Source organism: Rhineura floridana, chromosome 4 (assembly GCF_030035675.1).
Source record: "Rhineura floridana isolate rRhiFlo1 chromosome 4, rRhiFlo1.hap2, whole genome shotgun sequence".
Lineage (NCBI taxonomy): Eukaryota > Metazoa > Chordata > Lepidosauria > Squamata > Rhineuridae > Rhineura > Rhineura floridana.
In genome coordinates, this window is record NC_084483.1 from 208,047,558 (window position 1) to 208,293,637 (window position 246,080).

The 246,080-nt window shown below is 46.4% G+C and overlaps 4 protein-coding genes across 12 annotated transcripts; 3 read left to right on the forward strand and 1 right to left on the reverse strand.

The window, feature by feature from the left end:
- Window positions 1–6,752: 6,752 nt before the first annotated feature.
- On the forward strand, window positions 6,753–30,196 carry LOC133384570 (uncharacterized). Its single transcript, XM_061626509.1, has 3 exons — window positions 6,753–7,001; window positions 26,710–27,206; window positions 29,937–30,196. The coding sequence occupies exons 1-3, from the start codon at window positions 6,999–7,001 to the stop codon at window positions 30,094–30,096; spliced, it is 660 nt and encodes a 219-aa protein (XP_061482493.1). The 5' UTR covers window positions 6,753–6,998; the 3' UTR covers window positions 30,097–30,196.
- Window positions 30,197–66,336: 36,140 nt separating this feature from the next.
- CHRNA2 (cholinergic receptor nicotinic alpha 2 subunit) lies at window positions 66,337–84,125 on the forward strand. Its single transcript, XM_061626140.1, has 6 exons — window positions 66,337–66,394; window positions 69,326–69,477; window positions 70,857–70,901; window positions 71,805–71,914; window positions 82,564–83,641; window positions 84,000–84,125. The coding sequence occupies exons 1-6, from the start codon at window positions 66,337–66,339 to the stop codon at window positions 84,123–84,125; spliced, it is 1,569 nt and encodes a 522-aa protein (XP_061482124.1).
- Window positions 84,126–88,328: 4,203 nt separating this feature from the next.
- PTK2B (protein tyrosine kinase 2 beta) lies at window positions 88,329–201,888 on the reverse strand. Of its 7 annotated transcripts, none has more exons than XM_061625864.1 (31): window positions 201,858–201,888; window positions 137,374–137,635; window positions 134,923–135,101; window positions 134,519–134,606; window positions 131,776–131,855; window positions 131,181–131,243; window positions 130,348–130,402; window positions 128,169–128,309; window positions 125,117–125,191; window positions 123,619–123,720; window positions 122,823–122,940; window positions 120,179–120,218; window positions 119,498–119,544; window positions 117,664–117,717; window positions 115,266–115,360; window positions 114,110–114,194; window positions 113,062–113,162; window positions 112,794–112,909; window positions 110,868–110,968; window positions 109,332–109,421; window positions 108,178–108,382; window positions 105,959–106,067; window positions 103,942–104,007; window positions 102,038–102,163; window positions 98,616–98,762; window positions 97,247–97,285; window positions 96,138–96,162; window positions 95,652–95,707; window positions 94,590–94,736; window positions 91,761–91,841; window positions 88,329–90,624 (listed from the first exon to the last, which is right to left on the reverse strand). In XM_061625864.1, the coding sequence occupies exons 2-31, from the start codon at window positions 137,590–137,592 to the stop codon at window positions 90,409–90,411; spliced, it is 3,066 nt and encodes a 1,021-aa protein (XP_061481848.1). In that variant the 5' UTR covers window positions 137,593–137,635; window positions 201,858–201,888; the 3' UTR covers window positions 88,329–90,408. The 7 variants fall into 7 exon arrangements, with proteins under 7 accessions (XP_061481848.1, XP_061481849.1, XP_061481850.1 ...); XM_061625865.1 differs by lacking the exon at window positions 201,858–201,888 and adding an exon at window positions 197,328–197,539 and having other exon boundaries at window positions 137,374–137,631; XM_061625866.1 differs by lacking the exon at window positions 201,858–201,888 and adding an exon at window positions 197,328–197,539 and having other exon boundaries at window positions 95,652–95,698.
- A 7,131-nt stretch (window positions 201,889–209,019) lies between these two features.
- TRIM35 (tripartite motif containing 35) lies at window positions 209,020–234,845 on the forward strand. Of its 3 annotated transcripts, none has more exons than XM_061625872.1 (7): window positions 209,020–209,161; window positions 210,974–211,421; window positions 218,519–218,614; window positions 221,581–221,811; window positions 222,191–222,213; window positions 224,355–224,476; window positions 232,586–234,845. In XM_061625872.1, the coding sequence occupies exons 2-7, from the start codon at window positions 210,978–210,980 to the stop codon at window positions 233,155–233,157; spliced, it is 1,488 nt and encodes a 495-aa protein (XP_061481856.1). In that variant the 5' UTR covers window positions 209,020–209,161; window positions 210,974–210,977; the 3' UTR covers window positions 233,158–234,845. The 3 variants fall into 3 exon arrangements, with proteins under 3 accessions (XP_061481856.1, XP_061481854.1, XP_061481855.1); XM_061625870.1 differs by lacking the exon at window positions 209,020–209,161 and adding an exon at window positions 209,178–209,464; XM_061625871.1 differs by lacking the exon at window positions 209,020–209,161 and adding an exon at window positions 210,805–210,862.
- The last annotated feature ends 11,235 nt before the right edge of the window (window positions 234,846–246,080 follow it).

A 246,080-nucleotide genomic window follows, 5' to 3' on the forward strand; every position in this document is an offset into this window, starting at 1 on the left:
AGGTGGCTGTCCAGCTGCCTGTTGAAGGCCTCCAGTGTTGAAGAGCCCACTGCCTCCCAAGGTCATTAGTGTCAGTCTCTGCTGGCCTAGCGAAATAGTTTATGGCTGCTGTAACGTAATTAGCAAATAACGGCCAGCAGCCAGGGCATAAATCTGTCAGACTTGAGTTGAGATAAAGAGGCACACAACTACAGTAAGGGTAAATACCCGGTGGGAAGAGCCGAGAGAGTGTAGAACATACAAGTCCTGGGGTGTCAAGGTACTGGAGATCCGATTAGGCAGGGCAGGGTCAAAGACATGGGATCACAAGCCAGGCTGGCTACAAGGAGTCACAAAAGGTCAATGTTGTTTACAGCAAGAGCCCCAAGCCACTCTTAAGCTCAGAGTCTGAGGCCAGGTGTTTGCAATCTTTCAAGAGCTTGTGGTTCTTAAACGGGCCGACTGCCTCCATCGTTCTAATAACCATTAATGTCTTGTCTCTGCTGCGGTCGGAGTAGCTTCCTAGTCGCTCTCTGAATCTGACACGATGGCTCCAGCAGGGTACTCGTCTGAGGGCAAAGGGTCTTGAGCTGCCTCTCAACTCGTCCCTTCTCCTGTGTCTGAAGTCTCCCATTCCCCTTCATCTGTTGAGTCCTCCAAGGGAGGCATGACAGTTGGGTTCCATTGTCATACCATTTGTTGGGTTTTTCCTGATGTCCAGGTGAAATCTGGCTTCCTGTAATTTGAGCCCATTATTCCATGTCCTGCACTCTGGGACGATCGAGAAGAGATGCTGGCCCTCCTCTGTGTGGCAACCTTTCAAGTACTTGAACAGTGCTATCCTATCTCCCCTCATTCTTCTGTTCTCCAGGCTAAACATGCCCAGTTCTTTCAGTCTCTCCTCATAGGGCTTTGTTTCCAGTCCCCTGATCATCCTCATTGCCCTCCTCTGAACCTGTTCCAGTTTGTCTGCATCCTTCTTAGAGTGCGGTGTCCAAAACCGGATCCAGTACTCAAGATGAGGCCTAACCAGTGCTGCACAGAGGGGAACCCATATTTCACATGATTGAAGGCTATATTTCCATGGCCGGATGCTAATGTCTGATGATGGACCTAGCAGAAGCCAGTGGAGTTTGTGTTCAGAAGCCAGCAGATGTTGCAAGGCTGAAGCAGGCAGATGCTTGTGGGCTGAAGCCGGCTGACGTTCACTTTCAGAAGCTGACTGATGGAAGCTCGGTGGATATTTGTGGACTGGAGCTGAGCCCATATGTGTATGAGTGCAGACTGGCCACTGAGTGGATGTGGCCAATGACGTTCTTCATGGATGTTGGCTGGTGTATGTTGTGTGCATTGAATGGGAGGCTTGAAATGGGGCCAAGGCGAATGTTGTGTACACGTGCATTCAGAGGCTGGCAAAAGTTCATCGTAGGATGCAGAATGAATGTGACATGTGAACGGGAAAAAATGGGGACTGCCTTCATAAGTCAATTCCAACTTATGGCAACTCTATGAACAGAGTTTTTATCGTAAGCGGTATTCAGAGGTGGTTTACCATTGCCTTCCTCTGATGCAGTGACTGGCCCAAGGTCACCCAGTGAGCTTCATGGCTGTGTGGGGATTCACACCCTGGTCTCCCAGGTCTTAGTCCTAGGATAGGTAAAACTGATCAAGGGGGAGGGTGGAGGGGAGGGGAAGGAGGAGGAGGGGGGAAGGAGGAGGAGGGGGGAAGGAGGGGATTGGAAGGGGATGGGGAGGGGAAGGGAGGGGAGGGGGGAAGAAAGGGAGAGGGAAGGGGCAAGAGGGATAGGAGGGAGGAGGAGGGGAGCACAGGTTTGATCATGCTTATTGAGTTCAGTGGGATTTACTCCCATGCAATCATGCTTGACAATGAAATGGAGTACCTTCAAGTCGATCCCAACTTATGGCGACCCTATGAATAGGGTTTTCATGGTAAGCGGTATTCAGAGGTGATTTCATCATTGCCTTCCTCTGAGGCTAAGAGGCAGTGACTGGCCCAAGGTCACCCAGTGAGCTTCATAGCTGTTTGGGGATTCGAACCATGGTCTCCCAGGTCATAGTCCAACACTCTAACCAGTATGCCACACTGGCTGGAAAGCGGTGGTTATTCATGGAGGAAGGCAGTGGAAGTTGCTAGTGGAGATGCCTCGTGATGCTGTCGGATGGCGGCCATCCCACACATTGCCCCTGTGTTTGCCTTCCAGGGATGTCTGAAGCTGGTGAAGTTTTCTTGAGACCACCCCTGAAAACAGTGAAGAGGCCCACAGGTGAGGCCCATTCCCTCCCTCTCTCCTTTTTGCTCTTGCTCAGCACACACAGCAGCCAGCAGCCATGACATTCAGCACGGCAAGAACTTGTAAGCCACGGGAACCTCTTCTCTTTGAGCAGGGCCAGACTGAAACTCGTTGTGGCCCTAAGCTATGACATGAGTGAGGCCCTTCCCTCTTCAAGAAATAATAAAAATCTAAAATGCAAAATACTGGCTGTACAATTAAAGGGAACTTGATAGTCATGTAATACAGGTATTCAAAATGCAAGTTATTTATTTATTTATTTATTGAATTTCTATACCACCGCATAGCCGAAGCTCTTTGGGCGGTTCACAATAGAATAAAACAACCAATATACAATTTAAAACCACATATAAAATTAAAAACAATAAAAAAACACTAAGCACATTCCTTATTTAGGAGTTTGTCAAACATATAACACAACTAAACAATATAAGGTTATAATATATAAATTACATATAATTTATATATACACGCGGGCTGTTTTCTGCAAGAATCCAAAAGGCTGCATGTGTACGATGTTCTATAGAATTGTTTACTATTGTTGGCAAACGAGCCGCAACTATTATATTCAATGCCTACCAAAAATTATCTTCATTTTGTATGATGTTTATGGTTTCCTGGTGGCAATGTTGTAAATGCTTTCTTTCTTTCTTTCTTTCTTTCTTTCTTTCTTTCTTTCTTTCTTTCTTTCTTTCTTTCTTTCTTTCTTTCTAAGGCGAGGCCCCTCATAATGTGAGGCCCTAAGCTGTAGCTTGGTTAGCTTGTACGTAAATCTGGCCCTGTCTTTGAGGGTCGCCCGCCATCCGGTGAGTTCTTTGATGAGCCCCTCTTGAGCCACCCTGAAATAACTGTTCCAGTTTTCTTTCCTCCCTGGCAGACTACAGGGATGCCACCATGTGGAGGTGGCAGATTGAAGCAAGGAAACATCTACTGGAAACAGGATGCCACCGGATGTTGCAAGGTTGAAGCTGGCTGATGTTTGCACACTTTTTCCACCTCCCAAACATAAACACAAACCCACCCTGCAAGCATCTGCTGCCTTCCGCTAGGTCCATCGCGTGACATCAGCCAGCTTAAGATGTATATATATCTTTATTGTTACGGTCGGTGACCAGCATAAGGCAAAAGGGAAGGAAAACGTATAAAATATAAAACTAGCGGAGGGGGGGAAATTATCCCAATATACACAAAGGTAGAATACGATAAAACAGGATAGAATAAAATCAAATGAGGTTGTTAAAAACATAAACATTGTAGAATAAAATTATGTTATATTAAAACATGATATATTAAAATAGAGTTGTCAAAGACATAATTATGAGATCCCCGCAAAGGACAGGAGTTACAAGATGGCTAGAGTCAGTTCATGGCAAATTTTAATCGCTGCAGTGAGTAGTGTCAATATTTTGATCAGAGAGGAGTAGAAGGATGTATTCCATGCCTGTCCCTGGGATCAGTACACATGAAAGGTGGGGTTTTAAATAAAATGCAGTGGCAGCTGATGGCTTCATGTCAGTGCAGCGGTGGAATCTGCTCTGGGTTTTAATATGAACTTTCAAGGCATTGTCCATGGTGCTGACAGCTCTTTGAAAGTTTAGACTAAAACCCGGAGCAGATTCCACTGGCCTACTAACATGGCGCCACCAGGCCATGAATGAATGAATGCTGAGATGCATCCACAATTGTGAGGAGGAGGTTGTGCTAGTGCCTCTCCAGCTGTTGCCTATGGACTGTGGACTGCTTGTGATGTTGCAAAAGGACCACACGACTTGAGAGACCTTCCTTACTAACTTGAGAGATGCCTCATATACCCAGTTTGTTGTTGCTGTTATGTGCCTTCAAGTCGATTACAACTAATCGTAACCCTATGAATCAGCGACCACCAATAGCATCTGTTATGAACCACCTGTTCAGATCTTGTAAGTTCAGGTCTGTGGCTTCCTTTATGGAATCAATCCATCTCTTGTTTGGCCTTCTCACATTCCATGTTCCTATTGTGTGCATTGTACAACTCCGGACTCTTCTTTCGCATCAGTGCACATCGGCCTCTGGGCTTCCTTTTGGCTTTGACCCGACTGCATCATTAGTCACAGCGCTACTCGTACTTGTCCTTTGTTCTTCCCCAGTAGCTCGGTGAGTGCCTTCTGACCTGGGGGTCTCATCTTCCAGCACTATCTCGTGTTGCATTTTGGCTACTCTGTTCATAGGGTTTTCGTGGTAAGAGGTATTCAGAGGTGGTTTACCATTGCCTTCCTCTGAGTTTGGATGCATCTTAGTCTGGTGTCTCAGCTTTGACCATTCTGCCTTGGGTGCCCCTGCTAGGAGTCTAGCCTCTTGGTCTAGACTTCTGACGGCGTTACTCTCAGCTTCTTCAACACTCTCAAACCCCTCACTACTTTAAGGTGTGCATCCTAAAGGGTGCATATACCCACTAAGTCACTGTATTCTGCAGGAAAAGTTCTCCTTCAAGTCCTTAAAACAGATGTGGAGAACCCTTGACCTCCCCCAGATATTGCTGAACTACAACTCCCATCCTCCTTGGCCATACTTGCTGGCACTGATGGGATGTATAGTTCAGCAACATCTGGAGGACCAAAGTTTCCCCACGCCTGCCCTAAACTATCAGAAGCAGGGCTTTCCTCGGGGCTGCTCCTGTTCTGTGGAACACTATGACTGCTGAGATAGGACAGGCGCCTGCTGACTGCACTTTCCAGAAACAATTGAAGACATTTGCGTTTCAACAAGTTCTTCCAGCTGAATTGAAAGGTCTCTGCCTTTGGTGTTCATTCTGGTCCCAGGCTATGGTCTGAAGGTACATAAGGCCAGCTCCCTAAGCAGGGTCAGGTCTGGTCAGTGCCTGGATGGGAGACCGCCTGGGAACCACATGTAAGCTGCCTTGGGTTTCAATCATGAAAAAAGAAAGGCAGGGTAGAAATGTAATAAATAAATAAATTCTGTATTGCTTCTAACCCTATCTTCCATGGTTTTTGTATAGTTCTTAAAACTGTTTTTATGGTATATTTGTAAATCTCCTTGAGACACGTGTAAAAGGTGATACACAAAAGTTAGTAGTGGTAATGTTGTTACTGCTGTCATCATCATTATCACATGGGGGCTTAGGGGATGAGGCACATTAGTGGGAGGGCAGGGGGAACAGCTCCTGGAGGCACAGAAGGGAAATCAAGGTTGACCCTCTGTTGGCTCACTGTTGCCAGCTTTTTGCTCTCTTGGGGCTCCTGTGCCTGTCTCATCCACATAGCTGCCAGAAAAAGTCACAACTGATGTTGTCACTGAGAATGGGACAGAAAGGGAGAGGGCCTTCTCAGTGGTGGCCCCCAAATTATGGAATGATCTCTTTGACGAGGTGTGCCTGGCGCCAACACTGTTAACTTTTCGGCACCAGGTCAAGACTTTCCTCTTCTCCCAGGCATTTTAGCATGTGTTTTTAAATTGCTTTTTTTTAAAATGTGTTTTTAAATTTGTATATTTGTTTTTAATGTTTTTAAGTGGTGTAAACCGCCCAGAGAGCTTCGGCTATGGGGCGGTATACAAATGCAATAAATAAACAAATAAACAAACAAATAAATAAATCCCTCCTCCCACCCCCAATAAAACATCTGAGGATCCTCAGCTTTCACAGGTAGAAGAGTTTCTGCTCTCCCATTCCGCTACTCTAACGGGTCCTTTACACCCCTTACGTCTTTCCTATGAAACAGCTCAGTAGGCGGAGTGCCTGCTTTGGATGCACAAGGTCCCGGGTGTGATCCCTGCCATCTCCAGCTAAAAAGATCAGGGTGCAAGTGTTGGGAAAGAGTTGTCTCTTTGCCTGGTGAGTCACGGCCAGTAAGCACAGCAGATGTCATGGGGGTCCCTTCTCATCGCTCCTTCCTTCTCCAGATTCTCTGTACTTGGGGACCATTTCGTGAGCAGCAGTGGTGGCTGGCGGCTCCATGTCAGTGGGGCAGCGGAGTCCACTCCGGACAGCTGTTCCTCCAGTAATGCCACCTGCTCAGTTGCAGGTAATCAGAACAAGCTGACTTACACTGAGTCAGATCACGGGTCCATCTAGTTCAGCACTGTTTACACTGAACAGGCGTCATCCGCAATGTGGCTCTCCAGGGTTTTTAGACGGGGTCTCTGCCAGCCACACCTGTAGGTGCCGGAGATTGAGCCTGGGGCCTTCTGCATGCAAGACAGGTGCTCTACCCCTGAGCCATGGCCCTTCCACAGCAAGATCACAGCTCGCTGGCTTGCAAAGCCTAAATCCGGCCCTGTTGGTAATGATGACAAGGACAGCGTGTTCCCTCTCCACTTCCTCTGCTTTGGGCCTCCCAAACCAAATCTCTCTCTTGGTCAGTCATTAGCATTCCATGGAAGTTAAGTAAATTGAAAACACACACCACTGCCACCCACTCGCTGCAAAGGAAGGAAAGAGTCTTTGCAACCCTTTGTGCTGACACGGAGGGCTAGACATCTGCCCGTCCCACCGTACGTGTAGATGGTCCTAAAAGATTAACTTGGATTGATTCAGTAACTGGCCCTGTGGGAATTCCAGAGAGTCTGTAGGAGGAGGTTTTAGTCACAAACACTTCCAGAGTTGCCTTGAAACTGCCCGTTACACCACAGCTGACGTTGGAGAGTGGCTGTCTCTCTCTCTCTCCTACCTCACGGCTGAAGTCTGCATTGAACGTTGGGGAGATCTTTGCTATGGTAAGTTGGAGGCTTTTTGTTTCATACTGTTGGTGTGCCAAGGATATTTGTGAACGCTTAAGCAAAAGTTAAACAGTAGGTGCTTTGCATGCAGGGAGCGGACGGAGATGCTCTGCTGTCTGACTTGGAACGGCGTCTAGATCAGCAGTTTCCCACGCGGCGTTCTGGGAAACCTTGAGGTTCCCAACTGCCTAGAACAGGGGTGGCGAACCCTTTTCAGTCAGACTCTTACCAGCGGCCACGCGTGCACGCACACCCACGCACACCCCTTTCTATTCTCCATCAAAGCAAGCCAGGAGCATTCTCACCCTTCAAGGGCACATTCCAGCATAGGAAAGCACTCAAGGAGGGCACAGAGTGTGGCCTGGGAAGAGGGTGTGGCCAGGTAGAGAACCAAGGGCCAGATAGAAAGCCCCGGAGGGCTGCATTTGGCCCCCAGATCTGAGGTTCCACACCCCCGGCCTAGATCATTCCCCAGGAACCTTTGCAATATGTAGGGAATATGTAGCTCCAGGACTGGGAAACCTTCTCAGCCTGAGGGCCACATTCCCTTCTGGGAAACCCTTTGAGGGCCAAATGCCAGTCAGAGCCAAAAGTAGCTGGGGCTACAAAGGCGAATGCTGCTTTTGTCCAGTAGGCGAGACACCCCTCTCTGCCCTCGATCCAGAGTTCGAGGACACGTCTCAGCCAGGCAGAGACACTGAAGGGGGTGCAGAACAGGGCCAGAGAGGGCTGGGGGCCGGGGAGAGTGCTTGTGGATGTTCTGAGGGCCAGAGAGGGGCCTGGGGGCCAAGGTGCTCTGGGATTTTGTAGCAGGCAGTTTACGGTATCTCTGTTATCTTTTCGGCGCCTTTTGAAGACTTTCCTCTTCCAACAAGCCTTTTGAGACCTATCCCAGTCTGCGTCTGTGTTGGAATTGCTTTTAATATGTTTTTTTAATAATGTTTTTAACCCTTGTTTAAAATATATTTTTAAAGCTTTTCTTTTAACGTTGTTTTATTTTAATGTATATTAAGGTCTGTTTTTATGATGCGTTAAAGTGTTTTTAGCGCTTCTGTTTGCCGCCCTGGGCTCCTGCTGGGAGGAAGGGCGGGATATAAATCAAATAATAAATAAATAAATAAATAAATAAATAAATAAATAAATAAATAAATAAATAAAAGGTAAGCAGGAGCCCCTGACAGCAGAAGAGTTTCAAAGAACTAGGGCAATTTTTGTAAAAAAAATCAACACAAACTCATTTACTTATTTAGGATTAATTAATCCAGACTTCCTATCACATGTTGGCTGCAACAACGACTCAAGGCACTTGGCTGTCCCGAACAGTCAGGGACTTTTTATTCTGAGATTTATTCAGGGTGCAGCAGGATTCAAGCCTTTCCAAAGCACTCTTATGGCCATTCTGAAAGAGACCTATAAAGATTAACAAAAAAAAATCAGAGGTTTGCAGGTCAGAGTGCAGGATCCATCTCCAGCCCAATGCATTCCATCAGAACAGGCCATATTCTTGTGGATGGTTCCTAAAATCCATACTGTAAGCCAACCTCACCACACTGTATTTTCCTGTGAACATTTAGAAGGAATCTCTCTATCTCGGTATATCCATCTCATTTTAGCATATCCTTGCACCATGCAGTCCTACTCAGGAGGTGCATGCCTAAATTGCTTGCAATGTCAGAAAGGGCACTGGTGCACATCTCCCAGACCTTGGTGCCCTGCCTGCCTCTTTGATGGTGATCATGCGCCTTCCTGGGGCACACATTGCCTTGGATCATGCAGACTCAGCTTAGAGGGGTACAGGTCAGGCTGCATAGCACATGTACAGCTCTGTTCTCCAACACCTCCCCAATGCTTCCCCCTCCCCACAACAACTGCCACTGGAGGCCCAATGGTAGGGCTGGTCTTGCGGGTTGGCCCTCTGGGTGTTTCCATACTGATGCTATTATGGGGCAGGATTCAATCACATGCTAGCAAATTCAGGATGAACAATTAAAGCGGATTTGGCACTCTTGTACAACCTGTTCCCTGCCCCCACCCCCAAAATCAGACTTTTTACAGTGAGAAAATTGGTGAGAAAATGCACTGGGAAGTATAAGATAAAATTTGCTTGATGTGGCATTGTCTAACCTCCTTGCAAACAAATCAGGACGAATGTTCAATAAACAGGTCATCTGGAAGCAACCTCACAGCACTAATGCTAGTTGAGGTTGTTATTTTACATTTTCATTAAAAGCAGGGTTAATTTGTTTATTTTATTTATTTATTTATTACTTTTGTATACTGCCCCATAGCTGAAGCTCTCTGGGCGGTTAATGTCATCCAGCTAAAAAAACCCCTACTTGATTGATCATATGGGGTGTCAATTAATATATCAGGTCCCAATGGTTTTAAAGGGGGAGGAGGTGAAGATAGGTCCTGAAAAGACCGGGGCCACAGGCCCATAGGACATGAAACTGCGTACTTCATTTGCATATGCAAATATAAATTTAGGGGAACTTTTAGGGGAAATGGCATGGAGAAAAGGGCAACCCTGCTCTCCCCCACTGTCACGGACCTGATCAGATTCAACTGCTTTCACTCAGCTAGTGGTAATTTAAAAAAAACAAAAACCTGCAGATGATCCTAATCATCATGCATCTCCAAAGTTACATTTAATTTAGCCACAAAATGTACATGTTCATGTGTGTGTGTACATGCAAAACTACAGATATCCACACTGTCTGTAGACGATGAAAGAGAAAAGAGAATTCCAAAAGCAAAGGGGGAGTCCATGGAAACACAATATGGTGTGGGTAATTAGTGACTTGGTTATGCTAAAATAAATAGTCTGTGGGCCAGGCATTTGGTGCCCATTTCAGCTAAAAAATGTCCCATTTTGGAGCCAAGACTGAACACATGATGCTTTTTCCTTTTATCGTTGCCTGCAGTGTGGTCATGTCTTTCTGAAACATTCCCAATCTTGTTCTGAAAGGACTTATTGTCTGGTGGATACTGAACACTTAAAGCATGAAACAGAACACAGACATGCCAAAATAATAATAATATTACCCGCCCTTCACCCAAAGTCCCGGGACAGGTTACAACAACTTTAAAACACATAATTAAAAAGTTAAAAGCAACCTAAGCAACATCACAGAAAACAGGGTGGGTCCTAAACATCTGCATCTCAGGTGTCGAAGTCTAGGGTAAAGAGGTACGGTCTTCAGCATTCGCCGAAAGTTGTACAGTGAAGTTGCCAGACGCACCTTGGTGGGGAGGGATTTCCACAGCTTAGGGGCCACCACAGAGAATGCCCTCTCCCGGGCCACCCTCCTAAACTTCCAAGGGTGGTGCAACTACCAAAAGGGCCCCCTCTGCCGATCTCAACACCCGAGAGGGTCTGTAGAGAAGGAGGCGGACTTTCAGATATTTGGGACCGAAGTCGTTTAGGGCTCTAAACATTAACAGTGAACACCTTGAACTGAGCCCGGACATGAACTGGCAACCAATGCAGCTGTTTTAAAACGGGGGTTATATGAGTTCTAAAGGGAAACCCAGCCAGTTATCTGGCTGCTGCATTTTGAACCATTTGAAGTTTCCGAGTCATCTTCAAGGGCAGCCCCACATACAGCTCGTTGCTATAATCCAGTCTAGAAGCTACCAGAGCATGGAGCGCTGTGGCCAAGCGTTCTCTGACCAAAATGGACCAAAACTGGCAAATCAGCCTGAGTTATAAAAAGGCTCTCCTAGCCATTGAGGCCGCCTGAACCTCCAGTGACGGTGTTGGATCAAGGAGTACCCTCAGACTGTGGACCTACAACTTCAAGGAAAGAGCAACTCCATCCAGAACATGCCATCTTCCCACCTCCAGGACATGAGTACATGAGAAATAATGGAATATTTAGGTGTGGAGTGTGCAGTACACAACCAAAAGATGTAGTAATGGTGGCTATTAGCTTAAATAGTTTTAAAAGTGCATTGGAAGAATTCATGGAGGATCTTTTCAGTAGCTGCTAGTCACAATGACTATATGCTGCTTCCACAATTAGCAGCATCACCATGCTCCTGAGGTCGCTTCGAGGTGACCAAATTATTGAGCATTCAGTCTGATTTGTTTACGCAAAGTTTGCTTGGAGATTAGATGATACTGGCTATTTACTGAACAGCGGTGCTGAGATTATAGCAGAAGGCATCCTCAGCTCGTGAGTTTTATCATCTGTTGAAACAAAAAATTATCTCTACAGGACTAAGCTCAAGAAAACCTTGTGCTGCAAGTTGGCAGTGGAAGCCAGCTGGGCACAGCATTGATTGACTGGTGGCTGTGCCGTCATGAATTATTTACATTCCCCCACCCCCGCATGACAAAGTAGGCATGCAACATAAATCAATAGTGCTTTTAAAACAAGAGAGATAAATAAAAAGAAAAAGGCAGACATCCTTGCTGAAGCACAGGAGGCGATGAGGAGGATTTATTAATGCTAACTGATCTCTGTTAAGTGTGCTAGTCAGTTGCAAAAGTGAGGGAGGCTGGACTCAGCTTGGAGTAAAATCTGCTGCAACCACCAACCAGTAGTTGAATTAGAGGGGGCAGAGGGGTTCTGCACCCTTCCTTTCGTGTGTGTATGTGTGTGTCTACCATTGATAGCCTTTGTTGTTGTTGTTATGTGCCTTCAAGTCCATTACGGCATTTGGTGACCCTATGAATCAGCGACTGCCAACAGCATCTGTCGTGAACCGCCCTGTTCAGATCTTGTAAGTTCAGCTCTGTGGCTTCCCTTATGGAATCAGTCCATCTCTTGTTTGGCCTTCCTCTTTTTCTACTCCCTTCTGTTTTTCCCAGCATTATTATCTTTTCTAATGAATCATGTCTTCTCATGATGCGTCCAAAGTATGATAACCTCAGTTTCACCATTTTAGCTTCTAGTGATAGTTCTGGTTTAATTTGTTCTAACACCCAATTGTTTGTCTTTTTCGCAGTCCATGGTATCCGCAAAGCTCTCCTCCAACACCACATTTCCTCCAATAGCATGTTATGAACCACCCTGTTCAGATCTTGTAAGTTCAGATCTGTGGCTTCCCTTATGGAATCAGTCCATCTCTTGTTTGGCCTTCCTCTTTTTCTACTTCCTTCTGTTTTTCCCAGCATTATTGTCTTTTCTAGTTATCCTCCGTGAATTTGTCTAATGCTCTTTTGAAGCCATCCAAGCTGGCAGCCATCATTGCTTCTTTTTTTTTTTTTTTTCAATAATTTTTATTCAAATTTTCATAAAACATACAAGACGAAATCATAAAACATTCAAAGACAAAAAACAAAATCAAAAATAGTTAAACAAAAAAAAAAAATAAAAAAAATAAAAATAAAAATAAAAAATAAAGAGTAAAATATTGACTTCCCATTTGTCAAAGATCAGATCAGTTATAAGTCTATAATATATAACAATCCTGTCTCTTAAGTCATATTATAAAATCACTTTCCTCCAATAGTTATCTTACTTAATCATCAAATCTCATAAACATTACTTTATTCTTTCCACAAAAAGTCAAAGAGAGGTTTCAATTCTTTAAGAAATATATCTATCAATTTTTTTTTTCCAGATAAGCATATCAATTAATCCATCTCATTACTAATTATGATAATCTTATTGTCATAACCATTGTCAAAATAAACATTTCAATTAATCCATCACATCAGAATCTGTTAGGTTCAGTAATTTCAGTAGCCATTGTTCTATTATCCCTATTAGTTCCATTTTCCATCTTCCATCTTCAGTAGTCTTGTTAAGTCCAGTAATTTCAGTATCCAATCTTCCATTATCAGTATTCCATAATAATCTTGCTGTCAAAGCCATAGTCATATAGTAAGAGTCTGATGGGAATTACCTCTATCCCAAATATTTTCTTGCCATCCATTCTGAATAGGTTGCTGAAATACTGCTGTAAAATCATATCTCTGTTCTTTTTTTCAAAATACACTGGATCATCTCTTGAAAGTTTTTCCATTGTTACATGGCTGCAGTTAATTCCATAGATTTTCTCTATATTGGGCTCCATCACATCATTCCAGTCCAGAAGATTATCCATGCCATTGATAACTTTATCTCTAGAATCTTCATTAATTTCTTCAGAGATAACATTGAGTTCCAAACAATAGATTTTATTTCTAAAGTCCATAGACTCCAAATCTTTTTCCTGTTCCACGTTTGTTCCAATCTCCGGGGTCTCCTCTCTCACAGGGACCCCTGTACCAGTCTCCAGGGTCTCCTCTCTCACAGGGACCCCTGTTCCAGTCTCCAGGGTCTCCTCTCTCACAAGGACCCCTATGTCTTTAATCTCCTGTGTCTCCAAACAATAGATTTTATTTCTAAAGTCCATAGACTCCAAATCTTTTCCCTGTTCCACGTTTGTTCCAATCTCCGGGGTCTCCTCTCTCACAGGGACCCCTTCCAGGGTCACCTCTCTCACAGGGACCCCTATATCTTTAATCTCCTGCGTCATTTTACTCAATTCAATTTTCAGCTCCTTACAACCCTGTCGCAGGTTTTGTTTCGTTATCTCAATCTCATCCATTATTTTCTGAAACATAGTTATTTCCAGATTCTCAGCCACTTTCTTAATTGCCATTTTAAAAGAAAAATATAGGAAAACCACTTCTTATTTCAGCAACAATTGGGTTAATACTCCAAACTTGGTGACATCACAGTATAAACAGAGCAGACAGCCTTATCTCTCCATAGTTAAGTAAACAAAATGCAGTTCCCAGGATCGAAACAATTAATGGCAGTCGTCAAGAAACAGATTCGTCAAAATAAAATAGACCAAAAAGAGAGTAGTCTCAGACAGTATAATATTCTTCAAAATAAAAATCTGGAATAGAAATCCCTCTTCTGTGTATATCTTTAGAATGCAAATCCAGGACAGCTTTTTGCAACAAAAACAGAGATAAGCTATTAATTAGTGCGTAGCAGAGAGAAGTTATGGCTCCCCAGTGAGATGTCAAAAACCGATCAATCTGGCAAATCTCTTTTAAACAGCAACAATTTAAGTCAAGTAAAAGAAAAATATAGAAAGAAGGGTGCTTGCCTGTTAGTGCGTTCTCTCTTAGAAGATAAGATGAACGTTCGCTTTAACAGATAGAGCTTGCTGTTGAAAATCCGTCCCACCTTCGTCGGCTAGACCTCGTCCCATAAATTAATGAGATCTGGTCGTCCCAACAAAAATAGGCTTTGAGGTTAATCTCTTCGTTTCTCCCTACCCGGGAGAAGTTTAATCAGTCAAAAAAAAAAGAAAAAACTGACTGATATATCTGAATAAGCTTCTTTTGAGGCAGGAGCCCGTCTCAAAAGCAGGCACAGGCTAAGTCACCCTTCCCGGAAGTCCTAGCCATCATTGCTTCTTAACAATGCGTCGTGTGAAGAAGTACTTTTCTTTTGTCTGACCTGAATCTTCCATCATTCAGCTTAATTGGATGACCCGGAGTTCCAGTTGGGAGAGGGGAAAAATGTCTCCCTATCCACTTTCCTCTTAGGGGAGCGCTTCTAACCCCTTGATCATTTTACTTAGGATTTGGGTGCAAATGTGCTGAACCAGAGATGTGGAATCAATAACCCTTTAGAACAGGGACTCTAGGTGTGTGGTCCATGGACCGCACCTCCCATCAGACCCAGTCAGCATGGCCAGTGCTCAGGGATTATGGGAGATGCAGTCCCAGCAACAACTGTAGATGTTTCCCACTCCTGTGCTAAACTATTGTTGTGAGTTTGGGGGTTGGAATGGATGATCCCTGTGAGTCCCCTTCCAGCCTCTGATTTGCAATCCTGTGCCTTGGGACTGGCTCTGCTGGCCAGATGAATTTCTTTTGCTAAGCTAATAGCATGTTCAGGTTGCTAATGGGTCCCAGGCTATGGTTGCCTTGGGTTTCTATCATGGAAAGAAAGGCGGGGTATAAATGTAATAAATAAATAAATAAATAAATAAATAATGGGTCTTTCAGGTGCCCAACAACTGATGAATGAGCCAGGAAGATCCTTTTGTCATTTAAACTCTGCAGGAGAGCCTTCCCTCCCCCTCCTGGTGGCTAGCGGTTTGTGCTTTGAGTGTTTTGAGAGTGTGTCTAGAGAAAGGCTGGGAACTGGAGGCAGGCAGAGAGGCTATCCCTCTGCACCATGGCTTTGAGGTGCCTCCTGTAACCCGGATGGAAAAGCTGGATATTGGACTGCTGACGCCTTGAACCCCTCCATCCTAAGCTCAGGTTGGAATGTGTGTAAATAAATAAACTATATTTCATGAAGACACTGCAGTCTCCGCTGACCTTCTTCTTCCCAAAGGAAACCAAACCCTGGATGAGCGCAGGGACCCCAGAAATCTCACCGCTCAGAGATTGGGGAGGCACGCAACACTATGTTTGGAACATTCCCATCCCATGGTAAGAAAAATGACCAGAGCAGAACCTGGACTCCTGATTTCCCCTCCTGAGAGCTGGGACAGCAATGAATCAAGGTCCAGTTGACTGCAATTCAAATGAATTGTCTAGAATAAGAAGTCCACTTTGGATGTCATCTAAAAGCAAAAGCGAGTTCTCAGAATGTGGCTTGGAACGGGGGCGTCTGCCTTTGTAGCATGCACTTAACATGCACCTGGTTTGGATTATTCGAGGGAGGGAATCAGACACAAAGTGGGTGAACACCGCAGTCAGTGGGCTTTGCACAGCTAAGAGCTCTGAGACATTGAAAGCATTGCAAAGAAAATTAGGCACATTGAATCCATCTGGGAGGCAAAGCACACCATCCTCTGCCAGAGGCAAAGGAATTTTCTCCAGGAGCAGCTAGTGTCAGCCGTAAATGATCAGGTAGGAAGTGTCAGATACTACTGACCCCTTGTGCAAGGCACTGGGGAGGTGCTGATAAAATGCACAGCCAGGACAAGACAGAGTTCTTGCTAATGAAGCAATGATTAATCTCATAATTGTGAGCCGCACCCTAGATTATATGAAAGCCTCTTTTGGCCACTTGGGGCATTTGGGGGGGGGGGGGGCATCAAGATTGATTTTTTTCCAGGCTTCACTTTTAGACATTAGAAGAACATCTGTGTTTGTTTGAAAAATGGAAATGGACTGCCTTCAAGTCAATCCCGACTTATGGAGACCTTATGAACAGAGTGTTCATGGTAAGCGGCATTCAGAGGAGGTTTTCCATTGCCCCCTTCTGAGGCTGGTCCTCCCCAGCTGGCTAGGGCCTGCTCAGCTTGCCACAGCTGCACAAGCCAGCCCCTTCCTCGTCCGCAACTGCCAGCTGGGGGGAACTGGGCTCTTTGGGACTCTGCAGCTTGCCCACGGCTGCACAGGTGGCAGGGCCTGTAACCCCTGAGCCAATCCCTGTGGGGTGATCTTTGGCTGGCCCTTGACACCCAGGAGACACGAGCAGGGATTGGAACGCACAGACTCTGGACTCCCAGCCAGGCTCTCCTCCCCCTGTTGTTTAGTTATTTATAAAATTATTTATATGGCATCTTTTGAAGCATAGCATAAGGAAAGGAGGCTTACATCTCATAGAAACACAGTTAACGTTCAAAAGCTAAGTGTTTAAAAAGCAGCAGTAAAACACAGGCCAATTAAAACAGCAAAACAGATGTGGTCACATCCACACCATACATTTAAAGCACATGGCTTCCCCCAAAGGATTCTGGGAACAGTAATTTGTTAAGGGTGCTGGGAATTGTAGCTCCATGAGGGGTAAACTACCGTTTCCAGGATTGTGTGGGGGAAGCCATGTGCTTTAAATGTATGGTGCGGATAAAAAAAATATGGCCAGAAATAAATGGGGTTTTTAAAACTCTGCTTACAATCTTCCAGAGTTGGGCCTGCCCCGGCATAGAGTTCTGCAATCGGGGGGCCACAATGGAAAAAGCCCTGCGTCTCATACCCACAAAATGGAAACAAACTGTGGTAAGCTCAGCTGTACCCCTGTAATGTCTCACCACTTAGAGATATGCAGCCTGCATATAAAAGAAAATTTATCATCTATGCAGTTAGCAAGATGGAAGCATAAGAAATTCCTGCACAGATGTAATTCTAACTGTAACTGCATTTTCATGTAAAGTTGTTATTGTTGCTTTTTAATAATGTTATTACCTTGTTATTTAATTTTTGTAAATTGTACTGTTTTTGTTGATATGTATTTCTATATTTATGTTTATTTTTTGTAAGCCTTCTTGAGGGCCTTTTGGCCAAAAGGCGGGACAGAAATAAACCATAATGATATTAATAATAACAACAATAATAATACGGAGTGCGCAGTCGGCCATATCACGTGATGAGAGGCTCAGAACTTCTGTACCTAAGACAAGTCAGTCCTAGATGCTGACTTTTTCAAGGACTGGCATGCCTTTAACCTTTGAGTGCAGGACAGGCTGTTGTTGCGGAATAGGTGAAGGGAGAACACAACAGATGTTAAAGAGCAGGAATGGGGGACCTGTGAGCTGCTATTATAACTCCCATCATTTCTGACTGTTGGCCGTGGTGCCGCCTGCTGGGCCGATGGGAATTGGACTCCAGCACCACTGAAGGGCCACAGCTTGCCTGCCCTGGATGTAGAGCCTATTGCTGTGACCCTGTGCAGTAATCCTCAATATGGCAACAGGGGCATTATAAGCATGCCTGTGAGATTTTGTAGGGTCTGGTGCTGGAGGAAAAATGGGGAGCAGGGAGGCAGCATCAAAGATAAGGAGGTAAGAGAGAGAGAAAAATCTCAAAATAGAATTGGAAAATAAGTATTTATAAATTGATAAGATGTCCTTTTAAACTAGTAGGATGCCCAACACGCTTCAGTAGCGGCCTTCCTGAAAAGCACTTACCGAGAGTACAGGGCTGCTCTTAAGGCAACATCTAGCCAGGATGGCTATGCTCTGCCTCCATAGGTGGAGGCAGCATGCTTCTAAATACCAGTTGCTGGAAACTGCAGGAGGGGAGAGTGTTCTAGTGCTCAGGTCTTGTGCAGGCATCCTGTAATGGGCATCTGGTTGGCCCCTGTGAGAAGAGATGGGCCACTGGTCTGATCCAGCAGGGCTCTTCTTACATTCCTATCCCTCAATGTGCATAGGATGCACATGCATGTAAAGGTGTGCACATGGACACACAAAAGGCCACTGCTCCCTTTCCCATCTCTTGCCATCGTAAGTCTCCCTCCTGGTATTAAGTGCTGCTGCTGCAACTGCATTGCAGCCATTGGGCAGTACTTTATCCTTTGTGGCATTAAGCCAGGGATGCAGAATATCTGTGGCCCTCCTGATGCAATTCCCATCAGCCCCCAGCCAGAGTGACCAAATATCAGTGACCTGTGGGCACTGGAGTCTAACAGCTTTCAGAGGGCCACAGGTTCCCTATCCTTGTATTAAGCATTCTTTTTTATTTATTTTTTACAAAAAGACCAACATACCTATAAATCACCACTATTAAGGGTGACTTATAAACACACCCTGCGTCATAAGCCAACGCAGGACAAGTTATTACAAGGAAAGTGACACAAGGAGGAGAAAAGCCTTCAGCTCTGCATCATGATGATGGGTGTGGGGGGCTCAGGCGGCAATTATGCTTGTCAGATTACAGGCATCCGTTTCTGTTTTCAATTTGCTGAATGCTGGAGGGTGCACAACATGTTTCCACTGAAGAAGACAGACACGGGAACATGGGAAACTGCTTCATACTGTGTCAGGTCGTTGATCCATCTAGCCCAGTGACTGGGTGTGAGGGACGGACAGATGTATCAATTTTGATTCTCTCTGATTCTCATTTTTCCAAACTGAAATTCAGTTCTCCACATTTCTGCAGCAATCCCTGTTTTGCCAGAGGCAAGAAAGGGATTGATTTCAGAAACAATTATCAGATTGGGGCGGCGGGGGGGGAAGAAAATGTACAATGCTTTCATTGAGAGCAGTTGGTGTTTTCACAGCAGACAAACCAATAAACAGATAAAAGCAGCTCTTGAGCACAGTTATCTTACAGTCTCCTTTCTGTTGTCGGAAGCCCTGGGTAACAACAGTGGAGAGATCCCAGCTGGCCAATACATACACAGCACCTTGCCAGACTCTGTCTGTGTTGAGGCTTCTTGAGCAGGAGTTAGGGAGCCTTGTTTATACCCAAAAGAGCCCCTGGACCTGGGTGCAAGTTTACACCTGTGACTTTAACTAGCTATATCTGTGGGGATGTTTTTTTTAATTTGGGTCTCACGCTTCTGCCTTTGTTTATCAATTCTGTTTGTCAGCGTCCTTGAGCTTTGTAGCAGCATGATTCGCTGCCCCTGCCTTAAAGGCCAGGTTCCCAGGTTTTAGCAGTGAGAGAAAGCATCTTCACTAACGAGCAATTGGTATCCACTGTGCTCAAGTCCTGCTTGCAGGGCTTCTGGTTTATTTATGTATGTAGTATTTCTTTCATTCCCTTTATGAATCACTTCCTATAACATATCTCAAAGCAATGTAAGAATAAAAACATCAAATAAAAAGCAATTAAGACAATTTCATAATAAAACCAATTTCAAATCCAAGCCTGGTATTATTATGTTACATTATGGTCTATTTTTATGCCACCTTTTGGCCAAAAAGGCCACCAAGGTGGCTCACACAAAATATAAAATACTAGTCAGAAATGAATAATACAATTTACAAAAATTTAAGACAACAAAATCTTAACATTTTAAAAAAGCAACAACAGCAGCAAATAAAAGCCAAATACATTCCTCTTCCTGGGAAAGGCCGGTCCTCAGAAAGATGTCGAGCTACGATAAAAAACCTCTCCATTTTAAAAGGCTTTCTGACAAAGGAAGACTTTCAATAGGCTCCTACAAGACAATAAAGACTGTACTTGTCTGATATGTAACACAGGACGGGGGGGAGGGGACCTTTTCTGCCTGGTGGTCCAGATGGTTATCTCCCCACCCCTGCTAAAGTAGGTGGAGCCATCTACTTGTCAATCACCTGATGTCAAAAAAGATGTCAAAAGATGTCAAAAGAACACAAACTCTGGCAAAAGAAATGCAAGAAGACAATAAGGAATGCTAAAAAAGAATTTGAGGAGCACATTGCTAAGAACATAAAAACCAACAACAAAAAATTCTATAAATACATTCAAAGCAGGAGACCATCTAGGGAGACAATTGGACCCTTGGATGATAAGGGAGTCAAAGGTGTACTAAAGAACGATAAGGAGATTGCAGAGAAGCTAAATGAATTCTTTGCATCTGTCTTCACAGTGGAAGATATAGGGCAGATCCCTGAACCTGAACTAACATTTGCAGGAAGGGATTCTGAGGAACTGAGACAAATAGTGGTAACGAGAGAGGAAGTTCTAATCTTAATGGACAATATAAAAACTGACAAATCACCGGGCCCGGATGGCATCCACCCGAGAGTTCTCAAAGAACTCAAAGGTGAAATTGCTGATCTGCTAACTAAAATATGTAACTTGTCCCTCAGGTCCTCCTCCGTGCCTGAGGACTGGAAAGTGGCAAATGTAACGCCAATCTTCCATAAGGGACGCAGAGGGGATCCCGGAAATTACAGGCCAGTTAGCTTAACTTCTGTCCCTGGAAAACTGGTAGAAAGTATTATTAAAGCTAGATTAACTAAGCACATAGAAGAACAAGCCTTGCTGAAGCAGAGCCAGCATGGCTTCTGCAAGGGAAAGTCCTGTCTCAGTAACCTATTAGAATTCTTTGAGAGTGTCAACAAGCATATAGATAGAGGTGATCCAGTGGACATAGTGTACTTAGACTTTCAAAAAGCGTTTGACAAGGTACCTCACCAAAGGCTTCTGAGGAAGCTTAGCAGTCATGGAATAAGAGGAGAGGTCCTCTTGTGGATAAGAAATTGGTTAAGAAGCAGAAAGCAGAGAGTAGGAATAAACGGACAGTTCTCCCAATGGAGGGCTGTAGAAAGTGGAGTCCCTCAAGGATCGGTATTGGGACCTGTACTTTTCAACTTGTTCATTAATGACCTAGAATTAGGAGTGAGCAGTGAAGTGGCCAAGTTTGCTGATGACACTAAATTGTTCAGGTTTGTTAAAACAAAAAGGGATTGCGAAGAGCTCCAAAAAGACCTCTCCAAACTGAGTGAATGGGCAGAAAAATGGCAAATGCAATTCAATATAAACAAGTGTAAAATTATGCATATTGGAGCAAAAAATCTTAATTTCACATATACGCTCATGGGGTCTGAACTGGCGGTGACCGACCAGGAGAGAGACCTCGGGGTTGTAGTGGACAGCATGATGAAAATGTCGACCCAGTGTGCGGCAGCTGTGAAAAAAGCAAATTCCATGCTAGGGATAATTAGGAAAGGTATTGAAAATAAAACAGCCGATATCACAATGCCGTTGTATAAATCTATGGTGCGGCTGCATTTGGAATACTGTGTACAGTTCTGGTCGCCTCATCTCAAAAAGGATATCATAGAGTTGGAAAAGGTTCAGAAGAGGGCAACCAGAATGATCAAGGGGATGGAGCGACTCCCTTACGAGGAAAGGTTGCAGCATTTGGGGCTTTTTAGTTTAGAGAAAAGGCGGGTCAGAGGAGACATGATAGAAGTGTATAAAATTATGCATGGCATTGAGAAAGTGGATAGAGAAAAGTTCTTCTCCCTCTCTCATAATACTAGAACTCATGGACATTCAAAGAAGCTGAATGTTGGAAGATTCAGGACAGACAAAAGGAAGTACTTCTTTACTCAGCGCATAGGTAAACTATGGAATTTGCTCCCACAAGATGCAGTAATGGCCACCAGCTTGGACGGCTTTAAAAGAAGATTAGACAAATTCATGGAGGACAGGGCTATCAATGGCTACTAGCCATGATGGCTGTGCTCTGCCACCCTAGTCAGAGGCAGCATGCTTCTGAAAAGCAGTTGCCGGAAGCCTCAGGAGGGGAGAGTGTTCTTGCACTCGGGTCCTGCTTGCGGGCTTCCTCCAGGCACCTGGTTGGCCACTGTGAGAACAGGATGCTGGACTAGATGGGCCACTGGCCTGATCCAGCAGGCTCTTCTTATGTTCTTATGTTCTTATGTCACTATGATGTCAGGCGATGCTGTGCTTTGAAGCCCTGATCACCGGACTTCAAAGCACAGCAAGGGCTGTTTTGCAAACAAGGTCAAGGCCAAGGTCACCCAGTGAACTTCATCATTGATCAACACAGATGTGAAGCCAGATCTCCTCAGCTAAAGTCCAGCTTGCTTGTCATCAGTGGCAGCTGATGGCTCCATGTCAGTGGGATGGTGGAATCCTCTCCAGGTTTTAGTTCAGACTAAATATTTCCTGCCTGAAACCTAGGAGAGCTTCTGCCAGTCAGTGTAGACAACACTAAGCTGGATGGACAAAGGTTCTGACTCGGTAAGGCAACTTCCAATGCAACATTTATCATTACACCACTGAGTTTAATTCATTTTAGGGAGCGGAGCTGGATTTTGAGATAGAAACTAACAATGGCATTTTACTTGACCGAGGTTGTGCCAAAATCCCACCCTGTTTGGGTTTGCTACACATTCTCCATTAATCTGCTTATTCTCTATTTTTGCAGATCGGATTTTTATGCAGTGATTCAGTGGCTATTTTTGAAAATGGATTTTTAAAAAAAAAATACTGATATTAAGCATAATAATTTTATCAATATTTCCTTTCATTTGTGGATACTTCCTTTCAGAATATCAACAGTTCCTTTAAAAATTATCCATGCTTCCTTTAAAAATATCAATAATAATAATAATAAATAATAAATTTAATTTATGTGTCGCCTATCTGGCCAGTGGCCACTCTAGGCGACGTACATACAATAAATATGGCAGAATACAATATAAAAATACAGTGAAATATATAAATTATAAGAGCAAACAATACATAATAGGAGGCATTTAAAACAGAAGAATATTAAGCCTCCCCAGAAGTCCCGAAAGCCTGCTGAAAAAGCCAGGTCTTTAAGGCCTTGCGGAACATATTCAGGGAAGAGATGTGCCGAAGATCTTGTGGGAAGGAGTTCCAGAGGGTGGGGGCCGCCACTGAAAAGGCCTTCTCTCTAGTGCCCGCCAATCTAGCTGCTTTGGTTGGCGGGACTGAGAGAAGGCCTTGTGTGGCCGATCTTGTCAGGCGGCATGATTGGTGGCGTTGTAGGCGCTCCTTTAGATAAACTGGGCCGAGACCGTGTAGGGATTTAAAGGTTAAAACCAACACCTTGAATTGGGCCCGGAAAACAACTGGAAGCCAGTGTAGATCGAACAACACTGGCGTGATGTGGTCCCAGCGACGACTGTTTGTGAGTAATCGAGCCGCCGCATTTTGTATAAGTTGTAGTTTCCGGACCGTTTTCAAGGGTAACCCCACGTAGAGCGCATTACAGTAATCTAATCGAGAGGTGACCAGGGCATGCACTACCAGTGGGAGCTGGTGAACAGGAAGGTAGGGTTGCAGCCTACGTACAAGGTGTAGTTGGTACCAAGCTGCCCGGCTCACAACCAAAATCTGAGCCTCCATGGACAGCTTGGAATCAAGTACAACCCCAAGGCTGTGGACCTGGTCCTTTAGGGGTAAACTCACCCCATTGAACTTCAGGTCAATGGTTCCCAACCTTCTCTTGTCCCCCACGAGCAGTACCTCGGTCTTGTCGGGGTTCAGTTTCAGCCTATTCCTTCCCATCCATCCACTCACGGACTCCAGGCACTTGGACAAGGTTTCCACAGCCAACTCTGGTGAAGATTTAAACGAGAGATAGAGCTGAGTGTCATCCGCATATTGATGACACTGCAGCCCAAATCTCCTGATGATGGCCCCCAGCGGCTTCATATAGATGTTAAATAGCATGGGAGAGAGGATAGAACCCTGTGGCACACCACAATTGAGAGGTCAAGGGTCTGAAACCTCCTCCCCCAATGCCACCTGTTGGTACCTATCAGAGAGAAAGGAACGGAACCACCGTAATACGGTGCCTCCTATTCCCAATCCCTCTAGGCGATATAAAAGGATACTGTGGTCGACAGTATCAAAAGCCGCTGAGAGATCGAGGAGGACAAGGAAGGTGAATTCTCCCCTATCTAATGCCCTCCTCATATCATCTACCAGAGCGACCAAGGCTGTTTCAGTTCCGTGACCAGTCCTGAAGCCCGATTGGTATGGATCTAAGTAATCCGTTTCATCCAAGTGTGTCGACAACTGATTGTCCACCACTCGCTCAATGACCTTGCCCAAGAATGGTAAATTCGAAATTGGGCGAAAGTTATTAAAAACTTGGGGATCCAAGGAGGGCTTCTTTAAGATGGGCTTTACAATTGCCTCCTTGAGGGCTGATGGCATCGCACCCTCTTTCAAGGATGCGTTTACCACCGCCTTGATCCCCTCACCCAACTTCTCTCTGCATCTCATGATGAGCCACGATGGGCAAGGGTCAGTTAGACAGGTGGTAGGCCTTACAGTCGAGAGCACCTTGTCCACATCCTCAGAAGAGAGAGGCCGAAAATGATCCCAGCATACCGGCATGCAACCGGTCAACTCCGATTCATTCACTGTATCCACGGCGCACGGGATCGAGCTCCGTATGTGTTCGATTTTATCAGCAAAGTGCTTAGCCAAAGTGTCACAGGAGGCTTTTGACTGTTCCAAGGGTTCCTGAGCAACTGGACCGACCAGGCTTCGGACCGCTTGGAACAACCTCCTGGGACAGCACTCTGCAGACGCAATAGAGGCAGTAAAGAAAGCCTTCTTTTCTGTCCTTATTGCCACTTGGTAGGCAGTTACTGCTGCTCTAACTTGTGTCCGGACACCTTCGGAGCTGGATTTCCGCCACCGGCGTTCTAGTCGTCTCACCTCCTGTCTCAGAATACGCAGCCGTGGTGTATACCAAGGTGCTGTCTGAGTTCTGTTCAGGGGGAGAGGACGTTTCGGAGCCACCCGGTCTAATATTAATATCAAAGAGAAAAAATGGTTCAGTAAAAGCAACATCTAGTGGACAAACAATGAACTCAAATCAATACCGGCCTGTTAGGTTGATGGAATGCTTTTGAACTGGCACTGGCCAACGGATCCCATCCCTTGACACTGTTGATATTTCTTAAGGGAAGCCATCTTGGAGCGGCTTTTCTCTTGAAAGTCAACACAGAAATACTATACTGGAGATATCCAGTGTGGCGTAGGTGTTACAATGTCAGACTAGGGCATGGGCACCACAGGTTGAAATCCCCACTCAGCAGCCATGAAGCTCACTGGGTGACCTTGGGCTTGTCACAGTCTCTCAGGCTAGCCTACCTCACAGGGTTGTTGTCAGGCTAAAATGGTGAGGGGGAGGAAAGGTGGGATAGAACACCTGGTACATCTCTGTCTCCATGTCTGTCTGGCTTCATGGATTAATTTGGAGCAGAACTTAATTTGGCCACCAAAACCTGCCTTGGAGGGTATTGCTGGAGGAGGCTTCTGCACTGTGGCAAGCAACAAAGGCCCAGCAAATCCTGCAGCAAACCATGCCAAAGCAGACTTTTCCCCAAAGGCCAGACAGCCAGAGTAAGACAATGACTCCTCCATCTCCATTGCCAGATGTGTGATGCCCTTGAGAAAAGCATTTAGCACTGGGTAGTTGGTATAGCACAGTGGGGAGGAGAGCCTGGCTGGGAGTCCAGAGTCTGTGAGTTCAAATCCCCACTCGTGTCTCCTGGGTGTCAAGGGCCAGCTAAAAACCATCCCCACACGGAGTGGCTCAGGGGTTAAGTGCCCTGCCACCTGTGCAGCTGTGGGCAAGCTGCGTAGTCCCAAGGAGCCCAGTTGCCCCCCAGCTGGCAGTTGCAGACAAGGGAGGGGCTGTTTTTTTGCAGCTGTGGCAAGCTGAGCAGGCCCTAGCCAGCTGGGGAGGACTAGCCTCCAAGGGAGGCAACGGTAAGCCCCCTCTGCATACCACTTACCATGAAATCCCTATTCACAGCGTTGCCATAAGTGGGGATCAACTTGAAGGCAGTCCGTTTCCATTTTTCAAGAAGTAGCAAGTGACAAAGCAATTGTAGCTCAGTGTCTGAGCATTTTCTTTTCACGCAGAAGGTTCCAGGCTCATTCCCCAACAGCATCTCCAGGTATGGCTGGGAAAGACACGTGCCTGAAACCCTGGAGAGACACTGCCCATCAGTGTCAACGAGGCATGGGGAACCCATGGCCCCCCAGGTGTCCTTGGACTCCAGCTCCCATCAACCCCATCATCCCTGCCCACTGGCGATGTTGGCTGGGAGTTATAGTCCAGCAACGTCTGGAGGGCCACAGATTCCCCAACCCTGGTGAAGACAACACTGAGGCACATGGACTCAGTGGCAGAGCACCTTCTCCTCTTGCAGAAGAGCCCAGGTTCAGTCCCCAGCAGTGTCTCCAGGTAGGACTGGGGAAAGACTCCAGTCTGAAACTCTAGAGAGCGTCTGCCAGTCAGTGTCAGGACCAATGGTCTGACTTGGCATGCGGCAACTTCCTATGTTTTATGTTTAATCAACCGACAGGCATCTGCGAAGCAACGAAAAAGTTTGCTGAAAACTACCAAACAAAGGAACAGGGTCTCCTTCAGCTTTTTTGTCACCTTCTGTAGGACTTTGGGATAATTGGAGAGTGGGGAGAGGGTGGATTTTGCATCCTTGATCCATGCATGTGTCAAAGCAGGATGTCTGAAGGCCACTGCCTACCCATCATCATATCCCTTGATTACTCAGCCAACTGTATTGACTTACGTTTGCTTGCTTCTAGTTTGCAACAAGGCCCTTCCGTGTTTGGAGTCTTCTCCTTGGGCTGTGTGTTGTTATGCCCGTCCGTTTGGCTCAGAGCAGAGAAAAGGAGTTGGTAGAGGACGTCACTTCAGGGCTTAGGATGGAGCAAGTGAGGCATGCCCCAGATGATCCTGGAGATCAGTCCCTGAACCCAGACTACTGCGACTTCACATTTCATGTCCCTTGGTCTGGTAGTTTTTGCACACCTACGATCCAGGCATACTCCCCAGCTTCTCAGGAAGAGCTGGACCATCTCAAGACCACATTGGAGGACATTGGCGGAGCCCTCAAGACCCTTCAGGGTGCTGCAACCCTGGAGGCAGGCAACTCCACGTATCAGGACATCATTTCTGAAGCTCTTCCGGATGTACGAGAAGCCAACATGGCGTTCCATGAAACCCTTGCAAAGTTCTTGCAAGAGCTGGAGGACCACATCCAAGCAGATGATCATCCACACTTGGAGAATGAGAAAAAGAAGTAGGTGTTTCCCACAGTTAATGATGTCTGTAGAACTTTGTGATGGAGTACAGCACTAGGCACCTTGTAAATAATCTGCTATATACTGTATATTGGAAAGTTGTTTGTTCACTATGCATTTGGACACCTCTTAAAATATCGTAACCAAATGTTTGCATGATGCTTCCTGAGATCAAGAAGCAGGTCTTTGTTTACGTTTGGATATCACTGGACACCATTTTGAATCAAGATGGTGGACAGAACCTTTCAAAACTGCACTTATCTCTTGGTTTCTCAGAATTCCTGAGCAATGTGGGGTGTAAGGCTGTAGTAAGCAATACTCTCTTGGGGGTCATTCAATGAACTATTCAGCAGGTGGTGCAGGACAGACAAAAGGAAATCCTTCTTCACACAATGCATAATCAACTTACAGAATTTGCAGTTGCAAAACATGCCCATGCTTGCTGACTGAGACGGGTTTAAAGGGGGATTAGGCAAATTCTTGGAGGAGGGAGAGATCTTCTTATATTCTTATTCCTGTCCTGTTCTCTTAGTGCTGTCACTTCAGCAGGTATCAGAAGTCTCGAGGCAACCCCAAAGTTTGCAGGAGCTTTAGAAGAAGAAAAAATGTTCAGGAGTCAGCATTCCCAAACAGCTCAATGAAGAGTGAGCATGCTCAGTAGGCATGAAATGCTGACTGCTAGAAAGGAAAGGGGGGAATAGGGTGGCAGGAGATTGAATGGAGTGTTTGGAACCCTGAACAGGAGAAGTCCGTACTGCAACATTTTGTTGCAGGTCCTGGTTGTCAGTGGCTAGTAGTCATTGGCTAGTACTATATACTCCCACCAGGAACAGAGGCGTTATGGCTGTAAACACGAGTTGCTGAGAAACAAGAGCTGGAGAGGGAGGAAAGAGTATACATTTAATTAATAAACAAAATAAATATTATTGCCCTCACGCCCTGCTTGTGGGCTTTCCCAGAGGCCCGTGTTTGGCCCCTGTGGGAAATGGGATGCTGGACTAGATGGGCCTTTGGCCTGATCCAGCAGCTTTTCTTATGTGAGGAAGCTGCCTTATTGGTCCATCTAGCTCAGTGGTGTCAACACGGACTGGTAGTAGCACTCCGGGTTAGGGTTAGGGTTAGGGTTAGAAGAGGGATCTTTCCCAGCCCTACTGCCTGGCAAAGCATCGGGGGTTGAACTTGGGACCTTCTCGATGTGAGGCCAGTGCTCCAACACTGAGCTACGGCCCTTCCCCAAACAAGGGCAGAGAGAGAGTCCGGAGGAAGGCTTTAAAGGTAAGGATGGGAAGGTGGCCGCGGGTATAGAAGGGGCGAGAGGCCAGTGCAGGGACATGAGAACAGGCATCATGTGGTCTGAGCAATGGCAGAAAGCGGAGGGTCGTTTTGGCAGCCCTGGCCCCCAGCTTCCCACGGTTTTGAATATGGAGATTCCATTTAGCTTTCATGGTGAATATCCACTGTTAGATCTCTCTCTCCCTTTATTTATTTATTTCATTTGTATCCCGCCCTTCCTCCCAGCAGGAGCCCAGGGCGGCAAACAAGGCACCAAAGAACTTTAAAGCATCATAGCAACAGATCTAAAAATACATTAAAACAAAACAGCATTAAAAACATTTTTAAAACAACAACCTTACAAAAGGGTTAAAAACATTATTAAAAAAAAACATATTAAACAATTCTGACACAGATGCAGACTGACCTTAGGAATGAACCGACCTCAGGAATGGCCTGCCTTCAAGTCGGTCCTGACTTACGGTGACCCTATGAACAGAGTGTTCATGGTAAGCGGCATTCAGATGAGGTTTTCCATTGCCTCCCTCTGCGGCTAGTCCTCCCCAGCTGGCTAGGGCCTGCTCAGCTTGCCACAGCTGCACAAGCCAGCCCCTTCCTAGTCCGCAACTGCCAGCTGGGGGGCAACTGGGCTCCTTGGGACTCTGCAGCTTGCCCACGGCTACACAGGTGGCAGGGCACGTAACTCCTGAGCCACTCACTGTGGGGTGATCTTTAGCTGGCCCTTGACACCAGGAGACACGAGTGGGGATTTGTACTCCCAGACTCTGGACTCCCAGCCAGGCTCTCCTCCCCACTGTGCTATACAGGCAGCCGTGAGCTGACCTACTCCCCCTTAAAAAAACAACCCTCTAAGCCTGTGGCCCTCACCATACTTTGTGGCAGAAGATTCCATAAGCTGTGTGAAGAAGTCGCAGACACAGAGGTAGCTGCCTTCCCCTGGGTCAGACCATTGGTCCATCTCACTCAGCACTGGCAGCACTGACTGGCAGCAGCAGCGGCTCTCCAGGGTTTCAGGCAGGAGACATTCCTGGCCCTTCCCAGAGACGCTGCTGGGGATTGAACTTGAGACCTTCTGCATGCAAAGCAGGTGCTCTGCCCACTGAGCGATGGTCCTCCTGCCATCCCTTCCGTGATTCTGCTGCTTGTCTATGTAACTGCAGCATTACCAAGCCACGATGGAGTGGGACGTTTTCAAGGACATCGTGGATGTGCAAGAGAGGGGGACCAGGAATGTGAGCAGGAGGCAAAGGAGGAGCCGTTTTCCTTTCTCTTCCTCTCTCCCTTGCTGGGATGTGGCATCCATCAGAGTTTGTGGCTGAGTGAGTTGCACAGCCGCAAAATCGCCAGCCAAATTCCTGCTCGGATGTGAAAATTGAGCTTGTTTATCCTGTTTTGGTGTGGATGACTGAATATTTTCTCCCTCCTCTTCTGCTTAGGTTAACGGAACACTTGCGGATGATGGATCATATGATTCAGGTCACCGGCCACTTGGCTGAGCAGCTGGACCAAGAGTCCCAAAACCTCCTGGAGACGCTGACCAGACCTTTGGAGAAACCCCCTGCTCTGGTGTACGGAAGGGCTCTGCAGCCCTCTTAGTTGTGTGCTCTGTTAGACGGCAAAGAAAGGCATGTGTTTTAAATTTGTATATTTGTTTTTAATGTTTTTAGTTACTGTAAACCGCCCGGAGAGCTTTGGCTAGGGGGCGGTATATAAATACAATAAATAATAATAATTAAAAAGATCTCAGCATTCATTATGGACTCGACTCCAGTGATGTTTGGTGTTTCTGTGCATGCACATTTCTTGTGTCATGGGGACACTGTATGTGGGGATAATCTTTCCTGCAAAGAAGCCTCACCTCCTCTTGCAGTTCTCTGGCAGAACAATTCCACGTGGGCTATTTCTGGGCAGTGGGGCAGGCATGGAGGGGCAGGAAGATTTCAGACAATAATAGACAATATTGTCTATTAGTATTCAATGCTAGTCTTACTCGGAATAGACCCATTGACATTAATAGACATAAGAACATAAGAAGAGCCTGCTGGATCAGGCCAGTGGCCCATCTAGTCCAGCATCCTGTTCTCACAGTGGCCAACCAGGTGCCTGGGGGAAGCCCGCAAGCAGGACCCGAGTGCAAGAACACTCTCCCCTCCTGAGGCTTCCGGCAACTGGTTTTCAGAAGCATGCTGCCTCTGACTAGGGTGGCAGAGCACAGCCATCACGGCTAGTAGCCATTGATAGCCCTGTCCTCCATGAATTTGTCCAATCTTCTTTTAAAGCCATCCAAGCTGGTGGCCATTACTGCATCTTGTGGGAGCAAATTCCATAGTTTAACTATGCGCTGAGTAAAGAAGTACTTCCTTTTGTCTGTCCTGAATCTTCCAACATTCAGCTTCTTTGAATGTCCACGAGTTCTAGTATTATGAGAGAGGGAGAAGAACTTTTCTCTATCCACTTTCTCAAGGCCATGCATAATTTTATACACTTCTATCATGTCTCCTCTGACCCGCCTTTTCTCTAAACTAAAAAGCCCCAAATGCTGCAACCTTTCCTCGTAAGGGAGTCGCTCCATCCCCTTGATCATTCTGGTTGCCCTCTTCTGAACCTTTTCCAACTCTAGAATATCCTTTTTGAGATGAGGCAACCAGAACTGTACACAGTATTCCAAATGCGGCCGCACCATAGATTTATACAACGGCATGATGATATCGGCTGTTTTATTTTCAATACCTTTCCCAATGATTCCCAGCATAGAATTTGCCTTTTTCACAGCTGCTGCACACTGGGTCAACATCCTCATCGAGCTATCCACTATGACCCCGAGGTCTCTCTCCTGTTCAGTTCAGACCCCATGAGCGTATATGTGAAATTAAGAGTTTTTGCTCCAATATGCATAACTTTACACTCGTTTACATTGAATTGCATTTGCCTCCTACTGGCAGGAAGGGCAGGATATAAATCTAGGTTCTGACTAACTTAGGCTCATTAATTTCAATGGGTCTACTCTGAGTAAACTGAACACAACCCTTGGTCCCTTGTGCAGCTCCCCCAGTTGCCATCGTCTCAGAAGATTGGCCCATGCCACCTATTTATTTATTTTTATTTATTTATTATTCGCTTTATATCCCGCCCTTCCTCCCAGCAGGAGCCCAGAGCCTAGAACTGGCATTGGTTGCAGGGAGGCAGAGGCCTTTCAGCTACATAAGGCCCTTCAAACCGGCCGCGTTTGCGGCTTGAACCTGGGGCCTTTACGGGTGGAAAGATCAGTTTCTCATTTTTCCAGTCTTAAATTCAGTTCTCCACATTTCTGCAGCAATTTGCAATTTTTGGGGAAGTGTGAATGTGGTACGTCTGCCTTTAAATGCAAGCTGAATCAGACCCTGAAACCCTGGAGAGCTGCTGCCAGTCAGTGTGGAGAATAGTGAGCTGGATGGACCAACGACCTGACTCAGTCTGAGGCAGCTGCTTATGCTCCTCTTTGAAAAGGGCCGCACCTCAGTTGCAGAAGAGCCGCTTTGAAGGCAGAAGGTCCCGGGTTCGATCCGTGGCAGCTGCAGATAGGAGTCTGAAGCCCTGGAGAGCTGCTGCCAGTCACTGTAGACATTACTGGGCTAGGAACGTAGGAAGCTGCCTGCTGTAGTGTCAGGCCATTGGCCCACCTAGCTCAGTCCTGCCTACACTGACTGGCAGCGGCTTTCAGATGAGGGACATTTGCAGGTGGAGTGCATGAGTGCTTTGCCGTCTCTCCCCAGCCTCCGCTTAAGACGAGAGGCACAGGGTGCCTCCTGGAAGGGCTGGCCCTGGTATGGAGCAGCCACAAGCATTCCGGCATGAAGGCCGCCTGTAGCTGCATTGCTGCGGCTGAGCGGGGGTAGAAAAGCAAAGGCTGGCTGTCGGTATTTCAAAGCGTCGTCGTTGTAATCCTTCCCCTATCCCTTTCAAAGCGGCCTCAATCTAAGCAGAAATCTCCCTTCACACTTCTAAAAATCAATTTAGGGGTGGTTAGGTGTTGTTCCCCCTCCCGACGCCTCCCTGTAATTAATTCCCCAGGGACTCAGCAGATCATCCTTCCTTTCTGATTCAGCAGACATTCTCTCTCTCTCTGCATTCCAGCAGAATGATAAAGATGAATCAATACCTGGTATTAGTGCATAATGGAAAGTCTCTCCTCAGGGCATGGGAAGATGTTTGGTTGACTCTGGTGCCCTCTAGTGACACGTTTTGTTGCCAGTTCCTTCAAAACTTTTTTTTTTTGGTCATCCTATTTAACTGCCCCCCAGGGATCACACTCTACAACTATCATTACTTCCCTGCTTGTTTAAATCTTCTTAAACTTAGCACCATAAAGGCTAACAAAACCAAGGAAAATGCTTTCTCTAGCCGGGATCCTCTAGGCATGATCCATGGAAACGAAAGGGGCCAAAGATTTATACTTCGATCTGGAACTCAAGGGAGGGTTGTGTATGAGTGTTTGCTTCTGCCACAGACTTGCTATGCAAAGCCTCTGACAAGTCACTGTCAACCTCATTTCTCCATCTGAAAAAAAATAGGATACTAAGTGGTCCACCTTACCTGGGTGTTCTGAGAGTGGATGCAATAACACGAAGTCCCCTTTTTCCCATTAAAATGATGGTGTAGCTGATCAGTGGTAACAGCAGCGGCGTTGTGATTTGACAGTGTTGTTAAGCTGCCCTGAGTTGTGCTCTAAATAGAAGGAGTGAAATTTCTCTATAAATAAAATAAATAAAATGGGGAATCTTGAGAAGTTCCCAGTTCCTCAAGTACTGGTGTAAACAAAACTCACTGGTTCACCTTTTTCTAACCGTTATTTTCTCTCACCTTTCCCATAAAGGCTCTGACTTACCCCATCCTCCACCACCCTCAACCTCAACAAAACCTAAAAGTGCTTCCAGAAGTGGGTTTAATATTGCAAATGGCTCAACCTATATTGCAAACCACTAACTGGCAACAGGTTGGGGTTGGTCTTCATTTAACTAACTGGATTTTCCCTTGATTAAATTGGGGTGGAGGCAGTGGAGGTGGGTGGCTTCGATGTCAGCAGGGCAGTGAATCCACTCTGGCTTTAGTCTAACCTTTCAAGGAGCTGACCAAGGTGCTGGAAGTCTCCACTGGGTGGAGGTAGGGATACAGGCCAGCATTTTGATGCTTTCAACGTCCTGTGACCTCTGCAGAAATCTTGCATGCATGAACAACACCGATCCCAAAATAAGCACTTGTTTGGAAGCAACTGAAGTAGGCACACACATGCTTATTCATAACCATTCCTCATCACTCTTGCCTCTCCCACCCTCTTCGTTGTCTCTCCCTTTTGTCCAACTATAGGTTGTAAATTATTTAAGGCTCGGCTTTGTCCATCTGCCTTATCTATCTGCTGTAGTGTGGATGGTGTTGTTTAAAACATCAGCATCAGCATCAACAGCAAAATGGTGCTGCAACGATGGTGAACTTCATGAAGATGATAAAGTCTTTTGACCTCCTGAGGATCTGCTAAACCAGGTGCTCTCCAGGTGTTTTGGACTCCATTTCCCATGAGTCCTAGCCAGCATGGCCCTGCTCTCATTGGCCCCTGGCTGGTGCTCATGAGAGTTGGAGTCCAGCAACATCTTGAAGGCTGTAGGTTCCCCACCCCTGTGCCAGATGGACGGTAAAGGCAAGAGGGGGCAATTTTTTTTAGAACCAAGAGCTGCTCTGGAAGCCTTCAGTCCAAATATACCCATCTATCTCCAAGGCAGAACTCCAGCAATAAAAAAAGCAGGGCCCATTTGAAGCTGGAGTCAACTGTGCATGGCCCTGATTGGCTGGCCCTCAGACCCGCCTCCTATCCCCTGAGCAGTTTTGCACTTTTTAAAAAGTGCACTTCCTTTTTTTTTAAGGTGGCCAATAAGTTAATGAATGCACAAACTTTTGCATAGATGAAAAGCATGGGGGAAATGCCAGAATGATGGTTGAGTTAGCATTCAGTTTGCTGTTATGCCAGGCTGGCATTTCAGCAGCACCACTAGGAGGCAGCTGAGGGCTCATCCAAACAGAGTGGGATAATCCACATTTTCCATATCCGGTTCGTCATCTGACAGTCCTCACTTTGCCTGTTTGTTCATTCTTTCCCAATAAAAAACCCGCTTTTTTGCACCCACACACGCAGCGAGAGGACCCGTACTTCTTCTTGCTTTTTCCCAACTCCGCCCATAACACTCCGCCCTATCAGCCAATTGGTCCACAATAATATGACGTATGCTCCTCTCCCCCTTTGCAACAAAGCACAACAAGGCGCATGCGCTTGAACGTGCGAGCGCAAAAGTTTGAATTTCCTGATGGTTTGGTAGTAGTGGCTGTAATGGAGTTCCTTTTCACTCATCACTCTGGAGCAGCGCCGGTGGGGGTGTGTGTCTCCAGGTGCCCCTGACCATCCAGGGGGATTGTGGGCAGTGCAAGGGATCAACACTTGTAATCACTGGGCGAATCCCCCCATAACCCTTGGGCTCATTCACTGAAGGGTTCAGCCCCAGACTGTTATGCAGCTCGGCGGCAGAAATACTGCCCCTGAGGGAAGCAAGCAGCCCCCCCCACGGGTGGCCACTCTTGGCTCGGGCAGGGAATGCGGGCAAACAGCACCATGTGCTGCTGTGTCAATCTGCACTGAAGCGACCAGCACAGGCTTTGTGGTGTTCCCTCTGATAAAAGAAACATGCAAACCACTTATATGCCAATAATTCCTGTATTTTTGTTTGTATTTGCGATATTTCGCAAAACCGACTCTATGCTTTTCTACCTTTAACGTTTCTGGAGATACACGATTGCAATTCCACTTATTTCTCCAGAACAGCAAGTAACGATGTACCATGTCTAGGAAGGTAGACCACCAGTCTCTATGGTTGCGGGTGGCTGAGACGCTCTAGCAAACCACTTATATGCCAATAATTCCTGTGGGTTTTTTGCTTGTATTTGCGATATTTAATTTTAAAAATGTTTATTGTATTGGATTGTTGATTGTATTTTAGTATTATTTTGTTATTCATTGTATTTTTATGCTATTTTATGTTCACCGCCCAGAGAGCTATTGCTAGTCGGGCGGTATATAAATTTAATAAAATAAATAAATAAATAAATAAATAAAAGCCACTGTATGCTTTTCAGCTCAGCTGGGCTGCGGAGAACCTGCAGGCTGTGGTTGAAATTGACGACTCAAAGAGAGTAGCCTTGCAGGCAGGAAAGCAAAATTGACTAAGGGTGAGTGTCTGTAATCCAAGAGGAAAGCCTCTGTTTCTCTTCTCCCTCCCTCTCCCTCGACTCTGGATGCCTGGAAGCAAAGACCAATATGTTCAAGAAGGGCATTTGATGCGGGGGGTGAGGGGTGGGAGGTGGAGGTTAGGCAAAGATAAATATTTTCTCCCTTGAAAAAGTTTACAAACAACCACAATTGCAGATCTCACCCTGAGCGGCTGCCCAGTTTACAGGCTGGCTAAAAATTAACCGCTGTTGCTGCTTCTGCACAAATTCGCTTTTTTGCATCTGCGCAGTAGAAGTTGCAGGCCCGCCCCCCCCAACACCATACCATTGCTCTGATAGGTTCCTTTTTCCCGGGCTTTCCCCGGACATTTGCACACATGCACAACAGTGGAAATATGTGATTGGCTGAGAATGAGAGAACAGATATGGGGAACTGCCCAAGAACCGCCCATCAAACGCCAACAGCTGTAAAGTCTGCGGTATTGCATCCGAGCGCCTGAAGGTACAGCGGATGATTCCTGGTTTAAAAAAGCAAATCGTATGATTTGCGGTATTGCAGGAGCGAATTTAACCGTGTGAAAATGCGCAAAAGTGTGCGGCGTCATATGGACAATGGAAAAATAATGAAAACACAAAGCGATCATGTCACACATTTTACAGTCGTCTGGATATCCTCTTGTGTCTCAGAGATGTGCAGAGAACTCTCTTTTTCTATCCCGTCTGCCTTCGCTACATGCCATGTTGACTTGGAGGCTTTTTTGGATCATTTATAGTGCAATACAAAGTTATTTGCAATTATCCTCAGGACAAGCCTGTGAGGTAGGCCACTCTTGGTTATATGCCCATTTTCTAGCCTGGCAAACCGTGGATGAGAGGGAGAGACATGCTTGAGGCTATCCAGAGCTGAGTTAGGATTTAGACTCAAGCCACTCAGCAAGCCAGGCCTACATGAGCAGTAGTTCTCTTGGGTAATTAGACTCTAAAATTAATCCTTTTGCAGTGGCAATGGTGGTGACTCTTTAGACGGTAATATGTTTACACCACTGACTTCAAGATGTGATGAGCCAGCCCTGCTATGTTTGGGGACCCTCTCACTTAATGGGACCCTTGACTTTTGGCCCAAAGTCCAGTCCTAATGGCGCCACTCAGCATGAATCCCCACCCTGGATATCTTTCAGCCTCTCCCCAGACTAAAAAAAATATCATGTATTTTGTCCATCTCTCTTTCAGGTAGGCACATGGCCCTTGCGTCTGGAAAATGCTTGCAGCAAAAAAAAAAAAAGGTTTAGGAAGAACTCTAAGCAGCCCATGGAGATGGTGGTGATCTGTGTGAGCATTGCAGCAGCCTCTACCTCTGGCTGCTCTTGTGTGGTCCAGCCCCAGAACCCCCCTCCGCTCCCTCTTGTCACCTAGAGAGGGATGAGACTGCCCAGAGCCTCCCCCCTTCCCTGTCCCAGCCTCTGTCGTCACATCAAGAGTGGGAACCTTTGGCGAAGCGCGTGCTTCTCCACATGGAAAAAGAAACCTCTGCATTTGGACCACAACCACAGGAGCTTTCCTGGGACCATTTAGCTTTTAGAGCGGAGGACCGATGCTCATTTGGCAACTTGAGCAGAACTGGCAGCCAGGAACAGCAGCACAGAAAAGAGAGAGGCGGGTGTAATTCTGAGTGCACATTCCCCACCCCCCTTTTTGAGCTCATGTTGCCTCTCTCAGCTCCAGTGGACACACCAGTGTGCCGTGGTTGGGCTTAGAGAAGCAGCCGGGCAAGATCTGGCTGGCCAGGACTGAGCAGCATATCTCATCCTCGCAGGTAAGCGATTTCTGTTTTCTGATCGTTGCAGATTAGCTACAGAGCAGGGGTGGGCAGGTGGGGGGAGTGCCTGTCTGTGAGACGCTTTGTCAAACGCACATTCTCCCCTCGTCACTCTGCAACCGTTGCACATGTTTCTCCGTGCGCAAGGCGCCAAAGTGGTGCTTGGCAAAGTTGGCCCAAGTGAGAGCCAAAGAAAGCAAAGTTTTAGGCGCATAGGAAGCTGCTGTATACTGAGTCAGACCACTGGCCCATCTAGTTTAGTACTGTCAGCACAGACTGGTAGAGGCACAGGGGTCCCTCTCAGCCCCGCATAGAGATGCTGGGGGTTGAACCCGGGACCTTCTGCATGCCAAGCAAATGCCCTTACCACTGAGCCAGAGTCCATCTAAGGACGTGATCTGCTAGGAAGTGCCCCTGTGGGAGTGAGCCCCCTTGAAATGAATAGGAGCTGTGCAAGCATGTATTTTTTTTATGAAAATCTTAAGAAAAAGCAGGATTTTTAAATTTTAGACTTATTCTATTTTTATTCCTGTGCCCCAAGTAGATGGAAGGGTGGGATCCTCTGAAAATCAGTGGAATGACAAACCTTGATGACAGTTTGCTTTTCCACATCTCAGTATGCAAGACGACGTTATTCTGTTACCAGTTTTTGAGAGCCAATCTAACATAACAGCTAAATGCTGAGGTGCAAACTCACTTAGGGTGCAATCCTACTGGTATTTACGCCGGGCTGAAGGGATACAGGATGTGGCAGCTCTCCGGCTGAGCCGGCTGGGTCCAGCTCAGCCTGGTTACACTGGCATCAGTGCCTCATCCTGGCTCAGCTGGGACTCAGCCAGCTCAACCGAGACCAGTGTATTACTGGTGTAGTCCCCCAAAAGGGGCGTTCCAGGGGTGTGGCGGGGGTGGGACTAAGGGGAGATGGACTTATGCCATAGCCTACATCTGTTCAGCTTGGCAATATGACCTCCAGTCCTGGCATAAGTTAAGCCAGGAAAAAGCTTTGCCGGCTCAGCTGGTGTGCTTCCCTTGCAAGGGCTCCTGAACACAGTTAGGATCTGGCATACTTTAAGCCAGTTTAAGGTAAGACAAATAATTGGGTGTTAGAACAAAATGATGAAACTGAGGTTATCCTACTTTGGACACATCATGAGAAGACATGATTCATTAGAAAAGATAATAATGCTGGGAAAAACAGAAGGGAGTCGAAAAAGAGGAAGGCCAGACAAGAGGTGGATTGATTCCATCAAGGAAGCCACAGACCTGAACTTACAAGCTCTGAGCAGGGTGGTTCATGACAGATGCTCTTGGAGGTCACTGATTCATAGGGTCTCCGTAAGTCATAATCGACAACAACAACAACAAAGGTAAACTGTAGGATTGTGTCCATAAATTATGCCGGCTTCTTTGATATAGGATTTTTTTCCTCAGGCTGCTATCCCATAATAACCACTTACCTAGGACTAAGCCCCACTGAGCTCAGTGAGACTTACTTGTGAGTAAAACTTGCTGTAAGTGGCCTTAGCTATGACAGTGTTCTCTCATCTGCACTGTGGGGGATAATCTTTCCAGCCAACTTTACAGGGCTGTTGTACAGGGCACATGAAGCTTTGAAGAGATGAAACGTACAGCAAGCATTGTTATGATAGGGAGGATCCAGATTTCACTTCTGTTGTGCGTAAATAGCATTTCCCCAACATCAGAACTGTAATGTTTGTTTCACTGGGGAAAAAAGAGTTGTTGTTTTTTAAGCTGAGTGGCAGGGGGTGGGAAGCTGTAGGCAAGTCTGTAGAAAAACCCTCAGCAGTTCCCCAACCTTAACTGCTAGCAGGACATGTGGGGAAAGAGCAGCAGAGCCCACTGCCTCTATAAACGTATTGCTGATTTGCAAAATGTCAGAAAGGAAGACGCCATTTATGCATAATACACTGTTAAGATGTGGCACCTTGATTTATGAGGCAGGCCCATTGCAGGATGAATTCATAAAAGGCCAAATTAATGGGAGATCTGCATAAAATTAGTCAGTGAAGCTATAATGGTACTCTTGGGGGGGAGGTTGCCTGCATGTAATGTAGTTAGAGAAGAACGTATGTGTTGGTGGCGATATAGGAAGCTATCTGTTTGCTCCTCCAGCCCACCCTTGTTTACCCTGACTGCCAACGACTCTCTCCAGAGAGAGGCTGCTGAGAAATTCGATTAAGGTGAACCGACCAAATTGCCACTGTCCAAAACAATATGGGAGCCAAAGCCATCTGTCAAAATTCACACTCCTCCGAGTTTTGCAGCGCAGTTCTCTAGCCAAGGAAAGCATATACAAGGGTCAAGCGTGCATCAGATGGATATATTACTGAAGATAACATACAAAAATGCATTGCATTGGGGGAAGCTGTATTGCAAAGATGTGTATATTAGAGAAATGGGATACAAACGTGTGTTTATTAAGAGAAATTTGCTCTGAACTGCTGATGAATTTTCATTAGGATTTTAATATTTCTTGTAAAACACTTAGAGATTTTGTCACAGTCAAGCAGTATATAAATGTTGTTTAGTTAATTAATTAATTAAAACCCCGAAAATTGCTGCAGAAATGTGGAGAACTGAATTTAAGATTGGAAAAATGAGCAACTGACAGACACATCCATCCCCATCTGCTTCCTGAGTAACAGGAGATGCTGGGGATTGAACCTGGGGATTGGGACCTTCTGCATGCAAACCAAGTGCTCTGACAACTGAGTTCCTGGCCTTCCCTGCTAGTCATCCTCAGTGGTGGCAGATCACATGCAGAAGGTCCCAGGTTTAATGAAAAGGTTTTCATGCAGCAAGGCCTAAGGCGGTGCTGGAGAACTTGTGGCCCTCCAGATGTTGCCAGACTTCAACTCCTGTAAAATGTAGACACTGGCCATGCTGGCTGGGATGTTGGAGTCCCATAGCATTTGGAGGACCACAGGCTGTGGTGGCCGGTGGCTCCACATCAGTGGGGCAGTAGAGTCCACTCCGGGTTTTAGTCTGAATGTTCAATGATCTGTCCAAGGCACTGAACTGATGTGGGGGATAGGTTTCAGCACCTTGAACAGCTCCTTAAATGTTCTGACTAAAACCCAGAGCGGGTTCCATTGCCCCACTGTCATTCAGCCACCAGCCACCGCTAGCCCACAGGTTCCAAAACACTGGCCTTAGGACAAGATCTGCAACCAGTACCCTTCAGGGTCGCTGCCAGCTAGAGTTCTGAGCCTGCACCATCAACAGGGCATGGAAGATCTCTCCCCACTGCCCCCTCCTTATACCTCAATGTGATCCCTTCTAGATACTCCTGTAGGCCGTTCACTCCTATGCAGAAAAACAGAACATTGCATGTGGGGAAGAACACTGCAACAGGGTCCCAACTCCTGATTGAGATGGAGCCACCCCTGACTGACCTTGGGATGAGATGCCTGGAACCCTGCAGGGATCCTTGCTCCATGCGAGCTCCCTTATGTACACCCTGATGTGTCATCATGATGGACAGTTTCCTAGTAAACAAATAATGATCAGCTACAACAGCATCAGTGAGCCATGTGGCTCAGTGGTGGAGCATCTGCGTTGCATAAAGAAAGTCCCACGTTCAATTCCTGGCATCTCCAGGCAGACTCCCTCTTTGAAATCCTGTAGAGCTGCTGCCAGTCAGTGGAGACAGTACTGAGCTAGATGGACCACTGGTTTGACTTAGTATAAAGCAGCTTCCTGTGTCATCAGTTTTACTGCTTATCTGCTTGCTGCTGCAAATCCCTTGCGAGAGGACTCAGTGCATAAGAACATCAGAAGTGCCTGCAGGATCAGGCCAAAGGCCCATCTATTTAGCCCAGAATCCTGTTTCCAACGGCGGGGCCAATATTTGTCAGAAACCCCCAAGCAGGCCATGAAAGCAACTGTCTTCCCACCTGTGTGTTCCCTTGACATCTAGCTACTCAGAGATATACTGTTCCTGTGTGCAGAGGTTCCATTTAGTTCTCATGACTAGGGATGGGCACACCATTTCGGTTCCTCGCAGTTTGTCATTGGTCCAGTCTTAAGTTCGGTTCTCTGCATTTCCGGATCAGTTTGTGCATTTTTAAAAGAAGTCTTCATGTATGGAAATTCATCAGCATGATAGTGTGACTTTATCTTAATATATACTTTTGTATGCAGTTTTGCCTAACTTGCACATTTTTGCAAAGCAATTTCCCCTAATATTTGTGTCTGTTGTTTTCACTCATATATGCATCCCTAATATATGCAGTTTTGTACACAGTATATGGCTGAAGAACTCCTTTGCAAAATTTGGAGAAGTGCAAATTTTGAAGGACGGCTGTGTTTCAGTTCATCAATTGTTTCAGAAAGTGCAGATTATGTAGGCTCAGCTTCAAATACAAACTGAATCAATTTCCTCCCCCATTCCTCACCATGACTAACTGCCACTCATAGATCTAAAATCCATGAATGTATTTCATCCCCTGAGTTCCATCAGTTAATTGTGCATCGAGTGAAGAAAGGACTCTGTTAATCTACTGCCAACCAATTTTTATTTTAATTGGTGGGGAGGGGATTGGCTCTGTCCACTTTTGCCACACCATGCATAACTTCCAGAGCAATCCATCTCACTGGAGGCTGGCAGGAGTGAAGCCAGCAGAGGCAGAACTGGTGGAAGGGACGGCCAGATCCAAACACCTTCAGGAGCCTCTGAGAAGGCAGGAGGAATGCCTGCGCTGGCAGGGTGCAGCAGAAGGGAACAAAATGCACGTGTCCTTCTGCCACTTTTCCCAGTGTTTCAGCTGCCAGGACAGAGGGCGGGAGGAGGAAGTCCAACAGGACCAGGATGTATAGTATCCCCCTCAGCCCCTCTCCTGACACCCCCCAGAACACCCATTTTTGGGGTCTTCTGCTGGCTTTCATCGACTCCCGTTACGCCAGGCTGGGCTTCTCCGGAGGATCTGTGGCTGAGCTAGGATGAGAGATTTAGGCCAGTGTGGCCTAGCTGAGCCAGGACCCAGCTGGCTCAGCCGGAGATCTGCCATATCCAACTCTTCTCAGCCTGGTGTAAGTAACAGTTGAATCACACCCTTTATATACAGTACTTCTATCATGACACCTTTACCCCCTCAGTTGCCTTTTTCCTCAGCTGAAAAGCCCACCTTTTGCCTTTCCTCCTACAGAAGGTGCTTCAACCTCCAGGTAATTTTGCTCACCTTTGCCCCTGCCCTCACTTTCTTACACGTCATAATAGGCATGGGGGAGGAATTCAGTTCAGTGGGGCTCTTAATGAGAATCGACCAAATCTGAACTTTCCCAAGCAATATGTGAACCAAAACATCCTTTGACATTTGCACTTCTCAGATTTTGAGAAAACGAAATTGGCAGATTTCTTCCTTCATCCTTTTCCTCTTGTGGAACATTTTGCCACTGGGCCTAAACAGGAAATGTGGCAGAGTTTGGCAGGTATATAGAACTCCCTATATTCCTACCTTATGCTGAGATTTCCATCCCACAGCTGGGAGCTTCTGATTGGCTTCACAACAGAAGCTGTAGCAACATTGGGTATCCCCACACTTCCTGCACCAGTCAACTCTCTAAACAGTTTGGTGACAGCCAAGATAATTTTGGATTATTTGCATTTTGTAAATGCGTGTTCAAAATGAAAAGCAATCAAGCATCTGGGTGGGTGCGGGGAGAGTGTTCAAGCAGAGAGCAATGCATTTTTAAAGGAATCTTTTGCAAACCTCTGCTACATGTCGAGAATTGTTCAGCCTCTGTGAGGCACCCAGGTCCTGTGCTGTTCAGGATGGAACAGGGCCACTGGACTGTGATCAGCAAGAACAGGTCTCTTAAGTGCTCTGACTAGAGCAATCTTCACCAGTGTGATGTTTTGGACTACAACTCCCATCTGCCCCAGCCAGCACAGCCAAGGGACGGGATGACGGGAGTTGTGATCCAACAACAACTGAAGAGCGTCCACGTTGGTGAAGGCTGCATTAAAGAGATACTTAATGATGGCCAGAGACCATAATCTCATAGAGTCATAGAACAGTAGAGTTGGAAGGGGCCTGTAAGGTCACTGACTCCATCCTCATGCTCAGTGCAGGAATCCACCCAACAGGCGGCTGTCCAGCTGCCTCTTAACATTGCTGCCAGTGTTAGAGAGCCCACCACCTTCCTAGGCCATTGGTCCTATTGCTGTACTGCGCTGTTAGGAAGCTTTTCCTGATTTTCAGTCGAAATCTGGCTTCCTGCAACCTGAGCCCATTATTCCATGTCCTGCACTCTGGGACGATCGAGAAGAGATCCCGGCCCTCCTCTATGTGACAACCTTTCATGTACTTGAAGAGTGCTATCATAACTCCCCTCAGTCTTCTCTTCTCAAGGTTTTGTTGTTGTTATGTGTTATGTTCCAGTGGGGGATTGGGCAGGTGGGGTGTGTGATTGTTTTGCCATCTCCATGTCTGACCACTTGAACCGTGCTCAGTCCTTGCTGTGCAGTATTTTTCTTAATTTTGTTTTGTTTTGTACTTGCACTGCACTCTGGGGTTCTCCCAAGCTTGTCTGTATGCCTTCGCCCTGCATGTTATGTTATGTTAATGTTTATTTATACCCCGCCTTTCGGCCAAAAGGCCCTCAAGGCAGCTTACAGAAAAAGTAAACACAAATATAAAAATACATCAACAAGGCAATCCATCAATAAGCAATATATTGTACAAAAAATTAAATTAAATAGCAAATAACATTATATTAAGAAAAAATATCCAGGAAAGACATTCTGTCTCGCCTGAACGTACAGCTATTTCAAGGGGTGGTACACCAGTCCGAAACGGTGACGGCCTGCGGCTCAGGTCAAGAGTAGTACAGCTTAACACTAAGGGTCTCCGTCTGCATGCCCTGCCCATGACGCTGACACCGACGCCGCTGGTAGCGTGGAAACAGGGCGGTGGCAACCGGCAGGCCGACCAACTGGTCTGGCCCACTGGCCCTCCAACGATGGGGCGGTAGCTCTCAGGCCTCGTAGTCTTGCAGCTCCTCTGGGGCAGTGGGTGCCACCGCAAGTTCCTCTCAGGCTGCCCGAATGACTCCCCGGCGGCGTCTGTGGGTGGAGCAAACAGACCAGGTAGATGTAGACCCAGGTCAGACAGTTGTCATCGGCTCATTGTCGTCGTTGGGCAGCATGGGATCGAAGAAGCCACAGGCCATAGTGTGGACAATGGTGTAAATGGGGCCAAGATGGTGCGTGGGCATGCCTGCTGGGGCGGCTTGCTCTTACCGTCGCAGTTATAGTAGCACAGCGGGTGGTGGCAGAGCGGGTAGTCCGGGCAGGGCCGTTGCCCAAACCACTGGTGGTATTCCCAGCAGGGCGGAAAACGCTCCTCGCTGCTCTGCAAGTCCATGGTGACTTTCAAGGCCCCCAGTGTGTAGTGGATGCAGCAGGGCTGCGAGAAGCTGCTCTTGCGCCGGCGCCATCTATGTGGATGGCATCTCTTTGGCTACATAAATAACAGCGCTTCGAGAATTGAGTTCGCTATTAGTGTACTGTATATGATGGTGATAGTGTGCGTAGTGCTGATAATCAGAATATAATTGACATCTGTTTGTCTGGAGCTCTGTGGGACATGTCTGGGCCAATTAACGCCACAGTCCTGCATGAAGTGTGCCTGCGTAAGCCCCACTGAAATGGACAGGGGCTTGCACGAACCAACTTTGTGCTGAATCAGGCTCTTTGCCTGCAAAGAGCAACCTGATCTTTTAAATTGGATAAAGCCGGCCAAGAGGTGTTGTCCGTGCCAAGATGAAATATACTGTGCCTTCCGCTGTTCGGTGCCTGATGAGCGGCTAAGTTTCCAATTGCAAAGGATTTATAGACGGGAAAGTGGCAGAGCCTGCAAATCGTGTTTCTGCGTTTGGCCTCCTCTTCAACTATCAAATCCTGCTGCTTCAAAGAGATGCGCCTGGGAGTGTGGGAAGCCGCAACAAGAACTGCCTGCATCTCCTCGCCAGGGAGGGCTTCTGCCAGTGGAGACTGCAGGCTCCGATGTCAGTGGGGCAGTGAACCCTTGAAAGTTTGGACTAAAACCTGGAGCGGATTCCCTGTCCCACTGACATCGGAGCCTGCAGTCTCTGCTGGCTGCTGCTTTCGCCGAGTAAGCCCAGCTCTGTGTCTTCAAAACGAGAAGCCTTGGCGGGGCTCTAGCGGGTCCCACAGCCGCCCTCTAGTTTTATGTTTATTATGTTTCTATCCCGCATTTTCTCCAAGGAGCTCATGGTGGTGAGTATGGCTGTCCCCTCCCTATTTAATCCCCACCACAGCCCTGTGAGGTAGGTTAGGCTACCAGTCCTCATTTTCCTTGCCACTGCCCTAACCATTTGAAAGGCAACTGGGGGTGGGAGGAAAGCCTTGGGAGCTCTGAGTGGGTGTAGACGGGGACTGCTATGAGCGCATTAGTGCACTTGCAAGTGTGCGCAGGGAGAAGAAATCAGAAAGAGGGCTGGTCTCCCTGTGCCCTGTCCCCTCCACCACCTGCACCACTTGCAGCCATAGCTCAGTGGCGGAGCGTCTGCTCTGTGTGCAGAAGGTCACAGGTTCAGTCTCCAGGTAGGGCTGGGAGAGACTCCTGCCTGAAACCGTGGACAGCCGCTGCCAGTCAGTGTAGCCAACACTCACTCAATATCAGGCAGATTCCTATGTTCCTACTGGTAAGTGTGTGTGCAAGTCTGTGGCTGACCCTTTCACCAGGCCTGTGCATATCTGTGTGCAATGCAGTGTATTATTATTATTATTATTATTATTATTATTATTATTATTATTATTATTATATCCCGCATTTTCCAAAAACACACATGTGCTCAGAGCAGTTCACACATATCGTCTAAATGCAATAGCACAACATATAATAAAAAGTATAATCACTGCATGAAGAAAAAATATATACATCAAATCATAAATGAGCCAAAGCAAAAATATTTAAACACTAACCTCCAAGCTGATACAGAAATCTCTTCCATCCCCGAAACCCCCACAGCTCCACCCAAAGGGCCAGAAAGTCTTCTGAAAGAAGCTGCGTTTCAAGGCTCCCAGGGCGGGAGGGTGGGGCAAGGCAGTTGGAAATAGTCTCCCCTGATGGCAAACCAAGTCTCTCTCCCCTCATCAGTGTATGTGTATATATGTGCGTGTATATGCGTGGCCATGCATGTATGTATGTGCGTGCATGCCCTCATTCCTGTGCGTATTGCTCCAAGTGGGAGGCGCAAATCCAGTTCTCTCCACTACCACTAGAAATTAGCTCATCTTTTCTCTCATAACCCCAGGCTCAGGCCACTCAGTTAAAGTGCGGGTTGTTAACACCAGCCTATAACCACTTGCCCTGGGCTGCAGTATCACAGTCTTCTTCTTGCTGACTTCTCCAGGGAGCATTTTCTCGGTGCAAAATCCTTCCCTGCGGAGTAGCTCTGAGGACCCGCCTTGAGCATCGATCAAACATTCTCCTCACTTCCCATCAAATGAGCAACACAAGAGAGAGCCTGTCTGGGATGTGTTGTGGCTTGTAGTGGCCTTTTAGAAAACAAACTTCAGGACTACAGACAGCTCCTCCACAGGTGAGGCCCGCCCATCTGCTCAGGAGCGATGCTGCTTGAATGGTCAGCTCTCTTTCCCTGATGGAGATTGTTGCAAGCAACACTGACCTGCTGAAGTTCCCAGGTTGCCACTCTGCAGAGACTTTGCCGATGAAAAGGGGCACTGTACAGATTCTATCTCCTGACGAAGAATTTCAGTGGGGAAGCGAAACGGAAGATGGATCAGTTTACAAGCGGATTCCCAGTCGTTAAGATAATTCTCATCCCATGCTGTTTCCTTGTCTTCTTAGCAGGTAAGGGATAACTCTTTTTCCTGATTCTCAAATCCCTTACCTCTTTCTTTAATCAAATTTAAGTATCTGGTTGGCCACTGTGAGAACAGGATGCTGGACTAGATGGGCCACTGGCCTGATCCAGCAGGCTCTTCTTATGTTCTTATGTTTATCTGATTAATGTGAAACGTAATTAAGGTGATTCTGCAAATGAATGCATAAACAGTAGTAGATTGAAAAAGAAGCCTCAAAATATCCTTCTGAATATCAGTTAGGCAAAGAGAGGCTATTTATTTCACCTGGGGAAACCCATTTTGAAAGCAGGATATCCTTCAAAGGAAATGGGATTTACATGTGTAAGGGGTTTGTGGTCTAACTTTGACTGCTGCCAACAATTACCTATTGAGTTCCAAACACGTTATTGGTAAGAACATAAGAACATAAGAAGAGCCTGCTGGATCAGGCCAGTGGCCCATCTAGTCCAGCATCCTGTTCTCACAGTGGCCAACCAGGTGCCTGGGGGAAGCCCGCAAGCAGGACCCGAATGCAAGGACACTCTCCCCTCCTGAGGCTTCCGGCAACTGGTTTTCAGAAGCATGCTGCCTCTGACTAGGGTGGCAGAGCACAGCCATCATGGCTAGTAGCCATTGATAGCCCTGTCCTCCATGAATTTGTCTAATCTTCTTTTAAAGCCATCCAAGCTGGTGGCCATTACTGCATCTTGTGGGAGCAAATTCCATAGTTTACCTATGCGCTGAGTAAAGAAGTACTTCCTTTTGTCTGTCCTGAATCTTCCAACATTCAGCTTCTTTGAATGTCCAGGAGTTCTAGTATTATGAGAGAGGGAGAAGAACTTTTCTCTATCCACTTTCTCAAGGCCATGCATAATTTTATACACTTCTATCATGTCTCCTCTGACCCGCCTTTTCTCTAAACTAAAAAGCCCCAAATGCTGCAACCTTTCCTCGTAAGGGAGTCGCTCTATCTCCTTGATCATTCTGGTTGCCCTCTTCTGAACCTTTTCCAACTCTATAATATCCTTTTTGAGATGAGGCGACCAGAACTGTACACAGTATTCCAAATGCGGCCGCACCATAGATTTATACAATGGCATTATGATATCGGCTGTTTTATTTTCAATACCTTTCCTAATTATCGCTAGCATGGAATTTGCCTTTTTCACAGCTGCCGCACACTGGGTCGACATTTTCATCGTGCTGTCCACTACAACCCCGAGGTCTCTCTCCTGGTCGGTCACCGCCAGTTCAGACCCCATGAGCGTATATGTGAAATTAAGATGTTTTGCTCCAATATGCATAATTTTACACTTGTTTATATTGAATTGCATTTGCCATTTTTCTGCCCATTCACTCAGTTTGGAGAGGTCTTTTTGGAGCTCTTCGCAATCCCTTTTTGTTTTAACAACCCTGAACAATTTAGTGTCGTCAGCAAACTTGGCCACTTCACTGCTCACTCCTAATTCTAGGTCATTAATGAACAAGTTGAAAAGTACAGGTCCCAATACCGATCCTTGAGGGACTCCACTTTCTACAGCCCTCCATTGGGAGAACTGTTCGTTGATTCCTACTCTCTGCTTTCTGCTTCTTAACCAATTCCTTATCCACAAGAGGACCTCTCCTCTTATTCCATGACTGCTAAGCTTCCTCAGAAGCCTTTGGTGAGGTACCTTGTCAAATGCTTTTTGAAAGTCTAAGTACACTATGTCCACTGGATCACCTCTATCTATATGCTTGTTGACACTCTCAAAGAATTCTAATAGGTTACTGAGACAGGACTTTCCCTTGCAGAAGCCATGCTGGCTCTGCTTCAGCAAGGCTTGTTCTTCTATGTGCTTAGTTAATCTAGCTTTAATAATACTTTCTACCAGTTTTCCAGGGACAGAAGTTAAGCTAACTGGCCTGTAATTTCCGGGATCCCCTCTGGATCCCTTTTTGAAGATTGGCGTTACATTTGCCACTTTCCAGTCCTCAGGCACGGAGGAGGACCCGAGGGACAAGTTACATATTTTAGTTAGCAGATCAGCAATTTCACATTTGAGTTCTTTGAGAACTCTCGGGTGGATGCCATCCGGGCCCGGTGATTTGTCAGTTTTTATATTGTCCATTAAGCTTAGAACTTCCTCTCTCGTTACCACTATTTGTCTCAGTTCCTCAGAATCCCTTCCTGCAAATGTTAGTTCAGGTTCAGGAATCTGCCCTATATCTTCCACTGTGAAGACAGATGCAAAGAATTCATTTAGCTTCTCTGCAATCTCCTTATCGTTCTTTAGTACACCTTTGACTCCCTTCTCATCCAAGGGTTCAATCGTCTCCCTAGATGGTCTCCTGCTTTGAATGTATTTATAGAATTTTTTGTTGTTGGTTTTTATGTTCTTAGCAATGTGCTCCTCAAATTCTTTTTTAGCATCCCTTATTGTCTTCTTGCATTTCTTTTGCCAGAGTTTGTGTTCTTTTTTATTTTCTTCATTCGGACAAGACTTCCATTTTTTGAAGGAAGACTTTTTGCCTCTAAGAGCTTCCTTGACTTTGCTCGTTAGCCTGGGCCTTTTCTTCAGTCGCTTGCCAAGAATGGTTGTGTGAATTTACTCTTTTCTTTCTGTACTTTATGAGACCCAGTGTGGTGTAGTGGTTAGGGTGTCAGTGGTTAGGGAGTCCAGGGGTTCAGATCCCCACTCGACCATGAAGCCCATGGCTTATCAAATTTGCAGATGATACAAGATTGGGAGGGATAGCTAATACCTTGGAAGACAGAAACAAAAGTCAAAGGGATCTTGATAGGCTGGAGCACTGAGCTGAAAACAACACAATGAAATTTAGCAGGGATAAGTGTAAAGTTCTACACACAGGAAAAAGAAACCAAATGTACATTTATAAGAGGGGGGATACTTGGCTCAGCAATACTGCACGTGAGAAGGATCTTGGGCTTGTTGTTTATCACAAGCTGAATATGAGCCAACAATGTGATGTGGGTGCAGAAAAGGCAAATGCTATTTTTAGGCAGCATTAACAGACGTATAGTTTCCAAATCGCATGAAGTATTGGTTCCCCTCTGTTCGGCACTGGTTAGTCTCACCTTGAGTACTGCATCTAGTTCTGGACACAGCACTTTAAGAAGGATGCAGACTAACTGGAACAGTTTAGAGTTAGGGTGGTGGTGGGATCTCCAACACTGGAGGCCTTCAAGAGGAAGCTGGACAGCCACCTGTTGGATATGCTTTAATTTGGATCCCTGCATTAAGCAGGGGTTGGACTTGATGGCCTTATGGGCCCCTTCCAACTATACAATTCTATGATTCTATGACTCACTGGGTGACCTGGGGCCAGTCACTGCCTCTCAGCCTAACCTACCTCACAAGGTTGTTGTGAAGATAAAACGGAGGGGGAGAACCTTGTTTGTACGCTCTTTGGAAGAAAGGCAGGATATAAATGGAACAAATAAATAATAAAATGAATGTGGAATTGCAAATACAGGTCTGCCAACATAGATTTTAAAAAGTCTCTGTGTTCTGACAAACTCTGCAAGACACAAACTCATTTGTCCAAGCAAAGGAACATAAAGAGAGCCCTAAGCCAAAAGCCTGTCTAGTCCTATACTGTACTATCTAGTCTAGGCTAACTAGATGCCTCTGGAAAGCCCACAGACAAAACATGAGTGCAATAATAATCTCCTGCTGCTGTTTCTCAGCAGCTGGTATTCAGAAGCATGCGGCCATAATGTGTGTGTGTGTGTGTTATGTGCCTTCAAGTCGATTACGACTTATGGCGACCCTAGGAATCAGCGACCTCCAAGAGCATCTGTCGTGAACCACCCTGTTCAGATCTTGTAAGTTCAGGTCTGCGGCTTCCTTTATGGAATCAATCCATCTCTTGTTTGGCCTTCCTCTTTTTCTACTCCCTTCTGTTTTTCCCAGCATTATTGTCTTTGCTAGTGAATCATGTCTTCTCATGATGTGTCCAAAGTATGATAACCTCAGTTTCATCATTTTAGCTTCTAGTGACAGTTCTGGTTTAATTTGTTCTAACACCCAATTATTTGTCTTTTTTGCGGCCCATGGTATCTGCAAGGCTCTCCTCCAACACTACATTTCAAATGAGCTGATTTTTCTCTTGTCTGCTTGACTGCTGTTAAAAGCCTTGCCCTTGAACTGTTAGTCCTTGCCTTGGTTTGAGCTAGCTGCTCAGTTCTTGCAAAGCTTGTCTTAACTAATTTTCAACAACTTCTAACATTGCGCAAGAAGCTCTAGGTAGCTACAAGGCTTATTTTAAGTGCCAATAACATTGTATAAAAATGATCCGGGAAGTATTATGATTAAGATTATTATGCTTTAATGCTGAAATAAGCTTCTAAGTAGTTTACAAGCTGGTTGGCTGAATCTGTGGTGCCATTTGCACATAGAAAGGAGGATTGGTTTTTGTCCTACAATGCTCGTCACTCATTTTGTTCCTCAATTAAGAAGTACACGAGAGAGTTGAGTGTAAGTTAACTGCAACAGGACTTGAGCACCCTGTTTTGCCAACTGCCTAGCCCTGGGCAGGCACAAAGCAAATTAGTTTGAAATTTCAAAAGGCAATGAACACGCTGGTGGTGAAGGAGTTAAAGAAAGAGGCGGTAGTGAGACCACTCCTGAAGAGACCCTCCCTGGACCCGGAAAATCTTAATAACTATAGGCCGGTGGCAAATGTTCCATTCCTGGGCAAGGTCCTTGAACGAGTGCTTGCGGGCCGGCTCCAGACACTCTTGGATGAGACCGATTATCTGGATCCATTTCAGTTGGATTTCAGGCCTGGTTTTTGGCATGTAAACAGCCTTGGTCGCCCTGTATGATGACCTTTGTCAGGAGAGAGACAGGGGGAGTGTGACTCTGTTGATTCTCCTTGATCTCTCAGTGGCTTTCGATGCCATCGACCATGGTATCCTTCTGGGGAGACTGGCTGAATTGGGAGAGGGAAGGACTGCATGGCTGTGGTTCTGCTCCTACTTGGCAGGTCAACTCCCGAAGGTGGTGCTTGAGGAACATTGCTCGGCACCCTGGACTCTCCAGTATGGGGTTCCGCAGGGGTCAGTTCTGTCCCCCATGCTGTTCAACATCTACATGAAACCGTTGGGTGCGGTCATCCGGAGCGTTGGTGTGCGTTGCCATCAGTACGCTGATGGCACGCAGCTCTATTTCTCCTTTTCATCTTCTTCAGGTGAGGCTGTCAATGTGCTGAACCGGTGCCTGTTTGCGACAATGGACTGGATGAGGGCTAATAAACTGAAGCTCAACCCAGACAAGACTGAGATGCTGCTAGTGGGTGGTTCTTCTGACCAGATGGTGGATGTCCAACCTGTCCTGGATGGGGTTACACTCCCCCTGAAGGAGCAGGTTTGTAGTTTGGGGGTTCTCCTAGAACCATCTCTGTCACTTGAGGCTCAGGTAGCCTCGGTGGCATGGAGTGCCTTCTACCAACTTTGGTTGGTGGCCCAACTACGTCCCTATCTGGACAAGGACAACTTGGCTTCAGTTGTCCATACTCTGGTAACCTCCAAATTAGATTACTGCAATGCACTCTACGTGGGGCTGCCTTTGAAGACGGTTCAGAAACTGCAGCTTTTGCAAAATGCAGCGGCCAGATTGGTAACAGGGACCAGACGGTCCAAACATATAAACCAATTCTGGCCCGCTTGCATTGGCTGCCTGTATGTTTCCGAGCTCAATTCAAGGTGCTGGTTTTAACTGATAAAGCCTTACATGGCTTGGGACCACAATACCTGATGGAACGCCTCTCCCGATATGAACCCACCCGTACACTACGCTCAACATCAAAGGTCCTCCTCCGGGTGCTTAATGCAAGGGAAGCTGGGAGACTGGCAACAAGGGAGAGGGCCTTCTCAGTGGTGGCCCCCACCTTATGGATTGATCTTTATGACGAGGTGTGCCTGGTGCCAACACTGTTATCTTTTCGGCACCAGGACAAGACTTTCCTCTTCTCCTAGGCATTTTAGCATGCATTTTAAATTGTTTTAAATTGTGTTTTAAATTGTTTTTAAAAGATGTGTTTTTAAATTTGTATATTTGTTTTTAATGTTTTTAGTTATTGTAAACCGCCCAGAGAGCTTCGGCTATGGGGTGGTATATAAATACAATAAATAAATAAATAAACTGATTTATTAAGCTGTGTATATTGAGCTGTCAGTTGCCAGCAATAAAACACTTAAACGAAACTGACGGCTAATGGGTCCCTTCCTCCCCTTGCCTTTGCCCTTATCTTATGTGTGTCTCGCTGGCTGGAAGCCTCACAAACAGCCAGCAAGGATTCTTGCTGGAAACTCTGCTTGAAGCTTGGTCTTTCCTGATGTTATCTTGAGGCTCTTGTGACATCTTAAGCTGGATGTTGCTGTGAGGCTTTCGAGACCCCTGTAGGCTTAATCTCCCCAATCTTGGGGTCCTCTATTTATACCCAAAAGACCCTCTGGAGGGGGCACCTGATACCTATTAGATCATTATCTTCCCTGATTGGGAATTTTGTAGTTCATTGGACTGGGGGTCCTTGAGGGAATTGAAGACACAGGCTTGCAGCAAAAAGGTAGGCCTTTATTGGATGACAAGTGTACACTTGGTCAGTCTCCCTCTGAGTGAGTAGAGCACTGCCCCATGGTACTGCTTGCCTGGAGTTTTTATGCACTTCAGGACAAAGAAATTAGCATTAACGAATCAGGAGCTTATACTTCAGTATTACCTAGGCATTACAGTATTACATAGGCATTGCATAGGAATTGCATTAGGATTGCATTGGCATTGCATTATGTTCTAGTCAATTTGGCAAAGTTCAGAACTTCACATACCAATATATGAGCTGAGTACTCCAGCTAATGAGCTAAGCATTTTAGTTAATGCAATCCTTCCTACATTTTGGAGAGTACAGAGATGTTCAGAAATGTTCATTGTCTGTTCAGTGTTATCTTATCTTGTAGCTATCTAGCTATTCCATACAAACCAACACAGTCAGGGAAGACAGCTCCAAGAAGAAAAGGGTTCTGGCTGGCTACTAAACTTATTAAAATATTATAAACTTTTATAACTTTATAAAAAAATATTTTGCTTACTGTTTGAAAATAAAATCCCCTTTATCCCAGCACCCAAATTACTGGGTTTCTCACACAGGTAACTTTTGTTTATCTCTTAACATTCACTCCTTCCTCTTACCCATGCTTTATTTTCACTACCAAAAGTCTTTCTCTGATGCTTGTTTACACAGGCAGGGTGAGAACATTTGTAAACCAATTAAGCTCACTGTCCCTTCTGAGCTTGGGAAAGCCATAAATAAGCCCACCTGGAGAAGCAGGAGCGTGGGACAAGCTGGATTGTTTTGGTTCGTTGAACATTTCTCAAGCCCTGTTTTTGAACATAGGCAGTGTGGGAAAACTTCTTTTCTCTGCTTATCAACCATGTCAGAAAGCCTGTGCTGTGAGCTCTTCAGATTCCAGTACTATGCAATTACAGTGTGCAACGCACTAAACACCCCAATAAATCAGGGGTATGAGACATGAATTATGGGACAGGGGCCATGCACATGCCATACTATCTCCTTGGCTCTCACATCTAGATGGCTTCTGGAAATATTTGGCACTACACATCCCTAGCTCTTCCTTGTCCATGCCTCCTGCTGTGTCTGAGTTGTGACTCTAGACAGAGCCCAAGGAACACTGGAAGCATTAAACTGGGTGTTTGCTTACCCCTTTCGGTTGAATCCATCCATTTGCAACACCAGTGATGGTTTTGGCTGTGACATGATGGGGAAACTGCTTAGTCTGAGGATATACACTTTCCTGGTCAACAGCCTTTGGTGTTTAGAAGTGAGTACAGCTTTGACAGGATCACTGCCTGATTTGGAAATAATAATAATATATATATAATAATAAATTTTATTTCTAAGTCGCCTATCTGGCTGTATGAACGGCCACTCTAGGCGACGTACAAGGAATAAAATAACATATAAATACAAATGAACAGCAACTCTACACCTCAGGGGAATCAACCTACTTCATCCTACTTTTCTCCAGATTCATTTCACGTTCTTGATGACTAGATGCCAGGAGCTGTTAATAGAGAAACTTTGTGGACTCTTATAACTTCACGTCAGTCTTTATAACTCCATGCCAAATCTCGCCCTGTACTTCTGAGCAAGTGTCATGAAAGATTGCAGCTTTAATTAAAGATCGTCACTTTCTAGTGCAGAGAAAGATTGACTGTGCAGTTTTGATTCACTGCAGAGGAACAGAAACCACCACACATATTTTTTAAAAAGCATATTCATTATGATTAAAATAGTATGAAAAGAAGACTAGTGGAGAGGGAATTGAACTCCTAGCTGTAGAGCACTAGGAGTTGCAATTTTATTTTTTAAAATACCAAATTGGTTCATACTTGCATGTGCAGCCCCGTTAGGTTTCTCACCATCGCTGAACATGTAAACATTGAGGCTGAATGTGTAAACCAGCACCATTGCTTAACATTGTTTGAGTGGAAGTGATGGTGGACAATATGAAAGTTCTTTCTGTGGTGACTACCTTGGGGTGGCTCATTCATACAGGCCATTTGTCACTTGATGCTATAGTCAACAAGTGACAGGAACAATGCATGAGTGACCTGCCCTCAGACTGAACACAACCCAAAAGATTGGAGCAGGTAGTTACTAGAGATGGGCAGCCCAAGTTCTAGTGCGGCACTCCATAACCCTTGAAGCTACACCCCAGAATAGAGGACAAATCTGTCCGTTTCTCATTTTTTCCTAATCTTAAATTCAGTCCCATTTATGTTATTTCTGCAACAGTTGGCGGAGTTATTTTAAAAAGAAGTCTGCTTGAAAATTCATACAGATTTTTGAGTCCATGTCTATTAATATGCACATTTTTTGTGCACAATTTCCTCAATACAATGCATTTTTGTATGTCATTTGAAGGGTGCTGAGAGTTGCTAGGAGACGCCCTGTTCCCCTCACAGACCTTCAATCAGAGTGGCTGACTGTTAACCATTCTCTCAGGGGAATAGGAGTCTCCTCTCAGCACCCTTCACAAACTACACTTCCCAGGATTCTTTGAGGGAAGCCATGACTGTCTCAAGTGAAATCAAGTCTGGTGTGGGTGTGGCCCTCTGATTAGCCAAGCCCAGCAGCTGTGAGGCTTTTAGAACACTGACAGTTGGTCCTTACTGAGCATGCCCCGCGTTATAATAGGCTTCCAGCCAAAATTTCTTAAATTAATTAAAAATCAGCCAGGCATTTTTTTTAACTTTTAAACTGCAGCAGATGAAGGTCAGAGTATGGGGCAAGGTCAGTATTAGGATTATAGGTACTCTGTGAACATGGCTGATTTTTAATGAATTTCAACAGATTATGAGAACTCGCAGAAAAAAGTCCAAAAGGGATCTGGTTTCCCCCCCCCCCTTTTTAGACTTTGAACTCTCGATTCTCTCTGACTGTTTTGTGTATCGCCATGAAAATTGACAGGGTTGTTAAGCAAGTGTTTCTGAGTTCAGGACTATAAGTTTTGTAAGGTTTTGTTTTGAAATGAGCTTATGGGAAGCCTCAGAATGGCATGGGGGATATTTTCCATTTTAACATTGCGGAATGTGAAAAATCCCCGCTGACTATAGTATACAGCCACTCTTGTGGCTGTATAATACCACTTTTACAGACAGATTACACCAGTGGTCACCTTTTGAGGAAAAGGTGGTGGTTTAGAGGGCATATCTGACCCAGGCTGAGGGAGATGTCCTGGGCATTTCCTGATCCAGGTGTTTGGGAATCAGGAGATGGTAATCCCAGAGACACAGGAACGTCACCATGCCCTCCAGATGTTTCGGTCTATAGCTCTCATGAGCCCCAGCTGGGAGGAAAGGCAGGATATAAATTTAATAAATAAATACATAAATAAAGTGGTATAATTCTGCTTTTTATGTATAGTGCAGATAGGGTCCAAAATGGGAAAGGGTGGTCTAGATAGTAACTGGCCCAGGTCACTCAATGATCTTCATGGCTGTGGTGATTTGATCTCAGGTTAATTTAATCCACTTGGGAGCAGGATTGGCTCCCTCTCCGCCACATGTACTATCCAAATGGGGTGTTGTTCATTGCAGTGCTATGTAACTCAGGATTAGATCTGCATAGGCTGAATCCCCAAGTCACCATTTCAAGTCCTGACATGTTCATACAGTGGTAAATACACATATGATGCCATAAAACAGGAGAAGTGGCCTCACTCCCAGACCATTAAATTGGATGACTTTAAAAGAGGACTGTTGGGGGGGAAATTATTTATTTATTACATTTATATCTTGCCTTTCCTCCAAGGAGCTCAAGGTGGCATACAAACATGGTTCTTCCCCTCCTGATTTTATCTTCACAACAGCCCTATCAGGTAGATTAGGCTGAGACAGTGACTGTCCCCAGGTCACCCAGTTACCGAGAGGGGATTTGAACCCTGTTCTCCCAGGTCCTAGTCCAACACTAACCGCTACATTACATTGGCTCTCAGTGTCGGGAGGATGAGCTGGGCTCCTGGGGGGTTGTCAGAAGAGGATTCAAATGGCTGGCAGAGGGAGGAGGGAGGAACTTACCCTCTGTGGAGCGAAGCCGAAACAGAGGACATGCCAGAGATAGGGTCGCCTAGCAACGGGGAGCCTGAGAGCCTTGAAGTTTTAGAATCCCCCCCAGACATTCCCAGGCCCTCCCTTCTCCGCAGCTCAGAGCAAGAGGACCTGTATCCCTGTATTGCTTCATGAGAAAGCGCAGTCTTTGTTGGACATTACTCTAATAAAACACGAATTAACTACAACCTCTGGTCTGGTTCCTGAGTCGCATCCTGCGCATCAGAGGAATTCATGGAAATTGAAGACTCTCAATGGCTAGTAGCCAGGATAGCTACGTTCTACCTCCACCATCAGAAATATCACCCCACTGAATAGCAGTTGCTTGGGAGCACAAAGTGGTGTGTGGTGTGGTCCTTCTTGTGGGATTCCCATTGGGGCATCTGGCTGGCCACTTGGAGAAGAGGATGCTGGACTGCTGTGTGCCTTTTGGCCTGATGCAGCAACCAGGCTGCTATCTTCTGATGTGACTCACTCTGAGAATTATGGCTGGCAGGATCCTTGCTCTTGGATGTTTCTGGTGGCCAAGGTTGCACCACCTCTCTTCTGACACCTTACTTCCCTACTCCCAAAGACGGATCCACTCACATAGATGAAGGGCCATGTCTACTTACATGCCAAATCCGTTCATCAAACAGCTTTGATGAAAAGAAATGAAGGTGGCCCAGCAAAGGCTCAGTTGGGTCCTTTTGTTGTTGTTATGAGCCTCCAAATCGACTACGACTTATGGCGACCCTATGAATCAGCGACCTCCAAGAGCATGTGTCGTGAACCACCCTGTTCGGATCTTGTAAATTCAGGTCTGTGGCTTCCTTTATGGAATCAATCCATCTCTTGTTTGGCCTTCCTCTTTTTCTACTCCCTTCTGTTTTTCCCAGCATCATTATCTTTTCTAGTGAATCATGTCTTCGATGACTAACTCTGATCAATCCCTTACTGTGGTCTAGCATGGCTGGAGGGGCTGAATGGGAGGAAGCTGTCTGTTTATTTTGTGAATTATTTATTTCTGCCCTTCAGCCCTTTTGCATGAGTGTTTGCTTGTTTATTCCCCTGCGGGGAGCCGCTTCAGAAGTTTGATACTGCAGCAAAGACATCTGCAGAGCAGCACTTTGCAACTGGCGGGATTGAGTGGAAGATATCATCCTGCTGGGGTCTGCTTCCTGCTGGGAACATGCTGGTGAAGGCAGCCCTCCTGCCCAGTGCCCCACTCCCTAACAGACCCAACTCCATCCAACCCTGAACCCCCTGAATCGGCCTAGTTCAGGTCAGGATTCTAGCACAATCTGGTGCACAGCCTTAGGTGATACTAAATTGTTCAGGGTTGTTAAAACAAAAAGGGATTGCGAAGAGCTCCAAAAAGTCCTCTCCAAACTGAGTGAATGGGCGGAAAAATGGCAAATGCAATTCAATATAAACAAGTGTAAAATTATGCATATTGGAGCAAACAATCTTAATTTCACATATATGCTCATGGGGTCTGAACTGGCGGTGACCGACCAGGAGAGAGACCTCGGGGTTGTAGTGGACAGCACGATGAAAATGTCGACCCAGTGTGCGGCAGCTGTGAAAAAGGCAAATTCCATGCTAGCAATAATTAGGAAAGGTATTGAAAATAAAACAGCTGATATCATAATGCCGTTGTATAAATCTATGGTGCGGCCGCATTTGGAATACTGTGTACAGTTCTGGTTGCCTCATCTCAAAAAGGATATTATAGAGTTGGAAAAGGTTCAGAAGAGGCAACCAGAATGATCAAGGGGATGGAGTGACTCCCTTACGAGGAAAGGTTGCAGCATATGGGGCTTTTTAGTTTAGAGAAAAGGCGGGTCAGAGGAGACATGATAGAAGTGTATAAAATTATGCATGGCCTTGAGAAAGTGGATAGAGAAAAGTTTTTCTCCCTCTCTCATAATACTAGAACTCGTGGACATTCAAAGAAGCTGAATGTTGGAAGATTCAGGACAGACAAAAGGAAGTACTTCTTTACTCAGCGCATAGTTAAACTGTGGAATTTGCTCCCACAAGACGCAGTAATGGCCACCAGCTTGGATGGCTTTAAAAGAAGATTAGACAAATTCATGGAGGACAGGGCTATCAATGGCTACTAGCCGTGATGGCTGTGCTCTGCCACCCTAGTCAGAGGCAGCATGCTTCTGAAAACCAGTTGCCGGAAGCCTCAGGAGGGGAGAGTGTTCTTGCACTCAGGTCCTGCTTGCGGGCTTCCCCCAGGCACCTGGTTGGCCACTGTGAGAACAGGATGCTGGACTAGATGGGCCACTGGCCTGATCCAGCAGGCTCTTCTTATGTTCTTATGTGTTGCAGTGTAGCCAGCAAGCAACAGACAGGTCCCTGTCCCAAGGAGCATACAGTCTATATTCAAACAATGGGAGTGAGCAGGACCCCTACTGGATCAGGCCAAAGGCATATTTAGTCCAGCATCCTGTTCTCACAGTGGCCAACCAGGTGCCCAATGGGAAGCCCCACAGCAGGCCCTGAGAGCAAGAGCACTCTTCTGTGGTTTTCAGCAACTGGTATTTGGAAACATCCTGCCTCTGATTGTGGAGGCAGAGCATAGCCGTCGTGGCTAGTAAACATGGATAGCCTTATTCTCCTCCATGAATTTGTCTAGTAAGAGAGGAAGGAGGAATAAGAGGTGACAAAAATCGCAGAGAGGCAGGAGGAGTGGGGGAGGCGCAGGAAACAAGAGATGGAAGTGAGCAGATAATATAACATAAAACTCAGCCTTTGAATCAAGGTGGCAGGTGCTAAAGACTGGTAGGATCTGTGGCCCTGATTCTTCAAAGTATTCTAGAACCTGTAGTTTACTCTCATAGAGCTACAATTCCCAGCACCCTTAATAAACTACAGCTCCCAGCATTCTTTGGATTGTCAGGAGTCATGTGCTTTAAATGTTTGGGGTGTAAGCAGCCTTAGTCTGAATGACCCAAAGTGGACAAGTCAGGAGCATGAACCAGAGAACCCGCATTGGTAGGATGCATTTTTCCCCCTGTGGGTTGGAACATAGACAGGAAGCCACCTTATACACACCATTGGTCTATCTAGCTTAGTATTGCCTACACAGACTGGCAGTGCCTTATCCAGGGTTTAAGATGGGGCCTTCCCAGCCCTACCTGGAGATGTCATGGACTGAACCTGGGTCCTTCTGCATTCAAGGCAGCTGCTCTACCATTGAACTACGGCCCTTCCCAGAGTCCTTATTCCCTTCACCTCAATTGTCTCTATTAGAGTTGTGCAACTGATCCAGCTGAATCCCGGACCAAACTGGGACTCTTCCGAATTGGGTCAAGGCAGCCCCGGATCAGGTCGGGTGCACCCAGAGTAATCCCGACCTGTCAAAGTGTGTAAGGTGGGAGGATATCAAACAGTTTGGATGGTGAGAGGTGTTATTGGGGGCAGAGGAGGACACAATGGAAGCAGAAAATCCAGCATGCAGCAAAAAGGAGGATCTGCTTGAAAAGCCAAGCTGGCTTGCAATGGTTATATATACCAGTCCAGAAGCTTAATCATAGAATCATAGAATAGTAGAGTTAGAAGGGGCCTATAAGGCCATCAAGTCCAACCCCCTGCTTAATGCATAATATTATCTGCCAATCGCCGGGGGGATGTTGCACACACAACGAAGCTGAAAGTACCCATCTGTGCAGCTAATGCTGCACAACCCTCTCCTTTTCAGTGCTTGAAGGAAAGGCTGGGTTATGCACACACATGCACACAAGTGCACAATTCTGGGTAGCTGTGTGGGCCAAGCCCCAGCACTAGACCTGGAGGCTCTTCCTTCAACGTGCGGTGCTCTAGCATTGAACGTAACTATTTGGCTGAAAATGTGAAGAGCACCACTAACTTATGAAAAGGAGTTCCTTCCTTCCTTCCTTCCAGAGTGCAATGCAAGGCGTAACAAAGGCACATAAAATGCGCAGCCTGGAACAATGGCAGGCAGCTCTGGTGGGACGTAAACCTTATTAGCTAAAGAGGCTTCTTCTGTCCTCAGCTGGCAGCTCCACTGGTTGTACCTTGGCCCAGAACATTTGTTTTTGAGGGGGTTTCTACTGCGGAATTGGCCTCTGGCTTCCTCTGCTGTGGGCGCATTAGCCTGACGCTCCTGTGAGCGTGTCTTATTTCATCTTGCGTTGCCAGACAGTTTGGCCATCTATAGTCCTGATGCCGCAGAAATCTCCCCGTGCCTGCTGGTTTACTTCCCAGGTTTTGTAGCAGTGTGTGTGTGTCTTGGGGTGGTGAGATCAGAGGAAACTGCTTTAGCCCGAGTCAGACCATTGGTCCATCTAGCTCAATATTATCTACACTGACTGGCAGTGACTCTCCAGGGATTCAAGTGGGGCCTCTTGCAGCTCTGCCTGGAGATGCCATTGGGGATTGAACCCTGGGCCCTCTGCAAGCAAAGCAGATGCTTTGGCACTGAGCTACACCATTCCCCCGAGCCCTTTAGCACTGAAGGTATGGATCCGTAATAAATCTATGACACCTTGTAGAAAAGGTTGGAGATTTTCTTAGAGCCAAGGCAGGCTTTTCCTGGCCTCTGCTGGGATATGCAACTAACAACAGGTGACAACCAGCATGGAAAGCAGTGGCGGGTGGTGGCTCCATGTCAGTGCTGCAGCGGAATCCACTCCAGGTTTCAGCACCTTGGACACCACCTCGAAAATTCAAACTAAAACCTGGAGCAGATTCCACTGCACCACTGACATGCAGCCACCAGCCACCACCGACAGAAAGTGAAAATAAACTACAGGAATTGCTTTGCCCCTATGATGGAACACTACACACAGTTCAGTGAAGGGACACCCCCAAATCCCCAATTTCCCAGAACAGATACCCCTCAGGATATAACAGGTCCAAATGTTGTGCTTAAGACTAGGGACAGAGGAGAATTTCCATCGCATCCGCATTTTAGTGCAGATCTATCTAATTTGTACTTCCCCAAACCATGCAGCCCCCCTTATGACATTTGTGTTCTGCCATAAAGTTTGCAAGCCAAAAAAGTGTACAAAAATGCATTATTTTACAGTAAAGTCTGCATAAAAACAGGGGAAATAACGTACAGAATGTGTCTATTAGGTGCACTAAAATCTGACACATTTTTATAAGGACTTTTTAAAAAAAGAAAGAAATTTGCAAACTGATCTGGAAATGTGGAGAAGCTGAACTTAAGACTGGCAGAATGAGAAAGCAAGAGAGAGTGAACTGGACAGATTTGCTCATAATACCAGACCATGCTGGCTGGGGCTGGTGGGAGCTGTTGTTCAAAGCATCTGGAGGGCACCAGATTGGTGAAGGCTCTACTAGGGAGTAAGTTCCCCTGAAAGCAATAGGATTTCCTTCTAAGTAAGCATGCACTGGATTCCTGCCTTTCATCCACAATAACTTCTGTTTCCAGAATGAGCATAAGAAACAGAATCATACCAAATTTCTATAAATACTCTTTTTAGGTTGGGTTGTTTAAAGAAACCATCCTCTTTACTACCAAATCCCCACTGACAAATTAGTTTGGACACACTATTCTGCCTTCACACACACAGGCACACACCATCAAACGTGGCCCCTCCAAGAAATCGCTGACTTGAGTTGGAGATAACTTTCTCCTACAGAAAGTGGAGGAGCAGCTAGAGGATCAGCTATCCTTGACTTGATTCTGACCAACAGAAATGATTTGGTGGATGAAGTGGCAGTTACGGGAACTCTGGGGGAAAGTGACCACGCTATACTTGAGTTCTTGATTTGAAAGGAAGCAAAAGCTGAGAGTAGCCATAAGCGTACCCTGGACTTCAGGAAAGCCAAGTTTAATAAACTCAAAACAATGGCATGGTAGGTCCCATGACAAGCAACCCTAATCAGAAAAGGAGTCCAAGATGGGTGGGAGTTTCTAAAAGAAGAAATTCTAAAGGAACAATGGCAAACAATTCCGTCAAGGAAAAAAGGGGGAAGACAACAGAAGAAGCCAATGTGGCTTCAGAGAAAGCTTAGAGATGACCTGAAAACAAAAAAGGACATATATAGGAAGTGGAAAGAAGGCCAGGCCACAAAGGAAGAGTACGGGCAGGTATCACGGAATTGCAGGGGTGGCATCAGGAAGGCTAAAGCTGAGAATGAGCTGAGGCTAGTGAGAGATGTCAAAAGCAACAAAAAAGTTTTCTTCAGGTACATCCATAGAGAAAGCCAGAGAAACAAAATGGTGGTTCAGCTAATCAATGAGGATGGCACAATGATAACAGATGACAAAGGAAAGGCAGAAGTGCTCAGTTCATAAGAACATAAGAACATAAGAAGAGCCTGCTGGATCAGGCCAGTGGCCCATCTAGTCCAGCATCCTGTTCTCACAGTGGCCAACCAGGTGCCTGGGGGAAGCCCGCAAGCAGGACCCGAGTGCAAGAACACTCTCCCCTCCTGAGGCTTCCGGCAACTGGTTTTCAGAAGCATGCTGCCTCTGACTAGGGTGGCAGAGCACAGCCATCACAGCTAGTAGCCATTGATAGCCCTGTCCTCCATGCATTGGTCTAATCTTCTTTTAAAGCCGTCCAAGCTGGTGGCCATTATTGCGTCCAATATGCATAATTTTACACTTGTTTATATTGAATTGCATTTGCCATTTTTCCGCCCATTCACTCAGTTTGGAGAGGTCTTTTTGGAGCTCTTCGCAATCCCTTTTTGTTTTAACAACCCTGAACAATTTAGTGTCGTCAGCAAACTTGGCCGCTTCACTGCTCACTCCTAATTCTAGGTCATTAATGAACAAGTTGAAAAGTACAGGTCCCAATACTGATCCTTGAGGGACTCCACTTTCTACAGCCCTCCATTGGGAGAACTGTCCGTTTATTCCTACTCTCTGCTTTCTGCTTCTTAACCAATTCCTTATCCACAAGAGGACCTCTCCTCTTATTCCATGACTGCTAAGCTTCCTCAGAAGTCTTTGGTGAGGTACCTTGTCAAACGCTTTTTGAAAGTCTGAGTACACTATGTCCACTGGATCACCTCTATCTATATGCTTGTTGACACTCTCAAAGAATTCTAGTAGGTTACTGAGACAGGACTTTCCCTTGCAGAAGCCATGCTGGCTCTGCTTCAGCAAGGCTTGTTCTTGTATGTGCTTAGTTAATCTAGCTTTAATAATACTTTCTACCAGTTTTCCAGTTCCTACTTTGGCCCAGTCTTCTCCCAAAAGAGGGAGTATGACCCTCCCAGGAAACATGAAGTGCAAAGGGCAGGATTGGAGCTTGAGATTGATAGACAAATGGTCAAGGAATACCTAATCACTTTGAACGAGTTCAAATCTCCAGGGCCTGATAAACTGCATCCTAGAGTATTGAAGAAACTGGCTGAAGAACTCTTGGAACCACTGTCTATTATCTTTGTGAAATCGTGGAGGACTGGTGAAGTGCTGGATGAGTGGAGAAAGGCTAATGTCCCAATCTTCAAAAAGGAGGAACCTGGGAACTACAGACCAGTCAGGCTGACATCAATCCCTGGGTAAATTCTGGAGCAGATTATAAAGCGGTCAGTCGGTAAGCACCTTGAAAACAATGCAGAGATTACTAGAAGCCAACATGTATTTAGCAAGAACAAATCCTGCCAGACACATCATCATTTTGTGATCAGGTAACCTCTTTCATAGACTGTGGGAATGCTATGGACATAATATATATTGACTTCAGCAAAACTTTGGACAAAATGCCCCATGATATTCTGATTAGCAAGCTAGCTAAATGTAGGCTGGATGGAACAAGTATCAGGTGGATCCATAGTTGACTAAAAAATTGTACTCAAAGTGTGTTGAGCTTCTGCTTCCCCACGAGGGCCAGGGAGGGGGAACACATGAGTTTCAGGTTTCTCAGCTCTCAGAAGGCGCAGAAGACCAAGGAGTTGTTGAGTCTCAGCAAGACCTTGGGAGGGGGAGTGAGGTTGACTCCGGGCCAATTCCCACGGATGGCGTGATCTCTGTAGAGGAGAGCGTGCCGCCCCCAGACAGGTTGGAGGAGCCGTTGGAAGATGTTTCGGAGGGGGTGTTGAGTCCCCTCTCACCAAGCAGCTCTCGGGATGCCTCAAGCGCATCACCGCCCCCTGACCTCGAGCCAGTTGCTAAGGAGACGGTTCTTGCGGACGAGCTGTTGGAAGCACAACCCTCTGTAGCTAAGAGAAGTTATGTCTTTGCCCAGTCTGGGAACGGATAGCCAAGGCCGTTGTCATGGCAGCATCAAGATAGACTGGGAGAGTTCTAGCAGTTATCTGTGTTGGGCTGAGTCTTCTGTGTAATGTCACACACGTCAACACCCCCATCAGCCCGCTCTCGGTGCCGCGAGAAGCAGACAGGTCAGAGGCAGGACTTACGAAGGAGCCAGAGATTAAGATCTAAAACTTTCCCTACTTAAGACTGCAGCTCTCTGGGTTGAGCTGCTGAGTCAACTTTCTTCACACGTTGCAGAGTATGTCTAGAGTGCAGTTAGGGAATCCTAGTGAGCTAGCTTAGAGGTCTCTATGAAGCACACTGCTTTTGATGTATCCATTACTTTAATAAAACAAGATTTAATTGTACCTGCGTCTCAGCCTCGTGAATCCTGCTCTGAATAGGACAGAGTGCTTATCAATGGTTCCTTCTCAAACTGGGGGGAAGTAACAAGTGGGATATCACAGGGCTTGGTCCTGGGCCCAGTGCTCTTCAACATTTTTATTAATGACTTGGATGAGGAGGTGCAGGGAATGCTTATCAGATCTGCACATGATACAAAATTGGGAGGGATAGCTAATACCCTGAAGGACAGCAACAAAATTCAAAGGGATCTTGATAGGCTGGAGCATTGGGCTGAAAACAACAGAATGAAATTTAACAGAGGTAAATGCAAAGTTCTACACCTCGGAAAAAAGAAACCAAATGCACAGTTATAAGATGGGGGATCTTGGGATTGTTGTTGATCACATGCTGAATACGAGCCAACAGTGAGTTGTGGCTGCAAAAACGCAAATACTATTTTAGGCTGCATTAACAGAAGTATAGTTTCCAAATCACATGAAGTACTAGCTCCCCTCTATATGGCAATGTTTAGGCCTTATCTTGAGTACTGTGTCCAGCTCTGGATACCACACTTTAAGCAGGATGGACATAGACTGGAACGGGTTCAAAGGAGGGCAACGAGGATGATCAGGGGATTAGAAACAAAGTTCTGTGAGGAGAGACTGAAAGAACTGGGCATGTTTAGCCTTGAGAAGAGAAGACTGGGGAGAGATATGATAGCACTTTTCAAGTACTTGAAAGATTGCCACACAGAGGAAGGCAGGGATCTCTTCTCGATAGTCCCAGACTGCAGGCATGGAATAATGGGCTCACGTTTCAGGGAGCCAGATTTCAACTGAACATCAGGAGAAATTTCCTAACTGTTAGAGCCATACGACAATGGAACCAATTACCTAGAGAGGTAGTGGGCTCTCCAAGACTGGAAGCATTCAGGAGGCAGCTGGACAGGCACCTGTCAGGGATGCTTTAATTTGGACCCCTGCATTGAGCAGGGGGTTGGACTGGATGGCCTTAGAGGCCCCTTCCAACTCTATGATTGTATTATCTACAGCTAAACTCTATACATTTCCTGCTTATTATGGAGAGAGCAGAAATTAATGTCCACAAATACTATGGAGAGGTAGTCACTTTACTGCTAGAGGGACAGTATGCAAAAAATGGAGTGGACACCCCTGGCCTCTGTGGAATCTTTATTATTCAGTACTGTAAGGATCTTGGTACATTTTGCGGAGAACGCTCTTCCTCCAGGAAATCAATAGGAATTATGCATTGTGCGAGGAAGCCAAGCTATATTATACATCATCATCCTTTCAGGATTTCAGCAGGAGTCGAAACTATCATTCCTACCTCCTCACCAGTTCTTACTGTCTTGGTATGCAAATGTTGGGACTGAATATTCACTGGATATTTGCTAGACGTTCAGTGCTGGAGAGGTGCACTATGATGTCTGAGCCTGGGAAGCCCCTGGTTCAGCTCTTGTTGCTGACATGAGCTCAGAAACTGGTCATAAGTAAGTCGTTCCCTTTTTCTCCCTTTGCTTCAGGCTTTACACCTGCAATATGTGGATAATAATGCTAGCTTACATTTACAAGTTTCTTGGAAGAATTGTTGAGATGAAATGTGTGAAAAGTGCTTTGAATTCTATACATAAAGGTGAAGCATTCATTTTACGCATTTGATTATACTTAACCTTTGACTTCAGCATTAAATTTCAATTTGTTGTTATATGCCTTCAAGTCGATTACAATGTATGGCGACCCTATGAATCTTTTGGATATATTCATAGGGTTTTCATGGTAAGAGGCATTCAGAGGTGGTTTACCATTGCCTTCCTCTAAGCCTACGGCACCCAGTATTCCCATGAGGTCTTGACAGGGAATTTGGGGTCATCTAGGCCAGGGGTCCTTGAGGAAACTGAAGACACAACCTTGCAGCAAAGTTAGGCCTTTATTGATGACGAGCGTACACACAGTTAGTCTCCCTGTGAGTGAGTGGAGAGCTGCAAAGTGGCACTATTCGCCTGGGTTTTTTATACATTCCAGGACAAAGACATTAGCATTTCCCAATTAGGGACTTACAAATAAGCATTACATAGCTGTTACATAGGGGTTACTCTGTCTACATTATTTTCTAGTCAATCAGGTAATGTTGTATCAGCACATTTCTACCATGAGCTAATGCATTCAATTGCTAATCCTTCTTACATCTTGGAGAGTACAGAGATGTTCAGTACCAGTGTTCTGTTCCCCTTATCTTATCTTCTTGAGCCACGCTGTACCAAGCATTCCATGCATACCCATTACCATGGATACATTGGCGTAACTGGCAGAGGAGACAGCATCAAGGAAATGATTTCTAGCTGGCCTGCTATACTATTATAATATTATAAACCCTATAGTTTTCTAAAAGAATATATGTTGCTTACTGTTTATATCTAAAAATTCCCCATTAGTGTCCCATCCAAGTATTAACCAGGGCTGATCCTGCTTAGCTTCCGAGATCAGTCGTGATTGGGAGTGTCTAGGGTAGTATGGCCGTAGGCTAAATTTCAATACTTAAGTGTTTTTTTAAAATTTATTAAAAATGTATATGCCACATGATTTTAAACAAACCTCTAAAAGGTTTACAAATAAATATTTGGGTGCATATGTTAACTGACATGCAATGGTTCTTAGTATTCAAGGTGGACTGGGATTAGCTGGCCTGCTCCCGACACTTGCTTTTTGTTTCAGCCTCAGTCCAAGGCCGGACACAAACCCAGGCTGAAGAGCGACTCTTCAAGTACCTTTTCAGTGCTTACAACAAGTGGTCCAGGCCAGTCCCCAATACCTCTGATGTGGTTATCGTCAGGTTTGGGCTGTCCATTGCTCAGCTGATTGACGTGGTATGTATACCAAGTTGTACTTGATCACTTGTTCTTTGCAACAATAGTCAGCAGCTGCAGAAAGTGTCCCCCTTCAGTGTTTTGGGAAGGTCCTTTGAAATTGGAGTGGGAGGGGAGAAAATTCATACTGATGATAGGAAAACCTTCACTCTGAATTGGCTTTGTGATGCCATGTAGCCCAATTGAATGTGTGTGTTATATTTTTCCTAGAAGACCATGCACATTGTTGCATGAATATATATATACATATATATATACATAACTACATATAAACTACAAGTAGCCAGAGGTATATTGCCTTTCAGATGTTATGAAAAGCACCACCAGTTTAATGTGGTACCTATTCTCAGTTATCAAGAAGCAGGCATCAGAGCTCTGATTTATGAGAGAGCATGAACACAGGATGCTGTCTCCTGCAAAACCAGACCATGGGTCCATCTAGCTCAGTATTTCTTCACTGACTAGCAGCAGGTCTCCAGGGTTTCAGATGATGGTCATTTGCAGACCTGCCTGCAGATGCAGGGGATTGCACTGGGACCTTTGAATGCAAAGCAGATGCTCTGCCCCTGAGCTATAGCTGAGTATACCACTATAATATCTAACCTTCCTTTTCCCAGGCCTGAATGGATTGATAGCAATGGTCTCTGGTCTCTTCCAGATGACTCCTTTATTGAGCATTCAACCGGATTTGTTTGCAAGGAGGTTATGTGTCATTCCATCATCAAGCAATTGTTATGCCGTACTTCCAAGTGCATTTCCCCGTCGTAGTAGTCGTAGTATTGTTTATTACGGTCAGAGACCAGTAAGAATACATAACAACATACAAAATATAGAACAATTGGGCACATTTCAAATTGTTAACTAAAATATTGGATAAAAATTATTTACCGTGAACAGTCAGGATTTGCATTATAGAGTTTATACATTTACATACACATATACAATATGAAATGTATCACGGTATATGGGGTGGAAATACATACAAGCATAAAAACATTGGAACTATAAGTTAAAATTATTATCTAAGATGATAAATCAGAGTCAGTTAGCATGGACATTGCCCATTTACTTATAAAATTAAACCTGTAAAGTATAAAACAGATCGCAATAGGTAAGGTACAGCCAATCACAATATGGACCTTGTCATTTTCTTTACTGCAAAAAGTCCGAGTTTTTTTCTTTTTTGGAAGTTTTTTTTTTTGCACATCTGTACCAAATCCACGTTGATTGTGCAACCTGAATTTGCTGGAATGCAACTGAATCCCATGCACAAAATTGGGATCGCGGCCTGCGCTTGTGTCTTTTCCAGTTCATTAAAGCCACATCTTCTGCTCCTCTCTCTCTCTCTCTCTCTCTCTCTCTCTCTCTTTCTTCTCAAGGATGAAAAGAATCAAATGATGACCACAAATGTTTGGCTCAAACAAGTAAGTGGGACTGAAGGGGATGGGGAAAAGACAAACTCTAGCAAAGTTTATAGGTCAGAAGAGACTTTAGAGAAGCGGATGGCCAAATGCAACAGCGTTACCCAGTTCATATGCTCCTCAAATCTAGGGGGGAATTTGCTGCAATGTCTTCTTCAACACCACTCTTAGGAACGCAGACTGTGTCAGACACATCGGCCCATTTAAATCAGGGTGGAGAAACTTTTCCAGCCTGAGGGCCACATTCCCTCCTGGAAAACTTTTCGAGGGCCACAGGCCAGTAGTGGGCGGAGCCAGAAGCAAATGTGGGCAGAGCAATAGATGCACCTTTGCACAGTGGGCTAGTTCCTACCTAACACTCTCCCACACCCTTCTCTGTCCCCCATCCAGAAAAGCAAGAGGCAGGATCACAGTTCAATATTGGCATTACTGGCTGGCAGGGGCTCTCCAGGGTTTCAGACGGGGGACCTTCCCAATCCTATCTGGAGATGACGGGAATTGAACCTGGGACCTTATGCATGCAAAGCAGATGCTCTGCCCCTAACCTGACCTAGGGCTCTTCTGCTCTTTAATACAAATACAACCTGTTGGTCTTTTTGCCTGGTTTTTTCCTGCAAGGAGGACAATCCCTCACCTACATTCAGAAATCTGGTTTGGTGGCGGAGATGGACGCATTCGGGGGTGGGGGATCTGGAAGCAAACTATTTGTTCATTTATGCAAGGATTTCTATGCAGCCTTTTTAAAACCCGAAGTTTTCTCAAGGCAACTTACAGTCGGTATTTAAAAAATGTCAGAAATATTGACGATCAGTTCCCTCTTTCGTGTGAAGAATGCGATGCAGCCAGAAAGTGCAATTGCACAGATCTAAGTAAATAATAAGCTCAGAATCATTTCCTTGCCATCAGGAGTGGAATGACTACAAGCTGCAGTGGAACCCGGCACATTTCGACAACGTCACTTCCATCCGGGTGCCATCTGAGATGATCTGGATACCAGACATTGTGCTGTATAACAAGTAGGTGATTGGACTCCTGCGGGAAGGGGTAGGGATATCACTATCTCATTGATTCAACACGCCTTAAAAACATAGAAGTGTTTATGTATGAGGGGGGAGGGATTAACTGGAGACATGCCTCAACAAGGGTAGCTCAACACCACTTAAGAACATCACAACCTAAGAAGAGCCCTCTAGCTGGATCAGGCCAGTGGCCCATGTAGTCCAGCTTCCTGTTGTCACAGTAGCCAACCAGATGCCCATTATGGGAAGCCTCCAAGCGGGACTTGAGTACAACAGCACTGCTCTCCTCACTTGTGATTCCCAGCAAGTGGTATTCTGTGGCACTCCGCCTGCAATCATTGAGGGAGAACTTAGCCATCCTTCGTGGGCTACTTAATATTGGCCATTTGACAGCACCCACTTCTGCAACTGAAGACAACAGGCTAGCTTGGAGGGGTTTAGGGGCTGTGGGGCCAACCATTTATTCCTGGCCCCCTCCCAGCAACTTCCACCAGAAGCATGTGCCTCCCTCTGCCTTATGGCAGGGCTGGCTCTGGTCCCGAGGGGATTTCTGGGGTTGAAAGTCTCAGATGCCATGAGAGGCGGATGCCTTTCCCCCCTTCAGAGCCCACCTTGTTGGGTAATGATGGTGCATAATGGGGGGTTGGGGTGGGGTGGGGAATGGCTAGGAGGAGTCCTGAAGCTACTGGTGTGAAAGGGGCAGTGGTGGCCAAAAAAAAAAAAAGTGGGACAGTTTTGCCTCCCGTTTTGCCCTCAAACTCAAGTTTCAGACATTGCTGAACTGTCAGGCCACCCTGAGCACTGAGTGACTTTGCAATGACAAACAGCCCCGGGATTTGGAGGGAGATCTTTCCTGGTTGTCCAAGAGAAGGGGTGGGGGACCACGCTCCGGCCTGTTGCTCCACCCACCCGTGCCTCTGGCGCTGCCCACCACTGGAATGCGGCCCCCAAAAGGTTGCACCCATGATGGAATGCGGCCCTCGGGCTCCGCATGTTCCCCACCCTTGCCCATGAGGCTTGGACAGCTTCTCCTCTCATTGGAGCAACAAAGAAAACAATTTTCATCCTCATCAGATCCCAGGGCAGGTTACAGCATTTAACGTTCAGTGTTAAAAGAATTAAAAGAAATCACAGTCACAGGAATAGGGGGGGTCCTGAAAACATGCATCTCAAAGGCCAGGGTAAAGAAGTGCGCCTTTAGCATTTGCCGAAAACTATACAGCGACAGTGCCAGATGGAGGGAGGGAGGAAATTCCACAACGCAGGGGCTGTCACAAAGAAGGCCCTCTCCTGGGCCACCCCACAAAAAAACTTCTGAGGAGCGGCAGAGTTCACAGAATCATAGAATAGTAGAGTTGGAAGGGGCCTATAAGGCCATCGAGTCCAACCCGCTGCTCAGTGCAGGAATCCAAATCAAAGCATTCCCAACAGATGGCTGTCCAGCTGCCTCTTGAATGTGTCCAGGGTTGGAGAGCCCACCACCTCCCTAGGTCATTGGTCCCATTGTTGTATCGCTCTAACAGTTAGGATGGAAGTTTTTCCTGGTGTTCAGTTGAAAACTGGGTTCCTGCAACTTGAGCCCATTATTAGCCAGTTAGGGCTAATGTGAGCACCTTGAACTGGGCCCAGAAACAACCTGGAAGATTGTCTTTGTGAGAGGGAGCTCTCTGTGTGGGGTAGTGGTTTGCAGGGCTCCCATGGCAACAGAGGTGTGCTTTAGCCCTTCCTGTGTGTGTTCTCAGAGGATTTTAGAAAGACAAGTAGGCATGGAGAAGTAGGGTTGCCAGGTCAGAGCCATCCAAAAACCTGAGAAAATGGGGGCGGGCCCTAGTGACGTCACGGGGTGGGCCCTAGTGATGTCATTAAGCATGATACATTGTATCAACCACAGTTGCTTGGAGCATGCCATTCAAAAAAAAAATCTCTGGAGATTAAAATAGAAATCTTACCTAAAATAGGGTGTTCCTAGGTCCATCTGAAGTGACAAGGTCATTCTTTCTCACAAGCTTAGGGTGATGCAAAATGGAAATGGACTGCCTTCAAGTTGGTCCCAGATAGGGTCTTCATGGTAAGCAGTATTCAGACAGAGGTGGTTTACTATTGCCTTCCTCTGAGTCTGAGAGGCAGTGACTGGCCCAAGGTCACCCGGTGAGCTTCATGGCTGTGTGGGGATTCCAACCCTGGTCTCCCAGGTTTTAGTCCAATACTCTAACCACTACACCATACTGGCTCTCAATCCATAATACAAAGTTCTAATATTTAATTCCTCAATGGCCATGTTACTATATAAGCTTTTTTTCTGGATCCCTTAATTATAGGGTGATTGTGATAATGAAAAATCCACCCTCAGTCAGGGAAAAGTCTTGAATGAGCATAGTTTGGGGGGCTCTTCTAGATGAAGCTTTTGTTGTGCACTCGCTCTACCTTATTCACTGAATTTTTCAGAGGGTCCTATTCTTAAATTGCTCCTGTTCTTAAAACAAGCTGTCATTATTTAAATGGAGACTGTCATGTCACAAATTAAAAACACGTTTTTTTTAAAAAAAATGGGGTGGGGGTGGGGAGAAAAACACAGCTCTAGGGGAGGGCAGTGCACCCATTTGCCCCACGCTAGCTACAGGGCAGGACCAAGTGGGCAGAAAGTAGATTGGGATGAATCTCTTGGTGCTTTGCTGAAGTTTCTGGCTCTGTAGTTGGATGCAAGGAGGCAATCTCTGCCACACTGTAAATTGCCAGGTGACATTCACCGGCTCCAATGAGTTCAAGGACCAGTGGCAAAAGATCAGCTAAGAATCAGGTTTCCATAATAAACTCAGTTTTGCAAAAGCTGTTGTGTATCCTTAGCAGTTCTCTACAGTTCAGTAACTTGACATGGCCTTTATTAGGGAAGGCCAGACAAATGAGAGGTGATAAAGAAAAGAGGGTGAGAGAAAGAATGAAAAGAAGGGTGTCCAGCTTGCTTTTGGCTTTATGTTCACCTACTGCCAGCTCTGTCAGAAGTGACAGTAGGAAGAGAGAAGTGTGCATGTGTGTGCCCACATCACAGCAAGCGAAATCTCTCTCTCAAGCCACCTCCTGTTTTAAAAAGGACTGTTTATATTCAAGCACAGTGGGTTTTATTTCTATAACGAGAGGCGCCAAGGTTTTGAGCATGTTGGAAAGCTTATACCCTCTGACCAGGATGCCCTTTGGCCTAGTTCTTAATGTATGGCTGAGGGTGGCTATAATCACTTAGCAGCAAAAGAAATGCACTCTGCACACCCTCAGAGGTACTTTGCTTCACTACTGCCATAGCTGAGCACTGTCATGGAAAAGTGGTTTAGGGGTTGAGCACTGACTCAGATTAAGCCCCGGTCTAAGGAGGGCTAATGTATCTGGACAAGAACACACCCACCCCGCGCACTAACCAGTTAACCACTCTATATGAGATTCAGTGAGGTTGGAACACCCCAGGATCAAATCCCTGCTGGGCCATGAAGCTCTCAGCCTAGCCTACCTCACAGGGTTGGTATGAAGATGTGTGGAGGTCTTTTCTTTTTAAAGAATATGTTTATTCAAGATTTTCTTCTGTCTGTCCTGAAGTTCTGCTAGTTAATTTCATTGAATGTCTGAAGTTCTAGTACTGTGAGAGAGGGAAATGAACTTCCCCACATCATGCATAATCTTTATTATGCCCCCCTCCCTTGCACACACACACTTAGTTGACTTTTTTGTACACTAAAAAGATCCAAACACTTTGCCCTTTATGAAGGATGGCTAGATCAGTCTATTTCTGGCCTAAGCCAGTTTCACATACCTTCATTCCTAAATATTTTCTGTCCTGTTTCCATATAAATTTGTGATTTTTTTAATGCACAGAATGCATTTCATTTTTGTATTTTTTTAAATAGGCATGTTGTGGGCATTTTGCCTTATTTATTACCTTATTGTGGGCATTGTTCATTTAATGACATTTGTGTACTGCTTAATCATAAGAAACTTCTAAATGCTTTACATCAAATACTAATTGGTGTATGCATGCATTTTTCGCCTAAAATATGCCATTTTTTCCCGACACACTTTCAGTAAAATACAGATTTTATATGCTTTTTGGTACATTCTTGGGATGGGCCCCCCCAGCCAGAGGGAGGATGGGTGAAGCCGCCGGCCGTCCTTTCCAGAGCAGGAGCTCCGGGGCTAAGAAGGAGCCGGCCCGGCCTGCCCTCCACGGCTCCTGCTGAGGCTGCTAGGCCGCATGGGCCCCGTCTCGGCAGCGGTTGCTAGGAGATGGGGCCCACGCGGCCGGGCAGCCTCAGCAGGAGTGGAGGCCGGCCAGGGCCAGCTCCTTCTTAGCCCCGGAGCCGGTTCCCCTGCTCAGGAAAGGACGGCTGGCGGCTTCACCCCTCCTGCTGTGGGCGCCGCTGGGCGGCAGCGGCCATGATAGGCCCCCCCCAGCCAGAGTCTTCTGAGCCCCATCGCGGCCGCTGCCACCCAGAGGCACCCACAGCAGGAGGGGTGAAGCGGCCGACCGTCCTTTCCCTCAGCCAGAGACTGCTGAACCCCAGGGGAACTGGCTCCGGACCGGGGCTAAGAAGCAGCCGGCCCAGCCTGGCCTCCACTGCCACCGCTCGCCTCCACCCATCACCTGTACTTCTGTGGGTGGCGGGAGCGGGCAGGGGCTGCTGCTGGGGGTCCCTGCAGGGGCGGCGGCGCTCAGTCCTCCTCGTCTCTAGTCCCTGCCTGCGACTGCCTGACTGAAAGAGGGTGGGAAAGCGGCCAGCCACAGCCAAACGTATGCGTGTGTCAATCACGCATGCGTGGCTGAGGGGGCCAATAAAAAGCCGGAGATCCACCTTTTAAATTGAAGTATAGCCGGAGGCCGGAGACGGCCCCCTTTTGCTGGAGTCTCCGGCAGAAAACCGGAGATCTGGCAACCCTATGAGAAGAATCTTGATTCAATTTGCATTTAAAGGTGAATCTACTAAATTCCAGGAAGGACCCAGGAAGGAATTTCACATTAGACAGACAAGATACAGGGAAAGGCATAAAGGACACAGCAGCGTATTCATCAACGATGACATCCTTGAAAATTCAAGAGAACTGGTGAAAAAAATGATGGCACACAGCAGAACTGTCTTTATCTTCCACCCAGGCAAGCCTCACAGTTCAGGGGCATATCCAAGCAAAAACACTACACAAGGGTGCAGAGCAGGGTGGTGAAGGTACAGCCTTGAAAGAGTCCTGAGGGCCAGGTAGAGAGGATTAGAGGGCCACATTCTGCCCCCAGGCCTGAGGTTTCCCATCCCTGCTTCTATCCATCCACCCATCCACATTCTAATCCCAAACTCATTCTCAAAATGTGAGTGCTTATGTAGCCAAAGTGGTGCCAGGGTATTAGCAGAAGTAACCCCCCCCCCAAAAAAAACTAAAAGAAGAAACAGCTAAATGAGGACTGAACATTATACTCAGTGGCTGGTAGGGCGGAACTCAGGGAGCCCAACCGTAGGCGGAGCCAGAGGCAATGGCAGGCGGAGCCAACCAATCCTAGCTATGTCTCCATCCTCCTTGTTGAGTTCTACAAAGGGTGACATTGAGACTCAGGTGGAAGATGGCAGCCAGGGCCATTCCCTGGACGGGGTGTAAGTAGGAAGGCTGGCAGGCAGGCAGATGGGGGCTGACTGAGGCTGGTGGGACAGTGACCCGTTTGCCCTAGAGGACCAGCCCCCACCAGTGGCCACAGAATGTTTGTTTGTTTGTTTGTTTAATTTATATCCCGCCCTTCCTCCCAGGACAGCAAACAAAAACACTTTAAAACATCTTAAAAACAAAAGACTTTAAAACATATTAAAACAAAATATCTTAAAAACATTTTTTTAAAAAAACTTTAAAAACATCTTTAAAAGCAATTCCAACACAGATGCAAGTTGTGAACACACTTATTGATTGATTGATTGATTGATACATACCCCGCCCTTCCTCCCGGCAGGAGCCCAGGGTAGGGTAGTTGCCTACAGCAAAGTGTTTCCATTGGCTGCACCTGGAGGAGCAATGGGTTGATCTGCCAATCAGTTGCAAAATCTCTTTGAAGCTGAATGAAAAAACAACACGTATTCGATTTGCTTCCACCAGGTTTTACAGTAAAAAGGGACAGGGTTTGACTATTGTCGTGTGCCCTCGTTTTCAGAAAACAGAGGTGGAGATGCACTGGAACCGGTAGGACAGTGAGTGTGTTTCTACCCGGAGACTGGGATAAGGTCTTTGCTTAAAAGGCTTATTGAAAGAGGAAGGTAGGTGCCAAGAAATTAATAGAGATGGTAAACCAGGAAGGGACCACAGGAAGGGGAACAGAATGGAGTCTCCTGGAAGAAGACATGGCTGATTGGCTGGCTAGGACATTTTCTTGCAGGTCCCAATTGTTTAGGCATGATAACTAAACCTTCAATCCTAAACATGTTTACCAGGACAGAAGCCCCATTGAAAACTGCGAGATTTGTTTCTGAGTAAGCATGTATCTTCCTATTAGCTACTGAGCTAAGTTCAGGGTTCTAGTTTTGGTGTACAAAGCCCTATACAGCTTGGGACCAGGATACCTGAAAGACCATCTTATCCCTTATATACCCAGTCGGTCACTGCACTCTGCAGGTGAGGGCCTCCTGCAGATATCATCTTATCAGGAGGTCTGTTCTGCACAACATAGGAAACGGACCGATAGTGTAGTGGTATGGGCATTTTGGAATTCCCTCCCTTTAAATATTAGACAGGCTAATATTATCTGTTATCTTTTGGGCACCTCTTGAAGACCTTTCCTCTTTCAACAAGCCTTTTAAGTAGAGACCTATATCCCAGTCTGTGTCTGTATCTGAACTGCTTTTTAAGATGGGTTTAAACCTTTTTTTAAAAGATGTTTTTAAAGGTTTGAAAATTTTTTTTAAAGATGTTTTGTTTTAATATATTTTAAAGGCTGTTTTTATGATGTTTTAAAGTGTTTTTAGTGCTTTTGTTTGCTGCCCTGGGCTCCTACTGGGAGGAAGGGCAAGATATAAATTTAATAATAAAATAATAAATAAATGTATAGGATTCACCCTCAGGATATGAGATTCTGAGAACAAACAGCAGGGGCTAGGGGGCCATGTTGCCTTCATGCCCTGCTTCCCAGAAGCTCTTGGGTGGCCACTGGTGGTAGGTGGAACTTCCACCTACTACAGTAGGCCTTGCCATAGGTTGCAAAAAGTGGCATTGAGCAAAGTCCATGACATATTCAGTCCCAGTTTTGTTTTCTGCATTTGGGTTTATTCTTGAAAATGTGGCAGGGCTTGAGAGGGAGAAAAATGCACGAGGTTTGGAATGAGGTGAGAGCCAGTGTGGCATAGTGGTTAGAGTGTTGGACTATGACCTGGGAGAGCAGGGTTCGAATCCCCACACAGCCATGAAGCTCACTGGGTGACCTTGGGCCAGTCACTGCCTCTCAGCCTCAGAGGGAGGCAATGGTAAACCCCCTCTGAATACCGCTTACCATGAAAACCCTATTCATAGGGTCACCATAAGTTGGGATCAACTTGAAGGCAGTCCATTTCCATTTTGGAATGAGGCCACCACAGGCACTAGCCGTGAGGCAGTCATGGTCTTGTGCAATGACGATTCCTACTGCAATGGATGGTGCATTCTCTGGGGTGGCATGTCACATTTTTGAATGCTGGAGAAATGCAATATTCCCTCAGTCAAATTGCAGCCTTGAAGGAAGATGCCTCATTTGTGCTTGTCAAAGGAGTACCTGCTAGTATGATTTATTGTGCAAAAGTATCTAGAGACCGGCTCCAAACGCATTTACTGGAGTTTTGCTGCCATCCAGTGGTACTTATGAGTTATGAAAATACTGCTCCAGCTCCTGATGGTTCAGTCCAAAGGCCCATCAAGTCCAGGATCCTGTTCTCACAGTGGCCAACCAGATGCCTATGGATGTCTAACAGGACAAACTGGTATCCAGTGGCGCACTGCCTTCAACAGTGGAGATAGAACATAGTCATTGTGGCTAGTAGCCATTGATACCCTGATCCTCCACGCATTTGTCTAAGCCCTTTTTAAAGCCACAAAAGATGGTGGCCATCGCTACCTCATGTGGGAGCAAATTCCATTGTTTACTTATATGCTGTAGTGTATATTCTTCTGTGGTGATAGGCAGTGGCCATGCCTTAATTTGTTTTAACATATTTTTGGCATTTCAGAATGCTTTGTTCCAGGCACCTGGTTGGCCACTGTGAGAAGAGGATGCTGGACTAGATGGGCCACTGGCCTGATCCAGCAGGCTCTTCTTATGTTCTTATGTTCCTCTGCACTGTTGAGAAAGATACTGCTTACTCCCTTAGCCAAGCATCTGCTAGAGATCCCAGTCCTTACTGGGATTAAAAGAGGTAGTTGCCTATTGCTGTTTTACTACCATTACCACTACCACTACTACAGTATTATTAAAATTATTACCTGTCCTTCACCAGAAGGTCCCAGGGTGAGTCACAATGATATAAAATGCAATATTAAAAACAGTTTAAAACAAATCACATTCACAACTAGAGAGGGCTCTAAAAATATACATCCCGTGTCAAAAGCTAGGGTGAGAAAGTGATTCTTCAACATACGACAAAAGCTGTACAGTGAAGATCCCAGACACACCTGTGTGGGGAGGGAATTCCACAACTTAGGGGCTGCCACAGAAAATGCCCTCTCCTGGGCCACCCCCCCCTTGAATTTCTGAGGGCGGAGGAACTACCAAGGGGGGAGGTCCCTCTCCCTATTGCAACAAAACCTGCAAGGGAAGGAAGGAAGTGGTCTTTTAGGTATTTGGGGCCCAAGTCATTTAGGGCCTTAAACACTAGTGTGAGCATCTTGAATTGGGCCAGGAAATAAACTGGCTGCCCAGTGCACCTGTTTTAAAAAGGGTTATATGAGTTCTAAAGGGAACCCCGGCCAGTAATCCGGGTGCTGCATTTTGGACCAGTTGAAGTTTCCGAGTTGTCGTCAAGGGCAGCCGCACACAGAGAGCATTGCCATAATCCAATAGCACGTTTTGCATGCAAAGAGTCCCAGGTTCAATCCCAGCATCTCCAGCTAGGGCCGAGAAAGACTGCAGCCTGAAACCATGGAGAGCTGCTGCCAGTCAGTGCAGGCAGTACTGAGCTAGATGGACAAGTGTTTGATCTCCATAAAAGGCAGTTTCCTACGCTCCCAAAAATAAGCCCTGCAACCTATTGCTGGATTAAGGTAACCGTGTATGCATCACCAAAAAAGAGATTCACCTAAAATTTCCATTTGTTAACTTACATGTGCAGATGCAAATATAGAAATAACTACTATAGTTTAAATAATCTTGCTTATAGTTGGGAGGACTGTGGCCAAGTCAGCGGCCTGTGTGCTTGCTCAGTCTGTTGCCCAGGGCCAACAGTGGGTGGGCACCTTCAAGCCCCTCCTGCCTCCTTAGGGCTTCTGTATCTTTAAACTAGACTTGGACCAGGCAGCCCTTCAAACGGGACACCTTCAAACAGAGGACTGCCCTCTGAAATGAGGACACATGGCCACCCCATTAGGAACCGAGGAAGCAGCCTTATACCAAATCAGACGATTGCTCCATCTAGCTCAGCAGAGTTTACATTGACTGGCAGCAGCCCTGCCTGGAGAGACTAGGGGCTGAACTTGGGACCCTCTGCCCCTGGGCTATGGCCCTTCCCTCGGCCAGATCCTGCTTCCCAATCAGACATTGATCCATTCCATTTATTATTTTCCTCTGAGTCTGGCTTAGAGAATGATCCTGTATCTTTAAGAGAAGAGAAAATTCAGCCAAGTGCAACACTGTGATGGGAAAAACCACAAGGTGGAATTCTCCCTTCCCCCTGCACAACTTTTAAAGATACAGAAGACCTCTTGGCAACCTCTTGGTCTTCTTCAGTCCCCCTTGGGCTGCAGCTGTTCCCCTTATCTGCTAGCCCAGTCATTATTTTTTTCAAAGAAGGAACTGAGATTAATCCAGTATGACTGGCTCTTCAACATGCCATGGTTTAAAATAGTAGGTAAGTCTGTTTTCTGAGAATTCTTGTTGGTGTTTGCAATACTGATGTCAGAGTTTCAAACTTGACTTATCTGGGCAGGGAACTCTGGGTGGTATTCAGTTCTAGTCCTACTCAGTGTAGACCCATTGAAGTGAACAGACGTTTATGAATTTCGGTGGGCCTACTCTGAGTAAGACTGACTTGAATACAACCTTCTAATTTTGCCACTTTAAATTTGGTGGGCTCTGGCCCTCCAAAGCTTCTGGTCTAATATAAATGGGAAGGCCCAGCTAGACTCTTGGCTGGTTGGTTTTGTCCAGAGTATAAGCACTTAAGAAGAGCCCGTTAGTTGGATCAGGCCAAAGGGGACCCATCTAGTCCAGCATCCTGTTCTTACAGTGGCCAACCCAGATACCCCAAAGGGAAGCTCGCAGGTGGGATCCGGGGGCAACAAGCCCTCCCCATGTGTGGTTTTCAGCAACTGATATTCAGCGTCATACTGCCTCCGACAGCAGAGAGAGATCATAGCAATCATGGCTAGCAGGCCTTCACAGTGCCACAAGACGCTTAGATAATTTCGCCACATAGCCTCGTTCCCCCTTAACTCTGCCCTCCCCATTCTCTTTCCTTTAGTGCCGACGGGGAGTTTGCCGTGACGCACATGACGAAGGCACACCTCTTCTCCAACGGGAGCGTGAAGTGGATGCCGCCGGCCATCTACAAGAGCTCCTGCAGCATCGACGTCACTTTCTTCCCCTTTGACCAGCAGAACTGCAAGATGAAATTTGGCTCATGGACCTACGACAAGGCCAAGATTGACCTGGAGAGCGTTGAGCGCCATGTGGACCTGAAGGACTACTGGGAGAGCGGAGAGTGGGCCATCATTGATGCCGTGGGCACCTACAACACCAAGAAGTATGACTGTTGCATGGAGATCTACCCCGACATCACATACAGCTTTGTCATCCGACGGCTGCCCCTCTTCTACACCATCAACCTCATCATTCCCTGCCTCCTCATTTCCTGCTTGACCGTGTTGGTTTTCTACCTGCCTTCTGGCTGTGGGGAGAAGGTCACCCTTTGTATCTCCGTCCTGCTCTCCCTGACCGTCTTCCTCCTCCTCATCACCGAGATCATCCCGTCCACCTCCCTGGTCATCCCGCTGATCGGCGAGTATTTGCTCTTCACCATGATCTTCGTCACCCTCTCCATCGTCATCACAGTCTTCGTCCTCAACGTCCACCACCGCTCGCCCAGCACCCACAAGATGCCTCAGTGGGTCCGCACCATCTTCCTGCATTTCATTCCCCGCTGGCTCTTCATGAAGCGACCCCCAGTGTTAGCCCCGGGGCTGAGGGTGGCCAGTGAGGAGGTGATTGGGCAGTACGACGCGCCCCCGGAGAATCTTAGCACGTCCCGGTGCTGGCTGGAGACGGATGTTGATGAAGAAGAGGAGACCGCCGAGGAGAGGATGCTCGCTGGCCACTTGCCCCTCCAAGGCACCTGCCACCACCGCTGCCTCCAATACCGCTACACCTGTGCCCGGCACTTGGGCAGGGGGTTCGTGGAACATGTCCACTACCCAGCCAGCAAAACGGACAATGCGACGTCACCTGAGCAGGGGCTGCAGCTGTCTCCAAGCATCCTGAAAGCCCTGGAAGGGGTGCATTACATTGCCAACCACCTGCGTGCTGAGGATGCTGAGTTCTCGGTGAGTTGCCGGTGGGAGCCGGGTAAACCCCCTCTGAATACCGCTGAGCATGAAAACCCTATTCATAGGGTCGCCATATGTCAGGATCGACTTGAAGGCAGGCCAAATAACGGAGAGCCAGCAACCCTCGCTGAGCACTGGGGCTGATGAGAGTCCAAAACATCTGGAGGGTATCAGCTTGTGGAAGGCTGTACTAAGGGGTGGGGGTAGGTTTTGCTACACAACCTTTCCGTGAAACAAGGCCCAAGATACGGGAGAGTTCAGGAGATGTATTCACAGCCTCCCCACCCTGAGCCCAGAGAGTCCACGCAGGGTTGCTGGTCCGTTGCCCAGTTCATAATGTCTCATGTGTTTACAGGTGAAAGAAGACTGGAAGTACGTTGCCATGGTGATCGACCGCATCTTCCTCTGGATGTTTGTCATCGTCTGCTTGCTGGGGACAATTGGCCTCTTCCTCCCTCCTTTCCTGGCTGGCATGATCTAGAGCTGGTGTACCTGAAAAGGCCGTGCGAACTCTCACTCACCAAGTGGCTCCAGCAAACGGGGCGCCCTCCAGATCCAGGACAAGCCCAACTCACAAGCACTTTCTGCCCAGGAATCTTAGGGCTTATTCGCACGGGAGTTTAACTTCGTACTAAAGACGCTGCTTTTACCAGCGTAGTAGATTTTCAAGGTCCACACTTCTTGCTCAATGGTAGCTTCCAATCCACAGTTTTCCACTCACACTAGTAGGATGCAGTTGTTCTGGAGAGCACCTCAGCATGCAATTGACAAGAAACAATGAAACTGACTAGCCTCCCCTCATTCCCTTCTCCCAAGGAAAGCATCCCAGGAAAAGGCTGGGAGAGAAAGGGGGATTAGATACTCTGGAAACGGAGCCCATTGCTTGCAAATAATAAACTCACTTGATCAAAATAATCACATGGAGATAGGGACAGAGGTTTGTTTTTTCTAAGTGGCTCCTGCTGTGAGTGATTTAGACTTTAATTTTTCCGCTCAGACGTTCTCTCTCCACCCCCCTTTCCAGGGCTTACTCTGAAAATGGGAGAGAGCAATTTGCTCTTCAGCCCAGAGGATATGAAATGAACAAAGGGAGGAGGAGGGAGTGGGCGTGGAGAGGGGAACGATTGACACACCCACCTAAGAGCATCGGAGCACACCCTCTGCAAGTCCTAGAGATACGAAGTGGAGATGGTTTTTCCTTCCCTTTTCAGATTGTATCAGGATTGGGTTAATACGGATTTAAAGGGGGAAACTGTATGAAAACTTCTGCTTGCCTGCAACATCATGTGAACCATGCAAATTATAAGAGGATGCAAGTAGCACAGTAAATCGTCATGTGGCAGTAAATCGCCGTGTGGATAAGCCCTTAGAATTCAACGGAACCAGTTTTTACAAATTAGGAACATCAGTAAGGACTGGGGACTTGAACCTTTCTTCCAGATTAGTCTCATCTGCCATTATTTGAAAGTCTTTGGCTTGCTGAGAACATCCTAGTGGCTGATGACTGCATTTAGTTAACCCCTATTAGCAGAGAGATAGGGGGGGGCTTTGTCAATTGCAAGGACCCCTGGAGTGTGCAGTGTTTTGCATGGAAGACAGCATGAAATCCGGGGCGCTATTGGGATAGTGGCTACAACTTTCTCTCCGCCTCGTGGTGACTGCAACCAATGAGAAATAGGCATGCTTCTATCTGCTTAGCCCTGCCCCTTCATCTGCATAGCCCTATCCTGGGTTCTGTTCTTTGGTCATGCTAGAGTATAATAGAATGCTAGGAGCTGGTGTTTATGTAGAAATGTGCAGTAAATCTAACCCATTTCCTAGAAAAGTTCATCCAATCTGTACTGTACATCTAAAACAGTTTCATACCACTTTGAACAGTCATGGCGTCCCTCAAAGAATCCTGGGAACTGTAACGTGTAAACGGTGCTGAGAGTTGTTAGGACACCTCAGGAGACAGATTTAGCAAATAATCTATTGTCCATAATGCAACACTGTGAGTGGAATACGGGGTCTCCTAGCAACTCTTAGAGAACATAAGAACCTAAAAGGTGCCCTACAGCTGGATCAGGCTAGCCTAGGGTTGCCAGGTCCATGGCCTGAGACTGATCCTGTATCTTTAGGAGAAGAGAAAATTCACCCAAGTATAGGTGTTCTTGCAACAGTGTAATGGGAAAAACTCTGCACAACTTTTAAAGATACAGAAGACCTCTTGGTTGCCAGGCCCAGCCTTCAAGAGGTCTTTTGTATCTTTAAAAGTTGTGGAGGGGGGAGGGAGAATTCCACCTTGTGGTTTTTCCCAGACCTTGGAAAAGTTACTTTTTTGAACTACAACTCCCATCAGCCCCAGCCAGCATGGCCACTGGATTGGGCTGATGGGAGTTGTAGTTCAAAAAAGTAACTTTTCCAAGCTCTGGTTTTTCCCATTACAGGGTTGCAAGAACACCTGCACTTGGCTGACTTTCTCTTCTCCTAAAGATGCAGGGTCAGTCTCAGGCCAGGAACCTGGCAACCCTAGGCTAGTGGCCCATCCAGTCCGACATCCTGTCCTCACAGTGGCCAACCAGATGCCCCAAAGGGAAGCCTGCAAGCAGGTCCTGAGCGCAAAGAGGCCTCTCCCCTCCTGCAGATTCCAGCAACTGCCTCCAACCCTTAACAAAAGATCTTAACGAATGATATTTCCCAGGATTCTTTAAGGGAAGCCATGGCTGTTTAAAGTAGTATGATTCTGCTTTAACAATCCAGTGCAGATGGGGCCTGAGAAGATTCCAAGAAGCGCAGAGACATTTAAAGAATGAAAAAAGATTCCACTTTGAAGTGGGCAAAGAAGAAAAATAATCATCAAGATATCCATAAATATCTCCGGGTGGTGGTAGTGGGGGGGAGGGGAGGGGAACTGCTCTTTCTGGGTAGTGAATATTGCTTTTTAATCTTGCTGTGTCTTCCCCCATGCAGTCTTGCAGGAAGGCTCCCTCGCACTGCAGTCCTTGACAGCTCACCAACGATCCCACGGGAGCCTCCTTTGCCTCAGGCATGTGGACTTTGGGGGTGGGGAAGGAGGGAGGGCGAGACCACAGCTGAACTTGTTCCCATTTGAGAGGACTTGTGAGCTAGATTGCTGACTGCAGAACTGGTGTGCAAACAGCTGAGTTGTTCACTGCATGCTCGTGCACACGCCACCCTCACACCCACCCATCTGATCAGTGGTAGTTTCCATAGCAGTCTTCCCCAGCCTGGTGCCCTGAGTGGAGACTGGTGGCTCTGATGTTAATAGGGCAGTGAATCTGGTCCAGGTTTTAGTCCAAACTTTCAAGGAGCTGTCCAAGGCGCTTCGAGCCCATTCCGACGTACAGCCTTGGCCCAATCCTCCTTCTGCTGCTTTCTGGCAGAGCTCACCCCCTCACCAGGAAGTGCATCCAGCCCTCCCTCCTGCATGCAAGGATCTCCCATCTGTCACTGGGTAATTGTGAACGTTTTAGTGATGTGTGTGCACATGTGCATGCTTCCAGAGGTGGCTCCAGCAGTACAGTGTAAATGCCCTCCGAGAAAGGTGATGTCTCTTTGTTTTCACTGGCTTCTGCAGGGATTTAAGGACCCGGTAGCCTTTGACATCTTCCTGTGCAAACCAGTGAGAATGTTTCAAAGACTTCTCAGCAATCAATGGACTCTGGGGCTCTCCACACTCCACTTTCACACAAAAACTAGGCATAGTGCGCTAAAAGAAAACACAAGTGCAAAAACGGGCAGCAAACATGACCAACAGGATGCAGCTTCTTACTTCCAGGAAAGGATAAATCGCTCAAAGCATATTAGTATTTTGGGAGGGAATAAACATAAACTATTACAATTATGAATGGTGTCGTTGAGATGCAGGAACTGACTTCTAGCAGGGCTCAATTTGTGCTACAGAGGAACAGAGCTGAGAAATTTCTCCAGTTGCCATCAAGCGGAGACTGAGCCCTATAGAAGCATCAGCAGCTTCATCCCAATTTCTAACTCCGCTCTCGCTGGATGGTACCTTTTCAGTTACCTTCCCATCAGTCTTTTGCCCTGACCGAGCAAGGGAAGCTCTGGTCTCACTGGGGCCTCGTGATGGAGCCTTCCAAGCTGGAGAATGGCAACACTACCTCCTTGGGCTAGAGTGGCCCTGGCTCCACCAGGTTCATCTAGTGGAAGCGCGCCTGGGCGCCCTTCCCCCTCTGATGCCAAGTCCTCGGCCACATCTCCCAAAGAAGCGGAATCTGACTCCATGATAGTCACAGGCATGCTGGGTTGGAGGTGTTTCTTCACCCCTATCACATGACTAGAACCCAGGATTATCAAATCAAGTTGACTGGCAGTAAAGAATTCTTCACAAGCAACAGATGGGCTGGGGGATTTAGGGACATCTGTCGGAATGGTAAAACTGTACCTCTATCTCATCACAACCTGTATATTTGTATAGAAATACAAATATTACACAAAACATCATAAGCCTCCAGTGAATTCATTTCAACCCCAGTTAGGTGCTGCACTCTTGAATTGCTCACTGCTGGGAGAACTGAGGCACCTGAAGCTCCCTCTGAGGCATCTATTGACTTCTGTTCTACTTCTGAATGATGTCCCCAGATCAGATCATTGGACAGCAAGGCCCTCTTTAGCTCTTGATGAAGAAACAGAAGGGCAACAAGAGAATTGTGTACCTCATTTATCTCAGGCAAAAAACCAGCTTAGTTATGACAGAGTGGCAAAAGCCATAAAACGGTACAACTTTCAGGTCAAAAAAATCACATATCAAACAGACAGGTTCCTGGTGCTGTTGTCTTTTTAACACACAAAGATAATATTACAAAGAAGCTTGGTTTGGGCATGCTAACTTTGCCTTGCCAATTTCTTAGGTACAAAAAAAAATAGACATTTCGAGGAAGGGGGATTCAGGATAGTGGGATTCAAAAATACATTAATGGCTTCTAATCCTTCAAAACCTGGATGTTCTCAGCAAAACTTCAGTTCCAGTAGCAAAACTTGAGCTTGAGGACATTGGGCATGATTACAAACCCTGCCAGAGAAGAACTAAAACCTCCCATTTAAATTCTGATTCAGTAAGCAAAGATTCAGTCTTCACAGCATCAAATCCATAATCTGTGCTTGTAGGTAGTGCGAGTGTGTGTGCCCCTCCAAGAGTCTGCATTGTGTGAGTTGTTTTCGAAATTGCTGGTTTAAATGTAAAACACCACCAAGAATGTCTTGTGGCACCTTTAAGATCAATAGGTTTATTTTGGCAAAAGTGACTTCAGTCCATGAAAGCTGATGTCACAATAAGCCTGTTACAGCGCAATCCTATACATGCCCCAGTGACTTCAATGGCACTTGCTCCCAAGTAAGTACATATAGCAGTGATTCTTAACCTTTTTGAGGTTACAGATCCCTTTGAGAATCTGATGGAAGCTATGGATCCCCTCCCCAGAAACATGCACATACATATCCACCCAAAATTTTCAAAGGAAAATTTTCAAATCATTTTTTTTTTTTTGCATCTGATCCAAGAACACTCTGAAGACCATAGGTTAAGAATCCCTGGCATAGAGGATTGCAGGCCTTGTCTTAAAGATCCCAGAAGACTCTCTGTTGTTGTTTTCACTGCAACAGGCTAACAGTGGTTGCCCCTCTGAAATTTTAAGAAGTCATTCTGGATCTCCTTCATCGATTGGGAGACACGTTTTCCAGACCAGTTCAAACTCCATCCCAAGTTCAATTAAATTTTGGAGCGTGTGTGTACGAGAGGGAGAGAGAAGTAAGGATTTTTTTTCCTGAGCGGGAGGAGCTCAGGAAATGGCCATTAAATAAATGTTTCTATACAATGTACAGATCCTCCGTGGCGCAGAGTGGTAAGCGGCGGTAACGCAGCCGAAAGCTCTGCTCACAGCCGGAGTTCAATTCCAACGGAAAGAGGAAGTCGAATCTCCGGTAAAAGGGGTCGAGGTCCACTCAGCCTTCCATCCATCCGTGGTCGGTAAAATGAGTACCCGGCATATGCTGGGGGGTAAAGAAAGGCCGGGGAAGGAACTGGCAATCCCACCCCATATACACGGTCTGCCTAGTAAACGTCGCAAGACGTCACCCTAAGAGTCGGAAACGACTCACACTACAAGTGCGGGGATACCTTTACTTTTTTATACAATGTACAAAGGGGCCGGCAGTCTCTTCCAAGGAACCAGTATCGCCTTGGGAATGCCTCTAGCCAAAGTGACGCAGAATGACCTAGCGAACCTCTTCTCCCAGTACTAGGCCTTTAGGACCCTTGCGGCAACTGAGGAGCAACTTACCTGCCTTTCTCTGGCTTAACCTGAGAACAGTGGGGGTGAGAGAGGGGGGGTCACAAGCCACCCCATTCATCCCTGCCTTTGATCTCCTTCATCAACGAGACATCTTGATGCCAGAGATACTGTCAAAGAAACCAGACTATATACAGGAATGTCTGTACACACATGGGACTCAATTACCGCAGGTCCCTTGATAAGTCTCAAGTACCCCCTCCCCACTCTTGGACCGGGGTTCTGTTATGGTCAGAGTCCCCCTTAGCAGCATGAGCTATGGGGCAGAGAAAGAAGAGTCCCTGCCCTGAGCATGGATGGCTCTTCTCTGGAGCCTCTTCTCCTTTGTTCTCAGAAGACAGACATGACGAAACCAAAGACGTGAGCTTTTTGCAGCAGGGTGGAGGTGGGGGATAGCACAGGGAAGCTTGGAGGGGGGCCGTTTGAAAATGCAAAAGCCAGCCCACTCCTTGGTTACTCGAAGGAGACCTTCACCAGGTTGCCTCGCATCTTGGCTTGGTCTACAGCGTCCAGGAGGTTCTTGGCATCCACGGCCAGCGTGTGTGAGGCCGTCAGCATCTGGCGCTTGCATTCCTCACTCAGGGAGGTCATGGCATTCTGCTGAGCCAAACGCATCTTGCTGATCAGTTCGGCAAGGTCCTTGTTCAGGAGCTTCTGGGTACCTTCAATCTGCCAATGAAAAGCACACAGACACACACAGAGGCAGGCGGCAGGTTAACTTCAGTGACCCACTAAAGCCCGGTTCCCTCTCTTTTTGTAGCAGGGCGTTTTGATTTCATTGGTTTGATTTATTAGGCTTGCACATTGCTTTATACTAAACGAAACCTCAAAAAAGCCTCTTAAATCAATTTACAGTGAGGTCCACCTGGCACTATCATTAACATATTTTTGGCGTCAGGCAGGATCTGTCTATTGTGGTTCTCTCCGCTTCTCATGTTCCCAGTCTTATTCACTTTTCCACATTCCTGCAGAAATGTTCAAATATTTTGGTTAAAAAAATCCTCATGAAAATTCTTTAGCATTTTAGTGCAAAATTCTGGTAACATGCATGTTGGTACGCAGCCTTCGCCAAATATATGCATTTTTCAAGCATTTTCTCCAAACATTGCGTTTCTGTATATCTGTAAGTCGCTTTGAGACAACAAATCTGTAGTATGCAACAAATAAATATAATAAATAAATAATAAAATTATTTTCAGGAATATATTCATTTTTATACAGATTTCCCCCTAATAGCTGCATTTTAGAAAACACTGGAGAAGTGCATGGCAAAATTCAGTCAAGTGCAAATTTTCCAAGGGTGGCTGTGTTTCAGTTCTCATATTGTTTCAGATTATTATTGATGGATTATGACTATTTTGATGTTTGTTGATGGTCTGGCTTTGTTGCTGTCCTGTTGGGTTTGTTTAATGGGTTATTGTACGGCTTTCATTGGGATGCATTGTCCTTCTTTTCTGATTTTATGCGTTTTAAATTTTGTATGTCGCTTGGAGGCCAAAAAAGATCCTCCCCCGTTTTGCAATGGAGACAGCAGAAATTGGGCCTTGGATCTCCCTGCGTGCCAGTGAGCTATAGACCCTCCCCCTATCTCAAAAACTCTACATGGATGATTACTAAGAGACATCGTTCCCTGCCCACACCCCCATGTGTACCCATCTGAGAAAACCACCCTGGGAATACGCTCAGTGGGCCCCAAGCCAGCTGAAGAGAAGAGACCCCCCCTTATGAGACTTCCTTGGGTCTAAGGGATGGTCTCTCCCCCAATTGCCAGAAAGAGGACTCCGTCAGTGCCAAGCAATACCCACCTCAGTGCGTGAAGACGCAGGCAGGGCTGGAAGGATGTCATCCACACTCCCAATCAGCTTCCGAAGGGAGAGACCCACATCCTGCCAAGGGGAAAAGCAAACAATAACCAAAGACTCCCAACAGCTCTCGGTATGATGGCTGGACCTAGCTCTGGACGGCCCATGGACAGGAGGTGCATAAATCATGGCTATCATTACAAAGTATTTGTGGAGGATCTTGAGGATGCACCCCAAAACCCTTCCTTGGAGTTCCATAGCAGGTCAAACGAAGCTTTTTGTGACACACTCAAAATATTCTAGCAGCCCCTCCCTCCCTCAGTCCTGGAACTTCTGAACATCCCAGCTGGGTTGCATCCTGCTAAGTTCTACTCAGAGTAGATCCATTGAAGATAATGTATCTAAGTTTGCCATCACCATTCATATTACTGGGTCTACAACCCATCCACTCCACTGGTTCTTCTGCCCTGGTCTCTCTCCGCCATTTTCTCAACTCAGTCAGCACTGAACTGGCACTTCATAACCCTATCCAGACACTGACTGAGTTAAAGTTTTATTGGTCTTATCTTGGTTTTTTATTTTGTTGATTTTATTAGTTATTCACTGGTTTTTAGTCTTGTTTCATCTATAATTTTTAGGGCTCTCAACTTCCTATTTGTTATTCATGAACTGGGAAAGAGCCAAACTTTCTGTTAAGCAGCAGCTAGTAGATACTGACTGTCAAGAGCTCCATGGAGTGGCACAAGGACCAAGTTCTCCCAGGCTACTGGGTTTGTTAAGACCTTTTCTAATGGCTGCCCATTTGCTACCGGGCCAAGTTCAAGGTTCTAGTTTTGGTGTACAAAGCCCTACACAGCTCAGGACCAGGGTACCCCAAAGACCGTCTTACCCCCTATATGCCTAGTCGATCACTGCACTGTGCAGGTGAAGGCCTCCTGCAGAAACCATCTTATCAGGAAGTCCGTTCCGCACAACATAAGAAATGGACCTTTAGCGTGGGGGCACCTACCCTGTGGAATTCCCTACCCTGAAATATTAGACAGGCACCATCTCTGTTATCTTTTCAGCGCCTACTGAAGACCTTCCTCTTCCAACAAGCCTTTTAAGTTGAAACCTTATCCCAGTCTGCGTCTGTCAGAATTGCTTCTTAAGATTTTTTTTAAAAGATGTTTTGTTTTAATATGTCTTCTGTTTTTAACATGTTTTAAAGCGTTTTTAGTGCTTTTGTTTGCTGCCCTGGGCTCCTGCTAGGAGGAAAGGCAGGATATAAATTTAATAAATAAATAAAAATAAATAAATAAAAGGTAGGGTGCCTTACTTAAGATGGCTGCCTATTCCCAAATACAGGAAATATTTTTCTCTGGCTTGGTTCACTGTTCTAACTTCCAAACTCGTAGATGGCAAGTGTAGTAGAATCCCAGTTAACAACAGGTGCGGCCCCTGTAACAATGCTGAGATAGAATCAGTTCTGTACATTCTTTTAAATTACAGTTATTACCAAGGGGCCAGAGAAGCTCTAATATACCCTCTCACACAATCTTTTCCAGGCCAATCCTTAGAGTTTCATTTGGTTAGTCCACCTGAGGGTTCAAACAGGTCAATTACAGAGCAAATTGCAAAATTCTTGAATGTGGCTATTTTGACCAGATTGTCCCTGTCTCTTGATACTATTTACAGCATTCCATATGTATCTTTTTAAAATTAGTTGTATTCATATAATCATATAATAGTAGAGTTGGAAGGGGCCTATAAGGCCATCAAGTCCAGCCCCCTGCTGAATGCAGGAATCCAAATCAAAGCATTCCCGACAGGTGGCTGTCCAGCTGCCTCTTGAATGCCTCCAGTGTCAGAGAGCCCACTACCTCCCTAGGTTATTGGTTCCATTGTCGTACGGCTCAAACAGTTAGGAAGTTTTTCCTGATGTCCAGTCAAAATCTGGCTTCCTGCAACTTGAGCCCATTATTCCGTGTCCTGCACTCTGGGACGATCGAGAAGAGATCCAGGCCCTCCTCTATGTGACAACCTTTCATGTACTTGAAGAGTGCTATCATATCTCCCCTCAGTCTTCTCCAGGCTAAACATGCCCAGTTCTTTCAGTCTCTCCTCACAGGGCTTTGTTTCCAGTCCCCTGATCATGCTTGCTGCCCTCCTCCGAACCTGTTCCAGTATACATATTAATATGTATACTTTTCCTATTTCTTATATATTCCATCTTCGTATTCTTGTATTTGTGCTCTGCTGACTGTAACCAACTGACTGCATACCAGTTGCTGGAAACAGCAGCAGGGGGTAGTGCTCTTGCGCTCGGGTCCTGCTTGTGGGCTTCCCATAATAAGCATTTGGTTGCCCACTGTGAGAACAAGATGCTGGACTAGATGGGCTATTGGCCTGATCCAGCAGGCTTTTCTTAGGTTCTTATGTTCTTAAATAAAATATGATGATCCATACAGGTCAAAGAGCTATAATTTTATCTTTACATTGTTTGAAGAATTTTTTTTATCAAGTGGTTTATACATTTTTCTAAATAAATAGATGACCAGAAGGTAATAATAGCAAGCACGCTGATTCCCAGGCCAAAAGGGGCCCAGTTTCATCCCCCCCCCAATTCTCAGTCCCAAAACTAGAACCTTGGCTTGCCTCTCCTGTTATTCCGGGGATCTCCTGCTGCTTACAGCCCAGACTTGCCTTCTTTATACATCTGGTCCTCCTGCTCCTCTGTCAGGCACCCTTCATCCTTTCGTTGTCCCTACCTCTTTCTTCCCACCCTGAGCAGAACAGTTTGCACTGAGGTGTGAAAATACAACAACAACAATAATATGCACATTCTGATACCTTAACAACCAGGATGTACCGCTCTGGTGGGTGGTTGCTGACCTCATTCTTAAGCTTCAGAACAGCCTTCACCAGGTCCATGACATCGCTGTACACAGCATCATCTGTCCGGTCCAGGTTGGCCGTGGGGGTTGGCTGAAGGGAGAACTGAAAAAAGGGGGCAGGGGCTAGTGTCAGGAATTGTCCTACAGGGAAATCAGAGGCATTTGTTTTTTAATTATTTAGTTGTGATTATTATTATTGGGTCACTAAGTCACACTCAGAGTAGACCCATTCAAATCAATGGACCTAACTTACTTAAGCCAATGGATCTACTCCAATTACAACTGGGTTGTTATGTTGTTATGTGCCTTCAAGTCAATTTCGACTTATGGCGACCCTATGAATCAGCGACCTCCAAGAGCACCTGTCATGAACCACCCTGTTCGGATCTTGTAAGTTTAGGTCTGTGGCTTCTTTTGTGGAGTCAATCCATCTCTTGTTTGGCCTTCCTCTTTTTCTACTCCCTTCTGTTTGTCCCAGCACTATTGACTGTCTAGTGAATCATGTCTTCTCATGATGTGTCCAAAGTATGATAACCTCAGTTTCACCATTTTAGCTTCTAGTGATAGTTCTGGTTTAATTTGTTCTAACACCCAATTATTTGTCTTTTTCGCAATCCATGGTACCTGCAAAGCTCTCCTCCAACACCACATTTCAAATGAGTTTATTTTTCTCTTATCTGCTTTTTCCACAGTCCATAACACTGGATATTGCTCTATTATTATTAGTAGTAAAAATAATAAATTTTATTTCTATCCAGAAGGATCTCCATCTTACATAAAATAATATAGTAAGTAGGACCTGCAACAAAGTGTTGCAATATATTCTTCCTCCTAACAGGAGATCTGCAGTTCAGGGTAATAATTCACCCTCCCCCCATTTCAGAGGCCTGAATTTTCTCTCCCAGGGAATGATAAGTTTGGGCGATCCCTCCTCCCAGTCAGAATCTCAATTGGTACAGAGTCTGGCTCCAAACTCGGAGGGGAAGAAGCTAGTTAAAGGCGAGGGCCAATTTCTTACCTGAGGTCCGAGTCTGGGTGGCTTCTTGGGTGGCCCTGTGAACTCAGCTAAGCCATCAATAAAAGGAAACACAACAGTTTGTAATTATTATTGTTGATGACAACATCGCATTACTGCAAGAGCCCTCAATTGATTAAAGCAGGGAGGGGGAATCTGTGCCCCCTCCGATGTTGCTGGTCTGCAGGTGCCATCATCTCTGACCACTGGCCACCCTGGCTGGGGCTGATGGGAGGTGGAGTTCAACAACATCTGGAAGGGAACAAATGTTGCCCACTCCTGTAATAAGGAGTTCTCTCTTAAAAAACACACAAAAAACCCTGTATAACCAGTTTATATTTATATGTTCTTTACATGTTGCAAAAACTGCAGCGAAGGTTGCTCAGCTTCCTTGCCTGCACTGAGTGTGAAATGCATGGAATGAAGAGCAAAGGGAATGACAGCTGAGGCCGTTGCAGTTCAGAAGGACAATTTGGGATAGATACTCACTGTAGCCTGCCTCCTCAGGGAGTTTCTGAAAAGAAAAGAGAAGAGCCATTGAACCCCGCGGCTTTGACACCTGCATTGCAATCCCATGCACGCTTATGCAGAAGTAAGACCCACTGTGTTCCATGGGGCTGACTCCTTAGAAAGTGTGCATAGGGTTGCAGACTTAATCCAGAAAGGAGAGAAATTAGTTGGAATTGAGAAGCGCAACAGGAGAGAGCAGCACACACATTCCTAGATTTTTGCCTAGAGCTTCCTTTTGTATGGAAGGGAGCACTTTTGTTGTCTCTTGGGGGGCAGAATCTCAGACCTCTGGACCTCCCTCTCCAGACCTCATAATTCTCCCCAGGCTACTTCCCTCACAGGCCTTGTCTTTGTCTGGTTGCAATGTGTCCTTGAACTCTGATAAAACGTCTTGCTTATCTGGGTGGTGGATAGAGACGAGTGTGTGTTTGCAGAAATGTCTACTGCATGAAGGTAAAATTTACATTTGTTGCTCTGCCCACTTTTGCCACTGGCCCCACCCACCACCGATTTGTGGCCCCCGGAAGATTGCGCAGAAGAGAATACGGCCCTCAAGCTGAAAAAGCTTTGTTCTAACTCATTTTTATTTTCATTGAATTGAATTTCTTGCACACCACTTAGAGGAGATTGTAAGTGTCAAAATAAATAAATAAATCAGGTTCCCCAGGCCTGTGGGAACTCCCAGTGGGAAAGGCTTTCACCTGCCACAACAGCAGGAATGCTGTTCCCAGTCCTGAAGCAAGGTGAGGATTGGTGTCTGGGAACAGTGGCAAGGAAAGGCAAGCCAACGGGTAAGGATCCCAGAAGCGAAGAGAGGCATGGTGAAGCTCAAGAAGAGCAACTCAAGAATAGCAACAGAATCCTGTTGGAGCCCTGAGGTCTATAACACAGAGGTCCGTGGGGTAAGAGGGCAATCCAGGGACCACAGCAGTGCATGTCTGTCTGGGTGGTGGGGCTGTGATTGTTTTCCCCTTGCTTTATCATTTTTGGCATGGTCGGTAGAAGATAGAAAAGTTAAGAGTTTTGGAAGGGAGCAGAGGGCAGCCGTCAGGGCTGTGACGCTGGAGAGAGGTGGTCCTTTGACTTACTGGGGGGGAGAAGTTGCTGTTCACAGAGGCCATGGGGTCCTGCGGTGGAGAAAAGCAGCAAACGTTAGCAGGTACAATGAGCAGCGACAATCTAAGGGTGTTCCAAGGAGGGGGTTCTATATTGCAAATGGCAACTGTTGGCAACAGATTTTATTTTTTAACATCAGATTTTCCATGGAATGGAAAGGGTAAATCCAGAGTAAGTGGCAAACAAAATAAAACAAAAAAACAGGTTGGCATTTTGTTGGTGATGATATCATGTGGATGTTGCACAAGCAACACCAATCCCGTATCAAACGCCCATCTGAAAGCACTCTATAGATGTGGTAAATGTGCAGACCAGACTTTAAGTTTGCACATCCCCAATGTGAATGTCTGATATTCTAAATTTACAAAAATGTCATGATTTGCTGCCAGACTCTATTACCCAGAAAACGTTTTAAGTCTTGGTTGCGGATTTCAAAGAATGAAACATTGAGCACCCAAACTCTATTCCCAAAGGATGATGCTCTTAATTCAAACACCCTGATCCAGGAAGGGACAAAAAGTGCATTTTAAAAGAGCTCTGTACAAACAGCTCCTACTACTCCATTTGAGTGTTGGGACCTGATTTTCTACTATCGCAGATCTCCAATTCCTCTTTGCAGGTCCTTAATTTATATCAGAAGTAAAAATAAATAAATCTGCCAAGTTTCTCTCAATTTCTCATTTTTACGTTCAGTTTGCCATATTTTGGCATCAGTTTGTGAATTTCCTTCTTTTAAAAAAAAACAAAACTCCTCATGAAAATTCATCAGCATTTTAGCATGTTTCTTCCGATCCTGTACATTTTTGCAAACAATTCTTTTCTAATGCAATGCATGTTTAGATGTTATTTTCCTGAACGGATCCATTTTTATGCACCTGTTCCTCTAATATATTCATTTTTTTTGGTCTGGACAGCTTTCTTGCAAAGCTCAGTGAAATGCGAATTTCAAAGGGTAGCCGTATTTTGTCTCACGTATTGTTTTGGGAAGTGCAAACCAGGTAGAGCTGCATTCAAATGGGAATGGGAACTTCTCCCCCATCAAGAATCAGGGCCTAAAAAGCTTCCACTAGTGGGTCAATCTTCCCTACTGGATGGCACCATGGAATTCACGTCTCTGAAATCAGTTCCAGCCGTGACGCTGCAGGTAGCCTGGAAGGAAACAGATCTGGGACTGGACGCCATAGAATCATAGAGTTGGAAGGGGCCTATAAGGCCATCAAGTCCACCCCCCTGCTCAATGCAGGAATCCAAATCAAAGCATTCCTGACTGATAGCTGTCCAGCTGCCTCTTGAAGGCCTCTATCCCAGTGGTCACCCATCCCGCCGCTTTGGCTGACTCACCAGAGCTTTCTCCTCCTGACGCAGCCACTGATAATCTTCCGCCATCTGCTTCTGCTGCCTGTCGAGAAGCTGCCGCATCTTTGCCCGTTCCATCTCCCACAATTGCTGGGCTTCTTCCCGGCTGCTGGGCCGAAGAAAGTCTTCCTCCTTGCAGGCAAGAGCACGGGAAGAAGAGCAGTGAGTGACCAGAAATCTGGTTTCCATGATCATTTATCCTGGGATAACAACCCCCGGATTCTGGGAGCTCCTGTTGGGAGCGTGCCTGGGTCCAGCAAAGGAACCAGTGGAAGCCCATTTTAAGCTCCCTTTGAAGCCCGGCCCTCACCTGTATGTATGACGTCAGTGGCTCCTCCAAAACGGGTGGGCCAAATGGAGACGACTGGCAAGCCACATTGGCCCCGAGGCCAGAGGTTTCCCACCTCTGCCCTAAAGTATCTCTGACTCTGCCATGATTGCTGCAACGACTGAGGCTAAAGCAAGCCATGGGCGAACCAGGAGCGAAAGCAATGGGGCTTGGTTCTAGCAGGCACCCCGAGGTGTCCAGTGGGTTGGACCTGCAGAGGGATGCTGGGACTATTTCTTTCATTATCTCGACTCCAAAGTGGCTTTGCTGACAGTATATTTCCTGATACTGGGATGGTGCATACCCTCCAATGAAAATTCGCTGGAGGTATTTGCATCTCTCCTTGACTTTTCCCTACGAAGTTGCTGGAGAGTTTCAGCTAGGAATTGGGCTGTTTATCTAGGCCAGCCTTCCCCAACCTGGTGTTCTTCTGCTGTTTTAGATCACAACCTCTGATGGGAGTTGTAGTCTGAAACATCTAGAAGGCACCAGGTTGACGAAGGCTGGCCTAGGGAAGAAAGAAAATAGGGAAAACATAGCATAATTCATTCCCCAAGACTCTTCTGTTATTCGCCACCCCAATTGGATGAAGGCCCCGGCAAACTCAGTCACCGAGCCTTCCAGAAGATGGTACCACATATACGGCTGGCCAGGGCGGCATGGAGCTAGCAGCAACAGGGTGAGTGGCACTCAGGGACTATATTAGCAAATTAGGGAAGAGCATCCCATAAGCAGCAAAGAGCACAACACAGAGAACAACGCTGGCTACACGACGAGAAAGGGTTAACCCCCTCCTACAGGTGTGGCATCTCCCATCAGGCTTCCTCCAGCAATGGGTGTAACTGTACCTGTTGGATGGCAGCTTGCTGGAAAGCTTTCAGCCCATCCCACCATTCCCCAGGAACCTGTTGTTGCCATAGTAGGCCGAGAGCCTCAGCAAGAAGGTAGGTGTGTGTGTGTGTGTGTGTGTTGGGAGTCAATTAGCAATGAGCCTGATATTAGAAGTGTAACAAGAGCAACTCCCATTTGGCCCTCTTTTCAAGGGGAGAGAGATAGAAAGATAGTCCTCCTAGCTGGCTAGACTGCAGCTGACCTGTGTGCATCTTTTTCTGCCTTCCTTTCATGTAAACGGATACATCTCAGGGAGCTGTTCACACCTTTGGCTTCCTGTTTCTCTCTTCTCTGCTGGCCCCGGAGGAGAAGGAGCCACGTGCTCTTTGCCTCCCCTCCTCTAGCATGAGGGGCAATCTCCAAGCACGGCCATTGCAGCCTCCGACTTAGTTCGCTAGACAGAAGTGGCGCCTGTCATATCCAGTAAGTGTTTCTATTAATAAGCTCGTCTTTTTCTTGTTTTGAAACCGTCTGAGTGATTTAAAGCAAGGTAAAAGCTTGCTTTCTCTCAAGTAAAATCACACCCACGCAGCACAGGGCTCTGAGCAAGCAACACTAGGCTAGACTCTGCTAATTTACTAAAACTCTCATTGGTCTACTAGCTGTTGGAGCCATCACCTGAGAGGGGGACGCAGCACCCCCGTCTCTTGCAGCCACCAATGGAGGTGTGGGGTGAACACGACAGACACGGTTAGACCTCCCTTCCCTCCGCCTGCACATTGCCTAGCAAACCCAAAGCCTTTTCGCGAATGCTCATTGTTCAGCGATGCCCGTATTTAATCATCCCCCCAATTCAAGGCTTCAGAAACACATTCCCTCTCCCACCCCATCCCCTCTGAAACCTGGAAGAGCTGATTTTGCAAACTAGGGGGAGGGGAGAATGCTCTTCTTTATTCCCCCACCAAGATTAGCCAACAGTCACTCTCTCTCAGAGGCAGCAGAGAACAGAGGAAGCTGCCTTACACTGAGTCAGACCATTGCCCCCTCTAGCTCAGTATTGTCTACACTGACTGGCAGCAGCTCTCCAAGGTTTCAGGCAAAGGTCTCTCCAACCCTACCCGGAGATGAAACGGGCATTGATCTGGGGACTTTCCGCATGCAAGGCAGATCCTCATCCGCTGAGCTATGGCCTTCTACTTAAACAGGGAGCTGCCTTTTATTGAATCAGACTGTTGGTTCATCTAGCTCAGTATTGTCTACACTGACTGGCAGCGGCTCTCCAGGGATTCAGGCAAGGGGCATTCCCAGCCCTCCCTGGAGATGCCGAGGATTGAAGCTGGGACCTTCTGCATGCAAGGCAGATCCTCATCCGCTGAGCTACGGCCCTGAAGACCAGTTGCTGGGATTCCCAAGTGGAGAGAGCAGGGATGGAAGGATCTGCCAGTTCCAATTCTCACCGATTCTCATTTTTCCAACCCTAAATTCAGTTCTCCACATTTCCACAGCATAAAAATTCCTCCGCATTTCAGCGCAAATTCCTCCGAAGCAACACTTTTTATATGCAGTTTTGACAAATGCACACATTTTTGCAAGCCATGCCTCTTAACATAGTGCACTTTTGCACATTATTCATTTTTATGCACACCTTCCTCTAACAGAAGTATTTCTTTAACACACTAGTCGGTTAGAGGACTGCACCGCAAAATTGAGAGACATGCGAATTTCAATGGATGGCTGTGTTCTGGTTCTCATAATGTTTCAGAAAGTGTGAAAAATTTGATAGATTCAGCTTTAAGGGAGAACCAAATTGAATTTCTCCCCCACCGCTAAGGGAGAGGTGCCGTTGTGCCCAGGCCCTCCTTGTGGGCTTCCCAGAGGCATCTGGTTGGCTACTCTGGGAAAAAAGGATGCTAGACTAGATGGGCCTTCAGGACTCTGCTTATGTTGTCCTTCTCTCCCTCCCTCTCGTTCCTTTCCTCTCTCTCTCGCTTCCTAACCCTCTGAGAAGTGGCGGCTGGTGACTGCATGTCAGTGGGCAGTGGGATCCGGGTTTCGGTCTGAACTTTCACAGAGCTGTTCAATGTTGAGAAAGTACCTTGGACAGCTCCCTGAAAGTTCAGACTAAAACCCGGAGCGGATTCCACTGCCTCACTGACATGGGAGCCCCCAGCCACCACTGCCTTAGAGGTCCCAGCTTCCACTCATCCTTGAGGCTGGGGGCCAGACTTGCCTGCCACCCTCATCTTACCCTCATGCTGTGGCGTTTGAAGACGTTGTGCCTGTTGAGTGGTGGGGTATGCAGGGAGTTGACCGGTGACGGGTACTCGATGGGGCTGGTGAGCGTTGGCGAGCTGGCACACAGACCCTCGGGCACCTGAGGAAGCGTAAGCAAAAGGCAGAGGGCACAAAAGAATAGACACAACATAGGCAGTAGGCACACAAACAGAGCAGAGTATGCGCTTCAGGAGGAGGCTTTCACACTGACAGAACGGCACACGGAGGATGGAAAAAGAGCCTGTCCACATACGAGACTTGGGCCGGCATGTCATTTCATGTTTTAGTTGGGGTCGTGGGCATTTGCTACCAGAGCAGCTCTTCAGATTTTCACACCAGCTTTTGGGAAGCCCGTTCCAAAAGGAACCGCAGAAACCAGCTTGATATGAGTGGCAATTGCGCGGCCAGACTTCTATTTCATGGCAAAAACAGAGGCCCGTTTAATTTGCCATCCCGCTAGAGTGAACGTCTCTTTAAGATTGAGATCCCAAGCTCATGTAAGTGGTCATTTTAAATTTCAGGTTTGCAAAAGGGTCACAAAGAGAGTGCATTTTCGCCAGTTTCCTCTGGCAAATATGTTTTGCAGCGTGAGTATTGAGCTGAAGAGGGCAACATTCGTTTTGTCTTGTAGACAAGCAACCTTTAGTTGCAGATGGATTATAATTTTTAGAAGCGCTGCTGAAAGCATTTCCTTTCTTGGTGCTCTCAGGGACTATGAAGCATAAACTGAGAGCTTTATGGCCTGAGGTTGTGCTCCAAGCTAAACAGGACTGAGTGTGCTCATGACTCAGAACCTTCTCCGGCTGTTTTCTGCCCTACAAATGTGATGGGAGTGAGACTGGCAGTTTCTAAAAGCCCCAAGTGTCTACTATAGAGTTTGGAAACTTATTCTGTTTGTCTATTCCCTCAGCATTTGGACACCTCTTAAGATACCATAACCAGATTTTGCATAATGGTTCCTGAGACTGAGACGTTTTTCATCTATATTTGGATAACATTTTGAATAAAGATGGCGGACTGAGCCTTTCAAAACTGCACTGCTTTTACCCACTGATTTCAAAACTGCACTTTTTTGGGTTTCTTAGAATTCCCAAGCAGTGTCGGGCAAGAGGTTGCTAGTTATTAATATCTGAACAATCCTATGTGCTAACAGTTAACTCAGTCTCTGACTGTGGATCCTGATGGAGGCAAAATTTCACCATCCACACACAAGGAAGAATCAGCACGACTGAGGGAACCGCAAAGTTCATAGCAGTACAAAAAAATTCTTTAGGGACATAATCTTAAGGGGAGGACGGCCCCTAAAACAACCCAGTGAAGAGTGAGCATGCTCAGTAGGTATAGAATGCTAGCTAGTTGGTTGAGGAGGCACAAAATACAGGAAAGGGAACGGAGTGGAGTTTCCTGGAAAGGGGTATGGCTGACTGGCGAGATGGCACCAGATGCTGCTCCCTCTTGTGCAAAAGTCCACTCAAAGTAAATAAGGAATAAGCCAGCTGCAATAAGACAAAGTGGGGAAATTGGGCTGCACAAACTCTTCAGCTTCATCATTCATCGTGCTGGGACGAAAGCACAAAAGTTTAATGTCAGATTCTGGGGTGAAGTTTGAAGCAATAAACAAGAAGATCAGGAGCTGGCATAGACTATTGTCCTGGCTGTTGCAGAAATCCTGGGAAGCGTCAAGCCGCTGCTACAAATTCAGCAGAAGAACATGGGTCTTCAGCTCAGAAGGAACAAAAATGCAACCGTTACATGAGTTTGGCAGAGGAGAGAAACAGGGGCCACCGCAAAGGAGTCCCAGCCCCTTCCAGAGGGTGCAGGGAGTGTGGGACCCCATACCTCAGCCTTTTGGGACACTGGAGCCCCCCCTGCCCTTACCTGGAACTGCAGCTTGGGGGCCAGGAGGTTGGTCTGAGGGGGAGGCTTGTATTTCGGCCTGCTTGGCTGGGAAGAAGAAGGGAGACAACAGCATGAGAAGCGGCTGGGGAAACTGAAGACGCAGGGAGTTCAAAGAAATAGTTGGAAAGAAAGCTTCTCATCGACTCTTTCCTGTTTCCCCATCCCATTAAAAAACAAACAATACAAAATATGCACAAACAGGCATTCCTCCCACACTGCAACCATACATTGAGCATCCTAAAGGTTCACAAATCTAAGTACTAAAAGGGAGTGCTCTGAATAGCAACCGCTTCTGGCTTGAATGATTATTAGGGGAACAAATCCCTTATTAGTCCCATTCAGAGTAGGCCTATTGAAATGAATGGGCATGGCTAAATCCGGATTAAATGGCGGTGGTGGAATCTGACGTGGGATTTTGATGCCACTGATGTGCAGACGATGCAAAAAAAAAACTTGCATGGTAAGGAGTACTGACCCACAACAAATGCCCGTCTGGCTGGCAACAACCTCCTTGAGTGATCTTTGCTGAGGGTTCAGCGGAAAAGATGAACGTGAGGATGTAATTGATATGGTTTTCTACTATCTTCTCACTGGTTTTATGTGGCATTTTTCTTTTAACGATATTATTTTTATGTCGTACATAGAGATTTTTTTTTGGAAAAAAATTAAGCGGTTCATTAATGCTTTGAATAAATAAATTAATATTTGCTTTTCCAGAAACCCTGTGGTGACTCCCGAGGAACTGCACAAATGTGAAGACAATTAATTTAAAAAGAAAAAGAAAAGAAGCAAATTAGATCAAATGGAAACTCTTATTTATTTATTTATTTTGATGATTTGAGAAAAAAAAAAGGAAATGGACTGCCTTCAAGTCGATCCCGACTTAGGGCGACCCTATCAATAGGGATTTCATGGTAAGCAGTATTCAGAGGGGGTTTCCCATTGCCTCCCTCTGCGGCTAGTCCTCCCAAGCTGGCGAGGGCCTGCTCAGCTTGCCACAGCTGCACAAGCCAGCCCCTTCCTCGTCCGCAACTGCCAGCTGGGGGGCAACTGGGCTCCTTGGGACTCTGCAGCTTGCCCACGGCTGCACAGGTGGCAGGGCATGTAACCCCTGGGCTACTCCCTGTGGGGTGATCTTTAGCTGGCCCTTGACACCCAGGAGACACGAGCGGGGATCTGAACTGACAGACTCTGGACTCCCAGCCAGGCTCTCCTCCCCACTGTGCTGTACCGCTTAATCACAGTCGTCTCAAAGGGCGCAATCCAACTCGTAGGAGGCGGGCAGCAGTGGAGCCAGTGGAAGAGGAGCAGCGGAAGGCGCCGCCACATCCAACCTCTGTTCAGGTGCCGCTGGGAACAGAGGATGCTGGCTGGGCTGGCAGGGCCCAGCAGAAGGAAACAAAATGCATGTTTCCTTCCGCCCCCCACTCCTTTTTCAGGCACAGCCAAGACAGAGCCGCAGGACCAAGCCGAACAGGCTCAGGTTGTGGCAGAAGTCCCCCTTCCCTCGGTTCCTCTCCAATACACCCTCGGAACACCCCTTTTTCAGGCCTTCCACCGGCTTCACTTGCACTAATCTCGGCTGAGCCAGCTGCGCCCAAGGGGAGGGGCCTCTGCCAGCTGAGCCTAGCGGCGCCAACACCCTTTCGCCTCCGCCACTCCTCCACATTCTGAAGTCCCTCAGCCCGGCACATCTACCAGGTGGATTGCGCCCTAAATGATGCAAAAGAAACTCAGTAAGGTGAACATTAAAATGAGTTAAAACTATTTAAAATTAGTTTAAATGAGTTTGCTCTTCTTTCTACAGCAAAAGGCGGAGTGAGGTTCCTCTGGGTCTAGATCAAGCAGATGCTGAAGAGATGCTACGACTCTCACTCTTCTGCTCTGGAGAACCCTTTCCTCGGAATAACCCTAAGCAATGAAATTGCAAGAGAGCTGGCTGCGGTTGGAGCCTGTCCAGGCTCTCTTGTACGTTGTACATACTTATTCCTCTCACCTTTGGAGGGGGCTCTTGGAAAGAGGTGGGCTCCATGATTTTGGGGGGGCGGTGACGGTTGTTCCTCTCTTGTTCCCGTGCAATCTCTTTCTCCATCTGGTAAATGTCACTGCAATCAAAAAAAGGGAAGCAGGGGAAAAAAGGAAAAGAACAATGAGAAGCTTTCTCTGGGTGTTTTCTTCAGTCCTTATTAGGGATGGGGGAGAAATTTGATTCTGTTTGCATTTTAACCTAACTTGCACTTCTCAAACCAATACACGAACCAAAACTCCGTTATCCTTTGAGATTTGCACTTGTCTGAATTTTGTGATGCCGTTCCCCAACCAATGTTTACAAAGATGCAAATGTTAGGGAAGAGTATGCATAAAATGAATATTTTATTTTTATTTTTTATTGAATAAAATGTATACACTGCTTGAATGTAAAGACCTCTAAATGGTTTACAAAAAACATTAAAATTGTCAATAAAACAGTTAAAACCAAGTAATTTAAATCATATTTAAAATAATTAAAACATGTCAGCATCTATGTGTCTGGAGAGGCTTGCCTAAACAAAACAGCAGGTGCCGAAAGGAATACAGCAAAGGAGCCTGCCTGATGTCAAGAGGCAGGGAGTTCCAAAGTGCTGCCACACTAAAAGAACAATATTAGTGAAAATAACATACAAAAATGTGTTCTATTATAGAAAATTGCTTGCAAAAGTGTGTACATTAGTAAAAACTGCAGACTATTAACAGAAATTTGCATTAAAATGCTGGTGAATTTTCATGAAGTTTTTTTTTAAAAAAAACATTTTTTGCAAATTGCTGCAGAAATGAAGAGAACTGATGTCAAGACTGGAAAAATGAGAGAACTGAAATTGACAGATCTCTCCATCCCTAATACTAGTCCAGGCCTTATAGTCCATAAGGGTGATTTTACAACCTTTATGGGACCAGGAAAGGGGGATAAATTTGTTCAGTTTGCATTTTAATGTGAACCTATCTAATTTGCATCTTCCTAACCAATACGCAAATTATGCAAACATTCTTCAAAATTTGCACTTCTCTTTTGCGATGTAGCTCTCCAACCGTAAATGCGTATAAGAAAGCATATATTAGGAGAATGTGACCACAAAAACTCGCGTATTCATGAAAATAACATTCAAAATGCATTATATTATGGGAAATGCTTGCAAAAAGGTGTATATTAGGCAAAATTGCATATAAAAATAAGTATATTAGGAGGAAATAAATTCACATTTTTGCAAAGACTTAAAAGCAAAATTGCCAACTGATTTGGATATCTGGTCAACTGAACCTAAGTCCGGAAAAATAAGGTTGGAGAGCTACATCGCAAAAGAGAAATCAAACTGGATGGATTCGTCCATGCCTTAATGGTGCCAAATGGACATGAAGTCTTCTTGCTCCAGGGGAGGATTCCACAGGGACATCAACCCCCTACTGAGATAACCCCACACTATCCAGGCTGCACTGTGCCATCCTACAGCTCTGTATCTTGCAACATCTCACAATTTTGCACCCCGAGAAAAAAAGCAGAAAGATGTGAGCACAGAATCTAGTTTTCTGTGGGTTCCAGCCTTCTTTCTTTCTTTCTTTCTTTCTTTCTTTCTTTCTTTCTTTTTGGTGGGGAGAGGGCAAGTTTCTAATTCTTAAGCCTGCAAAGATACGCTTGACTGGGCATGGCCAACCCTTGCTGAAACCTCAGAATCCTTCTGGGTCCTGACTGAATAAGAATTCACACAATTGGACGCAGGGGCTTTATTTATTTTTACTAAATTTATATCCCACCCTTCCTCCCAGAAGAAGCCCAGGGCAGCAAACAACAGCACTAAAAACACTCTAAAACATCTTAAAAACAAAAGACTTTAAAACATATGAAAACAAAACAGTTTTAAAAACACATACAAAAAAGCAGTTCTAACACAGACACAGACTGGGGTAAGATCTCTGCTGAAAAAGCTTGCTGAAAGAGGAAGGTCTTCCCTAGGTGCCGAAAAGATAACAGATGGCTCTTGGGATCTCCCTGCCTCTGCTTGTGACAAGCCAACTGGAATAAATCATGAAAAATAAGAAAACATTGCCGAATCCATTCCACAAAATACAAGGAATTCTGCAATCTTGCTCATGTAATTTATTCAGGTTGCAGAATGCCACTTACCCTAGTGCAGATTGCGGATTGTAAGGCCTGGAGGGAGAGAGGACTGGCCTCCCACTTACCTCAAGCTGCAGACCAGCTCCTTGAACTTGGGCCTGTCGCTGGGGTCATAATCCCAGCAGCGCGTCATCAGGGCATAGAGGATGGGCGGGCAGGCATCCGGCTTGGGCAGGCGGTCCCCCTTCTCCAGCACCCCAATCACGTCTTTGTTCTCCAGCCAGAAGAAGGGTTGCTTGCCAAAGCTAAGGATCTCCCACATGCAAACAGCTGCAGCAGGGAATCAGGAAGAAAAGCGAGCATGCAAGACTTGCTGGGATTGGAGGGTTGGGGAGTTAATCAGGTTGTAGGGAGAATGAGGCCTGCTTGGTGCACGGTACTGCAGCAACAGCACCATCATCCAAGTTGCAGGAAGACAGATTTCGACTGAACATCAGGAAAAACTTCCTCACTGTTAGAGCCATACGACAATGGAACCCATGACCTAGTAGTGGGCTCTCCAACACTGGAGGCCTTCAAGAGGCAGCTGGACAGCCATCTGTCGGAAATGCTTTGATTTGGATTCCTGCATTGAGCAGGGGTTGGACTTGATTGCCTTATAAGCCCCTTCCAACTCTATGATTTAATGATCCCTACCAGCACCAAGGCTGGCAGCTCCATCCGGCCTTTGGGGCCTGGTTATCTTCTAAGACTTTGATATCTGTTTGTTGGCTCCACCGTTTTTGTTTACATAACTCTGGGGGAAGGTGACATACTGCCTTTAATCAGGGCATAGCCCGTGTGGGACCCTCTAGACATTTTGGACCACGGTTCCCATCAGCATCAGCCAGCACAGCCAATGGGCAGGGACAGTGGGAAGTGTAGTCTACCACATCAGTAACGTTCCTGGGAAACATTTCATTCCGCATGATGATGGGGCTTCCTCTTGTGAACCATGTGGGTATAGATCAAGGGCAGCCAATGTGGTGCCCTCCAGATGTTACTGAACTACAGCCCCCAACAGCCCCGCAGCCAGCACGGCCTATGGGCAGGGATTATGGGAGTTGTTGTCTACACTATCTGGAGGGCACCACAGCGGCTGCCTCTGCCTTAACCGATTCCATGCAATTCCTAAGAACATTGCAAGTGCTCCCTGCACCCGCCCCAGTATCCAGCTTCTGCTGGTGGCAGAACATGCAGGCATGAATGCAGGTCTCCTTGTCCCCAAGCAGCCACTCACCGAACATCCAGACGTCACTGGCGGAGGTGAAGCGGCGGAAGTTGATTGATTCTGGGGCCATCCACTTGATGGGCAGGCGAGTCACTGATGCTGGGTTGGGAAGCGGGAGGGAGAAATCGCAGCGAGTCATTCCCCAAACACAGGCAAGCTAGCAAGTTATGATGCAACTGTGGCCTCAGCTGTTGTTGAATCTTTAAGGCGCTATTGTATTTTTTAAAAACGTATTGTTTTACATAATGTTGCAATTATAAATTGTTGCACGCCGTCATGAGTAGCTCACAGGCACTAGAAGGCCAGGAGGGCCACCTCTAAAGAACTGAAATAAAGATCCACCCTCAGCCATCTCCACAAGGCCCCCATTTAGAGCCTCACTGTTAGAGCCATATGACAATGGGACCAATGACCTAGAGAGGTAGTGGGCTCTCCCACACTGGAGGCCTTCAAGAGGCAGCTGGACAGCCATTTGTCGGGTGTGCTTTGATTTGGATTCCTGCATTGAGCAGGGGGTGGACTTGATGGCCTTATAGGCCCCTACCAACTCTACTATTCTATGATTCTATGATTTATTGGAATGCAGGAAGATGCCTTACACCAAGTCAGACCATTGGTCCAGCTAGTGCAGTATTGTCAACACTAACTGGCAGCAGTTCTAAAAGGTGTCAGACAGGAGTCTTTCCCAGTCCTATTTAGAGATGTCGAGAACTGAATTCGGGACGCTTTGCATGCAAAGCAAGGGCTCTACCACTGAGCTATGACCTTTCTCCAAATTAAATGACTTTGCAGTATGGAAGCCCTCCAGCCCACCGACATTCTGGGTTCTAGATTCCATGCTTCAGGCCAAACATATGAACATACAGACAAAGCTGTTGTCTACCGAGTCAGACCCTTTAGCCCAAGGTTAGCCAACGTGGTGCCCTCCAGATGTTGCAGGATTACAAATCCCATCATCCCTGATCATTGGCCATGCTGGTTGCTGGGGCTTGGAGTCCAACAAACCTCTGGAGGGCACCACATTGGCTACCCTTGTTTTTGCCTATCTAGCCCACTGGCAGTGGCTCTCTGGGGATACTTCCTAGCCCTGGGACCTCCAACCCATTTAACTGGAGATGCTGAAGGCTGACCTTGTACGTAAGGAAAGCAAGCGTTCTGCCAAACGTTCAAATTCCTGCATTTGACGTTTTTTGAACCAGGCTGCAGGGCACCGCTGAGTTGCCCCGCAGCACTTGCATGCACAAAGGAAGCGCCTCGCACGGCAGGAGCCTGTGTGCCTATTAAGCCAAGATCTGCTCCCTCTGGCTAGCAGTGGCACTCCACAGTCTTGGGCAGGGGCCTTTTAATTTTTCCAGCACGGTTGCCCAAGATCCTTTACGCTGGAGACGCAGGGAACTCAAACCTGGCACCTTCTGCATGCACCAGGAAAAGGCCAACTAAAAGTAAGCCATCAAAGCAAAGAAGTGGAGGGTTTGGCATTTAATACACACATGTACTATGTTGTTCCGCTTAGAGCTCTGGGGTGCCCCCAGCCCCCTTCCTCACCTTTGTAATACTCGTCATCCTCAATGTACCTGGAGAGGCCAAAATCGCCCAGTTTGACACACTCAGGAGAGGACACCAGGACGTTTCGGACAGCGATGTCCCTGCAGATAACAAAGTGAGACCTTTCTGGGAGGTGTGGGGCAAGTGACAGGTACACGTGGGGGACATGTGAGCAGGAGTGCAGCTGCTTGAGCACTCCATGGTAGGACCCCACGATCTGTCTCTTGTTCATCCGTGCTTATATTCTTAGTGCACTTATGGACTCACGCAGGCTCCGTTCGTGCTGCAGTGAATGTGCCTCAGCATTCTAGAGCATCACAGCTGGGACTGCAGGAGGAATCTTCCTCTTTCAACAAGCCTTTTAGGTTGAGATCCATCCCAGTCTGCGTCTGTGTTAGAATTGCTTAATATGTTTTTTTAATAATGTTTGTAACCCTTTTTTAAAGTTGTTTTTTTAAAAAACGTTTTGTTTTAATGTACTTTAAGATCTGATTTTATGATGTTTTAAAGTGCTTTTAGTGCTTTGTTTGCCACCCTGGGCTCCTGCTGGGAGGAAGGGCGGGATACAAATGAAATAATAAATAAATAAATTTGAAAAAACTTGACCCGAGTCCCATCTGGTTGCAGCCAGGTCTGCTAAAGTATGTGTTTGTGTGCATGTATAAGGATCGGGACGTCTTTCCCAGGCCCGATGCTCAAGACCAAGGCTATGTAAACAGCATACATGGAAAGCACATTTAAAGCGCATGACTTTACCCCAAAGAATCCTGGGAACTGTAGTTTGTTAAGGGGCATTGTAGCTCTGTGAGAGGTAAACTACAGCTACCAATAGTGTGTGTGCGCATGGAACGTGCTTTGAATGTATGATGTGTACACAGCCAAAGTCTGGAGGTGGTGGCACAGGGGAGTAAATTCTCCCATGCCAATTTCAGCCTGCTACAGGGCCCTTCCTTATGCAGATTGGGTGCAGCCCCCCCCCCAGGCCCTTAGTAGCTCCTAAGGCATGGGGGGCACAATTAATGGCGGTGCTGGGGTGGACACCGTGGGAGGGAGGCTTGCCTGCTCCTTCCACCCTGCGCAGCGTGCCCATGCAAATCTCTTGCTCGCCCCTGACTGGGCTCTCTGGAGTTTAGATGATGATGCCCCCTTCAGCTCTACCTGCCCTGGAAATCCGGCGGGCAGCTTTCCTTGCAGTTCCCTTGGGGTGTCCTCCAGTTATTATTCCCGATTTAAACCCCACATGTGAAAAGGGTCGACTGGGCATTCATTCTTCAGCACTTATCTAAACGTAACGCTATTTGAGATGCTTCTTTGATATACCGGAGCTGCTCTGCAACCCTGCCTCACAAAAGAGGCTGCTTTACTCTGAGCCCACCTAGCTCAGTATTGCCTACACTGATTGGCAGCAGCTCTCCAGGATTTCAGACCTTCCCTGCCCTCCCTGGAGATAGGTAGATGCTCGACCATTGAGCTATGGCCTTTCCCCACGTTTTGGTTTTCGGGATCCTCTGGTTGCACCAGATGGTACTGGAGGATAGTTTGGGAAAGGATGCAATCTGCCATGATGTGACAGGTTGCAGCCCCACTCCAAAAATGCTTCAGTCCCGACTGGCACTCAGTGTCCCTTCCCAGATCCCAGAAGGGTGGGATTAAAGAGCATCCTGCTTCCCAGTTTCATAGGCACCAGGATCACATTTCACAGGGGCTTGTGCGTTTCCCAGCTCTGAGGACCTTGCAAGTCCTGTTGAGGTCGTGGAGAGTCTCTGGAAAAGGCTTTGCAGATTTCCCAGAGCTGCGGCTCTGCTGACGAAAGGATGTTCATGGGGAAATCTTGGTGTGCATGCTTGGCTCTGTGGCAGTGTCTCTCTACGTGCTACCCCCTGAAGAGCCTGCTCTATCGTGGGTGGGGAAAAGCCATCTTTGTACCTATGCACACAGTTGATGGCCTCCAGGTAGGCCAGGGCCTTGCCAATCTGCAAGGTGTACAGGATGAGGGTTTGCACCTTCAGGGAGGCCTTGTTCTGCTCGAGGTAGTGTCCCAGCTGCAGCAGAGAGAAGGAAGGAAGGGCGCAGTAAGGAAAAGTCAGGTGCGTCATTCTCCTCCCCAAAAGCGCTCCCTCCCCACCCTCAATTCCCCGTTTAGTCGCATCCGCTTCCTACTTTCACCCTCTGCTGCCCGCTCTGTGACTCTCACCTCTCCATACGGGTAGAGCTCCATCACAATCCAGGTCGGCTCCTCCTCTGTGATGCCGATGAGTTTCACAATGTGGGGGTGGTCCATTTTCTTCATCAGCACTAGGGAGGCATTGAAAGGGCACTGAACTTCAAAACAGGCCCACTAGGTAGAAAAGAAGCCCTGGGCAACTTGGGTCCTGGTTGCCTCAAGCATCGCCTTCCCCGATATCAAGGGGGGGGAAACCTTTTCCAACCCAAGGGCCACATTCCATTCTAGGCAACCCTTTTGGGGGCCACAAGCCAGCGGCAGGCAAAAGTGAATGTAAAATCTGTCTTTATGCAGTGGGCATTTCTACATGCACTCATCCAGCACTGTCAGCATTCAAGGGCACATTCCCATCAAGCAAAACACTCTTGGAGGTTGCAAAGCAAGGCCAGTGTTGGCCTGGGCACAGAGGGGGCAGGTTGGGGAGAGTCCCAAGGACCAGACAGAAAGGCCTTGAGGGCTGCATTTGGCCCACCCTTGCCCTATATTGACCCAGTAGATCCCCGAGATCTCCACTGGAGACCTTGCTGATGGTGCCATGACCTGGGGACTGTCCTCTGGCGGCAACACGAAAGTGGGTCTTCTCTGTAAGGGGGCCTACCCTCTGAACTGCTCCTGATTCAGCAGACACTGGCCGTTGGGTGCTTCCAACCTTTATTAACAATCCATGGGCTTGCTTGTGCTTTCCCTGAATAGCAGCCCGAAACCTAACGATTCCGGTTAACATCGTTTTTTTAAAAATTGACATGGTTTTAATGTGGTTCCTAAGAATTTCATCTTTGTAACCGCTTTGAGAGTTGTTTGCAATGGTATGTGGTATAAAAATGTACATCTCTGTGTGGCGAGTCCAGATTCAGTGGGAGAGGACACCTCCCGTGGCCCAAAGCCAGCGGAAGGCAATTCTCTGCAGCGCTACTGCCAGAGGCCCCCCCCCCGGCCATTGCGCCATGTGAGGGACGGAGCGGCTGTTTCATGCCACATGTTCGGAGTGGGAGGGAGGGTGCCTGCCTGGCCTACATACTTGCTTCGCTCATGAACTTCTCCTTGTTCTCTGCAGTACAGTCCTTCTTGCAAGTCTTGACCGCCACGCTGATCCGCTCCCCTTTCTGGAACAAGAAGCAGACCCAAAGGTCAGCAGAAGCCAAGGAGGACTGAAGGCAACCTTTGCTGGCCCACTGAAATCCAGCCAAATGCACGAAGACTGAATGCCTGTCCTTGCAGAGGCGGGGAGGCAAATCTCTGGGCATGTTAAGAACATAAGAGCCCTTCTAGATCAAACAAAAGGCCCGCCTAGGCTACCATCCTGTTTCCTATACAGCCCAGCCAGATGCCTATAGGAAGACCACAAGCAGGGCATGGAAGCGACAGCCTTCACCCACTGTTCAGAGATAGATTGCCCCTGAACATGAAGGTTCCTTTTAGCTGTTATGGCCAATAGGCACAGAAGGGCAGTTTTCCTCACAGTGCAAACAGCATGGGGCTTTTTTTGGTGGGGGAATTTCTATCAGGACAGTGAGGAAGAAGGAAAATAACTCTCCTGCGAAGTCAGGTGATTCAAAGTTCAAGATGTGGGAGCAGGCAGAGGGTTCTCTCTGATCAGAGAGAAGCCTCTGATAGTAAAACGATGCAGGCAGAGGCTTATGTCCAATATTAGGGGTGCAGTCCCACAGCACTAAGATCAGAGATAAGCCCCGGCCTGCTTTCTTTTTAAGACAGAGGCTTTTTCTGCTTGAAGCCTTTCAAAGAGTAGTTGTTGTTCTGCCTTCAAGTCAATTCTGACTTATGCCGACCCTGTGAACAGGGTTTTCATAGTAAGTGGTATTCAGAGGGGGTTTCCCATTGCCTTGCAGAGGCTTATTTTTGATGTTAGCCCTGTGGTCCCAAAGCACTAAGATCAGAGATAAGAGAAATGCTGTCTCCTCTTTCACAGCTTACTGTCATAGAGCAGGCAGCGGCTTCTCTCCGGACTCAGCTCTAAGCATCACAGCGCTATCTCCAGTCTTAGTACTCTGGTGCTTAGTGCTAAGACGGGAGATAAGAGACACCTGACATCAGATGACCTCAGGTGATTAACAGGTGGGTGTGGCTTGCCCAAAAGGGCCTCCCAAGGCAAATTCAGAGGCCTGGCAGGCCTAGGTAAACCCATGCAGTATAGGGGCTAACTGCTCTTGACTCACCTCATTGGTGTAAACGCCCTCGTAGACCTCCCCAAAGAAGCCTTCTCCTAGGATCCGGCCCAGGATGACATCTTCCCGAGAGATCGCGTACTGAGCTGTGCAAGGAAAGGGGTCGGTTAACGGCACACCAGTTGTGAGCGCAGAGAAAAGGGCAACTCCCTCAGAGCAGTTTGGAAGAGGTGGGGGGAAGACTGAGCTGGTTTGCCTGCCAGCAACTGCTCAGCCCAACTGGAGGCACAGGCAGGAGGGTGGGGGTAGCATGCAGGGTCTCAGAGGCTGCACAGCTGCTGAGGAGGAGGTGCCCTGCCCAGATCTCACCTCTGCCACGCCATGAACTCACCAGCGCGGCCTCCTGCAAGGCACTCTCTTTAAGAACCCTCAGTTGCCCACCGGCAATTTGGGGATAATAATACTGGCCGGCTTTGCAGGGTTGTGGCTAAGAACACAGCTCTTAACAATTGTCTATATGCTGCACAAATGGCCAGGAGTATTTCCGTCATCTTCCCTATATGTCAGCGTGCTATACCAGTAGAAGTGCAAGACTAGGACCTGGGAGACCAGGGTCCAAATCCACACATAGCCAAATGTCGACCCAGTGTGCGGCAGCTGTGAAAAAGGCAAATTCCATGCTAGGGATAATTAGGAAAGGTATTGAAAATAAAACAGCCGATATCATAATGCCGTTGTATAAATCTATGGTGCGGCCGCATTTGGAATACTGTGTACAGTTCTGGTCGCCTCATCTCAAAAAGGATATTATAGAGTTGGAAAAGGTTCAGAAGAGGGCAACCAGAATGATCAAGGGGATGGAGCGACTCCCTTACGAGGAAAGGTTGCAGCATTTGGGGCTTTTTAGTTTAGAGAAAAGGCGGGTCAGAGGAGACGTGATAGAAGTGTATAAAATTATGCATGGCATTGAGAAAGTGGATAGAGAAAAGTTCTTCTCCCTCTCTCATAATACTAGAACTCGTGGACATTCAAAGAAGCGGAATGTTGGAAGATTCAGGACAGACAAAAGGAAGTACTTCTTTACTCAGTGCATAGTTAAACTATGGAATTTGCTCCCACAAGATGCAGTAATGGCCACCAGCTTGGACGGCTTTAAAAGAAGATTAGACAAATTCATGGAGGACAGGGCTATCAATGGCTACTAGCCATGATGGCTGTGCTCTGCCACCCTAGTCAGAGGCAGCATGCTTCTGAAAACCAGTTGCCGGAAGCCTCAGGAGGGGAGAGTGTTCTTGCACTCGGGTCCTGCTTGCGGGCTTCCCCCAGGCACCTGGTAGGCCACTGTGAGAACAGGATGCTGGACTAGATGGGCCACTGGCCTGATCCAGCAGGCTCTTCTTATGTTCTTATGTTCTTAAGCTCTCTGGGTGACCTTGGACCAGTCACCCGATCTCAGCCTAACCTACCTTGCAGGGTTGTTGTGATGATAAAATGGGGAGGGGGAGCCCCACAGAGAACACAACTTGAACTCCTTGGAGGAAAAGAAAGGTGCTGGTGCTGATGCTGTGTGTGTGTAGTGTGTGTAGTGTTGTGCATAGTGTGTGTATATATGTGTGTGTATAGTGTGTATATATATGTGTGTGTGTGTATAGATATATATGTGTTTGTAGTGTGTATAGGTGTGTGTGTGTATGTGTGTATAGCTCAAGAGTTGGTCTGTCTGGCACATTGGAAATGGGGCTGGGGAGGCTGCTGGAAGACGTGGGGGGAAGCAATACTGGACTCAGAATTCAGCAACCTGAAAATCCTGGCATTCTTCTTCTGAGCTCAGGCTGGATTCTACAGAAAGTTTTTAATTTAAAACAAAAATGGAATGTTTTTCTGCATTTTAATTGAAGCTGAAATTTCTTACTAGATCTCTCCCCCTCCACCCTCATCCCCAATAAAAACCATACCGATTAAAAAACCAGTAATATTCCTGGAAAACATTTCATTTTACATTGCCACATGGCTTCTTCCTGTGAACCACATATGTATAGATCAGAGGTGGCCAATGTGGTGCCCTCCAGGTGTTTCTGAACTCCAGCTCCCAGGAGCCCCAGCATGGCCACTGGGCCTGGGACAATGGGAGCTGTAGTCCATCAGCATCTGCAGGGCACCACTTTGGCCACCCTTGGTGTAGATACTGGAGTCAAGCAACCTCTTTTGCACATGAATCCATCCTTAAACTACTGAGTGTTTGTGTATGTGCATAGTACCATTTCTGAAGGCAGTGGAGACCTGTGGCTCCAATGTCAGTAGGGCGGTGAATCCGATCCGGGTTTTAGTGTGGAAGCACCTTGGACAGGTCCTTGAAAGTTTGGACTAAAAACCTGAGCAGATTCACTGCCCCGCTGACATTGGAGCTGCTGGTCTCCACTGTCAGAAGGAGTCCAGAAGTCGCACCTACCTCCAGACTTGGGCCTGGATGCTTCATCTGGAATCTCAGCGTAAATATCAGAATCTGGAACAAAACAGTCTGTTTCAACTGCCTGTATAAAACACACCCTGAGCGTCTTACCAAGGACACCTGTTCTGTGGGTCTTTTCAGTAAGGTCTTCCCATGTTAAGCATCGCCTGTTCTGTTTCAGGGTGCTCTCTACTCTGAATGTATAAGCTGGTATCCTCTCCCACCCTTGCAAAGCTGGGGTTGCAGCAGAATCCGGGTCTGCCTGCGCTGAAAGATGGGCAGGTGCCTATGTTCTGTTATGCGCCAATATACCTGGAGCCACAGGGAAAAAAGGCACGGTGGCCCAGTGATTTAGCAGACTGTAATATATTGGTCAACACTATTCTAGCGGGGAGGCCATTCTTCTATCAGAGGAATGAGTGGGACGTGCAAACTAGACCATCACATTGTCCTCCTAGCTGGGGGCGTCCATGCACAGCCACGGAACTAGGCTGGAAGGCGACTCCTCTCCCCTCGGCATTGCAGCCTGGCCAGGAGGAATCAGAAAGCGGAGAGCAGAGGCAAGGAGACAGAGGGGAGCTGCAGGATGCTCTCCATCCCGCTCAGAGCGAGCAGCTTAGGGGAACAGAGAGAAGAGGGCAGCGACCTCTAAAGCAGCACCCAAAGAAAAGCAAGAGGGGGAAAGGCATCGGGAGGGTGACACCCTCGCACTTAGAAGAAAGACAGGAACGTGAATAGAGGCCACAGAGTCCCAGTGGCGAGCAGATACAAGGACATTGGGAGGGGAGGGAGCAATATCGAAGGGCAGGTCCAGGCATAAAGAGGGTGCCTGAGGCCTTGTAGCCATGGATCCCCCCCCCCCAGTATACTCTGAAGTAAGAGCAGGCAGGTGCTCTGAGGGTCCTCTGGAATGCAGGAGCTGGTGAATAAACACGCAGAAAAGGTTGCCTCTAGCCTTGAAAGATTTATTGGCCCAACAAAGGTTGCATGTCACCTGCTCTGTAAAACTAAGCAGGGTGGAGACAGAGGACATTTTTTATTTATTTCCTACATTTATACCCCACCTTTCTTTCCATGATAGAAACCCAAGGCGGCTTACATGTGGCTCCCAGGCGGTCTCCCATCCAGGCACTGACCAGACCTGACCCTGCTTAGCTTCAGCGGGGAGCTGGCCTCACGTGCCTTCAGACCATAGCCAGTCCGCATCTGTGTTGGAATTGCTTTTTAATTTGTTCTTAAACCTTCTTTTTTAAAATGTTTTTAATCATAGAAGATGTTCTGATAGCTTTTTTTAAGAAACATTTTTGAACATGTTTTGTTTTAACATGTTTTTAAGTTTGTTTTTATGATATTTTAACGTTTTTAGTGCTTTTGTTTGCCGCACTGGGCTTCTGCTGTGAGGAAGGGTGGAATATTATTATAATAATAATAATAATAGCCTGGGACCATCCCGCCCCGCCCCACTCCACCCCAGCACTGGGACACGCCAAAAGAGTTGAAGGAGGTATGTGAGAGGCATCATTGCCTGTGACGCATACGCAGCTTTTCCTGCCCCGTTGCTGACTCTGGTCAAGCAAGATCTGGCATGATTTTGGAATGCTTGGTAAACCGGCACTTCCTATTTGATCAGAGGCAAAAGTGGGACAACAGGAGAGTGTGTGCACCCAGTTGGCAGTGATATGGTCACCAAATTCCACCAAATCTCTGAAAAAGTGCTGCACCAGCGGCTAAGACCAAAACTGCTACAGCTCTCCCTGGCTCAGTTCACAAATTAAATTTTCTGGCGTGGCTAGTCCTCACGGATCAGGCGGCAGGAATGAAGAATCCAACTCACCTCCACTGAAGCTCTCTGTCAGTGTAGACCTCCTCTCCTCTATGTGCCTGAGGGCAGAAAGAGACTCAGGTTAATATCTGTGGGTTTCCCTGCCCCTTCCCACATCCCATCAGATCCCCAAGGCTTTCCGAGACTCCTGGGAAACATGGAAGCTAGTCTCCCAATGTTTATAGAAGGAATATTTGCTCCTGTACAGTCCTACCCTTTTGGACTGTGTTGGAGTGGACGGCTTGAGTCACCCACGAGGAGGCATGGGGCGCCAGCAGTAAGAGCCGTGTCGGATCCAGAGAGCCAATGAGCAGCACACAGTGAAAACAGCCCTCTCCTAATGTTGCTTCCCAGCAACAGGTGCTCAGAGGAATACTGCCTCTGAATATGGAGGTTCCATTTAGTTGTTGTGGCTCACAGTCATTGAGAGGCCTCTCCTCCTCCTCGATAGATTTGCCTACCCCTTTTCTCTTAACCTGAAAGACAGCCCATTCTTCTATCATATTTCCAGGCTGTCAAAAGTCGACCTCTGGTCCGAGAGAATTCAGTAGAACTCAGGGAGCCCTAGTTGAGTCCACGACCAGGAGAAGGGCTCCCACGTGCGCGCACACACATGCACTGTCTTTCTCCTGCCCTCTGGGCCTTGGCACCACGCACAGGGAGCGTTTCCTCGGTTAGAATGATTGTACTTACTGGACTGGCACCTGGGGCAGGCTGATCCTCTTCTCATTCTCTGCAGAGGAGGAAGGGGAAAGGGCAAGTCAAGAGAGTGGCTGCAGGCTCATAGCTCAGGCTTTTGCTTGCCCCATTCTGCTGCTGCTGAGGGGTGGGGGGTCTTTTGCCTGCTTCTGCTTTCTTTGTTGCTATGTGCCTTCAAGTCGATAGCAACTTATGGCGACCCTAGGAATCAGCGACCTCCAAGAGCATCTGTCGTGAACCGCCCTGTTCGGATCTTGTAAGTTCAGGTCTGCGGCTTCCTTTGTGGAGTCAATCCGTCTCTTGTATTTCTAATCTGGATTCTGCAACTGGCACGTGCACACCTGAAGTGTTCATTCATACTTGTGTTTAAGGCCCTAAGTGCCTTGGGCCCCAAATACCTGAGAGACCAGCTCCTTCCCTGCAGACCCTCTTGGGTGTTAAGATCAACAGAGTGGGCCCTCTTGGTAGTTCCCCCACCTTCAGACGTGCGGGGACGGGGAGAGGGCATTCTCTGTGCCTGTGGCAGCCCCTACATTTTGGAACTCCTTCCCCACAGAAGTGCATGAGGCACCTTCATTATACAGCTTCTGATGCATGCTGAAGATGCACCTCTTCAGCCTGGTTTGACTGGCTTGAATATTTTTAGGTACATTTGTATGCAAAATGGAAATGGACTGCCTTCAAGTCGATCCCCACTTATGGCAACCCTATGAATAGGGATTTCATGGTAAGCAGTACTCAGAGGGGGTTTAACAATGCCTCCCTTAGAGGCTCGTCCTCCCCAGCTGGCTAGGGCCTGCTCAGCTTGCCACAGCTGCACAAGCCAGCCCCTTCCTTGTCCGCAACTGCCAGCTGGGGGGCGACTGGGCTCCTTGGGACTCTGCAGCTTGCCCACGGCTGCACAGGTGGCAGGGCACGTCACCCCTGAGCCACTCCCTGTGGGGGTGATCTTTAGCTGGCCCTAGACACAAGCGGGGATTGGAACTCCCAGCCAGGCTCTCCTCCCCACTGGGCTATACCATAAAAATGAAAACAATGAAATGGCCTGCCTTCAAGTCAATCCCCACTTATGGCGACCCTGTGACTAGGGTGTTCATGGTAAGCAGTACTCAGAGGGGTTAACAGTGCCTCCCTCCGAGGCTAGTCCTCCCCAGCTGGCTAGGGCCTGCTCAGCTTGCCACAGCTGCACAAGCCAGCCCCTTCCTTGTCCGCAACTGCCAGCTGGGGGGCGACTGGGCTCCTTGGGACTCTGCAGCTTGCCCACGACTGCACAGGTGGCAGGGCACATAACCCCTGGGCCACTCCCTGTGGGGGTGATCTTTAGCTGGCCCTTGACACCCAGGGGATTTGAACTCACAGACTCGACTCCCAGCCGGGCTCTCCTCCTCACTGTGCTGTACCAGCCTATATTTAGGGTATATAGGTATATTTTAGGTATATTTTTAGGGCCCTCTCGAGTTGTGATTGTTTCAAATTGTTTTTAATGTTGTATTTTACATTGTTGTGACCCATCCTGAGACCTTCTGGTGAAGGGTGGGTAGTAGTAGTAGTAGTAGTAGTAGTAATAATAATAATAATAATAATAATAATATCATCCTTACATTCATACTTGCCCCCCCAGCCCATTCTGGCCTTACTGATGTGGATGGTGGATCACTGATGAAACACGGCATGTGTGTGCCCACAAGCAGATGACCACACAGCACTGCATCAGGGTTCCTTTTTGTGTGCTTTTTCACATCCACACCCACAATGCACACCGGTGCTTTTGCCCATACATAAGGCAGATGAAAGAAACAGAGGACAAATGGAATTAAAAGCTAGAGGGGAAAAATCCACATGCCGTGTTTTTTTACAAACTGAGATGGAAGAATGCTAGATTGCTTATGCATGGACATTGGTCTGCAAACCAGAGCAGGGATTTCAGAAATCCAGAGAGAAATTCGCAGCATCAAGGATTGGAATTGTGGCAATCAGGATTTACTACCTTGGCTGGGGACATGTCACTGCTGACTACATGCTAACAGTGAAAGTTTATGTATTTAGAGAATTTATGAACAGTCCTCCAGCATAAACTTCCAGGATGGCAGACAGGTATAAGAACAAATCAATACGATAAAATTCAGCAGGATCTCTGTTAAGTAAACTAGCTGGACCACAAGACAATAATTAAAACCAGCTGTCTGAAATGTTGGAATACCTGGGCAAATCAAGAACCAAACTTTCAGGCAGTTGTTTATTGAACATTCATCCCCATTTGTTAGCACAATATTTTTGCAAGATTTGATACAACATTGCCATCTGGTGGTTGTTATCCCACACTTTCTTACTGAACTTTGTGCAGACGCGATAGGAAATTGCCAGAGACAACCATCATTAGATAGTGATGATGTATAACCTCTGTGCAAATTCTGTGTGACCAAATCAGGATCAATGCTTAATAAGCACTGGAAACAGACTAGAGTGGGCACTGGGCAAGCCTCTCTGGGGATGGCATTCAACACATGAGCTGCCACGACCAAGAAGGCTCTCTCTTTCTAGTGGCACATACACTGCTTAAGGTGGTTGGTGGGACTTGAAGGAGGCCACCTGGTGACGACTGTAAGGTCTGTCGTGGCTCAAGGGGTTGCTTTCTCACCTTGGTTGGGACAAACGATGAGGGAGGTGTCCAAGCCTCCCTGCAACCTGCAGTAGCCATCTATCAAGTCAGCCATGTTTTCCGCCTCAGCAAGAGAAGCTGTTTTGATCGTCAAGGACTGCAAAGCACAAAAGGGACCGGATGTCAGCCTGGGAAGACCAAAGAGTAGGAGGAATGTGGCCAGAGTCCCTGTTTTCTAGATCAGCCCCTGCAGCCAGCTTGGGCAATGGTCAGGAATGATGAGAGTTGTAGTCCAGCTGGAGGGCACCAGATTGCCCACTTGTTTCTCACTCCCACCCCCGAGAAGGGAGTCAGGATGGGCTAATCTTCCCATTTTATTTCTTCTCAGTTTCGCATCTTTCCCATTTTAGTTCAGTTTGGCCATATATTTGCAACCGTTTGATTAATAAAAATAGTCCTCACAAAAATTCCTCACCATTGCAGTGCGCCTTTCTCCTATTTCCTATGCAATTTTGCCTAATTCAACATTTTTGCAAGCAAATTCCCCTAATATAATGCATTTTCATGTTATTTTCACAAAGACATGCATTTTTATGGACTTTTTTTGTGCACATTTTTTCTTTGGAGAACTGCCCTGGAAAATCCAGAGACATTCACATTTCAAAGGACAGCTGCATATCAGCCCTAATCATTGTTTCGGGAAGTGCAAATTAAGGTAGGTTTCCATTAAAATGAGAACTGAATTTCTTCCCCATGCCTGGTCAGAAGCGCCAGAGTAGGAGCTCCTGTGCCCCACACAGGGACAGAAGAGCACTGTCTTGTGCTCCTTTCTTACCTGGGGGTTCCCCGTAAGGCCCAGCTGCAACAGAGCTCTGCCCTCCTCCACGGCTGTACACTTTATGGATTTGATCTGCTTGAACTCGGCCAGGCACGTGGGCTGCAGTGATTCACAAACAAACAATGGAGTTTTCACTTGCAACAGTGGCCAGTGACTCTTCTGGCTTCCTATACTCTTTGGGGGATGCTGTGCAGGACAGATCATAGAATCATAGAGTTGGAAGGGGCCTTGTAGGCCATCGAGTCCAACCCCCTGCTCACAGCAGGAAATCCACAGCTAGAGCATCTCCCGCAGATAGCTGTCCAGCCTCTGCTTGAAGACATCCAGCGAAGGGGATCCCACCACCTCCCTAGGCAGTCGGTTCCATTGCCGAACTGCCCTTACTGTCAAGAAGTTCCTTCTAATGTCCAATCTGAATCTACGCTCCTGCAACTTAAAACCATTAGACCTAGTCCTACCCTCTGGGGCAGCAGAGAACAAATCTGTACCCTCCTCTATGTGACAGCCCTTCAGGTACTTAAAGAGTGCAATCATGTCACTTCTCTTCACCAGACTGAACATGCCAAGTTCCTTCAACCTTTCCTCATAAGACTTGTTCTCCATACCGGCTATCATCCTCGTCACCCTCTTCTGAACCCGCTCCAACTTGTCTATATCTTGATTCATGCCTGCTCACCACCACCTAGGGTTGCCAGGCTCAGGGCCTGAGACTGATGCTTTATCTTTAGGAGAAGAGAAAGTCAGCCAAGTGCAGGTGTTCTTGCAACACTGTAATGGGCAAAACCACAAGGTGGAATTCTCCCTTCCCCCTCCACAACTTTTAAAGATACAGAAGACCTCCTGGAGGCTGGAGCTGGCAACCAAGAGGTCTTCTGTATCTTTAAAAGTTGGCTTAAAGGCATAGGAACCCTGCAGGGGGGGGGGAAGCAGTCACTCTGCTTGTGCCAGAGGCCTTCAAGAAGATGATGACCCTTGGCACAGAAGCAAGGCCTGTGTTGCCATGGAAGTGCTTCTCCTTCCTCTCTTAACAAAAAGCCACTTCTCTGGCACTCAAAGGGACCTAAGAATGTATAAAGAGCCCTGTAGATGGATCAGGCCACAGGCCCACCACAGTCCATTATCCTGTTCTCACAGTGGCCAACCAGATGTCTCTTGGGAAACCTGAAAATAGGACCTGAGAGCAACAGCACTCTCCCCTCTCATGCAACTGGCATTCAGAGGCAAACTCCCTTTGACACTGGAGGTAGACTATAGCCATTGTGGCTAGTAGCCACTGACACCCTGATACTCCATGAATTCGACTAATTCTCTTTTAACGACATCCAAGTTGACGGCCATCCCTGCCTCTTGTGGGAGCAAATGCCATAGTATAACTGTGCACTGGATGGAAGAGGGGATGAATACCATCCCATCTTACATGGATGTAAGATGAACACCTTTTCTTTGATGGATTTATGGCCACCTCAACTTCAGGAAGTGTCTCTGAACTGCATACCTTTGCTTCTTTACTCGTCATCTGCCGGATGCCCTTTGGCCCAATCACCAGGTCCACGGTGATATTCCATCCTTGCTGGAAAGGAGAAGAAAGAGAAAAGTCATCTGGGGGTGCTCTTCTGAGGCTGACTGGCAGTAGCCGTTTGTCTCAGCCAGAACTGGAACTAATTTGGGTCCGGACTTCCCTAATCCATTTTCCCTGAACAGTCCTGGTGGATTTTGGAGTTTCAGAAATCCAGGGCATGAATGATTGGCTTTTGCAAAGGAATTCTTAACATTAACCCAGATATCGCTGGACAGGAGAATGTTTTTATCTGAGGACTTCCGGGAAGGGTGACTTCGCTTGTGCCTGCTTTTGAGACGGGCTCCCGCCGCAGAAGAAGCTTATTCAGATATAAATCAGTCAGAACATTTTTTTTTTGACTGATGAAATTTCTCCCGGGCAGGGAGAAACGTAGAGATCAACCTCAAAAGCCTGTTTTTGTTGGGAGGACTGGATTTCATTAATTTATGAGAAAAGGTCCAGCCAGCAATGCCGGACGGACTTCCGAACAAGCTCTATCTGATTAATGCGATACGTTTATCTTTTCTTCAAAGAGAAAACGGACTAACAGGCAAGCACCCTTCTTTCTATTATTTTTTTTACTTGGTTTAAATTGTTGCAGCAAAAAGAGATTTGTCAAATGAATCAGCTTTAAAGAACTTCTGGGTGAGCTATAACTCTTCTCTGTTATTCACGAAATTAACAGCTTATCTCTGTTTCTATTGCAAAAAGCTGTCCTGGAAGTGCATTCTAAAGATATAAACAGAAGAGGGATTTCTATTCCGAGGAACATTATATTGTCTGGGACTATTCTCTTTTTGGTCTATTTTATTTTGACGAATCTGCTTCTTCACGACGCCACTAACTGTTTTGATGCTGGGAACTAAATTTGTTTTGTATTCTTGAACATAGAGAGATAAGGCAGGCTGCTCTGTTTATACTGTGATGTCATCAAGCCTGGAATATTAACCCAATTGTTGCTGAAATAAGAAGTGGTTCTTCTTTATTTTTGTTTTGTTTTCGTGGTTTTAAAAATGGCAATCAAAAAAGTGGCTGAGAATCTGGAAGTAATTATGTTTCAGAAAATAATGGATGAGATTGAGATAACGAAACAAACCCTGCGACAGGGCAGTAAGGAGCTGAAAATGGAACTGAGCAAAATGACGCAGGAGCTTAAAGAAATAGGGGATCCTGTGAGAGAGGAGAATGAGATCAGAGATGAGAAAAGAAAAAATAAAGGGAAGATACAAGCCCTGGAGATTGGAACAAATGTGGAATTGGAAAAAGATCTGGAGTTTATGGATATTAGAAATAAAATCTACTGTTTGGAATTTAACGTTATCTCTGAACAAATTAATGAAGATATTAGAGATAAAGTTATCAATGGCTTGGATAATCTTCTGGACTGGAATGATGTGATGGAGCTTGATATAGAGAAAATCTATGGAATTAACTGCAGCCATGTGACAATGGAAAAACTCTCAAGAGATGAGCCAGTGCATTCTGTAAAAAAGAAGAACAGAGATATGACTTTACAACAATATTTCAGCAACTTATTCAGAATTGATGGCAAGAAAATATTTGGAATAGAGGAAATTCCCATCAGACTCTTATTATATGACTATGGCTATGACAGCAAGATTATTATGGAATACTGATAATGGAAGATTGGACACTGAAATTACTGGACTTAACAGGACTATTGAAGATGGAAGATGGAATTAATAGGGATAATGGAATAATGGCTACTGAAATTATTGGACCTAACAGATTTTGATGAGATGGATTAATCGATATGTTTATTTGGACTATGGTTATGACAATAAGATTATTATTATTATTAATGAGATGGATTAATTGACATGTTTATTTGGAGAAAAATTGATAGATATATTTCTTAAAGAATTGAAACCTCTCTTTGACTTTTTGTGGAAAGAATAAAGTAATGTTTATGAGATTTGATGATTAATTAAGATAACTACTGGAGGAAAGTGATTTTATAATATAATTTAAGAGACAGGATTGTTATATATTGTAGACCTATAACTGATTTGATCTGCGACAAATGGGAAGTCAACATTTTATTTTTTTGTTTAATCATTTTTGTTTTGTTTTGTTTTTTGTCTTTGAATGTTTTATGATTTTGTTTTGTATGTTTTATGAAAATTTGAATAAAAATTATTGTAAAAAAAAAAAGGAGAATGTTTTTATCTGCAATTGTGTGGGTTTTTTTAGAATATTTGTATCTGTAACTGTTTTTTAGAATGTTTTAACTGCAGCTGTCATTAGAATGTTTTTAATTGTTTTTAGGATGCTTTGTGGTTGTCAAATTGTTTTGTTTGCCACCCTGGGCTCCTTCGGGAAGAAGGGCAGGATATAAATTTAATAAATAATAATAATAATAAATAATTATTGCCTTAACCTTTTTCAACAAATGCTTAAGGTCTTCTATTTTAAAAGCATGCCTCAAGACTGAATTTTAAAACTGAAACACCAAAATTCCACGTTCGCAATGACTGGCACATTTTGCAGATTTCAAATTTGATTCAGTTCCAGTCTGATCATGCTTCACCTCTTACGCATCCCTTGAATGTTGTAAAAGGTAACGGTGTCCCCGCACTTGTAGTGCGAGTCGTTTCCGACTCTTAGGGTACGTCTTGCGACGTTTACTAGGCAGACCGTGTATATGGGGTGGGATTGCCAGTTCCTTCCCCGGCCTTTCTTTACCCCCCAGCATACGCTGGGTACTCATTTTACCGACCATGGATGGGTGGAAGGCTGAGTGGACCTCGACCCCTTTTACCGGAGATTCGACTTCCTCCTTCCGTTGGAATCGAACTCCGGCCGTGAGCAGAGCTTCGGCTGCATTACCGCCGCTTACCACTCTGTACCACAGAGGGTCCTTTTGAATATTGTAATAAGATAGAAATCTGGAGGAACAGAGCCAGAGCCAGACCATAGCTTGAAGAAAGGTGGTTAGAAGCACCCTCCTTGACTTTCAAGCACTCACAATCAGCTCGCAGCGATAGCTTTCCTGGTCGATGTTGGCGATGGTGGAGAGGGTGCTGAGGAACTTCATGATGCACTCATCCTCCCGCAGAAGTGCATACTGCTGGAACGTTTGCTGGATCATCTTGCGGAACTGCTTGGCCTGCGCACCGGCAATGGGGAGGAAAGCAAAACAACAGCGATTAGTGTTGATCTTGTAAGGGTGTGCTTGAGTAAATTGAATGGTGTGTATTTCCAGCTGTAGTTAGATGAAATTCTGTTTGCTACTGTAAAGGGGGCTGGCTGTTTTAATTGATTTGCTCTATGTTGTTTAAGAAATAAGTTGATTCTCTTTTGTCCAATTTATCGTGTTTAAAAATAAGGTTGATATTCTTTAACTTTATTTGTATTAATTTTTTATTGAAGCTTAAGGGATATTTTGTTAAGCCTACCACGTTTGCTATGATTTTTCTTGTATTTTTTGTAGTTATTTGTATATGCAGTGTTGATACTAAATGTTGATACTAAAGAGGATGTCCTGTTCAGTTATCAATTGTATTTTATAGATTGTGTAGTTTTTCTTGTTGTTGTATTTGTTGTTTAAGATGCTTAACTTATGTTGCACACCGCTTAGAGTTTCATTAAATATAAGCGGTATAGAAATTGTCTAAATAATTAAAATCACTAGGCACCAGAAATCCAACAGAGAAGAGGGCCTGTCTGATCTCAGATGGGAGGGAGTTCCACAGAACTGAGCCCACAACACTGAATGCACAGCTGGTAAATCCAAACAGTGACTCCGAGTTACAAGGAAGCACTAACAGGGATTCCCCCAAAGATCTCTGTGATCGGCTAGCGATATAAGGGATCAGGTGGTCCTAAAGATATCCTGGACTCATGTTGTTAAGAGCCTTAATACAAGAACCTTGAACTTGGTCAGGGAGCACATGGGTAGCCAGTGCAAGCTTTAAGCACCAGTGTTATGTGCTGGCAATAATCTGACCCTGCCAACAGTCTACCTGCAGCATTTTGCACAGCTGGAGCTTCCAGATGGGGTAGTCCCACACAGAGATACAAAAATCAAGACTTGCTCAGCCCTTCTTAATGGGGTCAAGCAAAAGCACAAGTCAAACATATATTCAGAGCCCTGCAGCTGATAACCCAAAGCTTATCTGCTCAGCCAAGCAGGATGAAGTGGTAGCACCCTGAGATGGTGCGCTGGACCATCCCATTTCAAACTGCAGGTGCGTGGGGGTGTTGTTTTGGAATGCTCCTCCATGTTAAAATAGACAGAAAACCCTCCCTGCAGGTAAACTAGCACATCAGGGAAACACTGCTCCAGCCTCACCTGCACCTTGATCTGCTAGTTCTCTACTTGCAGGGGAACTTTTCCTGTAAACAAATGTGATCCATACCCAGCAGTCCAAAGTGATGGTATAGTCTGTTCTACCCTCTCATGCCTTATGGTCATATCCACATCATACATTTCATGGAACATTGAATGCACATGGCTTCCCCCAAAGAATCTTGGGAATTGTAGTTTGTTACGGGTGCTGGGAATTGTAGTTCTGTGAAGGGTAAACTACAGTTTCCGGGAATCTTTGGGGGAAGCCATGTGCTCTAAATGTGTGGTGTTGATGTAACTGCCACATGCACAGGCCAGGGTTGAGACTGAAACCACTGGAAGCTGAGCTTTGGAGGATGTGGCAGCTTGTGTGTGGGCCACCTTGAAGGAGGGATGGTCTTATTCCAGCAGTGCCCACAATAGGCCAGAGCAGCCTTTGCCAGCCTGCCAACAGAATGGAGTGGTTGGACTGGAACCTGGGAGACCAGGGTTCAAATCCCCACATGGCCATGAAACTCACTGGGTGACCTGGGGCCAAGTCACTGCCTCTCAGCCTCACCTACCTCACAGGGTTGTTGTGCGAGGATAAAATTGGGGATGAGGAGAACCAAGCATGCCACCTTGAGCTTGTTGGAGGAAAGGTGGGATACAAGTGTAATAATGAATAAGTAAACCTGGTGCCCCCAAGATGCTTTGGACGCCCAACACATCTGGAGGACACCAGGTCGGTGAAGGCTAGGTCAGAGTATAAAACCACAATGAATCTTGGGGAGTCCACGGGCTATGCCACACTCCCAAAAGCATTGTGGGCACTTCCAGCGGAACTGACATCCAGCAGGGCTGAAACACCCCTCACCTTCAAGTTCTCCTGCATCTGCTTTGGAAAGAACAGGTCCAGACCCACTTCCTTCCTGAAAAGAGAGAGCAGGCACTACTAAACACAGGGGTGGGACTTGTGACGGCTGGTGGCTCCATGTCAGTGGGGCAGAGGAATCCACTCTGGGTTTTGGTATGAATCATCAAGGACAGCTCCTTGAACAGTCAGACTAAAACCCAGAGTGGATTCCCCTGCCCCAATGTCATGGAGCCACCATCTGCTACTGACTAGGACACATCGCTTGACATCCCTACAATGGGCGGCAGGCAGCTTCACATGTGGGGTTGAACTGGCTTTCAATGGGAAATGTTGTGGATCGAACCTGGGAGCCTATGTGCGCAAGGCCGGTGGCTCATCAGTATTTTCCGGCACATTTCTCTTAATATACACATTTTTGTGTACAATTTTGCCTAATATACACATTTCTGCAAAGCAGTTTTCTCTAATATAATGCACTTTGTATGCTGTTTTCCCTAATGTAAGCGTTTAAATTCACATTTCACTGTAGTATATACATTTTTGCACATCTTACTTGACTGCAGAACTGCATGGCAAAATTCAGAGAGCTGTGAATTTTGAGGGGCGGCTGTGTTGCAGTTCACGTATCGTTTCGGAAAGCGTAAATCATGTAGGTTCACCTCTAAAGGCGAACTGCGTCAAATCTGTTCCCTGTCCCTAGTTGGGACATGCTGCTCTGATTTCCTCCCCACTTGTGCATGCACACTGAGTAAATGCTCTTTGGTCATGTGAATAGGGTGACACAGAGACATGCAGGGAGAAACTGGACACTTGTAAGCATGTTGTCTACCTACTCTAGGAACTCAAAGTTGGACTTCTTGTCCAGAGCGTTGTGAGGCATGTCCTTGTAGAACCTCCTAGGAAAAAAGAAGGGAGATGTAAGAGATGGCCCTGGCCAGAGAGGAGGGGAGAGGGCAGGTGACATTAGGCGTCAGGGATCAACTACTGGGATCCACACATTAATGCCCTGGGGCCGCACTTCCCCTAACCGGGGTGCTTGTGACCTGGCAGAATTCCCAATCTAGTGCAAAACCCATTCTGATATTTTGGAGTAACTGATTTCCATCATGCTGGTGTTTTTGCTGTTAGTCACTTTGGGCTTCCCACTTGCAAGAAAAATAATCTCGGAAATGAAAATGAAACATGGAAGTGTGTAGGTTGTGGAATTAAATGCAAACTCATTCAGAATGCAAATGCCACAAGCCTGAGATGAATTTTTAGGCTTTCTGCAGACCCTTCCTGCTCTCTTTCCTTTAGCTGGGATGGGCCCTTTCGCTGGAATGAACACTCACTATGATTAGGCAACCAAAGAGGCTCTGGCATTGTGCATGTATTGCCTTGTGTGCTGCTCGTGCTGGACACAACGTTCCACCCAGCAAGGACACATACCTGAGCTCCAGGCAGCCCAGCTGAAGCGCCATCCCCTCACTCACTTTGCTGGCATACAGTTGCATGTACTCACTTCGGAGCTGAAAAGCCAGGAACAGAGATAAGAGGATCAGTTAAGGAGGCCCCCTTGATGCGCACTTCCCTTTTTTTCCACAGCAAAGGAACAGGCAGAGCCGTCTGTGATTTGCACTCAGAAAGCACCCAAGGCAGGCATTTTCATAATCCGAACCCCACTTGCCTGGGAGTAAGCCCTACTGAATTCAGTAGGACATACGTCTGAGTAGACATGGCTAGGATTGTACTGTTCATTTTTTCCAGGTTTTCTTGAGCAGAGTTTAGATTCATTCTCCCCGTCTTTTTTTTTTTTTTTGCAGCAAAAATGGATGGAAGGTTACAAACATAAGAAGTGTCCCCCCCCCTTTGGGGTTCGGACCAAAGACCTATCAAGCGCAACACCCAGTTTTCCACAGTGTCTCAAGCGGAACACAAGTACAATCTCCTTTTGCCAAATCTCCTTTTAGTGACGTCTAAAAAAGTAAGCAATCCCACATCTTAGAGGCAGTGCATTTCATACATTAGTCGTCCATTGTATGAAGAAGCACTTCCTTTTGTCTACATCAGGTGCGGGGAACTTTCGGCCCTCCAGACGTTGCTGAACTACAAGCCCCATCATCCCCACCCATTGGCTAGGCTTGCTGGGGCTGATGGGTGTTGTAGTTCAGCAACATCTGGAGGGCCAAAGAGTCCCTACATCCAATCTCCATGGTAACTGGAGAATTTAGACAACCAGAAACATCAGAGTGGAGCATCAGCAAGCTCTCCAAAAACTGATCTCCCAAGTTAGCCATGAGTCAGTTTGCTCTGATCTATTCTCAGAAACAGTCAGTGTCTTCCCAAGCTTTTGTTTGTCAACACAGGGACTAGTAACTTGGTTTCCTGTTATGAGATGACAGGCTTTCAAGACCACAACAGTTGCAACAGGCACCAGATTCTGAAGAACAGACGACGCTCACGTGTTTCACTGGAGCACAGGCCAAGCAGAACAGGGCATTAAGAAGCGCACAAAGAAGTCAAAGGTCAGAAGGAAGTCTGGAGAGTATCTGCCTGGCCTCCTAAAAACCAGAAACTCTTCACTCTGGTTCTTGCAATGTCAGCCCATATGGGAGTGCCCTTTCCCACAGAGCACAGATGCTTGCTGAAAGTCTGATGCTCTCCACTTCCTCTGGAGGTGGGGAATATAGAAATTGTGGCTGTGGATTGAAGCCATGGGTCTCCTGGGAAGGTGCGCAAGTTTCAAGGCCCCCGATGCAAATGCAGCTTTTTTCCTTGGATTAGAGCCCAATTTGGGAAGAGGCTTCTACCCAACGCATAAACCAGTCTGCTGTGTTTTGGCCCAAAGTTCTGCGCTGGATGGGTCTTACCACTTTTGTCGGGCCAGTCAGAAGAAAGTCCTTCTCCGCACAGCGCACAGTTAAACTGTGGAATTCACTCCCATGGGAGGCAGTGATGGCCACCAACTTGGACGGCTTTAAAAGAGCATGAGACAAACGTATGGAGGAGAAGGCTATCAAGGGCTGCCAGCCCCAATGGCTATGCTCTGCGTTCATAGCCGGAGGCAGGATGCTTCTGACTACCTGGAAACTGCAGGAGGGGAGAGCGTTCGTGCACTCATGCTTTTCTTGAGGGCTTCCCACAATGGGCATCTGGTGGGCCACTGAGAGAACAGGATGCTGGACTAGATAGGCCTCCTATAGTCTGATCCAGCTATAGGGCTCTTCTTAGATTCTTATGTGCTGCTGTACATTCATTTAGCCACCACAGTTATTTATTTATTTCTTATTTGATTTATATCCCGCCCTTCCTCCTGGCAGGAGCCCAGGGCGGCAAACAAAAGCACTAAAAACTTCAAAACATCATAAAAACAAACTTTAAAACACATTAAAACAAAACATCTTTAGAAACATTTCTTTAAAAGAAGCTTTAAAAGAAGCTGTTGAAGAAGAAAAAGTTTTCTGAATGCATTGGTTGCTTTACCGTGAGACAATGCAAGGCAGCTGGTTCAGCTACTGCAGACTTTCCCCAACCTGGTGCCCTCCAGATGTTTTGGGCTGCAACTCCTGTCAGCCCCAGCTGTTGTGGTCCAAAACATGTGGGGAGCACCAGGTGGGGGAAGGCTGACTGACAGTGGTTTTTGAGTGGCATTAAAAGTGACAGTAGCGTGTGAGATTTCAGCCTCGGGCTCACCGGGCAGTTCTCCTGCACAACCCTCACTTGAATCGTGCAAGAGAAGTCTACTTCATCTCAACGGGACGTGTGCCCCTTTGGAGTTTCCCTTCTCAGGTGCCAAAATATGTGTGCCGCGCAGCATCTAGTTGGGCCTCTACACTTGCCACAGAAGAAGGATTTTCCTGAAGATGCTGAAAAACACACCAAATTCTCTGTAGGTAGGACCATCGGAAACAGCCTTATACCAAGCCACACTCTCATTCCACCTAGCTCAGCGTTTACTCTGACTGGCAGCGGCTCTCTGGGATCTCAGGCAGGGGACATTCCCTAAAGAAGCTGGGGACAGAATCTAGGACCATTTCTGTGCAAAGCAGGTGCTCTGTGACTCAGCTACCACCGTTCCATGGCTATTGCACAGCTGCAGGTGAGCTCAGCACCCCACAAGTCAACAGGGCCATGTATGGCTACACCGAATGACAAGCCCTAAGGTGAGATCTGCAAATGCAAAGGCTCCAACCTGTTGATAGAAATACAGAAGGGTTGTCCGGTCCTCTTGGAAGCGTTCCACATAATCCTCAGGGAGGTAGCGGATCTGGAGGTCGTACCTTAAAGGAGACAGTTTTTCTTCTCAAACCAGACACTTCATCAGATCAGAGATTACATCTATCATCACACATCTCTCTCATTTTTTTTTGCTGGCAGCACCTTATCTTTGGAACTCACTGCCCACAGATAGTTGCGTAATTCAGTTCTTTCCCACTCTTTAAGAATTAATCCATGGCCAACTTTCCCCAGGCCCTTCTTAGCTGGACTAAGAATTTAAAGGAATGTTTCTGCTCCTCACACCAGCCCCGGCCAGCACAGCCATTTTGGACTCCATCTCCCATCAGCCCCAGCCAGCCACGGTCACTGACTCCATACCTCCACTCAGCTTCAATGTGCAGGCATTCATATTTCTCCTGGACTTCGCCCACTGTCAGGTCTGGGTGGAGCCAATGGATTTCATCGGATTTCACATGCTTCAGGCGTAATCCATAGCACTCAGCGAGCTGGATGTCTGGACCGATCCTCCCACTCTGCAGGATCGACTTGATCACTTCCTGCAAAGCAAAAGTGCAGTGAGACACCAGACGAAGAGGGCAGGTGGGGCAGGGTGGCGAGAAGAACAAGCTTGTGCATAAGAACATAAGAAGAGCCTGCTGGATCAGGCCAGTGGCCCATCTAGTCCAGCATCCTGTTCTCACAGTGGCCAACCAGGTGCCCGGGGGAAGCCCGCAAGCAGGACCCGAGTGCAAGAACACTCTCCCCTCCTGAGGCTTCCGGCAACTGGTTTTCAGAAGCATGCTGCCTCTGACTAGGGTGGCAGAGCACAGCCATCATGGCTAGTAGCCATTGATAGCCCTGTCCTCCATGAATTTGTCTAATCTTCTTTTAAAGCCATCCAAGCTGGTGGCCATTACTGCATCTTGTGGGAGCAAATTCCATAGTTTAACTATGCGCTGAGTAAAGAAGTACTTCCTTTTGTCTGTCCTGAATCTTCCAACATTCAGCTTCTTTGAATGTCCACGAGTTCTAGTATTTAGATTCTGGAGGGGGAAAAACAGTTAATTCAATGGAGTTGTGCTTTTAAAATAATATTAGATGGAGGATGAGACTTAAAGGACATCTGATTGCTATATAAAAAAAAAGGAAACTTGTTTGAAAAAATCTGCTGCTTGTTTTTGCTGTAAGAGGAATGGGGCATTTCTGGTACATATGTTCTGGGAATGTTCTGTCATGTACTTCTTTTTGGCAAGATGTTTTCAGATGCTCTAATGTGGCTTTGGATCCCATCTGTGAGTTCTCATTTATGCAAGCCACCTTAGGTGTCCCTCTTAGGCCCTGGGGTTTAACATTTGAATAGCAATTACAAGCCATTCTTTGCAAAAAGAAAAAAAAAGTTTATATTGAGATTTTGGGGATCTAAGACTTCCCCCAACAAGAGATGCTTAAGCATCTCGGGAAATAATTCTCCCCTGCTCCCCCTGGCAAGCAATGGCAGGTCTAGAAAAAAGAATTATGGGCATTATTTTTTGGAATTTTGTTTTAAGAGCACCACGTCTACAGGTACCCATATCCCGTGTTTGGTATTTGATTAAAATTGTGTAAAGTATAAATATCGAGTGTTTTATTATAATGAGTTTTAACTTGACTTAAATGTTATGATGCACAAGAAAACGTAAGTGGGAGGCCACAGAGAACAGGAGGAGTGTCCTCTTTTGGGTCAGAAGGCGAGCCCTTTGAGTAGATCTAGTTGTCTAAAAGGGGATGGCACCCAGGGGAGGTGGTTGTGGAGGAAAAGGGCTCTGCTCACCTCCAGACCTTGTCAAAGCAAGTTGCTCACTTGGAGCTCTCTATGGTGCTGAGACAGCCAACGCACCTTGCTCTCATGGGCTTCTCTGCTTGGCCCAAACAGGACACACTGGTACCAATGGAAACTTTTTTTAAAAAAGCCTAATTGCTACATGGGGTGGGGGGAGTTGGAGCAGTTGGAGAGTTGCAACTCATGTGAAGGTTATATTATCATGAGTTTTTCACCCTTTTATTTTCACTTGCGGAAACAAATAGCTGGTACTCATGCCAATGGGGCAAACTTAAAAGCTGATCTCGGATACACTGATGGGGGGGGGCACTTACACATTGTCCCCAAAGAGGAAGTGCCCCATCAAAAAAGAAGACAACAGAGGGTGATGATTTGCATATGATTTTAATTTGCTAATTTATATATCTAGAAATTGTCGCTATAATTAAAAAAGAAATACATTGCACCATAGTGGAGAGGACTGTGACCAGAGGAGCTGTGCACCTGCCCAAGCCTGCTATCCAGGGCTAGCAGCTGATGGTCAACTTCAAAGCCCCTGACGCTCTGTAGGGTTTTTTTATTTTTAAACCAAACCTGGACCAGAAGGCCCTTCAAACACAGGGTGCTCCTCTATAAAGTAGGATACATGGCCACTTTAATCTGACAGTGGCTTGGTGCCCTCACGGACACAGATTGTGCAAGGAGAGGTGCTATGTCCCTCTGCACAAAGCATGCAGAGAGACACTGCGCATGCATGCACACCCCAAGGGTCTTGGCGATATACATCTCGTCCATCATAAAGCTGGGGCATTTTGCTCATTTGAAATAAAGTACCACCAAATCTTTGGCCACAAACAGCGGAGGCTGGTGACTCTGATGTCAGTGGGGCAGTGAATCCACTCCACGTGTTAGTCTGAGCTTCCAAGGAGCTGTCCAAGGTGCTTTTTCCTTGGACACTGTCCACAACAGACCTCCCGAAGCTCAGCAAAGCACTTCCCAGTTCCCAAAGGAATCGTTTGCTCCTGGCTCACCCGGATCTCTGTCATGACGGTGCATTTCACCAGCTTGAAGTTCTTGCCCATGTTGAAGCTGTTGCTGTGGAAGCAGACCTTGAGGATGCGGACTTCGTCCTTGTCGATGTCGATGGGTACAGCCACCATGGTGGACTCGGAGGGCCCTGCCAGGCTGAAGCAGCTGCGCAGTGAATTCGCCCTCAGCCGGCTCAGGGCCTCCGGCAGTCCGGACATCATTGTGAGCGGTGATGAGGGGGCCCTAAAGCCAGAACATTACTTTCTGGGAAGATGGGAGGTGAAAGGAGAGGGTCAGTTGGAAAAGAGAATCACTAGCTACGCATCTCAACACACAAGGGATGGACAAAGCTGCCCATTTCGGGTCTCGACGTTTCTCATTTTTTCAGACTTAAATGCACAGCAATTTGCAATTCCTCATGAAAACTCATCAGCATTTTAACGCAAATTTCTCTTAAAAAACACATTTGTGTATTGCTCTAATATAACATTTTGGCAAGCAATTTCCCCTAATATAAGGCATTTTTTCATGTTATTTTCACTGATACATATATTTATGTGCACACTTTACCCTTTTTTTATCTTCAAGTCGATCCCGACTTATGGCGACCCTATGAATAGGGTTTTCAACACTCTAAGCCAGCCTTTCCCAACCAGAGTGCCTCCAGATGTTGCTGGACCACAACTCCCATCTTCCTGACCATTGGCAATGCTAGCTGAGGCTGATGGGAGTTGTGGTCCAACAACATCTGGTGGCCCACTAGTTGGGAAAGGCTGCTCTAACCACTACACCACACTGGCTCTCACACTTTACCCTAGTACTGTATATGCTTTTTTGTACACATCATTTGGCTGGAGAACCGCATGGCAAAATACAGAGAAATGCAAATTCCAAAGGATGGTTGCGTCCCAGTTTGCACATCGTTTCGGAAAGTTCAGATTAGAAAAGTTTGCCTCTAAATGCGAACTGGATCAAATTCTGCTCCATCCCTACTGGTCTAATGACATTTTAAAAAGCTGAAAAGGTCACCCCGATCCTGCACCAAGAAGAGTTGGATTCTGCAACCTACATCCATTACTCCCCTCTCCCACCCCCACCCCAAAACAAAAGCAAGCCAAAAGCTCTTGCACCAGAACTTTCAGCTCAGCGACAGAAAGTCGACCAGCCCTTTGGTAAGAAAAAGACAGAGGGGGAAGACGGCGTGCACGGTTTTAAAATATAGCCTTGGGTGCGTGCAGGCCTTCCTGCTTCCAAGAAGTGGCTTGTTCCTAAAAATCAAGTGAGGTGCAACATAAAGGCCCAGCCACATCAACCTCGTGGCAGCAACTGAAGGAGGTGGATGGCTGGCAAGCTTTTTCCTCCCCGCAAAACCTCAGAAAGCCATTTGGAGTAAAATGTAGGAAATACAGCCTATATGTCCTTAAACTACAGTGGCCTTAGCCAACCAGGTGCCCTCCTGACATATTGGACTACAACTCCTGTAAACCCAGTCAGCTGCTTCTCCCTCTTCTGTTGGGGGCAGTGGGCCTTTGTATACCAGTTACTGGGAACTGCAGTCTCTGGGAAGAGACTTGCTGTGGCACACAAGGCCTGCTTATGGGTTTGAAGAAGGGCCTGGATGAATTCATGGTGGCTGTCGACGGCTACTAATCCTGTTGGCAACACTCTCCCTCCAGTGCCAAACGCAGTGTGCATCTGAACACACATTGCTGGGAATCTCGCACTCAGGAGCTGGGCTTCCCATAATGGGCATCTGGTTGGCCACTGTGAGAACAGGATGCTGAACTAGATGAACCTTTCACCTGATCCAGGCGCAGGGCTCTTCTGATGTTCTTAGGCTGGCAAAGAGCAAAGGAGACACTCTTGAAATCTCACACAATGCAGAGAGCTCAAACGTTCCCCCCCCGTGGTGGGTAGGGCAGCTTTTGCCAACCCTGGTGCCCTCCAGATGTTCTCATCCCAGCCAGCATGCCCCCCTTCTACAGGAAGGACAACAAGAGCCACTGAGAGATCAAACGTATCTCATTTTTTGTTTTGTTTTTTGAAGGAAACAGGTAGGTTTACTGACATGTTTGCTTCAAAAGAAACCAGGGCAGGACAAGCAACTGAAAAGAATACAGCATTATAGCAGTGGTGGCTCCAATGCCAGTGGGACAGTGAATCCGCTCCAGGTTTTAATCTGAACTGAAAGCACCCTGGACAGTTCCTTGAAAGTTCAGACTAAATCCCAGCACGTATTCACTGTCCCACTGACATAGTCCACTGAGTACTAGGCAAAGAAGAGGCTTCTGCACTGGCACAAGGAGGTAGGGGAGGTTCATGTCAAGGCAGAAGATATGCACTAGAGCAGCCTTTCCCAACCAGTGTGCCTCCAGATGTTGCTGGACCACAATTCCCATCTTTCCTGACCATTAGCAATTCAGGCTGAGGCTCATGGGAGTTGTGGTCCAACAACATCTGGAGGCACACTGGTTGGGAAAGGCTGCACTAGAGTGAGCCGGACTTCTCGTTTTTGGCAGTGGAATTGTGCAGCCAGGACATCCCCCTTTTTAATACATAAATTTAAAAGCAGAGGCAGAGTTGCAATTTCTTACACGCTTCTGCATTTTATATGGGCCCCTCCAGATGACTTAGTTATTGAGCATTCATCCTGATTTTGCTAGCCGAAAGGTTACACAGAGGTTAGATCAAATCTGGTCTTTATGGAGCACTCCTTTTGATTTGTTTGTGGGGCACTTATATGACAAAGAGGATTCATCCTGATTTGCTTGCATGGTGCTGATGCATCTTCCTGTCATCCCACTTTTCAATGCATTTCCCTGTCACTTTCCTAACTGCAAAAAAAGTCAAAAATGCATTTGTTGTGCTAGGCCGTGCATTAATTCACTTTAAATTTCTCAGTATGCGCTTGGATTCCTCCTACCAAATACTGACAGCCTGGAGATGCCAGGGCTCAGCCTGGTAGGGCACCAGCCAGGGCCCATGACCCAGAAGGGGCCCCACTGCTACGCCCATAGCACCCCTGGCCTCTCCTGTTCCTCCTAGCGGTTTCTTCCTGTCCATCTGCAACCCCCCCAACCATCTGCAACCCCCCCAACCATGTGAGGCCAGAGCAAGGGGAAGAAGGAGTAGTTGTCTCTGCTTGCTTTCCCCTCTTCCTTTGGGCAGCACCTGTGTGGATTGGGCCTAAGAGAGAAGGCAAAGGGCTGGATCCACTCAGGGCACCTTGTCCAAGGGCCCTGCAAAATCTGGAACCGAGGGTGGAGTAATGGTTAGAGTGTGTGTGTCAAACTAGGACCTCAGAGACCAGGGTTCAAATCCCCTACTCAGCTATGAAGCTCACTGGGTGACCTTGGGCCAGTCACCGTCTCTCAGCCTAACCAACCTCACAGGGTTGCTGTGAGGATACACTGAGAGGGGAGAGGAAGTCTATGTGCCCTAACTTGAACTACTTGGAGGAAATGTCGTAAATAAATACATGCACACTGGAGGAGCCCCACTTCTTCCCACCGAAGGGGTTCGTCATCTGCACAGCAGCAACTGAACAAGCGGATCCCCTCCTGTGAAGAAATCCATCAGACTTACCCATCTCCAGCAGAATTTGACTGGAAAGGGCAAGCCTAGAAATAAGCAGCATGCCATGCTAAGTGGAAACAGAGGAAGAGGTATTGCATGTCCCCTAAAAATCTGGGGTCCCCCCATGCTATTGTCCTGAGGTTATTTCCCTCCTCCCCCCACCGCTGCTCCGCAAGCAAATTTCATGTTGTTGTACAAATCCAGCCCCACCAAGGATACACAGAAAATGTTCCACATCTGTGCTTTTTTTCTTTGTTGGGAAAAGCTGCACCTGGTGCATTCCTGCCTGACAGTCAACTGTCAAAGGTGCAAAGGTTCTGCTGTAAAAATGGATGAGTGCATAGCCGGTGCCACTTTCACCCCAAGTGGGCAGTAGGGGGCGACAGAGGCACAGAAATCCAGCCTGAGCATTCCACCCCAAAAGTGGAGACATTTGATCCGCAGAGAGTGTGATTCTCACAAGTACAGGCGCTTCCTGGGAGAGATGGAGTTGGCTGGCTCCTCCAACCTGCTGCCACCCGCAGCTCCTTGCCAATTCCAACGCTCCATCTGGCACCCAAACTCAGTGCTTCTACTCCTGTTCATCAGGAGGACTCTGAGCCTGGGTGGGTGGGAGACTCAATACCGCCCCCCCCCGGCACACAATTCTGCTTCTTTGGCTTTAAGATATTATTCTTCTCTGCCTTCAAATTGCTTGTGGCTTCTTGGCCTGGGCTAGGTTCCCCCGAGGGCCTTTAAGGGTTGCATCGAAGGGAGAATTTTCAGCAGCTTCAGATTCGCCCCTCTTAACATGGCGCCACAGAGTGAAGCTCCAGCCTACCAAAATGTTATTTCACAGTGCTATGTATATCCCACTCCCTTCCTCTTGAGGAGGTCAGGGTGGCAGGCTTGAGATGACCACTTTCATCTTCACAACAACTTTGCGATGCAGGCTGGACTGAAAGCTAGCAACTTGTCCAACTTCAGTGAGGCTGAGGGATAGGTTGGGGCTTGACCCTGCCTCCCCCCACACATCTAAATCTCAGATTCTAGCTAGTAATACCACATCGGCTCTCATCAACACCATATTTCAGTTGCTACTGCCATATGGCATGTAGATACAGAAAAGGTAAACAGGTGTGAAGATATGAAACTGCCTTATTCAGAGTCAGGCCCCTGGCCCCTGTAGCCCATTTCCCACTTGCTCTGACTGGCAGTGACTCTGCAACGTCTCAGGCAGGTGGTCTTTGCCAGCCTTGCTGAGATCCATCAACTCTGAAAGACCAGCTCCATCGCTCTCCATGAACTGTTTCTGTAACAGCCGGCCATGATAAAAACTACTATTTGACTTTAAGAATTGGTGCCTGAGTTTGCTTTTTCATCTTTGCCCTCCCCTTCACTTTTTCCTTTTGTGCCATGCCTTTTAGATTGTAAGCAACAGACGCTGGTGGCTCCAATGTCAGTGGGGCAGTGAATCCACTCCAGGTTTTAGTCTCAACTTTAAAAGAGCTGCCCTATGTCCTTGAAAGTTCGGACTAAAACTTGGAGCAGATTTACTGCCCCACTGACCTTGGAGCTGTCAGTCCCCACTGATTGTAAGCCTGCAATCTTTTTTAACCGACTGCTCCAGGAGCCTTTTTTTTAAAAAAAAAAAGCTCTCAATAAAGAAAGAAAAGATGTCAGGGATTGAACCTGGGACACTGAGGCATGTGCCCTCCCCAGATTTGATCTACGGCAGCCTTCTCCAACCTGGTGCCCTCCAGATATTGTTGGACAAGCTGGCGGGGGCTGATGGGAGTTGTAGTCCAAAACATCTAGAGGACACCACGCTGAGGAAGGCTGATCAAAGGGCGCTTCCCACCGACAGAATCTTGCAGCGTGTTCAAGGTTCCAGCCCCTGTATTCCATTCTTCCTCTTGTTGAACATAACACGGCACTATATATTATCTGGCAAAAAAGGAGAGCCCAGACGTGAACCTCAAATTATTCTAATTGAGGGAATGGGGTGGATTTGTAGGGCAGGCAGGAGTAAGTTGGGTTGTGCACCAATTCGGGTTGACCTGGAGGTAGCTCCAGACGGTCAGATTGGGTCCACCTGAAGCGATCCAGTGCCATCAAAAGGGGGCACAGTCAGGTGGTGAGGAGGGGCAGCCCTCTCTTTCCCCCTCCCTGATTGCATGTTTAATCAGGGTTTTAATCCCCCCCAATTAAATACTGTGCAAGGCCCCTGATTTGGTTCAGGGTCTGGATCCAGGTTGGCCCCAGATCATCCCAAATCCAAATCAGGACCTAAATTGGATCGGGATGTGTGATCCATGCACAGCCCTCGTAGAAAGTGCTTCAGCTTTCCCAGTCACCCCCACTTTTGGTGCATGGGTGGGCCCCTCAATACGCCAGCTCACTTTGCTATGCAGCATGATTTAAGTCCTCCTATTAAGATTCATCTCCCGATTCCAAAATCCAGTTTCTGCCACTAAGGTGGTCAAACTGTGTCTGGGTTGGACTGCTTCAAGTCTGCAGGTATGGGGTTCCTATAACAGAATGCTCCTTCATTTAAATATATCCCTGAATTTAGCCTTGTCCCTGAGATTCTAGTTTTCTGTTGGCAGGGAGAGCAGGTTGTTGTTGCTTTTGTTACTATTCCTGCTGGGAGGAAGGGTGGGATATAAATCTAATAAATAAATAAACCCCCACCACCTGCACTGTGGACTTCAGCCCTTACAAAGGCTGATCCTCTCCATGAGGCCTAAACTGGCTTGGCAAACTCCTTTGTTCTCAGGGCTGTTCATAAATTGCAAAATCCAGCCAACACGACTGTTCTTGCTGGGGCTGCTGGGAGTCCAGAGCATCTGAAAGGTACCAAGTTGGTGAAGGCTGGTTTAGGGCAGGGGTAGCCAATATGGTGCCCTCCATCGACCCTGATTAGTGTTGCCAACTCTCTGGATTTTACCTGGAGTCTCTGGGTTTTGGGGGACCTCCCTGGATCTCCAGGGGATTCACCCCAAACTCCGGGCAGGCGAGAGGTCATGCGAGGACGCGTGAGAAGTGGTGGCGGCGGCAGCTGCAGCAGCAGCAAGCAAGTCCAGGCCTCTCCAAAGGCTGAGCAGGAGGAAGGCCTGTAAGCGCCCAACACCAGCAAAAGAAAGTGGTGAGGAGGGATAGGAAGGAAAGTGCCTGGGGGGGGGTGAGTGGGGGGGTGAGTGGGGGGTAGGAAGGTGCCTGGGGAAGTGACATCACTAGCGCCTGCCCCTGAAATCTCAGAGTTTGGGGTGCTTCTGACATTCCCACGCTCCTGACTGTACCAATATCGCATGAAACTTGCAAAGAGGAAGTGAGACAAGGCAAAGGAGGTCCAAAATGTGTGTATGTGTGTGCCTGCGTGTGGAGGCAGGCACACATGCACTGTTATCCCATTTATTTGCAGCACTTACCAGCTGCGCCCCCCGTCTTAATGAACAAACAAAACGAAAAGAGCAACCAATGAAAATAAAACCACAATCACCCTAAGCCAGAGGTTTCCAAACTGTGGTCTGTAGACCACCAGTGGCGTGAGTTCCATTCACAGGGTCCCTGGCGCGTCTGTCGAAATGCAGTTAGAAATCACACAGCCCTAGCACAGCACATGACAATTGCTACATCAGGTAGGAAACTCATTAAAAATTAAAAATGTTCAGCAACTTTCAAGTGATCCATAAAAGTCTGGGGACCCCTGCCCTAAACCATTAAAATCAAGCCAATGGCACAGTACCAAAAGCCATCCTCAGGACAAACAGTCATAGCCCCAACTTAGCCAGCCTGTGGTTCTCTTGGTGCAGTCTTTGGGACGGGCATCTAGGGCCCCACACAGCAGAGTGACAGCAGGATCTCCTGACCACATTTGGAAGGAAGTGGATTAACCCACAATGTCATCGAAAGCATAGCTGGGGAACCTTTCAAGCCCAAGAGCCACATTCCCAAGGCCAAAGCCAGAAGCAGGTGTGGCCAGACGAGAAAAGTGGGCAGGAACAGAGGCAGAAGTTGGCAGAGCAACGGATGAAACTTTTATCGTTTGTACGGTGGCATAACCTGGAGCCTAAAAACTGCATGAGACAGATCATTGGTTTGGGAAGCAAAAATGTTTTCACCTGTCAGCTGAGCGGCAACAGAGGTGGATCTCACTGGGCAGATCTCCCTAGGAAGCAGATTCCATAACACTAGTACCACCTAAAAAGCCTTTGCTCTCATCAGCCTCACAGGATGCTGCATAGGAGAGCATCTCCTTGCGGATGGAGATTCTTCCTAAGATTTTGGTGAACAACCTGAGCCAGAAACAGTATCAGACCTAAGGATGGGCAAATTTGACATTTTCTGTTTCTCTCAATTTCTCATTATTCCAACCTAAAATTCAGCTCTCTGCATTTACACATCAGTTTAGGACTTTAACACTAATGTGAGCACCTTGAATTGGGCCCAGAAACAAACTGGCAAGCAATGCAACGGTTTTAGAACAGGGGTTACATGCGCTCTAAAAGTGTATATAATTATGGACATTTTGCAAATCAACTTTCTCCAGTATAATGCATTTTTATGTTATTTTCAGCAACATATAATTTTTATGCACACTTTTCCTTGTTTTTCCAATGGTAAGTTCAGTTCTCTGCATTCCCACATTAGTTTGCCCCCCCCTTTTTAAAAAAGGTCCTCATGAAAATTCATCAGTGTTTTAGTGTTAATTTCTCCTAATATACACATTTGCGTACATATTTTTTGCCCAATATGCACATTTTGCAAACCAACTTTCTCTAAAATAATGCTCTTCTGTAAGTCCTTTTCATTCATATATGCATTTAGATGCACCCTTTGCCCTCGTAGGTGCCTTTGTGTACACATCACTCGGCTGGAGAACTGCACCACAACATGTGGAGAAGTGGACATTTTGGAGGAGGGCTGTGTCTTGCTTTGCATGTTGTTTTGGAAAGTGCAAATTGGGTAGATTCATCCGTAAATGTGAACTTGAACCAAATTTCTCCCCTGTTCTTTATCGTACCCTGCATCAGATCAGGCCTTAGCAGAATGCAAGTCTCCTAGATGAACAACCTAACTTGGAAGCTTTGATAGGGGTTGAAGAGCTATTGCTTGCTCCACTATGGCCTTTTTGGTATATGGAGGCCATCTTGGCTAGTGGCCTTCGATAGATTGGTTTTTGTCAGAAAAGGAGTGGCACCGTCAATCTTGCAGAGGTTCCACAAATTAATTCCAGATTTGTAGCTTGTTTCTTCCCCTTCTGAATCACTGGTGAGGTAATGTCGGAAACTCAGAAATAGAATCCTCCCCCATCATCCTGCGTACGACGAAACTGCCTGCAGGTATTACCTGAGAGTGATCTGCAGAGGTGTTCCCAGCGGCGGCTGATGGCTCTGTGTCAGTGGAGTAGTGGAATCCGCTCTGGGCTTTATGAACTTTCAAGGAGCTGTCCACCTGCCCCACGGACATGGAGCCGCCACCCACTGCTGGGTATTCACAAAATCACATGGGGTGGGTGAGCCTGTATTCAGGAAAAAACCCTCCTGGTTTCACCCTCCACATCAGATTTCCTCAACCTGGTGCTGTCCAGATGTTTTGGACTCCAGCTCCCAACTGTCCTAGCCATCACAGCTGTGCCCCCATTGACCTTAGCATCATATCGCCATACTGGTTGGGACTGATGGGAATGGTAGCTTAAAACAGCTGGAGGGCATCAGGTTGGGGAAGGATGTTCAACAATATGTGTGACAATCATGCCTTTAGCTTTGAGTGAGGAAATTCTCAAAAATCAGACATTAATTTTTATCTGTTTCATTTGTTGTTATGTGCCTTCAAGTCAACTACGACTTATGGCGACCCTATGAATCGGCGACCTCCAAGAGCATCTGTCGTGAACCACCCTGTTCAGATCTTGTAAGTTCAGGTCTGTGGCTTCCTTTATGGAATCAATCCATCTCTTGTTTGGCCTTCCTCTTTTTCTACTCCCTTCTGTTTTTCCCAGCATCGTTGTCTTTTCTAGTGAATCATGTCTTCTCATGATGTGTCCAAAGTATGATAACCTCAGTTTCGTCATTTCATTTCATTATTTCATCGTTTCATTTAACCACCTTTCTACACCGCTTATATACAAGCATGCCTGATTTTATTTATATATATATATTTTAAAAGTGAGGTTAACTTGTTTTTGATGTTTGCTTTTATCAGTATTTTTAATGAATAATTTAGATTGTCCTTTGTAAACCACGTAGGCTAATGTGTCCCAGGGCATTTGATGTTGCTCAAGATTTACTGGTTCCCATTCTCCAAAGATTATATCGGACCAGGCTTGGGGGGGGAGGAGGTTAAGATGAGGAAAAAAGGAGAGATGAATCTGTGTGACAGATGGGAGGATGCATTTCTTCACCGAATGCATCGTTCAACTAACAAATTTGCTGCCACAAGATGCAATGATGGCCACCAACCTGGATGACTTTAAAAGCAGTTTAGACGAATAAATGGGAGGATAAGGCTAGCAATGGCTACTAGCTATGGTGGCTCTATGTAGCCTGCAGGATCAGAGGCGTCTGAATGCCAGTCGCTGGATACCGCAAGTGGGGAGAGTCCTCTTGCGCTCAGGTCTGGCTTGTGTGCTTCCCAAAAGCATCTGGTTGGCTACTCTGAAAAAATGTATGCAAGTCCAGATGGGCCTGTGGTCTGATGTGATATTAAAAAACGTGTGTGTGTGGGAAGGGACCTGCAGACATATGAGGGTGTGGGAAAGATCACTTCATTTGAAACAATTTCCTTTCACTCCTACCTAAAACAACAGATCTGGGGAGAGGGAGGGGTGTTTGAAAACTAAGGAAAGGCGTGAGTGAATGAGTGAGTGAGTGAATGAATGTGTTTCTCCAACATTGAGTGGCCAGAGCTCAATCCAGCAGGACGTTCTGAAATTCATTGCTCGTCTACCGTCTTCTCTACAAATTTAGATTTATTTTATATCAGCACAAGAAATCAAAGGGTAGGTCAAATAACAACAACAACAACATCCTTCACCCTAAGGTTCTAATATATTTGGGGCTCAAATGACAACCTTCCCCAGTTTCTGATTGTGTGGATCCTTCCCTCCCCACATACACAAGTTTCCGGAAAAGTCACATCTTACAGTTGCAAGTGGTGAAAACATACTTTGGCCCACCTGCCTTGAAGTCTCTCCAGTTCGCTGCCATTATCTCTTACGTATTACAAAAACAGAGCGAAGAGGAGGGAAATTACATCTCATTTGACCGCAGGCCAAATCCCTGATTGCTGAGAACAGATTCACTGCAGTTAAAGGCCCTGCTGAGGCATTGGCTAAACTAATCCCTCCTGCAAAGGGAGACAGCTTTCAGAATGAGTGATGCATAAGAGAAACATCCCCCCCACTCTTCCCAGCTGCTTCCCATGGAGACAGAGAGCTGGCTGTCATCATGCATGCTGTGACATATGAATAAGTGCGGCCTCTGTGACTTCCATTGGGGCAAGATGACAGGGCAGCCTCCAGGCATGGGGAGAAATCTTGGAACAAAACCACTCCACTGTAATGCCTGGCTTTAGCTGAGATGCGGGCAGCAGAGAGCTAGGGAGGGTACCAAGGAAGTGAATGCCACTAAAAAGGCAGGAGGTGGTCCACATTTGCAAAGTTATGGGCTCATCCGTACTACAGAGTTGCTTTCGTTCCCTGCCAGTTTAACTGCTATTTATTTATTTAAAATATTTCTATAGTGCTGTTCATCTAAATGATAGCCGATATATAAACACAATAAAATCCACATAAGATATTAAAATGCAATAATATTCAACCACTGTTAGCCGATAAACATTACCAATAAATGGCTGTAGGATGCTATGGCTCCTCCCACACACACCCTAAAAATCCGGGGAATTCTGCTTTGGTAAGAATTTTCTGTTATTTATTAAGTACATTTCTCAGTGATAATCTCACCCCAGCTAACAATAAAAATGTGCCATGGACAGTGAGCCTGCTTTGGAAATGCATTTACTGTGTTTTGCCTAGATAAGCCATCCTGCCTCCTGGTCTGAGCTCAGTGGGAAATGATTCTGGTTGTTGACAGGAGCTTTTGACTGAGCACATTGCTGATTGGCTAGAAACTGCAGACGTCACTAAGCCAGCTTCTGGCTGGGGCTACTGTTGATTGGCTGGAAACTGCAGACGTCACTAAACCAGAGTGATTTCACAAGCAATTCCTCTTCCTAGGGAAGTCTGGGAATTGTAGTTCTGTGAGAGGAATAGGGGTCTCTTGACAACTCTCAGCACCCTTAACAAACTACAGCTCCCAGGATTCTTTGGGGGAAGTAACGACTGTTAAAGGGGTATAACAGTGCTTTAAATGTGTGGTACTGATGTGATGCCTGGTATCTTATTGCAGGTGTATGTCACTGACGCAACAATAATGCATTAGTGGTTGGTTTATACTGGACCATACACACACCATTCCCCTTGATTAGTTGTTGTGTGATGCTTCTCCAGTGCTATTGGAGTACTGCCACCTGGGGAGAGGGACACTCTTGCCCTATTGCACAACAAAAGCAGGACATCCCCACCAGCTCCCGGGACATTCGTGGCATGAAAAGTTACATGATTTCAGCAAGAAGCGACGGGACATGTACCGACTGGAAGCAAAGCCTTATGCCCACCCTGAAGCTATCGGAGGTGCAAACAGTGTTGAAAGGGGGGTTGCGTATAAGCATCCCAATACCATCGTGAGCGCAAATAGTCAGGAATGCACAATGAAAAGGCTGCCTGGAGGGGCCCTTAGTTCAGTGTCACACGACATGCTTTGCATGCAGGACATCCCCCATTCAATTTCTACTTGGAATCAAATCTCAGCAGTCCAAGGTGTCGGACAAAACTGGGCAAGGTAGACAAGAATCTGATCTGACATCGTTTTGTTTTTATGGTGGACTGCCTTCAACACCATCCCGACTTATGGTGACCCTACGAATACGGTTTTCATGTTGTTGGACGGCCTTCAAGTCGATCAAGACTTACGGCAACCCTATGAATAGGGATTTCATGGTAAGTGGTATTCAGAGGGGGTTTACCACTGCCTTCCTGTCAGGAATGCTTTGATTTGGATCCCTGCATTGAGCAGGGGGTTGGACTTGATGGCCTTATAGAACCCTTCCAACTCTACTAGTCTATGATTCTATCATCCTCTGAGGCTAGTCTTTCTCAGCTCGCTAGGGCCTGCTCACCTTGCCACAGCTGCACAAGCCAGCCCCTTCCTTGTCTGCAACTGCCAGCTGGGGGCCAACTGGGCTCCTTGGGACTATGCCACTTGCCCACAGCTGCAGAGGTGGCAGGGCACGTAACCCCTGAGCTACTCCCTGTGGGGGTGATCTTTAGCTGGCCCTTGACGCCCAGAGAGGGGATTGGAACTCGCAGACCCCAGCCAGGCTCTCTTTCCCACTGTGCTATACCAGATGTACGGTTTTCATGGTAAGCGGTATGGAGAGGGGGTTTACCATTGCCTTCCTCTGAGGCTGAGAGGCCGTGACTGGCCCAAGGTCACCCAGGGAGCTGCATGGCTGTGTGGGGATTCGAACCCTGGTCTCCCAGGTCGTAGTCCAACACTCTAACCACTATGCCACACTGGCTCTCTTGTTTTTATGATAGGAGCCATTTATTTCTGTTTTTAATGCTGTTGCGAGTCACGTGGAGACCTTTGGGTAACAAGGGACTAAATGATGATGATGATGATGATGAAGCAGCTCCACATGCTCATGCAAAAGAAGTAAGTCCCTGGAGCCTTTCCCTTTGGCACGATTGACATCATTAGTCACACCCCATCCCATTACCATTCTCAACTCCAAGCACCATGTCACCACCTCCATCCCACGCAGAGCCACGGCAGCTAAGGAGCATGGAGAGAAGCCACTGGCTCCCCAGGAGACCTGTTGGAAAGGCACAGATGAGCACATGGAGGTCTGCGGGAAGAGCTCAGCAAAATGCCAGACAGGCTCCTGCAGCGCCTGGGCAGCCGTCTCCTGCTAGAGAACAACGCCCCTACCTAGGAACAGCCTTGTACTCAGTCAGATCAATGGATCATCTGGCTCAGTATTGCCTACACTGACTGGCAGTGGCTCTCCAGGGTTTCAGACAGGGGTCTCTCCCATCCCTACCTGGAGATGTCACTGGGGATTGAACCTGGGGCCTTCTGCATGCAAAGCAGGCGCTCTACTAGTGAGCCACAGCCCTTCATGACACTGTCAGACCATTGGTCCATCTGGCTCAGTACTGTCTACACTGACCGGCAGAGGGTTTCGGTCTTTCCCAGTCCTATCTGGAGATGCTGGGGATGGAACAGGCTGTGGTCTGAAGGCACATGAGGCCAGCTCCCTGCTGAAGCCAAGCAGGGTCAGGTCTGGTCAGTGTCTGGATGGGAGACCACCTGGGAACCATATGTAAGCCACCTTGGGTTTCAATCATGAAAAGAAAGGTGGGGTATAAAGGTAATAAATAAATAAATAAACTTGGGACCTTCTGCATGCAAAGTTGATGCTCTGCTCCTGAGCTCCAGCCCTTCCCCTAAAAATAAACTAGTCATTATTACGAATAAAGAGTTGGTTCAGATAGGAAGCCCTTGGTCCTCTTAGCTCAGTTTTGTCTCCACTGATTGGCAGCAGCTCTCCAGAATTTCAGGCAGGAGTCTTATCCCAGCCCTACCTGGGGATGCCATTGGGGATGGAATCTGGGACCTTCAGCCTTCAGAGCGGAAGCTCTGCCCCGAGCTACGGCCCTGAAGTCTTGCTACTGAGCCCAGCGCTACCTAGCATCTTCCCCAGATGCTGGTCACACATGAAGAGTTAAAATCTCCACCTGCTCAGGTGTGTCACAATGAGCATCAATTGGCTCACGTGCTTGTGAATGTGGGCTCATGGAGAAGACACCAGAGATCAACCTTCCGTATATTTCAGACGGAGCTGGTCGCACTTTCCACATCTGCTTGCCAAGGAAGATCACACAGGCATGCTCAGGCACAGTCACCCATCTCCCACTTTGCAGCCATCATATCCCCGAATGTCCTCTCTGCACAAGAAAGCCTGGACCTGTCACTCTTGACGTGACCACGAAATGGAATCCACAAAGGCGTTATGCAATTATGCCTGCATTATTGTCATCTGGAGGGACATTCTTGCACCAAAGCAAGCCAAAAGCAGGACATAAAACTCCCCCAGAACATTTGCGTAATGAAAAAGTTAAAGGTTTTTAGCAGGAGGCTGCGGAACATGCACTGATTGGAAACAGAGCAGTGTGCCTACCGTGAAACCTTGGCAGGCACAAAGAGTGATGGAAGAGGAATTGCATAAAACCTGATTCCATCCTGAGCACAAACCATCGCACCTGCACAATGGAGAGGGCATTTGGAGGGCCCGAAGACAGACCATCATCATCATCATCATTATTATTTATTCCATTTATACCCCACCTTTCTTTTCATGAAACCCAAGGCGGCTTACATGTGGTTCCCAGGCGGTCTCCCATCCAGGCACTGGCCAGACCTGACCCTGCTTAGCTTCAGCAGGGGGCTGGCCTTGTGTGCCTTCAGACCACAGCCTGGGACCATGAGATACAGTGGTGGTGGCATCAATAGCAAGATGCCACACATGCCAAACTACACGGTGAAACAATGGCAGCGGGTGGCTCCATGGCAGCTGGAATCAACTTGAGTTTGAACTTTCAGGGAGCTGAAAACCTGGAGTGGATTCTATTGCCCCACCGACATGGAACCACCAGCTGCCACTGCCGTGAAAGGAAGTGGATTTGGGCCCCGTGCTTGAAAAACAAAGCCCCCTCAATGGAGGACTTTCCCTTCTCTTGACTTGCTGCCTGCTTGGGCGTCTTTTGACGCAAGAGCCTGCCCTGGCTTTAATTACAGGCTGCCTCTGTCTGGCGGAAAACACTGAAAAGATCCTAATCGCTCAGCATTGGTGGGGTGGGGTTTCTCTCTCTTCCCCCCCCCAATATTCCCCTCAACCCCTAGACTCGGTTAGGATGCCGAAAGGCTCTTCCTTCTCAAACAGAGCTGCTTAATTGCTGCCTTGAGATGCATATAATTATAGTTATATGGCCCTCGAATTTCTCTTCCATTCTCGGGCAAAGATTGTGTGGGGCTCTGGCTTAGCCAAAAGAATTTGCCTTGGGGGGAGGGAAGAAATCTTGAAAGGGCTGGGGGTCGGTTGCAGCTCCAGCCTCCCTTAAAAGCTCAAGGCACAAACAGAGGGAGGCTGGCAGTTCACATCTCTCGGCCTCTTCCCCCAAACTCCTTGCTGCCTGCCTTATGTGGAGTGTTGTAAGCCAAGCAGATGAGTAAGTCGCCACCCCCCACCCTTGCCTTTGAGTGCTCAGTGGCAGCAGTGGGATCTATTGCCAAATTTAATCAAGGGCCCCTCTAGATGACCTGTTTATTGAGCATTCTTCCTGATTTGCTTGCACAAAGCTTACACAGAGGATAGACAATATCCAGTCTTTATTCCACATACGTTCTGATTTGTTTGTGGGGTGGTTATGCAGCTATGAGCATTCATCCCAGTTTTACCGCAGGCTGTTTACAGATCTTCCCACAAATCATTCATGCAACCAACACTTAAATGCATTTCCTCGTAACATTCCTAAATGCAAAATGTCTGGTTGTATGTGTATGTTTAAAAATGGATTTGTTGCACTTGGGTGACAGAGTGCTTTAATTCACTTTAAACGCACAAACCTAAATTTCCAGTAAGCGCTTCAATCCCCCCTACAGGAAAAGTAATAACGTGGAGGCACTGTAAGGATTTGGTGAGAGAAGTAAGGGGGGAGAGAGAATTCCAGCTCACAGATATTTATATAAACTTTATCCGGGCATTATAGCTTACATACAGGAAGAAGGAGCAGGCTGCTCTGCCCCTGACGTTGCACACCGCTGTCTGGGCTGGCCCCCAACATCCACACATATGGTGTGAAGATATATATCCATGCATATTGTGTGAGCCTTTTAAGTAGAAACCTTATCACAATCTGTATCCATACTGTAGCTGTTTTTAAGACTTTTTTTCTTTTTATGAAGTTTTTAAATATGTTGTCTTTTATAGATGTTTTTTAAAGGGGAGGACATACATTAAATAACTAAATAAATTTAATTTAATCTGTGTGAAGGCCCCCTCCCTACGGACCACATGAGGAAAACGGAGGAGCCGACAGGGTGTCCTAAGATGTTGCAGCTGAAGTTCCCATTGCCACCCTCCTGACCGTTGACCATGCTAGCTCGGAATGATGGGATTTCTCATACCTGGAGGGCACCACTTTGGCTACCCCTGCCTTAGACCAGGGACGGGGAACTTGTGGCCCCCCAGAGGCGGACGGACTACATCTCCCATCATCCCTAACCGGCAGTCATGCTGGCTGGGGCTAATTGGAGCTGGAGTCAAGGTTAGCGAGAGATGCAAAAAGCAACAAAAAAGCTTTCTTCAGGTAAATCCATAGTAATAAGACAGAGAAATGAAATGGTGGTGCATCTCTCAGTGAGGATGGCAAAATGATAACAGATGACAAAAAAAAGGCAGAAGTGCTCAATTGTTACTTTGGCTCAGTCTGCTCCCGAAAGAAGGTTGATGACCCTCCTGGGAAACGTGAAATTGGGGGGTCAGGATTACAGCTTGAGAGTGATAGACAAATGGTCGCGACTTCCGGGAAGGGTTGCTTTGCCTGTGCTGCCTCTGAGCGAGCTCTCGTCTCAGAAGAAGCTTTTTCAGCTTTAAAATTAGTCAGAACGCTCTTTTTGACTGATAAAGATTTTCTCCTGGGCAGGGAGAAACGTAGAGATCAACCCCAAAGCCTGTTTTTGTGGGGAGGACTGGATTTCATTTATTTATGAGAGAAAGTTCAAACTGCAATGCCGGACGGACTTTCATCAAGCTCTAGCTGATTACAGCGACACGTTTATCTTTTCTTTAAAGAAAAAACGGATTCTAACAGGCAGATAAGCATCCTTCTTTCTATCTTCTTTTTCCACTTGGCTTAAATTGGTGCAGCAGAAAAGAGATTTGTCAATGAATCAGCTGTGAAGAAATTCTAGGTGAGTGCTTTTCTCTTTCACTAACAAAATTAAGGAGGAAAGAAATCGAAAAAGCTTATCTTTGTTTTTATCGCAAAAAGCTGTCCTGGAGGTGCATTCTAAAGATATCAACGGAAGAGGGATTTCTATTTCGAGGAGGGGGGGGAAATTTTTTTTTTGGTCTATTTCATTTTGACGAATCTGCTTGTTCACGACGCCACTAATTGTTTTGATGTTGGGAACTAAGTTTGTTTTGTATTCCTGAACACATAGAGATAAGGCAGGCTGTATTGTCTACACTGATACAAGCAAGCCTGAAATATTAACCCAATTGTGGCTGAAATAATTTTTGTCTCTGTGGTTTTAAGAATGACAACCAGGAAAGTGAATGAGACCATGGAAGAAATTATGTTTCAGAAAATAATGGGTGAGATTGAGATAACGAAACAAACCCTGAGACAGGGTAGACAGGAGATGAAAATTGAACTTAACAAAATGACGCAGGAGCTTAAAGAAATAGTGGATTCTGTGAGAGAGGAGTTTGATGGGATAGGGAAGCTACAAGACCTGGAGATTGGAACAAATGTGAAATTTGAAAAAGATTTGGATTTTATGGATGTTAGAAATAAAGTTGACTGTTTGGAATTCAACGTTGTCTCTGAAGAAATTAATGAAGATTTTGGTGGTAAAGTTATCAATGTCTTGGATAATTTTCTGGACTGGAATGATGTGATGGAGTTTGACACAGAAAAAATCTATGGAGTTGGCTACAGATATGTGACAGTGGAGAAACTCTTAAGAGATGAGCCAGTGCATTTTGTAAAAAAGAAGAACAGAGATATGACTTTGCAGCAATACTTCAGCAACATATTCAGAATTCTTGACTGGAATGATGTGATGGGGCTTGACATGGAAAAATTTATGGAATTAACTACAAATATGTGACAGAGCAGAGATGCACCCAGAGCAGAGATGTGACTTTACAACAATATTTCAACAACATATTCAGAATTGATGGCAAAGACATATTTGTGATGGGGAAAATTCCCATCAGACTCTTGTTATATGACTATGGCTACGACAGCAAGATCATCATGGGATACTGATAATGGACGAATGGATACTGAAACCACTGGATTTAACAGGACTATTGAAGATGGAAGATGGAATTAATATTGATAATGGAAGAATGGTTATGGAAATTATTGGACTTAACAGATTTGACGAGATGGATTAATTGATATGTTTACTTGGACTATGGCTATGACAACAAGATTATTATGGGATATTGATAACGGAAGAATGGCTACTGAAATTACTGGACTTAACAGGATTGTTGAAGATGGAATTAATATAGATAATGGAAGAATGGCTATTGAAATTATTGGGCCTAACAGATTTGAATTAGATGGATTAAGCGATATGTTTATTTGGAGAAAAATTGAAAGATATATCTTTCAAGGAATTGAAACCTCTCTTTGACTTTTTGTGGAAAGAATAAAATAATGTTTATGAGATTTGATGATTAATTAAGATAACTACTGGAGGAAAGTGATTTTATAATATAATTTTAGAGATAGGATTGTTATATATTCTAGACCTATAACTGATCTGCGACAAATCGGAAGTCGACATTTTATTTTATTGTTTAATTGTTTTTGTTTTGTTTTTTGTCTTTGAAAATTTGAATAAAAATTAATGATAAAAAAAGAGAGTGATAGACAAATGGTCAAGGAATACCTAATCACTTTGAACAAATTCAAATCACCAGGGCCCAATGAACTGCATCCTAGAGTACTGAAGGAACTGGTTGAAGAACTATGGGAACTGCTGTCTATTACCTTTGCGAAATTGTGGAGGACTGGTGAAGTGCCGGATGACTGGAGGAGGGCTCATGTCGTCCCTATCTTCAAAAAGGGCAAAAAGAAGGAACCTGGGAACTATAGACCTGTCAGCCTGAAATTAATCCCTGGGGAAATTCTGGAGCAGATTATAAAGCAGTCAATCTGTAAGCACCTTGAAAACAATGCAGTGATTACTAGAAGCCAACATGGATTTATCAAGAACAAATCCTGCCAGACTAATCTTATCTCATTTTTTGATTGGGTAACCTCACTGGTAGACTATGGGAATGCTGTGGACATACTATATCTCGACTTCAGCAAAGTTTTTGACAAAGTGCCCCATGATATTCTGATTAACAAGATAGCTAAATGTGGGCTGGATGGAACAACAGTCAGGTGGATCCACAGTTGGCTACAGAGTTGTACTCAAATAGTGCTTATCAATGGTTCCTTCTCAAACTGCGGAGAGGTGACGAGTGGGATACCACAGGACTCAGTCCTGGGCCCAGTGCTCTACAACATTTTTATTAATGACTTGGATGAGGAGGTGCAGGGAATGCTTATCAAATTTGGGGGGGATAGCTAATACCTTTGAAGACACAAACAAAATTCAAAGGGATCTTGATAGGCTGGAGCATTAGGCTGAAAACAACATAATGAAATTTAACAGGGATAAGTGCAAAGTTCTACACCTCGGAAAAAGAAACCAAATGCACAAGTATAAGATGGGGGATACTTGGCTCAGCAATACAACACGCAAGAAGGATCTTGGAATTGTTGCTGATCACAAGCTGAGTATAAGCCAACAGTGTGATGTGGCTGCAAAAAAGGCAAATGCTCCTTTAGGCTGCATTAACTGAAGTATAGTTTTCAAATCATTTGAAGTACTAGTTCCCCTCTATTCAGTACTGGTTAGGCCTCATCTTGAGTTCTGTGTTCAGTTCTGCACATCACACTTTAAGAAGGATGCAGACAAACTGGAACAGGTTCAGAGGAGAGCAAACAGGTTGATCAGGGGGCTGGAAACAAAGCCCTGTGAAGACAGACTGAAAGAGCTGGGCATGTTTAGCCTGGACAAGAGGAGGCTGAGGGAAGATATGATAGCACTCTTCAAGTACTTGAAAGCTTGCCACAGGATCTCTTCTTGATCGTCTCAGAGTGCAGGACACGGAATAATGGGCTCATGTTATAGGAAGCCAGATTTTGACTGGACATCAGGAAAAACTTCCTAACAGTTAGAACGGTACGACAATGGAACCAATTACCTAGAGAGGTAGTGGGCTCTCCGACACCGGAGGCATTCAAGAGGCAGCTGGACAGGCACATGTCAGAGATGCTTTAAATTGGATTCCTGCATGGAGTAGGGGTTCGGACTTGATGGCCTTGTAGGCCCCTTCCACCTCTACGATTCTATGATTCTAACCTCTGGAGGACTGCACGTTCCCCATCTCGGGCCTAGACAAGAGGATGCAATGTCAAGGAGGGAGGGGGCTCTTCTGCACAGCCTTGCTCCTTATTCCCATTGTGATGAACACTGGAGCTACGACACTTACAAAGGCTTCGGAATTACAGAATCCTGAGCCCAGGAATTTTTTCTGAGTAGCAGAACGGAACTGACTTTCAAAATGCACTCCTGGCTACACTCCCCACCCACCCTGTCTTCATTTCAACAGTATAATTTAACGGATGGGGAGTAAGAGTAATTTTGTTGTTGCTATTGTTAAGCAATTGGGAGACAGAAATCCTTGCAGGTGTACTTCAAATCCCCTACTACCTCCTGATCTGTTGTCCGCCCATTGTTGTGGTGGAGATCTATTAAACTCATGCACGATGTAGAGAAAGAGGATAGAGGGAAGTCCCCTCTCCCTCTCCTGACACTGGTACTCATAGAACCATAGAGTCCGAAGGGGCCTGTGAGGCCATCAGGTCCAACCCTCTGCTCAACACAGGAATCCAAATTCAAGCACACTGCACAGTCATCTAATGAAATTGACAGGCAGGAGATTCAGGGAAGACAAAAGGAAAGGACTTCTTCATGCACTGCAGAATTCATCATTTATTTTTATGTCATTATTACTATTAGTAGTGGTAGTAGTATTCTCTTCTACAAAAAGAACCCAGAGTGGCATACAACAAAAAAGGAGGAATTCTGCATTAGCAACACCCTGTTCTCAGTGGCCAATCAGATGCACTAATGGGAAGCCCAAAAGCAGGACCTGAGCTCAAGAACATTCTCTCCTCATGCGGTTTCCAGCAAGTGGCATTTGGAAGTATGCTCCCTCTGACTATGGAGGCAGAGCACAGCCATCCTGGCTAGTAGCCCCGATAGGCTTTTCCTCCATGAATTTGTCTAATTTTCTGTTAAAGCCATCCAAGTTGGTGATCGTCACTGCCTCTTGTGGGAGAGAGTTCCATAGCTTAACTCTGCGCTGCATGAAGAAGGACTTTCTTTTGTCTGTCCTGAATCTTCCAACATTCAGCTTCACTGGATGTCCACAAGTTAGGTTATGAGAGAGGGAGAAAAGTTTTTCTCTGTCCACTTTCTCCATGTCATGCGGAATTTTATACACTTCTATCATTCATTCATTTCATGGGCGATCACTCGTGGCCCAGTAAGATTGTCTTCCAAGATAAGGTCTTTAGTGGTGGGTCCGTAAGTGACTGTAGATGCCAATTCTGGATCCACACAGCCTCCCACAGGGTCGCGATGAGGATTTGCTTGACGTGCCTTCCACTTGGCTCGTTTGTTCCTTTCACCCTGTACTTGTGCTTCTTCAAAATCCATAGCACCTTTGATATTGGCCGACCTCCATTTGGGACGTTCGTGGGCCAAGACTTCCCAGTTGTCGATGCTCATGTTACATTTTTTTTTAGATTTGCTTTAAGAACATCTTTAAACCTCTTTTGCTGTCCACCGATGTTCCGTTTTCCATCCTTGAGTGGGGAGTAAAGTAGCTGTTTTGGAAGACGGTGATTAGGCATTCGAACAAATGGACTAAAGAGCCCCCGAAGCTGCAACCTTTCCTCACAGGGGAGTCTCTCCATCCCCTTCATCATTTTGGTTGCCCATTTCTGAACCTTTTTCTGCTCTACAACATCCTTTTAGGGGAGAGGAGACCAGAACTGTAGACAGTACTCCAAACGCGCCCATGCCATAGATTTATATAACGGCATTATAATATTGGCAGTTTTATTTTTAATGAGCTCTAGTATGGAATTTGCCTTCTTCATAGCTGCCGCACACTGGGCCGACATCTTCATCAAGCTATCCACTGCAGCCCCAAGGTCTCCTTCCTGGTCAGTCGCCACCAGTCCAGATCCCCTGAGCGTATATGTGAAGCACCAGGGGTTAAACTCAGGCCTTCTGCATGCAAAGCAGGTGCTCTTCCCCTGAGCTACAGCCCTGTCCCTACCTAGAATAAGGTTGCTATTGTACATGAGTAGTACTGCAAGACCGATCCAAGGTTCCTCAAGTTTATTGAAACCAAAGCAAACCCAAATGCATCTGTTCTTCAAACTTTGCACTTTTCCAACCAAGAAACGTGTAAAATGCATATAATTGGATGAAAACCTCACAAAAAATATTTTAAAAAATCAACTAAGAATTTTGAAAAGAAAAAAAATCACGATTTGATACACAGAGTGAACTGAACTGAAGGTTGAAATAAAATTAAAAAAGAGGGAAGCGGAAATCCTTCATCAGCTCCCTGATCATTGCTGCCTGCAAACCCCTGAGCTTTCGGCTGCCTGCTTTGCTTTCAAACTAAGTCATAGTGATGGACATCAAGTGATTGACAGGTGGGCAGCCCCACCCACTTGTCAAAATGGCCGACGGGGGCTGGGGGGAGGTCAGAATCTGACCTACCAGATAGATCAGGTTCTCTACAATGGCTCCAGGGAAACATCACTACTAACTAACAAGCCTTTTAAGTTGAGACTTTATCCCAGTCTGCTTCTGGGTTGGAATTGATTTTTAATATGTTCTTAAAACTTTTTTTAAAAACCAATGTTTTTAACCTTTTTTTAAAAAGTCTTGAAAGCTTTAAAAAAAATGTTTTTAAAGATGTTTTGTTTTGATGTATTTTAAAGTCTGTTTTTATGATGTTTAAAGTGTTTTTAGTGCTTTTGTTTGCTGCCCTGGGCTCCTGCTGGGATAGGGTTGCCAGGTTCAGGGCCTGAGACTGATCCTGTATCTTTGGGAGAAGAGAAAGCCCAGCCTCCAAGACATCTTCTGTATCTTTAATGGTTGTGCAGGGAGAAGGGAGAATTCCACCTTGTGGTTTTTCCCATTACAGTGTTGCAAAAACTCCTGCACTTGGCTGACTTTCTCTTCTCCCAAAGATACAGGATCAGTCTCAGGCCCTGAACCTGGCAACCCTATGCTGGGAGGAAGGGCAGGATATAAATCAAATAAATAAATAAACAAAACTAATCCCGACAGCTATGCTCTCCCTACACGGTTGGAGGCAGGAGGCTGCTGAACACCCATTGGTGGAAATCTCAGGAAGGGAGGGTGGTCTTGCGCTCAGGTCCTGCTTGCACGTTTTCCACAAGCATCTATTTGGCCACTGCAAGAACAGGACGCTGGACTAGATGACACTTTAGCCTACAGGGCTCTTCTTAGGTTCTTGTGTTCTTATCATTCAGCAGATGATATCTAAGTTCAAGCCATAGGAGGAGGGGACAGATATGCTCAGATTCCCAACACAAGCACGCTCACTCCCAAATATGTTCTGGCACTCTGTTGGCATTCAGGAATTCCCTCCCGTGCCTTTGGAATGTTGATCGTGTGCCGTTCTGAATTTTTGTGCAACCCTGGAGCTGGAGAGGAGACCGAGGGATTGTTTCGGTTTTTTTCTCCAGCTTGTTGAAAGTGGCCCACGTAAAAAGAGCCAGAGTTGCCTGTGCGATATGCACGTTCATTTCAGTCCTGCCAAATCTGTCCCCACGATTTGCAGGCTTCTCTCTGGTTTTGAAAAGATGCAGAACCTGACTGAAAGGATCATGACCATGGGGCAAAAGATAGGAAAGAGCACCTTTGCCATCTCTCCTCCACCTCTCTTAAAAACAAGGGTCGTATCTGAAGCCTTGTTAAGTTTCGTTTATGCTTTCACTCCCCACCCCCAGGCACCCCATCCTGATTGCTTAACTGTGAATGTGGAAACCTCTGTGGCTCACGCTTGCCTTCACCCCCATGGGATGCAAGAAAGGTCACCAACCCTTTTGATGAGGGGGAGGCAGCAAAAGACAGTGGCTGCAATCTGTCACACTGAGCCCTTTTCAGACATTCATGAAGAGAAGAATGAGAGTGAGGGAGAAAGGAATCGCCTCATTCCATCAGCTCAACTTCCGCCCTTGAACTTTTTCCGTTCTAGCTGGCCATTAGAAGAGCTGCTATTTAATTTTAAGAAGCAGTGCCTGAGTTTGCTCCCCCACCACTTCCCACCCGGTCCCCTTTTCCTTTTATGCCATGTCTTGTACGCCAGCCAGCAAGGGCTACCTTGTTTTAACCGATCTACTTTCGGAGCCTTTTGGCCTGAAGAATGGGGTGCAAATGCTCCAAAATCAACCATAGGAATCCGCAGGATGTGTGTGTGTCTGCACGTCTGCATGCACACACACACTCTCTTTATAGACTTTCTAATGAAAATATTTTGGATGAGGCATTGCTTCCCACTGGAATCTCATGCCTTGGGCTTCTACTGGGAGGATAGGATGGTTAATAAATAGGGACGGATCAAACTATTTCCACTTCAGATGACTCTTCCATGTGCTCACTCGCAAATCTGCTCCATGTCATGACTCTTGGATTTAGCAGTGAGTCGGAGGCTACAGGGGCACCTGATGGGGACCCCAGTCAGGTTCAGGGCTCAGAGCCGACTGCTGAAGAGAAGGAGACCAGTGCACTTGATTCAGTTGGGCAACAGCCCCCAGAGGAACCTCCCAGGCCACCAGGGCCTATAAGGCCACAGCCTGGACCCTTACGAGCATCTTTCTCGGAGCCTGAAGAACCAGCTGCCTCCCACTGCACATCCCCAGTCCGGGTGCAAGAGAGCACACCAGGCTATGGAATGGAGGAGTGGCCATCTTCAAGCCAGGGGGCTGGCCCTTAAAGCCCCCGCCCCCGACATTCTCCACAAGGGGGTGAAGCCTGGAAGAGGTAGCCTGGAGACAAAGGCTTCAAAAGCCTCCGTCTGCTCCCAACCTTTTTCCAAGCAAGTTGCTCCCTCAGAGCTATCCATGGTTCAGCAACCTTTGACCAGTCTCCCACTTTCTCCATCAGATGCAGCATCGGTCCAGAACACAGCATAATGCCCCATTTAATTCTGTGTGAGAATTTGCATTTGAATATGCTTAAATTAAGATATTTTAATCTCAAAAGTACATAATTTCTAAATGTATCCTCTCTCAAGATGCACATTTTTTATATGTCCTTTTGAGCCCAAGAACTATGTTGGAACGTTTGGAAAGTGTGAGAGCTGGTGGGTAAACAGGTCCAGATCTGCATGTGGAGCCTGCCTGGTGCAGATTATGTGAGTTCATATCAGAACTAGGGATATGGGAAAAATTTGATTCCATTTGCATTTCAAGCTGCATCGATCAAATTTGCACTTTCCGAAACAATATCAGAACCAAAATGGAGCTGCCCTCCAAAATTCACACCTCCAAGTTTTGGGATGGCCCTCTGTTAATTAAAATAAACTACAAAAATGCATCATGTTAGGAGCAACTGCTTGGAAAAAGCGGAACACTAGTCAAAACTCCATACAAAATGTGCAAATTAGGAGAAATTCACCCTAAAATGCTGAAAATTTTTCATGAGGACTTTTTTTTTAATTGCAAATTGCTGCAGAAATTCAGAGAACTGAATTTCAGGTTGGAAAAATGAGACGCGGAGAGAGTTGGAATTCACAGATCCTTCCATCCCTAACCAGAACTCAGAAAGATCAAATCTCTCGAGCATCCCTACCCCACACAGCCCACCACGAGAGGCAGTGATTAGACCGCTCCTGAAAAAGCCCACCCTGGACCCATTGGTTTGTGACAACTACTGACCAGTCACAAATACCCCCTTCTTAGGGAAGGGGATTGAGAGGGTTGTGGCGCAGCAATTGCAAGTGCTCTTGGATGAAACAGATTATCTTGACCCATTCCAGTCTGGGTTCAGGCCTGGTAATGGGACTGAATCGGCCTTGGTTGCCCTGATGGATGACCTTTATCAGGAGAAGGACAGGGGGAGTGCGGCCCTGTTGTTCTTACTTGATCTCTCAGCGGCTTTTGATACCATTGACCATGGTATCCTTCTGGGCCAACTTGGTGGGATGGGTATTGGAGGGACTGTTTTACAGTGGTTCCGATCCTATCTCCAAAGTTGTTTTCATAGCATTGGGTGACTGTCTTTCAGTCCCCTGGCAGTTGGGCTGTGGGGTGCCAGAGGGTACCATCTTGTCCCCCATGCTGTTTAACATCTATATGAAGCCCTTGGGATCAGTTATCAGGAGAATTGGGCAAGGTGTCAGCAGTATGCTGACGATACCCAGATCTATTTCTATTGCATCTATTGCAGCAACTGCAAGTATTCTTGGATGAAACAGATTATCTTGACCCATCCCAGTCTGAATTCAGGCCTGGTTATGGGACCTGCAAGAAGGATCTTGGGACTGTTGTTGATCGCAGACTGAATATGAGCCAATCGTGCAATGTGGCTACAAAAAAAGGCAAATGCTATTTTAGGCTGCATTAACAGAAGTATAGTTTCCAAATCATGTGAAATATTAGTTCCCCTCTATTCTGCAATGGTTAGACCTCATCTTGAGTACTGCATCCAGTTCTGGACAGCTCGTCTCCCTATCTAGTTTCTCCTTATCTGGGGGACACCATATTAGCTACCCCTGCTCAAGAGTTTTCTACTTCTTGCATGACCCCACAACCCTGTCAAAACTGTTCACTCAGCCAGATAGGCGGCCTAACAATAAAATTTTATTATTATATTATTTATTATGATCGGGTTTCACATAGCTGTAAATGCATTTGGTGAGGGACTCCTAACAGGAGCCATGTCTGGACTGTGCATGGTGGGAACTCTGGTTTGGCAAGGGCACTGAGAGAGAGTGTTATCTTGGCCTCTCTGAACTACAGTCTGCAAGATTCCCTGAGGAGAAAGGAATTTGTTTAAATACATAATTTATATTCAGCTTACATTTACATTCTGGAAGAGGCTACCAAACTGGTAAGAAAGAATAAACATACAATTTAGAAAACATAAATTAATAAAATAAAGCATACAAGCCAATTCTTTCAGAACTGCTCTAAGTTAAAAGTTAACACTCTTCCTTGGAGAAAGGGCCACAGTTCAGTGGCAGAATATCTGTTTTGTATGCAGAAGGCCCCAGGTTCAAACTCTGGTATCTCCAGCTAAAGCTGGGGAAAATCCCATGCCTGCAATCCTGGAGACCCCACTGGTGGCTGATGGCTCCATGCCAGTGGGGCATCCACTCTGGGTTTTAGTCCAAGGTATTGAAGCATGGAGCCACCACTAGGGGAGCCACTGTCAAACCAGTGCAGACTATACTAGCTGGATGGATCAGCTAGTCTGATTCGGTATAAGGGCTTCCATTGAGGCACCAAAATAAAAGAAAAGAAAAGAAACCCGGGAAAACAGAAGTGATGTTGCCTCTCACCTTAATGATAGTAACCAAGGTGCCAGGCCAGACTTCCCTGGGGACAATATTCTCAGGGCAAGGAGCCACCACTGAAAAGACTGCCTGCAGGTTGGTTGGTTTTTTAAGGACAGATGCAGGCGTGGATGAGGCAATTCCAATTAGGGGCAAGGCACAGGGAGAGGGAGACAGAGAGAATTAGTCCTTTCTTCCTGTGCTATTGTCCCAGTTTAAATCGGCCCCTGACTCTATTTGTCCCAAGGGGACAAACGTATTGGTACCAGGCTGTATATTTTGCCCTGAGGGCCAAAAAACAGCTCAGGGAGGAAAACTTCAGAAAATAAAAAATGGCGCAGCAGGGAGAGTGAAGCCCCTCTACGCTGCCACTGCAACTCCAGCCCACATCAGCTCCATCCTTCCCCCATGGCTGTCTGTTGATTTATTTGCCATGTCATATACCACCCTCCACCAAAACCCACAGGCCTGCTTGCAACAAAGAGGAGCATCAAACATCCTCACTATACCGTTTACATTGTTTCAGACCTGTGGAGGCATCGCCCCACCAACCTCAGTCTCCCTTCAGCCAGTTCCACCTGCCTGCCTTCTTACTTGGAACCAGTCCTGGGGGTGACACGACACTCACCCTCCTCTCCTCGGCCTCATGGTTGTCCTCGTATCACCAAGCAGGAAAAATGAAGGACATAAGAAGGGCCTGCTGGATCAGGCCAGTGGCCCATCTAGTCCAGCATCCTGTTCTCACAGTGGCAATGGCAAATCAGGTGCCCCTAAGATGCCCCCAAGCAGGACCTGAGCGCAAAAGCAATTCTCCCCTCCTGCAGTTTCCAGCAACGGGTATTCACATAGCACGTCTGACCTCTTTACCCCACTGGCCTTTGACAGTTAAGATTTGTGTTGGACCACCTCTATGGTTTAATGTACATACTTTGGTTTCTTGTACATTGTTTTATTGGATTTTAATGTTTATTTATTTATTTATTATTTGATGTTTATCCCGCCCTTCCTCCCAGCAGGAGCCCAGGGCGGCAAACAAAAGCACTCAAAACAGACATTAAAATATATTAAAACAAAACATCTTAAAAAGCAATTCCAACATGGACACAGACTGGGATAAGGTCTCTACTTAAAAGGCTTGTTGAAAGAGGAAGGTCTTCAACAGGCGCCGAAAAGATAACAGAGATGCCGCCCGTCTAATATTTAAGGGGAGGGAATTCCACAGGGTAGGTGCCACCCTATATGATGTTATATGAATGTTATATGATGATAGGAGTTACAGCCCACCCTGGTCCTTGATGTTGAGGGGCAGGTCAGATATCTCTAGAACAAATAAACCTAAGAACTTAAAAAAACAATTATTTCAGTGCACACCGTATAAGCAGCCATGTCAAACTCTTCACAGATTACCTCCATCATAGTTCACCTCATCCAAAAGCTGGCTGGAAGAGGTGTCTCTTCCCCTGTACATAACATAAAGGTAGGCTGGGAGGGGGCAACGTGGTGCCCTCCAGATGTTGTACTCCAACTCCCACTAGCCAATGATCAAGAATGATGGAAGTTGTAGTTCGACAATATTGGGAGGGGACTACATCGGCTATCCCCGGGCTAAGTGCACCTCAGTGGTGAGAGTGTTCCAGAGACATGGAGTCACCACCAAAAAGACCATTTGACCTATTTTGGTGGGGGGGACCACAGGAGATCACAGATCTTCTGCTGTTGCTTCTCATTATGTCCCAAGCTGGAGGCAGTGTTGTCACTGAGTGCCTTCCAGGTGCTTCGGACTACAACTCCCATCAGCCCCAGCCAGCACAGCCACACAAGGGTGGGGCTAATGGGAGCATGGCCTTGCTAGCTGGGGCTGATGGGATAATAGCACAATGCAGCTGGATGGCACTCCGGTTGGGAGAGGGCTGGTTTGAGGCATAGATTTGCCCCAGAGCAGACATTTCATGCCAGACAGTTAAATCTGAGCTCCCAGTGAAGGAATGGGGGGGGGGAGAGAGAGCCACTGTGCTAGGAAATGAGATGAGGAGGCAGACCAGAGAAGGAGAGAGATTTCTTTCCTTCTCACCCAGTTTTCACAGTTCTGTTTATTTCGGGCTCTGGCCAGCTGCCTTCTCCCAATTATACTTCAGTATCTGGAGCAGAATTGTATAACTGAGATGCCCAGACCTGAATTTTCCATCCCATCGGCTTCACTCCTTCTAAGCCTTGAAAACCTGCTCTGGGTTTTCAACTTGAATCCAAGCTTATTATTATTATTATTAACTTTATTTATACCTGCCGTTTTTCCAAATTGAAACCCACGGCGGCTTCTAGATAAAAAACAGATACAATTAAAACCTACCAAAGTTAAAAGCATATAATACATAAATAAATAAATATAGACAGATATAATTAAAAATGAACTCTAATTTAAAATAGCATTAAACTGTTTCTGATAATTAAAAACTATACTCATAAAATCAGAATAATTAAAAAATAAACAAGCAAGAGCAATATGACCTCATTTTGGGCCTATCCTTAGCCGCCTTCGGAATCAAAGCCTTGCTGAAATAAGAAAGTTTTTACCTGTCGACGAAAGGACTGCAGGGAAGAGGCCATTCTTATCTCCTTAGGGAGGGAATTCCAAAGCCTAGGGGCAGCCACCGAGAAGGCCCTATCTCGTATCCTCACTAGTTGTACTTGTGCGGATGAAGGTATTGAAAGAAGGGCCTCTCCTGAGGATCTCAGGGCCCGGGCAGGCACATAGAGGGCGATGCGGTCTGACAAATAGCCTGGACCCAAGCCATAGTTGGAAGTGATTTCCCCCTCCCTTCCCTATGTTCCTCCTCATCTCCAGCACAAAGCTTTATAGGTCAACACCAGCACTTTGAATTGTGTCCAGTAACAAACTGGCAGCCAGTGGAACTTTTTTAGCAGGGGAGTTGTATGGCCCCTGTAATCAGCCCCAGTTAACATTCTGGCTGCAGCACGTTGTACCAGCTGAAGTTTCCGAGCAGTCTTCAGAGGCAGCCCCACGTAGAGCGCGTTACAGTAATCTAAACGGGATGTGGCTAAGGCATGTGTCACCGTTGCCAGATTGGACGGGTCAAGGAACGGGCGCAGTTGGCGCACTAATCTCAAATGTGCAAAAGCCCTCCTGGCCACTGCAGAAACCTGGGAATCCAAATTTAAAGCTGAGTCCAGGAGGACACCCAAACTGCGAACCTGTGTCTTCAGGGGGAGTGTAACCCCATCCAGCACAGGCTGTATCTCTATTCCCTGATCTGCCTTACGACTGACCAGGAGCACCTCTGTCTTGTCTGGATTAAGCCTCAATTTGTTCACCCTCATCCAGTCCACCACTGACGCCAGACACCGGTTTAAAACCAAGACAGCTTCCTTGGAAGAAGGTGGAAAGGAGAAATAACGTTGGGTGTCATCAGCGTACTGGTGGCACCGAACTCCAAACGCCCGAACAACCTCTCCCAGCGGTTTCATGTAGATGTTAAATAACATGGGGGACAAAACTGAACCCTGAGGGACTCCACAGGCCAACGGCCAAGGAGTCGAACAGGAGTCCTCCAGTACCACCTTCTGGGTTCGCCCCTCCAGGAATGACCGGAGCCACTGCAAAACAGTGCCCCCAAGTCCCATCCCAGCTAGGCGGTCCAGGATACCATGGTCGATGGTATCGAAAGCCGCTGAGAGGTGCAGCAGAACCAACAGGGACACACTACCCCTGTCCAGTTCTCTGCGTAGGTCGTCCACCAAGGCGACCAAAGCCGTCTCCGTCCCATACCCAGGCCTGAAACCAGATTGAAATGGATCTAGATACTCTGTTTCATCCAGGAATCTCTGGAGCTGGGAGGCCACCACACGCTCTATTACCTTACCCAAGAATGGAATATTGGACACTGGCCGGTAGTTATCCATGTTTAAGGGGTCCAGGGAGGGTTTTTTCAATAAAGGTCCCACAACTGCTTAGCCAATGTTGAGGTGTCAGCACTATGCTGACGATTCCCAGCTCTATTTCTCCGTAGCATCTGAATTGGGAGAGGCCGTGCAAGCCCTGGACTGCTGCCTGGACTTGGTGGTGGGCTGGATGAGGGCCAATAACCTGAGTCTGAATCCTAGCAAGATGGAGACGCTGTGGGTTGGTGGTTCCCAAGTTCAGATAATTGGTCCTGCTTTGGACGGGGTTGTACTCTCTCTGAAAGAACAGGTCCGTAGTCTGGGGGTGCTCCTGGACCCATCTTTGTCACTAGAGGCCCAGGGGACCTTGTGGCTAGGAGTGCCTTTTACCAGCTTGCAGCTGTTTCTGGACCGGGATAGCCTGATCACTGTTGTCCACGCACTGGTAACCTCTAGGTTGGATAACTGTAATGCGCTCTATGTGGGGCTGCCCTTGAGGTTGGTCTAGAGGGTGCAGCTGGTGCAAAATGTGGTGGTGCGATTGCTCACTAAGGAAGACATTGGCAACATGTCACCCTGCTGCTGAAAGAATTGCACTGGCTGCCCATTTGCTACCGGGCCAAGTTCAAGGCTCTGGTTTTGGCGTACAAAGCCCTATACAGCTTGGGACCAGGATACCTGAAAGACCGTCTTACCCCTTATATACCCAGTCGATCACTGCGCTCTGCAGGTGAGGGCCTCCTGCAGATACCATCTTATCAGGAGGTCCAATTTGCACAACATAGGAAATGGACCTTTAGTGTGGCAGCACCTACTCTGTGGAACTCCCTACCCTTAAATATTAGACAGGTGCCAGCTCTTATCTTTTCGATACCTCCTGAAGACCTTCCTCTTTCAACAAGTCTTTTAAGTAGAGACCTTATCCCAGTCTGTGTCTGTGCTGTAATTGCTTTTTAATATGTTTTTAAAGCTTTTTAAAAAATATGTTTTTAAAGCTGTTTTGTTTTAATATATTTTAAAATCTGTTCTTACGATGTTTTAAAGTGTTTGTAGTGCTTTTGTTTGCTGCCCTGGGCTCCTACTGGGAAGAAGGGCAAGATATAAATCAAATCAAATAAATAAATAAAATGTTTAGATGATCTGTTTATATATATTTTAAAGTCTGTTTTTAAGAGTGTTTTTGTTTGCTGCCCTGGGCTCCCACTGGGAGGAAGGGTGGGATATAAATTTAATAAACAAACAAATAAGTAATAATCCCGATGACCTCTTTGCATGCATGCACCAGGGCAAGAGATCCTCAAGCCATAAGCAGAGTGCCTTTCATCAGTCAGCAGCTACAACCACTTTCATCCCTTGCAACCGTTTGGGGATCAGCAGGCAGAATTTCTCAGGATGGAACTAGATGAGCTACAAGAAATCGGTAATTGAACTTTTTTTTCAAAACTAAAAACTTCTCCACTGGGCCCCTATTCAGATTGGGAACTACTCTGATGTAGGGTGGAGGCGTTAACCCTTTTCCCTCACAATATTTCTCAAGGCAATCCCTCTCCACACCATTTGATCTGCAGGGAAAAACATATACGTTGATCTGTTCTCTCCACCCCCCTCAACCAGAATACCCATATTATTATATTATATTATATTATATTATTCCACCTTTTCCTACAAGGATCTCAAGATGGCATGCAAACATTCTGCTTTCCCATTTTATCCTCACAACAGCCCTGTCAGGTAGGTTAGGCTGAGAGAGAGTGACTGGTCAGTCACCCAGTGAGCTTCACGGCCGAGCAGGGATTTGAACCCTGGTTTCCCAGGTCTCAGTTGGACACTCTAGCCATTACACCACGGCTTCCTTTCCCCCCCAGCAAATCTCCAAATACCAGCTTCACAAGTGGGCAGAATGCAGAGCTCTCCCCTTTTGAGCAATTGGTGTTTGCAGTTATTACTGATGCGTGATGAAGACCTTCCTGTTTCAACAGACATTTTAAGTAAGTTGTACTATGCCCATTTTATTGAACTTAAGTCTTCACTTTGTTTTAAACACCCCATTATTTTGATTAATGGATTGTTTTATCAGTTGTTGTATAAACTGCTTTGTGGCTATCTAGAGTGAAAAGATGTCTATAAATACTGGAAACGAAAACCAATCAATCAGTCATCGTCCTCAGCTCCTCACCTCGTGTTCTCATATTCATGGAGAATAAGTCTACCCATGGCTACTAGCCACAATAGCTCTGCTCTACCTGCACTGAGAGGCAGTGCACCTCTGGGTACCAGTTGCTGGGGTCCAGGGGGCAAAATGGGGAGCGCTATTCACACACCCCTGAGCTCCCTGGAGAACTGGCAGGACAGAAATGTAACAGATAAATCAATAAATAAACAATTACACAAACCAAACAAGGAGATACGGCAGACGAGGAAGGCACAATTCTGGGTAGAATAAACTCACAGGTGCAAAGGGGGCAGAGACCCACCTCACCCCTGCCAGCCCCACCTGCAATATCTCAGTGCATCGAGGCTCTGCAGGCTCCTGTCTGCTCTGTGTTGCAATCTGCTTCCAGAGCTGTCCACGCTGCGGTCTGGGAGATAACAAGGCCCTTCACTCTCTCTCAAGCGCCTTCCAGACTACTTGGCAGAGTCCAATCACCGCCCCAGGCGGGCGTGAGGGCGGCACATTCCCAAACTGTTCTGGCAATCTGGGCCTTTCCACCAGGCTTAAATGTCTACCCCCCTCCCTCTCTCGGCTCACAGGCATCAATTCTAGCTTGCATATCTGTGAAGTGGGTGGGGGGAATGCAGACTGCCATGTTAGTCCACGGGGGGATCATAGAATAGTAGAGTTGGAAGGGGCCTATAAGGCCATCAAGTCCAACCTCCAGTTGGGAGGGGGGGAAGAGTATCGAAACAGAAGCTACCAGAAACATCATCCCTTTCTTCAGACCAACCAGCTCACAATCACAGTGCAGTGAGTGAGCTTTCGAGTTCAGCAGAACTCTTCTTCAGTTCAGACGGACACAAAAATGGCAGCAGTGGCGGGGGAGGGGGAAGAGATGTTGGTGGGAGAAGCAAGAAATTCCAGATATAGGTGTCAAGAGGGGCCAACAGATAAATCTGGGGTCTAGCAGACGGAGATTGAGGTTTCAGAGGAAGATTACTAGATTTGGCCATTAACACGAGCAAACTGACACATAAGGAAATCTCAGTTTGGAGGGGGCCAAGAAGAGCTTAAATGCAGAGGACCTCTGCGTGAATGCCCTGTTACGGATGACGCTATAGCCAACATCCACTGTTGCCCCAACCAACCTACTTCTTGTGGTTTTGCAGCCATTGTGTGCACTTGCTTGTAGGGACATTTCACTCGTTTGGGAGCAAGCATCAAACCCACCAAGTGGACACTTGACACGTGAGAGGGTGTTTCCACACGTTCCGTGTCAGCCAATCTGGACTGGCCACCAAGGCCCCTTCCAGACGGATGCAACTTTGTGGGTGGGACTGCATCGGACACCAGCACACTGAGGTTGTGCAGCTAAAGTGGATTTGGAGCTCTTGCACAACACACTGCCATGCTCCAGTGGGTGCCCTGAGTGGCTCCAGTCCCAATTTGTGAAAACAAATCAAGATGAATGCTCAGTAAACAGGTTGTCCAGAAGAGCCCCGAGTGTAAACTCGAGCGAGAGCTGCAGCTAATCCTGGCTTTCTGATAAGTGTGCCAATATGATACACTTGTTTGTCGCATCTGCACATTCCATTTTAAAGTGTACCGTTAAAAGCAAAACAAAAGTTTGGTGTACACTTCCAAAGGCGCTGTGTCAATACAACTTATGTTTTTGTTTTGGCACTATTTCCAGACTGATGATCTCATGAGAATCCCCCAAGTTGTCACATGGATGTAGATGTTGTCGCTTTAACAAGATGTGCTGACTTAAGACAGCTGAATGATTCACAGGCGCATCATGTTGTCTAACTTCCTCCTAACACTTCCCCCACCCTACCCCACTTTCCGCCCAGGTTAGCTCCCTTCTGTTATTGGAGTATCTGGTATAATTCCCCACATCCTTTACAGAAGCCACAGTGCAGAGGGGGTGGGTGGGAGAGAGAGATCAGACCTTCTATTACCGTTTCTCTTCTAAATGGAGCATCAACACATGCAACTTTAGCAAAAAGAGAATTCAGCATTGCTTAGCAACAATTGTGCCTAGCGACCAAAGTGCTTAGCGACCAAGGAAGGACCTGTGATTCCACCCCCCTTCCCAAAGAGTGTTCTGCACTGCATAAACCTCCCCCCTCCCTAGCTCAAAACACTTCCTTTCCAGCTTGGTTGCATTCTTCTGGCTGATAGAGGTTACTGGGAAACACGCCCACACCTGGCTCCTTGGGAAAAAAACAACCACCCAACCACACACTCCACCTTGTGGGGGAGGCATTGCGGCAGGTTGGCGCTTATTTTCTCGCTGCATTCTGTTGGGTGCTTGCGGCGTTAATGCTTCGAGGAAAAGAAAGGGAACTGGGGTGGTGGGCAATGGCGTGGGTTTGGATTAGGTTTGGGGAGCTGGAGATCCAAGAGATCCAACATTGTCAAGGAGGAACGTACAGCCGGATCACATATTGTGTCCACTTGTCCCATATTGACAAGCAGTGGGTCTCCAGGGGTTCAGGGGAATGAAATGCCAGGGATTGAACCTGGAACCTTTCACACGTGTGAGCTAAGCTAGGGAGGGGGAGAGAAATTCAACTCAGTCCACATTTAAAGGTGAATTCCCCAAATCCACACTTTTAGAAACAAGATGTTAGTATTAGCATATAAAGCCCTAAATGCCTTGGGACCCAAGTATCTAAAAGAGCACCTTCTCCAACATCAACCACCTCAGATCTCACACGTGGCAGGCGAGGCCTTGGTGGTGGTGCTGCCTGGTTGGCACTGACCTGTGACAGGGCCTTTTCAGTGGTGGTGTCCCGTTTGTGGAATGCCCTCCCCAATGAGGTAGGTCTGTCTCCATCACTATTACCTTTTACCCAGGCATTTGATGGCTGAAGGGGACTGTTCCTGCAACCTGAAGATCACTGATGAAAGGATGTTTCTAAGCTGTGTTTTAGAATATTTTCAACTGTGTTTTAGAATGTTTTTAATTGCAATTGTGTTTTGGAAGGTTTTCAACGGTTTTGAGTATGTTTTTCTTGTTCTTCTTAAATTGTTTTGTTTATGTTTGCCACCCTGGGCTTCTTCAGGAGGAAGGTGGGATATAATATAAATTCTAATAGTAATAGTAGAACTGAAACAGAGCCATCTTTCAAAATGTGGACTTCATCAAATTTCACAATGCACCTCTCCAGCCAAATAAGGGGCACAGAAATACATGTATTCACAATTAAATGCACATAGTTATATAGCAGTGAAAATAACATATAAAAATGCATTATATTAGAGGAAACTGCTTTGCAAAAAAAAGTATATTAGGCAAAATTGCATATAAAATATGTACATGAGGAGAAACGTGCACTAAATTGCATGAATTTTTATGAGGACTTTTTTTTAAGTGTGCAAACTGTTGTGGAAATCAAGATAAATGAATTTAAGGTTGGAAAAATGAGCAACTGAAACCAAAATTGACTTATTTGGCCATCCCTACATAAGGCCACTTCATTAACCTAAAAAGCTTTACATGGCTTGGGACCACAATACCTGATGGAACACCTTGCCCGCTACACTACGCTAAACATCCACGGCCCTCCTCCGAAGCTGGGAGTCTGGCAACAAGGGAGAGGGCCTTCTCAGTGGTGGCCCCCCGATTATGGAATGATCTCTTTGACGAGGTGCACCTAGCGCCAACACTGTTATCTTTTCAGCACCAGGTCAAGACTTCCCTCTTCTCCCAGGCATTTTAGCATGTGTTTTTAAATTGCTTTTTAAAAATGTGTTTTTTAAAATTTGTATATTTGTTTTTAATGTTTTTAATTGTTGTAAACTGCCCAGAGAGCTTCAGCTATGGGGCGGTATATAAATGCAACTAATAATAATAATAATAATAATAATAATAATGATGATGATGATGATGATGATGATGATGATGATGATGATGTGCCAGGAAGCTAAAAATTCTGACATGCAGGATTTAAAAAAAAAAACAGACCAGGAAAAGAAAGAAAGAAAGAAAGAAAGAAAGAAAGAAAGAAAGAAAGAAAGAAAGAAAGAAAGAAAGAAAGAAAGAAAGAAAGAAAGAAAGAAAAAGTTATTATGCAACAAAATGGGCCGGAGATTTAGGATAGTACTTCCTCACACAACACAGAATTAACTCACTGCAGGAATGCGTGGAGATGGGCTTTGCCTCAAATGGCTTTAAGAACCGACTGGCCAAATTCATGGGGGCACAGGAAAACCATAGGCTATTGCCACTGTAACTAAGTGGAACCTGCATTGCCAGAGAGGAACTATAACTTCAGGTACCAGATGCTGGAAAGTTCCTGCTGGTGAGTTCATGTTCTTAATTTCTCAGCCCTAACCAGCACAGCAAAGACTGCCATTCCGTGCCTATGTGGTAGGGGTGAAGGCAGGGACTGGCCACGTCTCCACAGCCCATCCAGCATGCATGCCTCCCCCTGTGAAATAGACACAGGTAGCCATTTCAAATGGAGTGTGCATTTTTTAGCACAGTGAACAGGGCAGCTCTTCTGTGCAGCACCCTGGCATTTCAGTGAGGCTTGTGCAGGAGATCGTCCCAGCACATCCATGTGCCTGACATGCTTGTAACATCAGAAGCATTCCCAACACCATACGGTGTAGGATTCTCGCACCCACACTGCCTCCCCAAATGACCCTCGCACTTTGGGAGCAACAGTGGAACTGACTAGCATGGCCTCTTCCTCGACACATGAGCGCACTTCCACAGCCGCCCTGGGCTCCTGCTGGGAGAAACGGCGGGATATAAATCAAATAATAAATAAAATAAATAAATCTGCCAGTCTCCTCAGAAAACAAAGGTTCCTTTGTCTCCAGGGAGAACTGCACATCCCCAACACTGGGAAGCCAGTCACCCAGCCCGCACAGGACTGTCAGCTCTCACCTTCCAAGCCACATGGCCGGAGGGGGAAGGTACCTAGGCCGTAACACGCAGGAACAGTGAGAAAGGAATGCATCGCAGCAGCACATGTGAGCTTCACATTGAGCACAAAGGGCACATGCCTGAAGGCCTTTAAAAGAGCCCCTCCATTTCCCAGGTTACTCCTCCTTTTCTCTTTCCTTCCTCGTTTCTAGGTAGCTTACAGTTGCAAACCCATTAATTTCTTTTAAAAGCCACAGGCGCGCAGCTCCTTAATGGCTGGCGGTGAGTCATCACCGCCTCCCGCAAATAACCCCTGACGATGCTTTGTGCTGGAGACAAGGAGGAACATAGGGAAGGGAGGGGGAAATCACTTCCAGCTACGGCATGGGGAGTTTCTTTGACAGTTTCTTATGCAATCTGTTTTGGTTCCAGGTGTGGGAGGGGAAGTGGGGTGAGGAAAGGATGTGTGTGTGTGTTGCAGGAGGGGGGTTGGGGCAAAGAGATGCTGTTTAGATTAATTTGGTCAGCTGAGTTTGAAAGCCTGTCTATAAGGAAAGCCTGTCTATCTGGATGTTTGGAATAGACTGTTGAAAGGAGAGACACTGAAGACAGAGGTGGAAGATTATAGAAGAGGAAACATAAATTAGACCTGCAGCCCTGCCCATCCTACACTGCCAGTCAGCATAGACAATACTGAGCCAACGGTCTGACCAGTAGCGCAGTGACAAATTCAGAAGTGCAGGGTCCCTTCATGACAGTCGTGCCACGCCCACTCACAGCCACGCCTCCTCGCTCACTCGCTTGCTCACCGTTGTCATCTCCACACTCCTTCCCATGTGCAACTTCTCCCACAATAATAGATGTCCCTGTGAGCCAATCAGCACGAAAACGGAGTGTATTAGAGCGTTAGCTACTGAGAAGTGTCTTCTCAGGGGCTGACTCACCTCCTTGTACTCTGATTGGATCCAATCAGCAGGAAAGGACAAAGGAGCATGTTAGAAGACACTTCTCAGTGGCAAACACACTCCCCTTTCATGCTGATTGGCTCACAGGACGCTGGAGACATAGGGACCCTGCTCCCCAAAACGTAAAGGGGCTATGACCCGCTGAGACCCTGGACCACTACACCCCTGGGTCTGACTCAGCAGAAGGCACCTTCCTCTGCTCCTGTGCTGACAGAAGCAAGGATCTGGGTTAGATGCAGCCAGGCGCCCCCATGGCTCCAACTAGGCTCTTTTTCTGGCCCTCAAAGCTGGGCGCTGCCGTTCCCCAGCAGCCTTTCGCTTTCCCTCCTGCCACTTGCTGCCTCAGCCTTCTCTCGCCGTCGTGATTCATGCTGCCGCAGATGGCCCCCGACTTGTCGTTTCACAGTCTCCAAATAAGAAGTATTTTTGCTGCATGCAGCACAAGAAGTCCTGCTTCTCTTATCCCTGTCTTTCCCCCTTTCTTTCTTCTTTCGCTTTCTATTTTTAGTGAACTCCGCTTGTCATGTGAAAGAGCATGATGCAACATGGAGGGCTCGCTTAAGGCACGGGTGGGCTGCAGGGGAGGGGCAGAACTGTCCCATGCAGACTCCCTCCCTTTCTCATCTCCACATCAGTTTCCTTTAAAACAAAAAGTCCTCAGAAAAAACCATCAACATTTTAGTGCGAATTTTTCCTAATATGAACGTCTGTATGCAAACCAATATTTTTTCAAACCAATATTCCTAGCATGATGCTATTTTCACTGCTATGCGCATTTGTATGCACTCTTTACCCTGGTTTATGCTTTTCTGTATGTGTCGCTTGGCTGGGGAACTGCACTGCAGAAATCTGGAGAAGTACTAATTTCAAACAATGGATCTGTTTCAGTTCCGTTATGTTTCAGAAAGTGTGGATTACATAGGTTCATCTTTACACGTGGACTGAACTGAATTTCATAAGAACATGAGAACCTACTAGGTTGTGCCAGTTCATTCACTGGCGATCACTCGTGGCCGAGTAAGATTGTCTTCCAGGGTAAGGTCTTTAGCGGTGGGTCCGGAAGCGACTGTGGAGGCCAATTCTGGATCCACACAGCCTCCCACAGGGAGGACTTAGGTTTCCAGATGGAAGATGGTCGCGATGAGGATTTGCTTGACGTGCCTTCCGCTTGGCTCGTTTGTCCCGTTTGCCCTGTACTCGTGCTTCTTCAAAGTCCACAGCACCTTTGATATTGGCCGACCTCCAATTGGGACTCGCACGGGCCAAGGCTTCCCAGTTCTCGATGATTATGTCACATTTTTTTAGATTAGCTTTAAGAACATCTTTAAACCTCTTTTGCTGTCCACCGATGTTCCGTTTTCCATCCTTAAGTTGGGAGTAAAGTAGCTGTTTTGGAAGACGGTGATCAGGCATTTGAACAACATGGCCGGTCCAGCGAAGTTGATCCAGTTCAGCACCCTATTCTCACAGTGGCCAGCTGAATGCCTATGGGACCACAAGAGCTCAGCAGCACCTGGCAGAAGACCATTCCCTCTCCTGCACTTTCCGACTACAGAGAAAGAGCATAGCCATCATGGCTAGTAGCCACTGATAGCCTTATCTTCCATGAATTTGGTGGCCACCACTGCCTCTTGTGGGAGAGAATTCCATAGTTTAATTATGAGCTGTGTGAAGAATTTCCTTTTGTCTGTCCTGAATCTTCCAAAATTCAGCTTCGTTGGCTGTCCACGAGTTCTACTGAGTGTTATGGTCTCCCTCTCTTCCTTAGCAGAAGGAATTATAGGTAGATCTCTGGGATGTTTGAAGCTGACCAGCAGGACTTTCTGGCTCCCAGCTGTTTGATAATGGCAACAACAAAATGACTCCTGTTCTGCTGGTTCCAGTGCTTCTCTGCCTCTCTTTTCTGAAAATGTGGGTACCCGACTCATAGAATCATAGAATAGTAGAGTTGGAAGGGGCCTATAAGGCCATCTAGTCTAACCCCCTGCTCAATGCAGGAATCCAAACCAAAGCATTGCTGTCCAGCTGCCTCTTGAATGCCTCCAGTGTCGGAGAGGCCACTACCTTTCTAGGCAATTGGTTCCATTGTCATATGGCTCTAATATGTTCAGTCGAAATCTGGCTTCCTGCAACTTGAGCCCATTATTCCGTGTCCTGCACTCTGGGACGATCGAGAAGAGTACCTTTCATGTACTCCTGTCAAACTCCACCCCTTTTTACTCACCCCTTTTTACTGGATCAGCTTGAGTGAGTTTATTTTATTTTTTTAAAAATCAGCTTCAGATAGATTTCGCAACTGATTAGTAGATCAACCCATTTGCCTTCAGGCTGCCTTCAGGCTGCCTTCAGGCTGCAACCCTACCTCCCTGTTCATCAGCTCCCACTGGTAGTACATGCCCTGGTCACCTCTCAATTAGACTACTGCAATGCGCTCTACGTGGGGTTACCCTTGAAAACGGTCCGGAAACTTCAACTGGTACAGAATGCGGCGGCTCGTTTACTTACAAACAGCCGTCGCCGTGATCATATTACACCAGTATTATTTAATCTACACTGGCTTCCAGTAGTTTTCCGGGCCCAATTCAAGGTGTTGGTGTTAACCTTTAAATCCCTATATGGTTTCGGTCCGGTTTATCTGAAGGAGCACCTCCAGCGTCACCAACTATGCCGCCCGACAAGATCAGCCACGCAGGGCCTTCTCTCAATCCCACCAACAAAAGTGGCTAGGTTGGTGGGGACTAGAGAGAGGGCTTTTTCGGTGGCGGCCCCCACTCTCTGGAATTCCCTCCCGTTCGATCTTCGACATGCCCCTTCCCTGGATACCTTCCGCCGAGCATTAAAAACTTGGCTGTTCGGTCAGGCCTTTGGGACTATTGGGATGGGCTAATTATATACTCAATGCCCGTTGCTATGTATTACATTTGCTGCTATTTGTCACTGTTGATTATTTGCATTTTATTGTATTTACTGTAATTACTGTATTATTGTATTTTATTGAATTTGTTATGTACGCCGCCTAGAGTGGCTTCGGCCAGATAGGCGGCCTAAAAATTAAATTATTATTATTATTATTATTAGCTCATGGAAACACTTTGCTGCAAGGTCAGGCAGAGACAATGTTTGGCCCAACACTTTGCTGTGGGTGGTCCTGCAAGGTCTGAAGGCAGCAGTAGGGAACGGAGGTGTGGCCAGCTGAGACCAAAGTCGCTTCAAAATGCAGCCAGAAAAACCATGTGCCCTCAGCCCTTCTCCCCAGTTACTGTTGAAATGGAGGCAGGGAGCAACAGGGGTTGGTTTTTGTGTGGAAGGATTGTATGCTCAGAATAAACTCATGAGCTCAGGATTCATGCTAGGCTGCTTCCAGATTGTCATTATTCTGCAGCAAGGATTCAAGTACAGAACGGCACATTAGCTTTGCGCAGTTAAATTGGATTAAAGCGCTCTGTCCCCCAAGAGCAACAAACCCACTTCTTGTTTTTTAAAATGGCTTTTTGCTGCTAGGAAAGTGACGGGGAAATGCACTGAAAAGTGTGGGACAAACAAACGATTAAATGGGAAGATGTATAACTGCCGGGCAAGCAAATCAGGATGAACGTGCATTTTGGTATAACTACCACACAAGCAGATCCGGACAGATGTTCGACAGAGTCCAGGCATGGGCTGTGAGCACACTAGCCGCCTACAGCAAAGTGTTTCCACTGGCCACACCTGGAGGAGGAACAGGTTAATATGTCGATCAGTTGCAAAATCTCTTTGAAGCGATTTTTTTTTAAAAATGCACTCAAGCTGCTCCCACCAGGTTTTACAGTAAAAAGGGGCGGGGTTTGAATAGCGTCATTTATTTATTTAATTTGTATCCCGCCCTTCCTCCCAGCAGGAGCCCAGAGCCCCCCGTGGCCAGAAAAGAGAGGTGGAGGCACACTGGAACTGGCAGAGCAGTGACTCTGTCTCTACCCATAATCTAACTTCCACATAAGCATTATGCAAGCAAATAAAAATGAACACTCAGCAAACACCATTGTTTGGAGGAGACCTCAGTCTATGTCTTTTGACCTGGCTCTGGTTGGTGCATCTCTTGGTTCTGTCTGTCTATCTGTCTATCTGTCTATCTATCTGTCTATCTGTCTGTCTGTCTGTTTATTTATTACATTTATATACCGCCCCATAGCCGAAGCTCTCTGGGCAGTTTACAGCAATTAATTGGTTCTAGTAAGAAAACAAAGTAGATCCAATAAGCCTGAAGTCTGACCGCCCCTGGTTTGGGGAAGCAATAACCATTCATTCTGAACTCCACAGGAAGCTATAAATGAATGACTTTTGGTCCATCTAGCTCAGTACTGACTACTCTGACTAACAGCGGCTTTCCAGGGTTTCAGGCAGAGTGTCTTTCCAAGCTCTACATGGAGATGCCATTGGGAATTGAGCCTGGGTAATTAGCTGGGAGTTACGGACAAGGAAGGGGCTGGCTTGTGCAGCAGTGGCAGGCTGAGCAGGCCCTAGCCAGCTGGGGAGGACTAGCCTCAGAGGGAGGCAATGGAAAAACCCCCTCTGACTACCACTTACCATGAAAACCCTATTCACAGGGTCGCCATAAGTCGGGATCGACTTGAAGGCAGGCCATTTCCATTGTTCAATTCTGCATGTAAAGCAGACGCCCTGCCACTGAGCTATGGCCCTTCCTGCCAAAAACTGAGTGTGAATAACATGCTTGTGACATAAAGCCCTTGCCTAGAAACACCGTCTGTGTTCTGAGAAAAGATGGAAGAGCTACAGAAAAAAACCAGGATAACGGCTGGACGATGGTGTCGTGTGGATGCTATGTAAAAAGTGAGTGAACTAATCACCACGGTCATGCTTCACACCAGAGAACAGAGCCCACAAACATGCCTCTTACAGGAGGGCATGAAAGAAAACCGTCTGGGCAAGGCCTTTAAGTCTCAACTTGAATAGTGCTAGTTTAATCACACCGGAAATCCCAAAAGTATTTGGGAGTTCTCACGGTTGTCTCATCAACATTTTCCTCTTGTCGTTCTCCTGTCATCATCATGACTAAACACTGAGGCTCTGGCAGACTCGAGCTATTCATCCCAGGCAATAAACTTATTTTCTGTTTGAACATGTGCACGGTATAACAAACACTTGCTTGACTATTCTTGCCAGGAGCTGCTTCACACATTCTCCAGAGCCAAACAGAGGTTTTCCTCCAGGATAATATATATGGAATAGGGAGTCACAGCGGTTGCATGTGCACATTAAGGTGCACAGTGGGGGGGAAAGCACCATATGCATATAGTGGTCCTGAGAAGGATCTGCCCCTATTCTTGTAATGTCCTTGTGAACTGGGATTACCACCTGGCTTGAAAATGAGTTCAACCTACCACTGTCTGTGAATCAGGCAACTTTTTAAGTGTAAAGTACTGTTCCGCGCACCCTAGTCTCCAAAAGGTGAGAGATTTCAGAGGTTCAGCACTTATCCAAGGTTTGGCTTCCTTGGAATGAAGGTGACTGTAGATTGGGGTGTTCTTATAATATATGGTTTTATTTATAGATGTATACAACCTGACCTTTATGTAACTTCAAAGTTGATAATGAGGACATTGAACTTGTCAAGGATTATCAATAACTTGGCACAGTCATTAACCAAAATGGAGACAGTAGTCAAGAAATCAGAAGAAGGCTAGGACTGGGGAGGGTAGCTATAAGAGAACTAGAAAAGGTCCTCAAATGCAAAGATGTATCACACAAACATATGTTGGATAATGGAACGGACCAAGGAATTTCAGAAATTACATGTAGATTATAGACTACAGCAAAGCCTTTGACTGTGTAGATCGTGAAAAACTATGGAATGCTTTAAAAGAAATGGAGGTGCCACAGCATCTGATTGTCCTGATGCACAACCTATGTACTGTATACATATATATATATTTAATCTTAATTTTAATTGTAATTGTAATCTTATTTTAATCTTTGTCTTCACCTTGCTTTTAAAATGTTTTTATAGTTGTATTGTACCCTCATTCACCTGTATTTTAATGTGGTTTTATTCTGTTGTACACCGCCCTGAGAGCTTGTCGCTAAAGGGCGGTCTAAAAGTACAATAAATAAATATATATATATATATATACTGTAAGGACAGAATATGGAGAAACCATAATAAAAAAAGTAGAATGAGAGCCCTATTCCAAAAGTTGCAAAATCTCTTTGAAGTGAATTTAAAAAAAAAAAAACATGCAGGCTGCTCCCACCAGGTTTAACTAGTGTTGTGTGCCCCCATTTTCAGAAAAGGGAGGTGGAGGCGCACTGGAACCGGCAGAACAGTGAGTGTGTCTCTACCCTTAAACTCTCCCATTTCTCCCACCACTGTCCCAAGGCATCCCTGCAATTAACATCACGTCTAGTTTGGTTCTTAGGCACAAACACAATGAATGTGAATCTCTGTTGCAACACAGTTGGAGGCCAGTGACTCACGTTGCTTGCCCATAAGAGTGCTAAAAAAAAAAGGCTGTATTTGTGGCACGTGTTGGGCTCACGGATCATGCTTCTATGCACCTGTGAGCTTCCCTTCTTCCTTTCCGAAGAGATATGAACTTAGCCCAACCCTTGCTGCATTCACACAAGGATAGGCAAATAGAATGGTCAAGTGGTGGGGAGAGGGACAGAAAGGCTGGTGACGGGTTCTGGTATCTTGTGCAGAGGTGCAAACTTCAGTTGGTGCAATTTCATTCATGTCAAGTCTGATCTGGTCCTAAGAGTGCTCTCATCCCTCAAAAGAAGGATTTTTGTGTTGACTGCACTTTGGACTCAATGAATGACATTCTGTGCACATAGAGATGTACACACACACACACACACACACACACACACACACACTTCTTTTGCTCTTCCCATTCCTTAGGGCCACACCACTGTTTTGCTTGTTGGGTTTATTTTCTGTGCCGCATTTATACCTCCCTGTCACTCCACCTTCCCCCGCCAGCATGCAGCTGATGCAAAGCAGTACACAGTAATAAACAAAGAAAGAAAAATTAGTACAATCAACAGACTTCTTTTAAAAAAACAACTAAAAGACTAACAGGCAGCAAGAACTGCATACAACAACTTAAAAGATGGTGTTCTACATCAAACGCTTGCTGAGATGCAACAGCCTTTGCTGGAAGGACACAGCAAAAGGGTTTGTGAACCTCCCTTGGGAGGCTATCCCAAGCCTTAGGTGCCACAATGAGAAAGGCCCTGTTATGGATGCCCACCTGTCCTTTTGCTGCTAACTTTAGGAGAGATTTATTTATTTCGACAACCTTGTACAAAGGAAGGTATATAAATTAATAACTCAGGAGTCTCCACGCTGAACAGTCTGCACATTGGTTTGGGTTCCAGCAATGAAAGTGAGGGCACTTATGGAAAAGAAAGCCCTGTGCAAGCCCTGTCTCAATGCTTGGAGTGGAGCAGGGGTGTAGTCGTACAGGGTCTTGTCTTGGGGTGTCTTAGACCCCTTACCTTTTCAGGAGCAGGGTCCCAGCAGGGTCCCTATGTCTCCAGCATCCTACAAGCCAATCAGCATGAAAAGGAAGTGTGTTAGCCACTGAGAAGAACCTTCTAACATGCTTCCTTGTCCTTTCCTGCTGATTGAAGCCAATCAGAGTGAAAGGAGGTAAGAGAGTCACTGAGAAGACTCTTCTCAGTAGCTAACACACTCCCCTTCCATGCTGATTGGCTTCTAGGAACATCTGTTGTTGTGGGAGAAGGCACTCGCAGGAAGGTCTGAGGAGTGTAGAAATGACGATGGAAAGCAAACAAGTGAGGGGGTGTGGCATGACTATCATGAAGGGACCCTGCACTTCTGGATTTGCCACTATACTACTGGAGGGGGCCATGATCCTTGCCATGGTCCCTGTGTTGGTTGTCCACCCAGCAAGCATTGATCTGGCTCTTCTGCGTAGAGCCTGCATGTGCACATGTGCAGTCCTGTTCCTACAAACATGTGAAGCAGCCAGGGAGTGCGATCTTGATGGCTCCTCTCCATGTATTGACTTGACCAACCTTCCCCAACCCAGCGCCCTCCAGATGTTTTGGACTCCAACTCCCATCAGCCGCAGCATGCAGAGGACACAAGGTCAGAGAAGGCTAGACTTGACAATTCCCCATTTGCTTGACTGCACAGGATCCGGGTCTGGTCTTTTCCCGGGTGATCTGCAGAGATCCTCAACAGCTTTAAAACCCGCTGGTGGCCCAGTAGGAAAGAAAGCGAGGCTTCACGATACAGCCAAGAGGCCTGTGTTTTGGAAAAGGTTATACATTTAGCTGTCCTCAGAGCGGAGCAGGAAGGGCCATAGCTCACTGGCACAGCACATGCTGTGCGGGCAAAAGGTCTCCGGTTCAACCACACAGCATTAGGAAAGCCGCTGGCCCAAGCCCTGGAAAGCCGCTGTCAGTCCGTGCAGACAATGCTTTGCTAGATAGCCTCATGGTCTGACCCAGTCCAAGGTAGCCGCCTCTGCATCTTCCTAGGACGTGGTTGTGGGGTTTTGCAAGGGCGTCTTGGATTATGGCTTGGGGAGAGTGGGCTGTGTTGCAAACTGGACACGCAGAGAAAAGGCCACAGAGGGGCCCCACCACATGCCAGATTCTGCCTGGAGCTCTCAAGTCCACGTTCTCATCACGAAAACTCGGCGATACCAAGGAGAGAGCACAAGACACAGGGCTGCCATCACTATTTATTTGATTTATTATTAATTTGTTTATTGTTGCATTTATGTCCCACCTTTCCTCCAAAGAGCTCAAGGAGGCATACATGTTTCTCTCCCCCGCCCTCCATATTATCCTCACAACAGCCCTGGGAGGTAGGTTTGGCTGAAAGGCAGTGGCTGGCCCAAGGTCACCCAGTGAGCTTCATGGCTGAATAGGGATTTGAACCCTGGCCTCCCATGTCAGAATCCAACCCTCTAACCACTTTGCCACACTGGCTGCCTCTGTGTATGGAATCTGATCGTTGGTCTAATCTAAGACACCCTTCCCCAACCTGGTGCCCTCCAGATGTTTTGGAATGCAACCCCCATCAGCCCCAGGCTGCATGGCCACTGCAGCTCAACACAACTAGGGAAGGAAGCTCTATGCCAGTGGTATCAACTCTATTATTGATTGATTGATGACTGATTGATTAAATTTATATTCCGCCCTTCCTCCCAGGAGCCCAAGATGGCAAACAAAACACTAAAAACACTTTAACACATCTTAAAAACAGATTTAAAATATATTAAAACAGAACATCTTTTTTTAAAAAAGGTTTAAAAACATCTTAAAAAGCAGTTCCAACACAGGCGGAGATTGGGATAAAGTCTCTACTTAAAAGGTTTGTTGAAAGAGGAAAGTCTTCAGTAGATAACAGAGATGGTGCCTGTCTAATATTTAAAAGGAGGGAATTCCAAAGGGTCGGTGCCTCTACACTAAAGGTCCGCTTCCTATGTTGTGCAGAACTGACCTCCTGATGTGATGGTATCTGCAGGAGGCCCTCACCTTCAGAGCGCAGTGATCGACTGGGTATATAAGGAGTGAGACGGCCTTTCAGGTATCCTGGTCCCAATCTGCATAGTACACTACAACCAGAACCTTGAATCTTGACTAGCAGTAGCCCTTGCAAACCAGTGCTGCCAAGGGATCCTTCAGCTGGAGTCAGAACCATTTGGGGCTCCTGAGTGCAAAGCGTGTGCTCATCTGTCTATTGAGACTGTTGCTGTGGGACTGTCACAAGCCCCTCATGTCCTCACTTGTGAGCTGAGGAACATGCCTCCCTCTTGCTCCCACCGTTCAAAAAACTCGGCACAATCCAAAGTCCTATTGCGCTCAGGTGGAGAGATTTAAGCAGGTGCGGAAAGCACTGGGATTTAACAGTGCTTCACTTTGGCTGGACCACACCCTATTTAAACATCTGCTTTGCATGCACAAGGTCCCAGGTTGGGATAAGATTCCTTCCTGAAACCCCGGACAGCAGCTGCTAGATGGACTGATGGTCTGACTCACTATAAGGCAGATTCCTATATCCCTAAGTCATGTGCTCTAAATGTGCATTACATGTATGGGGTGGCTGTGACCTTTGCTAGACAAATCTGTACTGGGGACATCAGATGTGTACTTACAGGGTGCTGACACTCCCCTGACATGTGTGCTTCGGCCCCCAATCTGCTGCTGCCCAGGACAAGCAGCCACAGCTAGGGTTGCCATATTTTTCACTGGCTCTGCTCCTACGCTCCTAGCAGACATATGGAAATATAGCAAGTGCATCTGTTTATCACTGTGCCAGGAAAATCTGCCATTGTGCCAGGAAAAGCTTCACCTCCTGAATTAATTCCTGCATGTTTCAGCATGCTACTAAAGGCGCAAGAGCAGAGGTAACGACCACCCAGAACCATCTCAGCAGAAGATGCATCATGCTACCAGCTCTGATACAACACACATACAATCAGTGGCCTCATCTGGTGTTTTTTGGGGGGCATCTGGCCCACCATGAGCCTTCCATTAATCAGCATCGCCCCACAATAGACATCCAGTTGAGGGGGGGAATGTGCCTCCTCCCACCCCCAGGTCCCATCCGTTCTCTCCCGTGGTAACGCTCACTTGGGTGGCTGAAGCACTCGGTGTGGAAAGGAAGAGGTAGGAGTTTCTTAGGAGGAAAAAGAGGGAACACAATGTTCGCTCGCAGCAGCTGTTCTGCTAGAACACTGCGGGGAGCAGAAGCCAGCCCAAGATTCAAAGAACAAAATAATTTTTTAAAAAAAGGATTCTCATGGGGATGATGCCACCAAAGAAAGCGTGCAAAGGAAGCTGGCATAGAGTAGACTGGCTCAGCCAGAATTGCCTACTCTGACTGGCAGAGGCTCTCCAGAGGCGGCTCCCTTTCTCCTCCTTAATATCCCCCCCAGACCCTTTTAAGTTAGGGGCACAAGGGACTGAGATAGGCACCGCTGGCATGCAACGTTCTTATTGCTGGAAGATTCAGGACAGACAAAAGGAAGTACTTCTTTACTCAGCGCATAGTTAAACTATGGAATTTGCTCCCACAAGATGCAGTAATGGCCACCAGCTTGGATGGCTTTAAAAGAAGATTAGACAAGTTCATGGAGGACAGGGCTATCCATGGCTACTAGCCGTGATGGCTGTGCTGTGCCACCCTAGTCAGAGGCAGCATGCTTCTGAAAACCAGTTGCCGGAAGCCTCAGGAGGGGAGAGTGTTCTTGCACTCGGGTCCTGCTTGCGGGCTTCCCCCAGGCACCTGGTTGGCCACTGTGAGAACAGGATGCTGGACTAGATGGGCCACTGGCCTGATCCAGCAGGCTCTTCTTATGTTCTAAAGCAAGTGTGCTGCCCTGAGGTGCAGTCTTTTCCCATGTCCAAGGTTAGAGATGGGGGAGGAATTTGGTTCAGTTCACCTTTAAAGGCCAAATCCAGATTTTCCAAACTGAGATGCAAACCAAGACAGAGCCATCCTTTGAAATTTGCAGTTCTCTGGATTTTGCAGTGCAGTTCTTCAGCCAAAGGAATGAGTACAAAAATGCATAGAGCAGGGTAAATGCATTCAGTAATGAAAACAACATTCAAAAACACATTCTCTTAGGGAAAACTGCTGTGCAACCATGTCTGTGTGTGGTAGGTAGGAAGGACTCTAACAAAAAAGCTGTCACCCTTTCATGAGGGCTTCCTTTTAATGCAAGCTGGTGTGAAAATGTGGGAAAGTGAACATAAGGCTGGAAAAATGAGAAACAGGAATGGAGCAATTTGTCCATCCTTATCCAGGGTGCCCACCTTTCCCTCCTGTGACCTGTGGGGACCCCCAAGCCCAGTGCAGACAACCTCTCTCTGTTAAGAGTGCAAGCACCTGGAAGGTGGTGGTGGAAGTCAGGATCAGGCCTTCCCAGCTCTGGTCTTGACCACCATGCATTTGTTGTAACTTCTGAACAGGACCTTTGCTCAATGGATCACGATAAACACAGGGACAAGGACACAGGTCACACTATTTCTGCATGAACACAGGATTAGGGGAAGGGCCAGAGCTCAGTCATAGAGTGTCTACTTTGTGTGCGGAAGGTCCCAGGTTCAATCCTCGACGGCACCTCCAGGTAGGGCTGGCAATGTCCCGACTGAAACCCTGGAGAGCTGCTGCCAGCCAGTGTAGGAGGTACTAAGCCAGAGGAACCAATGGGGTGGCTTGGGACACAGTAGCTTCCTTGTTGTTGTTATGTGCCTTCAGATCTATCATGACTTATGGCGACCCTATGAATCAGCGACCTCCAAGAGCACCTGTCGTGAATCACCCTGTTCAGATCTTCTAAGTTCAGGTCTGTGGCTTCCTTGATGGAATCAATCATCTCTTGTTTGGCCTTCCTCTTTTTCTACTCCCTTCTGTTTTTCCCAGCATTATTGTCTTTTCTAGTGAATCAGGTCTTCTCATGATGTGTCCAAAGTAGGATAACCTCAGTTTTATCATTTTAGCCTCTAAAGATAGTTCTGGTTTAATTTGTTCTAACACCCAATTATTGGTCTTTTTCACAGTCCATGGTATGCACAAAGCTCTCCTCCAAGATCACATTTCAAATGAGTTGATTTTTCTCTTATCCGCTTTTTTCACTGTCTAACTTTCACATCCATACATAGAGATCGGGAATACCATGGTCTGAATGATCCTGACTTATGCCTGTTATTTTACTGGAGTTAATCCCACAATATTATTGTTGTGACCCAATATCCATCTTCATTATATTAACTTTTTTTCCAAAAGCAGGCAAGATCCTGACCTCAGTGGCTCATGCCACATCTAGCTGCATCCTCGCAGGACGGTGAGTCCAACTCCTTTTTTCCAGAGTGCCCAGTCCTTGAAAATATATCTTTCTCCAAACTGGGCAAACAAGCACCAAATTAAGTCATACATTATTTGTGATATAAATAAACAGAAAACATCAGAAGTTGCCTTATACTGAGAGAGACCATTGGTCCATCTAGGGTAGTATTGTCTACACTGACTGGCAGCAATGGTTCTCCAGGGTTTCAGGCAGGGATTTTTCCTAGCCCTACCTAGAGATGCCAGCAGGGATTGAACCCGGGACCTTTTGCTTACAAAGAAGGTGCTCTGTCACTGAGTTATGGCTCTTGCCCAATGTTTTACATTGGGATAAACAACACTGTTGCAGTTTTGCACAAAAACACTTTCCTTTCCATTAGGCAGTGGGGCAGGGAGAGGGAAGGTTGCAAGAAATCATGGGCTTGATCCACTAAGAGAAGGAGAGGGACATAGCAAGCTCGCTTACATGGAGTCAGACCACTGGCCCATCTGGTTCAGTATTGTCTACACTGAGTGGCAGCAGATCTCCAAGATTTCAGAGAGGGGATGTTGCCAGCCCTGTCTGGAGATGCCCTTGGGTTTTGAACCTGGGACCTTCTGCATGCAAAGCAGATGGCTGCCACTGAGCTATAGCCCAAAGCAAATTGGTACATCTGTAACATAGTCTACATATCTGGCCCTGAGGACTATCTTTGGTATAGAACAGGGTGTCTTGATATCAGTTCAAGATGTAAATTCTGCCACCCTTCCCACGCCATGCACTCATGATATAGATATACAGACCCACACACAAACCACACACGGATTCATTTTTTCCCTCCTCGCTCTTGTAAAGACGCAGAATACCAAACCACAGAATGCATCTCTGTCTCTCTGTGACAGTGTGCCCACGCATGTGCACATACATACTTGTGGAAAGACACTGGATTGTACACATCAAACGGTGTTCTACTTTGTGACTGCGTTTCTGAGTTTAAACCCAAACCTTCTTGGTGTACTCCTGTCAACTCCCAGCAACATGATAAGCCCCAGATCCTCAGCCGATCCTGAATATGCTCACTCAGAAGCACACCGAGGGCTTCAGGTTTGGAAACTGTCCTGTGACAAGGGCTCTGCCTCCACTGTTGGAGGCAGTAAACCTCAAGAGGGGAGCATGCGCTTGTGCTCAGGTCCTCCTTTTGGGCATTTCCCATAATGGGCATCTGGTTGGCCACTCTGAGAGCAGGATGCTGGACTAGATGGGCCACTGGCCTGATCCAGTATTCTCTGAATGCTTTGATTTGGATTCCTGCATTGAGCAGGGGATTGGACTTGATGGCCTTATAGGCCCCTTTCAACTCTATGATTCTATGATTCTATGAATGGCCTGCTTGCAATATTAAACTCCCTAGAAGCACACATGGCAAGGGCCACTGGCCAGGATGGCTTTAAACGACGATGAGGTAAATGCATGGAGGAGTGGAGGTCAATCAGCAGCTAAGAGTCATGATGGTCAGATGGAACCTCCATGTTCAGAGGCAGTGTACCTCTGAGCGCCAGATGTTGGAAGCAAACAACAGGAGAGGGCCATCATCTTCATGCCCTGCTTGTGAGCTTTTTCGCCCACTTGGCTGACTACTGATGGAAACAGAACATCGTGCTAGATGAACAAAGGTCTGACGGTGCCGTGATGTCAAGGTAGAATTTTTGGGGAGAGGACCAGGCCCACTCAGCATAATGAGGGCCCTCAAATGCAGCAGGGCTGGATGCCACCTTTGGAAGGAAATTGTGTAATACACATAACCCTAAAGAGCACCCCCCAATTAAGATTATTCAGAGTCTAAAATGGCCAAACTCTGCCACTGAGGTCTGAGCCGGCAAGGCCCAGAGTTCCCGTCTGTTGCAGCCACTGTCACCATCTTCTTCAAATTCCTCCTCGCAGGACACATTTAGGAAGGGAAGAAGAAGCTGCCTTCTCCCAAGTCAGACCACTGGCCCATCTAGCTCTGTGTTGACTACAATGACTGGCAGCAGTTTCAGGCAGGAGTCTTATCCCAGCCTAGCCTGGAAATGCAAGGAATTGAACTTGGGACTTCCTGCATGCATAGCAGATGCTCTACCCCTAAGCGACAGGCCTCCCTCTTCAGCAACCCTTTCCGGACCCTATCCTTTGTATTCCCTCCCCTCTGCTGCCCCCTGTCTTCACTGGCGGCTGGTGGCTCTGTGTCAGTGGGGCAGTGGAATCCGCTTCAGTTTTTACTCCGAACTTAAACGTTTGGATTAAAGCGAAGAGTGAATTCCACTGCCCCACTGACATAGAGCCACCAGCCACCATTGCCTGTCTCTCTTCACACACACCCATTTCCATGCCTCACAGTGTACCAGTCACTGAATCCCCCCCCGCCTTCCCCATTTAACTATGATAGCACTCTTCAAGTACATGAAAGGTTGCCACACAGAGGAGGGCAGGGATCTCTTCTCGAGCATCCCAGAGTACAGGACACGGAATAATGGGCTCAAGTTGCAGGAAACCAGATTTTGACTGGACATCAGGAAAAACCTCCTAACTGTTAGAGCCATATGACAATGGAACCAATGACCTAGAGAGGTCATGGGCTCTCCGACACTGGAGGCATTCAAGAGGCAGCTGGACAGCCATCTGTCGGGAATGCTTTGATTTGGATTCCTGCATTGAGCAGGGGTTGGTCTTGATGGCCTTACAGGCCCCTCCCAACTCTACTATTCTATGATTCTATGAACTTGTTGAAAGGAAACTGCTGCAAGGCCTCCATCTTGTTGTGGACTATGGCTGTGCTTGCTGGGGCTGATGGGAGTTATAGTCCGAAAAACCTGGAGGGCACCAGGCTGGCAACAGCTGCTTGATGCAAAGCTGTGCACGTTTGCCAGCCACACAGGGCAAGCACCGAACTTCACGTGGGGCGTGGAGAATCTGAGGCCTTCTTCTCACAAGCCAACAGGTGAGGTTGGAACTAGGGATGGAGAAGAAATTTGATCCAGTTCGCATTTAAAGCTGAATCTATCCAATCTGCACTTTCCGAAGCAATTCGAGCACCGAAACAGTTCGACGCAGCCACCCGTCGAAATCCGCACTTTTCAGAATTTTGCAACGCAGATCTCCAACCAAGCGATGTTTACAAAAATGAGGAGGAAAATGTGCATATAAATGAATACAGGAGTGAAGCTAACATACAAAAGGGCATTATATTAGGAGAAATGGCTTTCAAAATGTGGCCATGAGTCAAAATGCCTACAAAAATGTGTTTATTAGGAGAAATTCGCACTGAAATGCTGGAGAGTTTTCCTGAGGATTTTTTTTTTAAATCACAAATTGTTGCAGAAATGTGCAGAACTGAATTTCAGATCGGAAAAATTGACAGATCCATCCCTAAACATAGAAAGCTGCCTTGCAATGAGAAAGACTATTGGCCCATCTAGCTCAGTGCTGCCAACACTGATTGGCAGCAGCTCTGCAGGGTTTCAGGCAGGTAATCTTTCCCAGCCCTATCAGGAGATACCGGGGACTGGACCTGGGACCTTCTGCATGCAAAGGAAGTGCTCTTCCACTGAGGGATGCGCCTCCACCTCAAGTGAACCTGAACTAACATTTGCAGGAAGGGATTCTGAGGAACTGAGACAAATTTTAGAGTTGGAAAAGGTTCAGAAGAGGGCAACCAGAATGATCAAGGGGATGGAGCGACTCCCTTACGAGGAAAGGTTGCAGCATTTGGGGCTTTTTAGTTTAGAGAAAAGGCGGGTCAGAGGAGACACGATAGAAGTGTATAAAATTATGCACGGCATTGAGAAAGTGGATAGAGAAAAGTTCTTCTCCCTCTCTCATAATACTAGAACTCGTGGACATTCAAAGAAGCTGAATGTTGGAAGATTCAGGACAGACAAAAGGAAGTACTTCTTTACTCAGCGCATAGTTAAACTATGGAATTTGCTCCCATAAGATGCAGTAATGGCCACCAGCTTGGATGGCTTTAAAAGAAGATTAGACAAATTCATGGAGGACAGGGCTATCAATGGCTCCTAGCCGTGATGGCTGTGCTCTGCCACCCTAGTCAGAGGCAGCATGCTTCTGAAAACCAGTTGCCGAAAGCCTCAGGAGGGGAGAGTGTTCTTGCACTTGGGTCCTGCTTGCGGGCTTCCCCCAGGCACCTGGTTGGCCATTGTGAGAACAGGATGCTGGACTAGATGGGCCACTGGCCTGATCCAGCAGGCTCTTCTTATGTTCTTATGTTCTTAAGTGGTCAGCTTTGGTCTGGATTGTACCACTTCAGACTACAGACTACAACAACTCCATGTTGGGAGGGAATGTGGTAAGTGGGGGTTGGGGAGGCAGTTTCCACAATGTGCACATTTCTGGGGTGCAACTGCAAGAAAATCAGGAGCAGTGGACCTAGGGGGCTGATCTTCCAAGCTGCCCTCCCGTTTCCAAGCTGTGACTTTTTTGTGCGGGGAGGAGAAAAGCTCTGGGGTAGTAATCAGCACCCAAGGTCTCTGACAGGCACAACACACACACATGCTTAAAAAAAGTCAACACAAGAGTATAACTGAAAATTTGAAATCAGGCAGGACAATTCTTCTTTGCAATACTTCTTTTGGGAAATAGATTAAAATAATATGATGAGTGAGCATTCTCTTGCACATCGTTGTTGCTAAGCCGAAGGGAGGGCTTTGCACTGAGATTTATGAGGGGTAAATTTAAGCAGGGCATAAATCCTGACCTCCTTCGGCCAACCCCCAGCTGAAAGCATTCAGCCTCCTCCAGGACTCCTTAACTGAATTCCCTACCCTGAAACTGTCTGGGATCACAGCATCTTCACCACACTCCATGGGTGGAGAGGATGCGGTTTCCCAGCCCTCATGCTTTCCCACACCCTGGGCCTGGAGGATTTCTTTTCAAAGCCAGGACTTAGTTCTAGATCAAGCAGTCGGCCAGGGTTTCGGGACACATGCAGAGTACCTTTTACATAGCGAGCCCCCCTGAATTTGGGAATGGAGGAAAGGACTTGCACAGAGTCGAGGTCAGGGATAGCCAACGCGACGCCCTGCCCTCCAGATGTTATTGGACTACAGCTCCCATCAGCCTGGGCCACCCTGGTGATGGTCAGGAATGATGGGACTTATAGTCCACCACTGACTGAAGAGCGATCCCTGGCGTGTCCTATACCCTGCACTTCTTTGTTTTGGAAATCTGCCACGCTGCCTGCTTCTCTGCCTCCTCACATATATATACTTCGCCTTCCCCCACCGAATAATTACAAAGTCTTGGGGGTTTTTTCTCTCCAGTTTGTGCAAAGGTAAAGGGAATAAAGTTTCTAAATTCTGCAGATTTTGGGGGGGAAAGTGTCGCTCCAACAGATGGAAAGCATGCAATTCCAGTGACTATGACCCTCTGCACCATGAGCTCCTATGGCAAAATCTGGAGTTTTGCTGTGTGTGGGGGGGGAGAGGCAGTTCCAGCTCTCCTTGTGCCTTCCTAGCCCTTTTATTATTCCAAAAACATCAATGGAATAATGTTTCCGAGGTCTGCATAAAGCAACAGTTCTGCAAAAATGTTGTGCAGCCAGGTGCAAAGTGGGCAAATAAGGACAATCTGATGTTTGCGACAAATTCCAGATGAGTAGCCATGCTAGTTTGCTGCAGCAAAAGCAACCGAGAGTGGCACCACCATTGAGGCGAACGATTTTATGGTTTGCCCAGAGCCCACTTTATCAGACAAGCTGATGCCGCAAGAACATTTTGTTTAGTCTTTAAAAAGGTGCCACGAGACTATTTTCTTCTTCTAAAAGTTGTTTCCTCTCTACTCCAATATGAGGAAGTGGGAAAGGTTCAGGGCCTGACCCATGGAATTCCAGCACGCCCTTTCCCCCTCTTATGTCTGTGAAATCAGCCGAGCCTGGGAAAACCCCATGCAAATCTGGGGAAGCAGAGGCATCAGCCGTGGAACTGCCACCAGTGCTTGTCTGCACCTGGCCAGGAAATTCTGCAATTGCTCTGACCAGAAAATTCTAAATTTCCATCAGCTTGAAAAATAGTTTAAAATAATAATTTAAAAAAACAGCCCAGTTACCACCGAACAATCAGACCTGTCCCAAGAAGACACATTCTCCTTAGTTATAACAAGCATGTGAGTTAACTAAGGGGGCGATTTTGCACTCTGTGCTCCTGTGGTATGAGACTTTTTCTAAATAAGAGAATTGTAACCCCCCCACACACATATGTACATCTGTCCTTTCCGAGATGTACCTGGCCTGAACCCATGCCATTAAAACAAAGGTAGACAACATCACAACTTTCGTGCCAATATTGACACAGTCCTTGAGAATGCTCGTCACAGGCACAGCTCTCAATAACAATCGTAGAAGCAGGAAGGATTTGGGTTTCGGGTTGAAGCCCTGTTGGCAAGTCAGAACGTGCAGTGGCGCATGAGGCTGGAGCAAGTCTTGAAATATGTGCCCCACGGCAGTGAACACAAAGTTTTCCCATTCCTTGCCCAGGCAGCCACCTCGCCCTCTGGATCCTGTACCCCGAGGACCAAGCTTGGTCTGAGAAAAGTGTGACTGACATGTCCCCGTGCTAGCACATCTGTTGGCGAGGCGAGGGGGGAACCAGAGCCGGAAACAATGGTCACCGTCACCACCACCACCATCACTCCGGCTGACTCGCCTCCTACCTGTCCTGCTCACCTTCGAAGTCAAGGGCTGGGAGGAGGGGGCCCCAAACACCCACCACACACACGCACCACTCCTGCTGCTTCTCCTGGGCGCAGGGCAGATGGCAAAAAAAGAGGCCAAGAGGTCACTGCTGAAGAAGCCACTTTCCTCTCCCTGCAGGCCCCATCGACAAGCAGGCGCCCTCCTCTCTTGCTGCCTCTCACTTCCTGGTTGCGCTTCTGCCTGCCTGCAGCTAGAAGGGTGCGTGTGTCAGAGCTCCTTCAGCACAGGGCCACAGCAGCAACATTCCTCCGAGCAAACTGGGAACCTGCCTTGACAAGTCAGAGGAACCTTGGCTTCCCTTTTCTCTTTTTTGCAACATCTCTCTTGTTTGCAAAGGTCACGGCGACTCACCTGAGTTGGCTGGCTGGCTCGCCCTCTCGCTCGCTCGCTCTTCCTCCCAGTGAAAAGTGGGTCTTTCCTCCTCCTCCCACCAGAGCAGGTGAACAGAACTTTTGAGCAGGCTGCCTTGTGCAAATGCCTGAGCTGAGTGGGAGGAATGATTCCGTTTGGTGGTGTCTCTCTGCATGCGTGTGTGTGTTTAACCCTCTCTCCCCCTCACTTTGTGTGTGTGTGCTTTTTTTTGTAAAAGTAACCACTCCCCTTTTCTGTCTGCCCACTTCCTTAATGAGCTCAGAGAGGCGGAGAATGTGAAACTCATGCATGAACATTCTGCAAGTGGGGACTTCCGTCATAACTGCTACAGCCGAGGAAAAGGGAGGTAAAAAGGCAAAACCTCCTCTTGGTTCACAACAGATCATCTTAGCCACGGTGATACTCAAGGAAAGAAAGGGAGACTTAACCTGGGATGGGAAGCAGCTTCTGTTGGTGTAGGCATGGGCAAGCTTTGGAGTTACACAGAGATTGCCGACTGCCAGATGAAGAATTCTGCATAATACAAATGCTTGCAGATTCTAATGCCAACAGAACAGCACCTTCACGCATATCCCCCAGCAACATCCCAAATTTAAAACCCAATGGGAGCAAAAAAAAACACCCCAGTTAAAAAGAGTGGAGATTAGTTTCATGCTAACAGCTTCAAACCCTGACAATGGGTAAAGAATGTACAGCATTGAATGGAATGGCCTGCCTTCAAGTTGATCCTGACTTATGGCGATCCTATGAACAGGGTTTTCACAGTAATCAGTAATCAGAGGGGGTTCACCATTGCCTCCCTCTGAGGCTGAGAGGCAGTGACTGGCCCAAGGTCACCCAGTGAGCTTCATGGCTGTGTGGGGAGTTGAACCCTCGTAGTCCAACACCTTAACCACTACACCACACTGGCTCCACAAAAAATAAGTGTACCCCTTCTTATGATTGATTAGATCTAGAAGCCATGGCATAGATGGAGGGGGTAAACCTCATAAGAGTCTTCAAAATGAATCAGAAGTTAATAGAAACTTGTTCTTCTTTCTTGAATAACATGAAGATTTAAAGCAATCCTCACAATCCTTAATTTTTTTTAAAACACACACACACAGTCGTAGCATCGGTGCATCTTTTCTTCATGCCCTCGTGCACTGCAGTAGGACCCCCTGCTGAGGAACACACAAAAGCCTCTGAAATCCTCAGGTCTCTGCAACAATGAGGGCGACCGAGCATTTGGGACTCGACAAGTCATCCTGAAGCAGGAGATGAAGTCACTGTGGGGCACGCTACAAGACACACTCCTCCACCCTCTTATGCCTCAGTGGGATTTTGCCCCCATGTCTACTGAGCTGTGCAGGGAGGGGCTGGCGGCAGGCGGGAGCAACAGGGCACTTGGAAAGTTTGGCAGGAGTGCTGGCATCGGTGGGTGGCGCTCATTGGGCCTGGTGGGGTGGAAGGCAGGGAGCCCAACAGGAGGCGGAGCCAGAGGCAAGGGCAGGCGGAACCAACCAATCCCCACTTGGTCTCCATCCTCCCTATTGAGTTCTCCAAAGGGCGACACACCCACTTGGTCTCCATCCTCCCTATTGAGTTCTCCAAAGGGCGACACACTGAGACTCAGGTGGAGGAAGCTGGCGGCCGGGGCCACACCCTGGACGGGGTGTAAGTAGGAAGGCTGGCAGGCAGGTGGGGGCTGGCTGAGGGCAGCCTGAGGCTGGTGGGGCAATGCCCCGTTTGCCCTAGAGGACCAGCCTCCACCAAGTGTAGGCCCACCCCCAGTTAACACCACAGACCTTTGGTCATCCACAAGATAACCAAAAGAAAACAAATCTATATTACCCATCAGAACTGTCACTGGAGTACCCTGGGACAGGCTGGATGCTGCGTCTCAAATAAAGCTCAGAATGAAAAGCATCTTGTTGAGTACCTTTCCAAACAGCCAGTAGGAAGTTTTGCGGTCAGGAGAACAAGAGAGACGAGAGGAACATAAGAAGATCCAGTCCACTGTGCTGGATCAGGCCAGAAGCCCAGAAGAGACCAATTGACACAGAGGCCAGCCAGACGCAGGACCTGAGTGCGAGAGCACTCTCCTCACTGGCGAATCCCAGCAGCTGGTCTTCCTCCAGCAAAGGGCTTGCAATATGTCTTCAGTGGACTAGATCAGTCTTTGCCAACCGGGTGCCCTCCACTTGCTCTGGACTACAATTCCCATCAGCCCCAGCCAGCAAGGCTAATGGGATTTGTAGTCCAAACCGTGTGGAAGGCACCAGGTTGCCAAAGGCTGGTCCAGTGGACTAAACCCATAGCAAGCTGTTTGCATTCCTCTTAACGAAAGTGGTCCGAGAGGATCCTCCCCTAACTCTCTCCCCGACCCGCACAACCTTTGTGCAAGAGTTGCAGCGGGCAGGTTGCACTAGTGATACCCAGAAAAGCCTTGCCAGAATGCCTGAGCCAGTTTGTTCTGGTGTTTTCTTGTTCCCTTTATTATTTTGAGGTTGGGCACCAGAAAAGCAGGCGCAAGGCCATCAGCCTCACCACACACAAACACACCTGTGGTGGTTTTAGCTCTATAACTTTGGGGGAGGGCCATAGCTCAGTGATAGAGAATCTTCTTTGCATGCAGAAGGTCCCCGGTTCAATCCCCAGCATCTCCAGGTAGGGCTGGGAATGTCCCCTGCCTGACACCCTGGAGAGCTGCTGCCAGTCAGTGTAGACAATACTGAGCTTGATGGACTCAGGATAAAGCAGTTTCCTCTGTTTCTATGCATCACGCTCCAGCCAGCCAGAAACTGCTGGGCTCTCCCTCCAGCCTACGCAAGAAGCCAACAGGCTGTACCCCCAGGCCCAGCAGAAGCAACATGGCTCTTCAGACCTGCTCTAGGCACCAGCACCCTCAAAAGCCAGAGGGCTCCACCTCAGCCCCAGATCCTGGGATTTTTCATTTTCAGCAGTTGGTAAGTTTAGTCTGGGAGATGGGGCTATCTGCCTTGCAAGTTGGATGTTCACAGCTAGAGACCAACAAGGACAGGTGTGTGTGTGTGTGAGAGAGAGAGAGAGAGAAATTAGAGAGAGAGAGAGAGAGAGAGAGAGAGAGAGAGAGAGAGAGAATTAGAGAGAGAGAGAGAGAGAGAAATTAGAGAGAGAGAGAGAGAGAGAGAGAGAAATTAGAGAGAGAGAGAGAGAGAGAGAGAGAGAGAGAAATTAGAGAGAGAGAGAGAGAAAAAAATTAGAGAGAGAGAGAGAGAGAAATTAGAGAGAGAGAGAGAGAGAGAGAAATTAGAGAGAGAGAGAGAGAAAAAAATTAGAGAGAGAGAGAGAGAGAGAAATTAGAGAGAGAGAGAGAGAGAGAGAGAGAGAGAGAGAGAGAGAAATTAGAGAGAGAGAGAGAGAGAAAAATTAGAGAGAGAGAGAAATTAGAGAGAGAGAGAGAGAGAGAGAGAGAAATTAGAGAGAGAGAAATTAGAGAGAGAGAGAGAGAGAGAGAGAGAGAAGGATGGGCAAGAAATGCAATAAGTTTGCATTTAAAGCTGAATTTATCAAATTTGCACTTTCCAAAACAATACGGGAACTGAAACGCAGCCATCCTTCGAAATTCGCACTTAGCTGAATGTTGTGATGCAGTTCTCTAACCAACCAACACTTTCCATATGTTAGGGGAAAGTGTTCACAAAATGGACATATTAGTGAAAATAACATACCGAAATGCATTGTATTAAGATAAATTGCTTGCAAAAATCTGTACGTTAGTCAAAAGTGCATATAAAATTATTTATTATGAGAAATTTGCACTAAAATGGTGGATTTTCATGAGGGTTTTTTTAACAAAAAACACTTGCAAATCTCTGCAGAAATGTGGCAAACTGAATTTAAGATTAGAAAAATGAGAGACTGGGAGAACCAAAACTGACATCCCCCCCCCCCTCTCTCTCTGTGTGTGTGTGTGTGTGTGTGTGTGTGTGAGAGAGAGAGAGAGAGAGAGAGAGAGAGAGAGAGAGATGGGTTATCTCCAAAGGGCTGCAATGGACTAACAGAAGATCTGTTCCCTGTAGAATGCACAGTGTCGAACTGGATCAATAGTTAGATCTAAAAAGGAGCACAGAGATACAACAAATAATCTTCCCTGCAGTTTGGCTTTTAGAGAACTCACGTAAGTGAGCCACGACACCCACAGCAGGGGAATTTTGCTGAATCCATCCTCTCCTTCAGAGCAGGTAACGGGCAAATCTGGAAAATGCCGGCACAACAAGGAACAGCCTCCCTTTTCCCATCATAGCCCTTTGGCGACCCCAAGCCCCCAATGGAACAAAAAAGTCAATTCGCAGCATTTTCCTTTCCACCCCTCCCTCCAAAGACCTCAAGAAGCCTCTCAGCAAAGCTTTGAATGCCAGTGCTTCCTCCTCTAGGAAAGAAAAAATTGGAAATAGTGAGGAAATAGGAACAATCCTAGAGAGCCAGCGGGGCAGGGGGAGAGGCGTTTCTTCCCAGTTCCCTAGACTGAAAAAAGTATAAACTTACTTTTCGAAGAGGGCCCATCCGTCTGTCAAACAAAGCAGTGTTGTAGGTGAAGTGACACCCGTGGAAAGAGGCAGGTAAATTCTAAGGGACATCACGGGAGACTTGGAAAGATTTCAGGGTTAAAAATAACAAACACAAGCAACGCACAGTACACCCACACAAGAGCAGGTTCTTGTACATGGACTGCCACCATGTGGACATGCAGGGGAGATACTGCAAATGAGAGAATGTAATAAGAATATCAAAAGCCCTGGCTGCAGGATCAGGCCAGGCCAGTGGCCCATCTAATTCGGCATCCTGTTCGCACAGTAGCCAACCAGATGCCTACAGGAAGCCTGAAAGTGGGACCTGAGCACAAGAGCGATCTTTTGTGTATGCGAATTGTTTTATTTATTATTTGATTTATATCCCGCCCTTCCTCCCAGCAGGAGCCCAGCTCTCTGAACTCAGTGGGGCAAAAGGACAGGCTCTTCTCCTGCAGCGTCTCAACCTGTGTCCCAGTCGTATGCATTGGATTGCAAGCGGGGAGGGGGGTGTCATGTGACTGAATGCAACTCCATTCAAAATAATGATGATGATAACAATAACAACACATCTTCACAGTTACAAAACTAGCTCCTCAAGGACAATGGTTCTAGCCTAACTGTCTCCCTGAGAAGCTGGCTATGTGTGAGAAACTATTTTCATTGTTTTGCATGGAAGGACAGTCCATCATGTGAGTCTCCACTTGCTAAATGAAGTAGTTCAAGTCCACAGCAGTCACATATTCCCGTAAGTCTGTACAGAGGAGCTGCCATTCTTGAATGCTTTGTACACACCAGGATGTGCCTCTCCGGGGTTGGTCATTTGTGCCATTGCATGCCGGCAGATATTTTGCATGATCCAGTTTGTCACAGGCAAAAGCACCCTGGGATTGCCAAGATAACATAACAGAGGTGCAATTGCCAGTTCCCCTCCTGAGATACACGTAGAGGGTCAAGCAAATCCATATATGACATCCCAAAGGCTGGCCATTCTTCATTCAATTCCCTTCAGAAAGGTGTCATGAGGATTCTTTGCATGCTTTCCTCAGCTCAGGAAAGTTCTGACTGAGCACCAGGCTGTCAAACCTGTTTATGCACAAGTTCTCAGCCAGGCTGGTCGTTTCCTTCAAAACTTGGCCAGTGTTTGAGTTTCCTTGCTGGGGCTTATCTTGAGAACTCTCCATGCCTAAGAGCTTTATAGATGCAGATGTGCACCAACACCCCATGGTTCTATACATCAGCCTTCACCAACTTGGCTCATTCCAGATGTTTTCCGTTATAGCTCCTGTCAGCCCCAGCCAGCACAGTTGTGAACATCCCAAACATCTGGAGGGTGCCAAGCTGGTAACAGCTGATCTTACATTATCAGTCAGATATGAGGAGGAATTCAGTCTGCCTGGCTCGCAAACCACAGAGAACTCGGGTCATCAATGAATTCTCAACATCTTCCTCAGCCAGGACGGTTAAACTTGTATTAAATTTGATATTCGTTGGTAGATCGGCCCTCAGAAAGATCTACAAAAGAACTCAAATTTTGCTATGAGCTGAAAATTGCCTATGGCAGAGAACTTTGGACTTATGCTTGTCTGAATTTCTCTCCAAGCTTCGGCTATGAGGCAGTATACAAATGCAATAAATAAAATAATTAATACTTGAAGTGTGGTGTGGTGCTTAGAGTATTGGACTAGGACTGGGGACACCCAGGTTCATACTCTCATTCAGCCATGAAGCTCACTGGGTGACCTTGGGTCAGTCACCATCTGTCAGTTGAATCTACCACAAAGGATGGTTGTGAAGGTAAATGGAGGTGGAGGAACCACACACACTACCTTGAGTTCCTTGGAGGAAAGGTGGGATATGATTGTAATACAAGGTGCATTTCTTAGAAAATACAAAAATGCTGGAAAAACAGAAGGGAGTAGAAAAAGAGGAAGGCCAAACAAGAGATGGATTGATTCCATAAAGGAAGCCACAGACCTGAACTTACAAGCTCTGAACAGGGTGGTTCACGACAGATGCTCTTGGAGGTCGCTGATTCATAGGGTCGCCATAAGTTGTAATCGACTTGAAGGCACATAACAACAAGAAAACTGAATTCTTCATCAATTTGCTTATTTCCAACAGCTGAGGATCAGATTTTAACATAGCAAATTTCTGCGGCTATTTTTGAAAGCAGGCTTTAAAAAAAAATCACCTCTAAACCATCAATTGTAAGAATGATAATTTATCGATATTTCCTTTTAAAATATTGACAGCTCCTTCAAAAGATTTTTCCTTTTAAAAATAATATTAATATCAATCTTTTTTCAGACTGGGGGGAAAAACACAGATTGGTAAAAGCAGTGGCTAGCGGATACAGAACAAACTTGAATCGATGCCAGCCTGCCAGGTTGACGGAATGCTTTTGAACTGGCACCGGCCAGCAGATCCCTTCCTTAGTGTGTCCAGAGGCAAAAAGATGCAGAGCAATAGATGTGACACTTACCTTTGGACAGGAGGCTACATTTCAGGCACGCAAAAGTCACGAGGTATCCTCACACATACAAACCTCTCAGCCATACATCCATGCAAGCAAGAGGTGTTATCGCAGTTCAAAGATACATTCAAGCCAGGCAAAAGCACTCAAGGACGGCACAGGGCAGGGATGGTGAAAGGTGCAGCCTGGGGAGAGAGCGAGAGCCTTGAGTAGGGATGGGGGGATAAATCTGATTCTGTTCGTATTTGCACAAGAGCCTTTACACTTTCCAAAGCAATGTGCCAACCAAACCACAGCTATCCTTCAAAATTTGCACTCCTCTGACTCTTGCAATGCAATTCTCCAGCCAAGTAACATGTGCAAAAATGCAGACAGTGAGGCAAAGGGTGCTTGAAAAGGCACATATTAGTGAAAATAAAATACAAAAATGCATTATATTGGGAAAAACAGCTTGCAAAAATGTGTATAATAGGCAAAATGCATACAAAATTATGCTTATTAGGAGAAATTTGCACTAAAATGTGGACAAATTTTCATGAGTTTTCTTAATGCGCTTTCTTGTAGAAATGTAGAGAACTGAATTTAAGACTGGAAAAATGAGAGGTTTGGAGATCTGAAACTGACAGATTTGTCAATACCTAGTCTGGAGGGCCTCATTTCCCCACTCCTGAAGAAGTTAATAAACCCAAGTGAAATTGCATGAGAAATTTGGCCTCTATGTAATGCATGAACAGACCTGTCTAAAAAAGGAAGCAAGTTCATTTGCATGAGACAAAGGATTAAGAACTGGTGAATTATTATTATTATTATTAGGTTCACATCCTGCCCTTCCTCCCAGCAGGAGCCCAGGGCGGCAAATTCCCTACATTACCAGCAATGAAATGGTTAGCATAAGGACAGCCCACTGGGTTGCACCGTGAGGAATGATCCTAGCTGATTATCCCGTGCCCAGCCTGAATGATGCAAAGGGCGCATGCAAGAACAAAGGGGGGATAATAACAATGGAGTAAACTGCAACCCGTCTCACTTGTCATTCATGGCAAGCTTCCTGGAGCCCAAGTGGAGGTTCAGCCGGTGAGTCTGTGACAGCACCTGACTCATTTCCGCATCCACTCGTGCAACGCCGTCCCTGTGAGGTATGTAGGTCAGTAGTGTGAAGCTCTGTTTATAGACTGAAAAGTGGGAGTGACGTGGACATCTTCGGGCGTTTGCTTTTCACGCATGGTGCTTACATTTGCCTCTCTCTGTGCCTCGCTATTAGTTTATGCAAGCATGTGGTCACTCTTTATGTTGAACAGTAAGCAGAGGAGAGGCAATTGTGATGGGAAGTGACAACCGTTCTTGCCTGGCTGGCAGGAAGTGGGGCTCCTGCACTTCTAAAGACTTGGCTGGACTAGACCAGAGCCACCGCTCAGTGGCAGACAGGGATGGGGGGAGAAATTCAATTCAGTTGGCATTTCAAGCTGAAGCTATCAAATTTGCACTTTTTGAAACAACGCTTCCCCCAGGCACCTGGTTGGCCAGTGTGAGAACAGGATCCTGGACTAGATGGGCCACTGGCCTGATCCAGCAGGCTCTTCTTATGTTCAAAACACAGCCATCCTTAAAAGTCTGCACTTATCCAAGTTTTTCAAAGCCGTTCTCCAACAAACCAAAGCTAACAAAAAATGCACATATTAGGGGAACGTGTCCCTAGAAATGAATGCCTGAGTGAAAGAAATATATAAAAAAGGTGTTATATTAGGAGAAATTGCTTGTAAAAATGTGTACATTAGTCAAAACTGCATTGTTGTTGTTGTTATGTGCCTTCAAGTTGATAACGACTCATGGCGACCCTATGAATCAGCGACCTCCAAAAGCGTCTGTCGTGAACCACCCTGTCAGTCAAAACTGCATACAAAAATGCATGTATTAGGAGAAATTCACACTATAAAATGCTGAATGATTTTCACGACAATTTTTTTAAAAATTGCAAATTGCTGCAGAAATGTGAGGACCTGGATTTCAGACTGAAAAATGAGAAATGGAGAGAACCAAAACCGGCAGACCCTTCCGTCCCGAGGTGGGCATAAGAACATAAGGAGAGCCTGGAGAAAAGGAGACAGGATAGCCCTCTTCAAGTACATGAAAGGTTGCCACACAGAGGAGGGCCAGGATCTCTTCCCAATCGTCCCAGAGTGCAGGACACGGAATAATGGGCTCAAGTTGCAGGAAGCCAGATTTCGACTGGACATCAGGAAAAACCTCCTAACTTAGAGCCATACGGCAGTTGAACCAATTACCTAGAGAGGTAGTGGGCTCTCCGACACTGGAGGCCTTCAAGAGGCAGCTGGACAGCCATCTGTCGGGAATGCTTTGATTTGGATCCCTGCATTGAGCAGGGGGTTGGACTTGATGGCCTTGTAGGCCCCTTCCAACTCTACTATTCTGATTGTAAGAGCCTGCTGGATCAGGCCAGTGACCCACCTAGTCCAGCACCCTGTTCTCACAGTGGCCAACCAATTGCAAGAGCACTCTCCACTCTTGTGGTTTCCAGCAACTAGTAGTGCCTGCATTCAGAGGGACCCAGATTCATTCCTTCAGATTTCTACCTGAAGGGATCTTAAGGATCACGGCTGAGCCTTCTCTTCCTGAAATCTCAAAGAGCCCCCACCAGCAGCCAGTACTTGGCCAGATGTACCAACAGTCTGACTCAGGTGAAAGGAATTTCATATATTTACTTTGGGCAGGAGTGGTGAACCTTTGGCTCTCCAGATGTTGCTGGACAACATCTCCCATCATCCCTGGCAATCATTGGCCATGCTTGCTGGGGCTAATGGGAGTTGCAGTTCAGCAACGTCTGGAGGGTCAAAGGTTCCCCACGCCTCACTTTCATTGCCAAGTTATATAAACAACAACAGAACTTTACAATGGGTTTTACAGATGCCACTTAAAGAACTTTTAAGTGTCCCTGCTCCCACTATTGGTGTGCGTGTGTGAAAGACCAGTTCAGTCTCCTTGTGTCAGGCTTTTTAAGGGAGTTGGCGATGGAAAATGGACTTACACTTCAACCTTTCAGCATTTTTGGTGTCACCTTTAAACAGATCTGTTCTATCAACAGTAATTTTTTTAGGTGTTCACCCACCGTCGTTTTCAAATAGTTGCACACATTCAGGAATGGTTCCCCCCTCCCAACTCACACACCCCTTTTTTAACCTTCCCTCCCTGGCACACATAGCTCTGCCCTCCAGCCCTGCCACTCTCTGCCTTCCAGACCTGCCCTCTGAGGCAGTCGCCTCACTCTGCCTAACGGTAGGGCCAGCTCTGACGGTCTGAGTTAGTACAAGGCTGCTCCATATGTCACAATGAGGGGAAAAGTGGTGAATATCACTTGTTCCTTCATTGTTCCCCTTTCCTGCACTCTCTCCAAATCTTGCTAGTTGAGGAGGGAGCACAGCACTGACAGAACTGGTCAGAAAGGTACCTTCATCCTCCTAATCACAGGGGATGAAAACAGTGGTGACGAGTGGCGCCCATTGGGACTGGTGGGGCAGAAGGCAGGAGCCTAACAGCAGGTAGAACCAGAGCGAATGGCAGACAATCCCCACACAGCCATGAAGCTCCCTGGGTGACCTTGGGCCAGTCACTGCCTCTCAGCCTCAGAGGGAAGCAATGGTGAACTACTTCTGAATACTGCAGGACCAACTAAGTCTAGTTTTATTCCCACTGAAGCTGACAAGGTTCTGGTCACCCCCGTGGTCTGGTTGCACGTAAGAAGGCAGTCAAGTGGGACTAACTGAAGAGAGACTGAGACTGGTGGGGCGGTGCTCCATTTGCCCTAATGGACCCGCTTCCACTGGTCTGAAGTACGGGCCAGAAACTGGGGTAGTAGGAGGCTATTCTCTCCTATATTAGCTATAGGGGCAAATGGTGAAATTGAACCACTTACTAATGCTGTAAGGGGCAGCCAACGTGGTGCCTTCCAGATGTTTGGGGCTACTGCTCTCATCTTCTCCCAGCCAGCACAAACAATGGTTAGGGATGATGAGAGTTGCAGTCCAAAACATACAGAGGGCACCACGTTGGCTACTCCTGGCTAAACCATAAAAGGGACCCATCCACTTATCTCATGACTGCTGCCTTTACTCAGAGGCCTTTGGTGAAGGATGCTTGTCAAAAGTTTTGAGGTGTGTCTGCCATTATTAATATCTAGGTGGAATTTAAAAACATTCCTGTTTACCCAGGCTTTTGACAGCTGAAAGATGGCAACCATGAAATTATTCAGCCATGAGGATATCTGGTTTAAAAAAATTTTTAAACAATTTGTATTGCCTTGTTTGCCACCCTGGGCTGTTTTGGAAAGGCGTTATAAAAATCAAATGTTTTAAAAGTAATTATTTTCATAATATCCAAATAAACAATGTATTTGGCTCGCCCCTATCATCCTGGGAGTTTGGTTCAGGCGTTAAAAAAACACCAACGACCTAGATTCAAGTTCTCACGGTAACTAATGAGAAGAATAAAACCAAAATTTAAGCGCATACAGCAAAACAGGCCACAGTTCCACAACCTGGTGAGGCAGGATTCACAAGCCACAACTCGGCAAGTTCCCATCATTCTAAGCATCAAGACGGTTTTGAATCCTGCTCCGGGGCGTGTTTGCGGCGCCTCTGCCTGCCAGCCGCGTTTGCTCGCGGGGTGTCGGGAAAGGACGAATACATTATTTCGAAGAGGCATTCCTGGCGGGCGCCTCGCCCCTTGGCTGGCACACACTCCTCGGCCTGACCTACTTTCTATGCCAAGGTGGCAGCCTGCTCCCGCCCCAGGTAGGGAAGGTAACTCGCCCGACTGGCTGGGGGAGCTTGGCCGCCGCGCCTCCATTCTCCTCGCCCGCAAACGAGCCTCTCTCGGCTCGGAGCGGGGCGGAGTTTGCAACCCCAACGCGCCTCCGGGACTTAAAAGGGAAGGCTGAGACTCGCAGCCCTCCTTTGCCGCTCTCAGGAGGCTCTCGGACAGCGGCCCGGGGAGATGGCTTCTTTCTACCCGGGCAATCTGGCCCGCAGCCCCCGCCGGAGGAGCACCAGGACCTGCTGCCAGAGGTGCCTGCCTTCTCCCTGCGACGAGCCGCGGTAAGGCGAAACCGGCCCGGGGCGGGGAGTGGAGAACGGGGCATGCACGGATGCCCGGGGCTGGGCGCATCCAGGGGGGAAGGCCAGCCCCCACGTGGCCCGATCGGCTCCCTGCAGAGCCTGCAGCGGTTGCTTTGAAATTCGTTCCTCTCGGCCAGCAGACTCCGCTCCGCTCAGGACTTCGGAGTCGCTCCTGATCGCCTGCCAACAGTGGCCGTTTACACGAGCGGGACGCCGCTTTTTATTTTTCTGCCTTTTCCATTTCCCGCGTCTCGCTCTAAACCACGACGAGGACGGAAACGTTTGATGTGTTTTTTTCTTTTATTGCCAAGCCATTAGTTTTTTTTTAAAGAAAAGCTCACTTCCGCTTTCTGTCCCGCGTGGAACAGTCTCCACCCGCGACGGCGGGTATCTCCAGCCTAAGCGGCGCTTGCTCAGAAGCAAATCGCGTCGAGCCCAACATCACTTGCTCCCAAGTTACTTGTATATCGTTACTTTTCTATCCCGCCTTTCCTGCAAGGAGTCATGCACGGTCCTCTTCCCCTCTCCATTTTAACCTCACAACAACCCTGTGAGGTAGGTAAGGACAGAGGAACAGGGACTGGGCCAAGGTCACCCGGGGAACTTGATGGCCCAATGGGGGAATTTGAACCCTGGTCTCCCAGGTCATAGCCCGTCGCTGTAACCATTACACCGCGCTGGTTCTGCGTCTGCAAAACCGTTGCTCCTCCTATTTTAAGTTTCTCAAATCGAAACAAACTTTGATGATCCCTTAGCAAATCCAGTTCCGCGTTAAAGGGACGGGGGGGGGGGAAGAGAGACCCTAGTAGTTCCTCCCGAGTAGATGCGCCCCTGCGATTGCAGCTGCCTATTCCAGATCAACAGTTTGGAAGTGCCCTGTTGGAAAGCAAGACCAAGTAGCATGTGTTTTTAAATTGTTTTTAATTTTTTTAAAAAATTGTGTTTTTAAATTGTTTTTTGTGTTTTTAAATTTGTATATTTGTTTTTAATTGCTGTATGCCGCCCAGAGAGCTTCGGCTATGGGGCGGTATATAAATGTAATAAATAAATAAATAAACTCCTGAATAAAGGCGTTTCAAGCCTGCACATGCGGTAACTTCATTTTCACGTCCGTCCCTCCTCTCCCCGCTCCTTTCCTGTATGTTGCGTCAATTCCTGCTTTGCAATTTTTTCTCAGGAGGAAACCCACTTCTAGCCCCGGAGAGGCTGGGACTTTGAAAGACATCCGTTCCTTTTCCCATTGGCCCCATGCGCTGTCAATCAAACTGTTTCTGTATTAAAATGGGGTGGGCTGTGGGGGTGGAGAGCCTGCAGAGGAGCACGAAGTAGGGAGTGGAGTGGGGCTTGGCTTCCAAAGAGCATTAGCGGCCAACAGCTGTGAGTCACAGACTGGTGTGGCAGCAACAGCTAGTTGCTGTCTTTTATTTTTGCAGCCGAGCCTTTTTGTGAAGAGGATTTGCACATTCCTCCTGTTTTTCTTTCTGGCAGAGCTATGGCCAAGCAAGCCAGATTGCCTCTGGCCCCATCCTTGCCCACGGCCACCATCAAGGAGGAGCTGCTGTGCCCCATTTGTTACGAGCCCTTCAAGGATGCCGTCACCCTCCGCTGTGGCCACAATTTCTGCAAAGGTTGCGTGTGCCGCTCCTGGGAGGGCCAGGCCCGCCACGTCTGCCCGGTCTGCAAGGCGGCCTGCTCCCCGGAGGAGCTGCGCACCAACCACACGCTTGCCAACATCGTGGAGATGTTCCTCAGGCAGGAGAAGCAGCAGCAGCAGGTAGCGGCTGGAGAGGCGTCCGTCCTCTGCCCTGTCCACGGGGAGGAAGCTAAACTCTTCTGCCTGGATGACAAGGACCTGGTCTGCTTTGTGTGCCAAAGCTCCAAGCAGCACGCGGACCACAGAATGAAGCCTGTGGCGGAGATGGCCAAGAACTACCGGGTGAGTGACCCCCTGGAGGGTCTGAGGGTGTGTGCATGATTCATGGCCAAGGGGATCCTCCAAGAAGAAGTGGCTGTGTGCTATTTGAAATCGGGCAAGGCTGTTTTCTTTATTATTATTACTATTAATAATTAAATTTATATCCTGCCCTTCTTCCCAGGAATCCAGGGCAGCTCTTAATAGGTCTAGAGCCGGAGTTCCTAGCCTGCGGTCCGTGAGCTTCATTCAGGTGCTCTGTGGCATGCCTGTGGATTTGTGGTTGCATGAAATATTAACTTGGGTCTTGGCGGACCTCTTTAAACATTTTTGTTCCTGCTGTAGCAATTGTAACACTCTGTGCTAGATGCTGTATGCAAATGTAATTGTGTTGTTATTGCCTCCTTTATTTCTTATGTGTCATATTTTCAAATGGTAAAGCAATGAAATATGATACATAGGAAGCAATACAAACACAATTAAGAATCGTACAGCATCTAGCACAACGTGTTACAGTTGCTACGGCAGGAACAAAAATGATCCAGAGATCCACCAAGACCCTCAGCCATTTTCAAGTCATCCATGGGAAAAAAAATTTGGGGACCCCTGGTCTAGAGCACACCATGTTCCAACTTGGCTATGCACCAGGGCTGCCTTGAAGACTGCATTGGCACTCTGGAGCTCCATTCTCTTCGATATTTCATGCCCCTAAGTCTGTGCCCCTACCCACCCATCTCTTAGGCCAGACTGCATGTTGTGCTTGCCATAGCAATGGGCATCCCCATGACGAGTTCTCATCCCATCCGCCATATTGTCTACCAGCACTTTCTCCATGAATTGGGGCTGTCACATAGCACGTTTTCTCTTTGCCAATGATCAGGGGATGTAAGAATTTGCTGCACGATGACCCTCCCCTGGTTCGTGTGACACAAGTGATACTGATTCCTCTCCATAGTGGATGTGATGGGAAAGGCCATATCTCAGTGATACAGCAACTGTGTTGCGTGTAGGAGGTGCCAGGTTCAATGCCCGGCAGCATCTTCAGGTAGGGCTGGGAGAGGAGGACCTTTAGAGAGTTGTTGTCAGTCGGTGTAGGCAAGACTGAGCTAGTTGAACTGATTGTCTGTCTCGGTATGAGGCTGCTTCCTATGAAGCATGAGCCTCACTCTTTGCATGGACACGGAATAATGGGCTCAAATTTCAGGAAGCCAGATTTCGACTGGACATCAGGAAAAAATTCCTAACTGTTACAGCCATATGACAATGGAACCAATGACCTAGAGAGGTAGTGGGCTCTCCGACACTGGAGGCATTCAAGAGGCAGCTGGACAGCCATCTGTCGGGAATGCTTTGATTTGGATTCCTGCATTGAGCAGGGGGTTGGACTTGATGGCCTTACAGGCCCCTTCCAACTCTACTATTCTGTGGTTCTATGGGTGCACAGTTTCACAGCTGTGGAATGCTGCACTGCTGCAAAAGCTCTTGCCCTGACTGGATCCAGTATGGCACGGGAACATAGGAAACACCCTTCAACCTAGTCAGTTCATCTAGCTCAGTATTGTTTATTCTGGCTCTCTCAGGGGTTTCAGACAAGAGCATTTCCTGGCCCTCTCCAGAGATGCCAGGGACTGAATTTGGGGGCTTCTGTATGCAAAACAGTTGCTCTGCCATTGAGCTACGGCCCTCCTAAATCGGAAACGAGTCTTTATACCAAGGCCATCTAGCTTGGTATAGTATACACTGGCTGGCAGCAACTCCCCAGGGGATTGAACCTGCATGTAAAGCAGATGCTTTGCTGCTGACGCATAGTCCTTCCCCAGATGAGCAGACTGGACTGATGGTATATTAGGGGATGCTGAGATGCCAAAGAACTTTGCTAATCCTTTTGCCAGCTGTTAAGGTAAAAGCCAACTTATCTTGACCTTGCAACATATATTCATGTGAGAAACTCCTAATTGGTCACATACAAAAGCAGAGGGCTGTAACCACTGAAATGAGGCATGCGCTCTTTAAAACCTTAACAATATCAAAGTTTATATTTAAATGTATAACCCATTTTCCACCGCAAGATTCACAAAGGCAGTTGCAATAGCATAGAACGTGGATTAATTTGAAAACAGCAGCAGCTTGGATCCTACAACTATTGCTAACATAAAATGTCACAGCAGCAAACTTCCTTCAATTCAGAAGTCAGGAAACTGTTTCCTAAATAACAATGTCTACTTGATCATGGAACAAGGTAATGAAATGGCCTGGCAGAGTTTTCCTGGGTAGGGAATTTCAAAGTGCAAGCATAACAGCAGAATAACATACTGAGGAAGAGCCACACATGCTGTCATTTGGAGTTTTGGAGTGCATTGCCATCAGTATGCCGATGACACGCAGCTCTATTTCTCCTTTTCATCTTCTTCAGATGAGGCTGTCAATGTGCTGAACCGGTGCCTGGCTGCGACAATGGACTGGATGAGGGCTAATAAACTGAGGCTCAATCCAGACAAGACTGAGATGCTGCTAGTGGATGGTTCTTCTGACCAGATGGTGGATGTCCAACCTCTCCTGGATGGGGTTGCACTCCCCCTGGAGGAGCAGGTTCGTAGTTTGGGGGTTCTCCTAGAACCATCTCTGTCACTTGAGGCTCAGGTAGCCTCAGTGGCACGGAGTGCCTTCTACCAACTTCAGTTGGTGGCCCAACTACGTCCCTATCTGGACAAGGACAACCTGGCTTCAGTTGTCCATACTCTGGTAACCTCCAAATTAGATTACTGCAATGCACTCTACGTGGGGCTGCCTTTGAAGACGGTTTGGAAACAGCAGCTTGTGCAAAATGCAGCAGCCAGATTGGTAACAGGGACCAGATGGTCCGAACATATAACACCAATTCTGGCCCACTTGCACTGGCTGCCTGTATGTTTCCGAGCTCGATTCAAGGTGCTGGTTTTGACCTATAAAGCCTTACACGACTTGGGACCACAATACCTGATGGAACGCCTCTCCCGATACACACCCACCCGTACACTACGTTCAAGATCAAAGGCCCTCCTCCGGGTGCCTACTCGGAGGGAAGCTGGGAGTCTGGCAACAAGGGAGAGGGCCTTCTCAGTGGTGGCCCCCAAATTTTGGAATGATCTATCTGACGAGGTGCGCCTAGCGCCAACACTGTTATCTTTCTAGCGCCAGGTCAAGACTTTCCTCTTCTCCCAGGCATTTTAACATGGGTTTTTAAATTGTTTTTAATTTTTTTTAAATTGTGTTTTTAAATTGTTTTGTGTTTTAAAATTTGTATATTTATTTTTATTGTTTTTAATTGCTGTGAACCACCCAGAGAGCTTCGGCTACGAGGCGGTATATAAATGTAATCAATCAAAAGATCTTCTGAAGACCCCATTGTGGGAGCAGACTTCTCACAGATGGTGGTTGCCCCCCCCACCCCGGGCTCCTACTGGGAGGAAGGGCGGGATATAAATCAAATAATAAATAAACAAATTGTGTATGTCAAAACTTTTTCCCTAGAGCCGGAATGGGGATCCTGTGGCCCTCCAGAGGTTGTTGGACTACAACTCCCATCAGCCTCAGTCAGATGTCCACTGTTTAGGAATGATGGGAGTTGTAGTCCAGCAATGTCTAGAGACCCATGGGTTCTCCATCTCTGCCCTAGAGCAACTGTGCGGTCTTGCAGAATGCATTTCTGAAAAACCAGGATCTCCCTCGTTAAGGACGTTGCAGGGTATGGAAGCTGACTTGCAAAATAGATCTCCAAATACAGATTAAAATCCACAAAAAAGTAACAAAACTGTTAAATCCCAGGGTATGGTCTGAAGGCACATGAGGCCACCAGCTTGCTGAAGCTAAGGTCTGGGTCTGGCCACTTGGGAACCACACGTATGCTGTCTTGGGTTTCTTGATGAAAGAGAGGCAGGATATAAATGTAAGAAAGTAAAGATAAAATTTGCAAGGGTTTGTGCATACTTTAATTCTTAACAAACCAGATTTTGTGCCAGATTTCCTATTCCTTGGGGCTGCATGAAATGCCAACAGTAGTGCTTGTTTCAGTTAGCCAGTCCTGTTGGAGGGCCTGGCTGTTTGCTGTGTGGCTATCCCAAAACCGTTTGCATTACACTAAAAAAAGCCTCTCGTAACCAGTGTGGTTTGCAGTCATTGGAACGTTCATGTGGTCTGGGACTTGCCCTGCCTGGATCATTGTGTGGGTTATCAATATAGCTATATAGTTGAGCTTTCCTTGTGAACTGAGGCACAGAAGGAAGCAGAAAACTACGAAGGGGCTTTGGCTGGTGGGTGAAGGGGCTCTTTGAGGTGCGCACACTGGATTCGTATAGCAGAAGATGGCTCTTGTGGCTTGAAATGGGTCTTGAAGTGGTGGGAAGGGAGGGCAGAGGATAAAGGAAATGGTGTGCACTGTGAGTCACACTTTCCAGGCCATGTTCCCGTCTGCCTCTGACACAGTATGAGCTGTGGTGAGTCACTGGGTCTTGTGTCTGATTCTAATCTTTAAGCTGAGAAGGAGGGGAGGATTGGCGGATGTATTATTCAGTGTGTGAAAAGGACCTGCTAGGTTAGAACAAAACAGGCTCAGATCTTTTGGGGGCCCTTCCCACAAGTTCAGTAACTAACGGTTTGAATGAGAGATCATTGGGTCCATTGGCTGGATCTATCCCCCAAAGCACTTTCATTTATCCCCTGATGAGCCCTATAAGTTTTACTCTAATGCACAGTAAAAGATTTGCCAAGAGTTTCACTCATGTAGAAAATAAGCACATTCTGGAGTAAACAATAAACAGATTCTACTTGTACTAGAAACACTGCACATCTCTTGAGATTTTGCATGTAGTGCAAAAATTGATGTATGTGTATATAAATGCTTTCTCTGACCACATGTGCTCCAAAAGGCAATGCCTTTAACTGCTGGATGGCACCGACTTGACCCGTGACCACTTGTAGTGGGAGTTTGTATTGCAAGCCATGCAAACATTTTCTGGCTATCCAGTGGGATGAAAATAAGAATGCCGTTTTATATAAACCATTTTTACCCTGCTTTTTCTAGATGGAAATGCTCCCAGAGTGGCTTACAAAAGAACAATCAAGGCAATCCTTGCCTCCAGGCTTAGTATCCAAAAGACACAACACAAAAGGAAAAAAAGAATGAGGCGTGAGAAGAAAACAAGAAAAACTCAGCCGCCAGTTCTTTAAAAAGTTCTGATGAAATTTATAATCAATAGAAACATTTCAGAGAGAGGAAGAACAAATGGAGCTGGTCTCTCATGGATGGCTTTCCTCCCTATCTCTCTGTCTGTGTAGCCTGTCAGAACATTTTAATATATATCTGAAAAACATGTAGCCCAGTTTTTTTTAAAAAAAGGGGCTGTTTCACCATCTCAGAAGGTATAGATTTAGTAGTGTTGGGCTTTAGCTTCTCAAGAAGGCTTTTTCTATGGTCTCTTTTTCCTCAGTTGTATCCCTTCTGTTCCCAGGCCTCTGTGCTGTTAATTGTTCCCTTTTTATAAATCTCCAAGTGGGGCTTGTAAAACAAAAAAAAGTTGCAGTGTATGGAGTGCTCCTCCTGTTCAGGATTCCAGCCCTTTATAGCCATGTTCTTGAACATGGGATCCCAGATGATGCTGGACTGCAGCTCCTGCCATCCTTAGCCAGCTTAGCCATTGACTTGGGATGATGGGAGTTAATGGTCCAACCTCTGGGGTCCTGGGATTGAAGCACACTGCTTTATTTATTGAAGTATTTATTTTACAGTTTTATAAACTACTTCACAACTACAAGCTTTTGAAACAGTGTACTGTAAGATAAAATCAGATGAAATAAACTCTAAAAGCAGTAAAATCACTTCTACAGATATTAATATTCAATAAAATGCCTGGGTCACGCTTCAGGGAAAACCTCGTTAAGCAAAAAACTCTTTGGTAGGTGCCTAGACCTCATGATGCTGGGTGCTGTCTAGTTTGAGCTGGAAATTGATTTTGGAGGACTGGAGCTGCAACACTAAAAGCCCAGTTTCTAATCAGGGCTGTGGAGTCGGTACTTCAAACCTTCGACTCCGACTCCTCTATTTTTCTACTTTCCGACTCTGACTCCGACTCCTTCATAAATGGCAAAAGTATATTAATTTATTAATATTAATAAATTAATAGTAATATGCAAATATTAATTTTATGTTGAAGTCGGAGTCGGTACATTTCTTCCGACTCCACCCAAAATTGCTTCAGACTCCATGACTACGACTCCACAGCCGTCTCTAATACAAGCTAAGCATACATCTGAGGCGTGTGGTACTCCCAACAGTGCCCCATTCACAGCATACTCCATTCCTTTCTGCCCCCATTTTCCATTTCCCCTGCCAATGGCCAGTCAGTATTCCACGCCCGCAGCCAATGGCCTGTCCTCATTGAGCTGTTCTTCCTGCCCGTCCTGTTTTTTTGGGGGAGGGGGGATTTTTGTATACTTTGGGGACCCCAAGTCTGCCAGTCTCTCTCTCTTGTGCATAGTGCCATTTTGGCTGTATGAGGATTCACACTTGGAGAATGTGTTTGTGTGTATGGTGTTCTGTCTTTTTCCATCCATCTATGATGGTGCAGCAGCCACACTTGGAACACCTTGTGCAGTTCTAGTTGCTGCATCTCAGTTTTGTTTTAACTGATTTCAATATTGTATTTTTATATTATTTTAACCCACCCTGGGGCATTATGGTGAAGGGAAGATAAGAAATTCAATAAATAATATTCTTATTAAGGCCTGGATTCTCTGTCCACTGCTCCCCTTTCTTAAGTGGGCCTGCCTAGTTGCAGGGACCCCTTCCCACTCTGCTTTTGAGTTATCAGTGTACCTGCCTGTGTCATTCCACTCCCTAAAGACTATAATAAAAGACCCAGCAAAAACTGACCAATAGATATTCTATTGTTCCGAAGATTCTAAGCAGTTAGAATCTTCCTGAGTGTTCCATGACATCACAGCAGTGCAGCCAACCTGTTAGTGGCTCCTGTTTAAGAGTTTCAGAAACGTTAATTCCTCAATGTAATTATAGGAGGTTGCCCTTTTCCTAGAAGTAAAATGGGAAACATGTAGTATAACATGTTCCTTCTCTGCCTTATTTCCAGGCAAAGTGTAAAGACATGGAAAACTCCCTGCGGGACAAAATGAAGGAATTTGGAAGGATGCAGTCCGATTACAGGCTCATTGCGAACCACAACAAGGTGAGCAGCTGCCTTTGAGCTCCAAGGGTGCAGGGCGGCTGGTTTATTTCAGGGCACACCTGCAAGCACTTTCAGTTTCCAAAAGAGGCTTCTCCTTCTGCCATGCCTGTGTGTGGCTATGGACTGGGAGGGCGAGGTGCCCTGTTCTGTATTCAAATCTTCACGTGCTGCAGTGACCGGCAGCATCGGCTCTCCAGGGTTTCAGACAGGGGACATTCCCAGGCCTACGTGGAGGTATTGGGGATCAGACCTGGGAGTTGGGACCTTCTGCATGCAAAGCAGATGCTCTACCACTGAACTATGTCCTTCCTCAACTCTGGCTGATGAAGCTCTTTCTGCGACTGTGAAAGGTCTCTCTTCTCTGTTGTATTACTTAGCCACAGGGCTGGAGCGGAGTATGATTTGCAAACTCTATGAAACTCTCACTGGGAGCTGTTTAGGTGCTGATAAATTATTTAAAAAAGAGCTACCCATGAGCATATTTACTCCTACAAAATTTCTGTGTATGGCTTGTGTCTCTGATTCTGAAGAACTGTCCTCCTAGTGGGAGAATAATAATAATAATAAAATAAAATTTTATTTTTAGGCCGCCTATCTGGCCGAATGAGCGGCCACTACAACATATAATACAGTTTTAACATATAATACCGTTATAATCCACCAACCTACATCTATACACTGTAAGCTAAAACTATCTTGGAGTCCTGTATGCCCGCTGAAACAACCAGGTTTTTAGTCCTTGGTGAAAACTTCCCAGGGAGGGGGCATGGCGAAGATCATATGGTAGAGAATTCCAGAGGGTGGGAGCCACAATTGAAAATGCCCTCTCTCTGGTCCGCACCAGCCTAGCTGTCTTAACTGGTGGGACCGAGAGAAGGTCTTGTGAGGCAGATCTCGGCAGGCGGCATATTCGGTGATGTTGGAGGCGCTCCTTTAGATAAACTGGATCGAAACCGTATAGGGCTTTAAAGGTTAACACCAACACCTTGAATTGGGCTTGGTACACAACTGGTAGCCAGTGCAGATCTTCTAGCACTGGGGTGATATGATCCCGGCGGCGGCTGTTCTTAATCAACCGTGCCACCGCATTCTGTACCAGTTGTAATTTCCGGACCGTCTTCAAGGGTAGCCCCACGTAGAGCGCATTACAGTAGTCTAAGCGAGAGGAGACCAGGGCGTGCACCACCCGTGGGAGCAGATGGACCGGAAGGTAGGGTCGCAGCCTCTGTATCAGATGTAATTGATACCAAGCTGCCCGGCTCACTGCTGCCACCTGAGCCTCCATGGACAGCTGGGAGTCAAGAATGACCCCGAGGCTGCGAACCTGGTCCTTCAGGGGCAATCTAACCCCGTTCAGCACCAGGTCAATATCTCCTACCCTTCTCTTGTCTCCCACAAGCAGTACCTCGGTCTTGTCGGGGTTTAGTTTCAGCCTGTTTCCTCCCATCCATTCACTTACAGACTCCAGGCACTTGGAAATAGTCTCCACAGCCAACTCCGGTGAGAACTTAAATGAGAGATAGAGCTGAGTTTCATCCGCATATTGGTGACACTGCAACCCAAATCTCCTGATGATGGCCCCCAGTGGCTTTACATAGATGTTAAACAGCATGGCAGAGAGGATAGAGCCCTGTGGCACACCACAATTAAGAGGCCAAGGGTCTGAAGCCTCCTTTCCCAATGCCACCCTCTGGTGCCTGTCAGAGAGATAGGAACGGAACCACCGTAAAACAGTGCCCCCAATTCCCATTCCCTCCAGGCAATCCAAGAGGATACCGTGGTCAACGGTATCGAAAGCCACAGATAGATCCAGGAGGACGAGGAAGGAGTGTTCTCCCCTATCCAACGCCCTCCTTAAATCATCCACCAGAGCGACCAAGGCTGTTTCAGTTCCATATCCAGTCCTGAAGCCCGATTGGAATGGATCTAAGTAATCGGTTTCCTCCAAGTGTGTCTGTAACTGTTTGGCCACCACCCGTTCGATCACCTTGCCCAAGAATGGTAGGTTAGAGACTGGGCGAAAGTTGTTTAAATCTTGGGGATCCAAGGAGGGTTTTTTCAAGATGGGCTTTATTACCGCCTCCTTGAGGGCAGATGGCAATGCACCCTCTTCCAAGGATGCATTTACCACCGCCTTGATCCCTTCGCTCAGTCTCTCTTTGCAGCCCACAATGAGCCACGTGGGGCAAGGGTCAAACAAACAAGTGGTCGGTCTCACCGTAGAGAGCACCTTGTCCACTTCCTGAGAGGAAAGAGGCTGAAACCGATCCCACCGGACCGGATCGCAACTGATCGCCTCCAGCCCGCTTCCTGTGTCCACGGCGTGCGGAATTGAGCTCTTCAGGCGATCGATTTTATCTGCAAAGTGTTTTGCAAATGCGTCACAGGAGGCTTTAGAGTGCTCCATGGGTTCCTGGGCAACTGGACTGACCAGGCTTCGGACCACTTGGAACAACCTCCTGGGACAACATTCCACAGATGCAATAGAGGCAGCAAAGAAATCCTTCTTTGCTGCCTTTGTTGCCACTTGGTAGGCTGCTATCGCTGCTCTAACCAGTGTCCGATCGTCCTCGGAGCGAGATTTCTGCCACCGGCGTTCTAGCCGTCTCACCTCCTGCCTCAAATCCCACAATCGTGGTGTATACCACGGTGCGGTTTGAGTTCTATTCAGGGGGAGAGGACATTTTGGAGCCACCCGGTCTATTGCCCCGGTGAGCTCCCTATTCCACTCTGTCACCAGGGTTTCGACCGGGCGGCCTTCAGACAGCTCCAAATCTCCCAGCGCATTCAGGAATCCTTTTGGCTTCATCAGGCGTCTGGAGCGGACCATCCGAATCGGTCCCTGTCCCCTGCGGAGGGTGTGCGGCAATAAGAGGTCTATTGCCTCTCTCTCCCATTTGAAGCTACATCTTTGTTTTATTTTCTCTCTCTCTTCCCTGCTGCCACACACTCTCATCCCTAACCAGGCAGAAAGTGCTAGAGTGGAAAAGGAGATTAAAAAGCAGTTTGAGCAACTGCATGAGTTCCTGCAGAATGAGGAGAAGACCATGTTGGGGGAGTTGCGGGAGGAGACTCGGAAGAAGCAAGACCTGATTGAAGACAAAATCAAAAAGCTGTCAGAAGAAAGTGATGACCTGCTTCAAGAGGTTGGCCAGCTGCAAGCTGACCTGAAGGAGGATGATATCGCCTTCCTCAAGGTAAAACTGGGGGGCACCTAGCTCCACATCCCAAGCCAAATGGAAAAACTTCCATCACTCTGTACCAGGGCTGAGGAATCTTTCACCCTCCAGATGTTACTGGACTGCAATTCCCATCATCCCTAACTGTTCTGGCTGGGGCTGATGGGAGTTAGAGTCCAGCAATATCTGGAGGGCCACAGATGTTCTGCATCCATGCTATATACATAAACACACACACCAACTAATCCTGTGTCTGGTGCCTCTGATTCTAAAGAGTTGTCCTCCCTGTAGGACAATACATTTCAAGTTTTCCCTAACTGAAGTTTCTGATCACATTTGGGGGAAAATGCAGTTTCTCAATAATGGTTTCTTCTCCTCCCCCCCTTTTTTTTTCCAGAAACACAAAAACCGGAAGCGCAGGTTTGTTGTTATTTATGTCTATGAGATTTCTTAATCACCCTTCACTATGAGGTTCCAGGACAGGTTACAACGGTGTAAGAATGCAATATTAAAATCAACTGATTTACAGTCAGAAGGGTGGTGGTGGGTCACATATATATCTTGGGTGCCAAAGGCCAAAGTAAAGCAGTGTGTCTTCAGCATATGATGAAAGCTATACAATGAGAACCAGTGCGGCACAGTGGTTCGAGTGTTGGACTGTGACCTGGGAGACCAGAGTTCGAATCCCCACACAGCCATGAAGCTCACTGGGTGACCTTGGGCCAGTCACTGCCTCTCAGCCTCAGAGGAAGGCAATGGTAAACCCCCTCTCCATACCGCTTACCATGAAAACCCTATTTGTAGGGTTGCCATAAGTCGGGATCAACTTGAAGGCAGTCCATTTCCATTTTCAAGCATGATTGCAAGGGAGTAAATCCCACTGAATTCAATAAGTATGCAAATGATCAAACCTGCCCTCCCCTCCTCCTATACCTTCCCTGCCCATCCACCAGGTCAGTGTTGGACTACGACCTGGGAGAGCAGGGTTCGAATCTCCACACTGCCATGAAGCTCACTGGGTGACCTTGGGCCAGTCATTGCCTCTCAGCCTCTGAGGAAAGCAATGGTGAACCCCCTCTGAATACCGTTTACCATGAAAACCCTATTCGTAGGGTCGCCATAATTTGGAATCGACTTGAAGGCAGTCCATTTACATTTATATAATGTGGGTGCCAAGGGCACCTCTGTAGGGAAGGAATTCCACACTTTAGGGGCTGCCACAGAGGAATGCTATTTGTTGAGCCTTCAGTCATGAGTTAAGCAATTCATTGATATACCTTGTAGTAGGAGGAAGAGGTGGTGTAGCTCTGTTGAGGAACATGCGTTCAGTGCTTTTTACCAGTCTTAGGCATGGTGACTCATCTGGATGTCACAGAAGGTTTGGGGGCATTCTTCCAGTTTCTGCAGGGACCTGGCCAAGCCAAGAGCAACCAAAAAAGTAGACTCTTGTACTGCTTCAGGTGTGGGAGGTGGCTTTTTAAATTGCATATCCCAAAGTGATAAGTTCACAACTTAGTCCACATTCAGTCCCAGGCATCGCTATTCTTAAAAGGCAGAACCTATTCCCAGCCCTGTTACTTTTGAGTAACAGTGCTGGGAGCAATTCTGGACAACGTTTGCCAGATAATATGAATAAATCGTGATAATGATCAACAGCTAATCCTTCAGCATCAGACTTGAATTTTTATCTATAAATATCTCAGTTGGTTTATGTGATTGAATTGGCTTGCTCTTTTTTGACTGAATGCAGAAGCTATTCACAAAATGCCAGACATATAATAGTTGTTGTTGTTATGTGCCTTCAAGTCGATTATGACTTATGGCGACCCTATGAATCAGTGACCTCCAATAGCATCTGTTACAAACCACCCTGTTCAGATCTTGTAAGTTCAGGTCTGTGGCTTCCTTTATGGAATCAATCCATAATAGGTTTGCTTTTAGTTGCACCATTTTTATATCCCGCATCTTCAACCCAACCATGTTCTCAGGGCGGCTATGAGAAATGTAATAAAAAGAACACACAATAAAATTAAAATAAAAAACCCTCGAGACTGCTTTTAAAGTTTTAAAAACCAAAAGATCTCAATCTTAAATACTGGGAAAAGAAATGCCTAAATGATAGTAACGAGGATGCCAGGCAAGTCTCTCTGGGAGGACATTTCCACAGGTGAGGAGCCACCACAGAAAAGACTCTTTTCCCAGTCACCTGCTGCTTCTCAGATGGCAAAGGCATACCAAGAAAGATTTCTGAGTTCTGACACACCCAGGACAGGTGAAAGAGTATTCTGACATGTATGTTTTCAAACATACAATAGTGAGGTCTAGAATCCTTTTCTTATGCATCTGAGATTCTAACAAATCCTGATGCATGTGTGTGTGTGTGTGTGTAAGGGGGAGAGAGAGAGGGTGGTTGACTTGCAGTCTTTTTAGTATCTCCATAATCATAGAAAGTTATGCTCTGGGAAAAGCTTTTGGTTTGTCTTGTCTATAAGATGCTTGGTTCTTCATCACTTCTGTTCCTCTCACTCAGCTCCTTATCTGTCTCAATTGTGCTTCCCCAGAATTGCCTGGACAGTTGAACAGCCGGAAGCTATTCCGCCGGGGACCCTCATAGAAGTAACTAAGTACTTGGATTCTTTGCAGTATAATGTATGGAAGAAGATGCTGGATATCATCAAAGTTGGTAGGTTTCTTTGATGCCAGGTGGTGTGTGTGCGCGAGCGTGCATCTCTCTGTATAGAAGAGGATCATAGAATCATAGAGTTGGAAGGGGCCTTGTAGGCCATCGCGTCCAACCCCCTGCTCACAGCAGGAAATCCACAGCTAGAGGTACTTAAAGAGTGCAATCATGTCACCCCTCAGCCTTCTCTTCACCAGACTGAAGATGCCAAGTTCCTTCAACCTTTCCTCATAAGACTTGTTCTCCATACCGGCTATCATTCTCGTCGCCCTCTTCTGAACCCGCTCCAACTTGTCTATATCTTTCTTAAAATGAGGCGCCCAGAACTGAATGCAGTATTCCAGATGAGGCCTGACCAATGCAGAATATAGTGGGACTATTACTTCCCTCGACCTGGAAACTATAGCTCTGTTTATGCAGCCCAAAACCGCGTTTGAAGAGTATCGGCCCCAGGACGGAACCCTGTGGCATTCCAGTTGAAACCTCCTTCCAGTCCGAAGCAGAGCCACCGACGACCACTCTTTGAGTACGGTTTTCCAACCAGTTGTGAATCCACCTGACAGTATTTCCATCTAGTCCGCATTTGACTAGTTTGCTAATCAGAAGGTCGTGGGGGACTTTGTCAAACGCCTTGCTGAAATCTAGATAGGTGACATCTACAGCATTTCCACCATCTACTAAGCTAGTGACCCGATCAAAAAAAGAGATGAAATTAGTTTGACAGGATTTTTTCTTGACAAACCCATGCTGGCTCCTTCTAATCACAGCATTGTCATCTAGATAGTTGCCAATGGACACTTTTATTATCCATTCTAATATCTTTCCTGGTATTGAAGTCAGACTGACCAGCCTGTAATTCCCCGGATCTTCTTTTTTACCCTTTTTAAAGAGCGGGACGACGTTTGCCCATCTCCAATCTTCCAGCACCTCTCCCGTTCTCCAGGATTTCTCAAAGATGATGGCAAGAGGTTCCGAGAGTACATCCACAAGTTCCTTCAATACTCTGGGATGCAGTTCATCAGGCCCTGGAGATTTGAACTCTTTTAGGTTAACTAGGTATTTCCTGACTATCTCCTTATCAATCTCGAACTGCAGTCCCATCCCCTTCCTGAGATTGCTACCGATGCAAGGTTGCACACTGTTCCCTTTTTGGAAGAAAACGGAGGCAAAATAGGTGTTGAGCAGTTCTGCTTTTTCCTCGTTATGTCAACATTTTGCTATCCTCATTGAGCAGCAGTCCCACCGTTTGCTTGGTCTTTCTCTTGCTTCAAACATATCTGAAAAACCCCTTTTTGTTGTTCCTCGCTTCCCTCGCCAGCCTCAGCTCATTCTGGGTTTTAGCTTTCCTTATGCTATTCCTGCAAGCCCGAGCCGCTCGTCGGTACTCTTCCTTGGTGATGCGTCCTTCCTTCCATTCTTTATACATGCTCTTTTTTACTTTTACCTCCTCCACCAGTCTTCCGTGTAGCCACATTGGCTTTTTCCGATGTCTTCCATTTTTCTTCCTCTTCGGAATTGTTTGCGATTGCGCTTTTTGTAATACGTTCTTCATGAACTCCCACGCTTCTTGGGCTCCTTTTTTCTTTAGTCTATCTAGCCATGGGATCCTACCCATCATTTCCCTGAGCTTGCTAAAATCGGCTTTCCTGAAATCCAAGGTCCATGTTTGACTATATTCTTCTTTGGCTTTCCCCAGAATCCCGAATTCCAGCATTACGTGGTCACTTTCCCCCAAGGTACCGACCGCTTTAATTCCCGTGACCAATTCGTCCGTGTTAGTTAAGATCAGGTCCGGGATTGCCAATCCCCTTGTTCCTTCTTCTAATTTTTGAAATAATAATAATAATAATAAATTTAATTTCTTCGTCGCCTATCTGGCCAATGGCCACTCTAGGCGACTTACAAAATTGTTAAAATACAATTGATAAAATACAGTAATACAATATAAAAACAACACATCTGCAGCAACAATATTAAAACTGGGCAGGAGGCATTTCAGTTATAACAATTAACCCTCCCCAGATACCCCGAATTTTTTGAAAGAGGAAATTTTTGAAAGAGGAAATTATCAGCAAGGCCCATCAGGAATTTGTTGTCATACAACAATGGAATCAATTACCTCGAGAGGTAGTGGGCTCTCCGACACTGGAGGCATTCAAGAGGCAGCTGGACAGCCATCTGTCAGGAATGCTTTGATTTGGATTCCTGCATTGCACAGCGGTCTTACAGGCCCCTTCCAACTCTACTCTTCTATGATTCTATTCTAGGAGAGGGAAACTTGTGGCATTTCAGACAATATTGCTTGATTCTTAATCCCTAGCAGCCCGAGCAACCAAGGAGTCAGTTCATGGGAGTCATAGGTTAGCAACACCTGGAGGGTCACACATTCCCCTACCCCTTGCACAAAAGCGCATGCTAGGATAGCTTATTGCAGGCAGTGCTGAAAACCCCATAACATCCTTTCCTGGAAACAAGAAGTTCCTATATTAATGAGGGAATGAATGGAAGGAATTTCCACCCCCCGCTTGTCCTGACTGTTGTCTGGTAGAAGTGCTGTATTAAATGATCAGCAGCCTTACATAACCAAATTCCTGCACTGAAATCTAAATGCCTTACAAAGGGAAATCGTACATATTCAACAGACAAAGAAAAGTGCTGGGGCTTGTATTAAAAGATGTTCAGTTTGCATGCTTAATTCTAAGGAAATCCTTAACTACTGGCACGGAATGTTAGGGTGGGAGGAAGCTTGTGAATGTTGCTCTTAAATGTTGAACTGTGTTATGTATTTTATTCTGGAATTGGTTCCTAGGATATCAAGTGACATGAAGTACTCCTGAGTTATATCTATATCTGGGGGTGAAGGTTTTTCATACCTGAATTAAATATTAAATCGCACTTAAATTCCAGCAGCCATATTATGGTGAAAGGTGTCTTCCCTTCAGTGCATAGTTATGGGTGAAATGGGGGGCTTGATCCCTGTTGGTAACGATAATGATTAGAACCAGGGAACAGTGGCGCTCCTTGCTGTTTCATCCCAGGCAAAAAAGGAAAAGATGGTGGGCAGTACTAATGAGGGTTTAAGGACAAATTGTGCACAAACAATGCTCAAAAATGAGCAATGGTTGGGCTTTATCTTTGTGTTTAAAAAAGCAGCTTTGGAAGTGGGAGAGCTGAAGTGAATAAACACTGAGGTACCAACACATTTTGAGTCCACCAGAGGAAATGGCAGTAGAGAGGTGATCTGATTGATTGATTGATTGGGTTTATTTATATGCCACCTTTCCACAGTGACCTGTGCCCAAAGTGGCTTACAACAAACAAATAAAAGCACTGGGGTAGGGGAGAGAAGTCAGTGTACAACAGAGGAAAAGGGCCTTTAGTGCTGCGGCACCTACCCTGTAGAATTCCCTCTCCTTAAATATTAGGCAGGCACCATCTTTGCTGTCCCTCAGGGTTCAGTTCTGTCCCCCATGCTAATATCTACATGAAACCGCTGGGAGAGGTTGTCCGGAGATTTGGGGTTCGGTGCCATCGGTATGCAGATGACACCCAACTCTACTTCTCCTTTCCACCTAATTCCAAGGAAACTGTCTCAGTTCTAAACCAGTGTCTGATAGCAGTGGTGCACTGGATGAGGGTGAACAAGCTGAAGCTTAATCCAGACAAGACAGAGGTGCTCCTAGTCAGTCGAAAGGCGGATTAGGGAATAGGGGTTCAGCCTGTGCTGGATGGGGTTACACTCCCCCTGAAGACGCAGGTTCGCAGTTTGGGTGTGCTCCTGGACTCAGCCTTATCCTGGAGGCCCAGGTTTCTGCGGTGGCCAGGAATGCTTTTGCACAGTTAAGACTAGTGCGCCAACTGTGCCCGTTCCTGGAGTCGTCTGATCTGGCTAAGGTGACACATGCCTTAGTTACATCCCGCTTAGACTACTGTAACGTGCTCTACATGGGGCTGCCTTTGAAGACTGTTCGGAAACTTCAGTTGGTGCAACGAGCTGCAGCCAGAATGTTAACTGGGGCTGGTTACAGGGACCATACAACTCCCCTGCTGCAACAGCTCCACTGGCTGCCAGTCTGTTTCCGGACACAATTCAAAGTGCTGGTTATGACCTATAAAGCTCTATACGGCTTAGGTCCAGGCTATTTGTCAGACCGTATCTCCCTATATGAACCTGCCCAGGCCCTGAGATCTTCAGGAGAGACCCTTCTCACGATCCCAACACCTTCACAAGTGCGTCTGGTGGGGACACGAGATAGGGCCTTTTCGGTGGCTGCCCCTAGGCTCTGGAACTCCCTCCCTAGGGAGGCAAGAATGGCCTCCTCTGTGCAGTCTTTCCACTGACAGCTAAAGACTTTTTTCTTCCGGCAGGCCTTTGGAACGAAGGTTTTAAGGGTAGTGACTGAAAGGATGCTGTATGATATTGTTTTACTTGTATGCTCCTAAACTGGGTTGCAGTATTTTAAGAGTAATTGGTTTTAACATCTTAATAGTTTAATCCTATTTTAATGCTGATTTTATATGTTTATATGTTTTTTATTTTTATAGGTTCTTAATGATATGTACTATTTTTATCTGGAAGCCGCCTTGAGTTCCAGTTTGGAAAAAGGGCAGAGTATAAATAAAGATAATAATAATAATAATATCTTTTCGGCGCCTTTTGAGGACTTTCCTTTTCTAACAAACCTCTAAGTTGAGACCTATCCGTGTCTGTGTCTGTGTTAGAATTGCTTTTAATATCTCTTTTAATATTTTTAACCCTTTTTTTAAAAAAAGATGTTTTTAAAGTTTTTTAAATGTTTTTAATGTTGTTTTGTTTTAATGTATTTTAAGGTCTTTTTATGATGTTTTAAAGCAGTGGTTCCCAACCATTATGAGCACGGGACCTCCTTTATAAGCTGAACATTTTTTGTGACCGCCTCCCCCCAGGGAGGCAGGCTGGCTGCCAAGAAGGAAGGGGGAAAACAACCTTTCTTTGCAGCCTTGCTTCTTTTTGCTTCACAAAAAGCCCTCTCCTCTCATTCTAAGTAAGGGCGCTGTCAGTAGCGGCAGTGCAAGGAGACGGGAATCAGTGATAGCAATCCCCTCTTCTTCCTGGTAGCTCCACCTTCAGCCTCCTTTGGCATCTGCCATGTATTTTATAGGCAGATGCCTGCCCTTATTGCGCCTGAAAGACGCTCTGGCGCTTCAGCAAAAGGCCTCCCCTCTCGTTTGGAGCAAGGGGGAGGTGTCCTCTGCAGCGGCAGTGGGAAGCAGACAGTGTGGAAGGAATGAAGACTTTTTTAAAAAAATTAATAAATCATTCATTTCTTTACTGTTCACGGCCCCCTCTGGCTTACTTCGCGGCCCCCCTGGGGGTCCCGGCCCCCAGGTTGGGAACCACTCTTTTAAAGTGTTTTTAGTGTTTCTGTTTGCTGCCCTGGGCTCCTGCTGGAAGGAAGGGTGGAGTATAAATAAAACAGCAATACATTCAAATAAGACAAAAACAATTTAGCAAACAAGATATATTCAAAGTTCAATCTGCAATGGCAACATTGCGTCTCTGCTGTAAAACCCACTCTGCAGTGCTGTATGTGTTTGGTTGGATAAAAGGTAAAGGTGTCCCTGCACTTGTAGTGCGAGTCGTTTCCGACTCTTAGGGTGACGTCTTGCGACGTTTACTAGGCAGTATATATGGGGTGGGATTGCCGGTTCCTTCCCCGGCCTTTCTTTACCCCCCAGCATATGCCGGGGACTCATTTTACCGACCACGGATGGATGGAAGGCTGAGTGGACCTCGACCCCTTTTACCGGAGATTCAACTTCCTCCTTCCGTTGGAATCGAACTCTGGCCGTGAGCAGAGCTTCGGCTGCGTTACCGCCGCTTACCTCTCTGTGCGACAGAGAGGTTTTTTTGGTTGGATAACCAGTGGCTTATTGTTGCCACTAGAGGACAGCAGTTGCATGATTAATCTCCATCAGCCTGCTCTAGCCTGGTGTCCTCCAGATGTTTTGGACTACAACTCCAATTAGTCCTAGCCGGCATAGCTGATGGAAGCTATAATCCTAAACGTGGATTACACTGTAAATCCTGTACACTCAAGATTAACTTTGAGGACTGCAACCAAACTGTGGGAGGTTTGATAGTCCTGTTAATTTTACCCTGTGGACTGAGTAGCTATTTTTTCCAGGAACAACAGTGTCTCTGGCTAAGGCTACGCTTCCTGGCAAGTGAGTGGACACAGTAAATGTTCCAGGGACCTTTGTCAAATACTAGGCTGATGTGCCTTCTGAAGAACAGGTTTACTTGTGACGAAATACTCAAGCTCGTGTCCTGTCTATGCCTGGTCCCTTTTTACATTCTGTACTGGCATTTGTGTGTATATAAAGTGCCCAAGAAATGACAAATTGGAACAGCACAATTGGAAGGTAGATACTGACTTAATGGGATTTCTTACCCAACTTTCATACTAAGGTCTGAGGGCCTTAGTATATATAATATAAGCAAACACTCCATAATATAATAATATATAATATAATCATATTAATTCTTATCCTATTGTTATCCACCTAGAGACTAGTTGTTGGAAGTGGTTATAAATATGGATGGAAAAATGTAACAGTGAATTGGAGTAAAGCATGCAAATTAATGATCTTATGTAGAGTAAATATGCATTTATTCACCATAATTAATTCTGAGCATGGAGTTTGAGCACTCCTACCAAAGAGAAAGCCAGAATGAAGCCTGAGAAATGATAAGCCAGAAGAATACTGCTATTTTGGCAATGACTGTCTTTTAAGAATTGCTTTGCTAGATAATAAGTATTAATGCTCATTTAAAAGTTCTCCTATGAAAACTTGCAGCTGAAATTGGGGGGGGGACAAAATGGGTTCTAAAACTGGCCTTCAACTCACCTTTTCTTTGCTGCCACTCTGTTTTGTGGTAGCAGTCCGTTTCCACCTGTATTGAGCTTTGCCCCCCATCCCTACAAAATGCCAAAATTCCCTTCCCATTCAACCTCTTGTGAACAAGACAGTGAACATTGGTGTGGGGGGGCAACTCGGTCCTAATCAGTACAAGGCTCAACTTGCCCAGCATTCAGTTTCCAACAAGAGACCAGCAGCTGCTTCTAGGAACGCTCAAACAGGCTTGTCTCCAGTATCCTGTATGCTGCCATTATACATGGAGGCTTCAATTTGGCTTCCATAGTTGCTATTTTACAGCAGGCAAGCCTAAGATCTGTAAAACAAACAAGCAGAAATTCTCTTGTGTTAAATTCTGTCACATTATATAATTCCCCACGCAAATTATTATTAATTGCATTTCTATACTGCCCCATAGCCGAAGCTCTCTGGGCAGTTTACAACAATTAAAAACCTTAAAAACAAATACACAAATTTAAAAAACACATTTTTAAAAGCAATTTAAAAACACATGCTAAAATGCCTGGGAGAAGAGGAAAGTCTTGACCTGGTTCCGAAAAGATAACAGTGTTGGCGTCAGGCGCACCTCATCAGGGAGAATATTCCATAAGTTGGGGGCCACCTCTGAGAAGGCCCTTTCCCTTGTTGCCAGACTCCCAGCTTCCCTCTGAGTAGGCACCCGGAGGAGGGCCTTGGATGTTGAGCATAGCGTACGGATAGGTTCATGTTGGGAGAGGCGTTCCATCAGGTATTGTGGTCCTATGCTGTGTAAGGCTTTATAGGTTAAAACCAGCACCTTGAATCAAGCTTGGAAACATACAGGCAGCCAATGCAAGCGGGCCAGAATCGGTTTTATATGTTCGAACCATCTGGTCCCTGTTACCAATCTGGTTGCTGCATTTTGCGCAAGCTGCAGTTTTTGAACCGTCTTCAAAGGCAGCCCCACATAGAGTGCATTGCAGTAATCTAACTTGGAGGTTATCAGAGCATGGACAACTGAAGCCAGGTTATCCCTGTCCAGATAGGGGCGCAGCTGGGCCACCAACCGAACTTGGTAGAAGGCACTCCGTGCCACCGAGGCTACCTGAGCCTCAAGTGACAGAGATGGTTCTGGGAGAACCCCCAAGCTACGAACCTGCTCCTTCACGGGGAGTGCAATTGTCTCCTTTTTGCAGTCCCATTCAGCTTTTAATGATTGTCTCCTTTTTGCAGTCCCATTCAGCTTTGACCCCAATACCTCTGCTAGTTGGCTGGAAGTTTCTGATGACCTCACCAACATTAGCACCTGCAACTACAAGCTGATGGTGGAAGTCCCAGAACGCTTCTTCACTGGCATGCCTTGTGTCCTGGGCTCCAAAAGCTATTCCAAAGGGTCTCACACGTGGGAGGTAGATATTGGCAGCATTGAGTATTGGTATATTGGAGTAGCCAGGAAATCCTGCGGCTACTATTGGAGCTTCGGCTGCGATTCCCGCCTGGGACTTGGGTATATGTACCGCATGCAGGGAACCAGGAACAAGAAGAGCCAGTCCTCCCAGGCAGTCCTGTCAGAGACTGGGCGTGGAAAGAACCTCAAGAGAGTGCGAGTCGAGCTGGACTGTGATGAAGGGGAGCTCTCATTCTACAATGCTGAGCAGAAGAGCCACATCTATACCTTCCATGACAAATTTGGGGAAGTCTTTCCATATTTCTGCATCTGCAGCGTAGATGCCGCTGAGTCTCAACGTGAGCCATTCAAGATCTGCCCGCTTCAGATTCTGGTCAAGAAAGACTATCCAAACTGAGCGAACGACGATTCACTGTATCCCTCTGCCGTATGCACCCACAAATTCTTGCAAAACATGCATATCTTAACCAACACTGGGGCAGGAAAGAGAAGTTACTATTTTTCAACATTTGGAAAGTGAAAACTTTCCCAGCAGAAATAACACTGTGAGGCCAGAAGAGGTGGGTGTCTTAAGCTGTGGATTTGGGGGTGCCATTAAGATTTGATCCATTGTGGAAGTTCTGCACAAGCCTCCTTGTAACGAAGGGGAGGGGCACGGGAACAACATGGTTCTTTGTCAGGAGAAACCTTGCCATGTGCAGATGAATGAGGAGGTGACCCTGTTAAATGTGTGTGTTTGTGTAAGGGGCTGTGTTTTAACTCATAGTGCAGTCCACTCCCAACCAATTAATGTAGGGACTTAAGCGTGAGCATGACAGCACATGTATGAGATTAGTCTAGCATGCTGCAGCCTATGCTTTGGGATAGTGGTTATGGAAAGGGAGGAGGCGGGCTGTCATAATGGTGCGGACGGAGGAATACTGCAAGATGCTTTATTTCTGCCTAACCATCTGGCAGAAGCCTATCCCTGTTGCCTCTCTAGAGCAGCAGAGGAGGTTCTAATTAAACCCTAATAATCAAACCATCTCCTACTCTGCACCAGGCATAGCAAAAGATTTATAGGTACTGGGAAAAGGCAAGACAAGGTGGTTTCTGATTGGCTGTGACCTGTCAGCATTATGTCACCACCACCCAATCAAAAGATACCACCTCCCCACTGAGCATGTGTTGGAAGTCTAGGCAGGGAATTAACCCTTTTGTGGCTTTTGACTTTGGAGATGTCTAGTTACTTCCTCTTCACTGTCATAGCTTAGACTCAGAGAGTGAATTATTCCATATGTTTGCAACTCTTGTATCTCCTGACGAAGGAGTTGTATTTAAAAAAAAAAAAAAAGCTGCACGGCAGGCAGATATTCCATCATGTGAAATTTCTTTCCCAACCCTGTCAGTGATGGCTCATTTGGAGCAGGAAAAGCACCCCCTCTCAAAATCAAAACAAGCCACAACACTTTGTTTGGAACACCATAGCTTGGGGAGGATGCTGTTTGTGGTATGGAGATGCACCAAACCAAATGTGTCTGCTGTGATGCATCAAATTAAATTCTCCTTTGAAATGGCATTGGCAGCTTTTTAACCAGCAAGTGAGCCTTTAAAAGTGAGCTGTGAGTGATCTAGATACATTAGCCTTTGCTAATGCGTGGCTGCATGCTGTGAAAAGTGACAAGTTTTTCTTAGGTTGCTGTTAAAAACACAGGAACAGGCAAAAACTGGGTTTTTCAGGTCAGTTGGCAATCCCATTTGGGATTGTCCCAGTGGAGGTATTTTATTCATTTGTGGGGTCTGGTTGCCATATTTGGGGCTGTAAAAAGAATGTTATTTCAGGACAGTCAGTCTACCCAGCCCCTTCCTGCCTTATTTGCATGCAGCTTTGCTCACTCTGCTGACACAGCTTAAGTTCTGCAGGCACCATTTTGCAATTCATCTGCTGTCTTGTGGTACAGATTTTTTTTTTTATGGGGAATGGATACTTCTGCCTATCAGTGTATTGTCCAGAGCATTGTACAAAAATGTTTATATTCAAAATAAAACGATGTACTAAAGAAGATTGGCATTGTGATAAAAATAAGTTCTTGTGTAACCTTCCAAGATTTGTGCTGTTCCTTCAAGGAAACAATGAAATTGAGCAGATCTATATAAGTTTATACTGCGCATGTATTTAAAATTATTAACTGAGAGCAACTACCATGTCTTAAAAAGTACAGAAGGATACTTGAAAACTGATACTTGCTGTTTTATATGTTCAACACACCTTTTAGAAATCCTGAAGCTACACTGCAATCTTGACATTTACTGGGGCACAAGTCTCACTGAAATAAATTTGCTGTCTTACCCAGTGATGGTGGGTCTTACTAATATTATTACATGTATATTCTGCCCCTTCCTCCAAAGGCGCCCAGCGTGGCAAACATATCAATACTAAAAAAATAAAACAGTTAAACAGCCTTCTAAAAACAACTTTCCGTAAGCAGTTAAAAACTCCTAAAAGTAATCACCTACTCTCAAACTAATAATTTTAGAGTGGTCAGGGCTTTCAGGCATCAAATGTCTGAATAGTGAGGGAGACTGATGCAAATTCCATGCTAGGGATCATTAGGAAAGGTACTGAAAATAAAACTCCTGATATCATAATGCTGTTATATAGTGCAGCTGTATTTGGAATACTGCATACAGTTCTGGTTGCCTCACCTCAAAAATGATACTCTAGAGCTGGAAAAGGTTCAGAAAAGAGCAACTAAAATGATCAAGGGGATGGAGAGACTCCCCAATGAGGAAAGGTTGCAACGTATGGAGCTTTTTAGTTCAGGAGTAAGCAGGGCCGGGTTAAGACATGCTGAAGTCCTGATGCCAAGATTCAGAGACCCCATACCACAAAAAAGAAAAAAAAAGTTGTGGGAAAGTGGTGAGTGAGGAGGTGATTAATGAAAATTATGCCTGGCATGGACCAGGACTTTAGAATGTGTTGGTAGGCTAGTTCCCACTGTCTTCTCTCGAGGCCTGAGGTGAGGTTGGGCAACCTGTGGATAATGCAAGCAATCCCTGGAAGGGAAGTTATTGGGATGGAGAGGTCAGGGTTTCAAATTTTGGTGGTGGATTTTATATGAAAGGTTATTTAAGCCAAAGCAATTTCAATGTGACACTTCTTAGTTATCTCCCAACGTATATAGAGGCCCCTCATAATGTGAGGCCCTAAACCATGGCTTACCTGGCTTGCTGATAAATCTGGCACTGCGAGTAAGAGGTGACATGATTTAAGTGTATAAAATTGTGTAAGAAAGTGGATGGAGAAATGCTGTTCTCCCTCATAACAGAACTTGTGGACATCCAATGAAGGTGAATGTTGGAAGATTTAGGACAGGGGGAAAAAAAACTACTTCACACAGCACATAGTTAAACCATCGGCCAGATAGGCGACACAAATTAAATTTTATTATTATTATTATGTAATTGGCTCCCACAATGGATTTAAGAGAGGATTAGACAAATTCATGGCTACTGGCTATGCTGTGTCTCCATAGTCGGAGGCAGTATGCTTCCTAATGCCAGTTGCTGGAAACTAGGAGGGGAGAGTACTCTGCATTTAGGTCCTGCTTGTGAGCTTCCAATGGGCAACTGATTGGCCACTGTGAGAATAGGATGCCGGACTAGATGGGCCATTGGCCTGATCCCAGCAGGCTCTTCTTATGTTCTTATCTCATTATGGAGGGCACTCCACAAATGGGGAACCATCACTGAGAAGGCCTTGTCATGGGTCATTGCCAACCAGGCAGCCCCCAGTGATGGCACAACCAATAGGGCCTCCGTTGCTGATAATAGAACTGGTGGCTGGTGTCTTTAGGAGGGGATCAGAGATCAGGACCTCTGGTGAGGTTCAAAAGAAAAAGATTGTATTGGTAGCTATGTTAAGCCATATGCAAAAGCTGCTGCATTTTAAACAGATCCTCTGGGTGTTAGAACAAATTAAACCAGAATTGTCGCTAGAAGCTAAAATGATGAAGCTGAGGTTATCATACTTTGGACACATAATGAGAAGACATGATTCACTAGAAATGACAATAATGCTGGGAAAAACAAGGGAGTAGAAAAAAAGGAAGACCAAAGAGATGGGTTGATTCCATAAAGGAAGCCACAGACCTGAACTTGCGAGATATGAACAGGGTGGTTCACGACAGATGCTGTTGGAGGTCACTGATTCATAGGGCCGCCATAAGTCAGAATCGACTTGAAGGCACATAGTAACAACTGTGGTGCTTAGAGGCTTTCTGTATCTTGAAAATCAGGATGGAGAATTTCACTAGGTGACACTTTTCCTTTACATTTCCAAATTCTTACGTGTAACTCTTAAGTAGCTTAAGTTGACCAGAATGTCCTTGGTTTGAATATCAAGCTTCTCATTCTCTGCCTCTGTCCCATCTGCAATATGGGGATAATAACGCTGACCTGCCTTATTAATCTTTATAATAGCTCTATAATGCAGTAAGTGTTAGGGCCAGTATGATATGTCAATGATGAGCTTTTCTTAGGTTTACTATCTTCTTTCTAACTGATCAAATCATAAGATATCCTCCTAGATTTATACAACTCTGTTTTGAACCCTGTTTCTTTTCCTCCCCATGGCTGTTTGAGATGTTGTAAACATCCTATACATTTTAACAACCTTCTTCTGATTGAAACTTAAACATTAATGGCCAGAGTGCAGCTATTGGTTGTCTGCAGTCTTTTGAAACTTAACTACCCTCTATCCCAGGTCTGTATTTCTCTGTGCCATTCCATAATATTTTTTTCTTTATGGTTCTGCAGTCAATGTAGCCCAAATCCTTGATTTCCATGTTTTGGGAATGCAGTAAAAAAACCTCTAACAAAATTATATAACTGATCATTTTAATGCTTTTTTCCCCTTCCTGGATCAGACAATCCACTTTCTTCTCTGAAGAAGTGCCTTGCCATGTCATTTACTGCATTGCCACACCCTGTGTTCCTTAGTGACAGAGTAGTCCTGTGTCATAAAACCCCAACAAAGGAAACTGAACCACATGCTGCTGGCTAGCAGCTAACAATAAATGAGTCTGCAAAGGGGCAGTGGCCAGTGCTGAATTGATGGAGGTATTAGTGCTCAAACATACATACACATCCTCCCACCTGAATAAATGACCAGCTGCAAAGGCAGGCATCTGGGCTTGGCGGCTGTGGTTTGCTGTTCAGGGATGAGAAAAAGCTGCACCCGCTGGAATTTCTTCTGCTACACAACTATGAAGGAAACAGGTCCAGGTCCTCCTCCGGACTTCTCCCAAATTCCAGATGTGTGAGTAGCGTACTGTTTGCCACGCCTCACTGATGAGGAAAAGGCATTGTGCATGTTTAGAAGCACTCTACTTTTTTATAGCTTCAGCTGCCTGGATTCTAAAGTTCAAGTCCCTTCTCAAAATCCCTTCTCTCTGAAGCCCTTAGTTTCTTTCTTTATCCTCAGGTGAAACAACCCGAAGTATATACCACTGTGTCTGAGTATATTCATACTACAGTATTTATTTATTTATTATTTAATTTGTATCCCGCCCTTCCTCCCAGCAGGAGCCCAGGGCGGCAAACAAAGCTCTAAAAACACTTTAAAACATCATAAAAACAGACCTTAAAATACATTAAAACAAAACAGCGTTAAAAACATTAAAAAAAAACTTTAAAAAAGGGGTTAAAAACATTATTAAAAACATATTAAGTAATTCTAACAGACGCAGACTGGGATAGGTCTAAACCTAAAAGGCTTGTTGAAAGAGGAAAGTCTTCAAAAGGCACCAAAAAGATAGCAGAGATAGCGCCTGCCTAATATTCAAAGGGAGGGAATTCCACAGGGTAGGTGGCTGTAAACCGCCCAGAGAGCTTCGGCTGTGGGGTGGTATACAAGTGCAATAAATAAATAAATAATAGGTGCAGCCACACTAAAGGTCCGTTTCCTATGTTTGGCAGAATGGACCTCCTGATAAGATGGTATCTGCAGGAGGCCCTCACCTGCAGAGCACAGTGATCGGCTGGGTATATAAGGGGTAAGACGGTCTTTGAGGTATCCTGGTCCCGAGCTGTATAGGGCTTTGTACACCAAAACTAGAACCTTGAACTTGGCCCGGTAGCAAATGAGCAGTATTGCCCTTTCCTATCCTCTGACTCGCACACAAGGAATTCTAGATTGTAAGCTTCTTGGGGCAGGGCCCCTTTTTGTGATTTCACACCATAAAGCAGAGCTCTAATAATACTAAATAAATAACAATTTATTTAACAATAACAGTTTAGAACAAATCTAATCCCTAATCCAGTTCTTGAGAATAATTATTACACCTAGTATTGAGATATGTTAAACGTTATGCAGCTGGTACCTCCAAATTCACTGTTCCTTTGAAACAGTTCTGCTATTCCAACACTTACCCATACCCACCCCCGAGGGAAGAGAGACTGGGCAGTTGCTAGTGGTCCCAACCCCATAGGTATATGACTGTTGCCAGTGTAGCAATCATTTCAACATCATGTCAAAACAAATTTGTTTGCCCAGGCATTTTAAAATGTTAAGTTGGTGGCCCAGTTGGCCACTGGGAGAACATATAGGCTTTTGGTCTGATCCAGTGGGTGTGGGGTGTCTTATGTTCATATGAGTCTCTAGAGCTGAGGTAATAACCTTTTGGACTTCCCCCTGCCACCTGTGAAGCTTCTGGACTTCACCACACCCCTCCCCACCCTTGAAAAGTACATAGCGCTCAAGGAGGAAGTTTGGAAGAACTGGTGCTCTTTCCCACTCGCTCTTTCAGCTCTATGTGCTTTCAAGGCTCAGATCTGCACCAGAACAGCTGAACAGAAAGTGGAGTGACCAAGAGGATTGGGGGGGGGGGGAAGAGAGGAGGCTAGGAAAGAAAGGGGAGTGATCTGGGAAACAGGAGGAGGAAGTGGGGTGATGCAGTGTGTGTGTGGGGGGGGAGAATGAGAATGGAATGCCCAAAAGGAGAAAGTGGGAGAATGGAGTGCCAGAAAGAGAGAGAAGATGTGGACGTGGACATCCCAGATGTATTAAATTGAATCCTCTTGAAATTGCATAATTTTTCATCAGTTCACCTGCTTCCCTGTCCCAAGCTGCTGTCAAAGTGCTGATCACATCTGTCTCCATTGCACTGTAAAAATCACAAATTTGGTGAGTTTTGCACTGACGCAAAAATGTGAACCTGAGATGTGTGTTGGACAGTAAAAATGTAAATGTACCACCTTCAAGTTGATTCCAACTTATGGTGAACCCTAGAATAGGGTTTTCATGAGGCCAAGAGGCAATGATTGGCCCAAGGTCACCCAGTGAGCTTCATGGCTATGTTGGGATTCGAACTCTGGTCTCCCAGGTTGTAGTCCAACACCTTAACCACTACACCACACTGGCTCTCTTGAAAGTAACACATATGTATATAATCTGAGAGTAACATATGTGTGTATAATTTTTACAGGGGGTCCCCTCTTTGTCCACAGGTGTGTTCTGTGGTTTGTTGGTCATTTTGTTATCATCCAGTGTAAAAAAAATCATGAAGATCCTTGAGGATCTGTACCTTGGATCAATGGTTTTTTTGTGATGCTAGCAAGCCCTGGCTCTGTGACTTTTCCTGTGCAGTCTACCACAGTAAGCTTTAACTTGCCAAAATCATGCAAATTCAAGAAGACCCATTTTAATTCTGTTAGATCCAAATGTTATCCAAGAAAAAGTGAAATGTGTGCATGCATTCGTGTGTGTGCATGAGAAAGATTTCTCTCCGTCTGGGGTATGGGGAGATTAACCCAAGAAGGGGGGGAAAGAAGCAAGCACAGAGCTTGATGCCCATGGAGTTCTCTGAAATCCCAAATTTATTTATTTTTATTTTATTTTATTTATATCCTGCCCTTCCTCCCAGCAGGAGCCCAGGGCGGCAAACAAGGCACTAAAAACACTTTAAAACATCATAAAAACAAATATTAAAATACATTAAGACAAAACAGCATTAAAAACATTTAAAAACTTTTTTAAAAGGGTTACAAACATTATTAAAAAACATATTAAGCAATTCTGACACAGACGTGTATTTTTTAATGATGTTTAAAGTGTTTTTAGTGCTTTTGTTTGCCGCTCTAGACTTCTGCTGGGAGGAAGGTTAAATAAAGGTTAAAAACATATTTTTAAACAAAGAAAAATATGCCCATGGGTCTCAAAAAGATGGTGACTTTGGCTCTGAAGGGCTAATTGTGTTTGAATAATTATTCACGCAGATGCCACTGTAAAATGATATAAATTTTCATTGACGGTGATGGTGAATTTACTAATACAGCCCGTACCAGCTGTGAATGGGAATGGGGTCTGTATGTGTCTCTTTTTGCAGCCTTCACCAAGCTGGTACCCTCCAGATTTTGCTAGACTCCAACCCCCGTCAGCCCCAGCCCACACGGCCAATTCTCATTGATGATTGGAACTGTGGTCCAGCAACCTCTATAGGGCACCCGGTTGGAGAAGGCTGGTCTACGCAGTGGCACTTAGGTCAAACAATCCTTGGGGTGTGAGTGTGAATATTAACTTACGACATTTTTATCCCACCCTTCCTCCAAGGAGCTCAGGATAGTATATCCTGTTCTCACACCTATGCCTCCTTTATTCTCAAAACAATCTTGTGAGGTAGACCAGGCTGTGAGCAGTTGATCCAAGTTCACCCCCATCCAGTCGGCTTCATGGCTGATTTGGGACTTGAACTCAGGTCAATCTCCCAGGTTCTAGTCTAGCGCTCTAACCACTAGGAAAGGGGAAGACCCCTAGACTGCCACTGACATTTATTTATTTATTACATTTATATACTGCCCCATAGCCGAAGCTCTCTGGGCAGTTTACAGCATGAGATGGGTGAGGAGTTGCTGCTTTTAACTACATCCCAGGATGTCTACCTTGAAGACCTCGCACTTGCTTTCCCCTTCTCCCTCCTATTTTTCCTGGTGTATCATGCCTTTTTCAACATTTAGCACACATATCATTTTAAGTCATGCTCCCCCCCCCAAGAACCCTGGGAAGTGTAGTTTGTTCAGGGTGCTGAGAGTTAGGAAATGCACGGGTACAGGATGGGAAATACCCAGCTTAGCAGTAGTGCGTGTGAGAAGGACCTTGGAATTGTAGTGGATCGCAAGTTGAACATGACCCAGCAGTGTGATGCTGCGGCAAAAAAGGCAAATGCGGTTTTGGGCTGCATAAACAGAGCTATAGTTTCCAGGTCGAGGGAAGTAATAGTCCCACTATATTCTGCAGTCAGGCCTCATCTGGAATACTGCGTTCAGTTCTGGGCGCCTCATTTTAAGAAAGATATAGACAAGTTGGAGCAGGTTCAGAAGAGGACAACGAGGATGATAGCCGGTATAGAGAACAAGTCTTATGAGGAAAGGTTGAAGGAACTTGGCATGTTCAGTCTGGTGAAGAGAAGGCTGAGGGGTGACATGATTGCACTCTTCAAGTACCTGAAGGGCTGTCACATAGAGGAGGGTACAGATTTGTTCTCTGCTGCCCCAGAGGGGAGGACTAGGTCTAATGGTTTTAAGTTGCAGGAGCGTAGATTCAGATTGGACATTAGAAGGAACTTCTGGACAGTAAGGGCAATTCGGCAATGGAACCGACTGCCTAGGAAGGTGGTGGGATCCCCTTCGCTGGATGTCTTCAAGCAGAGGCTGGACAGCTATCTGCGGGAGATGCTCTAGCTGCGGATTTCCTGCTGTGAGCAGGGGGTTGGACTCGATGGCCTACAAGGCCCCTTCCAACTCGATGATTCTATGATCCCTCACAGAGCTACAATTCCCAGCACCCTGAGCAAACTACAGTTCCCAGGATTCTTTGGGGGAAGCCATGACTGTTAAAGCGGCATAAGAGTGTTCTAAATGTATGGCATAGATGTGGCCTTGACATGATTTTTGTAAGCCCCCCCGAAAGGCTTGTTGGCAAAAGGGCAGCATATAAATGCCATAAACAGTTGCCATCTCTGAGACCATAACAGGTGCCATCTCTTATATTTTCAACGCCTTTTGAAGACTTTCCTCTTTCAACAAGCCTTTTGAGACCTCTCCCAGTCTGCGTTTGTGTTGGAATTGCTTTTTAATATGTTCTTAAACCTTCTTTTTAAAAATGTTGTTAAACTTTGATGTTTTGAAAGCTTTTTTTAAGTAACGTTTTTGAAGATGTTTTGTTTTAGTGTGCTTTAAAGTTTGTTTTTATGATGTTTTAATGTTTTTGGTGCTTTTGCTTGCCACCCTGGGCTCCTGCTGAGGGGAAGGGCGGGATATAAATCAAACAACAACAACAACAATAATAATATACATTATGTTCTTCACTTGTGCAACGTTGTCACCTATGGAGAAAGCCCTCTCCTTGATTCCAGCTCCCCATGGCCATAAACAAGTGCCCCTCCATCTTATTCTTCCCCTCACAGCTCTCCCTTTAGCCACGCTGGCTCGCCCCAGCGCTCGACTTTCCCGCCCTTTTTTAACGGTCGTTTTGCCTCACCCCTGAGGCAGCCGCAAGAAAACGGAGGGGGAAAAGACGGCCTCCATCCCACCCTAGCAAACTCATTTAATTCCAGCTCTACCCCCGCCCGCACCTTGCATATTTCCGTTTCTTTTCTTATAAGCCCGCATCTGCTTGCTTTCTCTCGCGTCAGCAACTCTTGCTTTCGTCCCGCACGCTCGCCTCTTAAGTATTCCGGTCAAATGTATAATAAATAAATAAATAAATAAATAATATCCCGGTTCCCCACGCTGCAGGGTTTTTCTTTCGTCACGTCTTCCCCTCCCCCGTCCGCCTTTTTGGTCGTTTTCTGTCACGGCTGAGGCGGCAAAGTCGCCTCCAGTAAAAGAGCGGGGAAATAGACGCCTTGCGAGGGGGGAAAGAGAGAAAGAAAATGCGTGTCAAGCGGGCAGCGACCCGACGACAGCAGAGGGGATAAGTTGTAAATGGCGATGGTTTAGCGCAAGGAGTAGCCAGCCCCCTGCCTGCCGCCATAGGGGAGAGGGTGTGAGGGGAGCAGCAGCAGCAGGTCTTCCCCGTGAAGGGGCTCGTAGCACAGGGCAAGGTTTCCTTCTTCTCAGGGAGATGCCTCCCATCACCTGGCCACTATCTGTTTCTTTTCCTAACATGCGAGAAATAAATATTTTTCTATCTAAAGAAAAGACTTAAGAAATGACACTCAGCTGACAGCGCTATGCTGTGTATAAAATTATGCATGGCATTGAGAAAGTGGATAGAGAAAAGTTCTTCTCCCTCTCTCATAATACTAGAACTCGGGGACATTCAAAGAAGCTGAATGTTGGAAGATTCAGGGCAGACAAAAGGAAGTACTTCTTTACTCAGCGCATAGTTAAACTATGGCATTTGCTCCCACAAGATGCAGTAATGGCCACCAGCTTGGACGGCTTTAAAAGAAGATTAGACAAATTCATGGAGGACAGGGCTATCAATGGCTACTAGCCGTGATGGCTGTGCTGTGCCACCCTAGTCAGAGGCAGCATGCTTCTGAAAACCAGTTGCCAGAAGCCTCAGGAGGGGAGAGTGCTCTTGCACTCGGGTCCTGCTTGCGGGCTTCCCCCAGGCACCTGGTTGGCCACTGTGAGAACAGGATGCTGGGCTAGATGGGCCACTGGCCTGATCCAGCAGGCTCTTCTTATGTTCTTATGTTCTCCTTTTCAAAAGACAGCCTTCACAAGTAAAAAGAGTGCATCCTACAAATCTAGCTCCCACATGCTAAAAAGAAAGAAACCTCAGTACCCTGTCAAGCAACATTCACAAGGGCAATGAAATGATACTTTGTGAAGACCTTATCATGCTCAGATAACACATGCACGCACACATATTTATTTATTTATTATATTTACATCCCTCCTGCTCTTCAAGGAGCTCAAGGTGAGGTACAAGTTTTTCCAATCTCCATTTCATCCTCACAACAACCCTGTGAGGTAGGTTTGGTTGAGAAACAGTGACCCAAGGCCCACTGGTCCAAGGTCTCTCAGTGAGCTTCATGGCTGAGTGGGGATTTGAACCCTGGTTTCTGAGTCCAACGCTCTAACCATTATACCACATTATACCACAATCCTATATATACTTACCTGGGAGTGAGGCCTATTGAATTAAGTGGATCTGAATATATAGAGATTAGACAAATTCATGGAGGATAAGACTATGGTTATGCTCTCTCTATATGGTCAGAGGCACTATGCTTCTGAATATGAGTAGCTGGAAACCACAGAAGAGGAGAGTGTTCTTGCACTCAGGTCCTGCTTGCGGGCTTCCCATGGGCAACTGGTTGGCCACTGAGAACAGGATGCTGGACTAAATGGGCCACTGGCCTGATCCAACAGGCTCTTCTTATGTTCTTAGATAGGATTGTGTAGTTAAAGGGGGGAAATGTTTAGAAAGCATGATGTTAAACTTGATCTTGCAGTTTATATCAGTCTGAAGATGGTAGTAAAGAAACAGAAAGCTCTGGAGGGGGATGATTAATAGAAGAAAAAGTTTGTAATGGAGGAAGTCCTTTTAAACTAATTAGATTAGAAGGCATATGTAACAATAATAAGCACAATAATGAACTGAGACTCTAATTAAAACAACTAGCTCGTAGTTCTGATAATTAGTCTTAAATATGCAGCAATAGAAGTTAAACTTGAGTAGAGATGACACGCATCATAATTAGATTTTCAAGGGCTTATTATTCTGTTTTTTTTCTGATGCCACCAGATATCTAAAAATATTCAAACATATTTTAGAAATTAGAAAAGGAATATGTGGGTGGTTAACTACATAACCTGAAAAGGTGTTTAATGCTGCAGCAGAGGCGCTTCTTTAGATATTGATCCTAGGCCATTCCTGTGCTTTAAAGGTCAAAAAGAGCTTTTTGAATTTAATCCAGAAATAAACTGGTAATCAATGCAGTTCTTATAGTACTGGAGGTATATGCGCTTGTCTGATGGATCCAGTAAATATTCCGGCAGTCACATTCTCAATCAATTGAAGTTTCTACATTGTCTTCAAACGCAGTCTGTTGTAGAATGTGTTACAGTAATATAACCTGGAAGTTACCATGACAAAGGTGGTAGAAGGCACTCCTAGTCACCACTGTTAGCTGACCACCCAGGATTAGGGCTGGATCTAGGAGCACTCCCAAGTGGCATACCTCATTTTAAGAGTATGTGTGCACATGCACTCGCAACATTTAAAAAACATTTTAAAAAAATATTTGGGCTTTTGCACAATAAACCCACATATTTTTCTTTTCTATTCTTTTAAAAAAGATTTTTTGTAGTAAAGAAAGTGACAGA

Excerpts from the sequence above, each read along its gene's own strand:
- LOC133384570 (XM_061626509.1), top strand. Across the intron at positions 27,207-29,936 it reads TTGGAGAATGAGAAAAAGAA|GTTAACGGAACACTTGCGGA; the intron begins GTAGGTGTTTCC and ends TCTTCTGCTTAG.
- CHRNA2 (XM_061626140.1), top strand. The coding sequence starts at position 66,337 with ATGTCACACACGTCAACACCCCCATCAGCCCGCTCTCGGTGCCGCGAG. Across the intron at positions 69,478-70,856 it reads TTGCTCAGCTGATTGACGTG|GATGAAAAGAATCAAATGAT; the intron begins GTATGTATACCA and ends TTTCTTCTCAAG. Across the intron at positions 71,915-82,563 it reads GACATTGTGCTGTATAACAA|TGCCGACGGGGAGTTTGCCG; the intron begins GTAGGTGATTGG and ends TCTTTCCTTTAG.
- PTK2B (XM_061625864.1), bottom strand. The coding sequence starts at position 137,592 with ATGATGTCCGGACTGCCGGAGGCCCTGAGCCGGCTGAGGGCGAATTCA. Across the intron at positions 122,941-123,618 it reads GCCTTACGGGGAACCCCCAG|TCCTTGACGATCAAAACAGC; the intron begins GTAAGAAAGGAG and ends TGTGCTTTGCAG. Across the intron at positions 94,737-95,651 it reads CACCCAGACTCGGACCTCAG|TTCTCCCTTCAGCCAACCCC; the intron begins GTAAGAAATTGG and ends CCCTTTTTTCAG.
- TRIM35 (XM_061625870.1), top strand. The coding sequence starts at position 209,364 with ATGGCTTCTTTCTACCCGGGCAATCTGGCCCGCAGCCCCCGCCGGAGG. Across the intron at positions 218,615-221,580 it reads TCATTGCGAACCACAACAAG|GCAGAAAGTGCTAGAGTGGA; the intron begins GTGAGCAGCTGC and ends ATCCCTAACCAG. Across the intron at positions 224,477-232,585 it reads GCTGGATATCATCAAAGTTG|TCCCATTCAGCTTTGACCCC; the intron begins GTAGGTTTCTTT and ends TCCTTTTTGCAG.